The sequence below is a fragment of the Oncorhynchus nerka genome, linkage group LG27 (assembly GCF_034236695.1).
Source record: "Oncorhynchus nerka isolate Pitt River linkage group LG27, Oner_Uvic_2.0, whole genome shotgun sequence".
NCBI classification, from domain to species: domain Eukaryota; kingdom Metazoa; phylum Chordata; class Actinopteri; order Salmoniformes; family Salmonidae; genus Oncorhynchus; species Oncorhynchus nerka.
In genome coordinates, this window is record NC_088422.1 from 8,537,252 (window position 1) to 8,781,987 (window position 244,736).

General features: G+C 44.5%; 7 protein-coding genes and 2 long non-coding RNA genes across 16 annotated transcripts; 5 read left to right on the forward strand and 4 right to left on the reverse strand.

Moving 5' to 3' along the window:
- Positions 1-1,762: 1,762 nt before the first annotated feature.
- ydjc (YdjC chitooligosaccharide deacetylase homolog) lies at positions 1,763-14,878 on the forward strand. Its single transcript, XM_029637088.2, has 6 exons — positions 1,763-1,875; positions 2,744-2,919; positions 3,638-3,797; positions 7,894-7,993; positions 13,085-13,262; positions 13,547-14,878. The coding sequence occupies exons 2-6, from the start codon at positions 2,756-2,758 to the stop codon at positions 13,896-13,898; spliced, it is 954 nt and encodes a 317-aa protein (XP_029492948.1). The 5' UTR covers positions 1,763-1,875; positions 2,744-2,755; the 3' UTR covers positions 13,899-14,878.
- A 4,349-nt stretch (positions 14,879-19,227) lies between these two features.
- Positions 19,228-27,770, reverse strand: ube2l3b (ubiquitin-conjugating enzyme E2L 3b). The gene is made up of 4 exons (XM_029637091.2): positions 27,676-27,770; positions 25,786-25,881; positions 24,829-25,015; positions 19,228-21,942 (listed from the first exon to the last, which is right to left on the reverse strand). The coding sequence occupies exons 1-4, from the start codon at positions 27,700-27,702 to the stop codon at positions 21,788-21,790; spliced, it is 465 nt and encodes a 154-aa protein (XP_029492951.2). The 5' UTR covers positions 27,703-27,770; the 3' UTR covers positions 19,228-21,787.
- A 13,687-nt stretch (positions 27,771-41,457) lies between these two features.
- ccl19a.2 (chemokine (C-C motif) ligand 19a, tandem duplicate 2) lies at positions 41,458-43,485 on the forward strand. Its single transcript, XM_029637093.2, has 4 exons — positions 41,458-41,601; positions 41,828-41,951; positions 42,598-42,729; positions 42,948-43,485. The coding sequence occupies exons 1-3, from the start codon at positions 41,553-41,555 to the stop codon at positions 42,722-42,724; spliced, it is 300 nt and encodes a 99-aa protein (XP_029492953.1). The 5' UTR covers positions 41,458-41,552; the 3' UTR covers positions 42,725-42,729; positions 42,948-43,485.
- An 8,537-nt stretch (positions 43,486-52,022) lies between these two features.
- ccl19a.1 (chemokine (C-C motif) ligand 19a, tandem duplicate 1) lies at positions 52,023-70,607 on the forward strand. Its single transcript, XM_029637092.2, has 4 exons — positions 52,023-52,311; positions 61,560-61,683; positions 67,446-67,560; positions 69,796-70,607. Exons 1-4 carry the CDS (start codon positions 52,245-52,247, stop codon positions 69,832-69,834), a joined length of 345 nt encoding a protein of 114 aa, XP_029492952.1. The 5' UTR covers positions 52,023-52,244; the 3' UTR covers positions 69,835-70,607.
- Positions 70,608-83,197: 12,590 nt separating this feature from the next.
- LOC115111227 (myosin heavy chain, fast skeletal muscle-like) lies at positions 83,198-102,991 on the forward strand. Its single transcript, XM_029637087.2, has 41 exons — positions 83,198-83,237; positions 83,740-83,784; positions 83,917-84,144; positions 85,258-85,404; positions 86,266-86,422; positions 88,342-88,369; positions 88,623-88,731; positions 88,882-88,974; positions 89,138-89,198; positions 89,544-89,642; positions 89,940-90,043; positions 90,465-90,603; positions 90,878-90,996; positions 91,167-91,316; positions 91,414-91,584; positions 91,799-92,102; positions 92,890-92,954; positions 93,050-93,137; positions 93,254-93,371; positions 93,531-93,654; positions 94,448-94,584; positions 94,994-95,249; positions 95,497-95,739; positions 96,079-96,255; positions 96,356-96,501; positions 96,683-96,773; positions 97,070-97,459; positions 97,581-97,707; positions 97,904-98,022; positions 98,165-98,361; positions 98,566-98,749; positions 98,866-99,031; positions 99,339-99,463; positions 99,665-99,973; positions 100,175-100,378; positions 100,524-100,649; positions 101,276-101,446; positions 101,724-101,828; positions 101,924-102,019; positions 102,388-102,519; positions 102,858-102,991. The coding sequence occupies exons 3-41, from the start codon at positions 83,929-83,931 to the stop codon at positions 102,876-102,878; spliced, it is 5,814 nt and encodes a 1,937-aa protein (XP_029492947.2). The 5' UTR covers positions 83,198-83,237; positions 83,740-83,784; positions 83,917-83,928; the 3' UTR covers positions 102,879-102,991.
- Positions 102,992-122,085: 19,094 nt separating this feature from the next.
- Positions 122,086-199,396, reverse strand: LOC115111149 (AP-4 complex accessory subunit RUSC2-like). 7 transcript variants are annotated; one of them, XR_010461423.1, is made up of 15 exons: positions 199,109-199,395; positions 169,709-171,508; positions 168,769-169,023; positions 165,292-165,880; positions 137,486-138,172; positions 135,721-135,945; positions 135,432-135,602; positions 130,776-130,852; positions 130,219-130,393; positions 129,503-129,608; positions 129,312-129,358; positions 126,927-128,079; positions 126,658-126,837; positions 125,901-126,421; positions 122,086-125,474 (listed from the first exon to the last, which is right to left on the reverse strand). XR_010461423.1 is itself a non-coding variant. In XM_065011361.1 (14 exons), exons 2-14 carry the CDS (start codon positions 171,311-171,313, stop codon positions 126,211-126,213), a joined length of 5,478 nt encoding a protein of 1,825 aa, XP_064867433.1. In that variant the 5' UTR covers positions 171,314-171,508; positions 199,109-199,396; the 3' UTR covers positions 122,086-126,210. The 7 variants fall into 7 exon arrangements, 3 of the variants coding, with proteins under 3 accessions (XP_064867433.1, XP_064867432.1, XP_064867435.1); XR_010461426.1 differs by having other exon boundaries at positions 122,086-124,530; positions 125,380-126,421; XR_010461425.1 differs by having other exon boundaries at positions 122,086-124,608; positions 125,380-126,421.
- Positions 199,397-202,090: 2,694 nt separating this feature from the next.
- LOC135565092 (trichohyalin-like) lies at positions 202,091-207,366 on the reverse strand. Its single transcript, XM_065011123.1, has 5 exons — positions 207,187-207,366; positions 206,558-206,679; positions 205,881-206,262; positions 202,654-205,154; positions 202,091-202,500 (listed from the first exon to the last, which is right to left on the reverse strand). Exons 2-5 carry the CDS (start codon positions 206,638-206,640, stop codon positions 202,476-202,478), a joined length of 2,991 nt encoding a protein of 996 aa, XP_064867195.1. The 5' UTR covers positions 206,641-206,679; positions 207,187-207,366; the 3' UTR covers positions 202,091-202,475.
- A 14,566-nt stretch (positions 207,367-221,932) lies between these two features.
- LOC135565259 (uncharacterized) lies at positions 221,933-225,657 on the forward strand. 2 transcript variants are annotated; one of them, XR_010461435.1, is made up of 3 exons: positions 221,933-222,092; positions 222,707-223,060; positions 224,505-225,657. It is a non-coding gene; the product is annotated as an uncharacterized LOC135565259 (long non-coding RNA). The 2 variants fall into 2 exon arrangements; XR_010461434.1 differs by lacking the exon at positions 221,933-222,092 and having other exon boundaries at positions 222,430-223,060.
- A 6,756-nt stretch (positions 225,658-232,413) lies between these two features.
- On the reverse strand, positions 232,414-240,331 carry LOC135565261 (uncharacterized). The gene is made up of 6 exons (XR_010461437.1): positions 239,899-240,331; positions 238,707-239,500; positions 237,989-238,092; positions 237,742-237,861; positions 232,651-232,699; positions 232,414-232,498 (listed from the first exon to the last, which is right to left on the reverse strand). It is a non-coding gene; the product is annotated as an uncharacterized LOC135565261 (long non-coding RNA).
- Between the last annotated feature and the right edge of the window lie 4,405 nt (positions 240,332-244,736).

Here is a 244,736-nt window from a genome sequence, read left to right on the forward strand (position 1 = left end):
CAGACCCACTGGCTCCAGGTCATCTACAAGTCCATGCTAGGTAAAGCTCCGCCTTATCTCAGTTCACTTGTCACGATGGCAACACCCATCCGTAGCACACGCTCCAGCAGGTGTATCTCACTGATCATCCCTAAAGCCAACACCTCATTTGGCCGCCTCTCGTTCCAGTACTCTGCTGCCTGTGACTGGAACGAACTGCAAAAATCGCTGAAGTTGGAGACTTTTATCTCACTCACCAACTTCAAACATCAGCTATCCGAGCAGCTAACCGATCGCTGCAGCTGTACATAGTCTATTGGTAAATAGCCCACCCATTTTCACCTACCTCATCCCCATACTGTTTTTATACTGTTTTTTTATTTTATTTATTTATTTACCTTTCTGCTCTTTTGCACACCAATATCTCTACCTGTACATGACCATCTGATCATTTATCACCCCAGTGTTAATCTGCAAAATTGTATTATTCGCCTACCTCATGCCTTTTGCACACATTGTATATAGACTGCCCATTTTTTTTTTCTACTGTGTTATTGACTTGTTAATTGCTTACTCCATGTGTAACTCTGTGTTGTCTGTTCACACTGCTATGCTTTATCTTGGCCAGGTCGCAGTTGCAAATGAGAACTTGTTCTCAACTAGCCTACCTGGTTAAATAAAGGTGAAATAAAAATAAATAAAAAAACAGAGAGCCCCATGGTGGCAGTGGGGTTATGGTATGGTGGTGGCAGTGGGGTTATGGTATGGTGTTTGCTGACGTTAAACGTTGTGAACAGAGTGCTCCATGGTGGCGGTGGGGTTATGGTATGGTGTTTGCTGATGTCAACGTTGTGAACAGAGAGCCCCATGGTGGCAGTGGGGTTATGGTATGGTGGTGGCAGTGGGGTTATGGTATGGTGTTTGCTGACGTTAAACGTTGTGAACAGAGTGCTCCATGGTGGCGGTGGGGTTATGGTATGGTGTTTGCTGATGTCAACGTTGTGAACAGAGTGCTCCATGGTGGCGGTGAGGTTATGGTATGGTGTTTGCTGATGTCAACGTTGTGAACAGAGTGCTCCATGGTGGCGGTGAGGTTATGGTATGGTGTTTGCTGATGTCAACGTTGTGAACAGAGAGCCCCATGGTGGTGGTGGGGTTATGGTATGGTGTTTGCTGATGTCAACGTTGTGAACAGAGAGACCCATGGTGGTGGTGGGGTTATGGTATGGTGTTTGCTGATGTCAACGTTGTGAACAGAGAGCCCCATGGTGGCGGTGGGATTATAGTATGGGCAGGCATAAGCTACAGACAACGAACACAATTGCATTTTATAGATGGCAATTTGAATTCACAGAGATACCCTGACGAGAGCCTGAGGCCCATTGCAGTGGCTTTCATCCGCCGCGATCGCCTCATGTTTCAGCATGATAATGAACGGCCAAATGTCACAAGGATCTGTACACAATTCCTGGAAGCAGGATTTTTTTCTATATATTTTGTAATGTTTAGCTCACATAATATAATGTACAAGTAGGCATGAATGTGTCTGTCATAGAATAGACGTGTCAAAAACAAATCTAGATATTTATAAATGCATTTATAAATATACAGCTTCCAAAATTTTATTTTTTTTACAATGGAGGTGTACCCAGATGGCTGCGCTGGCTTCAAAACAGCGGACCCTGTAAATCATCTAGGGATCATACACGTCATTGCTTCTATACACACACACGTCACATTAAATACCATTTCAATCCACTAGAGGTTGCGTTAATCCGAAAAAGTAGGTTACGGATTTCATTGCCGTTTTGAGTCAGTCGGAAGAGCTTGGTATTTGTTCTCGTTTTGACTCTCCGGCTTTGGACATAAATGGACAAACACGTGTCTTGAAAATGGGTAAGACGCGTCTTTTCACTCTTTAGAGCCTATATGACATATAGGCTATGGATCAATTCGATTTGATTCCATGATCTATTACTGTATATTATGTATGCTACTGAAAGAGAGGCAGATTGCAGTTATAACCTCCTCGCATATTCTAAATAGATGATGCTTGTTTGCATTAGTCTCCCATTCGTTGAAACAAGTGTAAATTGTAGGCCTATTTCTTAAACGTCCATACATTTCTAGGTATACTATGGCGATTGCCTCTTTAAGATTAGGCAATAAAAGTGACCATTGTGACTGTGTTTTCCACTAATGAGTTGAGTTGCCTTCCTGTGTGTTGGGTTGACAACTAGCTGGCTCCTGCTAGCTGGAAACACAGTTTATAGAGGCAATCGGCTATCATCAGGACAGGCTTTTATGGATCTATACAAAGATCGATCAAAAGAGGGCCAGCAACATGTTTTTTTTCTAATCCGGGTTTACAAAGGATCTGATTCGCTGACTCAAATCATAGAGGAGGAATTTGACAGTTCTTATTCGACATAGAATATAAACTTTGATCAGGTTTCCACTTCGAACAGGGAACATTAGTTTGTGTTCTCGTGCCTGACATTGTCTTGTTTACCACGTTCACGAGACGATCACGTTAAATAAATATCTAGAGTCCACCGCTGATGTGTCACAAGCTGGTGAATTGAACATCCTTAACATTGTTGCAGCTCAGTGCTGGGCGCAACGTGGAAACAAAGTCCCGCTAGGCACAGACGTCAATTCAACGCGTATTCCACGTTGGTTCAACGCAATTTCGTTGAAATTACGTGTAAACAACGTTGATTCAACCAGTGTATCTCCTGTGCTGTGTCACTTTTTCCATCAGCGTCCAGCGATAATGCCTCAACCCAAAGTCAAGCTGGTGGTGACAGGAGATGATTTTGGGTACTGTCCAAAAAGGAACCAGGGGATAGTGGATTGTTTCCAAGCCGGGGGCATTTCTAATGTGTCCCTTCTGGTTAACGCCTCCTCGGCGAAAGAAGCGACAGAGCTGGCCAAAAGGTAAGTAAGCTTCATATAGTAAAGTACAATGTTTACGTCCATAGCTAATAGGATGTTTAATAGCCTACTGTGAAAACGTACAAGATGCCCTTAAAACACAATACTTCCATGCAGCTATGACTTTTTCATAGCAGGTTAGGAGAATTTATGCTGCAGGTTGGGATAATTCACCTAGCAATTTATGAGAATTAGGTTAAGGTTAGGAAAAGGGTTCGGGTTAGCAGAAATGCTCTCTTAACCTGTTACGAAAAGTCACTTGTATTGAAGTGGTTTGTTTATTATTATTTTAAAATGATTATTATAATATTTTTTTTGAGATAGTCCCGATTAAATTATTCGGTTTAAAAATACAGTAACTTCCTGATAGGTGACATTCACTTCACTTTCACTTGTGTTTTTATTTATTGTGTATTGAATAATTCATGCAATCAGGAAAGGTGTTATACATTTGAAACCTCATATTTCCTGTATTTTTTGTCCAATCAGTGTTCTTCTCTTGCTTTAGCATGTACCAGCTCATATTATTGTTTGGCAGTTCCATCTATGATGTCAGACACTATAGGGACTGGTTTCCCGTATCCATAGAAATCCTAGTCCAGGAATAAAAAGCACTTTAAGTTGAAAATCTCTATTGATCATGTTTGCTTAGTCACAAAGACCAGGCTTTACCTCGAGTCCGGAAAACTGACCCCTAATTTCCTGATATCTTCCTCCGTAGACATCACATTCCCATCGGCCTCCATGCCAACCTCTCAGAGGGTCTACCAGTGAGCCAGGGTCTGAAACGGGGCTCCACTCTCCTCAACAAGGATGGGTTCTTCCATGGCAAGATGGGTTTCAGAAAGGCATTACAGAGTGGCCTGGTCAACATGACAGAGGTAGGCTTCCTTCTTAACAACATAGTTGAGGCAGGCATTTTTCCTTTTTCATATTCGCCCATTTCCACGGTAACAGAGTGATGCTGAGACTTAGATTTTTCCACTTTAAAATGTATGTCAAACAAAAACAGGCGCTGAGCTTCAGACCAGACTCACTCAGGTGTTGTTTAATAGCAGGTTAGCTATCAGAGTGTGATCTGAGAGAGTGTATATAATAGCAGGTTAGCTATCAGAGTGTGATCTGAGAGTGTTGTTTAATAGCAGGTTAGCTATCAGAGTGTATATAATAGCAGGTTAGCTATCAGAGTGTTGTTTAATAGCAGGTTAGCTATCAGAGTGTGATCTGAGAGAGTGTATATAATAGCAGGTTAGCTATCAGAGTGTGATCTGAGAGAGTGTATATAATAGCAGGTTAGCTATCAGAGTGTGATCTGATAGTGTTGTTTAATAGCAGGTTAGCTATCAGAGTGTTGTTTAATAGCAGGTTAGCTATCAGAGTGTGATCTGAGAGAGTGTATATAATAGCAGGTTAGCTATCAGAGTGTGATCTGAGAGTGTTGTTTAATAGCAGGTTAGCTATCAGAGTGTGATCTGAGAGAGTCTTGTTTAATAGCAGGTTAGCTATCAGAGTGTGATCTGATAGTGTTGTTTAATAGTAGGTTAGCTATCAAAGTGTGATCTGATAGTGTTGTTTAATAGCAGGTTAGCTATCAGAGTGTGATCTGGTAGTGTTGTTTAATAGCAGGTTAGCTATCAGAGTGTTGTTTAATAGCAGGTTAGCTATCAGAGTGTGATCTGAGAGAGTCTTGTTTAATAGCAGGTTAGCTATCAGAGTGTGATCTGAGAGAGTGTATATAATAGCAGGTTAGCTATCAGAGTGTGATCTGATAGTGTTGTTTAATAGCAGGTTAGCTATCAGAGTGTGATCTGGTAGTGTTGTTTAATAGCAGGTTAGCTATCAGAGTGTTGTTTAATAGCAGGTTAGCTATCAAAGTGTGATCTGATAGTGTTGTTTAATAGCAGGTTAGCTATCAGAGTGTGATCTGGTAGTGTTGTTTAATAGCAGGTTAGCTATCAGAGTGTTGTTTAATAGCAGGTTAGCTATCAGAGTGTGATCTGAGAGAGTGTATATAGTAGCAGGTTAGCTATCAGAGTGTGATCTGATAGTGTTGTTTAATAGCAGGTTAGCTATCAGAGTGTTGTTTAATAGCAGGTTAGCTATCAGAGTGTGATCTGAGAGAGTGTATATAATAGCAGGTTAGCTATCAGAGTGTGATCTGAGAGAGTGTATATAATAGCAGGTTAGCTATCAGAGTGTGATCTGATAGTGTTGTTTAATAGCAGGTTAGCTATCAGAGTGTGATCTGAGAGAGTGTATATAATAGCAGGTTAGCTATCAGAGTGTGATCTGAGAGAGTGTATATAATAGCAGGTTAGCTATCAGAGTGTGATCTGAGAGAGTGTATATAATAGCAGGTTAGCTATCAGAGTGTGATCTGATAGTGTTGTTTAATAGTAGGTTAGCTATCAGAGTGTTGTTTAATAGCAGGTTAGCTATCAGAGTGTTGTTTAATAGCAGGTTAGCTATCAGAGTGTGATCTGAGAGAGTGTATATAATAGCAGGTTAGCTATCAGAGTGTTGTTTAATAGCAGGTTAGCTATCAGAGTGTTGTTTAATAGCAGGTTAGCTATCAGAGTGTGATCTGAGAGTGTTGTTTAATAGCAGGTTAGCTATCAGAGTGTGATCTGGTAGTGTTGTTTAATAGCAGGTTAGCTATCAGAGTGTTGTTTAATAGCAGGTTAGCTATCAGAGTGTTGTTTAATAGCAGGTTAGCTATCAGAGTGTGATCTGAGAGAGTGTATATAATAGCAGGTTAGCTATCAGAGTGTTGTTTAATAGCAGGTTAGCTATCAGAGTGTTGTTTAATAGCAGGTTAGCTATCAGAGTGTGATCTGAGAGAGTGTATATAATAGCAGGTTAGCTATCAGAGTGTTGTTTAATAGCAGGTTAGCTATCAGAGTGTGATCTGAGAGTGTGTTGTTTAATAACCTACCTAGTTGAATCAAATGAATTCTCTCTGATGTCACCTGTTTTTACAGGATAATAGTTCTATTGCAGCTTAGCTCACACTGATCAGGATCCGTATTCAAAAAGCGTCTCCGAGTAGGAGTGCTTATCTAGGATCAAGGCACCCTTGTACCCAGCCTGGGTACCAGTCTGTTTATGAGATATCATTCCTCTCCTTGTCATGCTAAACACAGAATAAAAGGAGTGGGATGTTAGCACAACAACAGGTCCTGGATTCCAGGCTACCTCGCACCTTCATTAGAATCTAAAAGGCAAAACTGACCTGAGATCTGCACGCTTCATGAATGCTGGCACTGACAGCTTCTGTGATGGATCCGGTCGTGGTTAAGGGAAGTTGCCAGTTGCATCTTGTATTGTCTGTGATGTTAAGCACAGCGTCTTTTGGAAGAGGGTTAGGTCAAACATTGTGTGTGTGTGTGTGTGTGTGTGTGTGTGTGTGTGTGTGTGTGTGTGTGTGTGTGTGTGTGGAGATCTTGGCCACATTGAGTTGTACTGAGACGGTACAGGAGTTGTACTGAGACGGTACAGGAGTTGTACTGAGACTGTACAGGAGTTGTACTGAGACTGTACAGGAGTTGTACTGAGACGGTACAGGAGTTGTACTGAGACTGTACAGGAGTTGTACTGAGACGGTACAGGAGTTGTACTGAGACGGTACAGGAGTTGGGAAGAGACTGAACAGGAGTTGTACTGAGACTGAACAGGAGTTGTACTGAGACTGTACAGGAGTTGTACTGAGACGTTACAGGAGTTGTACTGAGACTGTACAGGAGTTGTACTGAGACTGTACAGGAGTTGTACTGAGACTGTACAGGAGTTGTACTGAGACGGTACAGGAGTTGTACTGAGACGGTACAGGAGTTGTACTGAGACTGTACAGGAGTTGTACTGAGACTGAGCAGGAGTTGTACTGAGACTGAGCAGGAGTTGTACTGAGACTGAGCAGGAGTTGTACTGAGACTGAGCAGGAGTTGTACTGAGACTGAGCAGGAGTTGTACTGAGACTGAGCAGGAGTTGTACTGAGACTGAACAGGAGTTGTACTGAGACTGAACAGGAGTTGTACTGAGACTGAACAGGAGTTGTACTGAGACTGAACAGGAGTTGTACTGAGACTGTACAGGAGTTGTACTGAGACTGTACAGGAGTTGTACTGAGACTGTACAGGAGTTGGGAAGAGACTGTACAGGAGTTGGGAAGAGACTGTACAGGAGTTGGGAAGAGACTGTACAGGAGTTGTACTGAGACACAGGATAGAAAGGAGGGTGTAAACATGAGCATGTATGTATTTGGATGGGGACGGGCGAGGTGAAGAACCACTGTTGCTGTTATGTTGTTTAACTGGCCCACAGCACAGCTGTGACAATATACACCATAAGTCAATATGCCATATAAGAGGCTTTCAAAAAATTCACCCACCATGTTGACTTATCCAACTGTCTTGATGATTTATAAAGAAATATACTCAGGAGTACCTGGTCTTTTTTTAAAGTGCTTGAGGCCTTAGACTTTACAGTAAACCAAAGCAGGATCAGGTTTTCCTTAATATTCTGATTCAACTCCCTGTTCTTCATACGTGGAACTCAGGTGTTTGTTCCCGATCTACCGGGAACAGTTTTCGCGTGTTTTCCCCCTTCCGTTTTGTGGAGGAGGTGTGTTTGTTCCTCGTCAGGTGTGTGTGTTTTAGCTGTACACTATCCCTAGGGGGTGTATTTGTCCCTCAAACTGGATTTGAATTTTTTAATTTGACCTTTATTTAACTAGGCAAGTCAGTTAAAGAACAAATTCTTATTTTCAATGACGGCCTAGGAACAGTGGGGTTAACAGCCTTGTTCAGGGTCAGAACGACAGATTTGTACCTGGTCAGCTCGGGGATTTGAACTTGCGCTCCTATCCACTAGGCTACCCTGCCGCCCCAAGGGTATATTTGCACTCTCTCTGTGGCACATGGTTGTCTTTCAGGTGTGTACTTTCAAATTGTGTGTGTGTGTGTGTGTGTGTGTGTCAGGTGGAGCTGGAGCTGAGGGCTCAGGTGAGGCTGTTTGGAGAGCTGATGGGTTATCTGCCCTGTCACATGGATGGACACCAACACATTCATGTCTTGCCAGGTATGATGTCATAAAACCACTAGAAAGGTCTCTGTGTGTGTGTTCTTATGCTCATTGCGAAAAACGTTTTATTGTGAGAGGTCTTACCCAATAGGACTTTATGTGTGTGTTCACCAATGTTCATTCATCTGAACCTCAACCACGTCTCCCCCTCTGACTGACATATTCTGAACCTCAACCACGTCTCTCCCCTCTGACTGACATACTCTGAACCTCAACCACGTCTCCCCTCTGACTGACATACTCTGAACCTCAACCACGTCTCCCCTCTGACTGACATACTCTGAACCTCAACCACGTCTCCCCCTCTGACTGACATATTCTGAACCTCAACCACGTCTCTCCCCTCTGACTGACATACTCTGAACCTCAACCACGTCTCTCCCCTCTGACTGACATACTCTGAACCTCAACCACGTCTTCCCCTCTGACTGACATACTCTGAACCTCAACCACGTCTCCCCTCTGACTGACATACTCTGAACCTCAACCACGTCTCTCCCCTCTGACTGACATACTCTGAACCTCAACCACGTCTCTCCCCTCTGACTGACATACTCTGAACCTCAACCACGTCTCTCCCCTCTGACTGACATACTCTGAACCTCAACCACGTCTCCCATCTGACTGACATACTCTGAACCTCAACCACGTCTTCCTCTCTGACTGACATATTCTGAACCTCAACCACGTCTCCCCTCTGACTGACATACTCTGAACCTCAACCACGTCTCTCCCCTCTGACTGACATACTCTGAACCTCAACCACGTCTTCCCCTCTGACTGACATACTCTGAACCTCAACCACGTCTTCCCCTCTGACTGACATACTCTGAACCTCAACCACGTCTCCCCTCTGACTGACATACTCTGAACCTCAACCACGTCTCCCCCTCTGACTGACATACTCTGAACCTCAACCACGTCTCCCCCTCTGACTGACATACTCTGAACCTCAACCACGTCTTCCCCTCTGACTGACATATTCTGAACCTCAACCACGTCTCCCCTCTGACTGACATACTCTGAACCTCAACCACGTCTCTCCCCTCTGACTGACATACTCTGAACCTCAACCACGTCTTCCCCTCTGACTGACATACTCTGAACCTCAACCACGTCTTCCTCTCTGACTGACATATTCTGAACCTCAACCACGTCTCCCCTCTGACTGACATACTCTGAACCTCAACCACGTCTCTCCCCTCTGACTGACATACTCTGAACCTCAACCACGTCTTCCCCTCTGACTGACATACTCTGAACCTCAACCACGTCTTCCCCTCTGACTGACATACTCTGAACCTCAACCACGTCTCCCCTCTGACTGACATACTCTGAACCTCAACCACGTCTTCCCCTCTGACTGACATATTCTGAACCTCAACCACGTCTCCCCTCTGACTGACATACTCTGAACCTCAACCACGTCTCTCCCCTCTGACTGACATACTCTGAACCTCAACCACGTCTTCCCCTCTGACTGACATACTCTGAACCTCAACCATGTCTTCCCCTCTGACTGACATACTCTGAACCTCAACCACGTCTCCCCTCTGACTGACATACTCTGAACCTCAACCACGTCTCCCCCTCTGACTGACATACTCTGAACCTCAACCACGTCTCCCCCTCTGACTGACATACTCTGAACCTCAACCACGTCTCCCCCTCTGACTGACATACTCTGAACCTCAACCACGTCTTCCCCTCTGACTGACATACTCTGAACCTCAACCACGTCTTCCCCTCTGACTGACATACTCTGAACCTCAACCACGTCTTCCCCTCTGACTGACATACTCTGAACCTCAACCACGTCTTCCCCTCTGACTGACATACTCTGAACCTCAACCACGTCTTCCCCTCTGACTGACATACTCTGAACCTCAACCACGTCTCCCCTCTGACTGACATACTCTGAACCTCAACCACGTCTCCCCCTCTGACTGACATACTCTGAACCTCAACCACGTCTCCCCTCTGACTGACATACTCTGAACCTCAACCACGTCTTCCTCTCTGACTGACATACTCTGAACCTCAACCACGTCTCCCCCTCTGACTGACATACTCTGAACCTCAACCACGTCTCCCCCTCTGACTGACATACTCTGAACCTCAACCACGTCTCCCCCTCTGACTGACATACTCTGAACCTCAACCACGTCTCCCCCTCTGACTGACATACTCTGAACCTCAACCACGTCTCCCCCTCTGACTGACATACTCTGAACCTCAACCACGTCTCTCCCCTCTGACTGACATATTCTGAACCTCAACCACGTCTTCGCCTCTGACTGACATACTCTGAACCTCAACCACGTCTTCCCCTCTGACTGACATACTCTGAACCTCAACCACGTCTCCCCCTCTGACTGACATACTCTGAACCTCAACCACGTCTCCCCTCTGACTGACATACTCTGAACCTCAACCACGTCTTCCCCTCTGACTGACATACTCTGAACCTCAACCACGTCTCCCCCTCTGACTGACATACTCTACTGAGAACACTCTGATGACATCACGGAACTCTTCCTCTTCATTGTCATGAAGCACATGACCCCAGGTTTTTTTTACATCACACGATGAGTCACAGAATCATGTGGTTTTGTTAAATGGTTGTTAGGTGATCTAATCGAGATGAATAAATGTTCCACGACCGTTGTTTACAGGGCAAGGAGAGGAAAGGGCCCCGCCTTCAGTTTTAGATGAGGTTACCACTGTTGGTTTCATCTAACTCGTTTATTTAACCACTAGTCGTAGTAATTCCTTCTTCTTTTTTTTTCATTTGAATATGTGTCCGGCTTTTGACCACGTCGTTGTCATAAGGGCATTGGTGACACTTGATACTCTCGGTTTAAAGGTCGTTTATAGACTATTAATGAGTTAATAGAGCACTAGTAAATTGTTATATCTCATGGTTAAAATATAACTGATGATTAAAATATAACTGATGGGTAAAATATAACTGATGGGTAAAATATAACTGATGGGTAAAATATAACTGATTAAAATATAACTGATGGGTAAAATATAACTGATGGGTAAAATATAACTGATGGTTAAAATATAACTGATTAAAATATAACTGATTAAAATATAACTGATGGTTAAAATATAACTGATGGTTAAAATATAACTGATGGGTAAAATATAACTGGTTAAAATATAACTGATGGTTAAAATATAACTGATGATTAAAATATAACTGATGATTAAAATATAACTGATGGGTAAAATATAACTGATGGTTAAAATATAACTGATGGTTAAAATATAACTGATGGGTAAAATATAACTGGTTAAAATATAACTGATGGTTAAAATATAACTGATGATTAAAATATAACTATAACTGATGATTAAAATATAACTGATGATTAAAATATAACTGATGGGTAAAATATAACTGATGGTTAAAATATAACTGATGGTTAAAATATAACTGATGGTTAAAATATAACTGATGGGTAAAATTGTGATTGTCATTTTAATGCTTGACAAATCTGAATCGGAAATGGCTGCCTATCTGATTACGTGTGTGCCTAGTTTTATTTATTTTTTATTTAACCTTCATTTAACCAAGCAAGTCAGTTAAGAACAAATTCTCATTTACAACGACGGCCAACCAAAAGGCAAAAGGCCTCCTGCGGGGCCGGGGGCTGGGATTATACATAAATATATATAAATATAGGACAAAACACACATCACGACAAGAGAGACAACACAACACTGCGTAAAGAGAGACAACACTACACTACATAAAGAGAGACAACACAATGCTACATAAAGAGAGACAACACTACACTACATAGAGAGACAACACTACATAAAGAGAGACAACAACACTACATAAAGAGAGACAACAACACTACATAAAGAGAGACAACACTACACTACATAAAGAGAGACAACACAACACTACATAAAGAGAGACAACACTACATAAAGAGAGACAACAACACTACATAAAGAGAGACAACACTACACTACATAAAGAGAGACAACACAACACTACATACAGAGAGACAACACTACATAAAGAGAGACAACAACACTACGTAAAGAGAGACACCACAACACTACATAAAGAGAGACAACACTACATACAGAGAGACAACACAACACTACGTAAAGAGAGACACCACAACACTACATAAAGAGAGACAACACAACACTACATACAGAGAGACAACACTACACTACGTAAAGAGAGACAACACAACACTACATAGAGAGAGACAACACTACACTACGTAAAGAGAGACAACACAACACTACATAGAGAGAGACAACACAACACTACAGAGAGAGACACCACAACACTACATAAAGAGAGACAACACAACACTACATAGAGAGAGACACCACAACACTACATAAAGAGAGACACCACAACACTACATAAAGAGAGACAACACAACACTACATAAGGAGAGACAACACAACACTACATAAAGAGAGACAACACAACATAGAGACAACACTACATAAAGAGAGACAACACTACATAAAGAGAGACAACACTACATAAAGAGAGACAACACTACATAAGGAGAGACAACACAACACTACATAAGGAGAGACGACACAATACTACATAAGGAGAGAAAACACTACATAAGGAGAGACAACACAACACTACATAAGGAGAGACAACACTACATAAGGAGAGACAACACAACACTACATAAGGAGAGACAACACTACATAAGGAGAGACAACACTACATAAAGAGACAACACAACACTACATAAGGAGAGACAACACTACATAAAGAGAGACAACACAACACTACATAAGAGACAACACTACATAAGAGACAACACTACATAAAGAGAGACAACACAACACTACATAAAGAGAGACAGCAACACAGCATGACAACAACATGGTAGCAACACAACAAGACAACAACATGGTATCAACACAACAAGACAACAACATGGTAGCAACACATCATGACAACAACATGGTAGCAACACAACATGACAACAACATGGTAGCAACACAACATGGTAGCAACATAACAAGACAACAACATGGTAGCAACACAACATGACAACAACATTGCGTGTTTGTCAGAGGTGTGCGAGGTGTTTGCCCAGGTGCTGTCTGACTGTGGGATCTCCTACACGCGTGTTCCTGTGGAGCGTGGTCTACACTCGTGTCCCTGGCTCTCCCCTGTCCTCAGAGACTTCTACATGCAGGTAGAGAAGGACGCGCTGGAGTCTATCCCCGTGTTCAGACGACATGGCATCAGGTAGGAGACGCGCTGAAATCCCTGTAGAATGTCATGAGAATCTCTTCATTGATCCACACTGTTTACACTAAAGCTCGGTACGGTATTAGAGAGGTGTCATGTTCCTTTTAGACTAGACACTTGGAAGATTACCTTGAGGCACATATGGTGATATTATTTTCCTGTTCGTCTCAGTCGTCCTGGGGATTTCAATCATGCAATGAAAGAATAGTGTTTTAATATTTCCATGAGCTGAAAATGACCTTCCTCTTCTATTTTCTCTCTCTCTCTCCCCCCCCCCACAGATGGCCTGATGTCTATCTAGGTTTGACCACCATGGGTCACAACATGTCAGTCCCCAACCTCAAACGAGCCTTCAGCCATGCCCTGGAACAAGACCTGTATGTCTCACTGTCGCCCCCTGGGGGTGAAAGTAAAAACAGGACAAACACCACGGAGCGGCCCGTGCTGACGGCAGAGCTCATGGTGCACCCTGGGTACCCCAGCCACCCCCAGGAGGGCGGGTGTGGGGAGGGGCCGGACGACTTCTCCCAGTCGGCTGACAGGCAGCAGGAGTTGACCACCCTGAAGGACCCAGCCCTACTGGCCTTCTACACCCAGGAGAGAGTCCAACTCTGTGCCTTCAGGGACCTCTGAGGCCCCTACACCCCTCGCGCTCAGGGTGTAGGGGCCTCAAACTCCCAAAACTTTTATCTGGTGTTTCATAAATCTCAATTGAAGAATTACAGGTTTGAAGATTGCTGCTTATTCCCAGAATTCTCCAAATGGGATTTTTTTTTTAACCCAGAGCATTTTGGGAAAGTTTTGTGATCCTACCCCTGAGTCCCCCACTCAGGGGTCACATTCCAATATCCACACTTACTGCCACACTATCTATCCAATACATGGCTTCCCGAGGCCGGTGGGAGGAGCTATAGGAGGACAGGCTCGTTGTAATGGCCGGAATAGAATGGAATCAAACCTGGATTCTATATGTTTGATGTGTTCGATAGCGTTCCATGATTCCATTCCAACCATTACAATGAGCCCGTCCTCCTATAGCTCCTCCCAACAGCCCCCTCTAATGGCTTTGTTCTGAGTATTTAGAACACATTTCCAATACATTGCTTCATTCTGAGTGGTAAGCTTGGGTAGATATTGGAATTGGACTCCTCTGCTGCTCTTTCATTGGTGCAACCTTACCTCCAAACCACCAGGCGGCGCCACTATTTTCTGTGAAGCACAATCCTATTTTTTGACAGTGTTTATTACAGACAAGGCAGTTGTTTTCCAATCATCTCAGGTGAGAGAGACAAGCACAAAAATCACTATGCTCTCTCTCATCCCAAAGTGAACCTCAAATCAGCTGATCACACAAGAAGGTGTCAACAGAAGAGTAACTGCCAAAAGAGCCCGGCCCAAATAGGGCTTGTAGCCTATAGCATATTATATTTTAAACATGGGCAGGTAGTCTATCTAGGTCTTTAATGTTCTCGTTTTTAAAAGAACAATCCTGTATATATTTATTTTATTTGTCACACTATTTATTTAATGATATCACAAGAAGCAGAATGGTCTGAAATGCCCAACTGACTATAATGCCTGTATGAATAAATGAAAGGTGACAGAAAACCTCATTCTTGCATGAAGTATTTTGGTTTGAAATGAGGGTTTCCTACGTTTGAAGCGTTACAGGACTCATCTGCTACCGTGGGGGGAAATAGGTTACTAAAAGGTGAGTCAGGACTCGGTAGTATCATGTCTTACAACGCTTTTTGTTGTTGTTATTTACTTGGTTGGTCACGAGTAACCCCTCAATCACTTTGAATCACAGTATATGAAAATAGTTTTTTTCAACCAAAAAGCAACGTAAGTAAAGTCAATGCACCCAATATTAATGCACCCAAAAGTAAATTCAAACTGAGTCATTCAGTTACACACAGGCCCTGTAAGAGACTTTGGGGTTACGCAGAAGCAGTTGGGGGTGGGGGGCTATCCTACGAAGCAAGCAGCTGGGGGTGGGGAGGCTATCCTACGAAGCAAGCAGCTGGGGGTGGGGAGGCTATCCTACGAAGCAAGCTGGAGGGTGGGGGGGCTATCCTACGAAGCAAGCTGCTGGGGGGTGGGGAGGCTATCCTACGAAGCAAGCTGCTGGAGGGTGGGGGGCTATCCTACGAAGCAAGCTGCTGGGGGTGGGGAGGCTATCCTACGAAGCAAGCTGCTGGAGGGTGGGGGGCTATCCTACGAAGCAAGCTGCTGGAGGGTGGGGGGCTATCCTACGAAGCAAGCTGCTGGGGGTGGGGGGCTATCCTACGAAGCAAGCAGCTGGGGGTGGGGAGGCTATCCTACGAAGCAAGCAGCTGGGGGTGGGGAGGCTATCCTACGAAGCAAGCTGGTGGGGGGAGGCTATCCTACGAAGCAAGCTGCTGGGGGTGGGGAGGCTATCCTACGAAGCAAGCTGCTGGGGGTGGGGAGGCTATCCTACGAAGCAAGCTGGTGGGGGGCTATCCTACGAAGCAAGCTGCTTGAGGGTGGGGGGCTATCCTACGAAGCAAGCTGCTGGGGGTGGGGAGGCTATCCTACGAAGCAAGCTGGTGGGGAGGCTATCCTACGAAGCAAGCTGCTTGAGGGTGGGGGCTATCCTACGAAGCAAGCTGCTGGGGGTGGGGAGGCTATCCTACGAAGCAAGCTGGTGGGGGGGGGGCTATCCTACGAAGCAAGCTGCTGGGGGTGGGAGGCTATCCTACGAAGCAAGCTGCTGGGGGTGGGGAGGCTATCCTACGAAGCAAGCTGCTGGAGGGTGGGGGGCTATCCTACGAAGCAAGCTGGTGGGGGGCTATCCTACGAAGCAAGCTAGAGCTACTCATGTCACCCATGGCTAGTTGAACACCGAACTCTTCATTGAGGCAATACTGAAACATCAATCCATGGATGAGTCAGTGGCGCCACATTTTCATTTGTGTCAAAATCAAACAAAAGCTATTGTGTAAATTCAGCAGACCGTGGTGTGAAGTGCTTTTGAGGGCCCTCTAATTAAAAATAATAATAAACGTATCATTATTGCCGTCTTTGGTTCACAAGCACCGTTTTTTCCCCGTCGCTATTATTCCAGTCACACGTTCCGAGTCCCAAGTAGAACCCACTGAGGTATTATAATGGAGAACACGTCCAAGATGTTCGACTATTATTTTAAAGGTAATCTACTCACGTTCGCATACTCTTACGCATGAAAATCAATATCCAGGTTGCATCCGGTTTATACTTAAGCGATAAGGCACGGAGGGGTGTGGCATATGGCCAAACACCGCGTTGTGTCATGCATAAGAACAGCCCTTAGCCGTGATATATTGGCCGTATACCACAACCCCCCCACAATTATTTCTATTATAAACTAGTTACCAACTAATTAGAACAGTAAAAAATACATGTTTTGTTATACCCGTGGTAAGGTCTGATATACAACAGCTGTCAACCAATCAGCATTCAGGGCTCGAACCAACCAGCCGGTTTATAAAGACCATTATCACATGCGCACTAGCACTCAGTGTGCACAGGGAGCAGTGTACCACGTCATGGAAAAACATTGCAGACATTGGATGAATATAAATCGTTTCATATCTTTAGCAGTGAGTGAAATTTGGCCTCAGCAATTATTTGACTAATTCAATGGATGTTTTGCGCACAAAGGTGATGACTAAAAGAGTCTTATTAGGAATTTTCTAATCTGATTTCCCGAGTGATGCACGGGTTGACTCATAACCCCCAGTCCCTGCAGTAATATCCGTGGGTGGCGGGTTTAGGGTCATGAAATATTATTGTGTGTATGAAGGGCGGATTGAATAAAGAGAGAACAATACCGTAAGAAATATATTATTGTGCAACTTAAATCTGTTGGCTACATTGAGATTTTTAATTGAATTATTTTTGGCTATAGGCTAGCGCACGGATGCTAGATAACTGTAGGCTCGCCAAATAGCTTCACAGCCAATCGGCGGCAAATGATTTTGGGAACGGGCAGAAAAAAATGTATGTTGTTCCATGGAGGAAAAAAAGGACAATGTCTGAGTTGAATTCAATAAGAGAAAAACTGTGAAATGGACAGTTGAAAAGAAAGAGAAAAGGGAGGGTCAGAAAAGTAATATCTGGGAAATATTAGGTGAAGTGGTGAAATAGGATAATGGCAGTGCTACTGTATGTGTGATGATTGTGAGGCGCTATTATGAAGTGGAAACGTCTAGGAGCAACAACGGCTCAGCCACGAGGTGGTAGGCAACACATGCTCACAGAAAGTGTGTAGAGCGTAAAAATTGTCTGTCCTCGATTACAACACTCAATACCAAGTTCCAAATTGCTTCTGGAAGCAACGTCAGCACAAGAGGTGTTCACCGGGAGCTTCATGAAATGGGTTAACATGGCCGGGCAGCCGCACACAAGCCTAAGATCACAATGCCAAGGTTCGGCTGGAGGGGTGTGGCTCGCTGCCATTGGACTCTGGAGCAGTGGAAACGCGTTCTCTGGAGTGATGAATGATGCTTCACCATCTGGCAGTCCCACGGACAAATCTGGGTTTGGCGAATGCCAGGAGAACGCTGCCTGCCCCAATGCATAGTGCCAACTGTAAAGTTTGGTGGAGGAGAAATAATGGTTTGGGCTAGGCCCCTTAGTTCCAGTGAAGGGAGATGTTAATGCTACAACATACAATGACATTCTAGACATTTCTGTGCTTCCAACTTTGTGGCAACAGTTTGGAGAAGGCCCGCTCCTGTTTCAGCATGACAATGCTCCCGAGCACAAAGCGAGGTTCATACATAAATGGTTTGTCAAGATCAGTGTGGAAGAGCATGACTGGCCTGCATAGAGCCCTGACCTCAACCCTATCGAACACCTTTGGGATGAATTGGTACGCCAACTGCAAGCCAGGACTAATGGCCCAACATCAGTGCCTGACCTGACTAATGTTCTTGTGGCTGAATGGAAGAAATGGATGGACATCCACAAATGAATACATACCATATGAAACGTAGCAAATCATACTAATTGGAGAGTCCCGGATTTACATGTACTATGTTACGTCTACCCCTGAGTCCAGGTTGCTCCTTAAACCTGTTTTTTACATACCCCTCAGAGGGAGGTGAGCCTCTGCATCTCAAATGGAACCCCATTTCCTATGGACAACTACTAATCCCTAGTTAGAGCCCATCTGGTCTCAGGGGTAGACATAACATAGTAAATGTAAATCTGGTCAAAAGTTGTTCACTTCATATGGAATTTACTTGGAATGCAAACTTTGTCTGTGGGTATGAAAGTAAGCTACAGTGATAAGCAGGCAGGGCTCTAGTACAGAATAAATCTCCTAGGTTACGCGATTGTTGCCAATCACACTGCAGGTGTTTCAGGAAGTCATCTACCATAAACATTCTTCTTCATCTAACCAATCAATAGCCTTAGACATCACATCACTGCCACCTAGTATTTGGCTCAGGTTTGTGTTATTCTTTTAAAGTTAGGTATAGAAGCTGAACTGGGTGGTGTCCTATGGAGTTGAGTATGGCGCCCTCTAGTGGTAGGCTGTGTTGCTACACACCACACTTCTTGTTTGCCTCTTCGGGCCACCGATGTTAATTAATGTAAGCTCCAACTCTGTGCTATGTCCATTGTTTCTGGATGGGAAATAGACAAGACACTACTATCATGGAGATTTCACTCATAATCTACAGCTGAATACCTTTGCGTGATGTCATTCTTACCGAAAACGTTCTGTTTCACGTCTAGATCCTGAATTCAAACAAATTCACTCAGACCGGAGACTTCACTCGTTATCTGTTGCTGCGAGTGGTGGCACTCGCGCCTTTCCCCTTCACATCTACAGTATATCCTGGCAGGGACTGCAGTTGAAAAATGAGCCGGCTGGTTAAACCTGGCACTATCTCTGTAAAACGATAAGTAAATCACACTCCCAAAGCATCCATTCACCCAGACAATGAGACCAAATGGTTAGCCATCTTTATTATGAAACATTGGACCAAATCACACAGCTGTTACACTGCTCCAGTCCCTGTCCTGTTTTACACCCTAACTGGCAGACAGACAATTAGAGACAGCCCTCTCCCAGCTCAATATAAAGGCGCCTGTTATATCGGACCACCGTCTCTGCGCGTCTCTGTTCAAACCCAGTCTGTGTTTGAAATAGCATCTTACTCCATATATAGCGCACTACTGATGACCAGGACACACAGGGTTATGGTTACAAGTACAGCACTATGTAAGGAATAGGGTGCCATTTTGGACCCCACCCGGTCTTTAGACTCCCACCTGGCATTGCCCCGACACCAAGCCCGACAGACAGTTCACTAAGTCCCTTGTTCCAGTGGATATATCGGCCACTGATTTGATATATTTATGTCAAGTCTCTCGCAATGACACGAGATTTGGTTTGCGGTGCTAAGATTATTTTTATGTAGAGAGAGAGAGAGAGAGAGAGAAAGGAGGTGGGGGTTCTGATTTTGCGTGTGACCATGAGCAGACAGGAGAGTAGACTTAAAGCCAATTTATGCTTGATTTCGAAAATGTAGTCGGAGGCGCTGTATGGAGGAGGGTGTGATGCAATTGTGGAGCCACGCAGAGGACAAATTATGGAGGGCTCCTTATAGCTCCGCATTGACATGATTGGTTGATATTAGGTGGGGGGGGGGGAGGTCCTGTATAAACACAAACTCACTTCCTTGACAACAGCTCTGCAAAGGAAGTATACATGCCCTGGCTTCAGAGGTTGTATCTCAGTAAATGCTGTGTGGCCACTGCAGAGCTTTTTACAGGAAACAAACTGTACGGTGTCACTACTATTTCTACTTCCCACTGTCTTCAGATGGCAAACTGGTATCTAAAATGTGTATCGGAGAAAAGTTAGAACCCAAGACAGGCAGCATGGTGGGAACGGTAGAACCAGTGGGTGGGAACGGTAGAACCAGTGGGTGGGAACGGTAGAACGGTAGAACCAGTGGGTGGGAACGGTAGAACCAGTGGGTGGGGACGGTAGAACCAGTGGGTGGGAACGGTAGAACCAGTGGGTGGGAACGGTAGAACCAGTGGGTGGGGACGGTAGAACCAGTGGGTGGGGACGGTAGAACCAGTGGGTGGGGACGGTAGAACCAGTGGGTGGGGACGGTAGAACCAGTGGGTGGGAACGGTAGAACCAGTGGGTGGGAACGGTAGAACCAGTGGGTGGGAACGGTAGAACCAGTGGGTGGGGACGGTAGAACCAGTGGGTGGGGACGGTAGAACCAGTGGGTGGGAACGGTAGAACCAGTGGGTGGGAACGGTAGAACCAGTGGGTGGGAACGGTAGAACCAGTGGGTGGAACGGTAGAACCAGTGGGTGGGAACGGTAGAACCAGTGGGTGGGAACGGTAGAACCAGTGGGTGGGAACGGTAGAACCAGTGGGTGGGGACGGTAGAACCAGTGGGTGGGGACGGTAGAACCAGTGGGTGGGAACGGTAGAACCAGTGGGTGGGAACGGTAGAACCAGTGGGTGGGAACGGTAGAACCAGTGGGTGGGGGTATACAACCACATTATAACACAGAGGGAGATGTTTTTAGTCAGAATGGCAATTCTGCCTATAAAGCAACAAAAATAAAACCAGAATGAAGACTAAGAGCATCTAATGCAGAGGGGCATCTTTCAAAACCTGTTGGACTGGTGAAGGGGAGTGTGAACAATGATCATCTCCAGTCAATTGCACTTGTAATTCATTACAATATTAGGGTATTATCAGCGGCCATTTTTGTGTCTGTCTGCTCAGTGGGCTGGCTTCAAGCTGAGGGGAAGGACAACTGAGAGAGGGCTTGTTCCACAGAATACAGTGCAACTTCAGAAGCAGAGAAGTCAAAAGGGAAGACATTTCAGCACACACTTCCAGGGCCTAGCAAGCTATGAGAGAGAGGTTGTTTGTTTCAGTAAGACATGTCATTTAGGGGTTGATAGAACGAGATGAGACTAGAGAACAGAACAAAGAAAGTAAAGGACAACCACAACTTTTCCTTCTGTCAGAAAGATCTCCTTCCAGAAGTTAGGAGAAAGGTCTACAATACTCAAGTGATTTCTTGTTTTTCCCCCCAACTTTTTTTAAATCTTTTTTTTTTTACGAACAGCAAAACTAAAAACCTATTTTTCTCCCCCCATTTCCTTCTATTGGTTTTCCTTCCTTAGTTCTCCATATTTAACATGGACGTTCTAACCATTTATTTTTTTTCTTGTCTTTTTCATTTTTCATATTTTAATTTAAGAAAATAGTATAAAGTTAGTAACGGTCTGGAGCGATCGCCAGAAGGAGGAGAAACCGGTCTGATCCAGAGTCCTGCGAAGATGGTGGGGCTGCAGCCACACGCGGAGGTGAGGCTAGGGCTGCTCCCGGCCTGCTAGGATGATGTGTGTGTGTGTGGGGAGATGGGGAGGAGAGAGGGGGAAGGTACAGAGAGGAGGGAGGAGAACAGAGACTTTCAGTTGGGGAGAGGAGAGAGAGAGAGAGGGCTACAAACTGGTCAGGTAATCAGTCCATTGGTCTCTTTTCTCCATGTTTCTTTGTAAACTCCTCTGCGTTCTTAAAGAATTTTTTCCGGTCCTTTGAGTATTCTTCTGCTAGGTCTGCCCTCAGGGGGTGCTCTGGCTGGGGGTCGTTCACCAACGCAATCAGGGACTGAATTACTGCAGAATAGACAAACAGTCAGTCACAAATTACTGCAGAATAGATAAGACAAACAGCCAATCATGACATTGCAGAAACTGAATCAGTGCAGAATGAACAGATTATTTTCCTTTTTGACTAAAGAAGCAATTACTACTTCAATTACTACTTCAACAATTAAACTGACCCACAAAGGAAAATGAGTCATGACATTGAAGTAGAATACTTGACTGATTCACGTGTTCTCCTGTTAAGTTCCCTTTCTCTTTCACTTCGTTCATTTGATCAGGTTCTACTGTCCAGCGTCAGGGTATCATATCATGGTATCACGCCCAGCGTCAGGGTATCATGCCATGGTATCACGCCCAGCGTCAGGGTATCATGTCATGGTATCACGCCCAGCGTCAGGGTATCGTGCCATGGTATCACACCCACCGTCAGGGTATCATGTCATGGTATCACACCCAGTGTCAGGGTATCATGTCATGGTATCACGCCCCTTCGTCAGGGTATCACGTCATGGTATCACGCCCAGCGTCAGGGTATCATGCCATGGTATCCGTCCAGCGTCAGGGTATCATGCCATGGTATCACGCCCAGCGTCAGGGTATCATGTCATGGTATTACGCCCAGCGTCAGGGTATCATGTCATGGTATCACACCCAGCGTCAGGGTATCATGTCATGGTATCACACCCAGCGTCAGGGTATCACGCCATGGTATCACGTCCAGCGTCAGGATATCATGCCATGGTATCACGCCATGGTATCACGTCCAGCGTCAGGGTATCACGCGCAGTGTATCATACCAGCACCCAGCGTCAGGGTATCATACCAGCGTCAGGGTATCATGTCATGGTATCACGCCCAGCGTCAGGGTATCATGCCATGGTATCACGCCATGGTATCACGTCCAGCGTCAGGGTATCATGCCATGGTATCACGCCATGGTATCACTTCCAGCGTCAGGGTATCACGCGCAGTGTATCATACCAGCGCCCAGCGTCAGGGTATCATACCGGCGCCCAGCGTATCATACCAGCGTCAGGGTATCATACCAGCGCATCATACCAGCGCCCAGCGTCAGGGTATCATACCAGCGCCCAGCGTCAGGGTATCATACCAGCGCCCAGCGTCAGGGTATCATACCAGCGCCCAGCGTCAGGGTATCATACCAGCGCCCAGCGTCAGGGTATCATACCAGCGCCCAGTGTCAGGGTATCATACCAGCGCCCAGCGTCAGGGTATCATACCAGCGCCCAGTGTCAGGGTATCATACCAGCGCCCAGCATATCATACCAGCGCCCAGTATCAGGGTATCATACCAGCGCCCAGTATCAGGGTATCATACCAGCGCCCAGTATCAGGGTATCATACCAGCGCCCAGTGTCAGGGTATCATACCAGCGCCCAGTGTCAGGGTATCATACCAGCGCCCAGCATATCATACCAGCGCCCAGTATCAGGGTATCATACCAGCGCCCAGTATCAGGGTATCATACCAGCGCCCAGTATCAGGGTATCATACCAGCGCCCAGTGTCAGGGTATCATACCAGCGCCCAGTGTCAGGGTATCATACCAGCGCCCAGTGTCAGGGTATCATACCAGCGCCCAGCGTCAGGGTATCATACCAGCGCCCAGCGTCAGGGTATCATACCAGCGCCCAGCGTCAGGGTATCATACCAGCGCCCAGCGTCAGGGTATCATAACAGCGCCCAGCGTCAGGGTATCATACCAGTATCAGGGTATCATACCAGCGTCAGGGTATCATACCAGCGCCCAGCGTCATGGTATCATACCAGCGCCCAGCATCAGGGTATCATACCAGCGCCCAGCGTCAGGGTATCATACCAGCGCCCAGCGTCAGGGTATCATACCAGCGCCCAGTGTCAGGGTATCATACCAGCGCCCAGTATCAGGGTATCATACCAGCGCCCAGTATCAGGGTATCATACCAGCACCCAGCGTCAGGGTATCATACCAGCGCCCAGCGTCAGGGTATCATACCAGCGCCCAGCGTCAGGGTATCATACCAGCGCCCAGTGTCAGGGTATCATACCAGCGCCCAGCATATCATACCAGCGCCCAGTATCAGGGTATCACACCAGCGCCCAGTATCAGGGTATCATACCAGCGCCCAGTATCAGGGTATCATACCAGCGCCCAGTGTCAGGGTATCATACCAGCGCCCAGCGTCAGGGTATCATACCAGCGCCCAGCGTCAGGGTATCATACCAGCGCCCAGCGTCAGGGTATCATACCAGTATCAGGGTATCATACCAGCGCCCAGCGTCAGGGTATCATACCAGCGTCAGGGTATCATACCAGCGCCCAGCGTCAGGGTATCATATCAGCGTCAGGGTATCATACCAGCGCCCAGCGTCAGGGTATCATACCAGCGTCAGGGTATCATACCAGCGCCCAGCGTCAGGGTATCATACCAGCGTCAGGGTATCATACCAGCGCCCAGCGTCAGGGTATCATACCAGCGCCCAGTGTCAGGGTATCATACCAGCGCCCAGCGTCAGGGTATCATACCAGCGTCAGGGTATCATACCAGCGCCCAGTATCAGGGTATCATACCAGCGTCCAGCGTCAGGGTATCATGCAAGCGCCAGGGTATCAATCAGTGGTACGGTATCATGTCAGAGTCAGTGTATTGTGTCAGTGTATCATTTGGGTTGGCAGGTAGCCTAGTGGTTAGAGCATTGGTCCAGTAACCGAAAGGTTGCTGGACCGAATCCCTGAGCTGACAAGGTAAAAATCAGGCAGTTAACCCACTGTTCCCCGGTAGGCCTTCATTGTAAATAAGACTTGCCTATAAAAAAGGTACAAAAATATAATAATGTAAGTATTGCAGCATAATTTACATTATATGCAAATTATAGAGGTGTGTGTGTGACCCACCTTGGTCAGTTTTGGTTGCTGGTTTCCAGTTCTCTGCGCTAATGACAGGCAGACACACCTGTCCCTTCTCGTCGATGTTGGGGTGGTAGATCTTCGTCTTGAACGTGATTTTGGGGGGCTTGAAGGGGTACTCGGCGGGGAAGATTAATTCAATCCTGAAAGCTCCCTTGTCATAAGGAGCGTTGTCCTGGAGGAGTAATGTGTAGAAAATAAACCATGGTTAGTTAGTGTGACAATGACCATATCCAAGGAGCATCTCTTATGACTGTGTTATGACTTAATACATGTAACAGTGTGATGTAATGGTCCTTCTAGAACCAGAACATAGAGACTTCTGTGATGTAATAGTCCTTCTAGAACCAGAACAGAGACTTCTGTGATGTAATAGTCCTTCTAGAACCAGAACAGAGACTTCTGTGATGTAATAGTCCTTCTAGAACCAGAACATAGAGACTTCTGTGATGTAATAGTCCTTCTAGAACCAGAACATAGAGACTTCTGTGATGTAATAGTCCTTCTAGAACCAGAACATAGAGACTTCTGTGATGTAATGGTCCTTCTAGAACCAGAACATAGAGACTTGTGATGTAATAGTCTGTGATGTGAATAGTCCTTCTAGAACCAGAACATAGAGACTTCTGTGATGTAATAGTCCTTCTAGAACCAGAACAGAGACTTCTGTGATGTAATAGTCCTTCTAGAACCAGAACATAGAGACTTCTGTGATGTAATGGTCCTTCTAGAACCAGAACATAGAGACTTCTGTGATGTAATGGTCCTTCTAGAACCAGAACATAGAGACTTCTGTGATGTAATAGTCCTTCTAGAACCAGAACATAGAGACTTCTGTGATGTAATAGTCCTTCTAGAACCAGAACATATAGACTTCTGTGATGTAATAGCCTCCATGAGAGAATTGTGAAGCCATGAATCAATGATGAGAACAAGACCACTTACAGGGACAATGAGACCTTGCCAGGTCAGTATGTTGGATTCATCCACTTGAATGTTTCTGAAGTTTTTCATTCCAGACTTGCGAATCTCTTCAAGTTCCTGAAAGAGGAGAGAGAAACATCATGATATGTTAAGGCCCCTCCAACGACTCTGTTGATGGTAATGTACAATCCTTCCAAAGATTGTGGCTGAGTAACCCTCCGAAATCCCTACAATGAGTCTGTTGATGGTAATGTACAATCCTTCCAAAGATTGTGGCTGAGTAACCCTCCAAAATCCCTACAATGAGTCTGTTGATGGTAATGTACAATCCTTCCAAAGATTGTGGCTGAGTAACCCTCCGAAATCCCTACAATGAGTCTGTTGATGGTAATGTACAATCCTTCCAAAGATTGTGGCTGAGTAACCCTCCGAAATCCCTACAATGAGTCTGATGTCAATCAAGTAATAGATATAGATAAATAGATCAAATAAATAGATAAAATAGAGAGGTGGCTGCTTGTGATGCATCTATGTCAGTCAATGACAGCTCATCTGGTATTGACATGTCTTGTAATTGTAAACAAAACTGAAACTCAGACAGACAATTGTGTGCTTGTCATGTTACTGTCTGGCCAGACAACATACTAATAATGAATGTTTTGTTTGGTCCACAGAATTCATTTAGCTAGAGGCTGATTGTTTATTAGATACAAAAACATTTTTTAAATATCTAATAATAGTGTATGAATGTACGTTTTGTTTCCTGCTGCAAACCAAGATGAGCTCATGAAATAATTGACTCATGTCACGGTGCAGTTTTCTACAATGACGTCGTGTATCTTGATAGCCAGCTATGGCTCTATCTATCTATCTATCTATCTATCTATCTATCTATACATACAACTAGAGTGGTACCAAGGCGGTTACAAAAACCAAGATGATTGCATTTTCTTTGGCAGTTGATTTAAATGGTTACTGTTTGCTAGTTAGCTAAGCTATGGATACGTCGCATATATAAACCGGGTAACTTGAATAATTGACTCATGTCATGGTGCAGTTTAGGACGATAATAAGATAGTGTACTGTAGTTGTACTGAATGATGACCGAGCCCTTGATAACACTTTAAAACAACGGGACAGTGAGGTTGTGCTTCGTGTGAGTCACAAAATAAGGCGAAACATCCTCTTTCCCATGTAGGTGAGGCAATTTTGGGTAGCTACTAGCTAACCTAAAGTAGCAAACAGCGTAGACAGATCTGTTACGGAAATAACTCACTACGCGGTATTTCTAGCCATCACAAGGTTGTGATAAAACATAAATTTATCGGTTTCAATGTTAGTTTTTAACCCTTTAAAACATCGGGACAATGAGGTTGTGCATCGTGTGAGTCACAAATAATGCGAAATATAATTTCCCCATTTAGTTAGTTGGGTAACTACTAAATGTAATCTAGCTAATCTAAAACCAGGATCCATCAAAAAACCAGGACAGCTCCGTAAAGGAAGTGGTTAACTAGTCAGCTACGACAGTAGCCATCGCACGGTTATGATACACAGAAATTGGTCGGTGTAAATGTTGTTTGTACATTTTCCGGAGATTGGTGTCAATACTAAACATGAGCAAGCTACGTCGCAGACTAGTTTCCCTGCTGTTCCCGGTCTCTCAATCTTCTCTGGCCCTGCCGGTGCTGTCCTAACCGGTCTTATGCTCGCTGGCCTAGTTTGTGAGAGAGACTGCCTTCTCGCCTTTAGCGGGACTTCCAACACTTCTGGATCAAATACAATTTAGGACAACAATAAGATATCGTGACTGAGTCGTACTGAATAATGACCAAGCCCTTAGATAAACCATTCTGACTTAAAAAAAAAATATGGATAGATGTATGAAAATAGAGTTATCATGATATTTACCTTGTGTAGTCTCCTGCTCGCCGCCATCTTGCATCTACTGTGTGTTCCCAGAATACAACGCGGCGACTTGTCTTGGGGTCGCGGTTCCAAAAAGGCAATAAAAGAAGTATGGGACAAATGACCCCCAAAATTTTGATTATCTTTATCGTGTGTTATATGACTCATTTTAGAATACTAAAGAGGCCAGTCCACTTATTTTTTTTTCTGTTGTTGATGGCAAATTTGTAAACATTCAAACCAACAAAGGTTTAGAAGCTACCAGAAATGTTTCATTTATTGTCTGGCTTATGCATTGATTAGTCAAAAGCCTTGATTCTGAAAATACCCTTATTGTACACTGCAGCGTAGCCCATATAAACAGCTCAAAACTATCCCGTTGGCTACGATACCAATTAAGCATATTCATTCCCTGGACTTGTATTTGTAGTATTGTAATGAAACAGGCAGGGAGCAGGTCTCGAACCCTCGACCTTCGAGCCCGAGGTCCGGCGCGCTATCGACTGTGCCGCTAAAGCAAAAGAGTCAATTTCCGCGCTTAGAAACCCAGGGTCGTTACAGTATCAAATGAAAAAGGTGTGTCCGGTTCAGACATTTTTTAAATGTAACTAGGCAAGTCAGTTAAGAACAAATTCTTAATTACAATGACGGCCTAGGAACAGTGGGTTAACTAACTACTAGCCTACCTGCGGCCCCAGATAATTAATTGTGTGTGTGCGTGGTGCGTGCGTGCGTACGCGACTGTGTGTGTGTGCGTGAGTGACATTTGAATGTGACAGATAAATACAGGCATCTCAAATTATGTTTATGGAAATAGGATATATTCAAAGTGATCATTTGTTTGAGATGGCTGTAGTTGTCTGACTGCTCAACCCGTAGCGTAGCCAATGGGCCGACCATTGTAAACTAGCCACTAGCGAGTGTTTTGTCAATTAATTAAATATTTCTTTTCTACCCCTCTGAATAGAATAGAACAAGTCAAGTTCTCTTGTAAACAATAACTGTGTTGTGCTATCACAACCACCCGATGCTGCTCTTACTGTTCCCCGAGCGCCGAAGAATGTCTTTTATGGCAATCCCCCGCACCTCTCTGATTCAGAGGGGTTGGGTTAAATTTCAGTTGAATGCATTCAGTTGTACAACTGACTAGGTATCCCCCTTTCCCTTAGTTTAAAATCAAATCACTCAACAGACACCGCCATCCGCTATCTGTATATATAGCAGAACACAACGAATGACCACTAAATATTGCTGTAGTGTTTTAAAGTACAAGCGACAACTCCCCAAACTTATATAGGAGCTGCTTTTCCAAGCCTGGTAGTATTAACCGCTAGATGGCAGCAGTGGTCCCCATACTACTGCAATAATAATTGTACTGGGGTCGTAGGCTAAATTCAGATTCTTTACACCCCTCTCCCACTGCCTGTCATGGATTTCAAGCATTTCCCTGTTGTAAGCAAAAGTGTCTGAGGGAGTGCGCCAGTGCATACGTTGGGAGAGGGTTGCGAATTAAGATGCACCTGTAACGGATGTGAAACGGCTAGCTTAGTTAGCAGTGCGCGCTAAATAGCGTTTCAATCGGTGACGTCACTTGCTCTGAGACCTTGAAGTAGTGGTTCCCCTTGCAAGGTCCGCGGATTTGTGCAGCGATGGGTAACGATGCTTCGAGGGTGACTGTTGTTGATGTGTGCACAGGGTCTCCGGTTCGCGCCCGGGTATGGGCGAGGGGACGGTCCAAGTGTGTGAAGTATGAACTTTTATGTCGCCCCTTTGCAAGCCACAAAAAAATACCGACCTCAATGTTGGTGCAAAGGCGGCAGTGGTATAAAGTACTTAAGTAAAAAATACTTTCAAGTACTACTTAAGTTGCCTTTTTGGGGGGGTATCTGAACTTCATTTCTATTTTTGACAACTTTTACTTTTACTTCCCAACATTCCTTGAAGAAAATAATTAAATGTTTTACTCCATACATTTTCCCTGACACCTAAACGTACTCGTTACATTTTGAATGCTATGCAAGACAGGAAAATTGTATAATTCACACACTTATCAAGAGAACATTCCTGGTCATCTACTGCCTCTGATCTGGCAGACTCACTAAACACAAATGCTTAGTTTGTAAATCATGTCTGAGTGTCGGAGTGTGACCCTGGATATCCGTAAATATAAAAAGAAAAAAAAGAAAATGGTGCCGTCTGTTTTGCTTAAAATAAGGAATTTTAAAATACTTTTTACTTTTGATAATTGAGTACATTTAAAAACAAATACCTTTAGACTTTTACTTCAAGTCGTATTTTACTGGGTGACTCACTTTTACTTGAGGAACTTTCTATATTTAAAGGTATCTTTACTTTTACTCAAGTATGACAATTGGGTACTTTCTCCTCCAGTGCTGACTATTGTATGATCACAGGTTTACACAAGACGAAACAGTCCTCTTCTCCGTTGCCCTGCAGCGATATCATAAACGTGTCATCACTCATCCGATTCATTATACACAGCCTTGCGCAACAAACACAAAACCTTTCTGTCGAGTATAATATAATAATAATATTATACATTTTTTTGAACATGTTTTTTTTTCTCTTATCATGACAGTGGCATATAAACAGCCTGTACTGAGAACCACCAATAGGATCGCGATACGATAAACAATAGTAACAAATAGTTTGCTTTGTGACGTGATGACAGTTTGGCTCCAGTTGATACTTTCTCTTTCCCGCCACGTAGCATTCCTCGGTTGGGACTAGCCCGAGCATGATGAGCAGCAGTTTACTGGAAGTGTACCGGTAAAAGAAAACAGACATAAACAATGATAGAAAACAAGAGTGATTTCTGCATAAAAACGCCAGAGAGACTTCACCTCTCTGTCTCCATCTTACTTCAGCCATGTCTGCCCCTGAGACTCAATCATTCCATTCAAAATGGCCCGTGTCATTTTACACTGAGTAAGAATGGCCCTTCCTGGGACAATAACATCTATTGATTGAGTCACAATTACATTTACATTACATTTAAGTCATTTAGCAGACGCTCTTATCCAGAGCGACTTACAAATTGGTGCATTCACCTTATGACATCCAGTGGAACAGTAGTGCATCTAAATCTTTTAAGGGGGTGAGAGGGATTACTTTATCCTATCCTAGGTATTCCTTAAAGAGGTGGGGTTTCAGGTGTCTCCGGAAGGTGGTGATTGACTCCGCTGTCCTGGCGTCGTGAGGGAGTTTGTTCCACCATTGGGGGCCAGAGCAGCGAACAGTTTTGACTGGGCTGAGCAGGAACTGTACTTCCTCAGTGGTAGGGAGGCGAGCAGGCCAGAGGTGGATGAACGCAGTGCCCTTGTTTGGGTGTAGGGCCTGATCAGAGCCTGGAGGTACTGAGGTGCCGTTCCCCTCACAGCTCCGTAGGCAAGCACCATGGTCTTGTAGCGGATGCGAGCTTCAACTGGAAGCCAGTGGAGAGAGCGGAGGAGCGGGGTGACGTGAGAGAACTTGGGAAGGTTGAACACCAGACGGGCTGCGGCGTTCTGGATGAGTTGTAGGGGTTTAATGGCACAGGCAGGGAGCCCAGCCAACAGCGAGTTGCAGTAATCCAGACGGGAGATGACAAGTGCCTGGATTAGGACCTGCGCCGCTTCCTGTGTGAGGCAGGGTCGTACTCTGCGGATGTTGTAGAGCATGAACCTACAGGAACGGGCCACCGCCTTGATGTTAGTTGAGAACGACAGGGTGTTGTCCAGGATCACGCCAAGGTTCTTAGCGCTCTGGGAGGAGGACACAATTGCTGATTTCCTGATACTCTTCACATTTTGCCATAGGTTGGAGGCAAAGACGTTTTTAATATGATAAGTGATGATCTATGGGCCCCATCCCGGTCAGTAATTTGACCATGCTTGCTACAAGTTTAGATATCTGGCGCTAGACTAACTTTTCCAAACAGTTAGTCATGTAGCTGACATGGGCAAATTGAGTGACAGTGATTTGATGCACAACCAAATTTCTAAATGGTATATTTTATTATTCTAACTCAAGAGTAAATTGATACCCCGACTGAGTTCCTAAAAACAAAACAAAAAGGGCCACCAGTTGCCCACCACTGTCCTAGACACATTATTTCATCATCAAGGCAATCTCAGAATTCTACAGAAGAGAGAGAGAGAGAGAGAGAGAGTACACTTTCTAGATCAAAGAGGTTGCAGTGAGAGGCATAGAATCAGAATGACTGCAATGGATTCTAATTCTAGATTTCACATCATGTTTTTGAACCAGGTCTGGTATCTGTGTCTGTTGATGCCAGTAAAGGGGTGATAACAGACTCTCTACTTCCATAAACAGTGGGCAAGTCTGGCATACCAATAAGATAACAAGACACAAGACCAATATGATGCCCTCATTGCCACCGGAGGGGATTTCTGCACAGAGACTGGCTGTGTGTTTGGGACCATGCATGCGTGGGATGTTTGTTTCTTTGGATGTTTATGGTTGTCGTTTTAAATAAAAGAGGACAATGAGAATTTTCCTTGGCCTTGTTTAGAGAATAATTTTAGACTGAAGTAGTTAGCGATTCCCACCATAAAACAGTCAGAGGGGAATTTGAAGTGGCTTGGCTCAGGATTGTGACCTATTATAATTGAATGTGGTGAATGTGCTGTCAATACAGGGGGTAAAATCATTGGCAGACAGACAGACAGACAGACAGACAGACAGACAGACAGATAGATAGATAGATAGGAGGACAGACAGACAGGTGAGCAGGCCAATAGACAGACAAGCAGACAGACAGACAGACAGACAGGTAGGTAGATAGGATGGCAGACAGACAGGTATGCAGGCCGATAGACAGACAGACAGAATTTTCCTTGGCCTTGTTTAGAGAATAATTTTAGACTGAAGTAGTTAGCGATTCCCATCATAAAACAGTCAGAGGGGAATTTGAAGTGGCTTGGCTCAGTATTTTTTAATTTAATTAAAACATTTTAATTTTACCTTTATTTTACTAGGCAAGTCAGTTAATAAAAAAATCTTATTTTCAATAACATCCTAGGAACAGTGGGTTAACTGCGTGTTCAGGGGCAGAATGACATATTTGTATTTGTCAGCTCGGGGATTTGAACTTGCAACCTTTCGGTTACTAGTCTAACACTCTAACCACTAGGCTACCGTGCCTAGTGACCAATTGGAATTGAATGTGGTGAATGTGCTGTCAATACAGGGGGTAAAAACATTGGCAGACAGACAGATAGATAGATAGGAGGACAGACAGACAGACAGACAGACAGATAGACAGACAGATAGATAGATAGATAGATAGATAGATAGATAGATAGATAGATAGATAGATAGATAGATAGATAGATAGATAGATAGATAGATAGATGGACGGACGGACGGACGGACGGACAGACAGACAGACAGACAGATAGATAGATAGATAGATAGATAGATAGATAGGAGGACAGACAGATAGATAGATAGATAGATAGATAGATAGATGGATGGACGGACAGACGGATAGATAGATAGATAGATAGACAGACAGGTGAGCAGGCCAATAGGCAGACAGACAGACAGGTAGGTAGGAGGACAGACAGTCAGACAGACAGACAGACAGACAGGTAGGTAGGTAGGAGGACAGACAGACAGACAGACAGACAGACAGACAGACAGACAGACAGGTAGGTAGGAGGACAGACAGACAGACAGACAGACAGGTAGGTAGGTAGGTAGGCAGGCTTATAGACAGACAGGCAGACAGACAGGCAGTCAGGCAGGCAGGCTTATAGACAGACAGGCAGACAGACAGACAGACACTATCAGTGAAAATCTTTATCAAGGATAGTTTTGGTGCACTTCTATTCTACATTTACACCTGTTTCTTGGGAAACAGCTTAAAGTGATATTTAAAAATAAAAAACTATATGCTGTTTTCCTATTAAACCTTATCACACAAATACACAATATAATGCTAGTATATATATTTCCCCTCTCATCAATCTAAACACAAAACCCCATAATGAGACGGCAAAAACATGTTTCTAGAAATTATTGCAAATTTATGTCTAAACCCCCCCGGAAACATCACATTTATGTAAGTATTCAGACTCTTTACTCTGTACTTTGTTGAAGCACCTTTGGCAGCTGATGTTTAAAGTTAGTGAGGGAAATGTAAGTCTCCAGCTTCAGCGATTTTTGCAATTAATTACAGTCACTGGCAGCAGAGAACTGTAGAAAGGCGGCCAAAGGAGGTGTTGGCTTTGGGGATGACCAGTGAGATATACCTGCTGGAGTGCGTGCTATGGGTGGGTGTTGTTATCATGACCAGTGAGCTGAGATAAGGTGGCGCTTTACCTAGCATGGACTTGTAGATGACCTGGAGCCAGTGGGCCTGGCGACAAATATGTAGCGAGGGCCAGCCGACTAGAGCATACAGGTCGCAGTGGTGGGTGGTATAAGGCGCTTTGGTATCAAAACGGATGGCACTGTGATAGACTACATCCAATTTGCTGAGTAGAGTATTGGAAGCTATTTCGTAGATGACATCGCCGAAGTCAATGATCAGTAGGATAGTCAGTTTTACTAGGGTAAGTTTGGCGGCGTGAGTGAAGGAGGCTTTGTTGCGAAATAGAAAGCCGATTTTAGATTTAATTTCAGATTGGAGATGTTTATATGAGTCTGAAAGGAGATTTTCCAGTCTAGCCAGACACCTAGGTATTTGTAGTTGTCCACGTATTCTAGGTCAGAACCGTCCAGAGTAGTGATGCTAGTCGGGCCAGCGAGTGTCAGCAGCGAACGGTTGAAAAGCATGCATTTGGTTTTACTTGCGTTTAAGAGCAGTTGGAGGCCACGGAAGGAGTGTTGTATGGCATTGAAGCTCGTTTGGAGGTTAGTTAACACAGTGTCCAAAGAAGGGCCAGATGTATACAGAATAGTGTCGTCTGTGTAGAGGTGGATCAGAGAATCACCAGCAGCAAGAGCGACATCATTGATATATACAGAGATAACAGTTGGCCCGAGAATTTAACCCTGTGGTACCCCCATAGATACTGCTAGAGGTCCGGACAACAGGCTCTCTGATTTTACACACTGAACTCTGTCTGCGAAGTAGTTGGTGAACCAGGCGAGGCAGTCATTTGAGAGGCTATTGAGTCTGTCGATAAGAATACGGTGATTGACAGAGTTGAAAGCCTTGGCCAGGTCGATGAAGACGGCTGCACAGTACTGTCTTTTATCGATGGCGGTTATGATATCGTTTAGTACCTTGAGCGTGACTGAGGTGCACCCGTGACCAGCTCGGAAACCAGATTGCAGAGTGGAGAAGGTACGGTGGGATTCAAAATGGTCAGTGATCTGTTTGTTAACTTGGCTTTCAAAGACTTTAGAAAGGCAGGGCAGGATGGATATAGGTCTATAACAGTTTGGGTCTAGAGTGTCACCCCCTTTGAAGAGGGGGATGACCGCGGCGGCTTTCCAATCTTTAAGGATCTTGGACGAAACGAAAGAGAGGCTGAACAGACTGGTAATAGGGGTTGCAACAATGGCGGCGGATAATTTTAGGAAGAGAGGGTCCAGATTGTCTAGCCCAGCTGATTTGTACGGGTCCAGGTTTTGCAGCTCTTTCAGAACATCTGCGATCTGGATTTGGGTGAAGGAGAAGCTGGGGGCCGCTCAGGCAAGTAGGGATGCTACCAGGATTCCTCCAGATGTGACGCTTGTCATTCATGCCAAAGAGTTCAATCTTGGTTTCATCAGACCAGAGAATCTTGTTTCTTAGAGTCCTGTAGGTGCCTTTTGGCAAAATCCAAACAGGCTGTCATGTGCCTTTTACTGAGGAGTGACTTCCGTCTGGCCACTCTACCATAAAGGCCTGATTGGTGGAATGCTGAGAGGGTTGTCCTTCTGGAAGTTTTTCCCATCTCCACAGAGGAGATGGTCACCTCCCTGACCAAGGCCCTTCTTCCCCGATTGCTCAGTTTGGCCGGGCGGCCAGCTCTAGGAAGAGTCTTGGTGGTTCCAATCTTTTTCCATTTAAGAATGATCAAGGCCACTGTGTTCTTGGGGACCTTCAATACTGCAAAAGTGTTTTGGTGCCCTTCCCCAGAGCTGTGCCTTGACACAATCCAGTCTCGGAGCTCTACAGACAATTCTTTCGACCTCATTGGAGAGCAACTGTACCTGGTCTCAGGAAGGCAGTATCCTCTACATATACATCCCCCCTAGGACAGCAGTGTCACAGCCCATCTTCAAAAAGCACCTGAAAACTCTTCAAAGAGTATATTAAATAATTCCCCCTACTCACCTCAACCCCCCCCATCCCCCAAGAACCTCTAATGAAGAACCATGTGAAAGCTGTGACCAATTCTGCTTTGAGTGTTTGTGTTTGTGTGTTGTGTTTGTGTGTTGTGTTTGTGTGTGTGTGTGTTTGTGTGCTTCTGTGTGTGTATTTGTGTGTCTATTTGTGTTTGTGTGTGTGTGTGTGTGTGTGTACACACAGTAATTAAACCTCACCACCTTCACCACCACACCCAAATGTTTACTTAATGCAATCCCGACTTCCTGTCTAATGTTATGTTTACTATGGTTCATAACCAGCAGATCATTCAGCAACATCATTGTGTTCTACCATCTCACTTCACGTGTCAAAGCTGTTACAACCTGTCTACAATTTAGGTCAGACATCCCTGCATTCGTTTGTCATTCTCACGTGAAGCTTCAAAAACCCCTGTGGCTATGGGATTATTATTTATCTTGTCCTTTTGTTTAGTGTCTGCCTGTTTTATTTATTCATTTAACCTTTATTTAACTAGGCAAGTCAGTTAGGAACAAATTCTTATTTTCAATGAAGGCCTTGGAACAGTGGGTTAACTGCCTGTTCAGGGGCAGAATGACAGATTTGTACCTTGTCAGCTCGGGGATTTGAACTTGCAACCTTCTGGTTACTACTGCAACGCTTAACACGCCCCATGTTCCTGTGCTGAAGATTGGCCCAAACATGCCCCATGGGGGATGACCGCGGCAGCTTTCCAATCTTTAGTGTCCACTAAAATGACACGTTATGAGTCTTAAGAGATAAGGAAATGAGAGAAAGTTCTCTTGGTAAATTTCTTCATCTTTGACTGACTATTCCAGTGGACAACAAGGTCTCCGAGCCAATGACCTCCGTGCACTTGACCCTGCGATGAACAGCTGTCATGTTGTAACTTCCTGATACCATGGAGGGGTTTTCCAGTATGTTCAAAGCATGTTGACACTATTACTGTAAAGGCCCTCATAGCTCTCATATGGGCCATTCCACAGTAACAGAATTGTTACTCAGATATTTCACTTAAAATGTATGCCAAACAAAGCTACTGACAGGAAGTCCTACTGCAAATTAATTTTGTCCCACACTCTTCGTTGGAATGTTGCATCACTTTCCCTCTCTGTTCCTCTGTAGTCAACCGACCGGGGAGTTTCAGTCGTAGAAAGACAGACCTCTATCTTCAATGACTGGCATTTGTAGATAAACAGCATGAGGGCACACACAACCTTGCATGGATAATTGAACATCTCATTTGATAAGAAAAAAACAGATACCGTAAGCTCCAATGATCTGCCACCGTTACAGAGGTGGGCGAGACAGACGAGGAAATAGAGAGAAAGACAGAGAAGGAAGAATGGAGGGAGACAGAGTGAAATGCACTCGTCTGTGCATTATGCCCTGAATATATTCTACCATGCCCAGAAACCTGTTCCTCTTATCCTCTGCCCCCAACGCTCTAGGCGACCAGTTTTGATAGCCTTTAGCCGCACCCTCATACTACTCCTTCTCTGTTCCGCGGGTGATGTGGAGGTAAACCCAGGCCCTGCATGTCCCCAGGTACCCTCATTTGTTGACTTCTGTGATCGAAAAAGCCTTGGTTTTATGCATGTCAACATCAGAAGCCTCCTCCCTAAGTTTGTTTTACTCACTGCTTTAGCACACTCTGCTAACCCTGATGTCCTTGCCGTGTCTGAATCCTGGCTCAGGAAGGCCACCAAAAATTCAGAGATTTCCATACCCAACTATAACATCTTCCGTCAAGATAGAACTACCAAAGGGGCGGAGTTGCAGTCTACTGCAGAGATAGCCTGCAAAGTAATGTCATACTTTCCAGGTCCATACCCAAACAGTTCGAACTACTAATTTTGAAAATTACCCTCTCCAGAAATAAGTCTCTCACTGTTGCCGCCTGCTACCGGCCACCCTCAGCTCCCAGCTGTGCCCTGGACACCATTTGTGAATTGATCGCCCCATCTAGCTTCAGAGTTTGTTCTGTTAGGTGACCTAAACTGGGATATGCTTAACACCCCGGCAGTCCTACAATGTAAGCTAGATGCCCTCAATCTCACTCAAATCATCAAGGAACCCACCAGGTACAACCTTAACTCTGTAAACAAGGGCACTCTCATAGACGTCATCCTGACCAACTGGCCCTCCAAATACACCTCCGCTGTCTTCAACCAGGATCTCAGCGATCACTGCCTCATTGCCTGTATCCGCCACGGAGCCGCAGTCAAACGACCACCCCTCATCACTGTCAAACGCTCCCTAAAACACTTCTGAGCAGGCCTTTCTAATCGACCTGGCCCGGGTATCCTGGAAGGACATTGACCTCATCCCGTCAGTTGAGGATGCCTGGTCATTCTTTAAAAGTAACTTCCTCACCATTTTAGATAAGCATGCTCCGTTCAAAAATGCAGAACCAAGAACAGATACAGCCCTTGGTTCACTCCAGACCTGACTGCCCTCGACCAGCACAAAAACATCCTGTGGCGGACTGCAATAGCATCGAATAGCCCCGTGATATGCAACTGTTCAGGAAGTCAGGAACCAATACACGCAGTCAGTCAGGAAAGCTAAGGCCAGCTTCTTCAGGCAGAAGTTTGCATCCTGTAGCTCCAACTCCAAAAAGTTCTGGGACACTGTGAAGTCCATGGAGAACAAGAGTACCTCCTCCCAGCTGCCCACTGCACTGAGGCTAGGTAACACGGTCTCCACCGATAAATCCACGATTATCGAAAGCTTCAATAAGCACTTCTCAACGGCTGGCCATGCCTTCCGCCTGGCTACTCCAACCTCGGCCAACAGCTCCGCCCCCCCGCAGCTCCTCGCCCAAGCCTCTCCAGGTTCTCCTTTACCCAAATCCAGATAGCAGATGTTCTGAAAGAGCTGCAAAACCTAGACCCGTACAAATCAGCTGGGCTTGACAATCTGGACCCTCTATTTCTGAAACTATCTGCCGCCATTGTCGCAACCCCTATTACCAGCCTGTTCAACCTCTCTTTCATATCGTCTGAGATCCCCAAGGATTGAAAGCTGCCGCAGTCATCCCCCTCTTCAAAGGGAGACACCCTGGACCCAAACTGCTATAGACCTATATCCATCCTGCCCTGCCTATCTAAGGTCTTCGAAAGCCAAGTCAACAAACAGGTCACTGACCATCTCGAATCCCACCGTACCTTCTCCGCTGTGCAATCTGGTTTCCGAGCCGGTCATGGGTGCACCTCAGCCACGCTCAAGGTACTAAACGATATCATAACCGCTATCGATAAAAGACAGTACTGTGCAGCCGTCTTCATCGACCTCGCCAAGGCTTTCGACTCTGTCAATCACCATATTCTTATCGGCAGACTCAGTAGCCTCGGTTTCTCGGATGACTGCCTTGCCTGGTTCACCAATTACTTTGCAGACAGAGTTCAGTGTGTCAAATCGGAGGGCATGCTGTCCGGTCCTCTGGCAGTCTCTATGGGGGTGCCACAGGGTTCAATTCTCGGGCCGACTCTTTTCTCTGTATATATCAATGATGTTGCTCTTGCTGCGGGCGATTCCCTGATCCACCTCTCAGACGACACCATTCTATATACTTTCGGCCCGTCATTGGACACTGTGCTATCTAACCTCAAACGAGCTTCAATGCCATACAGCACTCCTTCCGTGGCCTCCAACTGCTCTTAAACGCGAGTAAAACCAAATGCATGCTTTTCAACCGATTTGCCTGCACCCGCATGCCCGACTAGCATCACCACCCTGGATGGTTCCGACCTTGAATATGTGGACATCTATAAGTACCTAGGTGTCTGGCTAGACTGCAAACTCTCCTTCCAGACTCACATCAAACATCTCCAATCGAAAATCAAATCAAGAGTCGGCTTTCTATTCCGCAACAAAGCCTCCTTCACTCACGCCGCCAAGCTTACCCTAGTAAAACTGACTATCCTACCGATCCTCGATTTCGGCGATGTCATCTACAAAATGGCTTCCAACACTCTACTCAGCAAACTGGATGCAGTCTATCATAGTGCCATCCGTTTTGTCACCAAAGCACCTTATACCACCCACCACTGCGACTTGTATGCTCTAGTCGGCTGGCCCTCGCTACATATTCGTCGCCAGACCCACTGGCTCCAGGTCATCTACAAGTCCATGCTAGGTAAAGCTCCGCCTTATCTCAGTTCACTGGTCACGATGGCAACACCCATCCGTAGCACACGCTCCAGCAGGTGTATCTCACTGATCATCCCTAAAGCCAACACCTCATTTGGCCGCCTTTCGTTCCAGTACTCTGCTGCCTGTGACTGGAATGAACTGCAAAAATCGCTGAAGTTGGAGACTTTTATCTCCCTCACCAACTTCAAACATCAGCTATCCGAGCAGCTAACCGATCGCTGCAGCTGTACATAGTCTATTGGTAAATAGCCCACCCATTTTCACCTACCTCATCCCCATACTGTTTTTATACTGTTTTTTTTAAATTTTATTTATTTATTTATTTACTTTTCTGCTCTTTTGCACACCAATATCTCTACCTGTACATGACCATCTGATCTTTTATCACCCCAGTGTTAATCTGCAAAACTGTATTATTCGCCTACCTCCTCATGCCTTTTGCACACATTGTATATAGACTGCCCATTTTATTTCTACTGTGTTATTGACTTGTTAATTGCTTACTCCATGTGTAACTCTGTGTTGTCTGTTCACACTGCTATGCTTTATCTTGGCCAGGTCGCAGTTGCAAATGAGAACTTGTTCTCAACTAGCCTACCTGGTTAAATAAAGGTGAAATAAATAAAAAAATAAAAAATAAGGAGAGAGAGAGAGAAGGAAGGAGGCAGAGAGAGAGAGAGAGGGAGAGAAGGAGGGAGAGAGAGAGAAGGAGGGAGAGAGAGAGAGAGAAGGAGGGAGAGAGAGAAGGAGGGAGAGAAAGAAGGAGGGAGAGAGAGATGGAGAGAGGGAGAGAGGGAGAGAAGGAGGGAGAGAGAGCTGGAGGGAGAGAAAGAGAAAGGAGGGGGAGGGAGAGAGAGAGAGAGAGGGAGGGAGGGAGGGAGGAAGGAATACAAATATAAAGATTAAGGTGAATTTACGGGACTAAGGCGGAGTCTTTCACTTTGATCCAAGTCATAGTGAAAGAGAAAGAGACCGTCAGGTGTATAAATACACCTGTACCTCTCAGCATTCTCCCACTCTCTGTTATCCTCTCAGCATTCTCCCACTCTCTGTTATCCTCTCAGCATTCTCCCACTCTCTGTCATCCTCTCAGCATTCTCCCACTCTCTGTCATCCTCAGACTCTCTGTCATCCTCAGACACTCTCTCTCTGTCATCCTCAGACTCTCTCTCTCTGTCATCCTCAGACTCTCTCTCTGTCATCCTCAGACTCTCTCTCTCTGTCATCCTCAGACTCTCTTTCTGTCATCCTCAGACTCTCTGTCATCCGCAGACACTCTCTCTCTGTCATCCTCAGACTCTCTCTCTCTGTCATCCTCAGACTCTCTCTCTGTCATCCTCAGACTCTCTCTCTGTCATCCTCAGACTCTCTGTCATCCTCAGACTCTCTGAAGCACAGCGCTCATAGCAGTAATATGGCAGCTCTTCTCTTCATTGCAACAATCTGCTTGGGCTACGCAGCAGGTAAAAGACACACACACACACACGCACGCACGCACGCACGCACGCACACACACACACACACACACAAACACACAAACACAAATAGACACACAAATACTCTCTCTCTCTCTCTCTCTCTAGCTCTCTCTCTCTCTCGTTCTCTCTCTCTCGGGCCATGTTTTTTTCATCCTGTATCTCTTCTTTGACCATTCTCACCCCCTTCTCTCTCTGTCTCTCTCTCCTGCAGCATTCTCAGAGGTACCCGTGGACTGCTGTCTGTCAACCACTGACATCCGTTTCCCTCGCCACTTTAAGATGGTCTCCTACCTGCTGCAGACTACAGACAGAGGCTGTGACATCGATGCCACTGTGTGAGTGTCTTCCTCTCTAAGACATATGACTTCTCTCCCACTATATGTAGGCTACTTACCATCTCTTCCACTATATGTAGTCTACTTAGCATCTCTTCCACTATATGTAGGCTACTTAGCATCTCACCCACTATATCTAGGCTACTTAGCGTATCTTCCACTATATGTAGGCTACTTAGCATCTCTCCCTTCTATATGTAGGCTACTTAGCATATCTTCCACTATATGTAGGCTACTTAGTGTATCTTCCACTATATGTAGGCTACTTAGCATCTCTCCCTTCTATATGGAGGCTACTTAGCATATCTCCCACTATACGTAGGCTACTTAGCATCTCATTGTATTTTCAGGCTGAATAGAACTGTTATAAACATGATATGACACATGTTATAAGCATACAAGAGCACGATTCCAAGTGTATTACAATCCCTAGTTTTAGAAACCACATTACTTTAAGGCTAGTTTCAGGTCTTGTCTTACACTCCTAGGCAGTTTGGAGGCCTGCCAGATTCTGCTCCCCATCAGTGGCTCACTGATCTCACTAGGTGATGCCTGGAGCACTTTTTGGCAATCGCCTGTCTGATACTGTTGTGGATATCGATGATTATCTTTGATACGGATCTATTTGTAAATCGTATCCCTCCAGGTTTATCACCAAGACAGGGGCGAGACTGTGCTCGCCCCATCCCGCAGAGAGCAAGTGGGTGGCTGACTACGTCAAACGTCTGGAGCGAACCACCTCCCTCCGGAGAGCTAACTCACCTCAGGAGTAAATTAGGTTAGTTGTTACTCCATGTTCACACATGGAACAAATGAAATAATATCCTACTTTCCTGTGCTTGTCTCTCTTCATTAAGGGCTCATAGTTTGGCTAAACCGCATATATGTATTTGCAGTGCCCTGTGTTTTTGTTTTACTCACAACTCAACATTTCAAGATTCTCTATTTTAATATCTGTCCTCTCTGGTGCCTGTGTCCCTCACATGATGACCACAGCAGAGTAAGACCAGGAGAGGAGACGTGGAGGAGTGGAGGAGACATTCATTTCAACCTCTCTGGTGCCTGTGTCCCTCACATGATGACCACAGCAGAGTAAGACCAGGAGAGGAGACGTGGAGGAGTGGAGGAGACATTCATTTCAACCTCTCTGGTGCCTGTGTCCCTCACATGATGACCACAGCAGAGTAAGACCAGGAGAGGAGACGTGGAGGAGAGGAGGAGACATTAATTTCAACCTTTTTTAGCTGAAGAGTCGTCCTAGATACTGTAGCAGACCAAATCGTTTTTACAAAATACTGTACAAGAAACCCTTGTGAATATTGCATACTGTAAATTCATATCATAGCAAAACCATTTCCCATCAATATTTTTAGAGATGTGTTAGATTGGTTTTGTAAAATGTTATATTCAAGTTGTACAATTTGTTAATATGGTTTGGTGGGTGGATTAGAGAAAATGTTGACGTGAATGTCAGCTGTCATGAAAATGTATATTTCAAATGAATATTTCCAATAAAATATAGTTTTCTGTAAAATGTTTGTTATCTGAGACATGATTCTAACCAAAATGTTTGAATTGTCCAACTTTATTGGGACAATCATAACACATTTTAATAATTTATCACACAGTCTTTCCTGACATATTGTTCAATGAGACCAAACAAACTATTTTTAAAACGTTGTTTATCTTGGTATTTGAATCTTTATATGGTTTACTAGAAACATTATAAACCATTTTAAAAGAGACAAACATGAAAAATGTACTTCTGGGACCGTTTATCCTTTATGGTCCACACCTATAAGGTGTGAAATGTAGGTTTTATATATTACAGGTGTGAAATGCAGGATTTATATATTACAGGTGTGAAATGCAGGCTTGATATATTTCAGGTGTTAAATGCAGGTTTTATATATTACAGGTGAGAAAACAATTGGAGTACATGAAGCTGCTATGGTACTGTCTGTTATTCAATAGTAACTACCTCAGGGGCATCAGAATCAGTAGTATCTGCTATAGTAACTACCCCAGGGGCATCAGAATCAGTAGTATCTGCTATAGTAATTACCCCAGGGGCATCAGAATCAGTAGTATCTGCTATAGTAATTACCCCAGGGGCATCAGAATCAGTAGTATCTGCTATAGTAACTACCCCAGGGGCATCAGAATCAGTAGTATCTGCTATAGTAACTACCTCAGGGGCATCAGAATCAGTAGTATCTGCTATAGTAACTACCCCAGGGGCATCAGAATCAGTAGTATCTGCTATAGTAACTACCTCAGGGGCATCAGAATCAGTAGTATCTGCTATAGTAACTACCCCAGGGGCATCAGAATCAGTAGTATCTGCTATAGTAACTACCCCAGGGGCATCAGAATCAGTAGTATCTGATATAGTAATTACCCCAGGGGCATCAGAATCAGTAGTATCTGCTATAGTAACTACCCCAGGGGCATCAGAATCAGTAGTATCTGATATAGTAATTACCCCAGGGACATCAGAATCAGTAGTATCTGCTATAGTAACTACCCCAGGGGCATCAGAATCAGTAGTATCTGCTATAGTAACTACCCCAGGGGCAGCAGAATCAGTAGTATCTGCTATAGTAACTACCCCAGGGGCAGCTACATGAGGCAGGAGCATGTTGCTGCCCCTAGAACGAACACACGCACACACTTCATTTCAAGTAAATCTAGGGAAATGACCCCAAGAGGCCTAGGTCAAAGGTCCTCCATCCTGTCGTGTTACCCAGGGTGCACTAAGAAGAGCCAATGACTTAGACACTGTGCAGTTTCCTTATGTTCAATCCCTCCAACATTTGACATACTGCCTGCGAATGTGCCAAACTCTGTTCGCAAAGGACGTCCTTCTGCTTCAGCTTATCCAATCAAAAGTGTGGAATCCTGGAGTCTGGGGAATTACCCAAATCATTCCAGTAGTAGAGAAACCACTTCCACTTCCAAGAAACTCTGAGGAGAAAATGAAACCTAACTCTGTTAGAGAGTAACCTGCGGTTTTATTGACTCTCATAACACTTAAAGGGACAATTTACAATTCTAAAACTAAACAAAACGTTCACCGTGCCTCTTCATTTGGCACAAACAGCTGAGGGATGGGGCCACTCTCATATTTCTATACAGAGCTCTGGATGGAAGGACTGACCATCCATGATATCAAAAATTATAGTTGTAACCATGTTTTAAAGTTATACAGGTTTTGATTATAATTAAAACAAGATTACATTTTGGGGTACGACAGTTGAACTAAGCTCATGTGGCGTATATAAATGATATATTCCTCAAGAATCAATGGATATACTATTTATTTAATAGTCAAATAATGGATGACATAATTACAGATTTCCCCTTTAAATCCTGCAATACCCTGCTAAAGAGCAAATATTTGCAGATACTTCATGCGATAAGGTAATATTCAGACAATTTATTGTTACCAGCATTTTATATGAAAGAGCTAGTTTCACACAGACATTGATGCGTTCCTGTGCAGATGTGGAAATTCCATTCCAACCAGGGCATGAACTCACAACCCTCATTGCCGTAACAAAGCAGAAGGATCCCAAAGAAGTATCGTCAATACCGCTGATCCGATGAATCCAGGGCCACAGTACTGGACTTCTAGGTCTCAGGCAGGAAGGAAGGCAGCAGCGTTACACTTAGCCATCGACGACCACAGCGGGTTCAGCGAAGAGCACGACCCCGCGGACTAAGGGGGCCACATTGGAAACAAGTATAATCATTTTAACATGTTATCCCCTAGGTCACATATGTCAGAGTCAAGGCCCGCGGGCCACATCCGGCCCGCAAGAAGGTTTTTTACGGCCCCTGGGATGATCTTGATTTATTATTAGAACCGGCCCGCAGCAAGCCGGCAGCCCGCAGATCTTTTACACGCACCAATACTACATTTCCCACAATGCAAAGGTGACGCACCGAGCAGTAGGCTGCTTCATTTCAATATTTATTGGCACAGCAGTCGTCAGCATCACAGTAAAATTAACTTTCAGATACCCATCAAAAATGGCAAAACGGAAGGTGGATACTGAGAACCGGGGGTTTCAAACAAGGTGGGAGTCGGAGTATATGTTCACGAAGGTAGCTGGAAAACCTGTGTGTCTTCTGTGTGGAGAAAGTGTGGCGGTACTGAAAGAGTATAATCTGAGACGACATTATGAAACGAAACACGCGGACAAAAACAAGAATATGGACATGGAACAAAGGCTACAAAAGGCAGAGGAATTAAAACGAGGCCTCAAATCTCGACAGGCTCTGTTCAAAAGCCAAATCACAAGGCCAGGCTGCTGTCAAGGCCAGTTTTATTTTGGCAGAAGAGATCGCTAAATCAGCCCGGCCATTTACGGAGGGGGGATTTCATCAAAAACTGCATGATTAAAGTTTGTGACGAAGTTTGCCCAGAAAAAAGGCAACTCTTTTTAAATGTGAGTCTGAGCAGAAACACCATTGCCGAGAGAGTAGACCAGTTGTCCATCAATCTAAAAGAGCAGCTTGTGAAAAAGGGAAAAGATTTTATTGCATATTCCTTGGCTGTGGATGAGAGCACCGACATTTCTGACATTGCCCAGTTGTCAATTTTCATCCGCGGAGTGGACTCCAACCTAAGCGTGACAGAGGAGTTTTTGGCTTTACGTCCTATGCATGGCACAACTACGGGGCATGATTTGTATGAAGAGGTGTCAAGATGTGTAAATGAGATGGAGCTGCCTTGGGAAAAACTCGTGGGTTTGACAACCGACGGAGCACCTGCGATGTGTGGACACAGGAGCGGACTGGTGGCGAAGATACGGGAAAAGATGCAAGAGGAAAACGCGACAGGTGAGCTGACAGCTTATCATTGTATCATACACCAGGAAGCGTTGTGCGGTAAAGCCTTGAAAATGGAGCATGTAATGAGCATCATCACGCGCACAGTTAACTTTATCAGAGCCAAAGGTTTGAATCACCGCCAGTTCAAGGCATTTCTGACGGAGTTAGAAACGGAGCATGGTGATTTGCCTTATCACACAGAGGTGCGATGGCTAAGCCAGGGAAAGGTGCTTCAAAGATGTTTCGAGCTTCGTGAGGAGATTTGTCTGTTCTTGGACAGCAAAGGGAAAGACACAACACAACTCCGAGACGAAATGTTTCTGTGTGAAATGGCTTTTCTGTGTGACATTACGAGTCATCTGAATGCAATAAACTTGCAGCTGCAGGGTCGGGATCGTGTCATCTCTGATATGTACAGTACAGTGAAGGCATTTAAAACCAAACTGACTCTGTGGGAGACGCAGATGCGGAAAGAAAATTTGAGCCACTTTCCCAGCTGCCAGACCATGAAAGAGAAGCTCTCTACCAGTGCGTTCCCGAGCACACAGTTGGCTGATAAAATAGGTATGCTTGCCGCTGACTTTCGACGCCGATTTGCTGACTTTGAAGCACAAAAAGCAGGTTGGAACTGCTCGGTAACCCATTTCCTGTTGACGTGGAAAGCTCACCACCAAACCTCCAAATGGAGTTGATTGACCTCCAATGCAATGATGCACTGAGGGCAAAATATGCGGCAGTGGGTGCTGCGGAGTTCGCCCGTTTCCTCCCGGCACAATGCCCCAGCTGCGCATCCAGGCTGCTCAAACGTTGTCTGTTTGGCAGCACATACCTGTGTGAACAACTGTTTTCTTTGATGAACCTGAACAAAACATCACACAGAAGTCGACTTACTGCTGAACACCTCCACTCAATTCTGAGGATTTCTTCAGCTCAGAGCCTTACCCCGAACATTGATGAACTTGTGGAAAAGATGGGACACCACCAAGTATCACCCTCAACCTCAAACAAGTGAACATTACTGTGCAATCACATATTTAGAGTTTTTACTCAGTTCAAGTTTAAAAGTTAAAATTTAATATTTGTTTTCACTGCATGTTACTTCTCCTTAAACAAAGTGTTGTTTTTGATTAATAGATTTTTGCACTTTATTTTTTTGTATTTCAATCCAATTATATTTTAAAAATATTTCAGTTGAGTGGATGATAGAAAATTGCTATTATTGTTTTTTCTTTGAAGTAAATTTAGCCCACTTTTGCTAAAATAGAAAATATAGTCTACTGATGGTGCCTTGAATACCGGTTTCTTTCATTTAATGTTCATGTTATGGGGATATTTATATAAAGGAAATTTGTCTTTTGTGTCTGTTGAAAATTAAAGATTACTGACAGAGCCATAAGAAAATATTGCTTTATTTATCTGATCATATTGTAATATATTTGTTAGGTTTTCAGTAGGTTCAATTAGGTTCACTAGACTATATGCGTCATTTAAAAATTTTTCAATGAACATTCGAACAGTCCGGCCCTCGTCTTGTAGCTGATTTTTTTATTTGGCCCTCCGTCCATTTGACTTTGACACCCCTGCCCTAGGTTGTAATCAGTGTATCTTTTTTCCAATAAATCAGCGTACAGATTGACTTCCTCATATTGACATGATAAGAGAGGTTTACCCACTGTATCATGTTATATTTCTATGTGTTAACCACTGATAACTAACACAAGTACATTGGAGATTTTGTTGGGCACAGTCAGTGTCACACAAAGATCAAATTAAATCAAAATGTTATTGGTCACATACGCATATTTAGCAGATGTTATGGCGGGTGTAGCAAAATGCTCATGTTCCTAGCTCCAACAGTGCAATAAAATCTAACAAGACACAACAATACACACAAACCCAAAAGCAAAATAGATCATTTTATAACGAGCAGTGTCGGAGTCCGTAGTATTAATATATATATGGACTTTTACCAAATAGGGATATCTTCTGTATACCATCCCTACCTTGTCACCCCACAACTGATTGGCTCAAACGCACTTAAGAAGGAAAGAAATTCCACAAATTTTAAAAGGCACACCTGTTAATTGAAATGCATTCCAGGTGACTACCTCATGAAGCTGATTGAGAGAATACCAAGAGTGTGCAAAGCTGTCATCAAGGCAAAGGGTGGCTACTTTGAAAAATCTCTAATATTAAATATATTTAGATTTGTTTAACACTTTTTTGGTTACTACTTGATTCCATTATATATAGATTATATATAGATTAGATTATATATATACACTACCATTCAAAAGTTTGGGGTCTGTCACGGCCGCTGAAAGAAGAGGACCAAGGTGCAGCGTGGTGAGCGTACATATTCCTTTATTTATATGACGCAGACAAAAACAATAAACAATCCAAAACAACCGTGAAGCTAAAAGGTTATAGTGCCAACAAACAAAGACAACTTCCCACAAAGACAAGTGGGATAAAGGGCTACCTAAGTATGGTTCTCAATCAGAGACAACGATAGACAGCTGTCCCTGATTGAGAACCCTACCCGGGCAAAACATAGAAATACAAATAATAGAACATTGAATACCCACCCCAAATCACACCCTGACCAAACCAGAATAGAGACATAAACAGGATCTCTAAGGTCAGGGCGTGACAGGGTCACTTAGAAATGTACTTGTTTTTAGAAAGAAAAGCACATTTTTTGTCCATGAAAATAACATCAAATTGATCGGAAATACAGTGTAGACATTGTTAATGTTGTAAATGACTACTGTAGATGGAAATGGCATGTTTTTTATGGAATATCTACATAGGCGTACAGAGGCCCATTATCAGCAACCATCACTCCTGTGTTCCAATGGCACGTTGTGTTAGCTAATCCAAGTTTATCATTTTAAAAGGCTAATTGATCATTAGAAAATCATTTTGCAATTATGTTAGTGCAGCTGAAAACAGTTGTGCTGATTATTGAAGCAATACAACTGGCCTTCTTTAGACTAGTTGAGTATCTGGAGCATCAGCATTTGTAGTTTCGATTACAGGCTCAAAATGGCCAAAAACAAATACTTTTCTTCTGAAACTTGTCATTCTATTCTTGTTCTGAGAAATGAAGGCTATTATTCCATGTAAGAAATTGCCAAGAAAATTACGATCTTGTACAATGCCGTGTTCTACTCCTTTCACAGAAAAGCGCAAACTGTCTCTAACCAGAATAGAAAGAGGAGTGGTCCTGCTGCACAACTGAGCAAGAGGACAAGTACACTAGAGTGTCTAGTTTGAGAAATAGACGCCTCACAAGTCCTCAACTGGCAGCTTCATTAAATAGTACCCGCAAAACACCAGTCTCAACGTCACCAGTGAAGAGCGACTCCAGGATGCTGCACAGACACTGTTCCGTGGCGTGGCTGGTTTTCCCTTTGTAACCCGTGATTGTCTGGAGTCCCTGTCACATATGTCTCATGTCTGAGCCAATGAATTGCGACTCCACTTTGTCTCCATACTGACGTTGTGCCTGTTTGATTTCCTTACGGAGGGAATAACTGGACAGTTTGTATACAACCATATTCCCAGTCACCTTGCCATGGTTAAATGAGGTGGTTCTCGCTTTCGTTTTTTTACGAATGCTGCCATCTCCTATACACTTCCTGATGAACTCAGTCACCGTGCGAGTGTATATGTCAATGTTAATCCCAGAGCCAACCCGGAACATATCCCAGTCCGCATGACCAAAACAATCTTGAAGCATGGATTCCGATTGGTCAGACCAGCGTTGAATAGACCTTAGCATGGGTACTTCCTGTTTAAGTTTCTGCCTATAGGACGGGAGGACTTGAGTTCCTGTACATTACCACAATCACACCATGAGTAGTTAATCATGAAACATACACCTCTGCCTTTTTTCTTCCTGGAGAGTTCTTTATTTCTGTCTGTGCGATGTGTTGTGAATCCAGCTGGCTGTATGGACAGGGACAGTATATTTGGAGAGAGCCAGGATTCTGTGAAATAGAGTATGTTACAGTCCCTGATGTCTCTCTTGAAGGAGATCCTCGCCCTGAGCTCGTCTACATTATTGTCCAGTGACTGAACATTAGCGAGTAATGTACTTGTAAGTGGTGGATGGTGTGCATGCCTCCTTACTCGGACTAAAAGTCCACTCCGAATACCCCTTCTCGGCAGAGTCTTGGAGCAGCCTCTGGGATAAGTTCAATTGCCTTGGGGGGGGGGGGGTGTACGAACTAAGGATTGAATTCCGGAAAGTTGTATTTCTGGTCGAAATACCGGTGAATTACCACCGCTCTGATATCCAAAAGTTATTTCCAGGCTGTATGTAATAATGCAAAAAACGATCTGGGCTAACAATGTAAGAAATAACACACAAAAAAACGAAATACCGCAACGGCCATGTCTGCTCAGTTAGCGGACCGTTTGAACATCTACAGATCATCTTTAGGACACAGTCTAAAAAAAAGTGGTATTCGGTGTTGGAAGAGAAGATATTTAAGGCAGGTCTCAAAACACACACGCATTTTGATTATAAAACAACATACACGCGTGTATAAAACAATATAATTCAGCACAATAAACAAAAAAAATAAACATTTCATAAAAGGAATCACATTCAACCACATAGAGGTTCTCAAACACACACACACCCACACACACACACACACACACACACACACACACACACACACACACACACACAATATACCTAATATAATGTTTACATACCCTACATTATTCATCTCATATGTATATGTATATACTGTACTCTATATCATCTACTGCATCTTTATGTAATACATGTATCACTAGCCACTTTAACTATGCCACTTTGTTTACATACTCATCTCATATGTATATACTGCACTCAATACCATCTACTGTATCTTGCCTATGCCGCTCTGTACCATCACTCACTCATATATCTTTATGTACATATTCTTTATCCCCTTACACTTGTGTCTATAAGGTAGTAGTTTTGGAATTGTTAGCTAGATTACTTGTTGGTTATTACTGCATTGTCGGAACTAGAAGCACAAGCATTTCGCTACACTCGCATTAACATCTGCTAACCATGTGTATGTGACAAATACAATTTGATTTGATTTGATTTGATATATGTGGGTTGATGACTGACCAGTAGGAGGGGCAGTCTGAGGACTACCAAAAGACCAATGGGGAGTTTGTGTGACTAAAAGTGAAACTGGATAGAGCCTATAAGGACAGGGAGGTAGTGTAATCACAAAGCAGAGCTAAATAGCAGGGTAGGAACCATCACACAACAGGGAAATCCTTACTGACATAGCATCAATAACAGACTAAATCTACACTTCACACACTTCCTTCTCCAGAAGCCATCCTCACTCACACACACACACACATATATATATCTTCAGACACACAGCTTGAGTCCAGTCCAGACCCCTCACTACAGGTTATCGGTGACCAGTCATGATGCCTACCGTGGGTATTGCCAAGATCCTCTTCTGTGTTCTGTTCCTCTACAGCTGCTGCCGAGGTAAGTCCTCTCAGTTACTGGACGGCTTGGTTACTTAATCATCATGACGGGATGTAGATATGTCTTTATTAGTGGGTTTATTACTTTACAACAACATAAACAGATACTCACGCGTCACACAGACAGACAGACAGACAGACAGACAGACAGACAGACAGACAGACAGACAGACAGACAGACAGACAGACAGACAGACAGACAGACAGACAGACAGACAGACAGACAGACAGACAGACAGACAGACAGACAGACAGACAGACAGATAGACAGACAGACAGACAGACAGACTGTAAAAATCTAGTTGATTCAATGAATTATTATTTAGCAACTGGTTCCCGTCTTTTTTTTGTTTACTTAACTTTTCGGTCTAAGTTTTACCTGATCTAAAACAAAAATCCAGAAAATCACATTGTATGATTAATTACTTAAAAATCATACAATGTGATTTTCTGGATTTTTGTTTTAGATTCCGTCTCTCACAGTTGAAGTGTACCTATGATTAAAAATTACAGACCTCTACATGCTTTGTAAGTAGGAAAACCTGCAAAATCGGCAGTGTATCAAATACACTGTACATCTGATGGGCATGGTGGGTTCAATGCCGCGTTCAAAACAACTGGGAACTCGGAAATCTTAAGAGCTCCGACTGGGGAAAAAAATCGCTTTTCCAACTCGGAATTCCAAGTTAGGAACTTGGGCCTCTTAGTAGATCTCCGACTTTTCGACCTGAAGACCAAGGACATCATGACTTGACCTCATATTTCCCAGAGTTCCCAGAGCGCCACAAGACAACTGGGAATTCTGGTTAAACATTTTTTTGTTTAAATCAGGATGTCAGTGATCTTCAGGTCGTAACGTTGGAGCTCTAACCCGAGTTTCCTACTTGGTATTCTGAGTTGGATGACTTTTTCCCAGTCGGATCTCAATTTTTTTCAGAGTTCCCAGTTGTCTTGAACTCACTGAAGTCGGAAGTCTGAGATCCCCAAATACCCAATTGTTTTGAACACGGCATTAGTCTCAGTGGAGGAAGGGAGAGAACAGCAGAACGTCCGCCTCTCACAGTCTCTGCTCTCTCCTTCCTGTCCTCCGGTGAGACTGACCAGAGAGAGGTGAGACTGACCAGAGAGAGGTGAGACTGACCAGAGAGAGGTGAGACTGACCAGAGAGAGGGGAGACTGACCAGAGAGAGGGGAGACTGACCAGAGAGAGGTGAGACTGACCAGAGAGAGGTGAGACTGACCAGAGAGAGGTGAGACTGACCAGAGAGAGGTGAGACTGACCAGAGAGAGGGGACAACGACTTCCACCTGATGGCTAAAGTCGAGTCACACCGCATCTGCTTTCAGACACAAATTCATGTTGTTCCTCTGACCAGAGAAAGTATAATATCCCTCCCTATTAAAATAGACAGGACGAGATGCTAATAATGATAGAAACACAGCGCTGTCGATACACTTGGCTACTCATTCATTACAGTGTGAGTGGAAGTAGAGAGAAACATGTTTTATATTATGTAATAGTGTTGAATCAAAACAGTGTTGACAATGTTGAATAAAAACTTAAAAACTTAAACTCAGCAGCTCTTTGCTGTATTCTTTGACAGTCACTCTCTCTCTGGTCATGGTTTTAAACATGATGAAATCTCATGTAGGCTGGTATCTTTTCTACGGGCGGGGTCGTGTAGCTCTCTGATTGGCCAGTGCAGTAGATTGTGCCAATTTAAAATATTTAAAATGTTTAAATTCATTTCGATCGAAAATGTTCAGTAACTAAAAACGTCTGTGGAACCAGTTACTCAATAATTATTAGTTGAATGAGCTACACACACACACACACAAACGTTTGCACGCGCGCACAAACACACACACACACACACACACACACACGAATATACTTTGTCATCATGTGAGCTCCTTGAATCGTCAACTCATGTTATCACCTCTCCCACCAGGAAACTAAATGTTGGCACTCATTGAATAGAATTCAGTTAACAGAAAAGGAGTGTGTGTGTGTGTGTGTGTGTGTGTGTGTGTGTGTTTGTGTGTTTGTGCGCGCGTGCAAACGTTTGTGTGTGTGTGAACGAGCTATTACCTAACACTACCATATAGTTTGACCGTCTAGTGTCTGTAGTGTTGTTAAGTTACAGGGGAATTCCCAGCCAGATTAAAGAGATAAACATGCATCATTTAACTATAGTGTCAAATCAGCATGAACACTACTGATTTCTCTCGCTCTCTTAAAGTCTCGCTCTCTCCCTCCACTTCCTGTCCTTGTCCATGTCTCTCTCCTCTCTCCCTCTCTTTCTCCCTCTCACTCACTTTCTTTCTCCCTCTCTGTGTTCGTGTATGCTCAGCTACATCCACAATAGTGTGTTGGACTGAAATAACCATGATAAATCATTGGACATTACCCTGTTTCCCACAACTAAAACGACATCAACCCTGAGAAACTCAAGCCATCCCTAATCAGAGACAGTAAAGGGAGTATTATATTTCAGATCTAGTCTTACACAACTTAAAACTGTTTTACCATATTTCTGTTTTGAGATACCCCCCAAAAAGGGGACACTCAATCACTACCACAAAGACACACATTGGTAAACACACACCCGCGCACGCGCACACACACACTGATCTCTGTAAAGGTGTGGCCTGTTCACCTCTTTCTCACACATCGTTTTTTAACCTCCATCTTTCTATTCCTCCCCTCTCTTTCTGTATTCAATAAAATGCTATCTTGTCTAATTTTCAATGGTTGCACAGTTAAACAATAGTTATTTTCTCACTTTTAGGTGTGATGCATTGTTGTTCTGTCCCAGGAACGGAAATGGTTGAGTTTTCAAAACCAATGGTCAAACTCCCACGATGTGTCAATCGCCCCACGTTTGAAACCGTGACGATGCGTTGGTACACTTGTTTATTGTTTATTCATCTGAAGATCTCAAGCCATAGTGGTTTGCTAGTTTCGGAGAAATTCCCAAAACTTTGATGAGAGATACCAATCTTTGAAATGCGCTTGATATAAAGGCAACCTGGAACATGCCCCGAATTTTTGTGTTGACACTTACATCATGTCACAGTGCATTGTGAAGAATCAGGGTGGATGTGGCTATGATACGTGTGTAAAGGCCAGAAGGAAGAGATTGCACAAAATAAACATTGCTCACAAGATAAAAAATGGTGACAGAGGAGAAAGGGTACATTCTCTATGCAATTTGTCTCACTTTTGGATACAGAAGTTCTGCTGCAAAGCTAATGTTTGCTAGCACCTCTGTCCTACCTAGCTAGCTAGCTTTAGGTCAAATCTAAAACATATTTTTGAATGTAGAAATTCTGCTAGATGATTTAGCACGAGATAATCTTTGGCATTATATAGTTAGCTAGCGAAGTAGATGATGTTTGCTGGCTAGTTTAGATTAGTACGCTAGCTAGCTAGTTATCTAACCTTTGAACTTAGGTATTGTCTTTAGCTAGGTAACGTTAGCTGGTAATTTACCTAGCTAGCATCCTTTGTCAGCACAGTAGTAGTTCCAATTTTAAGACTAACTTACTATCTAGCTAGCTAACAGGCTAGTGTATTAGCAAAAGTTGGGATAACTAGCTAACCCCTTTAATCAGTGGTAGCTGGCTATTAGTGTTAGCAAGTAATGTTAAACACTAGCTAGCTAGCTATTATTATTATTAGCTAGCAGTGGATAACATAACTAGCTAAGCCTAAATCATGATAGCAGAGATATCTGTAGCTAGAGTGTCTACGCTAAATTGACATACATTCTACATTTAACCCAACCCCTCTGAATCAGAGAGGTGCAGGGGGGCTGCCTTAATTGACATCCACATCTCCAGTGCCCAGGGAACAGTAAATATATTAACATTTAGCTAGCTGAATGACAGATCTTTACCTTGTCAGCTCAAGGATTTGATCTAGCAACCTTTCTGGCCCATCGCTCTAACCACTAGGCTACCTGCCGCCCCTTCTAGGATACCTGCCGCCCCTTCTAGGCTACCTACCGCCCCTTCTAGGATACCTGCCACCCCTTCTAGGCTACCTACCGCCCCTTCTAGGCTACCTGCCGCCCCTTCTAGGCTACCTCCCCTTCTAGGCTACCTGCCGCCCCTTCTAGGCTACCTGCCGCCCCTTCTAGGCTACCTGCCGCCCCTTCTAGGCTACCTGCCGCCCCTTCTAGGATACCTGCCGCCCCTTCTAGGCTACCTGCCGCCCCTTCTAGGCTACCTGCCTCCCCTTGTGAAAACACAGAAGGGGACCATGAGACCCAATGTTGTATTTTAAATAGTTAAGCTGTTGTCAATTTCTATTCCGACTTGTAATGGTAAAAAATGAGGGAAAAAAAGACATCCCCCTGTTTATCTGAATTAGCTAGACTACTCACTATACCAATGAGTCACTGAAATTACAATTATTTCCCCAATGTATCATTCTATTAAATTACATTTTGTTCTTACTCTTGTTTTGTATGTTTTGGGAGATGATATGCTGTTTTAAATGTTTGAAACTCATTCATAAACGTCCAGATTATTTCCACTTTCTTTTAAGATATATTTTTAGAAGTTATAAATATTGATAGGCCTAACTCATTCATAAATGGTCAGGTGGTTTACACTTTCTTTTAAGGTATATTTTCAGAAGTTATAAATGTTGGTAACTCATTTGTTAATGGTCAGTGGATTACCACTTTAAGAATAAGGTATACGTTTAGCACTTATAAATGTTGATAACTCAGTTATAAATGTTTATAGGTCAGTCACTTTAGGATAAGGTACACTTTTAGCAGTTATACATCATTTATAAATGATTTGAGAGTTCACTCAAGAGTGTAGACATACTTAAAGGCAGTATTGGGTACTCATCACTACATACAGTACATGACAGAAGATTCAACACTTTGTTATGGTGATCATATTACCATCTAGTGGAAGCCATAGGAACTGCAATTTGGTCCGATCCTTACTCCTCCTCAGACGAAGAGTAAGAAATCCGTTACAAAAAGGCACTGTGTAAATGCAGGAAGTAGTTTAGTCTCCACTACACTAATATATTGGTCAGCTAATGCAGGACTAGTAAAGGCCCAGGTAACCTCAGCATCCCTACTTCCCACGGCTATGCACAGTAGCATGGGCAGGCATATTATATTTCATTGGACTAAATTGTTTTTGGTATCTTAGTTGTCTTAGCTGTCACTATTAGACTAAGTGTAACAGTATAACTTTAGACCGTCCCCTCGCCCAAACCTGGGTGCGAACCAGGGATTCTCTGCACACATCAACAACAGTCACCCACGAAGCATCGTTATCCATCGCTCCACAAAAGCCGCGGCCCTTGCAGAGCACAGGGGGAACCACTACTTCAAGGTCTCCGAGCAAGTGACGTCACCGATTGAAACACTATTTAGCGCGCACCACCGCTAACTAAGCTAGCATTTCACATCCGTTACATAAGCATACTGTAGGTGATTAAATGATGTTGAAATATGGAAGTTAAAATGGTGCTGGAGTAGTGGAGGCAGCTCCTGTTTTCTTTGTGACTTGGGGTAACTCTCTGTGGGTCTAAATCAATAGTTGTTCAGTAGTCAGAAAATGTCGGAAACATTAACTTGCTTGACCATGCTGTAGATCATGTAACTGTATGTGGACTGGACAGAGGTTGCTCTCTGGTTTTGTGATGAAACAAAGGTGTGGTTGAATTTATTCTGCCAATGTGTCTTCTTCTTGTCTCGACCCTTAGGCCTATATTTCACGGTGGCAAGGGATGTGAACTAACAGGTTATAGAGCAAACAACACAAATAATATGGCTTTTTTTCCCCTGGCTTCCTTTGTGATTTTACCCATTTCAGATAGGAGGACCTGTTTTCTGTTAACCGCCCAACACAGAATAGTCGTTTGGGGAAAATATCCCTTCTATTTCATTCGGCTATGTTCAATTGTATTCATCCTTACTATAATATAATATAAAATAATGCCACGGAATTTTAAGCAAATCTTGTCTGCTAAATGAACTAGCGTAGCCCACAGCCATATGACAAAGCCAGATCAGGACAAAACATAAGGACAACTCAGAGTATGCTCTTCTGTTCTTCTGAAATAGACTACATTTTACTTCATATAATGTTTCTTTAGACCTGTCTAAAATAAATCATGGATTTATTGTGAAGGTGTAGGTTATATTAAATAGATTTATTAGACTTTTTAAAATGTAGATGTTCTATAGGTTCCTCGTCAGTGGCTTGTAGACTGTAGATGTTCTATAGGTTCCTCGTCAGTGGCTTGTAGACTGTAGATGTTCTATAGGTTCCTCATCAGTGGCTTGTAGACTGTAGATGTTCTAAAGGTTCCTCGTCAGTGGCTTGTAGACCGTAGATGTTCTAAAGGTTCCTCGTCAGTGGCTTGTAGACTGTAGATGTTCTAAAGGTTCCTCGTCAGTGGCTTGTAGACTGTAGATGTTCTATAGGTTCCTCATCAGTGGCTTGTAGACTGTAGATGTTCTATAGGTTCCTCATCAGTGGCTTGTAGACTGTAGATGTTCTATAGGTTCCTCGTCAGTGGCTTGTAGACTGTAGATTTTCTTAATGGTTCCTCATCAGTGGCTTGTAGACTGTGATGTTCTAGGTTCCTCGTCATGTTCTAAAGGTTCCTCGTCAGTGGCTTGTAGACTGTAGATGTTCTAAAGGTTCCTCGTCAGTGGCTTGTAGACCGTAGATGTTCTAAAGGTTCCTCGTCAGTGGCCTGTAGACTGTAGATGTTCTATAGGTTCCTCATCAGTGGCTTGTAGACTGTAGATGTTCTATAGGTTCCTCGTCAGTGCCTTGTAGACTGTAGATGTTCCATAGGTTCCTCGTCAGTGGCTTGTAGACTGTAGATGTTCTAAAGGTTCCTCGTCAGTGGCTTGTAGACTGTAGATGTTCTAAAGGTTCCTCGTCAGTGGCTTGTAGACCGTAGATGTTCTAAAGGTTCCTCGTCAGTGGCTTGTAGACTGTAGATGTTCTAAAGGTTCCTCGTCAGTGGCTTGTAGACTGTAGATGTTCTATAGGTTCCTCATCAGTGGCTTGTAGACTGTAGATGTTCTATAGGTTCCTCATCAGTGGCTTGTAGACTGTAGATGTTCTATAGGTTCCTCGTCAGTGGCTTGTAGACTGTAGATTTTCTTAAGGTTCCTCATCAGTGGCTTGTAGACTGTGAATGTTCTAAAGGTTCCTCGTCAGTGGCTTGTAGACTGTAGCTGTTCTATAGGTTCCTCGTCAGTGGCCTGTAGACTGTAGATGTTCTATAGGTTCCTCATCAGTGGCTTGTAGACTGTAGATGTTCTATAGGTTCCTCGTCAGTGCCTTGTAGACTGTAGATGTTCCATAGGTTCCTCGTCAGTGGCTTGTAGACTGTAGATGTTCTATAGGTTCCTCGTCAGTGGCTTGTAGACTGTAGATGTTCTAAAGGTTCCTCGTCAGTGGCTTGTAGACTGTAGATGTTCTATAGGTTCCTCATCAGTGGCTTGTAGACTGTAGATGTTCTATAGGTTCCTCATCAGTGGCTTGTAGACTGTAGATGTTCTATAGGTTCCTCATCAGTGGCTTGTAGACTGTAGATGTTCTAAAGGTTCCTCATCAGTGGCTTCTAGACTGCGTGGAAGGCAGGAGATGCTAAACATGTTTACGTTAACTAATGATCAATTACAATGAGACCGGCAGTTATTTGCATAAAAATCACAGGCTGACAAAATGTCATGACTGCCACAGCCTTAGGTATCAATAACATGACTGCCACAGCCCTGGATATTAATAACATGACTGCCACAGCCTTAGGTATCAATAACATGACTGCCACAGCCTTAGGTATCAATAACATGACTGCCACAGCCTTAGGTATCAATAACATGACTGCCACAGCCTTAGGTATCAATAACATGACTGCCACAGCCCTGGATATTAATAACATGACTGCCACAGCCTTAGGTATCAATAACATGACTGCCACAGCCTTAGGTATCAATAACATGACTACCACAGCCCTAGGTATCAATAACATGACTGCCACAGCCTTAGGTATCAATAACATGACTGCCACAGCCCTGGGTATCAATAACATGACTGCCACAGCCTTAGGTATCAATAACATGACTGCCACAGCCTTAGGTATCAATAACATGACTGCCACAGCCTTAGGTATCAATAACATGACTGCCACAGCCTTAGGTATCAATAACATGACTGCCACAGCCTTAGGTATCAATAACATGACTGCCACAGCCTTAGGTATCAATAACATGACTGCCACAGCCTTAGGTATCAATAACATGACTGCCACAGCCTTAGGTATCAATAACATGACTGCCACAGCCTTAGGTATCAATAACATGACTGCCACAGCCTTAGGTATCAATAACATGACTGCCACAGCCTTAGGTATCAATAACATGACTGCCACAGCCTTAGGTATCAATAACATGACTACCACAGCCCTAGGTATCAATAACATGACTGCCACAGCCCTAGGTATCAATAACATGACTGCCACAGCCCTAGGTATCAATAACATGACTGCCACAGCCTTAGGTATCAATAACATGACTGCCACAGCCCTAGGTATCAATAACATGACTGCCACAGCCCTAGGTATCAATAACAAGGATGGCTCCCCCGTTGTTTTACCATCCAGTGATATTACGGTTGCCATTTCACACCAGAGCGTTCACCATACTTGGACTATCACAGAGAAGTGGTTAAGTGTGTTGATATAATCTGTTAAGGAATGATGATTGAATCGTGTTCTGGATGTAGACGCATCATGAAAACCAACCTCTTCTATTCCTGGGACAGAGCACCAATTACATCACACCTAAAAGGGAGAAAATAACTATTGTTCAACTGTGCAACTATTGAAAATAAGGACGCATGATGATACACAAAGGGTTCAATATTATAAGCGTTTGTAAGTTATAAAATGGTTAGTAAACTGGACATAAATATTGGCTTACTATTTGGCCAGTTATTGAACTATTTTTACCAATGATTTATAACCATTTATTAATGGTTTATAATGCATTTATTAATGATCAAATAATTGATTTAAAACAATTATAATAACCCCTTTATAAGCCCTTTACAAATGAAATCTTATTGTAAAAAGTGTTATCCATTATTTGTTGTTGAGGCAATTATCTGCTGACTGTTTGATTGTTTGAAACTTTTATTTTGAATGTTCAATGTTTTTTTTTAACCTTCTCTTTCTCTTCTCTCTCAGTGACTCAGGGCCAGATGGTGATGGACTGCTGTCTGACGGTCAGTCAGAGAGAGATCCCTAGACACGTTGTCATAGGTTACCAGCCTCAGGTCAGAGGTCAAGGCTGCTCCATCAACGCTGTGGTGTAAGTGAAAAACGTGTATTTCATTGGTTTGGATTTACAACGACCACCCACTGTGGAGTTGAGAGGATTGTATAGGTATTACTGCATTGTCGGAACTAGAAGAACAAGCATTTCGCAAACACTCGCATTAACATCTGATAACCATGTGTATGTGACAAATGCAATTTGATTTGATTTGGTTTAAGAAATATGGTGATAACTCCACATGCCTTATAAGAAAGCAAGGGCTGTTATTATACTTAACAAAAACATAAATGCAACATGGAACAATTTAAAAGATTTTACTTACTTAGAGTTCATAGAAGGAAACCAGTCAATTGAAATGAATTAATTAGGCCCTAATCTATGGATAGGCCTAGGAGCCATAGGTGGGACTAGGAGGGCATAGGCCCACCCACTTAGGAGCCTGGTCCAGCCAATCAGAATGAGTTTTTCCCCACAAAAGGGCTTAATTACAGACAGAAAAACTCCTCAGCACCCCCCTCCCCCCTCCTCAGACGATCCCACAGGTGAAGAAGCCGGATTTGGAGGTATTGGGCTAGCATGGTTACACGTGGTCTGCGGTGGTGAGGCTGGTTGGATGTACTGCGAAAATGAGAAATAAAGACATCCCCCTGTTTATCTGAATTACATTGGAGGAGGCTTATGGTAGAGAAATTAACATTAAATTATCTGGCAACTGCTCTGTTGAACATTACTGCAGTCAGCATGCCAATTGGACGCTCCCTCAAAACTTGAGAGATCTGTGGCATTGTGTTGTGTGACAAAACTGCACATTTTAAAGTGGCCTTTTATTGCCCCCAGCACAAGGTGCACCTATGCACCGATCATCCTGTTTAATCAGCTTATTGATGGATTATCTTGGCAAAGGAGAAATGCTTACTAACAGGAATATAAACAAATTTGAGAGAAATAAGCTTTTTTTGTGCGTATGGAACATTTCTGGAACCTTTTATTTCAACACACGAAAAATGGCACCAACACTTTACATGTTGCGTTTATATTTTGTTCAGTATATCTTGCTTATACCTTACCCTGTCTACTTACATAATGCTAATCAATTAAGGTGTTGTATTGTCTAGTCCGCACAGTACGTGGTAGGTCTATAGCAGCAACCTTTCTAAAGCATTGTCTAGTAGTGGTAGCACTGCCGACAAGACTACACATGCTAGCCATAGCAACGGTAGTTTGGGGGTACTGGAGGGGATTTGCTGAAGATGTCTATATATCTGTCCACTACTACAGGACTAGAAAAGTGCACTACATTTGTGAAAACATTTCAAACTTAAGAGTTTGATAATTATCTGTACAAAACAATTAATCTGATAATACTTGTGGAATATAAGAATACTTGCTTGATATACAGTATGTTTTCCAGGTTCTTGAAATACGTTGGCAAATGCAAACTATTTCTATGTGAAAACCAAAATGGTCTATTCCTTCCTTTTCCATTTTAGTAGACTCATATCCAGAGTAACTGCATACATGTTCATACTGGTCCCCCTTTAGGAACCGAATCGACAATCCTAGCATTGCAAGCACCATGCACTCTCTATCAACTGAGGCACATCATCATTAACAACTTGTCTCATTGTCTCATTGTACTCAATTACTGGATTGGTCATTGTTTTATCGTCACGGTGATGGAAAGACTACAGGTACAAACCTAGATGACCAGCCTACAGTTGAAGTCGGAAGTTAACATATACCTTAGCCAAATACATTTAAACTCCGTTTTTCACAATGTCTGACATTTAATCCTAGTACAAATCCCCTGTCTTAGGTCAGTTAGGATCACCACTTTATTTTAAGAATGTGAAATGTCAGAATAATAGTAGAGAAAATGATTTATTTCAGCTTTTATTTCATCTTTCATCACATTCCCAGTGGGTCAGAAGTTTACATACACTCAATTAGTATTTGGTAGCATTGTCTTTAAATTGTTTAACTTGGGTCAAACGTTTCGGGTAGCCTTCCACAAGCTTCCCACAATAAGTTGGGGGAATTTTGTCCCATTCCTCCTGACAGAGCTGGTGTAACTGAGTCAGGTTTGTAGGCCTCCTTGCTCGCACACACTTTTTTCAGTTCTGCCCACAAATTTTCAATAGGATTGAGGTCAGGGCTTTGTGATGGCCACTCCAATACAGTGACTTCGTTGTCCTTAAGCCATTTTGCCACAACTTTGGAAGTATTCTTGGGGTCATTGACCATTTGGAAGACCCATTTGCGACAAAGCTTTAACTTTCTGACTGATGTCTTGAGATGTTGCTTCAATATATCCACATAATTTTCCTACCTCATGATGCCATCTATTTTGTGAAGTGCACCAGTTCCTCTTGTAGCAAAGCACCCCCACAACATGATGCTGCCACCCCCGTGCTTCACGGTTGGGATGGTGTTCTTCGGCTTGCAAGCATCCCCCTTTTTCCTCCAAACATAAAGATGGTGATTATGGCCAAACAATTCTATTTTTGTTTCATCAGACCAGAGGACATTTCTCCAAAAGTACGATCTTTGTCTCCATGTGCAGTTGCAAACCGTAATCTGGCTTTTTTTATGGCGGTTTTGGAGCAGTGGTTTCTTCCTTGCTGAGCGGCCTTTCAGGTTATGTCGATATCAGACTCGTTTTACAGTGTATATACAGTGAGGGAAACAAGCATTTACCACCTTCCTGATTTCTTTTTTTTTTCTTCATATCTGTCACACTTAAATGTTTCAGATCGTCAAACAAATTTAAATATTACACAAAGATAACCCAAATAAACACAAAATGCAGTTTTTAACCCATTCAGAGGTGGACTTGCTGGTGTGTTTTGGATCATTGTCCTGCTGCAGAACCCAAGTGCGCTTCAGCTTGAGGTCAGGAACTGATGGCCGGACATTCTCCTTCAGGATTTTTTGGTAGAGAGCAGAATTCATGGTTCCATCGATCACAGCAAGTTGTCCAGGTCCTGAAGCAGCAAAGCAGCCCCAGACCATCACACAACCACCACCATATTTGACTGTTGGTACGATGTTCTTTTTTCTGAAATGCTGTGTTACTTTTACGCCAGATGTAAGGGGACGCACATCTTCCAAAAAGTCGTCAGTCCACAGAATATTTTCCCAAAAGTCTTGGGGATCATCATGATGTTTTTTTGCCAAAAGTGAGACAAGCCTTTATTTTTATTTTTGGTCAGCAGTGGTTTTCGCCTTGGAACTCTGCCATGGATGCCATTTTTGCCCAGTCTCTTTCTTATGGTTGAATACTTATGGTTGAATTCTCATGACTACTGACCTTAACTGAGGCAAGTAAAGGCCTGCAGTTCTTTAGATGTTGTTGTGGGTTCTTTTGTGACCTCTTGGATGAGTCGTCGCTGCGCTCTTGGGGTCATTTTGGTCAGCCGGCCACTCCTGGGAAGGTTCACCACTCTTCCAGATTTTCTCCATTTGTGTGTAATGGCTCTCACCGTGGTTCACTGGAGTCCCAAAACTTTAGAAATGACTTTGTAACCCTTTCCAGACTGATAGATGTCAATTCCTTTGTTTCTCATCTGTTCCTGAATTTCTTTGGATCGCGGCATGATGTCTTGCTTTTTGAGATCTTTTGGCCTACTTCAATGTTAGACGATTTCTTGATTCAACAGGTCTGGTAGTAATCAGGCCTGGGTGTGGCTAGTGAAATTGAACTCAGCTTTCCAAAAAATGTGATTAATAAACACAGTAAATTCATGATTTAACAATGGGGGGCCATGAAGGTTTGGATAGCTTTTTTCCTTTTAATAAACTACATTTTCACTTAAAAACTGCATTTTGTGTTTTCTTGGGTTATCTTTGTGTAATATCAAACATTGTTTGATGATCTGAAACATTGTATGTGTATGTACACTTCTGACCCACTGAATTGTGATACAGTGAATTCATTATAAGTGAAATAATCTGTCTGTAAACAATTGTTGGAAAAATGACTTGTGTCATGCACAAAGTAGATGTCCTAACCGACTTGCCGAAACTATATTTTGTTTTTGTTGACTTCAACCTAAGTGTATGTAAACTTCCGACATCAACTGTATGTACAATACAGTAATGACATTTACATTAAGTGGTTTGTAAGCAGTGGCGGTCAGTGAGGGAGGAAAATTGTTTTTCCATGAGCATGACCTTATTTCGAATACAGCATATTAGATGACTCTCATTCATTTAATTCACTTAATTCTCCTTCATTTTGGAAGATATTAATTTGTTCAAAACTGTTCAACTATTGTCTTTTTCTCTCTTTGAGTCAACTAGCTAGCTGTAGTTTATGCTTTCAGTACTAGATTCGTTTTCTGATCCTTTGATTGGCTGGACAACATGTAAATTCATGCTGCAAGAGCTTTGATAGCTTGGAAGACGTTCTCCGGAGGTTGCCTTAATTACGGTGTAAGTCTATGGATGGGGGTGAGAACCATGAGCCTCCTAGGTTTTGTATTGAAGTCAATGTACCCAGAGGAGGACGGAAGCTAGCTGTCCTCCGGCTACACTATAGTGCTACTCTACAGAGTTCTGTTGATGCTACTGTAGACTTTAATTGCAAAATAGTGTTTTGATCAATTAAATGGTGAAATGTGATTATATTTAGTATAGTTTCATCTACAAAGGAAAACTTTAAAAATGTTTTACTTAAAAAAAAAAATGAAATTCACTGAGGAGGATGGTCCTCCCCTTCATCCTCTGAGGAGCCTCCACTGTTTGTATGGATGGTAAGGGTAGCCTAGTGGTTAGAGTGTTGGACTAGTAACCGCAAGGTTGCAAGTTCAAACCCCCGAGCTGACAATGTACAAATCTGTCATTCTGCCCCTGAACAGGCAGTTAACCCACTGTTCCTAGGCCGTCATTGAAAAGAAGAATTTGTTCTTAACTGACTTCCCTAGTTAAATAAAGGTAAAATAATAATAATGCTGCACAAAAAGTGGTTGTTTTCCATATTATTTGATCAAGAAATATATTTAATTTAATGTAGATGTCTTGTGTCATTGCCCATAACTTTACACCTTTTAGATGTAAATGTTTGACGACAGGGTTTTGTTCTTTCTGGATTACATTAGAATGACATCACAGAGAAAGGGACAGGGTTTTGTTCTTTCTGGATTCCATTAGAATGACATCACAGAGAAAGGGTCAGGGTTGTGTTCTTTCTGGATTCCATTAGAATGACATCACAGAGAAAGGGACAGGGTTGTGTTCTTTCTGGATTCCATTAGAATGACATCACAGAGAAAAAGACAGGGGTTTGTTCTTTCTGGATTCCATTAGAATGACATCACAGAGAAAGGGAAAGGGTTGTGTTCTTTCTGGATCCCATTAGAATGACAATAGCAGAGAAAGGGAGAGGGCAACAACTCTTACACCTACAACTATTAAATCCTGCAAGATACTGTTCTTAATTATACAGCTACCTTCTTTTTTTTTTGAAGCAGAGATGATGAAAAAGTTTTTGCCCATGCTACGGAGATCTATATCGGTCTGCCAAATCGGTCTGCTAATACTAGTAAAGGCCCAGTGGACTACTTTTGGGAAAATATACATTTTTCTAAAAATACATTTTTTTTGTTGAAAATTCAGATTCTTCAGGGGGTGCTGCCGGTACCCTCAGCACCCCTACTTCCCACGGCTATGCCAGTAGCAGGAGTTTGATCCCAGCATATTCCTTACTCTCCATACCTCCCTGTAACCTTTCTCCCCTCTCATTCCTTACTCTGTACCTCCTTGTAACCTGTCTCCCCTCTCATTCCTTACTGCAGCTTCACTACCAGGAGGGGACTCAAGCTGTGTGCTCCCACTGACCCCACCTGGGTTACAGACCTGATGAATCTCATGGACCGCCTCATCAAGAAATGCCACGAAACCAACTTCAAGGTAACGTCCTTACAAGCAATGTGTATGTAGATTACAAGCAATGTGTATGTAGATTACATAGATTACAGTGTATAGTAGATATAGTACTGTGAAGATTACATACCGGGAATATCTGCATTGTGTCCCGCCACCCGCCAATCCCCTCCTTTACGCTACTGCTACTCTCTGTTTATCATACATGCATAGTCACGTACATAGGTCTACTACACCTGTTGTATTCAGCATTTCACTGTAAGGTCTACTACACCTGTTGTATTCAGCATTTCACTAAAAGGTCTACTACACCTGTTGTATTCAGCATTTCACTGTGAGGTCTACTACACCTGTTGTATTCAGCATTTCACTGTAAGGTCTACTACACCTGTTGTATTCAGCATTTCACTGTAAGGTCTACTACACCTGTTGTATTCAGCATTTCACTGTAAGGTCTACTACACCTGTTGTATTCAGCATTTCACTGTAAGGTCTACTACACCTGTTGTATTCAGCATTTCACTGTAAGGTCTACTACACCTGTTGTATTCAGCATTTCACTGGAAGGTCTACTACACCTGTTGTATTCGGTGCACATGACAAATAAACTTTGATTTGATTTGACATAGACTGCAGTATAGAGTAGCCGTCTTCATCGACCTGGCCAAGGCTTTCGACTCTGTCAATCACCGCATTCTTATCGGCACACTCAACAGCCTTGATTTCTCAAATGACTGCCTGGACTGGTTCACCAACTACTTCTCAGACAGAGTTCAGTGTGTCAAATCGGAGGACCTGTTGTCCGGACCTCTGGCAGTCTCTATGGGGGTACCACAGGGTTCAATTCTCGGGGCCGACTCTTTTCTCTGTATATATCAACAATGTCGCTCTTGCTGCTGGTGATTCCCTGATCCACCTCTACGCAGACGACACCATTCTGTATACATCTGGCCCTTCTTTGGACACTGTGTTAACTAACCTCCAAACGAGCTTCAATGCCATACAACACTCCTTCCGTGGCCTCCAACTGCTCCTAAACGCTAGTAAAACCAAATGCATGCTTTTCAACCGTTCGCTGCCCGCACCCGCCCGCCCGACTAGCATCACTACTCTGGACGATTCTGACTTAGAATATGTGGACAACTACAAATACCTAGGTGTCTGGCTAGAATGTAAACTCTCCTTCCAGACTCATATTAAACATCTCCAATCCAAAATTAAAACTAGAATTGGCTTCTTATTTCGCAACAAAGCCTCCTTCACTCACACCGCCAAACATACCCTCGTAAAACTGACTATCCTACCGATCCTCGACTGCGGCGATGTCATTTACAAAATAGCTTCCAATACTCTACTCAGCAAACTGGATGCAGTCTATCACAGTGCCATCCGTTTTGTCACCAAAGCCCCTTATACCACCCACCAATGCGACCTGTATGCGACCTGTATGCTCTCGTCGGCTGGCCCTCGCTACATATTCATCTATAAGTCTATGCTAGGTAAAGCGCCACCTTATCTCAGCTCACTGGTCACGATAACAACACCCACCTGTAGCACGCGCTCCAGCAGGTATATCTCACTGGTCATCCCCAAAGCCAACACCTACTTTGGCTGCCATTCCTTCCAGTTCTCTGCTGCCAATGACTGGAACGAATTGCAAAAATCGCTGAAGCTGGAGACTTATATTTCCCCACTAACTTTAAACATCAGCTATCTGAGCAGCTAACCAATCGCTGCAGCTGTACATAGCCCTTCTGTAAATAGCCCACCCAATCTACCTCCCTCATCCCCATATTGTTTTTATTTACTTTTCTGCTCTTTTGCACACCAGTAACACTACTTGCACATCATCATCTGCTCATCTATCACTCCAGTGTTAATTTGCTAAACTGTAATTACTTTGCTCCTATGGCCTATTTTATTGCCTACCTCCTCACACCATTTGCACACACTGTATATAGACTTTCTTTCTTTTCTTCTATTGTGTTATTGACTGTACGCTTGTTTATTCCATGTGTAACTCTGTGTTGTTGTTTGTGTCGCTCTGCTTTGCTTTATCTTGGCCAGGTAACAGTTGTGTAAATGAGAACTTGTTCTCAACTAACTTACCTGGTTAAAGGTGAAATAATAAATACATAAAATATTGTACTGGGTAGATTACATAGATTACAGTATATAGTAGCTATAGTACTAAACTTTGGAATTCAAAAGAAACTTACTTTAGCTAGTGACCTAACTCTAAGTGTGTCTGTGTGTTTGCAGGCTAAACACTGTAAGAAGCTGATACACAAGAGTCCCTAAGGTCCCTGTCAGAGCCCCTCGTACCACCACCACCACCACCACCACCACCACCACCCCTGGTCAAAACAACCATGACAGAGCCTGAGAAGAACCTTCCAAGTGGGTGAAGAACAGGGTGGGAGAAGTAATACAACGACAAAAAAGACAAATGTGATTCCTCGTACCACTAATGCACTTTTTTGATTAAGTTTCCTTCTGTCTTCAGTCTTTTGTTTATCCAATAGACCATCTTGCTTAAGATACCATGCTGTTTCTCAGTGGCACGTTCACGTAGAAGACGTTTTTTATGTTATTTTTATGTGACAAAATATCGAATGATAATATTCCAAAAAAAGAGTAGACTGGCTTTAACCCTTGACCCCACATTTGAACTGACCCTTAAAGCTACAGTCTGTGATTTGAAAAGCAACAAAATGGCAGAAGTAATTGAAACGACCAGATTCCTAGATCCCAGACTGATTTTGTCATCAAATACAACTTTATTTGTCACATGCTTCATGAACAGCTGTATTCCAACAGTGAAATTCTTACTAACACGTCATGTTCCAACAACGCAGGATAAAGAAAGAAAAATATATATAATATAAAATCAGAATCAGAAATCAGAATAAATCAGGGGTTAGAGGTCAGGGGTCAAGGTGCTGGCAGCTGGTTAGAACACCCATCTGCCAAATCTATACGTAAATCTCAGAGAATTAAATATACAATGTATATGACACGTTCTTATTTTTTATGGACCTTTTGTTTTTTCAATAAAGACTTTGCCAAATCAATATTCTGAGTGAACGTATTGCTGTTTATTTTGAGGACGATAGTGTATGGGCCAGATTCCCAGACACAGTGTATGGGCCAGATTCCCAGACACAGATTAAGCTCATGGGCCAGATTCCCAGACACAGTGTATGGGCCAGATTCCCAGACACAGTGTATGGGCCAGATTCCCAGACACAGTGTATGGGCCAGATTCCCAGACACAGATTAAGCTCATGGGCCAGATTCCCAGACACAGTGTATGGGCCAGATTCCCAGACACAGTGTATGGGCCAGATTCCCAGACACAGTGTATGGGCCAGATTCCCAGACACAGTGTATGGGCCAGATTCCCAGACACAGATTAAGCTCATGGGCCCAAATCTGTAAACAACAAGTAGTATAACTATTCTGCACTAGAGGGGATGACTATTATTTTATTTAACTAGGCAAGTCAGTTAAGAACAAATTCTTATTTACAATGACCGTTTACCAGGAAACAGTGGATTAATTGTCTTGTTCAGGGGCAGAACAATAGATTTTTTACCTTGATCCTGCAACCTTCTGGTTACTGGTCCAACACTCGAACCACTAGGCTACCTGAAGCAACGCAACTGGCTATTTTTAGCCTGCCACTGCAAAGGTTATGAGATATGCCTGACGAGATCCTAGAGGGGAATCGGAGGAGCCTAAAGCATTGCCTAAACCAAATAACCACAATGAACCTCTCCACCCTGACTGTCTGTGAGTCAGTACGTAGTGAGTGTTTCCCCTGACAGGTGGTTGGCTAACCAACAGTGTTTATAGCTGTAACGGCTGTCGTCGGAAGGATGATGTCGTCGGAAGGATGAGACCAAGGCGCAGCGTTCCTTGAGTTCCACATAATATTTATTGTTGAAGTTAAACTTTTAGACAAAACAAAAGAGTAAAGAAAGAAAACAACGACCGAACAGCTTCGTAGCACAAACTACCTGGTCACAAACGAAGAACAAGATCCCACACAGAAAGAGGGGAAAAAGGGCTGCCTAAGTATGATTCCCAATCAGAGACAACGATAGACAGCTGTCCTTGATTGAGAACCATACCTGGCCAAACACAAAGAACTAGAAAACATAGAAACATGAACATAGAATGCCCACCACAAATCACACCCTGACCAAACCAAAAATAGAGACATAAAAAGCTCTCTACGGTCACGGCGTGGCAATAGCCAAGATGTGTGAGTGTTTTAGGAAACAGGAGATCACTGCAGTATTCAGCAAGAGCTTCTCCTGGGCCGGCTGGCAGTACGTATTCATGGTTCTACCATCCATAGGGAACAGGAAGAGTATCACCGCAGTATTCAGCAAGAGCTTCTCCTGGGCTGGCTGGCAGTCTGTATTTATGGTTCTACCATCCATAGGAAACAGGAAGAGTATCACCGCAGTAGATACGTGTGCTTTTTTTAGGATCAGGCCTCTGATATAATACATACCCGACAACACAAACACGACACGTGCTCAACAATGCACGTCATCAATCAATCCAATGGATTAATAAAGCCTCTCAGCCAATGTCTCAAAGTGCTTATAGACAACAAAAAAACAGCCTAAAACCTCAAACCGCAAGCAATGCAGATGTAGAAGCACTGTGAGTGCGATGCGCGCTGAACGTGGAAAGAGAGAGAGAGAGCTCGGTTTCTTAAAAATGGTTTACTAACCCACCTGTTTCATTTGGATCCCGTCATGCAGTGATTCTCAGTTGCTGAGACCGCTACTATCTGTCCCGGGGACACTGCTAAACCCTGAAGTCTGAAGAGGTGCTGCTTGGTGAAGCAGCTAGCCTAGCTGCTAGCTATCAAGCTAGCCAGGTTTCCTTCACAGTTTTGAACATAGCCCGCAATGCGATTAGCCCTTGTGTCCCAGGCTTGTGGCTGTTTAAATATACTGCTACATAAACAAGTCCTATAAGCATGGTTGGTTCCTGCATGAGACTGACTGATACCACACCAGGCTTCTTACCTTGAAACTGAGATACTCCTTTTGGTTCGCAGAGCAATGTTCTGGATATACTGACAAATTGCTTATCAGTGATAATGTGGATTCCTCCCATGTACAGTCAATCAGTCACTGGAATGAACCCAACTAAGACAGATTGTTAGAAAAGCAGCATTATGCAAAAACACACGATCTGATCTACACACAGAAAACATTTCCACCACGGTAGTTTCCATGGTTTCTAACACAGGAAGGTGGTTTTCTGTTAAAGGCTCATTATACAACAGCATCACATGCAAAGCCTGAATTATTTGACCAACCGAAAGGCTGTCATTGGCTATCGTCACCTGTAATTCAGACTCTGACAAAAGATCTGGACCTTAGATGGCCAATCCACAGTTAAAACAATAAACAAGGCAACAGTAAACATGTCTTCCCCTATGAACGATGCAGATATTGTGTGTGACTAACACGTTTCAGTTATAAAATTCCAGTTGTCGTGTGTGACCACAGATTATTCCATTGTATTGACCAGATACTCAAGTGACCGTTTTGAAAATTAAAATAAATGTCTTCAAAAATGGAAGGCAGTTAACCCGGGTACAGTCTTTTTAGGTAGTCCATTCCATGTACTCCATGTCATGTTGCCAAAGAAAAAAATACCACAGAATTTACGGCCCAGTTTTCCCTCTCGCATCACCTCACAACTTTCAGTTAGTAATGGGCCAATCAGTCAATACTTTTTAAATGCCGGATCTCTATGGCAAGACGCATCATTTACCCAAGTTTCAGCATGTTTCGGGCCAGTGCTGTCTGAGATATCGCGTGTGACAGACAGACGGACGGAGACCGATCCACAGTCCCCTACCCAATTTCATCATGTTTCGGGCCAGTGCTGTCTGAGATATCGCGTGTGACAGACAGACGGACGGAGACCGATCCACAGTCCCCTACCCAATTTCATCATGTTTCGGGCCAGTGCTGTCTGAGATATCGCGTGTGACTAATGTACAAACAGAGACGGACAAAAAATGGTCACTCGCCTTTGTTTTGGTAAGAAGCTGAGGCGGGACCATGGGAAGATTTCAATTGCATACTCCTTGTGTCCTCTCTCCTCGTCTCCTTCTCAATACTATTGGATGAGAAATCCAGAGGTCTCTGGATGACGTCCCCTCTGACCTCCTCCAATGGGTTTTTGAGAAGGAGGCGAGGAGAGAGGATGCGAGGAGTATGCAATTGAGATCTTCCCATTGTCTATGTTCTTTCAGCCCTGTGTTCCCTCAGCTCTATGTTCCCTCAACTCCATATTCCCTCGGCCCTGTGTTCCCTCAGCCCTATGTTCCCTCAACTCCATATTCCCTCGGCCCTGTGTTCCCTCAGCTCTATGTTCCCTCAACTCCATATTCCCTCAGCCCTGTGTTCCCTCAGATACATATTCCCTCGGCCCTGTGTTCCCTCAACTCTATGTTCCCTCAACTCCATATTCCCTCAGCCCTGTGTTCCCTCAGCTCTATGTTCCCTCAACTCCATATTCCCTCAGCCCTATGTTCCCTCAACTCCATATTCCCTCAGCCCTGTGTTCCCTCAGCTCTATGTTCCCTCAACTCCATATTCCCTCAGCCCTGTGTTCCCTCAGCCCTATGTTCCCTCAACTCCATATTCCCTCGGCCCTGTGTTCCCTCAGCTCTATGTTCCCTCAACTCCATATTCCCTCAGCCCTGTGTTCCCTCAGCTCTATGTTCCCTCAACTCCATATTCCCTCGGCCCTGTGTTCCCTCAGCTCTATGTTCCCTCAACTCCATATTCCCTCGGCCCTGTGTTCCCTCAGCTCTATGTTCCCTCAACTCCATATTCCCTCAACCCTACGTTCCCTCAGTCAAATGTTCCCTCAGTACCCACTGAACCAATTTCAATCAAACTTGGCACAAATGCTTATTGTTTTAAAGGGCAATTTCGTTATGTTTGAACCTCATATTCATTATCTCCAGCACAATACCTGTGTCTACCAGTAAAGGCTGGTGGGAGGAGCTATAGGACAGGCTCATTGTAATGTCTGGAATGGAATTGATGGAATGAAGTCAATAGTGATTTCCATATGTTTGTATTCAATTTGCTCATTATTCTTTTCAAACATTTTCAAGCTCTGTCAAATGGGTTGTTAGTCATAGCTTGACAATCATTTTTAGGTCTTGTGATAGATTTTCAAGCAGATTTAAGTAAAAACTGTAACCCGGCCATTCACAGGAACATTCACTGTCTTCTTGGTAAGCAACTTCAGTGTTTTAGGTTATTGTCCTGCTGAAAGGTGCACCCAGTGTCTGGTGGAAAGTAGACTGAACCAGGTTTTCCTTTAGGATTTTTACGTTCCTTTTTTATCCTGAAAAACTCCCCAGTCGTTAATGACTACAAGCATACCCATGACATGATGCAGCCACCACAATGCTTGAAAATATGGAGAGTGGTATTCAGTAATGTGTTGAATTGGATTTACCTCACATATAACACTTTGTTTTAAAGTCACCACTAGTATGTTTCCTTCCTCTCCGGCAACTGAGTTAGGAAGGACGCCTGTATCGTTGTAGTGACTGGGTGTATTGAAACACCATCCAAAGTGTAATTAATAACTTCACCATGCTAAAAGGGATAGTTTATGTCTGGTTTTATTACCCATCTCCCAATAGGTGCCTTTCTTTGCGAGGCACTGTAAAACATCGCTGGTCTTTTTGGTTTAATTTGTGTTTGAAATTCCCTGCTCGACTGAGGGACCTTAAAGATGATTGTATGTGTGGGGTACAGAGATGAGGTAGTCATTCAAAAATCATGTTAAACACTATTATTACACACAGAGTGAGTCCAAACAACTTGTTATGTGACTTGTTAAGCACATTTTTACTCCTGAACTTATTTAGGCTCCTCACCATAACAAAGGGGTTGAATACTTACTGAGTCAAGATATTTCAGCTTTTCATTTTTAATGAATTTATAAAAATGTGGAAAAACGTAATTCCACTTTGACATTGTGGTATTGCGTGTAGGCCAGTGACAACAAATCTCAATTTAATCAATTTTAATTCAGGCTGTAACAAAACAAAATGTGGAAAAAGTCAAGCGGTGTGAATTCTTTCTGAAGGCAATGAATATATTATTAATTTATAAGTCCAACAAAGATTGTAGAAACCACAGCTTTCCCCATTTAAGCGAACGAGTCCTGTAACGACGTACACTGAGAGTTGGGAAGCTCAGGGAGTGAGTGTTTTAATAAATAAAAGTAACAATGAACACGAAAAACAAACAACATAGTCAATAACAGCTGAGGAAAGAACCAAGGGGAGTGACAGATAGGGAGGAATATAATCAAGGCGGTGATGGAGTCCAGGTGAGTGTCATGAGACGCTGGTGCGCGAGACGATGGTGATGGTTGTGCGGGGTAATCAGCAGCCTGATGACCGAGAGGCCGGAGAGGGAGTATACGTGACAGTACCCCTTCCCCAACGCGCGGCTCCGTCCGCAGGACGCTGTCAAAGGGGACGAACCTTCTACTTGTGTTCTACTTGTAGCCCTGGTTGTCCTGAAAAGAACATGGTAAAACAAATAATTGTGAGGCTAAATGTTAAATGAAAAGCCGATTTTTGCATTTAAAAAATGTATAAAGTCCGAGGCGCTGCGTGCATATGGTTTGTTCGGCTGTCTGTAAATCACTGTGGTTGTTTCTCCGGAGAGATTGGATAACGTGCACTGCAGCTGTACTCCAGATGACTTGACTACTGCCAGCCTTCATTAGAATGTGCCAAGAAGCAGTCCCGTGTGACCACGATTGAAATCTAAACCCAAACCAAGGAAAAATGTGACTTTCTAGTTTCCTAAATCTCCAAATTGAAAGATACTAACTTTATGACCAAAAGTGTTCCTATTTACACTTTGTAGTACATTTTGCCACTAGAATACGATGGACCGTTTTCAACCGGAGAATTTTGTTTTGGGTTTCCGCTCTCCTTTAATAAAACAGGTGGTGTGAATAGATACCAGCAAGAATTGCTTCTGGTTAAATCCCTGGTCTGTTGACTACCCGCTCTCCTAGTGTTTTGATGCAGTGTGCCTAATGAACACCACCCTGATTCTGATCCAACAAATTTCATACGACATTATTAAGAGGATTGGGATCGTAATGTTGACTGTCATTCTGACAGTTGGACATAAATTCCTCAGCACATAGCCATGTCCGTGGGAGAAATTGCAGGACTATAAAGGAGAGGCTCCTGTCATCAGGTCTTCAGTCATTCTAGATATACCAACTGCCATAGAGGTCAAAGCTGTTACCATAACAGCAGTTGAACTTGGCAACCTATCAACTCATTCACAGGCAGACAGAAACACTTTCCATTTTCCCCAGTGCATTCGGAGAATATTCAGATCCCTTGAAATGTTCAACATTTAGTCAGCTTACAGCCTTATTCTAAAATGGATTTCGTTAATAATTTATCTCCCCAATCTACACATAATAGCCCATAATAACAAATCTAAAAAAGGTACTTAGAAAATGTAGCAAATGTTTAAAAAAACAGAAATAACATATTTACATAAGAATTCAGACCCTTTGCTATGAAACTTGAAATTGAGCTCAGGTTCATCCTGTTTCCATGAATCATTCTTGAGATGTTTCTACGACTTGATTGGAGTCCACCTGTGGTAAATTGATTGATTGGACATTATTTGGAAATGCACACTCCTGTCTATATAAAGGTCCCACAGTTGACAATGCATTTCAGAGCAAAAACCAAACCATGAGGTCGAAGGAATTGTCTGCAGAGCTCAGAGATAGGATTGTGTCGAGGCACAGATCTGGTGAAGGGTACCAAAAAATGTTTGCAGCATTGAAGGTCCCTAAGATCACAGTGGCCTCCATCATTCCACCAAGACTCTTCCTAGAGCTGGCCGCTCGGCCAAACTGAGCAATAGGGGGAGAAGTGCTTGGTCAGGGAGGTGACCAAGAACCCAATGGTCACTCTGACAGAGATCCAGAGTTCCTCTGTTGAGATGGGAGATCCTTCCAGAAGACAACCATCTCTGCAGCATTCCACCAATCAGGTCTTTATGGTAGAGTGGCCAGACTGAAGCCATTTCACCAATCAGGTCTTTATGGTAGAGTGGCCAGACGGAAGCCACTCCACCAATCAGGTCTTTATGGTAGAGTGGCCAGACGGAAGCCACTCCACCAATCAGGTCTTTATGGTAGAGTGGCCAGACGGAAGCCATTCCACCAATCAGGTCTTTATGGTAGAGTGGCCATTCCACCAATCAGGTCTTTAGAGAGTGGCGGAAGCCACTCCACCAATCAGGTCTTTATGGTATAATGGCCAGACGGAAGCCATTCCACCAATCAGGTCTTTATGGTAGAGTGGCCAGACGGAAGCCACTCCACCAATCAGGTCTTTATGGTAGAGTGGCCAGACGGAAGCCACTCCACCAATCAGGTCTTTATGGTAGAGTGGCCAGACGGAAGCCACTCCACCAATCAGGTCTTTATGGTAGAGTGGCCAGACGGAAGCCACTCCACCAATCAGGTCTTTATGGTAGAGTGGCCAGACGGAAGCCACTCCACCAATCAGGTCTTTATGGTAGAGTGGCCAGACGGAAGCCACTCCACCAATCACGTCTTTATGGTAGAGTGGCCAGACGGAAGCCACTCCTCAGTAAAAGGCACATGACAGCCGGCTTGGAGTTTGCCAAAAGGCACCTAAAGGACTCTCAGACGATGAGAAACAAGATTCTCTGGTCTGATGAAACCAAGATTGAACTCTTTGGCCTGAATGCAAAGGGTCAAGTCTTGAGGAAATCTGGCACCATCCCTACGGTGAAGCATAGTGGGGGCAGAATCATGCTGGGGGGGATGTTTGTATGCAGCAGGGACTGGGAGACTAGTCAGGATCGAGGGAAAGATGAACGGAGCAAAGTAGAGAGAGATCTTTGATGAAAACCTGCTCCAGAGTGCTCAGGACCTCAGACTGGGGCAAAGGTTCACCTTCCAACAAGACAACGACCCTAAGCACACAGCCAAGACAACGCAGGAGTGGCTTCGGGACAAGTCTCTGAATGTCCTTGAGTGGCCCAGCCAGAGCTCAGACTTGAACCCTATCGAACAGCTTTGAAGAGACCTGAAAATAGCTGTGCAGCAACACTCCCCATCCAACCTGACATAGCTTGAGAGGATCTGCAGAGAAGAATGGGAGAAACTTCCCAAATAAAGGTGTGCCAAGCTTGTAGCGTCATTACCCAAGAAGACTTAAGGCTGTAATCGCTGCCAAAGGTGCTTCAACAAAGTACTGAGTCAAGGGTCTGAATACTTATGTAAATGTGATATATCTGTTTTTTGCTTGTAATACATTTGCAAAAATGTCTTAAAACCTGTTTTGACGTGGTCATTATGGGGTATTGTGTGTAGATGGATGAGGGGAAAACAACAATGTAATCCATTTTAGAATATGGCTGTAATGTGCCAAAATGGGGAAAAAGTCAAGGGGCCTGAATCCTTTCCAAGTGCACTGTATATCAGTCCTCAAATTGCACGACTGATGTGAAGAGTTTCACTCCTAAACATTGATCACTGGCGTCAGGCCATCTAGTGGATTCAGCTGTAACTTGTCCTGACTCTTCCAAAGGCTTCATGTAATGAATAATATAATGTGCCAGTATGTGTTTCCCCAGACAGAGTCCCCAACCCTGCTCTCCAAGACACTTGTTCCAACAGCTGCAGCCGAAGGGAGGGTGTGGGATTCACGGTTTATATTTATGTTCTCTGTTATGGACTTTCCTTTTCTTGTCCTTGACTTTGTCTTCCTATAATCTGTTTACATTTGTAGTGTGTCAAGTTATTACTATAAATGATCAATCGTGGCGCTTGTCCGTTATTGGACATCATGTGTCATTTAAGAAGAGCTGACTTTTTTTGTTACGACCTTTTGTTTGTGAGAGAGAGAGAGAGAGAGGGAGAGAGAGAGAGAGAGAGGAGAGAGAGAGAGAGAGAGAGAGAGAGAGGAGAGAGAGAGAGAGGGAGAGAGAGAGAGAGAGAGGGAGAGAGAGAGAGACAGAGAGAGAGAGAGAGAGAGGGAGAGAGAGAAAGAGACAGAGAGAGAGAGAGAGAGAGAGAGAGAGAGATTGGAAGAACTCTGCTTATTCTATAACAGTTCAGTATAATGTTCAACATTTGACATTTAAAACGACGTATTTGAAAGTCGTCAAATGAAGCTGTCCAATAAGAAGCAGGTATTTGACTGGTCCGTCTAATGGCCATATCATGTATAAGTCGGTTTCTTATATATCCTCAGGTGCACGTCTCAAGTGGCAGCAGATCTGCCACCAAGCAAAAAAGCAATACTGTGTGGAAGCGGGATGTATTTCTGGCACACTGGTTTCTGAACATGGCCATATTGGGCGTGTAAATGATCTGTCGCTTGTTGATCTGTTGCTAAACTCTAGCGGAAAATGGAACTACTTCTTGTAAATCTACCATTTATGCCTCTTAGTATGTTTGTCCAAAGATCTGTAATGCACAATACAGTAGCTCCCCGTTTGGTCAAAGTGTTTATCCTCGTAAATGTATGAGATCAATATTAAATGTACCCCTCCATTGAATTCACTGTGCTGAAAAGTGAAGACCTCATCAACTATACTCTGGACCACAGAGAGATCCGATACAGGCCAGCACATTATTTTGACCTTATTAGTCGACCACAAGGTCCTTACATTGCTGACATTGGGCACCATAATAGATGTACAGTTCGGGGGAACCCATGCCACAGCATGTGACATTTCACATCCAGATTTAGATTTTTACCAAGTGTGACATTGTAATGGCTTGAATCATGTTACAAATCCCTATGTCAGCTAAGGCATCGGGGTGTCTCTTGTCTGTGTTGATTAAAAAGGGCTGTTAAACAGAGTACATTTGGGGTGTTTAACTTGGTCGTTAATTAAAACTATTAATCTCAAGATGTTGAATAAAATAGAAATTATACTTGTTAAGTGCCAGTAATGTGTCAATACAGTAAGAGGTGTGATCATTACAGGGTTGGGGTTTTCATCCTAAATCAGCCACGAATCCCCTTGTGACAGGTAGAATGGAAGCCTGCAACAGGGAGGGGAAATGAAATGCAAGTTTGAATTGGTTTTGAAATTGTTAATACAATTCTCCTATATCTATCTATGGGTAACAGGGGTTGACATGTTACGCTCGAGGTGCTCAGTTTTCTACCAGAAAACACCAGGAAATGGTCGAAAATACTAGAACCAGCTCACCTGCTTCTAAACTACGAGTTGACTATTAAATGTTCAATGTTTCTCTTGAAAACATCCTTTCAAAAAATAATATTTTCAACATATTAAAATGACTCTTCACGTTCACCTAACAATGAGGTACAAACATAAATGAATCACTAATCATATGAAATAAATAATAATATTCAGAAATTAATTAACATAACGAGGGCTTTACAATGATGGTAAAAAACTTGAAGAAATGTTGGAGTTAAACGTGTTCAAATCTTCCCTGAAAGTCAGATAAACACGAGGACTACATTGCGAACGCAGACAGTCGTTTAAAGCACCCTTAAAATGTTTTGGATTAAGAGTTAATGTCTGACTCTCATAAGGTCCTGCCAAAATATGTCAAATATTTACAATGACAGTTTTAATGCTTAATGACATTTGGCAGTTCACATATGTCCCTTAATTGTTGTTAGTCATATATCATGTAAGACCTTGGCACATTAAAATAACTTGAATGACATAAACTCTTAGTCTGCGTGGTGCGAATGTTCTCTTAATCCACAAATGCTCAGAGTAAATAGCGTCTTCTCTAATAACAGTGATATCAGTGGCAGAAATAGGCTGTTGTGGAAACGGTGGGAGATCTACTGAACAATAAACCCTGGCTGCAGTGAAGACGAGCACAGTCCAGAGAAAGGAAAAGATCTCGACGGGGTTCCTCCAGATGATCCGCCTCTTGCTCAACAAGTGCGTCCAGATTCTCCCCTTACGGGGCGTCTTGTACTGATGTGCTGGCCACTGCAGCTGGATAATAAAACAAGATGTATTCAGTGAGGTGAAATGTATTGACTAGAGGTGAAACAATTCTCTATTCTACCTGACAGACAGTCATATCTGTTCTACACAATACATTTCTACGTTGAACGTTCTTCTGTAAGGTTTCACCCTGTTGAACATTCATTTAGCCGCACCATAATAGACACAAAGAATATTTAAATGCTGAGGTTTGAAAACAGAAAATATTTGATACACGTTGAAGGCTGTGAATGAAATGCCTGACTTGGAAGAAAAAAAAGAACTTGCTAAATGACCTGCGTTTAGAAATGATTTTAAACAATGTCTCTGCTGATTGTGGCTCCTTCAAAAGTTGCTTTCTTTAAACAAAAAAAAGGGGGGGATTTAAATGTAAAGGAATCTGTTACTTCATTGTAACTATACCCTATTAGTTCTATATCAGTTTTATTGAAACCAGCTCAGCTGCTAAGTGGTTTACTTCAGTGAAATATAAAAGTTTATTAAGGCAGCTTTCTTGCTGTCAGCAACATAAAAGTTTAAGGCAGCTTTCTTGCTGTCAGTAATATAAAAGTTTAAGGCAGCTTTCTTGCTGTCAGTAATATAAAAGTTTAAGGCAGCTTTCTTGCTGTCAGTAATATAAAAGTTTAAGGCAGCTTTCTTGCTGTCAGCAATATAAAAGTTTAAGGCAGCTTTCTTGCTGTCAGTAATATGAGTGGAGAATATGATTGAAATACTGTACTGGTGTCATGTTAGAATCCTAAGAGGTCTTAACAATCCTACTGGACCGTTTTAGCCAAATGAAATGATTGGCTAATAAAAGCGTCTCTCTCCAGCATCTTCAAAACATCCTAATGTAGATACATCACTACACGTTAGACTTAAACCTTTTACAAGCTGTCATTGAAAGCTTTTGTGTTTCTGTTCTATTGAATATGGGTGATAAATTAAACTAAGCACAGCACGAGGTCAAGTCCGTCCCAAGCACGAGGTCAAGTCCGTCCCAAGCACGAGGTCAAGTCCGTCCCAAGCACAAGGTCAAGTCCGTCCCAAGCACGAGGTCAAGTCCGTCCCAAGCACGAGGTCAAGTCCGTCCCAAGCACAAGGTGAAGAGAGAGCTCCGATGTTTTTATAAGCATAATAATAACAAAATTAAATATATATATATATATATATATAAGGTGATTGATAAAGATTAGTGCAACTAAAACCTAAGTAAATAAAGTCAGATTAGATTTCATTTAAACTATTTTAGTGGTAGTGGGGCAATACAGACAGTATTTTAGGGATATTGGTAGTAACATTGGAATCAATTTGATGAATCAAACTTTTGATATTGTCCTAACTATTAATAATGACATTTCTCATTTGTGTAAATTCAGTGAAATTCAATTCAGACCAATATTCCATGAAGAAGTCATATATTGGCAGTGTGACGCTCTTGGATGTTGGTGACGCTGGTGATACACAAGACACATAGGTCCCGGGGGGAGGTCTCTCATCCAATCCTTTTTCCTTCACCAGACTGGTCCATAATTAACTTCTGCTTGGTTGGCACTTCCAACCAGATATAAGGAGGCTGAGGACCCAGTATCCATAAGTCAGATACCTTCTTCCTCTGTGGTAAGACTCTCTCCAACCTCTTTAGAGGTTATACATTTGTCACATCTTTACATTCAGAATCTGAGGCAGTAGCTGCGCGGTTTGAATTGAGTTCTGCATTTTATTTTTTACTTGTTTTATGGATTATTTAAAACATATGCATTCAAGTGTCATTGATTTAAAATGTTAGTTTAAAAAAAAGGGTGTTTAATTGAACTTTAAATGTGTTTTACTTCAAATCTTTTATTTGTGGTTAAACATGTTGCTTCTGTGCTTGTTTGTTTGTAAGTTAGGGGTTGGTCTAGAATGTAAGTGGGTTTTCAGGGGTATTTATTTGAATTCTTGACAGAATATGTCGTAAAGTGAGTTGCCACCTTGAAAATTAAATTGACCAGTTGCACCTGTAGTTGAAATGGACATGGCCGTAATGATTGAGTCGAAGGGTGCCGTTTTCTAGCACTTCGGGGGCTAAATGATAGGACTTTAGACTTGTGCGTATTCACAACACCCTGATGTTTCACAGGTTCCTCCAAAAGTACAAATTCATCTGTAGGAGGGGAAAAACAAGGTGAGAAATGGTTTGAGTCTTCACATTTAAAAGTGATGAAAATATTCTGTGAGATACCTTTCACCTTACTCTGTTCACGGTGGAGGAAGCACCACAGAATCAATCACGTGTCTTGTTTCGCCTCTTTCCTAGTGATCCGTCATCATGAGTACGGACGCTGAGATGCAAATCTACGGCAAGGCTGCCATATACCTCCGTAAGCCTGAGAAGGAGAGGATGGAGGCACAAGCTGCACCCTTTGACTCAAAGAACGCTTGTTATGTGTCAGACGTCAAAGAGCTGTACCTTAAGGGTTTGGTCACTGACAGGGCCGACGGAAAGTGTACTGTGACAGTCACCAATCCTGACGGCACCAAGCAGGTAAGGCTGATTTGAAAAGTATTCAAGTTCAATTTTGTGCAATTACTTTATTTATTGAAAGAAAAAAAACATCAGCATGAAAAGAAAAAATCTGTAACAAAATATAGATTAAAAATCATTGCTTTGTTCTTTGTGTAAACAGTATATAACCTTCAAACATAATTTTTATCGTTGTTATTTAAAACTTGCATCGATTTTTTTCCCACAAATATAAGTCAAGAATCACTATGTACTCTGCGTACTCCAATCATTAGGAACACCTACCCAATATTGAGTAATAACAGCCTCAATTAGTTGGGGCATGGACTCTACAAGGTGTCGAAAGTGTTCCACAGGGATGCTGGGCCATTTTGACTCCAATGCTTCCCACAAATTTGCTGGATGTCTTTAGGCTGGTAAAATATTCTTGATACACAAGGGAAACTGTCGAGCTTGAAAAAAATCTAGCAGCGTTGCAGTTCTTGGCACAAACCGGTGTGCCTGGCACCTACTACCATACCCCGTTCAATTCAACTTAAATATTTAGTCCTTTAGCCTCTGGTCCCGTCTGGCTCAGTTGGTAGAGCATAGCGTTTTCAACGTCAGGGTTGTGGGTTCAGTTCCCACAGGGGACCAGTATGAAAATGTATAAACTCACTACTGTAAGTTGCTTTGGATAGGAGTGTTTGGTAAATTAATGGTACAAAGTCCATGTGTCAAGGGTTAAGAATCCTTCTTTAACCTGTCTCCTCCCCTTCATCTTTAACCTGTCTCCTCCCCTTCATCTACATGTCTCATCCCCTTCATCTAAATGTCTCCTCCCCTTCATCTACATGTCTCCTCCCCTTTATCTACTCTGATTGAAGTGGATTTAACAAGTTACCTTAATAGGGGATCATAGCTTTCACCTGGTCAGTCTATGTCAAGGATGGGATGCTGGCAGCCCACACCCCCATCAAAGTTACCCATCCCTGGTCTATATCATGGAAAGAGCAGGTGTTCTTAATGTTTTGTTAAGTCAGTGGGTGGAGGTACACATTTAAAAAAAAAGATTGAACTTGTATTTAATGAGCAAAAAGCATTCAGTCAAGTCCAGTTTGATCTGTGTGTAATGTAGATTTCTGACTGTTTCAGGCAGGGAAAGAGTTCAAAGAGGCAGACGTCTACCAGATGAACCCCCCTAAATACGACAAGATTGAGGACATGGCCATGATGACCTACCTGAATGAAGCCTCTGTGTTGTATAACCTCAAAGAGCGTTATGCAGCATGGATGATCTATGTAAGAAACCTGCATAAGCATACACAATGACATGAACATAAAAGAACACACACATACAGTACTACACATTAACACATACAGTACTACACATATACACATACAGTACTACACATTAACACATACAGTACTACACATATACACATACAGTACTACACATTAACACATACAGTACTACACATATACACATACAGTACTACACATTAACACATACAGTACTACACATTAACACATACAGTACTACACATTAACACATACAGTACTACACATTAACACATACAGTACTACACATTAACACATACAGTACTACACATTAACACATACAGTACTACACATTAACACATACAGTACTACACATTAACACATATAGTATTACACATTAACACATACAGTACTACACATTAACACATACAGTACTACACATTAACACATACAGTACTACACATTAACACATACAGTACTACACATTAACACATATAGTATTACACATTAACACATACAGTACTACACATTAACACATACAGTACTACACATTATGGGGCGGCAGGGTAGCTTAGTGGTTAGAGCGTTGGACTAGTAACCGGAGCTGACAAGGTACAAATCTGTCGTTCTGCCCCTGAACAGGCAGTTAACCCACTGTTCCTAGGCCGTCATTGAAAATAAGAATTTGTTCTTAACTGACTTGCCTAGTAAAATAAATTTAAAAAAATAACATTAACACGTACAGAACTACCAATACAGTACTACACATACCAATACTGCACACCCACATAATCAAAGTACACCCACATCCTCATATGAATCCAGGTGAAAGTCAATCAGATTTTGTTAATCCCCTAATTTAATTTGATCACTTTCATCCAGACCTACTCAGGGCTCTTCTGTGCCACGGTGAACCCCTACAAGTGGCTTCCTGTGTACGACATGGAGGTTGTTAACGCCTACAGAGGGAAGAAGAGGATGGAGGCTCCACCCCATATCTTCTCCGTCTCTGACAACGCCTTTCAGTTCATGCAGATTGGTACGAGCTCTCGTGGATGGACGGATGGATGGATGGATGGATGGACGGACAGATGGCTGGATGGATGGATGGATGGATGGATGGATGGAAGGACGGAAGGAAGGAAAGGAAGAAAGAAATAAAGAAAGAAAGAAAGAAAGGAAGGAAGGAAGGAAGGAAGGAAGGAAGGAAGGAAGGAAGGAAGGAAGGAAGGAAGGAAGGAAGGAAGGAAGGAAGGAAGGAAGGAAGGAAGGATGGATGGATGGATGGATGGATGGATGGATGGATGGATGGATGGATGGATGGATGGATGGATGGATGGATGGATGGACAGATGGCTGGATGGATGGATGGATGGATGGATGGATGGAAGGACGGAAGGAAGGAAGGAAGAAAGAAATAAAGAAAGAAAGGAAGGAAGGAAGGAAGGAAGGAAGGAAGGAAGGAAGGAAGGAAGGAAGGAAGGAAGGAAGGAAGGAAGGAAGGAAGGAAGGAAGGAAGGAAGGAAGGAAGGATGGATGGATGGATGGATGGATGGATGGATGGATGGACAGATGGCTGGATGGATGGATGGATGGATGGATGGATGGAAGGACGGAAGGAAGAAAGAAATAAAGAAAGAAAGAAAGAAAGGAAGGAAGGAAGGAAGGAAGGAAGGAAGGAAGGAAGGAAGGAAGGAAGGAAGGAAGGATGGATGGATGGATGGATGGATGGATGGATGGATGGATGGATGGATGGATGGATGGATGGATGGATGGATGGATGGATGGATGGATGGATGGATGGATGGACGGACGGACGGATGGATGAAAGTAAAACTATGCTTTAGAGAGGTACACACTTAAAACAAATGGTTCTATTCAGGGTTATTTGGCTTGTAACCATAGCGGATCCCTATTTGGTGCTATGTAGAACCCTTTCTTGAGGGTTCTATAAAGAACCATACTCGTACGGTTGTAAATGGAACCTTTTTGGTTCTACAAAGAGAACAGCAAAAAGGGTTCCGCTATCATTTACAACCTTTTTTTGGTCCCGTATAGAAACCTCCTAAATGGTTCTTTATAGAACCTTAATGGAGAACGGTTCTACAAAGAACCTTTTGAACAACGATAAGGATTCTTAGTCGTAATATGTTACAATTCTGTAGGTTTTATTATTAGTTAATTGACAAGATAAATCAGGTGTGTTAGCTCTGGAACGAAGGGGGTTCCTATGGAGAGAATAAAAAAAACAATGATTTTAGTTCTCAAAAAAACGCAAGACCACACACTAATCTTTCACAAGACACAAGCACTGGCGATAATAATAATTTGGTGAGTTGTTATAATATGCCCATATATATATATATATATATATATATATATATTTATTTATATATTTATTTATATTATTATTATTATCCAAACACCCTCGGAGAGTGGGGTCATGGCCAGCGTCAGCCATTATCACAGGTAAACCTGGAGCAATTTTAACCTTGTTAGCGCAAAGATTCAAAAGAGCAACCTTTCGGGTTCCTGGATCAACACTCTAACCACTAGGCTCCCTACATTGTGATGGCAGTACACAACAGATTAGATCAACTGGAAGGACAGTCTCACTATTCTAATGAGCCGCCGCCCCTACATTTGAATGAACTAAAAAAAGGAAAGAACCTTTTCTCAACTGCAAAGAACCATTGAAGAGCTCAAAGGGTTCTCTGAGTCATTATGGTTCCACATAGAACCATCACCCTTCCCAAAGAACCCTTGAGGAACCCTCTTTTCTAAGTGTGTATCTAGTGTTTTCTAGTCTAGGTCAGAACAGTTTGCTGGAAATATCTGAGCATTCAGTAGCCTTGAATGGAGAATGTTCCATACTGAAATTCATGATGATGCTATGAATGCTATAATGTACCCATAATGCTGCTTGGGTATGATAAGCAATACGTATTTTGGTTCCAGATAACGAGAACCAGTCCGTCCTGATTACGTAAGTTGTTTACTAAAATGTCAATTGACAAATGGTTTCTATTGTAATATGTTTGGTGACTTGGTGTGAAAAACGTACATGACATTATGAATGGATTAAGCAATGTGTAATAATGAGTAGAGGAAATATTTGTTCATTATTTATGTTAGAAAACAGGTCAACAGTGTTATTGTTCAATGCTATTTCTTAGTGAAAGCCAATTTTGCACTCAAACATGTAACTAAAACCCCTCTTTCTCTGTCATATAAACCAGCGGAGAATCCGGTGCAGGAAAGACTGTCAACACCAAGCGTGTCATCCAGTACTTTGCCACCATTGCAGTGTCTGGCGCCAAGAAGGAAGTAGACCCAGGCAAAATGCAGGTAGGTTGTGCTTATGTTTCTCTTTTTAACACATTTCAGTTTGGTGTCAAAACCTGTTTCAAAGAAAATTTATGTTAAAAAAAAAAAATCTAGAAAAACAGAATTGACCACTTTACCAGTTTCTGAGCAACTTGTGTTTGTCTCGATCAGGGGTCTCTTGAAGATCAGATCATTGCTGCTAACCCTCTGCTGGAGGCTTACGGTAATGCCAAGACAGTGAGGAACGACAACTCATCTCGCTTTGTAAGTATAAATGGCACACTGTGGAAGTTATCTTATATTGGAAACATTTATTTCAGTAGTTCTCTAGTTCTCTAGTTTCAGTAGTTCTCAACAAACTGTACATCTATTAAAGTAAGATGTTACATGTATTTAGTTGACCTCTAACCTCCATGTTCTACTAAAGGGTAAATTCATCAGGATTCACTTCCAAGGAGGAAAACTGGCTAAAGCTGACATTGAGACCTGTGAGTTGGTTTTCCTTGTTTCTCAATGCTTTTCTAAATTCAAAGAGATACTTTTTTGGAGATCATATCATCACAATTATTTGTATCTGTATGTTCTCTCTGTGTCTGTGTCTGTGTCTGTGTCTGTGTGTCTCTCTCTCTCTCTCTCTCTCTCTCTCTCTCTCTCTCTCTCTCTCTCTCTGTCTCTCTCTCTCTCTCTCTCTCTCTCTCTGTCTCTCTCTCTCTCTCTCTGTCTCTCTGTCTCTCTCTCTCTCTCTCTCTCTCCCTCTCTCTGTCTCTCTCTCTCTCTCTGTCTCTCTCTCTCTCTCTCTCTCTCTCTCTCTCTCTCTCTCTCTCTCTTCACAGACCTGCTAGAGAAGTCCAGGGTGTCCTTCCAGCTGCCCGATGAGAGAGGCTACCACATCTTCTTCCAGATGATGACCAACCACAAACCTGAGATAGTTGGTATGTCAAAGCAGAGGTTCCACCTCCATCTGTGGAACACGTCAAATAAAAAAGACTATTACAATGAGTACATCCAAGGTAACAAGACATCTAGACATGGGTCAGGTCTTTGGGGAAAGATCAATGAAGTAATGCACGGTGCTGCATCAGTCCAGGAGCCTTTTATAATGCTATTTGTGCTACACTACATGTATCCTAGAGTCCCACGTATTGAGTAAAGGAGGGAGATATACTGTGAAGTTAGGACAGAAGAATTCTGAGAGATTTAACTGACGGGCCGTTCTCTGTTGTCCACAGAAATGTCACTCATCACCACCAACCCCTACGACTTCCCCATGTGCAGTCAGGGACAGATCACTGTGGCCAGCATCAACGACAAGGAAGAGCTGGATGCCACAGACGTGAGTTATACAAAGGGTTAACCAAACTCTACATACGGAATGGGTAGGACCACCATAACACACTGAATACATTGTGCAATTCCAACTAAAAGCCTTGTGTTAGTTAGGCATGTAGAGGATGGAATGGGAGGTAGGGGATGGAATGGGGAGTAGAGGATGGGGAGTAGAGGCACTCTTCATGCCTTCAGACTTCACCTTGAGGCACATGCATGTAAAACATCCACAAGAGAGTGCCACTAAGTGCCCTGTGGAACAATGTAAAACTCCTTTTGTGCTGCCATCTACTAGTGTGTTGGCCAAGCGTAATGATGTGGAGCTGAGAAGCCAGTGAAATCTATCCATCCCATTTGTTCTGGAGTGAGCTGGAACTGAGCAATCTGCTGTTCACTTCATCGCTGTTGTACTTCCTGTCTAATGCCAGGATGCCATTACCATCCTGGGCTTCACTAATGAGGAGAAGGTGGGCATCTACAAGCTGACAGGAGCTGTACTGCACCATGGAAACTTGAAATTCAAGCAGAAGCAGCGTGAGGAGCAGGCCGAGCCAGACGGCACAGAGGGTGAGTCCCACTCATAGATATACAATATGTAGAGTCTTAGTCCCATTCCGAGTCCCCAACATAGAAATAGAACATGTTAAACAGACAGTGCCACATGAAAGTCAGGTAGGAGATCATTTTTGGAGACCACATTTCAACCTCCAGAAATGATTTCAAATGGATATGGGTGAAAATCAAAACCTAACCCACAAAAGAGTTGACCAAACTGCTTTGTCAGTGTGACATCAGAAACATCTTGTGTCCCTGAGTCTGTTGTTGTTGGTTCTCTCTCCAGTGGCTGATAAAATCGCCTACCTGCTGGGCCTGAACTCAGCTGAGATGCTGAAGGCTCTGTGCTACCCCAGAGTGAAGGTCGGTAACGAGTATGTGACTAAGGGACAGACCGTGCCTCAGGTAAGCCAGTCAAACACAGCATCTACCATTTTCTCACCACCGCAATTATTTTGGGAATGAAGTGCATAGCTTTTTTTGAATAGTGATGTTGTTTTTTCCCAAGCTCTCATCACCTTATCACTAGACACGGTCAATATCTCATGTATTCATTTGAGGTATAATCATTGCAGGTTAATAACTCAGTCAGTGCCCTGGCTAAGTCCATCTATGAGAGGATGTTCTTGTGGATGGTCATCCGTATCAACGAGATGTTGGACACCAAGAATCCAAGGCAGTTCTACATCGGTGTGCTCGACATTGCCGGGTTTGAGATCTTTGACGTGAGTATGAGACCAGAACAAGACAATTAGTTGTGATTGAGAGGGATTACAGCCTTGTATGATGATGAAATGATCCCTTCTGAAATTCCATCAACAGTACAACAGCATGGAGCAGCTGTGCATCAACTTCACCAATGAGAAACTGCAACAGTTTTTCAACCACACCATGTTCGTCCTGGAACAAGAGGAGTACAAGAAGGAGGGAATCGTCTGGGCCTTCATTGACTTCGGCATGGACTTGGCTGCCTGCATTGAGCTTATTGAGAAGGTAAACTGTCTGTGAGGATTATAATGGACCACAACAGCAACGCTGATAGGGATTGCTGTGAGAGATATTATCACTGGGGTATAACGTATTTCACTTCAATATGATTAATTTTATTTGCCCCTAAGTGAATATAATCCTATAATGTTTTCTAAAGGAATGAATATGATCCTAAATGTAAATATCACTAATTTGATGTATATCTCTTTTCGTAAAGCCATTGGGCATCTTCTCCATCCTTGAAGAGGAGTGCATGTTCCCCAAGTCTTCAGACACTACCTTCAAGGACAAGCTGTACTCCCAGCATCTTGGCAAAACCAAGGCGTTTGAGAAGCCCAAGCCTGCCAAAGGCAAGGCAGAGGCCCACTTCTCCCTGGTGCACTACGCCGGCACTGTGGACTACAACATCACTGGCTGGCTGGAGAAGAACAAGGACCCCTTGAACGACTCAGTTTGTCAGCTGTACGGGAAGTCATCAGTCAAACTGTTGGTCGCCTTGTATCCCGCAGCTCCACCTGAGGGTAAGACGAGCATCACGACTAAATATTTATTTAAGCACTAAGTTACAAACTCAGACTCACATTTTCTTTAAAGTCTTGGAATGTTCCGAATCACAATTTCTCAGGTTCATTCACTGGGTACATTTAATTGGTGTTATCTCTTTGGCACCATTTGCATTAAGATGAGTGTGAAGTTAACCCCCAGATTGTCTCATTTATAGTTCGTTATTTGGTGTTCTACGTTGTACACGGAGGATATTTTTGCAGAATCCTGTATGCAGAGCCTCAATTTGGTGTTTGTCTCATTTTGTGAAATCTTGGTTGGTGACCGGACCCCAGACCTCACAACCATAAAGGGCAATGGGCTCTATGACTGATTCAAGTATTTTTAGCCAGATCCTAATTGGTATGTTGAATTGTATGTTCCTTTTGATGGCATAGAATGCCCTTCTTGACTTGTCTCTCAGATCGTTCACAGCTTTGTGGAAGTTACCTGTTGCGCTGATGTTTAGGCAGAGGAATGTATCGTTTTTTTTGTGTGCTGTAGGGCAACGGTGTCTAGATTGAATTTGTATTTGTGGTCCTGGTGATTTTATAATTTTGTATGTTTTACCCCCAACACCACTTTCCATCAATTTGTATAGCAGACCCTCATGCCAAATTGAGTCGAAGGCTTTTTTTTTCCTTCAGGAAGACAACACCACACATAGATTTCTTACATATTCTTATGATTGTTATTCTATTTATTCCTCCCGCTACAGGAAATGGACTTGTCTAGTTATCTTTTACTTTGCCCTCATTTGAACAGATAATACCAAGAAAGGAGGCAAGAAGAAGGGTGGTTCCATGCAGACTGTGTCGTCCCAGTTCAGGGTGAGCTTCTGAAATGTGTATATTCAGTCCTCCTAAAAAAGTGCATTGATTATCATGAATGATTTCTGAGAAAATGCTTTGTAACCCTCTTCCAGGAGAACTTACATAAGCTGATGACCAACTTGAGGAGCACTCATCCTCACTTTGTGCGCTGCCTGATCCCCAACGAGTCAAAGACTCCAGGTACTATACATGTTGAGTTAAATATGACATCTTATCAGTTCAGTATCAGTAACCTTAACCAACTCATCTTTAACCTGTTTAAGATCATTTTAAAGAGACTTGGCTTGTGTTTCCAGGTCTGATGGAGAACTTCCTGGTTATCCACCAGCTCAGGTGTAATGGTGTTCTGGAGGGGATCAGGATCTGCAGGAAGGGCTTCCCCAGCAGAATCATCTACGCTGACTTCAAGCAGAGGTACACAACACACAAACACTAATAAACACATGCAGGCATGGACACGCACACACAGAAAGATCTTCTCCAAGGGTTTTAACAGCATCAGAGTAGTCTTACCTTTTATGTAATATAATTTACAACTTTTTCACATTTTCTTTAACATTTCTCCTGATTCAGGTACAAAGTACTGAACGCCAGCGTCATCCCCGAGGGCCAGTTCATGGACAACAAGAAGGCTTCTGAGAAGCTGCTTGGGTCCATTGATGTGAATCACGAGGATTACAAGTTTGGACACACCAAGGTCAGTCACATACAACTTGCAAAAGCGGACAACAAAACTTCAGTGATCATTTAAACCATTCAACATCTCTCCAGTTCATCCTTTTGTCCCCCGTTATTTTCTTAATTTAAAGTGGCAATCAGCAGTTGAAACAATTACATAGTGTCCTCCCAGCCCCGGTTTTGGTAAAAAGTTGAGGGATGTGGCTGGAGAAATGACTGAGCTACGGACGTAAGGACTGACCATCCATGATATCAACAGTATAGTTCTAACCACGTTTTTAGGCTATATAGTGTTTGTTTACACTTACTTAGTTTAAAAACAACAGAGTAAAACAAGCTAATATTTTGGGGTTCTGATGGAGTAGGACAGTTGAACTAAGCTCACGAGTCACGTATCAGTTATATTCTTCAAGAATCAATGGGTACAGCTACTTCATTTATCAGTCCCAAAAAAATAGATGTGGAAATTGCAGAGTGCCCCTTTAAGTAATGGGAAAAGCTGTAAAAACATTGTAGTGTTGTTTTCTTCAAAGTCGTACATCACAAGCACGGAAGAGAAAGTCAACTCATTGTCATGTGCATTGTGTTAGAGAGGGATGGATGCAGTTTTCTGTATCTGTGTTCACTAACTCTCTACGACTCTACAATAACAACGTAGAAACAACCTATCACGTGGTTTGTTTGTAAGCATCGCAATGTTCATGTTGTTCAAATCAATCTAGTGGTGTTGTTCCTCTTCCTTTGATTCCTTTTGTTTATCTGTCACCATCTCACTGTGGTTTCATAATGGACCATGTTAACCTGTGTCTCAGGTGTTCTTCAAAGCCGGTCTGCTGGGTGTCCTGGAGGAGATGAGAGACGAGAAGCTGGCCTCTCTGGTCGGCATGGTCCAGGCTCTCAGCCGTGGATTCCTCATGAGGAGAGAGTTCACCAAGATGATGGAGAGGAGGTGAGGAAGAGTAGACATGCAAAGCTTTCTGTCAAGCAGCTGTATCTCATGCATTGTGATTACATAGTGGATATGATGTGAGTTGATCAGATTGAGGAAATACGTCTTATAATGTTCTATTAAAGCTGTAGTTTGGGATTTGGAAAGCTGTTGAATTGTCATTTTAAATGTGCGATATTTGCCCATTCATTGTTGAAGAATATAAAATGCCACATGAGCTTAACATGAGCTGTCAGTCCTCACATCTAAAGAGCTGTCTATGAATTCAAGAGGGGTTACTTTTCCCTAGCCCCATTTCTTAGCTGTACACAAAAGTTTTGTTAGGGGGGGGGGTGCTCCATTTTGTGGTTCTTTGAATACCAGAATGTAGCTTCATTAAACATGTCACTCTGTCTTTTCTGTCGACCAGAGATTCCGTCTTCTCCATCCAGTACAACATCCGTTCATTCATGAATGTTAAAACCTGGCCGTGGATGAAGTTGTACTTCAAGATCAAGCCCCTGCTGCAGAGCGCTGAGACGGAGAAGGAGCTGGCCAACATGAAGGAGAACTATGAGAAGATGACGTCGGACCTGGCCAAGGCTCTGGCCACCAAGAAGCATTTGGAGGAGAAGTTAGTGGCCCTGGTGCAGGAGAGGGCAGACCTGGCCCTCCAAGTCTCATCTGTGAGTGAGCAACGACCGTCATGACGGCGCATTTACACACACATGATCACAGGCACGAACAAACACACACACACAATCACACTGTGACATATGTGGCTAAGTCGGGTATTTCTATGTCCTATGTTACCTAGGCTACATATATTTCATGCATTTCTATTGATTTGCTCCGACCTCTTTGGCTAAATTATGTCCATCTGTTGATACACAAAGTGAAGCCGCAGATGTTTTTCTGTTGTTCTGAAACCAGGATTCAGAGAATCTGAACGATGCTGAGGAAAGGTGTGAGGGGCTCATCAAGAGCAAGATCCAGCTGGAGGCCAAACTCAAAGAGACGACAGAGAGGCTGGAGGACGAGGAGGAGATGAATGCTGAGTTGACTGCCAAGAAGAGGAAGCTGGAGGATGAGTGCTCTGAGCTGAAGAAGGACATTGATGACCTGGAGCTCACCTTGGCCAAAGTGGAGAAGGAGAAGCACGCCACCGAAAACAAGGTATCATAGACAGTCTAACCAAACAATAATCCAAACGATAACCAACTCAAAATGTAGCGAAACAGAAATTGAATCAAAGTTGTTTTGTGGGTGCAGGGAAAATCAAGACCCAAAATAATGGAATGTCAGTTTCGGGTTACTCCCCACAACCATTGCATGTTCTGCTCCCCCCTCGTTCCCCTTAGTACACCGGAGTACACTGCCATCTAGTGTTGAATCTATAGTACAGTATTTGTTGGCATTTCTAATCCGAATTAAATGAATTAAATATATATCTAACTCAATCTCTCCTTTATAGTGATATGACCAATGACTAATTTTGGCTGGTGCTGTTTTCAGGTTAAAAACCTGACAGAGGAGATGGCGTCTATGGATGAGAGTGTTGCCAAGCTGACCAAGGAGAAGAAAGCCCTCCAAGAGGCCCACCAGCAGACACTGGACGACCTGCAGGCAGAGGAGGACAAAGTCAACACTCTGACCAAGTCCAAGACCAAGCTGGAACAGCAAGTGGACGACGTGAGTGGAGTTTGACATTTTGGCCATGATAGTATGCCAGATGATATTATCTACAGTTGTTTAGATTTTGATCAATATGTGTGTGTTTTTGATCTTGTAGCTTGAGGGTTCTCTGGAGCAAGAGAAGAAGCTCCGTATGGACCTTGAGAGAGCCAAGAGAAAGCTGGAGGGAGATCTGAAACTGGCCCAGGAGTCCATAATGGACCTGGAGAATGACAAGCAGCAGTCTGATGAGAAAATCAAGAAGTAAACACAAACAAATGTTTACAGTATCACTGCCATATTGATCATAATGGTTGTTCTTGACATATTCTTGTAATTATCAATTAGCATTTGCACGTGATTCTTAAAAGCAAAGTGAACGGTAGGATATTCTCCCTTTACACTATCAAACCAACTCCACAATCAACGTGTTTGTGTTTCTTAGGAAGGACTTTGAGACCACCCAGCTCCTCAGCAAGATAGAGGATGAACAGTCTCTGGGAGCTCAGCTGCAGAAGAAGATCAAGGAACTCCAGGTACAGTACAGGATCTAAGCTCCAGTACAGGAAAGAACACACCTGAATCATTTCCTTAGAAGATGTATTCTGATAGCACACATTCTTCCTTGTGGCTTCTGATGGCTCAGTAGGTTGGAAGATGGTGCTTCTTACCATTGTGGTTTTGGTTTGACACATGGGACACTGTCTACTTATATATATTAGTGTAACTGACTCTCTGTTAACACATTTATACAAAATATACAAACTCTTATTCTTTCGTGTTTCAACTGTATTGTAGTGTTCATCCCCCCTGCTCCTGTTTCCTGTTCTAGGCCCGTATTGAGGAGCTGGAGGAGGAAATAGAGGCTGAGCGTGCTGCCAGGGCTAAGGTTGAGAAGCAGAGGGCCGATCTCTCCAGGGAACTTGAAGAGATCAGCGAGAGGCTGGAGGAGGCCGGAGGCGCCACTGCTGCTCAGATTGAGATGAACAAGAAGCGCGAGGCTGAGTTCCAGAAGCTGCGTCGTGATCTTGAAGAGTCCACTTTGCAGCATGAGTCCACAGCCGCCGCTCTGCGCAAGAAGCAGGCCGACAGTGTGGCTGAGCTCGGGGAGCAGATCGACAACCTTCAACGTGTCAAGCAGAAGCTGGAGAAAGAGAAGAGCGAGTACAAGATGGAGATTGATGACCTCTCCAGCAACATGGAGGCTGTCGCCAAGGCTAAGGTGAGTAGTGATGTTTTAGTCAAGCAGTGTTGAGGGGGGTCAACTTCATTAATATTCAAGTGAACTGAAGTTGACAAGAGTCCCATGTATAAAGTAATGATGGGACTTGTTTCACTAACAGGGCAATCTGGAGAAGATGTGCCGTACTCTTGAGGACCAGCTGAGCGAGCTCAAGACTAAGAATGATGAGAATGTTCGCCAGGTCAACGACATCAGCGGACAGAGGGCCAGACTACTGACAGAAAATGGTACCGTCAACAATGAACAACAAACCAACGTAGTGTACAATAACGTGTTGGAGGCTGCATCTATATAGTCCAGTCCACATACTGTAGATTCTACAGTCCTATTCACCACCTAACATTGCCCTACGATACCTCAAAATACGTTGTTAATTGTAGTGAACAGAGATCCCATTAACAAGATGTCCCTCTATCCCTGCAGGTGAGTTTGGACGCCAGCTGGAGGAGAAGGAAGCCCTGGTGTCTCAGCTGACAAGAGGCAAACAGGCCTTCACCCAGCAGGTTGAGGAGATGAAGAGACTGATTGAGGAGGAGGTCAAGGTAAGGAATCCAAAATGGACACCACCGACTACAGAGTTTAGAGCCAAATCTTCAAATAGATTGTGACTATGCCACCCTCAGACTTCTACTGCAATTTGTTTTACTCTTCTGGTCTTTATCTTTCTCTCTTTGTCTCTCACAGGCTAAAAACGCACTGGCCCACGGTGTCCAATCTGCCCGCCATGACTGTGATCTCCTGAGAGAGCAGTTTGAGGAGGAGCAGGAGGCCAAGGCAGAGCTGCAGCGCGGCATGTCCAAGGCCAACAGCGAGGTGGCTCAGTGGAGGACTAAGTATGAAACTGATGCTATCCAACGCACAGAAGAGCTGGAGGAGGCCAAGTGAGTCACACGCAACAGCAAAAACTCAAATAAATGTGGATGGTGAGGGTGGTAGGGGGCTCTGAGAAAATGTTACATCAATATGTGTTTATTGTAGCATTTGTAGCATTTATTGTAGCATTTATTGCATTTGTAGCATTTATTGTAGCATTTGTTTTCAACATATTGGTCACAATAAAAACCACCCTCTTTATCATCCAACAGGAAGAAGCTGGCCCAGCGTCTGCAGGAGGCTGAGGAGACCATTGAGGCGACCAACTCCAAGTGCGCCTCCCTGGAGAAGACCAAGCAGAGGCTGCAGGGAGAGGTGGAGGACCTCATGATTGACGTTGAAAGAGCCAACGCAATGGCCGCCAACCTCGACAAGAAGCAGAGGAACTTTGACAAGGTGAAAATGCATTTTCTGTCTGCTACATGTGATCAATTGTAGTAAAATGTTAGTTTATTTCTGATTCAAAACTCTTCATTATTGACTTTTAATGAAAAACCCATGGATCTCCCTAGGTTCTGGCAGAGTGGAAGCAGAAGCATGAGGAGGGTCAGGCTGAGCTGGAAGGAGCTCAGAAGGAAGCTCGCTCTATGAGCACGGAACTCTTCAAGATGAAGAACTCCTACGAGGAGGCTCTGGATCATCTGGAGACTCTGAAGAGAGAGAACAAGAACCTGCAACGTGAGCATTTTGAAAAACGTTCTATTGAGTTCATCTTTGACTCGTGTTTTGAAAATGGAAGGAACCCTAATCATCAAAATGACTTTTACCCCATCTCCGTGTTTTCATGTACACTTTAAAATATTATGATTCAGTCATCGGTATTCCTCTGAACAACTCAAGGAAGTGCAAGGCAATTAGTAGTTACAAGACAAGTGAAGTGTTTCTCTTTAATGAACTGTTACTATGATTTAATGTCAACTTGAGAGCATTGGTGATTTCCACTGAAAATCTCAAGTCTAAACTGCTCCTCTGTTTGTGTGTGCAGAGGAGATCTCTGACTTGACTGAGCAGATCGGAGAGACTGGCAAGAGCATCCATGAGCTGGAGAAGGCCAAGAAGACCGTGGAGACAGAGAAATCTGAGATCCAGACCGCTCTGGAGGAGGCTGAGGTACAAACTACAACTGTATGATGGGAAAAGTAGTGTTACACTAGCCCAGGGCTTCTAAAACCTTTTCAGCTCGAGACTCAAACGAGAAGTTGACCATCCTCCCATGACCCAAATTAAGAGTAAACTGTATATTTAATTCCTTGTGTTATACACATCCAAGTGTAATAAACACAGTTCGCTTGACTGTTTCTCTTTGTCCAGGGCACACTGGAGCACGAGGAATCCAAGATTTTGCGTGTGCAGCTGGAGCTGAACCAGATTAAGGGCGAGGTGGACAGGAAGATCGCTGAGAAGGACGAGGAGATGGAGCAGATCAAGAGGAACAGCCAGAGGGTGGTTGACTCCATGCAGAGCACCCTGGACTCTGAGGTCAGGAGCAGGAATGACGCCCTGAGGGTGAAGAAGAAGATGGAGGGAGACTTGAACGAGATGGAGATCCAGCTGAGCCACTCCAACAGGCAGGCCGCTGAGTCCCAGAAACAGCTGAGGAACATCCAGGGACAGTTCAAGGTAAAGGGACTGGGACATCGGGCTCAACAACCTGAACATGGGGAGGGATTTGTTTGTGAATCTGTAGAAAATAATTGATGAGTGGATTAATGTACTGTAGAAAGGTAGGGAAACTGGGGAAGTTCTTACCAATCTATGAATGATCCTATCGCCCCTACTTTCCAATGAGTCCTAATGAACCTATGTCATTGTGAACCCCAGGATGCCCAAATGCACCTTGATGACGCCGTCCGTGCCTCAGAGGACATGAAGGAGCAGGCAGACATGGTGGAGCGCAGAAACGGCCTGATGGTGGCTGAAATCGAGGAGCTGAGAGTTGCTCTGGAGCAGACAGAGAGAGGCCGCAAAGTGGCTGAGACTGAGCTGGTAGACGCCAGCGAGCGCGTCGGACTGTTGCACTCCCAGGTACGGGTCAAAAGCCATTTCTAATGAAACGCGACCAAGCATCTGGAATTCGACAGTGCTGCCTTTTAGATTTTCATCATTTCTGCCCTGTGACTTTGTAAGGTCTCTTGAGCGTCAAAACAAATGGTCTCGTTTCCTCTTCCAGAACACCAGCCTTCTGAACTCCAAGAAGAAGCTGGAGACTGACCTGGTGCAGGTGCAGGGAGAGGTGGACGACATTGTCCAGGAGGCCAGGAACGCAGAGGAGAAGGCCAAGAAGGCCATCACTGATGTGAGTCCTTATGATCTATTGAATAATGTCAACTTTGATTTGTCCTAAAGGGCCAATGGTAGCTGGGCTGGTTAACCACAACAAGGATCTCAGAGGGAAGTTATGATTGGTTGTAGTGTTGGGAATCCCAGATGTAGGGCAACAGCACTAAGTCTGGGAATCGTGTCAGATTTTCTTGGCCAATTTGGGGAAGATGCTCTTCAGACAGGTAAATCTACCAACAAATCGTGAGTTTGGCCAGGCGGGGCCTAAAAATAATCTCAGTGGAACCATGACAAAGGTAGACCCACAATGCGGACACAGATAGCTAGGCTAATAAAAGCCACAGCCAGACATTATTATTATTACTATTATCATCATGACACACGCAAACTACTGACATGTACTTGAAAAATACACTAACTGAAAATATGCTTCATATAGCTAGCAACTGTAAATATTCGGCAGGGGTCTGGACAGATTTTTATAGCGCCCCACTACGCCCTTTCCTCTCTGCCAAGCTTGTTTTAGTGAACCCATGTATGCTGGAACATTGGTTACCCATCTGTCTGGGAGGCAACACATCTGTCTAGAGAGACTATGATTGGTGCCAGTTGGTGCATAAATTCAACAAATGACCATTCCAGGCGGCCATGATGGCTGAGGAGCTGAAGAAGGAGCAGGACACCAGCTCTCACCTGGAGAGGATGAAGAAGAACCTGGAGATCACAGTCAAGGACCTGCAGCACCGCCTGGATGAGGCTGAGAATCTGGCCATGAAGGGAGGCAAGAAGCAGCTCCAGAAACTGGAGTCCAGGGTGAGTTAACAGCAGGGTGGATTGAAAGACTGAAGACATTTATTTAATTATATAATAAAATACATACTGTAGGTCCATCCAGTTATGACATTCTGTCAATAATGCACCTAGACAATGAAAAGCTGTTATCATTACAGACCATAATATTCAAAACGTTAAACTACATAGAAACAGAAAACAATTGTGCCTCTTTGACTTAGAATAATATACCTGTTTTGAAAAGATTTGCTCCGTCTGATTTCACCACCTCAAATGCCGTTAATTTCTTCCATAAAAGGTGCGTGAGCTGGAGACTGAGGTGGAGGCCGAGCAGAGAAGAGGTGTAGACGCGGTCAAGGGAGTCCGCAAGTATGAGCGCAGAGTCAAGGAGCTCACTTACCAGGTAAGAGAAAGTGTTTCTTCACACACTTGACACTAACACAGACAGGTTTGTGTGTAAAAACTATGTGGCATTGACTCTTTGATCTTCTCCCACAGACTGAGGAGGATAAGAAGAATGTTGGCAGACTTCAGGACCTGGTAGATAAGCTGCAGATGAAAGTCAAGGCCTACAAGAGGCAGGCTGAGGAAGCGGTGAGTCATATGTAACAGTATAACTTTAGACCGTCCCCTCGCCCATACCCGGGCGCGAACCAGGGACCCTCTGCACACATCAACAACAGTTTAACCCCTCAGTAGACATTACAAAACTTAATGTGCCTATAGTTTAGTGCAAGTGCTAATACACATCAGTCCACAATGACTCAACTGAAGAACTTATGTACATTTCTGAGTGCCTCCGAAAACATCTCTATGCCTATGTGTTGTTAGCAACTTAAAGGAGAGGGGGTTGAATATTCATTTGCTGTGCCGGGGGGCCGGGGGGGCCGGGAGCCGGGGACCTGGGGGCCGGGGGCCTATTTGAATGCTGATGTTCTGCTCTCCTATTTCCCCTCACCCAGGAGGAAGCATCCAACCAGCACATGTCTAAGTTCAGGAAGGTTCAGCACGAGCTGGAGGAGGCTGAGGAGCGTGCTGACATCGCTGAGACTCAAGTCAACAAGCTCAGAGCCAAGAGCCGTGACAGTGGAAAGGTACAGAGATGCTGCTGAACCTACAATTGATTCACACCTGATTCACACCTGATTCACACCTGATTCATGTTCAAACATGACCACATCAACACCACCTATGATTCATCACTGAGGTCAATACTGACCTTTTACACTCACTCAAATGTATTGAACATCTCCAAGAAGCACATCAGGGCAACAACAACAAAAGATTCATTCAAACTAAGTTGGTACTTCAAAAATCTAAAATGAAAGCTTATCATTGAGCCTTAAAATGCTTGGTCCATCATGCTTTATAGTGTTATATATTTAGTATGTTTATAATGAAAACTGACCCGTTCTTGTCTTTCTTCTTACAGGGCAAAGAAGCTGCTGAATAAACGAAGATCAAACTATTGAAGATTAAAGTCTTTTCATTTTCCTGTGTTGCATAAAATATGATTTTCATGGTAAAATGTTGAGCATTGATTAAAAACACTTAGGCCTACGTACACTTCCTTTGTGACTGTGGACTTATTGCTCAGATAACAGCTTTTTCATACTAGATATTGTGCTTTAATTAAAGGAGCAATCTGGGATTCCAACAACATATTTTGGTAAACAGCCAAAGAATGAGGCTGGAAAAACTCTCACATTCATACAGAGCTATGGATATTTATTTTTAGATCTTTATTAAACTAGGCAAGTCAGTTAAGAACAAATTCTTATTTTCAATGACAGTCTAGGAACAGTGGGTTAACTGGTCTAGGAACAGTGGGTTAACTGCCTGTTCAGGGGCAGAACGACAATTTTGTACCTTGTCAGCTCGGGGGTTTGAACTTGCAACCTTCCGGTTACTAGTCCAAAGCTCTAACCACTAGGCTACGCTGCCGCCTCTACACTCTAACCACTAGGCTACCCTGCCACCTCTACACTCTAACCACTAGGCTACCCTGCCGCCTCTACACTCTAACCACTAGGCTACCCTGCCGCCTCTACACTCTAACCACTAGGCTACCCTGCCGCCTCTACACTCTAACCACTAGGCTACCCTGCCGCCTCTACACTCTAACCACTAGGCTACCCTGCCGCCTCTACACTCTAACCACTAGGCCACTACCCTGCCGCCTCTACACTCTAACCACTAGGCTACCCTGCCGCCTCTACACTCTAACCACTAGGCTACCCTGCCGCCTCTACACTCTAACCACTAGGCTACCCTGCCGCCTCTACACTCTAACCACTAGGCTACCCTGCCGCCTCTACACTCTAACCACTAGGCTACCCTGCCGCCTCTACACTCTAACCACTAGGCTACCCTGCCGCCTCTACACTCTAACCACTAGGCTACCCTGCCGCCTCCACTAGGCACTCTAACCACTAGGCTACCCTGCCACCTCTACACTCTAACCACTAGGCTACCCTGCCGCCTCTACACTCTAACCACTAGGCTACCCTGCCGCCTCTACACTCTAACCACTAGGCTACCCTGCCGCCTCTACACTCTAACCACTAGGCTGACCATTCATAACATCAAGAAAATAGTTTCAACCCTTTACCTTTTCGGGGGAAAAAGAAAACAAGGCAACAGTAAACATCCCCCACATTCGGTGCCAGAAGAGTAGCGTTTTAAGTGTTGTTCACAAAATTCTAAATGGTGTAAAATCTATAATGGCGGACCATGTGGGGCCCTGAGGCAAATGTGTCACATTGTGAGGAGAGGGACCGATAGTATGTACAGAATTTCAGAACATTAGGTCAAACGAGGTGAGGGCTGTGAACTGTTCAAAGTTAGCATTTTCAATTTCTTATAGCGCCACCATCTGTCCAAGACGCATCATTCACCCATATTCGTCAAAATCGGGCCACTGCTGTGTGAGACATCGTGTGTGACTAACGTTGTACGAATGTTGGAACGTACTAACGGACAGAGTCAGATTCATAGTCCCCTCCCCGATTTCATCGTGGGGGACAAAAATAAGAGAAACACGTTCATCTCCCGTGGACAGACTACGTAAACAAAAATGGTAATCGAGCATCTGACCAAATGTCGGTGAGATTTTATTTCTGGGTTATTATCAGAGATCACACATAATTGGAAAAGGAAATGACAAACACGATATTGAGTGAGTTTCAGCAGACATACAGTTTGAACCCCTGAACAGACAAGGTGAAAAGTATCTGTCGTTCTTCCCTGGAGCAACGCAGATAACGCCACACAACAACACCCCCCGGGTGTCCATTTGTTATCCAATGAGGTCGCAGGGTAGGCCCGACGGCTCGGTGGACACAGCAGAGAGATTGAAAAAGCAATGGTGGTGCACATATCCACAATGTATGTGACGTAGTATACCATTTTCATTTTCTTTTGGCTTGTGAGTGATACTTTCAGAACTACTGGCTAAAAAGTATACAAAAGTATTTTTTTAAAGCGACTGTCTTCTTGAAGCTACGCCATTTTCAATACATTTTCTCCCACATGACCTTTAGTAATTCGAGTTGAGCATCAGCACTTCGTATTTGAGTGACAGCTAGCAAGGCTAAAAATTATACAAAAGTACTGGATCATCTCTTTAAATAACCAATAACAATTGTTGATGCAGGTTTAGGGTACTTCCTAATTGGCCCATTCTCTACATACTGTAGTGTCCTATTGGTCAATGCATGTTTACAATTCATGTATTATTTTATGTTCACCCTTTCCTGTTAAAATAGTGTGCTTGTGTGTGTGTGTGTGTGTGTGTGTGTGTGTGTGTGTGTGTGTGTGTGTGTGTGTGTGTGTGTGTGTGTGTGTGTGTGTGTGTGTGTGTGTACAGCCCTATGGGAACAGATTCCAGGGTTTTGACGACCTCTCGACTAAATTGTCTGTTTTCTGTTCTTCTTGTCTATACCTGTGACGAGAGAGAGAGACAGCGAACAGCGAGAGAGAGTGAGAGATTGAGATAGACACAGAGAGAGACAGAGAAATCAGAAATGAAAGCTAAAACCAAAACAGAGAGACTGCAACAGCCTGACAGTGAAACAAAAGAGAAGTTAAAGAAAACAACATGAGTACATCTCAGCCTTATGCAGAAACCTGGGATGAGAAACCTGAAACTGAAACACACACACACACACACACACACACACACACACACACACACACACACACACACACACACACACACACACACACACACACACACACACACACACGTGATTAAAGCGCACCCTCTTTCTCTGATCCAAACCCAACAGGGCCTGTGGGAGTATGACATCATGCACGAGAGAAACACAAGAGGGGTGTATGGGAGTATGACATCATGCATGAGAGAAACACAAGAGGGGTGTATGGGAGTATGACATCATGCACGAGAGAAACACAAGGGGGGTGTATGGGAGTATGACATCATGCACGAGAGAAACACAAGAGGGGTGTATGGGAGTATGACATCATGCACGAGAGAAACACAAGAGGGGTGTATGGGAGTATGACATCATGCACGAGAGAAACACAAGGGGGGTGTATGGGAGTATGACATCATGCACGAGAGAAACACAAGGGGGGTGTATGGGAGTATGACATCATGCACGAGAGAAACACAAGAGGGGTGTATGGGAGTATGACATCATGCACGAGAGAAACACAAGGGGGGTGTATGCTACCTATTCACACTACGTTAAAAACACTGTTACCACCTTTAGGAGGAAGAGGAAGAGGAGGAGGGGGGAGCAGATCAGGAAATACACTTCAGATATCAGAGGAAACAGGCATGTCATAGTTTACTGTGTTTTACTTAAGTGATAATGCCCGAGAAGCCGGTGATAATGCCCGAGAAGCCCGTGTTTGGAGGATATATTGACACGGGTGTTGTTTGGCCCGAGTCGAGGGCCGGCAAACCGTGCCAATACCCTTCAAACACCGGCTTCTCGGGCATTATCACCGGCTTCTCGGGCATTATCACCGGCTTCTCGGGCATTATCACCGGCTTCTCGGGCATTATCACCGGCTTCTCGGGCATTATCGCCGGCTTCTCGGGCATTAATCACTTTTATACGGGTTACCAACCTATTCAAATAATGATTGACATATTTGAATTAAAAACATTATTTTGACATTAATTTATTCATACCATTTTATCCTTCCACAAGATATAGTCCCGACACAAATCTAGGCTTGCTACCTAAACCAGCTCGGCGTTTATTCCATCGGTTCGGTTGCCAGAGACGCGACTCAGTCGTTTTAAATGTTTCATTGCCATACTGCCTGGCAACGTTCTTATCCCTTGCTTGCTAGCTAGCCAACTACGGCTAACTTACAGTCACGTCAAACAGTGCAGCCAGAATTTCAGCAATGTAGCTGCATTTGAATTTGTTTAATTTATTTGTATACATCCATAACAATGAGCCAATGAGTGCGCGATTTCCCCTGGCATAGAACATTTGCTCACTCGTCAGGACACTGTTGTTCAGAGGAGCTAGCCAATAACACATCTAACACAATCACTTCAATCTGAAGCTGGAAACACCTCAAACTAGCTGCACTTAATTTCGTTTTACATTTCTTTGTATATATCCATAAATCCATAAATATATATCCATAAAAATGATGCCAGATGATTCATGATTTAGACTGGCTGAGAAACGCTGTCTGCCTGCCTGTTTGTCTCATCCCGACTCTTACCATCAGACAGCTGGAGATAAAGTTTGAATATTGAAATAATGTTGTAAATGTCGGAGAAACAGACAGTTTATAAAAAAAATCTCCGGTGTTGAAAACGAAATCTTAGTCTAAAAGAGATGTGAGATAAAGTCTAGATGATTTTTATAGTGTTAATAAATTGCCTGGCTGGGCTGATGAGACAGTGGATTGTGCAGTCAGATGGAACAATAGAGTAAATAGACATTTTAACGCCATAGAGTTAGCAGGTGGTAACTTCTGGAATAGACACCGACTGGAATGCGGTTTTAACCAATCAGCATTCAGGATTAGACCCAGCCGTTGTATAATTTGTAGAGTTTTACACACGTTGAATCTGATCATCGCACAAGTGCAAATTATTCTGAATAATCTTCCCAATTTTCACAGTAACACATTCAACATGAGTCACAGTTTGAGAGAGAAGAGGAACCAGTTAAAAGGTCTTCTTCCACTTCCCTTCCCTTTAACTTCCATCAACAGTTATGTCTCTCAGACGTCTCCAGCCCAATTGCATTTGAAACCCCACAACCACATGTTAGTAAAACCTTATGACAAGTCATACCAGTTGTCTCCAAATACAGTGTGGAACAATAGCCCCACCTGGTGGGGAAGGGAGAAAAATATTTTGATTTAAGCTCATCTGCAGAAGATGTATGTAAATAATGAACGTAAAAAAATAATTGTGAATAATGAGAGAAGCAGTACTACAGTGTGACGTCATCTATAAATATGGGTGGATTCTTCTCCAAACGCTGACGAAGACTGCGGCCAAAACGCGTGCGTTTGTTCTGACCGTCTACTGCTAGAAAAATAGGTTAAAACGTAAAACGTATTTGCAGGTTTTTGTTCAAGTAAAAAGCATTTTTGAACCCTAAGACTTTTCGTTACTGCAAACATTTGAGCAGAGCACGTCAATGTCTCTGTCTAGAGACACCAACATATGACAGAAATCATTTTGTGGAGGAAACAAAAGACAAGGGAGACGTTTGAGGTGTGATCACATGATCACTTTAGTTATTAACATCCTTATTATATTATTATTATCCTGATTGTTATTAACATCCTTATTATCATATTATTATCCTGATTGTTATTAACATCCTTATTATCATATTATTATTATCCTGATTGTTATTAACATCCTTATTATATTATTATTATTATCCTGATTGTTATTAACATCCTTATTATATTATTATTATCCTGATTGTTATTAACATCCTTATTATCATATTATTATTATCCTGATTGTTATTAACATCCTTATTATATTATTATTATCCTGATTGTTATTAACATCCTTATTATTATCCTGATTGTTATTAACATCCTTATTATCATATTATCATCCTGATTGTTATTAACATCCTTATTATATTATTATCCTGATTGTTATTAACATCCTTATTATTATCCTGATTGTTATTAACATCCTTATTATTATCCTGATTGTTATTAACATCCTTATTATATTATTATTATTATCCTGATTGTTATTAACATCCTTATTATATTATTATCCTGATTGTTATTAACATCCTTATTATTATCCTGATTGTTATTAACATCCTTATTATCATATTATCATCCTGATTGTTATTAACATCCTTATTATCATATTATCATCCTGATTGTTATTAACATCCTTATTATCATATTATTATCCTGATTGTTATTAACATCCTTACTATGTTGATAATGTCATACATACACGTCATATAGCATTGGATTTTTCCACATTTTTCTGTGTTACAGCCTGAATTTAAAAATGGAGTCACTGGCCTAGACACAATGCCCCATAATGTAAAAGTGGAATTTCTTCTTTTTTTTTATGATTACAAATTAATTAAAAATGAAAAGCTTAAAATGTCAGAGTCAGTAAGTATTCCACCCCTTTGTTACGGAAAGCCTAATTAAGTTCAGGAGTAAAAATGTGCAAGTCACATAATAAGTTGCATGGACACACTCTATGTTCATTAATAATGTTTAACATCATGTTTGAATGATTACCTTGTCTCTGTACCTCTGCATACAATTATCTGAGGGGTCCCACAGTTGAGTAGTGAATTTCAAACGAAGATTCAAACACAAAAACCAGGGAGGTTTACCAATGCCTCATAAAGAAGGGCACCGATTGGTAGATGGGTAAAAATGTAAAATGCTGACATTGAATATCCCTTTGAGCATGGTGAAGTTATTCATTACATTTTTGATGGTGTATCAATATACCCAGTCACAACAAAGATACAGATGTCCTTCCTAACTCAGTTGCCGGAGAGGAAGGAAACCACTCAGGGATTTCACCATGAGGCCAATGGTGACTTCAAAACCGTTCCAGAGTTTAATGGCTGTGATTGGAGAAAACTGAGGATGGATCAACAATGTTGTAGTTACTCCACAATACAAACCTAAATGACAGAGGGAAAAGAAGAAAGCCTGTACAGAATAACACTATATCTATCGGAAAACCCAGTTCAGACTGCTTTCCACCAGACACTGGAAGATGAATGTACCTTTCAGCAGGACAATAACCTAAAACACAAGTTCAAATCTACACTGGAGTTGCTTACCATAAATGATCAAGGAACCTACCAGGTACAACCCTAAATCCGTAAACATGGCCACCCCCTTAGATATCATCCTGACCAACTTGCCCTCTAAATACACTGCTGTCTTCAACTAGGATCTCAGCGATCACTGCCTCATTGCCCGTGTCTGTAATGGGACTGCGGTCAAACGACCACCCCTCATCACTGTCAAACACTCCCTAAAACACTTCAGCAAGCAGGCCTTTCTAATCGACCTGGCCCAGTTACCCTGGAAGGTCATTGAGCTCATCCCGTCAGTAGAGGATGCCGGGCAGCTCTTTAAAAGTGCTTTCCTCACCATCTTAAATAAGCATGCCCCAGTCAAAAAATGTAGAACTAAGAACAGATAAAGCCCTTGGTTCACTCCAGACTTGACTGTCCTTGACCAGCAGAAAAACATCCTGTGGTGTACTGCATTAGCATCGAATAGCCCCCACGATATGCAACTTTTCAGGGAAGTTAGGAACCAATATACACAGTCAGTTAGGAAAGCAAAGGCTAGCTTTTTCAAACAGAAATTTGTAGCACTAATTCCAAAAAGTTTTGGGACACTGTAAAGTCCATGGAGAATAAGAGCACCTCCTCCCAGCTGCCCACTGCACTGAGGATAGGAAACAATGCCACCACCGATAATCTACGATAAACGACCCCCCCCACCCGCTTCTCCTTTACCCAAATCCAGATAGCTGATGTTCTGAAAGTGCTGCAAAAGCTGGACCCCTACAAATCAGCTGGGATAGACAATCTGGACCCTTTCTAAAATTATCCCTGCCAAAATTGTTGTAACCCCTATTACTAGCCTGTTGAACCTCTTTCGTATCGTCTGAGATCCTTAAAGATTGGAAAGCTGCCACGGTCATCCCCCTCTTCAAAGAGGGAGACACTCTAGACCCAAACTGCTACAGACCTATATCTATCCTACCCTGCCATTCTAAAGTCTTTCAAAAGCCAAGTTAACAGATCACCGACCATTTCGAATCCCACCATACCTTCTCCCCTATGCAATCTGGTTTCCGAGCTGGTCAAGGTCCTAAACGATATCATAACCGCCATCGATAAAAAGACAGTACTGAGCAGCCGTCTTCATCGAGCTGGCCAAGGCTTTCGAATCACCGCCATCTTATCGGCAGTCTCAATAGCCTTGGTTTCTCAAATGACTGCCTCGCCTAGTTATCAACTACTTCATAGACAGAGTTCAGTGTGTCAAATCTGAGGGCCTGTTGTCCGGACCTCTGGCAGTCTCTATGGGGGTGCCACAGGGTTCAATTCTAGGGCCGACTTTTTTCTCTGTATATATCAATGTCTCTCTTGCTGCTGGTGATTCTCTGATCCACCTCTACGCAGACGACACCATTCTGTATACATACCCACCACTGCAACCCGTATGCTCTCGATGGCTGGCCCTCGCTACATATTTGTCACCAAACTCACTGGCTTCAGGTCATCTATAAGTCTCTGCTAGGTAAAGCCTCGCCTTATCTCATTATTAATCGAACAAAAGGACCATTTGTGATGTTTATGAGACATATTGGAGTGCCAACAAAAGAAGCTCATCAAAGGTAAGGTATGATTTATATTTTATTTCTGTGTTTTGTGTGGTGCCTGCAGGGTTGAAATATGCTACTCTCTCTTTGGTTACTGTTGTGCTATCATCAGATAATAGCATCTTATGCTTTTTAAAAATCTGACACATTGGCTGGATTCACAACGAGTGTAGCTTTAATTTGGTATCTTACATGTGTGATTTAATGAAAGTTTGAATTTTATAGTATTTTATTTGAATTTGGCGCTCTGCATTTTCCCTGGCAATTGGCCAAGTGAGACTCGACTGTCCCGCCTATCCCAGAGAGGTTTAAATAAAGGTGAAATAAAAATTACTAAAAATAATAATAATAGTTGTAAAAATACCAAGAAGACAGTGAATGTTCCTGAGTGGCCAATTTACAGTTTTGACTTAAATCTAGTTGAAAGTCTACGGTAAGACCTGACAATGGTTGTCTAGCAATGATCAACAACCAACTTGACAGAGCTTGAAGAATGTTGAAAAGAATAATGGGCAAATGTTGCACAATCCAGATGTAGAAATTTCCTTAGAGACTTACCAATAAATAAAATAAATTGTAAGAAATGACTCAGGGGTGTGTTAACGTATATATATATTAGATATTTATACTTAATTTTCAATCAATTTGCAAACATATCTAAAAACATTTAATACATTTTGAATTCAGGCAGTACATTTTGGGGGGGGAATAAGTCAAGTCATATGAATACTTTATGTACGGAGAACAGTAGTAACGCCATGGTGCTACAGAATACAATACAGGAATAACAGTTCACCTCTATTAGAACATGTAGGAAAGTAACATAAGAGAGAGAGGAAGAGGGAGAGGGAGAGATTGAGGACGAGGAAGAGGGAGAGGGAGAGAGGGAGAGGAAGAGGGAGAGAGAGAGAGAGAGGGAAGAGGGAGAGCGAGAGCGAGGGAGAGAGAAAGAGAGAGAGATAGATAGAGAGAGAGAGAGAGAGAGAGAGAGAGGAGGGAGGGAGGGAGGGAGAGAGAGAGAGAGAGAGAGAGAGAGAGAGAGAGGGAGAGAGAGAGGGAGATGGAGAGAGAGAGAGAGGGAGAGGGAGAGAGAGAGGGAGGGAGAGAGAGGAGAGTGAGAGTGAAAGAGAGATAATCTTTTAGTTTTTTCTACTCCCAGAAACAGCTAGCTATTATGAAGAAGGGAAAAAAGGGATCTGCACCATTTGACACAGTTCTCTGTATCTCCTCAATCTGTTATGTCCCCATTAAAACCTCCAGTTCATGTACATATACTGTCCCCTGTCTGATGGCCCAGCAGCAGCAGCTGAGGAGGATGAAGAGCAAACTGTGCCTGAAAGACTAACAGAAACCTCATCCTGCATATTTGACACACCTTTTCCTGCATCTTTCCTGCATCTCTCCTGCATCTTTCCTGCATCTTTCCCGCATCTCTGCATCTTTCCTGCATCTCTCCTGCATCTTTCCTGCATCTCTCCTGCATCTTTCCTGCATCTTTCCTGCATCTCTCCTGCATCTTTCCTGCATCTTTCCTGCATCCCTCCTGCATCTCTCCTGCATCTTTCCTGCATCTTTCCCGCATCTCTCCTGCATCTTTCCTGCATCTTTCCCGCATCTCTCCTGCATCTTTCCTGCATCTTTCCCGCATATTTTCTGCCCATCTGACAGCTTTCCTGCCACCCATCCATCTTTTCTCGAGTTATGGAGATAGATACAGTGTCCTCAGAAAGATTTCAAGCCCCTTGACTTATTGCAGATTTTGTTGTGTTACAGCCTGAATTCAAAAATGTATTAAATATACAGTATGTTTTTTACTCACAATACTACACACAATACCCCGTAATGACAACATGAAAACATGTTTTTAGAAATCTTTGCTAATTTATTGAAAATGAAATACAGAATGAAATTTCTGAAATACAGAAATATCTCATTTACACAAAATCTTCAAAAACACCAGCAAATCAGCTCCAAGTGATTTTAAGTTATGAAATGTGTTCAAAAGAATTCCCACGCGTAACAGAGAGATATAGGGAGCTCTAAAAGTATCGGGACAGTGGCATATTTGTTGTTGTTTTGGCTCTGTACACATCGTGAATAATTATGAGTGAGAAGGTTACAAAATGCACAAATATCATACCCTCAAGACATGCTAACCTCTCATCGTTACAATAACAGGGAGGGGTTATCATGTTATATCATACCCTCAAGACATGCTAACCTCTCATCGTTACAATAACAGGGAGGGGTTAGCATGTTATATCATACCCTCAAGACATGCTGACCTCTCATCGTTACAATAACAGGGAGGGGTTAGCATGTTATATCATACCCCCAAGACATGCTGACCTCTCATCATTACAATAACAGGGAGGGGTTAGGTGTTATATCATACCCTTAACCTCTCATCGTTACAATAACAGGGAGGTTAGCATGTTATATCATACCCTCAAGACAAGCTAACCTCTCATCATTACAATAACAGGGAGGGGTTAGCATGTTATATCATACCCCCAAGACATGCTGACCTCTCATCGTTACAATAACAGGGAGGGGTTAGCATGTTATATCATACCCTCAAGACAAGCTAACCTCTCATCATTACAATAACAGGGGAGGTTAGAATTATTTGCGGTGGTAGGAGTCATCACAAGTCTTTACCTAATCATGGTAGCATCAACATTAATGTAGAAGTGTTTAGAAATATATTCAATTTTTATTTATAATAAAAGTGACACCAAAATGACACAACACGTGATTTACCATTGATTTCTAAATGGGCACAACATAATTTGAAACAGAACGTACACAAACAGAAAATTAATCCAACAAGTTTGTAGAGTCACAAACTTGATGTAGTCATTGAGTGCTATGAATATGGGATCAAATACTTCTGTTTTTCTACTTTAATGCACACAAGGGAATTTGTCCCAATACTTTTGGTCCCCTAAAATGAGGAGAATGTGTACAAAAAGTGCTGTAATCTCGAAACCGTTCACCCGATAAGGATGAAAATACCCTCTAATTAAAGCTGACAGTCTGCAATGTTTCAAATGCAAAGTGCTGGAGTACAGAACCAAAACAATAATAACATGTGTCACTGTCCCAACACTTCTGGATCTCACTGAATATGTGGTCATATACAAATATAAGCAAGGTTTTGAAATTGTTACATTTTAGTCAAATATTATATATTTTTGGACTTCTTGCAGTCAATTTGTAATTATATTCTTGCCCCCTGACCATCCACTCAAGGAAAAATCAGTCCGTGGCTGAATCTAGTTGATGATCCCTTCTATAGAAATTGTATAGAATCAGCTTGATCCCCTCCGTCGAAGATTCTTGGACCTTCTTTTTTGATATTTTCAGTGGTATTGTTAACAAACACGCCCCCATGAAGATAATGAGAATTATAAACAGGTTCAGCCTCTGGTTTGACAGTGATCTTGCAGAGTTACTCCACCTCAAGAATTGCATTTAGCGAAAAGCTCGGCACACGCATACTCAGGCTAACTGGCTCTCGTTCAGGCAAATGAGAAATAAGTGCACTCAGGCTATCCGGAAGGTCAAAGTTAGTTACCTTAATTAAGGAGCACTACTCTCTCTGTGGGTCTAACCCCAAGAAGTTCTGGAGAGGACAAAAATCAGTTAACCACCTAACTGAGGAACTCAATTTAACCTTGCGCAATACCCTAGATGCAGTTGCACCCCTAAAAACTAAAAACATTTGTCATAAGAAACTAGCTCCCTGGTATACAGAAAATACTCTGAAAATGCTCTGAAGCAAGCTTCCAGAAAATTGGAACGGAAATGGCGTCACACCAAACTGGAAGTCTTCCGACTAGCTTGGAAAGACAGTACCGTGCAGTACATAAGAGCCCTTACTGCTGCTCCACCAAACTGGAAGTCTTCCGACTAGCTTGGAAAGACAGTACCGTGCAGTATCGAAGAGCCCTCACTGCTGCTACACCAAACTGGAAGTCTTCCGACTAGCTTGGAAAGACAGTACCGTGCAGTATCGAAGAGCCCTCACTGCTGCTCCACCAAACTGGAAGTCTTCCGACTATCTTGGAAAGACAGTACCGTGCAGTATCGAAGAGCCCTCACTGCTGCTCCACCAAACTGGAAGTCTTCCGACTAGCTTGGAAAGACAGTACCGTGCAGTATCGAAGAGCCCTCACTGCTGCTCCACCAAACTGGAAGTCTTCCGACTAGCTTGGAAAGACAGTACCGTGCAGGATCGAAGAGCCCTCACTGCTGCTCGATCATCCTATTTTTCCAACTTAATTGAGGAAAATAACAATCCAAAATTTATTTTTCATACTGTCGCAAAGCTAACTAAAAAGCAGCATTCCCCAAGTGAGGATGGCTTTCACTTGAGCAGTAATAAATTAATGAACTTCTTTGAAGAAAAGATCATGATCATTAGAAAACAAATTACGTACTCCTCTTTAAATCTGTGTATTCCTTCAAAGCTCAGTTGACCCGAGTCTGCACAACTCTGCCAGGACCTAGGATCAAGAGGGACAATGATGAAAATAATCATGGCCTCTAAACCTTCAAGCTGTTTACTGAACTGTGGTCCATCTATCCACCGGATGTGTACCAAACTCACTAAAAGTCGCAGTAATAAAGCCTCTCTTGAAAAAGTCAAACCTTGACCCAGAAAATATAAAAAACTATCGACCTATATCGAATCTTCCATTCCTCTCAAAATGTTTTGAAGAAGCTGTTGCACAGCATCTCACTGCTTTCCTGAAGACAAACAATGTATACGAAGCGCTTCAGTCTGGTTTTAGACCTCATCATAGCACTGAGACTGCACTTGTGAAGGTGGTTACCTTTTAATGGCATCAGAACGAGGCTCTGCATCTGTCCTCGTGCTCCTAGACCTTAGTGCTGCTTTTGATACCATCAATCACCACATTCTTTCGGCGAGATTGGAAACCCAAATTGGTCTACACGGACAAGTTCTGGCCTGGTTTAGATCTTATCTGTCAGAAAGATATCAGTTTGTCTCTGTGAATGGTTTGCCCTCTGACAAATCAACTGTAAATATCGGTGTTCCACAAGGTTCCATTTTAGGACCACTATTGTTTTCACTATATATTTTACCTCTTGGGGATGTCATTCGAAAACATAATGTGACAATTAATCTTGATGGTTGTACAGTCGTCTCAAATAAAACTTTGAAGGACCTCGGCGTTGCTCTGGACCCTGATCTCTCTTTTGACGATCATATCAAGACTGTTTCAAGGACAGCTTTTTTCCGTCTACATAACATTGCAAAAATCAGAAACGTTCTGTCCAAAAATGATGCAGAAAAATTAATCCATGCTTTTGTTACTTCTAGGTTAGACTACTGCAATGCTCTACTTTCCGGCTACCCAGATAAAGCTCTAAATAAACTTCAGTTAGTGCTAAACACGGCTGCTAGAATCCTGACTAGAACCAAAAAATGTGATCATATTACTCCAGTGCTAGCCTCCCTACACTGGCTTCCTGTTAAGGCAAGGGCTGATTTCAAGGTTTAACTTCTAACCTACAAAGCATTACATGGGCTTGCTCCTACCTATCTTTCTGATTTGGTCCTGCCGTACATACCTACACGTACGCCACGGTCACAAGACGCAGGCCTCCTAATTGTCCCTAGAATTTCTAAGCAAACGGCTGGAGGCAGGGCTTTCTCCTATCGAGCTCCATTTTATGGAATGGTCTGCCTACCCATGTGAGAGACGCAGACTCGGTCTCAACCTTTAAGTCTTTACTGAAGACTCATCTCTTCAGTGGGTCATATGATTGAGTGTAGTCTGGCCCAGGAGTGTGAAGGAGAACGGAAAGTCTCTGGAGCAACGAACCGCCCTTGCTGTCTCTGCCTGACTGGTTCCCCTCTCTCCACTGGGATTATCTGCCTCTAACCCTATTACAGGGGCTGAGTCACTGGTTACTGGTCACTAGTTACTGGTGCTCTTTCATGCCGTCCCTAGGAAGGGTGCGTCACTTGAGAGGATTGAGTTACTGACGTGATCTTCCTGTCTGGGTTGGAGCCCCCCCCTTGGGTTGTGCCGCGGCGGAGATCTTTGTGGGCTATACTTGGCCTTGTCTCAGGATGGTAAGTTGGTGGTTGAAGAAATCCCTCTAGTGGTGTGGGGGCTGTGCTTTGGCAAAGTGGGTGGGGTTATATCCTTCCTGTTTGGCCCTGTCTGGGGGTATCATTGGATGGGGCCACAGTGTCTCCTGACCCCTCTTGTCTCAGCCTCCAGTATGTGTCGGGGGACTAGGGTCAGTTTGTTATATCTGGAGTACTTCTCCTGTCTTATCCGGTGTCCTGTGTGAATTTAAGTATGCTCTCTCTAATTATCTATTTCTCTCTTTCTTTCTCTCTCTCGGAGGACCTGAGCCCTATGACCATGCCTCAGGACTACCTGGCATGATGACTCCTTGCTGTCCCCAGGCCACCTGGCCGTGCTGCTGCTCCTGTTTCAACTGTTTCGCCTGCGGCTATGGAATCTTGACCTGTTCACCGGACTTGCTACCTGTCCCAGACCTGCTGTTTTCAACTCTCTAGAGACAGCAGGAGAGGTAGAGATACTCTTAATGATCGGCTATGAAAAGCCAACTGACATTTACTCCTGAGGTGCTGACTTGCTGCACCCTCGAAAACTACTGTGATTATTATTATTTGACCATGCTGGTCATTTATGAACATTTGAACATCTTGGCCATGTTCTCTAATAATCTCCACCCGGCACAGCCAGAAGAGGACAGGCCACCCCACATAGCCTGGTTCCTCTCTAGGTTTCTTCCTAGGTTTTGGCCTTTCTAGGGAGTTCTTCCTAGCCACCGTGCATCTACACCTGCATTGCTTGCTGTTTGGGGTTTTAGGCTGGGTTTCTGTACAGCACTTTGAGATATCAGCTGATGTACGAAGGGCTATATAAATACATTTGATTTGATTTGAAAAAGGTTAAAGACCTGGAGAATAAACCCTCTTCCTCACAGCTGCCCATGTCCCTTAATGTTGATGATGCAGTTGTTATTGACAATAAGCACATGGCTGAGCTCTTTAATAAGTCAGGATTCCTATTTGACTCAGCCATGCCTCCTTGCCCGTCCAACATTTCCTCATCTCCCACCCCTTGTAATGGGACTATCCCTGATGCTCCTCCCTCTTTTTCCCCTGCCCCGCTACAAAGTTTCTCCCTGCAGGCGGTCATTGAGTCTGAGGTGCAAAAGGAGCTCCTGAAACTTGGCCCCCCAAAAAAACATCTGGGTCAGATGGTTTAGACCCTTTCTTCTTTAAGGTTGCTGCACCTATCATCGCCAAGCCTTTCTCTAACCTTTAACCCTCTCAGGGGAGGTTCCCATTGTTTGGAAGGCAGCCACGGTTCATCCTTTATTTAAAAGGGGTAGATCAACCTGATCCAAACTGTTATAGGCTATTTCTACTTTGCCCTGGTTTTTGAAAAGTGTTTGAAAAACCTGTCAATAATCAACTGACTGGCTTTCTTGATGTCTATAGTATTCTCTCTGGTATGCAATCTGGTTTCCGCTCAGGTTATGGATGTGTCACTGCAACCTTAAAGGTCCTCAATTATGTCATCATTGCCCTTGATTCTAAGCAATGTGGTGCTGCTATTTTTATTGACTTGGCTAAAGCTTTTGATATGGTAGACCATTCCATTATTGTGGGCCAGCTAAGCAGTATTGGTGTCTCTGAGGGGTCTTTGGCCTGGTTTGCTAACTACCTCTCTCAAAGACTGCAGTGTATAAAGTCAGACAATCTGCTGTCTCAGTCACTGCCTGTCACCAAGGGAGTACCCCAAGGCTTGATCCTAGGCCCCATGCTGTTCTCAATTTACATCAACAACATAGCTCAGGCAGTAGGGAGCTCTCGCATGCATTTATATGCATATGATACAGTCTTATACTTAGCTGGCCGCTCCCCAGAATTTGTGCTAAATGCTCTACAACAAAGCTTTCTTAGTGTCCAACAAGCTTTCTCTGCCCTTAACCTTCTTCTGAACACCTCCAAAACAAAGGTAATGTGGTTTGGTAAGAAGAATGCCCCTCTCCCCACAGGTGTGATTACTACCTCTGAGGGTTTAGAGCTTAAGGTAGTCACCTCATACAAGTACTTGGGAGTATGGCTAGACGGTACACTGTCCTTCTCTCAGCACATATCAAAGCTGCAGGCTAAAGTTAAATCTAGATGTGGATTCCTCTATCGTAATCGCTCCTCTTTCAGCCCAGCTGCCAAACTAACCCTGATTCAGATGACCATCCTACACATGCTAGATTACAGAGACATAATTTATAGATCAGCAGGTAAGGGTGCTCTCGAGCGGCGAGATGTTCTTTACCATTCGGCCTTCAGATTTGCCTCCAATGCTCCTTATAGGACACATCCCACGTACTCTATACTCCTCTGTAAACTGGTCATCTCTGTATGCCCGTCGCAAGACCCACTGGTTGATGTTTATTTATAAAATCCTCTTAGGCCTCACGAGCTGCACCAAACACTCAAACAGTTTTATCACAATCTCTTCATTCAAATACTAAATCATGGACACTCTTACCGACAGTTGTGGCTGCTTTGTGAGATGTATTGTTGTCTCTACCTTCTTGCCCTTTGTGCTGTTGTCTGTGCCCAATAATGTTTGTACCATGTTTTGTGCTGCTACCATGTTGTGTTGCTATCATGCTGTGTTGTCATGGTGTGATGCTACCATGCTGTGTTGTCATTTTGTGATGCTACCATGCTGTGTTGTCATTTTGTGTTGCTACCATGCTGTGTTGTCGTTTTGTGTTGCTACCATGCTGTGTTGTCATGTGTTGCTACCTTGCTGTGTTGTCATGTGTTGCTGCCATGCTATGTTGTTGTCTTAAGTCTCTCTTTATGTATTGTTGTCTCTCTTGTCGTGATGTGTTTTGTCCTATATTTATATTTTTGTATTTATTTTTGTTATTATTACTATTTATTTTATTTTATTTTTAACCCCTTGCAGGAGGCCGTCATTCTTAAACTGACTTGCCTAGTTAAATAAATGTTAAATAAAATAAAATAAAAATCCCTGATGTAGAAGGATCTTTGGTGGTGATTACTGCTTTGATTAGTCTTGGGTATGTGCTTATCGGCTTTGATTAGTCTTGGGTATGTGCTTATCGGCTTTGATTAGTCTTGGGTATGTGCTTATCAGCTTTGATTAGTCTTGGGTATGTGCTTATCAGCTTTGATTAGTCTTGGGTATGTGCTTATCAGCTTTGATTAGTCTTGGGCTTTGATGTGCTTATCAGCTTTGATTAGTCTTGGGTATGTGCTCATCAGCTTTGATTAGTCTTGGGCATGTGCTTATCAGCTTTGATTAGTCTTGGGTATGTGCTTATCAGCTTTGATTAGTCTTGGGTATGTGCTTAACAGCTTTGATTAGTCTTGGGTATGTGCTTATCAGCTTTGATTAGTCTTGGGTATGTGCTTATCAGCTTTGATTAGTCTTGGGTATGTGCTCATCAGCTTTGATTAGTCTTGGGTATGTGCTTATCAGCTTTGATTAGTCTTGGGTATGTGCTCATCAGCTTTGATTAGTCTTGGGTATGTGCTCATCAGCTTTGATTCGTCTTGGGTATGTGCTTATCAGCTTTGATTAGTCTTGGGTATGTGCTTATCAGCTTTGATTAGTCTTGGGTATGTGCTTATCAGCTTTGATTAGTCTTGGGTATGTGCTTATCAGCTTTGCACATCTGGATTTGGGGATTTTCTCCCATTCTTCCCTGCAGATGTTTAGTTAGATGGGGAGTAGTGGTGAACAGCAATCTTCAAGTCTTTCCACATATTTTCAAATGGGATTCAACTATTGGTTTTGGCTGGGCCACTCAATGACATTCACATTCTTGTTATTTTAAATTGTACCTTTTTTTAACTAGGAAAGTCAGTTAAGAACAAATTCTTATTTTCAATGACGGCCTAGGATCAGTTCTGAAGCCATTCCAGCATTGTTTGGCTGTATGCTTGGGGTCATTGTCCTGTTGGAACTTAGATACTCTCTCCCAGCATTGTTTGGCTGTATGCTTGGGGTCATTGTCCTGTTGGAACTTAGATACTCTCTCCCAGTCTAAGCTCGTTTGCACTTACTTTGAAGCAGGTTCTCATCAAGGGTTTGCCTGTCTTTGGCTCCTTTCATTGTTCCCTCCATCCTAACCAGTCTCCTAGTCCCTGCCAAATTCATCCCCATTGCACGATGATAACACCACCATGCTTCATGTTAGGGGTGGTGTTAAGACTAGTGATGAGCTGTGCCTGGTTTTCTTTGAATTCAGGCCAAACAGTTCCATTTGTGTCTTATCAGACTACAGAATATTTTGTCTGGGTAGTTTCATATGTAACATTTCTCAATGATGGAGACCACTTTGCTTATGGAAACGTTCAACCCTCTGGAAATTGTTTTATACTCTTCCCCAGATATATATCTCAGAGATCAACGGACCATTCCTTGGACTTCATGGAATAGTTTCTGCTCTGACATCCACTGTAAACCGTGGGACCTTATATAGACAGGCGTTTTGTCTTTCTAAATCATGTCCAAACAATTGAATTGGACACAGGTGGACTCCAGTCATGTTGTAGTGACATCTAAAGGACGGTAAAAGGAAATTCAATGCACCTGAGCTCAATTTGGAGAGTCGTGGTAAAGGGGTGTGAGATATTTCTGTATTTCATTATTTTCATAGATTTCTACAAATATGTTTTTCACTTTGTCATTATGGGGTATTGTGATGTCATTATGGAGTTATTGTGTGTGAGAAAAAAATATATTTAATCCATTTTTGAATTCAGGCTGTAACACAACAAAATGTGGAATAAGTCAAGGGGTATGAATACTTTTTGAAGGCACTGTATGTGCCAAAAACACAATAACAAATACATTGTTATAATCACAATACTCTTGGCAGGCATTTATCCCCATAGCTGTCCATTCACCATGCCCATAACATGATACTAACTCACATTTACAAATGTTTGTTATTAATGCAATAATGTATTAATATACACTGAGTGTACAAAACATTAGGAACACCTGCTCTCTCCATGACATAGACTGACCAGGTGAATCCAGGTGAAGCTGTGATCCCCTTATTGATGTCACCTGTTAAATCCACTTCCATCAATGTAGATGAAGGGGAGGAGACATGTAGATGAAGGGGAGGAGACATGTAGATGAAGGGGAGGAGACATGTAGATGAAGGGGAGGAGACATGTAGATGAAGGGGAGGAGACATGTAGATGAAGGGGAGGAGACATGTAGATGAAGGGGAGGAGACATGTAGATGAAGGGGAGGAAACAGGTTAAATAATGATGTTTAAGCCTTGATACAATTCAGACATGGATTGTGTATGTGTGCCGTTGAGGGTGAACGGGCAAGACAAAAGATTTAAGTGCCTTTAAACAGAGTACGGTAGTAGGTACCAGGCCGCACTGATTTGTGTCAAGAACTGCAACGCTGCTGGGTTTTTCACGCTCAACAGTTTCCTGTGTGTATCAAGAATGATCCACCATCCAAAGGACATCCAGACAACCTGACACAACTGTAGGAATCATTGGAGTCAACATGGGCCAGCATCACTGTGGAACACTTTCAGCTCCTTGTCGAGTACATGCCCCGACAAATTGAGGCTATCCTGAGGTCAAAAGGGGTTGCAACTCAATACTAGGAATGTCTTCCAAATGTTTTGTACATAACCATACCTCATATCTATTTCTATCTTTTAAAAAAATCATTATTGAAGAAATTAAATATATTTACAATTCAGAGCTAACAAAATATTTAAATTATTTATGCAGAATCCAAAGGAATTTACAAAAAAATAAAATTAAATTAAACTGTACAACAAAAGAGAATAACAGAAGAACTAAATACATTTCAACAAATCATTTTGAATAATAATAATACAGTATCATTTACAAGCTAACTATTGGTCTGATTGAATCTAGGCCTAACTCTTGTCCAGTGTGAATTCGTCCTTTTTCTGTTTCGCTAAACCCATATATTTTTTAAAAGTTACATTTACATAATTTCATTGTTGATAATTTTGGCTCTAACAAACCCTAATCTAAGGCCTAATCCACAAGGTTTTGACATATAGGGTTTAAACCTAATCCCTAACTTTTTTGCCAGCTCTAGTTTCCTGTACAGCTCAATCTGAACCTAAGGTCCCTCCTGACACCAACAAATGCCTACAAAGCCACCAAGAAATGTGTTGGGGTTAATTTTAAGAGTCCCACCCTAAAAAATAGCCATATACTTTTTTCTATTACCAGAGAAAATATATACTCTTTTTCCGACTGAAACCCAGGGAAAGTGGCTGGTTGGACGCACCGTCACATATATAAGAATCATGTAGGGACCACAGGCATAGTCAGACGCTAGATACCTCCAACACAGCAGCCCTCTCTGTGGTTCTTTCTCAAGGACTTTAAGGCATACACAAGAAAAATGACTCTCTTTCTCTTTACATACTACCAATCAGAATAATTTGAAGCATTTAAAAAAAAAAACGTTTAAATATGATTTTTCTCTTTAGTAGACCCATTTTTACAATAGGGAGGTTTGGGTGGGGTTGGGGTTGCCATGGTGATTATACAGCCTTTCCAAACAACACATTCCGTTAAGAACACCTAAACACACCTCCGAAGTCATACGTTGTTTTCATTGGTCATCCTTCCTTCTTTATCCACCTCTACTGCCTTTCCATTCACACGTTTTTCCCCCTCAACAATGACACATGACATCATCATTAGTCAATAAATAAACGTGTGTAAGTATATGCATTTACAGTGCGTATGAGATAGATATATAGACAAGAGTTCAAAGCTTATTGAATCACTTGGTTTTGTCTGTAATCGTGGTACTGCAGCTCCTCCTAAAGCTGTGCAGTTGTATTGGTTAAGGGGTAGAGAGGCGGGGTAGGTGGGAGGAGCTAGGGTTTTGGGGTCAGAACAGGGGTGAAGACACTGTAAAAAGACACAAAACGTTGTCCGTCTGTTGCTAGGTTACATGCACTTGGCCCGGCTCTGCCCTTTTCTTTCCTGACAATTGCAGTGATAGGTCAGTTCGTCCCATCCATCAAAACAACAGGATGTGAAGGGAGGAGCCAGAGGATGTTATTGGGCTTGTCCAATCAGAGTCAGGTTTGACAGTCCATCGTTGGTAATCATTGGTGGTGCCACGTCCTGACAGGTTGCTATAACATACAGATGATGTGGTTAGCCGATACGTAAAATACGTATCCAACCTTTGTAAGATCTGGCGTCAGCAACGCCTGGGCAGAGGAACACACCCATAGCGTTAACAAGATGATGAAAATCAGGAATCTGGAGATTGAAGAAGAAGTTTAAACCGGTTGTCCATTTGTAATGAAGAAGCAAGTTTAAACCGGTTGTCCATTTGTAATGAAGAAGCGAGTTTAAACCTGTTGTCCATTTGTAATGAAGAAGCAAGTTTAAACCGGTTGTCCATTTGTAATGAAGAAGCAAGTTTAAACCGGTTGTCCATTTGTAATGAAGAAGCAAGTTTAAACCGGTTGTCCATTTGTAATGAAGAAGCGAGTTTAAACCGGTTGTCCATTTGTAATGAAGAAGCAAGTTTAAACCGGTTGTCCATTTGTAATGAAGAAGCAAGTTTAAACCTGTTGTCCATTTGTAATGAAGAAGCAAGTTTAAACCGGTTGTCCATTTGTAATGAAGAAGCAAGTTTAAACCTGTTGTCCATTTGTAATGAAGAAGCAAGTTTAAACCGGTTGTCCATTTGTAATGAAGAAGCAAGTTTAAACCTGTTGTCCATTTGTAATGAAGAAGCAAGTTTAAACCGGTTGTCCATTTGTAATGAAGAAGCAAGTTTAAACCGGTTGTCCATTTGTAATGAAGAAGCAAGTTTAAACCGGTTGTTCATTTGTAATGAAGAAGCGAGTTTAAACCTGTTGTCCATTTGTATTTACTCCACAAAGAGATGTGGAGATTGTCGACAGCTATATCACACACACTAAGAAAGCTTTTATTTTCTGTTTTATAACAAAACTACTTTTCCTACTTACGTCCTACTACAAAGCAGGGGATCTCTGGGTGAATGAACCTCAGAGAAAAGCATGTCGGCGTGGATCCATTGGATGACAAGTCCTTTAACCAGTCTCTGAAATGTTCCATTAACAATTAGCACTAGCATTAGAACTAGCATTAGAACTAGCATTAGCATTAGAACTAGCATTAGCATTAGCATTAGAATTAGCACTAGCATTAGAACTAGCATTAGCATTAGCGCGTTAGCATAGCATTGGCATTCAAAGAGTGGCACAGCTAGATGAATGATAGACAGCTAGGGATAGTATACAGTGTGTGATGGGGCCAAGGCAGTCAGTAGCTAGCCTTGTCTCCTTTCTGTAAAATATCCCCAGGCAGTTTGGTGTGTGTGTGTGAGTTTAGTGGACATCCATACATAGGGAAGTAATAGCGTATTTGTGCCTGCATGCTTGCACATTAATGCATGTTTATGTCTGTGTGTGTGTGTGTGAGTGAGTGTGTGTGTGTTTCATACGCCTCTCCATAGTACAATAATTACACTTTAAACCAGTCATATCAAGGTCTCTTCTCCATGAGTATCCCATCGTCTTGTGCTGTAGTATGCTGTATATCCATCTTTGGCCCTCTGAATCCTTTTCCCCTATCCACCTTCCACCCTCATCCTCTACTGTGGCCTCTGGGCCCTGGGTTCAGTCTAGGGTTGCAAGTCTAGGGTTCCGACAACTTTCCCGAAATCCCTAGGTTGGAGGATATACAGATGTCCTACTTATTCCCTCCTGATTCCAGGAATCTCCCAACCAGGATTCCTGGAAAACCTGAATTTTGGAATCCTAGTTGAGTCGGTCAGGTCAGAGTGGCCCCTGAGGCTCTTGGGGTGCCTGGCTGTCCTCCAGACCCCTCAGGGTAACGTAGATGAAAGGCACCAGGCCCCGCTGGGCCCCCAGGGAGCAGAGGAGCCAGTCGGAGTCAGCCCGGCTCAGGACACTCAGTACGTCCCCTTTATGGAAACTCAGCTGGTCAGGCTCTGTGGCTATGTGGTGGCACAGGGCACGCACCTCACTGGGGGGGGGGGGGGGGGGAGCAAGAGAGAGAAAGAGAGAAAGAGAAGGAGAGAGAGAAAGAAGGACAAAAACATATTATTGCTGGTATCCTGTATTTTTTAATTGTCCATGTTGTATTGCTGTGTTTTTAGTGTAATTTCATGATGTTGCTGTGTTTTTATCCTTTAAGTCTGATAAAAAAATCAAGAAGATAATCGGATATGTCGTATTTCGTACAGCTTTGGTTTATCTTACCACAGCTGTTTGGTTTGGGTCTCCTGTGGTGGCTGAGGAGGTGGAGAGGGTTGGTTCAGAGTGGGAGGGGCCGGAGGAGCTGAAGGCTCCACCCTCTTCACTGTCCCCACCCCCACCGTCTGGGCTAAGAGGTCCAGCACGGACATGTCCAGACCTGTCAGCCATCCAGACGGCAGCCTGCTAGGGACAAACAGAACAAAGAGAAATGTATCACAAAGAGTTAATTCATTTATTACCGTAGCACCTGTACATCACTTCACTTCAGTCACCTGCTCCTCTTGCTTTTGGATGGTCTCTGCTCTGCTCCATCTGGCCTGGAGGGGGGGCCACCACCACCCATGCTGGACCCAAACAGTCTGACCCAGCGCATGCTCTGGCCCTGGGAGGGGTCTTCAGTCTGGGCTGCTGGCTGGGTCGCTGTGGCTTCTGTGGCCCTTGCGGTTCCTGGATCCTTCTCTTTCTCCTTGTCCTGGGTGAGCACTGACTCTGGGGGACTCCCCATCCAGGATGGTCTTCCTCTTCCTCTGGACCCCATCCACTCACCACTGGAGCTGCTCTTCCTGCTTCTCTCCCTAAGAACCTCCTCTTCCTGGCTAGACTCTGCCCCTTCCACAACACCCTTCCTGGGGAGTGGGTGCTGACTCTGGCTCCGCCTCTCTGCAGACTTCTTCCTCTTCTCGCTCTTAACGAACTTTGACCCACCCTGAGCTGATTGGTCGATGTAGACCTGGGAACTCTGCATGAGCTGGTACCACCAGCCCGCCTGGCGATCACGCTCCTGCTGCTGACGACCCTCCTCCGCCCAATCCCTCTCTATCCCCTTCCTCCTCTCTTCCTTCTCTCCCTCCTCCTCATGGCTTACTCCTCCCACCCCCTTCACTCTCTTTCCTGTGCCCTTCCCCCTCCCGCTCTCTCTCCACAGGTTTGCAAATCCTGTCCCTACTTCGGTTGTCATTGGCTGTGCTTCTACAATCCCCACCCCCTCTCTCCTCGACCCCATCCTCTGCATCATCCCCTCTCTCCTCCCTCTCTCTCCAACCCCTTCCATCCTAGGCCACGTCCCCTCTCGTCTCAGCCCCAACCTTTCTCTGTTCCCCACCCCGCCTCCTTCCTTTTTAACCTCCGCCCCTTCTCTCATAGAATCTGCTCTCCGTGACTCAGAGCTCCACCCCCTCATGAGCTGGAAGGTGGAGCATGCTGATTGGTCCAGGCCCTGGCCAGCGGAGGCGGAGCAGAGCTGTTCCTTGCTTCTCAGGTGTTCCTGGTTCCTCTGGACCAATTGCGGCTCAAAGAGCAGATCCAGATCAAAGGGCAACAGAGACAGAGGCTGAAGGAGGAGGAGGAGCTCCTCCAAGAGAGGCTGGCACGGCCCCTGGGACAACGGCAGGAAACCCCACGGGTGGTAGTGAGCCGCTACGATGTCTGGGGGAACAGGCAGAGGAAGAAGAAGAAGAAGTAGAAGAAGAAGTAGAAGTAGAATAAGAAGTAGAAGTAGAATAATAAGTAGAAGAAGAAGTAGAAGTAGAAGAAGAAGTAGAAGAAGTAGAAGTAGAAGAAGAAGTAGAAGAAGAAGTAGAAGAAGAAGAAGTAGAAGAAGTAGAAGTAGAAGAAGTAGAAGTAGAAGTAGAAGAAGAAGTAGAAGTAGAAGAAGTAGAAGAAGAAGTAGAAGTAGAAGAAGAAGTAGAAGAAGTAGAAGTAGAAGAAGTAGAAGAAGAAGAAGTAGTAGAAGTAGAAGTAGAAGAAGAAGTAGAAGTAGAAGAAGTAGAAGAAGAAGTAGAAGAAGAAGTAGAAGAAGTAGAAGAAGAAGTAGAAGTAGAAGAAGTAGAAGTAGAAGAAGAAGTAGAAGTAGAAGAAGTAGAAGAAGAAGTAGAAGTAGAAGAAGAAGTAGAAGTAGAAGTAGAAGAAGTAGAAGAAGAAGTAGAAGAAGTAGAAGAAGAAGTAGAAGAAGAAGTAGAAGTAGAAGTAGAAGAAGTAGAAGAAGAAGAAGTAGAAGAAGTAGAAGTAGAAGAAGTAGAAGAAGTAGTAGAAGTAGAAGTAGAAGAAGTAGAAGTAGAAGAAGAAGTAGAAGAAGTAGAAGAAGTAGAAGAAGAAGAAGAAAAAGTAGAAGAAGTAGAAGAAGTAGAAGAAGAAGAAGAAGTAGAAGAAGAAGTAGAAGAAGAAGTAGAAGTAGAAGTAGAAGAAGTAGAAGTAGAAGAAGTAGAAGTAGAAGAAGTAGAAGAAGAAGTAGAAGAAGAAGTAGAAGAAGTAGAAGTAGAAGAAGTAGAAGAAGTAGAAGAAGTAGAAGTAGAAGAAGAAGTAGAAGAAGTAGAATTAGAAGTAGAAGAATAAGTAGAATTAGAAGAAGAAGAAGTAGAAGAAGAAGAAAAAGTAGAAGAAGTAGAAGTAGAAGAAGAAGTAGAAGAAGTAGAAGTAGAAGAAGTAGAAGTAGAAGAAGAAGAAGTAGAAGAAGAGGAAGAAGTAGAAGAAGTAGAAGTAGAAGAAGAAGTAGAAGAAGTAGAAGAAGAAGTAGAAGTAGAAGAAGTAGAAGAAGAAGTAGAAGAAGAAGTAGAAGAAGTAGAAGTTAGACTATCGGAAGCAATACAATACCAAACCTGGATGAAAAAGGTACAGTTATCTTTCAAAGACTTTAGCTAGGTGTGCTTGATTTGACTTACCTTCATGAGTGTAGAGATGGTTGAACCAAAATTCCAAAGATCGCAAGCTGAAAACAGAGAGAAACAAAAGAGAGAGTCGTTAACTTGACTCTTTCACTTGTACATGCTGCTGGCAACAATAAACATATCTGTTTGATGGTGACGAGACACCAGTAAACCGTTGTAGTATAGAGCACATAGAGGGTACTCACTTCAGCAGTCCAAAGATGAATGAGTTGAGTCTCATGCTGTGGCTGGTGAGCTCTGAGTACTGGGACACCTTGGAGAACAGGCTGTGGACAACACAGGTGGATGGGCCTGATGTAGGTATCACGGGGGCGGGAGTGGGTATTGATATATATGAGAGAGAGAGACAGAGGGAGAGAGAGAGAGGGAGATGGAGACAGAGAGACAGAGGGAGAGAGAGAGAGAGAGAGAGAGAGAGAGAGAGAGACAGAGAGGGAGATGGAGATGGGGAGAGAGAGACAGAGAGAGAGACAGAGACAGAGAGAGAGAGAGGAGGTCAGAATTCTAACACCTAGGAGACCCCTGCTCCATTTCAAAAGACTCATTCATCTGTTCATTCACACATAAACGTTATTGAATCATCTTCATAGTCATCATCATCATTAATATCATCTTCCTCACCACTCCACCTGCTCCACCCCCTCCTCCTCCTGCCTTCTCCTCCTCCTCCTCCATTTTCCAGACATACCTAGTTGTGTGGAGGCCTCTACCAGGCTTCAGGGCTTATGGCCTTAATCATCATCATCACCATCACCATTACCTAGTTGTGTGGAGGCCTCTACCAGGCTTCAGGGCTTATGGCCTAATCATCATCGTCATCACCATCATCATCACCTAGTTGTGTGTGGAGGCCTCTACCAGGCTTCAGGGCTTATGGCCTAATCATCATCATCATCATCACCTAGTTGTGTGGAGGCCTCTACCAGGCTCCAGGGCTGGTTGCGTCTCTGTCCGATGATCAGGTCCAGGACGTAGGCCTTCAGCCCATCCCCCAGCACCTCCCTTAGGGCCGGACACAGGTACTTCAGGATCAGGTGGCCCACGTTGGGACTCACCCAACTGTTACCCAGCTTCGCCTGGAGGACGGGGGGGGGGGGGGACGAAGGAGAGGGGGGAGCGTTAGAAGGAGAGAGTGTGAACAGGATGTTGAAGGAAGGAGAGAGAGAGGAGGTGGTGAAAGGGGAGGAAAGAAAAAAGGAGAGGTTAGACAGATCGATAGAGATAAATAGAGAGAGAAAGGGGGAGAGAAATGGGGAGGAAAAGGGGGGAGAGAAATAGATAGAGAAAGAGGGAGAGAAATAGAGAGAGAGGAATAGAGAAATTATGATTAGGAAAAATAGACATTCTAATGTTGCAAAATCAGAACAGTCCCCAACAAGAGAAGTAAACTCACAGAATGTAATACAACAGAACTATAAAGTTGTCTTTAGGGGTAAATCACCCAGTAGAACACAATACCTTAACATCAGGGTCCCGACTTGTGCCAAAATGAGCCACGATTAAATCTACCGCTGTATTGATGGCTTTGACTAAACCTGAGACAGAGAAATAAAGGGAGAGAGAGGGAGAGACAGCAAGAGAAGAGGTAGTCGATTACAAGAGGCACTTCGCAGCTGCTCAGCAGTAAGTATAGTCTAATACAGGCTGCAGTCACACTCTTTTATGTTATGGTATTCACTCGTTTCTCCTTTCCACAATGAGAATTAGTTAGTCCCCAATGGACAATCTAAAGCAGAAAATGTTGATTTGCAATGCTTGAAAGTAGATATACATGTCTTCATTATTGACAAAGCTGTTGTGAAGATGAGGAGGGCCTTGGAACAGTGGGTTAACTGCCTTGTTCAGGGAAAGAACGACAGATTTTTTACCTTGTCCACTCGGGGATTTGATCTAGCAACCTTTCGGTTACAGATCCAACGCTCTAACCACTAAGCTACCTGCCGTTCTTGATCACTGTATTATGGTCAAGTGCAGTAAAGAATGATAGAGCAAAGCAACATGTTCAAAAACAAAAGTTATACTTTGACAGAATATTTTGTGCAGATCATTGACAAACAAAAAGGACAATTAAATACATTTTAATCCCATTTAGTCCCAATTTTAATGTAACAACAACAAAATGTGGAAAAAGTCAAGGGGTGTGAATACTATTCTGCAGGCACTGTATCTTTATAATATTTTGTGGATACTGGTTTAGGAGTTCAGAGTCACTGGTGGGAGTTAGTGGGGTCTAGTGGAAGGACCAAGATCAAAGACCTAGTGACACTCAGAGAGAGATTACAGGGAGAGAAAAGACAGATTGCGAGAGAGAGTGTAAGTGAGAGAGAGAGAGGTAGTGAGGTGCTCTTCCATGCCGTCCCTAGGAGGGGTGCGTCACTTGAGTGGGTTGAGTCACTGACATGATCTTCCTGTCTGGGTTGGCGCCCCCCCCTTGGGTTGTGCTGTGGCAGAGATCTTTGTGGGCTATTTATTTATTTATATTTTTATTTATCCGTTATTTTACCAGGTAAATTGACTGAGAACAACATTCTCATTTGCAGCAACGACCTGGGGAATAGTTACAGGGGAGAGGAGGGACATGAATGAGCCAATTGTAAACTGGGGATTATTAGGTGACCGTGATGGTTTGAGGGTCAGATTGGGAATTTAGCCAGGACACCGGGGTTGACACCCCTACTCTTACGATAAGTGCTATGGGATCTTTAATGACCTCAGAGAGTCAGGACACCCGTTTAACGTCCCATCCAAAAGACAGCACCCTACACGGGGCAATGTCCCCAATCACTGCCCTGGGGAATTGGGATATTTTTTTAGACCAGAGGAAAGAGTGCCTCCTACTGCCCCTCCAACACCACCTGGTCTCCCATCCAACTCTTCAACATCATCCGTAGCTCTGGCATCTTCCTCAATATTTGGAACCAAGGAGTGATCACCCCAATCCACAAAAAGTAGAGACAAATTTGACCCCAATAACTACCGTGGGATATGCGTCAACAGCAACCCTGGGAAAATCCTCTGCATTATCATTAACAGCAGACTCATACATTTCCTCAATGAAAACAATGTACCGAGCAAATGTAAAATTGTCTTTTTACCAAATTCCCATACGACAGACCACGTATTCACCCTGCACACCATAATTGACAAACAAACAAACCAAAACAAAGGCAAAATCTTCACATGCTTTGTTGATTTCAAAAAAGCTTTCGACTCAATTTGTCATGAGGGTCTGCTATACGAACTGATGGAAAGTTGTGTTGGGGGGGGGAAATATACGACATTATAAAATCCACATACACAAACAACAAGTGTGGGGTTAAAATTGACAAAAAAAACACACGTCTTTTTACAGGGCCTGGGGGTGAGAAAGGGATGCAGCTTAAGCCCCACCCTCTTTAACATATATATCAATGAATTGGCGAGGGTACTAGAACAGTCTGCAGCACACGGCCTCACCCTACTAGAATTTGAAGTCAAATGTGTACTGTTGACTGATGATATGGTGCCTCTGTCCCCAACCAAGGAGGGCCTACAGCAGCACCTATATCTTCTGCACAGATTCTGCCAGACCTGGGCCCTGACAGTAAAATCTCAGTAAGACAAAGATAATGTTGTTCTGAAAAAGGTCCAGTTGCCAGGCCCCGAACCCAATTTCCACCTAGACACTGTTGTCCTAGAGCACACAAAAAACGATACATACCTCGGCCTAAACATCAGCGCCACAGGTAACTTCCACAAAGGTGTGGACGATCAAAAGGAACATCAAATTTGACATACCAATTAGAATCTGGCTAAAAATGATTGAATCTGAACTGAATCTTAAACCTTTATTGTTGTGAGGTTTGGGGTCCGCTTACCAACCAAGAATTCACAAAATGGAATAAACACCAAAAACATCCTCAGTGTACAACGTAAAACACCAAATAATGCATGCAGAGCAGAGTTAGGCCGATACCCTCTAATTATCCAAATCCAGAAAAGAGCCGTAAAATTGTACAACCACCTAAAAGGAAGTGATTCCCAAACCTTCTATAACAAAGCCATCAGCTACAGAGGAACGAAACCAGAGAAGAGTCCCCTAAAGCAAGCTGGTCCTGGGGCTCTGTTCACAAACACAAACACACCCCACAGAGCCCCAGGAGAGCAGCACAATTAGACCCAACCAAATCATGAGTAAACAACAAGATAATTACATGACACATTGGAAAGAATTAACAAAAAACAGAGCAAACTAGAATGCTATTTGGCCCTAAACAGAGAGTACACAGCGGCAGAATACCTGACCACTGTGACTGACCCTAAACAGAGAGTACACAGCGGCAGAATACCTGACCACTGTGACTGACCCAACATTAAGGAAAGCTTTAACTACAGGCAGACCTGGCTGTCAAGAGAAGACAGGCTTCCCATGCCAATAAACCCCCTTAAATTGAAATTGAATTGAAATTGATAGAAAGAGGGAGCCAGGGAGAGATAAAGACTACACTTAACATACTGCTGTGTTCAGTACCACAGTCAAGGAAAGTAAATATATGCTATTATATCCTGATGTCACAAGCACAAACATACAGTGCCTTCGGAAAGTATTCAGACCCCTTGACATTTTCCACATTTTGATACATTACAGCCTTATTTTTAAAACATATTCAATAGTTTTTTCCCCTCAATATACAGTACACACAATACCCCATAATGACAAAGCAAAAACAGTTATAATTTTTTACATTTTTTTAATATAAAATGTTTAAAAAAATAATAATGTCACATTTACATTAGTATTCAGACTCTTTACTCAGTACTTTGTTGAAGCACCTTTGGCAGCGTTTACAGCCTTCAGTCTTCTTGGGTATGACGCTACATGCTTGGCACACCTGTATTTGGGGAGTTTCTCCCATTCTTCTCTGCAGAGCCTCTCAAGTTCTGTCAGGTTGGATGGGGAGCGTCGCTGCACAGCTATTTTCAGGTCTCTCCAGAGATGTTCGATCTGGTTCAAGTCCAGTCTCTGGCTGGGCCACTCAAGGACATTCAGAGAATTGTCCCGAAGTCACTCCAGCATTGTCTTGGCTGTGTGCTTAGGGTCGTTGTCCTGTTGGAAGGTGAAACAACACACCAGTCTGAGGTCCTGAGTGCTCTGGAGCAGGTTTTCATCAAGGATCTCTCTGTACTTTGCTCTGTTCATCTTTACCTTGATCCTGACTAGTCTCCCAGTCCCAGCCGCTGAAAAACATCCCCACAGCATGATGCTGCCACCACAATGCTTCACCGTAGGGATGGTGCCAGACGTGACACTTGGCATACAGGCCAAAGTGTTCAATCTTGGTTTCATCAGACCAGAGAATCTTGTTTCTCATGGTCTGAGAGTCTTTAGGTGCCTTTTGGTAAACTCCAAGCAGGCTGTCATGTGCCTTTTACTGAGGAGTGGCTTCCATCTGGTCATTCTACCATAAAAGCCTGATTGGTGGAGTGCTGCAGAGATAGTTGTCTTTCTGGAAGGTTCTCCCTACAGAGGAACTCCGGATCTCTATCAGAGTGACCATCGGGTTCTTTGTCACCTCCCTGACCAAGGCTCTTCTCCCCCTATTGCTCAGTTTGGCATTTAATAATGATGGAGACCACTGTGTTCTTGGGGACATTCAATGCTGCAGAAGTGTTTTGGTTCCCTTCTCCAGAGCTGTGCCTCGACAGACACAATCCTATCTCTATCCTGTCCCGGAGCTCTACAGACAATTGCTGCGACTTCATGGCTTGGTTTTTGCTCTGACATGCACGGTCAACTGTGGGACCTTTATATAGACAGGTGTGTGCATTTCCAAATAATGCCCAATCCATTTAATTTAGCACAGTTGGACTTCAATCAAGTTGTAGGAACATCTCAAGGATAATCAATGGAAACAGGATGCACCTGAGCTCAATTTCGAGTTTCATAGTAAGGGGTCTGAATCCTTATGTAAATAAGGGGGGGGGGTGTTTTGTAAATTTGTCAAAGGACCCTTGACCTTTAAAAAAAAAATAATAATAATTAGATTAAAGCTGTAATGTAACAAAATGTGGAAAAAGTCAAGGGGTCTGAATACTTTCCAAATGATTGGTTTACACTACAACACTTCATCACACCTCTCTTCTGCTGCAGGTTCACAGAGATGTGGGATTGTGAGGAAGTGGAGGACGATGACGAAGAGGAGGCGTCAGGAGAGAGACAGAACTCGTCTGGAGGACGCTCCGTCAGGGAGAAGTAGTCTGGCAGGAAGTCACTGTAGTACTGCTGCAGCTGCTTCACAGACTGGCCTGAGAACACACGTGGGAAGGATGAGAAAACCACACACACACACACACACACACACACACACACACACACACACACACACACAGCATCTAATCAGCAATGTTAGTAGTATATGTGCACCATTGAGTCGTCCCAGGGGGGCGTGGCCACTAGAGGCCGGAGGGAAGTCAAACACATTCCGTCGTGTGATTCGCTGTCCCCTGGCCTTGCCCCGACGACCATTCCCATCCAGACTGCCTGATAGGGCAGGTACGCCGGATCCCCCAGAGAAACACCTCTCCACCCCCAGGGGGTTCCTACGACGATACTCCCTCCATTTCAGAGTCTGGGGAGAGAGGTGGTGTCCTGTGGGGGAGGATGGGCGGAGGGGACGGGGGAATGAGGGGAATGACGAAGTGGGTGTGAAAAGAGAAGGAGCCAAAAGAGGGGTGATGGTAGACAGGGAGATGAGAGAGGTTGGTTATCATGTGGAGGATTGGGGAAAGCAAGATTAAATGAGGAGAGAGAGGATGACGAAGTGTACATGGTAGAAGGCAGAGGAAGAGGAAGGTTGAGAGAATGAGATAGACGGGGTGAGTGTACATGGTAGAAGGCAGAGGAAGAGGAAGGTTGAGAGAATGAGAGAGACGGGGTGAGTGTACATGGTAGAAGGAAGAGGAAGAGGAAGGTTGAGAGAATGAGAGAGATGGGGTGAGTGTACATGGTAGAAGGAAGAGGAAGAGGAAGGTTGAGAGAATGAGAGAGACGGGGTGAGTGTACATGGTAGAAGGAAGAGGAAGAGGAAGGTTGAGAGAATGAGAGAGATGGGGTGAGTGTACATGGTAGAAGGAAGAGGAAGGTTGAGAGAATGAGAGAGATGGGGTGAGTGTACATGGTAGAAGGAAGAGGAAAGAGGAAGGTTGAGAGAATGAGAGAGACGGGGTGAGTGTACATGGTAGAAGGAAGAGGAAGAGGAAGGTTGAGAGAATGAGAGAGATGGGGTGAGTGTACATGGTAGAAGGAAGAGGAAGGTTGAGAGAATGAGAGAGACGGGGTGAGTGTACATGGTAGAAGGAAGAGGAAGAGGAAGGTTGAGAGAATGAGAGAGACGGGGTGAGTGTACATGGTAGAAGGAAGAGGAAGAGGAAGGTTGAGAGAATGAGAGAGATGGGGTGAGTGTACATGGTAGAAGGAAGAGGAAGGTTGAGAGAATGAGAGAGACGGGGTGAGTGTACATGGTAGAAGGAAGAGGAAGAGGAAGGTTGAGAGAATGAGAGAGACGGGGTGAGTGTACATGGTAGAAGGAAGAGGAAGAGGAAGGTTGAGAGAATGAGAGAGACGGGGTGAGTGTACATGGTAGAAGGAAGAGGAAGAGGAAGGTTGAGAGAATGAGAGAGACGGGGTGAGTGTACATGGTAGAAGGAAGAGGAAGGTTGAGAGAATGAGAGAGACGGGGTGAGTGTACATGGTAGAAGGAAGAGGAAGGTTGAGAGAATGAGAGAGACGGGGTGAGTGTACATGGTAGAAGGAAGAGGAAGAGGAAGGTTGAGAGAATGAGAGAGACGGGGTGAGTGTACATGGTAGAAGGAAGAGGATAAAAATAAGAAATGATTATGGATAAGAAGAAAAAGAAAGACGAGTCACTAAGAGAGTGTATCTGTTAAATCACCATGACTACAGTATATCTGTTAAATCACCATGACTACAGTATGTCTGTTAAATCACCATAAGAGGTGAGTTGACTGCAAACAAATAACGTACAACAGAAATAAAATAAGAAAAAAGACTGAAAGAAACCAGTAGGAGACACGAGGGGGACAGGACTGGCCAACCCATAATCCAACAACCTCACTGATACCACCACATCCATGACAACTCCTGACCGCACTGAGACAGAGACACCTACCATGTTGTGTCACGGACCCTGGTCCTCTGCTCCCCTCCACAGAGTCTGACGTCTCCTCGTATCGCAGTGAAATCTCACTGTCCTGGAGCACGACCGGAAGGGCGGGGAGGGTCCCACGGTGGTAGTGCTGGTGACACTGACCCTGCACCTGGCCCTGGACCGGAGGCAGCATGGGGGGCACCGCACCCCACTTCACCCCCTGGGGCGGAGGTGGAGGAGTGGGAGGCAGAGGGGCAGCCGCCAGTCGTGCTGGTGGTGGATGGGTATGGTGGAGGGGCAGGAGCTCGGCCGACAGGGGGCAGGAGAGGCTGCGAGGAGTCTGGGGGCTGGAACAGGAAGTGGAGGTCAGCCCCTGGAGACGGACGGGGGAATAGCTACCCAGCGGCGAGGGCCGGACAGAGCCAGGGCCGAGCGGAGCCACCGCTGATACCATCCCACCCATCGTACCCCCACTCTGACGCAAAGAGTCTTCGACTCCATCAGACCCCTCTGGACCTCCAGAAGGCCCTCCACCCCGCGCCTGCATCCCAGAAACGTAGCCCGTCAGCAGGGGAAGAATGGGTTTGGGCTGGGACAGCTTGGAGAACTGGTGGTGGAAGGTGAAGGGTTGAATGGGGAGGGTGGTAGGACGCTGGTCTTTAGTGTAGCGGACAACAGCAGAGCTGCACGAAGAGCTGGAGAGACCACCTGAAAGAAAGAGAGAAAGAAAGAAAGAAAGAAAGAAAGAAAGAAAGAAAGAAGGAAAGACAAGGTCAGTAAAGGTTAACCTATTTCTCTTGGCACAATTCTCAATTTTAGCTCTGTCATCATAATTTACAAAGCATGTGTTATTCCTTGATAATAACTGATAACACAGGAAGTGTATCAGCCATTACACAGTCTGTATTACAAATTAATGAACATGTAGGGAAAATGAAGGTTAAGTTGAACTGATCCACAGAGACAAACACAAATTGCCCAGAAAGCTGCTAGTATCAACAGACTGATAGTCCTGATCACATACAGCCCAGACTGCCTTGTAACTAGAGACACAGTATACTGTGATAGGCAGGCACACACACACACACACACACACCTGGAGAATACTGCGTCAGTCTGTCCTAAAGCAGAAACACCAAAGAACAGCCCTTTTTCCAGTATTCTCTTCTTTCTGTCTCTCTGTGTATCCGTATCAGTGTGTGAGCATGTACTGTAGCGTGTCAGTGTGTGTGTGTGTGTTGTATTCCTCGATCTGGTCGCTGCGAGAGCAACGGGGGTGTGTGTGACGTCAGCAGCAACATTGCGCAAGCTGTTTATGCTCTGCCATGGAATGTCAGTCAGCCTGGATGCAGTAACACATCTCAGCCACAGAGGCAGTATTGAGTCATGAGTACTGTCTGACTGGAAAAAATCTCTCCCTCTCCTCCCTTCCCCTCTCCCTCTCCTCCCTTCCTCTCCCTCTCTCTCTCTCCTCCCTTCCTCTCTCTCTCTCTCTCCCTCTCCTCCCTTCCTCTCCTCCCTTCCTCTCCCTCTCCTCCCTTCCTCTTCTATTTCATGAATGAATCGATTATCCAGCTAAGGGTTTTTAGCCAGCTCATCTCTCCCTGTAGGCATCATTAGCTTGGTTTGGTTTAGTCTACTACATGATACTAGAATTTTCCCAATAACCATCATGACGTTGCTACAACCTAGCCTACGATTTAAAGTTCACAACGTAGGTGCACAGGTAGAAAGAAATTAGAGTCATCAAGGTGACAGACAGTGACACATTCAATAACACCTTGCACACCCTTGCCTGCATCTAGGTGATCTAGGGTTTAATCATTAGTCCAACAGTTGCAAACGAGAGTTTCTATTGGAAATATTCAGGTATGTTTATCCTCGTTTTTAATTCCGTTTAAGAATTATTTTTTTGTCAACAGAATCAGTGGAATAAACACACCCTTGATTACACGCAAACACAGCCACAAATAACGTAAACCGCATGATCACTTTGCTCGTTGTATAAATAATACCTTCTCGCATCTACGCTCTTCTCTCACCTTTTCCTTTCGCTTGTGGACTTCAGCATACAATACAACACCTGCCTGTGACCAGGGGAATAAACCTTTCCGAGGCCAAACTTCAATACCATAACCGCTACACACAGCCTACATCGTTTTCACCATATTAACGTCATAGTCACCATAGCTACTAGAACTAACGCGTTAGTAAACCCGCTACAATCATGCAGTAGTGTACAGCAAGCAGTTTAGCAGTTACACTAGTGTACAGCAAGCAGTTTAGCAGTTACACTAGTGTACAGTCAGCAAGCAGTTTAGCAGTTACACTAGTGTACAGTCAGAAAGCAGTTTAGCAGTTACACTAGTGTACAGTCAGCAAACAGTTTAGCAGTTACACTAGTGTACAGTCAGCAAACAGTTTAGCAGTTACACTAGTGTACAGTCAGCAAACAGTTTAGCAGTTACACTAGTGTACAGTCAGAAAGCAGTTTAGCAGTTACACTAGTGTACAGTCAGCAAGCAGTTACACTAGTGTACAGCAAGCAGTTTAGCAGTTACACTAGTGTACAGCAAGCAGTTTAACAGTTACACTAGTGTACAGCAAGCAGTTTAGCAGTTACACTAGTGTACAGTCAGAAAGCAGTTTAGCAGTTACACTAGTGTACAGTCAGCAAACAGTTTAGCAGTTACACTAGTGTACAGTCAGAAAGCAGATTAGCAGTTACACTAGTGTACAGTCAGCAAACAGTTTAGCAGTTACACTAGTGTACAGTCAGCAAGCAGTTTAGCAGTTACACTGGTGGGCTCCGGTGGCAATAAATTAATACAACCAAAAGTTTACCTTGACTTGCAAGAATTCCAGTGTTGGATAACCATAGCCAGGTTACTAACATAGATAGCATCCCTCTCTGTTTGAGCCGGGTGTTTGAATAGGCTGAACTAGCTAGCTAACATAGCATCCCTCTCTGTTTGAGCCGGGTGTTTGAATAGGCTGAACTAGCTAGCTAACATAGCATCCCTCTCTGTTTGAGCCGGGTGTTTGAATAGGCTGAACTAGCTAGCTAACATAGCATCCCTCTCTGTTTGAGCCGGGTGTTTGAATAGGCTGAACTAGCTAGCTAACATAGCATCCCTCTCTGTTTGAGCCGGGTGTTTGAATAGGCTGAACTAGCTAGCTGCATTCGCTAGCTAACATAGCATCCCTCTCTGTTTGAGCCAGGTGTTTGAATAGGCTGAACTAGCTAGCTGCATTCGCTAGCTAAGTGAAAGTGAAAAATATATTCTACAAAATATAGCTATCTCTCTCTCTCTCTCTCTCTCTCTCTCTCTCTCTCTCTCTCTCTCTCTCTTCTACTTAATTTTGGAAGAAATTAATTTGTTCAAAACTGTTCAACTAACTAGCTGTAGCTTAAGCTTTCAGTACTAGATTCATTCTCTGATCATTTGATTGGGTGGACAACATATCAGTTCATGCTGCAAGAGCTCTGATAGGTTGGAGGACTACCTCTGGAAGTTGTCTTAATTACTGTGTAAGTCTGTGGAAGAGGGTAAAAACCATGAGCCTCCTAGGTTTTGTATTGAAGTCAATGTACCCAGAGGAGGACGGAAGCTAGCTGTCCTCCGGCTACACCATGGCGCTACAGAGTTCTGTTGAGGCAACTGTAGACCTTCATTGTAAAAGTGTGTTTTAATCAATTATTTGGTGACGTGTGAATATATTTAGTGTAGTTTTATAGTTTATAGTTTAATAGTTTTATAGTTTATAGTTTTATAGTTTATAGGTTTATAGTTTATGTTTTATAGTTTTATAGTTTATAGTTTATAGTTTTATAGTTTATGTTTTATAGTTTATAGTTTTATAGTTTACAGTTTTATCTAAAAAAGTACAACTTTTTAACGCTTTACTGTTTTTATTTGTAAGATATTTACTGAGAAGGATGGTCCTCCCCTTCCTCCTCTGAGGAGCCTCCCCCTGCGAAGCGTGGGTCCCGCCAACCACAAATGGTACTGAAAAATCATACCGTCGGCATTTCGAAATACCCCCCCGAATATTGTATTTATTATGGATCCCCATTAGTTCCTGCCAAAGCAGCAGCTACTCTTCCTGGGGTCCGGCAAAATGAAAGCAGTTTATACAATTTTAAAAATACATTCACAGATTTCGCAACACAGTGTACCCCTCAGGCCCCTACTCCACCACTACCACATATCTACAGTACTAAATCCATGTGTATGTTATCGTGTGTGTGTGTGTGTGCCAATGTTTGTGTTGCTTCACAGTCCCCGCTGTTCCATAAGGTGTTTTTTCATTTGTTTTTATAAATGTAATTTTACTGCTTGCTTGAGTTATTTGATGTGGAATAGAGTTCCATGTAGTCATGGCTCTATGTAGTACTGTGGAATAGAGTTCCATGTAGTCATGGCTCTATGTAGTACTGTGAAATAGAGTTCTATGTAGTCATGGCTCTATGTAGTACTGTGGAATAGAGTTCTATGTAGTCATGGCTCTATGTAGTACTGTGGAATAGAGTTCTATGTAGTCATGGCTCTATGTAGTACTGTGGAATAGAGCTCCATGTAGTCATGGCTCTATGTAGTACTGTGGAATAGAGTTCCATGTAGTCATGGCTCTATGTAGTACTGTGGAATAGAGTTCCATGTAGTCATGGCTCTATGTAGTACTGTGGAATAGAGTTCCATGTAGTCATGGCTCTATGTAGTACTGTGGAATAGAGCTCCATGTAGTCATGGCTCTATGTAGTACTGTGGAATAGAGTTCCATGTAGTCATGGCTCTATGTAGTACTGTGGAATAGAGTTCCATGTAGTCATGGCTCTGTGTAGTACTGTGGAATAGAGTTCCATGTAGTCATGGCTCTGTGTAGTACTGTGGAATAGAGTTCCATGTAGTCATGGCTCTATGTAGTACTGTGGAATAGAGTTCCATGTAGTCATGGCTCTATGTAGTACTGTGGAATAGAGTTCCATGTAGTCATGGCTCTATGTAGTACTGTGGAATAGAGTTCCATGTAGTCATGGCTCTATGTAGTACTGTGGAATAGAGTTCCATGTAGTCATGGCTCTATGTAGTACTGTGGAATAGAGTTCCATGTAGTCATGGCTCTATGTAGTACTGTGGAATAGAGTTCCATGTAGTCATGGCTCTATGTAGTACTGTGGAATAGAGTTCCATGTAGTCATGGCTCTATGTAGTACTGTGGAATAGAGTTCCATGTAGTCATGGCTCTATGTAGTACTGTGGAATAGAGTTCCATGTAGTCATGGCTCTATGTAGTACTGTGGAATAGAGTTCCATGTAGTCATGGCTCTATGTAGTACTGTGGAATAGAGTTCCATGTAGTCATGGCTCTATGTAGTACTGTGGAATAGAGTTCCATGTAGTCATGGCTCTATGTAGTACTGTGGAATAGAGTTCCATGTAGTCATGGCTCTATGTAGTACTGTGGAATAGAGTTCCATGTAGTCATGGCTCTATGTAGTACTGTGGAATAGAGTTCCATGTAGTCATGGCTCTATGTAGTACTGTGGAATAGAGTTCTATGTAGTCATGACTCTATGTAGTACTGTGGAATAGAGTTCCATGTAGTCATGGCTCTATGTAGTACTGTGGAATAGAGTTCCATGTAGTCATGGCTCTATGTAGTACTGTGGAATAGAGTTCCATGTAGTCATGGCTCTATGTAGTACTGTGGAATAGAGTTCCATGTAGTCATGGCTCTATGTAGTACTGTGGAATAGAGTTCCATGTAGTCATGGCTCTATGTAGTACTGTGGCATAGAGTTCCATGTAGTCATGGCTCTATGTAGTACTGTGGAATAGAGTTCCATGTAGTCATGGCTCTATGTAGTACTGTGGAATAGAGTTCCATGTAGTCATGGCTCTATGTAGTACTGTGGAATAGAGTTCCATGTAGTCATGGCTCTATGTAGTACTGTGGAATAGAGTTCCATGTAGTCATGGCTCTATGTAGTACTGTGGAATAGAGTTCCATGTAGTCATGGCTCTATGTAGTACTGTGGAATAGAGTTCCATGTAGTCATGGCTCTATGTAGTACTGTGGAATAGAGTTCCATGTAGTCATGGCTCTATGTAGTACTGTGGAATAGAGTTCCATGTAGTCATGGCTCTATGTAGTACTGTGGAATAGAGTTCCATGTAGTCATGGCTCTATGTAGTACTGTGGAATAGAGTTCCATGTAGTCATGGCTCTATGTAGTACTGTGGAATAGAGTTCCATGTAGTCATGGCTCTATGTAGTACTGTGGAATAGAGTTCCATGTAGTCATGGCTCTATGTAGTACTGTGGAATAGAGTTCCATGTAGTCATGGCTCTATGTAGTACTGTGGAATAGAGTTCCATGTAGTCATGGCTCTATGTAGTACTGTGGAATAGAGTTCCATGTAGTCATGGCTCTACGTAGTACTGTGGAATAGAGATCCATGTAGTCATGGCTCTATGTAGTACTGTGGAATAGAGTTCCATGTAGTCATGGTTCTATGTAGTACTGTTTAATAGAGTTCCATGTAGTCATGGCTCTATGTAGTACTGTGGAATAGAGTTCCATGTAGTCATGGCTCTATGTAGTACTGTGGAATAGAGTTACATGTAGTCATGGCTCTATGTAGTACTGTGGAATAGAGTTCCATGTAGTCATGGCTCTATGTAGTATGTGGAATAGAGTTCCATGTAGTCATGTCTCTATGTAGTACTGTGGAATAGAGTTCCATGTAGTCATGGCTCTATGTAGTACTGTGGAATAGAGTTCCATGTAGTCATGGCTCTATGTAGTACTGTGGAATAGAGTTCCATGTAGTCATGGCTCTATGTAGAACTGTGGAATAGAGTTCCATGTAGTCATGGCTCTATGTAGTACTGTGGAATAGAGTTCCATGTAGTCATGGCTCTATGTAGTACTGTGGAATAGAGTTCCATGTAGTCATGGCTCTATGTAGTACTGTGGAATAGAGTTCCATGTAGTCATGTCTCTATGTAGTTCTGTGGAATAGAGTTCCATGTAGTCATGGCTCTATGTAGTACTGTGGAATAGAGTTCCATGTAGTCATGGCTCTATGTAGTACTGTGGAATAGAGTTCCATGTAGTCATGGCTCTATGTAGTACTGTGGAATAGAGTTCCATGTAGTCATGGCTCTATGTAGTACTGTGGAATAGAGTTCCATGTAGTCATGGCTCTATGTAGTACTGTGGAATAGAGTTCCATGTAGTCATGGCTCTATGTAGTACTGTGGAATAGAGTTCCATGTAGTCATGGCTCTATGTAGTACTGTGGAATAGAGTTCCATGTAGTCATGGCTCTATGTAGTACTGTGGAATAGAGTTCCATGTAGTCATGGCTCTATGTAGTACTGTGGAATAGAGTTCCATGTAGTCATGGCTCTATGTAGTACTGTGGAATAGAGTTCCATGTAGTCATGGCTCTATGTAGTACTGTGGAATAGAGTTCCATGTAGTCATGGCTCTATGTAGTACTGTGGAATAGAGTTCCATGTAGTCATGGTTCTATGTAGTACTGTGGAATAGAGTTCCATGTAGTCATGGCTCTATGTAGTACTGTGGAATAGAGTTCCATGTAGTCATGGCTCAATGTAGTACTGTGGAATAGAGTTCCATGTAGTCATGGCTCTATGTAGTACTGTGGAATAGAGTTCCATGTAGTCATGGCTCTATGTAGTACTGTGGAATAGAGTTCCATGTAGTCATGGCTCTATGTAGTACTGTGGAATAGAGTTCCATGTAGTCATGGCTCTATGTAGTACTGTGGAATAGAGTTCCATGTAGTCATGGCTCTATGTAGTACTGTGGAATAGAGTTCCATGTAGTCATGGCTCTATGTAGGACTGTGGAATAGAGTTCCATGTAGTCATGGCTCTATGTAGTACTGTGGAATAGAGTTCCATGTAGTCATGGCTCTATGTAGTACTGTGGAATAGAGTTCCATGTAGTCATGGCTCTATGTAGTACTGTGGAATAGAGTTCCATGTAGTCATGGCTCTATGTAGTACTGTGGAATAGAGTTCCATGTAGTCATGGCTCTATGTAGTACTGTGGAATAGAGTTCCATGTAGTCATGGCTCTATGTAGTACTGTGGAATAGAGTTATATGTAGTCATGGCTCTATGTAGTACTGTGGAATAGAGTTCCATGTAGTCATGGCTCTATGTAGTACTGTGGAATAGAGTTCCATGTAGTCATGGCTCTATGTAGTACTGTGGAATAGAGTTCCATGTAGTCATGGCTCTATGTAGAACTGTGGAATAGAGTTCCATGTAGTCATGGCTCTATGTAGTACTGTGGAATAGAGTTCCATGTAGTCATGGCTCTATGTAGTACTGTGGAATAGAGTTCCATGTAGTCATGGCTCTATGTAGTACTGTGGAATAGAGTTCCATGTAGTCATGGCTCTATGTAGTACTGTGGAATAGAGTTCCATGTAGTCATGGCTCTATGTAGTACTGTGGAATAGAGTTATATGTAGTCATGGCTCTATGTAGTACTGTGGAATAGAGTTCCATGTAGTCATGGCTCTATGTAGTACTGTGGAATAGAGTTATATGTAGTCATGGCTCTATGTAGTACTGTGGAATAGAGTTCCATGTAGTCATGTCTCTATGTAGTACTGTGGAATAGAGTTCCATGTAGTCATGGCTCTATGTAGTACTGTGGAATAGAGTTCCATGTGAACGACTTGATTAGTGTAGTGTTAGCTAGCTACATAGTTGTCTTTGCTGTCTTCGTACCCAAAATAATTGTGTAGTTTAGAGTGTGTAGTTTTATGTCGTCCTTAACATAGGAGACTCTGCTAGCTAGCCAACAGCTAGCCAACGTCTACCGAACAGAACTTCTGCACTCAACAATCCGGTCGCACTTCGCTTCGCTCCACAGGTAGTATCACATTTTTCATTTCATTTCATTACAGTACAACGGCTTGATTTGTTTGATCGTAGCTAGCTACATAGCTAGCTACACAGCCGCTTTGTATCAAAGATAATTGTGTAGTCTAGAGCGACTTCCTAGGTTAGTTAGCCAGCTATTGTCGTTCTTTTAACGCAACGTAACGTAATCAACACTGCTAGCTAGCCAGCTAGCCCCCGAATAGCAGCACAGTAGAAACTATTACACTCAACGGAACGACTTGATTAGTGTAGTGTCAACAACGCAGCCAATGCCAACTAGCCTACTTAGTCAACAACGCAGCCTCTGCCAGCTAGCCTACTTCAGCAGTACTGTATCATTTTAATCATTTTAGTCAATAAGATTCTTGCTACGTAAGCTTAACTCTCTGAACACTCGTGACGTGTAGTCCACTTGTCATTCCAATCTCCTTTGCATTAGCGTAGCCTCTTGTGTAGCCTGTCAACTATGTGTCTGTCTATCCCTGTTCTCTCCTCTCTGCACAGACCATACAAACGCTCCCACACCGCGTGGCCGCGCCACCCTAATCTGGTGGTCCCAGCGCGCACGACCCACGTGGAGTTCCAGGTCTCCGGTAGCCTCTGGAACTGCCGATCTGCGGCAACAAGGCAGAGTTCATCTCCGCCTATGTCTCCTCCAGTCCCTCGACTTTGGCACTGACGGAAACATGGATCACCACAGACAACACTGCTACTCCTACTGCTCTCTCTCTTCGTCTGCCCACGTGTTCTCGCACACCCCGAGAGCTTCTGGTCAGCGGGGTGGTGGCACCGGGATCCTCATCTCTCCCAAGTGGTCATTCTCTTTCTCCCCTTACCCATCTGTCTATCGCCTCCTTTGAATTCCATGCTGTCACAGTTACCAGCCCTTTCAAGCTTAACATCCTTATCATTTTTCGCCCTCCAGGTTCCCTCGGAGAGTTCATCAATGAGCTTGATGCCCTTGATAAGCTCCTTTCCTGAGGACGGCTCACCTCTCACAGTTCTGGGCGACTTTAACCTCCCCACGCCTACCTTTGACTCATTCCTCTCTGCCTCCTTCTTTCCACTCCTCTCCTCTTTTGACCTCACCCTCTCACCTTCCCCCCTACTCACAAGGCAGGAAATACGCTCGACCTCATCTTTACTAGATGCTGTTCTTCCACTAACCTCGTTGCAACTCCCCTCCAAGTCTCCGACCACTACCTTGTATCCTTTTCCCTCTCGCTCTCATCCAACACTTCCCACACTGCCCCTACTCGGATGGTATCGCGCCGTCCCAACCTTCGCTCTCTCTCCCCCGCTACTCTCTCCTCTTCCATCCTATCATCTCTTCCCTCTGCTCAAACCTTCTCCAACCTATCTCCTGATTCTGCCTCCTCAACCCTCCTCTCCTCCCTTTCTGCATCCTTTGACTCTCTATGTCCCCTATCCTCCAGGCCGGCTCGGTCCTCCCCTCCCCCGCTCCGTGGCTCGACGACTCATTGCGAGCTCACAGAACAGGGCTCCGGGCAGCCGAGCGGAAATGGAGGAAAACTCGCCTCCCTGCGGACCTGACATCCTTTCACTCCCTCCTCTCTCTACATTTTCCTCTTCTCTCTCTGCTGCTAAAGCCACTTTCTACCACTCTAAATTCCAAGCATCTGCCTCTAACCCTAGGAAGCTCTTTGCAACCTTCTCCTCCCTCCTGAATCCTCCTCCCCCTCCCCCTCCTCCTCTCTGCAGATGACTTCGTCAACCATTTTGAAAAGAAGGTCGACGACATCCGATCCTCGTTTGCTAAGTCAAACGACACCGCTGGTTCTGCTCACACTGCCCTACCCTGTGCTCTGACCTCTTTCTCCCCTCTCTCTCCAGATGAAATCTCGCGTCTTGTGACGGCCGGCCGCCCCTACAACCTGCCCGCTTGACCCTATCCCCTCCTCTCTTCTCCAGACCATTTCCGGAGACCTCCTCCCTTACCTCACCTCGCTCATCAACTCATCCCTGACCGCTGGCTACGTCCCTTCCGTCTTCAAGAGAGCGAGAGTTGCACCCCTTCTGAAAAAACCTACACTCGATCCCTCCGATGTCAACAACTACAGACCAGTATCCCTTCTTTCTTTTCTCTCCAAAACTCTTGAACGTGCCGTCCTTGGCCAGCTCTCCCGCTATCTCTCTCAGAATGACCTTCTTGATCCAAATCAGTCAGGTTTCAAGACTAGTCATTCAACTGAGACTGCTCTTCTCTGTATCACGGAGCGCTCCGCACTGCTAAAGCTAACTCTCTCTCCTCTGCTCTCATCCTTCTAGACCTATCGGCTGCCTTCGATACTGTGAACCATCAGATCCTCCTCTCCACCCTCTCCGAGTTGGGCATCTCCGGCGCGGCCCACGCTGGTTGCGTCCTACCTGACAGGTCGCTCCTACCAGGTGGCGTGGCGAGAATCCGTCTCCACACCACGTGCTCTCACCACTGGTGTCCCCCAGGGCTCTGTTCTAGGCCCTCTCCTATTCTCGCTATACACCAAGTCACTTGGCTCTGTCATAACCTCACATGGTCTCTCCTATCATTGCTATGCAGACGACACACAATTAATCTTCTCCTTTCCCCCTTCTGATGACCAGGTGGCGAATCGCATCTCTGCATGTCTGGCAGACATATCCGTGTGGATGACGGATCACCACCTCAAGCTGAACCTCGGCAAGACGGAACTGCTCTTCCTCCCGGGGAAGGACTGCCCCGTTCCATGATCTCGCCATCACGGTTGACAACTCCATTGTGTCCTCCTCCCAGAGCGCTAAGAACCTTGGCGTGATCCTGGACAACACCCTGTCGTTCTCAACTAACATCAAGGCGGTGGCCCGTTCCTGTAGGTTCATGCTCTACAACATCCGCAGAGTACGACCCTGCCTCACACAGGAAGCGGCGCAGGTCCTAATCCAGGCACTTGTCATCTCCCGTCTGGATTACTGCAACTCGCTGTTGGCTGGGCTCCCTGCCTGTGCCATTAAACCCTACAACTCATCCAGAACGCCGCAGCCCGTCTGGTGTTCAACCTTCCCAAGTTCTCTCACGTCACCCCGCTCCTCCGCTCCCTCCACTGGCTTCCAGTTGAAGCTCGCATCCGCTACAAGACCATGGTGCTTGCCTACGGAGCTGTGAGGGGAACGGCACCTCAGTACCTCCAGGCTCTGATCAGGCCCTACACCCAAACAAGGGCACTGCGTTCATCCACCTCTGGCCTGCTCGCCTCCCTACCACTGAGGAAGTACAGTTCCCGCTCAGCCCAGTCAAAACTGTTCGCTGCTCTGGCCCCCCAATGGTGGAACAAACTCCCTCACGACGCCAGGACAGCGGAGTCAATCACCACCTTCCGGAGACACCTGAAACCCCACCTCTTTAAGGAATACCTAGGATAGGATAAAGTAATCCCTCTCACCCCCTCCCCTGAAAAGATTTAGATGCACTACTGTTCCACTGGAGGTCATAAGGTGAATGCACCAATTTGTAAGTCGCTCTGGATAAGAGCGTCTGCTAAATGACTTAAATGTTAAATGTTAAATGTCATGGCTCTATGTAGTACTGTGGAATAGAGTTCCATGTAGTCATGGCTCAATGTAGTACTGTGGAATAGAGTTCCATGTAGTCATGGCTCTATGTAGTACTGTGGAATAGAGTTCCATGTAGTCATGGCTCTATGTAGTACTGTGGAATAGAGTTCCATGTAGTCATGGCTCTATGTAGTACTGTGGAATAGAGTTCCATGTAGTCATGGCTCTATGTAGTACTGTGGAATAGAGTTCCATGTAGTCATGGCTCTATGTAGTACTGTGGAACAGAGTTCCATGTAGTCATGGCTCTATGTAGTACTGTGGAATAGAGTTCCATGTAGTCATGTCTCTATGTAGTACTGTGGAATAGAGTTCCATGTAGTCATGGCTCTATGTAGTACTGTGGAATAGAGTTCCATGTAGTCATGGCTCTATGTAGTACTGTGGAATAGAGTTCCATGTAGTCATGGCTCAATGTAGTACTGTGGAATAGAGTTCCATGTAGTCATGGCTCTATGTAGTACTGTGGAATAGAGTTCCATGTAGTCATGGCTCTATGTAGTACTGTGGAATAGAGTTCCATGTAGTCATGGCTCTATGTAGTACTGTGGAATAGAGTTCCATGTAGTCATGGCTCTATGTAGTACTGTGGAATAGAGTTCCATGTAGTCATGGCTCTATGTAGTACTGTGGAATAGAGTTCCATGTAGTCATGGCTCTATGTAGGACTGTGGAATAGAGTTCCATGTAGTCATGGCTCTATGTAGTACTGTGGAATAGAGTTCCATGTAGTCATGGCTCTATGTAGTACTGTGGAATAGAGTTCCATGTAGTCATGGCTCTATGTAGTACTGTGGAATAGAGTTCCATGTAGTCATGGCTCTATGTAGTACTGTGGAATAGAGTTCCATGTAGTCATGGCTCTATGTAGTACTGTGGAATAGAGTTCCATGTAGTCATGGCTCTATGTAGTACTGTGGAATAGAGTTATATGTAGTCATGGCTCTATGTAGTACTGTGGAATAGAGTTCCATGTAGTCATGGCTCTATGTAGTACTGTGGAATAGAGTTCCATGTAGTCATGGCTCTATGTAGTACTGTGGAATAGAGTTCCATGTAGTCATGGCTCTATGTAGAACTGTGGAATAGAGTTCCATGTAGTCATGGCTCTATGTAGTACTGTGGAATAGAGTTCCATGTAGTCATGGCTCTATGTAGTACTGTGGAATAGAGTTCCATGTAGTCATGGCTCTATGTAGTACTGTGGAATAGAGTTCCATGTAGTCATGGCTCTATGTAGTACTGTGGAATAGAGTTCCATGTAGTCATGGCTCTATGTAGTACTGTGGAATAGAGTTATATGTAGTCATGGCTCTATGTAGTACTGTGGAATAGAGTTCCATGTAGTCATGGCTCTATGTAGTACTGTGGAATAGAGTTATATGTAGTCATGGCTCTATGTAGTACTGTGGAATAGAGTTCCATGTAGTCATGGCTCTATGTAGTACTGTGGAATAGAGTTCCATGTAGTCATGGCTCTATGTAGTACTGTGGAATAGAGTTCCATGTAGTCATGGCTCTATGTAGTACTGTGGAATAGAGTTCCATGTAGTCATGGCTCTATGTAGTACTGTGGAATAGAGTTCTATGTAGTCATGGCTCTATGTAGTACTGTGGAATAGAGTTCCATGTAGTCATGTCTCTATGTAGTGCTGTGGAATAGAGTTCCATGTAGTCATGTCTCTATGTAGTACTGTGGAATAGAGTTCCATGTAGTCATGTCTCTATGTAGTACTGTGGAATAGAGTTCCATGTAGTCATGTCTCTATGTAGTACTGTGGAATAGAGTTCCATGTAGTCATGGCTCTATGTAGTACTGTGGAATAGAGTTCCATGTAGTCATGGCTCTATGTAGTACTGTGGAATAGAGTTCCATGTAGTCATGGCTCTATGTAGTACTGTGGAATAGAGTTCCATGTAGTCATGGCTCTATGTAGTACTGTGGAATAGAGTTCCATGTAGTCATGGCTCTATGTAGTACTGTGGAATAGAGTTCCATGTAGTCATGGCTCTATGTAGTACTGTGGAATAGAGTTCCATGTAGTCATGGCTCTATGTAGTACTGTGGAATAGAGTTATATGTAGTCATGGCTCTATGTAGTACTGTGAAATAGAGTTCCATGTAGTCATGGCTCTATGTAGTACTGTGGAATAGAGTTCCATGTAGTCATGGCTCTATGTAGTACTGTGAATAGAGTTCCATGTAGTCATGGCTCTATGTAGTACTGTGGAATAGAGTTCCATGTAGTCATGGCTCTATGTAGTACTGTGGAATAGAGTTCCATGTAGTCATGGCTCTATGTAGTACTGTGGAACAGAGTTCCATGTAGTCATGGCTCTATGTAGTACTGTGGAATAGAGTTCTATGTAGTCATGGCTCTATAGTACTGTGAAATAGAGTTCCATGTAGTCATGGCTCTATGTAGTACTGTGGAATAGAGTTCCATGTAGTCATGGCTCTATGTAGTACTGTGGAATAGAGTTCCATGTAGTCATGGCTCTATGTAGTACTGTGGAATAGAGTTCCATGTAGTCATGGCTCTATGTAGTACTGTGGAATAGAGTTCCATGTAGTCATGGCTCTATGTAGTACTGTGGAATAGAGTTCCATGTAGTCATGGCTCTATGTAGTACTGTGGAATAGAGTTCCATGTAGTCATGGCTCTATGTAGTACTGTGGAACAGAGTTCCATGTAGTCATGGCTCTATGTAGTACTGTGGAATAGAGTTCTATGTAGTCATGGCTCTATGTAGTACTGTGGAATAGAGTTCCATGTAGTCATGGCTCAATGTAGTACTGTGGAATAGAGTTCCATGTAGTCATGGCTCTATGTAGTACTGTGGAATAGAGTTCCATGTAGTCATGGCTCTATGTAGTACTGTGGAATAGAGTTCCATGTAGTCATGGCTCTATGTAGTACTGTGGAATAGAGTTCCATGTAGTCATGGCTCTATGTAGTACTGTGGAATAGAGTTCCATGTGAACGACTTGATTAGTGTAGTGTTAGCTAGCTACATAGTTGTCTTTGCTGTCTTCGTACCCAAAATAATTGTGTAGTTTAGAGTGTGTAGTTTTATGTCGTCCTTAACATAGGAGACTCTGCTAGCTAGCCAACAGCTAGCCAACGTCTACCGAACAGAACTTCTGCACTCAACAATCCGGTCGCACTTCGCTTCGCTCCACAGGTAGTATCACATTTTTCATTTCATTTCATTACAGTACAACGGCTTGATTTGTTTGATCGTAGCTAGCTACATAGCTAGCTACACAGCCGTCTTTGTATCAAAGATAATTGTGTAGTCTAGAGCGACTTCCTAGGTTAGTTAGCCAGCTATTGTCGTTCTTTTAACGCAACGTAACGTAATCAACACTGCTAGCTAGCCAGCTAGCCCCGAATAGCAGCACAGTAGAAACTATTACACTCAACGGAACGACTTGATTAGTGTAGTGTCAACAACGCAGCCAATGCCAACTAGCCTACTTAGTCAACAACGCAGCCTCTGCCAGCTAGCCTACTTCAGCAGTACTGTATCATTTTAATCATTTTAGTCAATAAGATTCTTGCTACGTAAGCTTAACTCTCTGAACACTCGTGACGTGTAGTCCACTTGTCATTCCAATCTCCTTTGCATTAGCGTAGCCTCTTGTGTAGCCTGTCAACTATGTGTCTGTCTATCCCTGTTCTCTCCTCTCTGCACAGACCATACAAACGCTCCACACCGCGTGGCCGCGGCCACCTAATCTGGTGGTCCCAGCGCGCACGACCCACGTGGAGTTCCAGGTCTCCGGTAGCCTCTGGAACTGCCGATCTGCGGCCAACAAGGCAGAGTTCATCTCCGCCTATGTCTCCCTCCAGTCCCTCGACTTCTTGGCACTGACGGAAACATGGATCACCACAGACAACACTGCTACTCCTACTGCTCTCTCTTCGTCTGCCCACGTGTTCTCGCACACCCGAGAGCTTCTGGTCAGCGGGGTGGTGGCACCGGATCCTCATCTCTCCCAAGTGGTCATTCTCTCTTTCTCCCCTTACCCATCTGTCTATCGCCTCCTTTGAATTCCATGCTGTCACAGTTACCAGCCCTTTCAAGCTTAACATCCTTATCATTTTTCGCCCTCCAGGTTCCCTCGGAGAGTTCATCAATGAGCTTGATGCCTTGATAAGCTCCTTTCCTGAGGACGGCTCACCTCTCACAGTTCTGGGCGACTTTAACCTCCCCACGCCTACCTTTGACTCATTCCTCTCTGCCTCCTTCTTTCCACTCCTCTCCTCTTTGACCTCACCCTCTCACCTTCCCCCCTACTCACAAGGCAGGAAATACGCTCGACCTCATCTTTACTAGATGCTGTTCTTCCACTAACCTCGTTGCAACTCCCCTCCAAGTCTCCGACCACTACCTTGTATCCTTTTCCTCTCGCTCTCATCCAACACTTCCCACACTGCCCCTACTGGATGGTATCGCGCCGTCCCAACCTTCGCTCTCTCTCCCCCCGCTACTCTCTCCTCTTCCATCCTATCATCTCTTCCCTCTGCTCAAACCTTCTCCAACCTATCTCCTGATTCTGCCTCCTCAACCCTCCTCTCCTCCCTTTCTGCATCCTTTGACTCTCTATGTCCCCTATCCTCCAGGCCGGCTCGGTCCTCCCCTCCCGCTCCGTGGCTCGACGACTCATTGCGAGCTCACAGAACAGGGCTCCGGGCAGCCGAGCGGAAATGGAGGAAAACTCGCCTCCCTGCGGACCTGACATCCTTTCACTCCCTCCTCTCTACATTTTCCTCTTCTCTCTCTGCTGCTAAAGCCACTTTCTACCACTCTAAATTCCAAGCATCTGCCTCTAACCCTAGGAAGCTCTTTGCAACCTTCTCCTCCCTCCTGAATCCTCCTCCCCCTCCCCCTCCTCCCTCTCTGCAGATGACTTCGTCAACCATTTTGAAAAGAAGGTCGACGACATCCGATCCTCGTTTGCTAAGTCAAACGACACCGCTGGTTCTGCTCACACTGCCCTACCCTGTGCTCTGACCTCTTTCTCCCCTCTCTCTCCAGATGAAATCTCGCGTCTTGTGACGGCCGGCCGCCCCTACAACCTGCCCGCTTGACCCTATCCCCTCCTCTCTTCTCCAGACCATTTCCGGAGACCTCCTCCCTTACCTCACCTCGCTCATCAACTCATCCCTGACCGCTGGCTACGTCCCTTCCGTCTTCAAGAGAGCGAGAGTTGCACCCCCTTCTGAAAAAACCTACACTCGATCCCTCCGATGTCAACAACTACAGACCAGTATCCCTTCTTTCTTTTCTCTCCAAAACTCTTGAACGTGCCGTCCTTGGCCAGCTCTCCCGCTATCTCTCTCAGAATGACCTTCTTGATCCAAATCAGTCAGGTTTCAAGACTAGTCATTCAACTGAGACTGCTCTTCTCTGTATCACGGAGGCGCTCCGCACTGCTAAAGCTAACTCTCTCTCCTCTGCTCTCATCCTTCTAGACCTATCGGCTGCCTTCGATACTGTGAACCATCAGATCCTCCTCTCCACCCTCTCCGAGTTGGGCATCTCCGGCGCGGCCCACGCTTGGATTGCGTCCTACCTGACAGGTCGCTCCTACCAGGTGGCGTGGCGAGAATCCGTCTCCACACCACGTGCTCTCACCACTGGTGTCCCCCAGGGCTCTGTTCTAGGCCCTCTCCTATTCTCGCTATACACCAAGTCACTTGGCTCTGTCATAACCTCACATGGTCTCTCCTATCATTGCTATGCAGACGACACACAATTAATCTTCTCCTTTCCCCCTTCTGATGACCAGGTGGCGAATCGCATCTCTGCATGTCTGGCAGACATATCCGTGTGGATGACGGATCACCACCTCAAGCTGAACCTCGGCAAGACGGAACTGCTCTTCCTCCCGGGAAGGACTGCCCGTTCCATGATCTCGCCATCACGGTTGACAACTCCATTGTGTCCTCCTCCCAGAGCGCTAAGAACCTTGGCGTGATCCTGGACAACACCCTGTCGTTCTCAACTAACATCAAGGCGGTGGCCCGTTCCTGTAGGTTCATGCTCTACAACATCCGCAGAGTACGACCCTGCCTCACACAGGAAGCGGCGCAGGTCCTAATCCAGGCACTTGTCATCTCCCGTCTGGATTACTGCAACTCGCTGTTGGCTGGGCTCCCTGCCTGTGCCATTAAACCCCTACAACTCATCCAGAACGCCGCAGCCCGTCTGGTGTTCAACCTTCCCAAGTTCTCTCACGTCACCCCGCTCCTCCGCTCCCTCCACTGGCTTCCAGTTGAAGCTCGCATCCGCTACAAGACCATGGTGCTTGCCTACGGAGCTGTGAGGGGAACGGCACCTCAGTACCTCCAGGCTCTGATCAGGCCCTACACCCAAACAAGGGCACTGCGTTCATCCACCTCTGGCCTGCTCGCCTCCCTACCACTGAGGAAGTACAGTTCCCGCTCAGCCCAGTCAAAACTGTTCGCTGCTCTGGCCCCCAATGGTGGAACAAACTCCTCACGACGCCAGGACAGCGGAGTCAATCACCACCTTCCGGAGACACCTGAAACCCCACCTCTTTAAGGAATACCTAGGATAGGATAAAGTAATCCCTCTCACCCCCTCCCCTGAAAAGATTTAGATGCACTACTGTTCCACTGGAGGTCATAAGGTGAATGCACCAATTTGTAAGTCGCTCTGGATAAGAGCGTCTGCTAAATGACTTAAATGTTAAATGTTAAATGTCATGGCTCTATGTAGTACTGTGGAATAGAGTTCCATGTAGTCATGGCTCAATGTAGTACTGTGGAATAGAGTTCCATGTAGTCATGGCTCTATGTAGTACTGTGGAATAGAGTTCCATGTAGTCATGGCTCTATGTAGTACTGTGGAATAGAGTTCCATGTAGTCATGGCTCTATGTAGTACTGTGGAATAGAGTTCCATGTAGTCATGGCTCTATGTAGTACTGTGGAATAGAGTTCCATGTAGTCATGGCTCTATGTAGTACTGTGGAACAGAGTTCCATGTAGTCATGGCTCTATGTAGTACTGTGGAATAGAGTTCCATGTAGTCATGTCTCTATGTAGTACTGTGGAATAGAGTTCCATGTAGTCATGGCTCTATGTAGTACTGTGGAATAGAGTTCCATGTAGTCATGGCTCTATGTAGTACTGTGGAATAGAGTTCCATGTAGTCATGGCTCAATGTAGTACTGTGGAATAGAGTTCCATGTAGTCATGGCTCTATGTAGTACTGTGGAATAGAGTTCCATGTAGTCATGGCTCTATGTAGTACTGTGGAATAGAGTTCCATGTAGTCATGGCTCTATGTAGTACTGTGGAATAGAGTTCCATGTAGTCATGGCTCTATGTAGTACTGTGGAATAGAGTTCCATGTAGTCATGGCTCTATGTAGTACTGTGGAATAGAGTTCCATGTAGTCATGGCTCTATGTAGGACTGTGGAATAGAGTTCCATGTAGTCATGGCTCTATGTAGTACTGTGGAATAGAGTTCCATGTAGTCATGGCTCTATGTAGTACTGTGGAATAGAGTTCCATGTAGTCATGGCTCTATGTAGTACTGTGGAATAGAGTTCCATGTAGTCATGGCTCTATGTAGTACTGTGGAATAGAGTTCCATGTAGTCATGGCTCTATGTAGTACTGTGGAATAGAGTTCCATGTAGTCATGGCTCTATGTAGTACTGTGGAATAGAGTTATATGTAGTCATGGCTCTATGTAGTACTGTGGAATAGAGTTCCATGTAGTCATGGCTCTATGTAGTACTGTGGAATAGAGTTCCATGTAGTCATGGCTCTATGTAGTACTGTGGAATAGAGTTCCATGTAGTCATGGCTCTATGTAGAACTGTGGAATAGAGTTCCATGTAGTCATGGCTCTATGTAGTACTGTGGAATAGAGTTCCATGTAGTCATGGCTCTATGTAGTACTGTGGAATAGAGTTCCATGTAGTCATGGCTCTATGTAGTACTGTGGAATAGAGTTCCATGTAGTCATGGCTCTATGTAGTACTGTGGAATAGAGTTCCATGTAGTCATGGCTCTATGTAGTACTGTGGAATAGAGTTATATGTAGTCATGGCTCTATGTAGTACTGTGGAATAGAGTTCCATGTAGTCATGGCTCTATGTAGTACTGTGGAATAGAGTTATATGTAGTCATGGCTCTATGTAGTACTGTGGAATAGAGTTCCATGTAGTCATGGCTCTATGTAGTACTGTGGAATAGAGTTCCATGTAGTCATGGCTCTATGTAGTACTGTGGAATAGAGTTCCATGTAGTCATGGCTCTATGTAGTACTGTGGAATAGAGTTCCATGTAGTCATGGCTCTATGTAGTACTGTGGAATAGAGTTCTATGTAGTCATGGCTCTATGTAGTACTGTGGAATAGAGTTCCATGTAGTCATGTCTCTATGTAGTGCTGTGGAATAGAGTTCCATGTAGTCATGTCTCTATGTAGTACTGTGGAATAGAGTTCCATGTAGTCATGTCTCTATGTAGTACTGTGGAATAGAGTTCCATGTAGTCATGTCTCTATGTAGTACTGTGGAATAGAGTTCCATGTAGTCATGGCTCTATGTAGTACTGTGGAATAGAGTTCCATGTAGTCATGGCTCTATGTAGTACTGTGGAATAGAGTTCCATGTAGTCATGGCTCTATGTAGTACTGTGGAATAGAGTTCCATGTAGTCATGGCTCTATGTAGTACTGTGGAATAGAGTTCCATGTAGTCATGGCTCTATGTAGTACTGTGGAATAGAGTTCCATGTAGTCATGGCTCTATGTAGTACTGTGGAATAGAGTTCCATGTAGTCATGGCTCTATGTAGTACTGTGGAATAGAGTTATATGTAGTCATGGCTCTATGTAGTACTGTGAAATAGAGTTCCATGTAGTCATGGCTCTATGTAGTACTGTGGAATAGAGTTCCATGTAGTCATGGCTCTATGTAGTACTGTGGAATAGAGTTCCATGTAGTCATGGCTCTATGTAGTACTGTGGAATAGAGTTCCATGTAGTCATGGCTCTATGTAGTACTGTGGAATAGAGTTCCATGTAGTCATGGCTCTATGTAGTACTGTGGAACAGAGTTCCATGTAGTCATGGCTCTATGTAGTACTGTGGAATAGAGTTCTATGTAGTCATGGCTCTATGTAGTACTGTGAAATAGAGTTCCATGTAGTCATGGCTCTATGTAGTACTGTGGAATAGAGTTCCATGTAGTCATGGCTCTATGTAGTACTGTGGAATAGAGTTCCATGTAGTCATGGCTCTATGTAGTACTGTGGAATAGAGTTCCATGTAGTCATGGCTCTATGTAGTACTGTGGAATAGAGTTCCATGTAGTCATGGCTCTATGTAGTACTGTGGAATAGAGTTCCATGTAGTCATGGCTCTATGTAGTACTGTGGAATAGAGTTCCATGTAGTCATGGCTCTATGTAGTACTGTGGAACAGAGTTCCATGTAGTCATGGCTCTATGTAGTACTGTGGAATAGAGTTCTATGTAGTCATGGCTCTATGTAGTACTGTGGAATAGAGTTCCATGTAGTCATGGCTCAATGTAGTACTGTGGAATAGAGTTCCATGTAGTCATGGCTCTATGTAGTACTGTGGAATAGAGTTCCATGTAGTCATGGCTCTATGTAGTACTGTGGAATAGAGTTCCATGTAGTCATGGCTCTATGTAGTACTGTGGAATAGAGTTCCATGTAGTCATGGCTCTATGTAGTACTGTGTGCCTCCCATAGTCTGTATAAACGGTATATACGCCTAAATGCCCTTATTTTATACTGTATGCCATTATGTCCTTATTTTCCACTTCTTATTATCATCCTCTTTCAACCCCCTTCTCTCCTCCTCTCTCTCCTCTTTCAACCCCCTTCTCTCCTTCTCTCTCTCCCCTTTCAACCTCCCCTTCCCCCTCTCTCTCTTTCAACCCCCCTTCTCTCTCTCTCTCCTCTTTCAACCTCCCCTTCCCCCTCTCTCCTCTTTCAACCTCCCCTTCTCTCTCTCTCTTCTCTCTCTCTCTTTCAACCTCTCCTTCTCTCTCTCTCCTCTTTCAACCCCCTTCCCCCTCTCTCCTCTTTCAACCCCCCTTCCCCCTCTCTCCTCTTTCAACCTCCCCTTCCCCCTCTCTCCTCTTTCAACCTCCCCTTCCCCCTCTCCCTCTTTCAACCCCCCTTCTCTCTCTCTCTCCTCTTTCAACCTCCCCTTCCCCCTCTCTCCTCTTTCAACCTCCCCTTCTCTCTCTCTCTCCTTCTCTCTCTCCTCTTTCAACCTCTCCTTCTCTCTCTCTCCTCTTTCAACCTCTCCTTCTCTCTCTCTCCTCTTTCAACCCCCCTTCCCCCTCTCTCCTCTTTCAACCCCCCTTCCCCCTCTCTCCTCTTTCAACCTCCCCTTCCCCTCTCCTCTTTCAACCTCCCCCTCTCCTCTTTCAACCTCCCTTCCCCCTCTCTCCTCTTTCAACCCCCCCCCCTCCTCCTCTTTCAACCTCCCCTTCCCCCTCTCTCCTCTTTCAACCTCCCCTTCCCCCTCTCTCCTCTTTCAACCTCCCCTTCCCCCTCTCTCCTCTTTCAACCTCCCCTTCTCTCTCTCTCTCTCCTTCTCTCTCTCCTCTTTCAACCTCTCCTTCTCTCGCTCTCCTCTTTCAACCCCCTTCTCTCCTCCTCTCTCCCCTTCCCCCTCTCTCCTCTTTCAACCTCCCTTCCCCCTCTCTCCTTTTTTTCAACCTCCCCTTCTCTCTCTCTCTCTCCTCTTTCAACCTCCCCTTCCCCTCTCTCCTCTTTCAACCTCCCCTTCCCCCTCTCTCCTCTTTCAACCTCCCCTTCCCCTCTCCTCTTTCAACCTCCCCTTCTCTCTCTCTCTCTCCTTCTCTCTCCTCTTTCAACCTCTCCTTCTCTCGCTCTCCTCTTTCAACCCCCTTCTCTCCTCCTCTCTCTCCCCTTCCCCCTCTCTCCTCTTTCAACCTCCCCTTCCCCCTCTCTCCTTTTCAACCTCCCTCTCTCTCTCTCTCCTCTTTCAACCTCCCCTTCTCTCTCTCTCTCTCCTTCTCTCTCTCTTCTCTCTCTCTCTCCCCTTCTCTCTCCTCTTTCAACCTCCCCTTCTCTCTCTCTCTCCCCTTCTCTCTCCTCTTTCAACCCCCACTTCTCCACTTCTCTCTCATCTCTGATTCATCTCTCGTCCCCCCCACTCATTAATATGTATAATTCCAGACAGTGCAGTATATATTATAACAGCTCCTGTTTTGTATTATTATCATATATTCCAATAGTGTATTGGATTCGTAACATTCAAACAGTGTATAAACAGAAGTGACGTTGACACTGTGCTAGTTGCCATGAAATAAATATTCTATCCTCGTTATAGCCCTGGGCTACCTACCTCTCTCTCTCTCTCTCTCTCTCTCTCTCTCTCTCTACCACCCCCAAATCCCTGTCCTCCACATCCCCTGGCTTTAATCCCAGCCCTCCTAACACTCCATATTCTCAACCTAAATTAAAAGGCTGTCTCCCTGTTTTACTGTGACAAAGTGTCTGTACATCTGTGTTAGCCACTCTAGGGTGGCTGGAATGTGTGTTTTTTTCCCCCTCTGTCCTCTCTCGCTCCCATTGGACTGAAGCACTAATATGCTAATATGCTCTCTCGGAGTCCCTCCCACATTGGGAACAGCTGGGCCAGTCTGTCTGTCCTACTAGAACATTCCATTCGGAGTCCTCTGACACTCAATGTTCCGCAGAGAAATTCTTAGGAATTTCAAACGCTTTCGAAACACTGTCACTTTAGTCCTGAAAAGGACACGTCAAGAACCAAAACTTTATTATCAGCAGGGATAAACACTCCAACTCTCTGTCACTGTAGTTTTAGTCCTGAGGCCTGAAAAGGACACGTTTAAGGACCAAAGCTTTATTATCAGCAGGGATAAACACTCCAACTCTCTGTCACTATAGTTTTAGTCCTGAGGCCTGAAAAGGACACGTCAAGGACCAAAGCTTTATTATCAGCAGGGATAAACACTCCAACTCTCTGTCACTATAGTTTTAGTCCTGAGGCCTGAAAAGGACACGTTTAAGGACCAAAGCTTTATTATCAGCAGGGATAAACACTCCAACTCTCTGTCACTATAGTTTTAGTCCTGAGGCCTGAAAAGGACACGTTTAAGGACCAAAGCTTTATTATCAGCAGGGATAAACACTCCAACTCTCTGTCACTATAGTTTTAGTCCTGAGGCCTGAAAAGGACACGTTTAAGGACCAAAGCTTTATTATCAGCAGGGATAAACACTCCAACTCTCTGTCACTGTAGTTTTAGTCCTGAGGCCTGGAAAGGACACGTCAAGGACCAAAGCGCTATTTTCAGAAAGGACAAACACAGTGAGCAGGGGGAACAGACCTGTTCTGCTACTGTTTATATCATCATCATCATCATCACCACCACCACCTGCACTCTCACATACACACATACTATTTAATTCTGTTCCCATGCACTGTACATCTTGGCTACTGTACATCTTGGCTACTGAACATCTTGGCTACTGTACATCTTGGCTACTGAACATCTTGGCTACTGAACATCTTGGCTACTGTACGTCTTGGCTACTGAACGTCTTGGCTACTGTACGTCTTGGCTACTGTACGTCTTGGCTACTGTACGTCTTGGCTACTGTACGTCTTGGCTACTGAACGTCTTGGCTACTGAACGTCTTGGCTACTGAACGTCTTGGCTACTGTACGTCTTGGCTACTGTACGTCTTGGCTACTGTACGTCTTGGCTACTGTACATCTTGGCTACTGTACATCTTGGCTACTGTACATCTTGGCTACTGTACATCTTGGCTACTGAACATCTTGGCTACTGAACATCTTGGCTACTGAACATCTTGGCTACTGAACACCTTGGCTACTGAACATCTTGGCTACTGAACACCTTGGCTACTGAACACCTTGGCTACTGAACACCTTGGCTACTGAACACCTTGGCTACTGTACATCTTGGCTACTGTACATCTTGGCTACTGAACATCTTGGCTACTGTACATCTTGGCTACTGAACATCTTGGCTACTGTACATCTTGGCTACTGAACATCTTGGCTACTGAACATCTTGGCTACTGAACATCTTGGCTACTGAACATCTTGGCTACTGTACATCTTGGCTACTGTATGTCTAGAGTATATCTGGTCACAGCGATTCTTACCTGTTCAAACATAATATGGAAAGGAAAGATATTACATAAAGCACTTAGACAACTAAACTAGTTGATACATAGAATAGACTGGGGAAATAAACACCGTCCACATCATAGAGTAGACTGGGGAAATAAACACCGTCCACATCATAGAGTAGACTGGGGAAATAAACACTGTCCACATCATAGAGTAGACTGGGGAAATAAACACCGTCCACATCATAGAGTAGACTGGGAAATAAACACCGTCCACATCATAGAGTAGACTGGGGAAATAAACACCGTCCACATCATAGAGTAGACTGGGGAAATAAACACCGTCCACATCATAGAGTAGACTGGGGAAATAAACACCGTCCACATCATAGAGTAGACTGGGGAAATAAACACCGTCCACATCATAGAGTAGACTGGGGAAATAAACACCGTCCACATCATAGAGTAGACTGGGGAAATAAACACCGTCCACATCATAGAGTAGACTGGGGAAATAAACACCATCCACATCATAGAGTAGACTGGGGAAATAAACACCATCCACATCATAGAGTAGACTGGGGAAATAAACACCGTCCACATCATAGAGTAGACTGGGGAAATAAACACCGTCCACATCATAGAGTAGACTGGGGAAATAAACACCATCCACATCATAGAGTAGACTGGGGAAATAAACACCATCCACATCATAGAGTAGACTGGGGAAATAAACACCGTCCACATCATAGAGTAGACTGGGGAAATAAACACCGTCCACATCATAGAGTAGACTGGGGAAATAAACACAGTCCACATCATAGAGTAGACTGGGGAAATAAACACCGTCCACAAAACACCCTATAGCACTAGACCCTCAGAAGCTGTGTTGGTAGCTAGAGTATGGCTCAGCGAAGGCTGTTCTCTGCAGTACAAACTACCCTATAGCACTAGACCCTCAGAAGCTGTGTTGGTAGCTAGAGTATGGCTCAGCGAAGGCTGTTCTCTGCAGTACAAACTACCCTATAGCACTAGACCCTCAGAAGCTGTGTATGTAGCTAGAGTATGGCTCAGCGAAGGCTGTTCTCTGCAGTACAAACTACCCTATAGCACTAGACCCTCAGAAGCTGTGTTGGTAGCTAGAGTATGGCTCAGCGAAGGCTGTTCTCTGCAGTCCTATTTGTCTCACGTTCGCCACAGTTCCCCTTGTTACCCAGTTCCTTTGCTGACAAAGTTTACAACACTATATGATTAAAGTGAGTTTCAGTAGCCTACGCACGTACACACACACACACACAAAACACACACACACACACACACACAGCACTTTTCCCTGTCCTCAGTTCTCTTCAAACAAGAAGTTAGATAAGTTACACAGTCTAACTCACCTCTTACCAGCTGTGTTATGTAATAAAACGCACAAACAGACAAACTTTCACTATCATACCACTGCACTTATCAATGATCAACCAAACAACCTCAGCCAATGACCCTTGACCCTATGCAACAGGAAGCACATCATTTTAATGGATCTCCTGTCCACAAAGGCGCCAAATAAACAAAAAAGGTACGTTGCATCAACGGTTTGCCTGCAACATCAACAATCAGGCATCAGATTGCTATATCATACGATGTGGTTGGCTGCTATGCTAAATAGATCCTCAGATTGCTATATCATACGATGTGGTTGGCTGCTATGTTAAATAGATCCTCAGATTGCTATATCATACGATGTGGTTGGCTGCTATGTTAAATAGACCATCAGATTGCTATATCATACGATGTGGTTGGCTGCTATGTTAAATAGATCCTCAGATTGCTATATCATACGATGTGGTTGGCTGCTATGTTAAATAGACCATCAGATTGCTATATCATACGATGTGGTTGGCTGCTATGTTAAATAGATCCTCAGATTGCTATATCATACGATGTGGTTGGCTGCTATGTTAAATAGATCATCAGATTGCTCTATCATATGATGTGGTTAGCTGATGTGCTAAATACCTATCCACGCATTGTGACATCTGGCAGGCGACTGCAACGTAGTCAGGCTGGAACATGGCCATAATCGTTTTATATCATTATAGCTCCTAATAGGTGCTCTTCTTCTCTTCTTACCTTCAGCCGTGGAGCGTGTTTCTCTGGCGCCACCACCAGGGCGGTCCACACTGCCCTGGCTGGAGCAGCGCTGGAAGGGCACACTGTGGCTCGGACCCTGACCCAGGCCCTCCAGGATGGGGGAGAAGTCGGCAGAGGAGTGGGAGTGGGTCGAGGACGAGGAGTGGGCCGAGGAGTGGGAGTGGGCCGAGTGGGTGGAGGAGAAGGGATCTGAACATCCCCCCGTCCTGAGAGAAGGAGAGCCAGTGCTTCCTCCATTTTTCCTCTTGCTCCTGGCGATCTCAGCGAAGGAAGTGACCCGTGGCGGAGTGGGAGGGCCGAGGGGGACGGCGCCCTCACTGAGATGAACAGGGCAGCTCAGCATGCGCTCCAATGAGCCAAGCCGAGGGGGCGGGGACTTGTCCAGGTTCCGGTCGTAGCTACGGGATTGGGGAGTCCCGCCTCCGATGGGTCCTCGGTCAACCACGGGAGGGGAGATGTTAATGTACACCTGTCCCTCGATGATGAGGTCTGAACAGGCTCCGCCCATCTGCTGCTGCTCCCTCTTCTTTCTCTCCTCTTCCTCATCCTCTTCCTCATTTTCATCACGCTGTGGAGAGAGAGGGACAGAGACGGGTTAGATCCAAGATCACCAAGCCTCCAATAGCCACAGCCACTCCACTTATGCCGGTACAACAACAATGATTCAACTGGTCAACTAAACATCAAGACTTTTCATTAATTTAATCTTCACCGTAATATTTTCTCTCCGATTCAGTAAGTTACTGATGTTACCTTTAAGTCCCAAGAGATACTTTTGATGACAGAATATGTCCTTGAGAGCCACACGTGTTTTATTTATTTATTTATTATTTAACCAAGCAAGTCAGTTAAGAACAAACTCTTATTTACAATGACGGCCTACACCGACGCTGGGTCAACTGTTCGCCGCCCTACTGGACTCCCAATCACAGCCGGTTGTGATACAGCCTGGATACGAACTAGAATGCCTAGTAGTGACGCCTCTAACACTGAGATGCAGTGCCTTAGACCGCTGCACCACTCTGTGGCCCCAATAATAGCATGGATATCCTCAGACTGCAGCACTGATAGCTACTGTAAATAGAACTATCTTTATTGGGTCAACAACACACCCACTGAAGGCATGTAGACAGAATCTGGGACAGACACACTCTCCAGGAATACACTCTTACAGGATTCCCAGCTGCCTCAGTGCAACGGTAATAGATGGTAGTAATGGTCTATTACGTCGCCTGGCCCGGGACTTAAACCAGCAATTAAACGTGCCAATTCTGTCAAACAAACAGGTGTAATGTGTTTCCATTCAAAAAGATGGCCGCATTAAGCTATTGTTATTGTAAATAAGAATTTGTTCTTTAACCGACTTGCCTAGTTAAATAAAAAGGTACTAAAAAAAACCTGATTAATGATTAATTAAAAAATATATATTTTCACTGAATCAGGGATAGTGTACACAGACACTTCGGCTTTACAGCCTTCTTTAATGTGTAGGTACAATTTAATTTAAATTCAAAACAGCATTTATAAAGAACGACAGACGAGTAGCAGTTGGTTCTAATCAGGGTTGATGGCCCCTCTTGTCTACCTGTATACAAATTAGTCACAAAGAAATACAGAATCATGGGCTATGGGACCAGGCAAATCAACCACCCCAGGTGTCCGCTCACCTAAATACATCATGTCAATTCATGAGACGGCCCACCACAAAGAACATCAGGCACAGCCGTTCATAAATATGTGGGGCCAACTCAAACGATATGTAAAATCTGATATGGACAGTGTTTCCTGTATAACGGACTAAATGTGGCTTATAGGAAGGAGGAGGAAATATAATTATTTGTTTAAACTGTGTGGAGATACAGAATTGAATGTATAAATCCACATGGCTTCTCTTCGGAGTTATTTGTTGTCATAGTTACCTCCTCTACCGTGGTGGATGAATGTTTTTCCCCATCCTGACGCGACCTAATACATGAACAGAAGGATGTGGTTCTGTACCTCTCAACTGGTGAGGGGATATCTTTACGTGTTATAGTGGGGTTTATGTTTTCCAAGGCGTACTTTCAAACAGCGGGATGTTTTTATAAATCTGATCACAAGAACATCGTAAAATATCAATAACTCTTGAAATAATCTGTCTGGAAACAATCGTTGGAGAAATGACAAAGTAGATGTCCTAACCGACTTGCCAAAACTATAGTTTGTTAACAAGAAATTTGTGGAGTGGTTAAAAAAAAATCAGTTTTAATGACTCCAACCTAAGTGTGTGTAAACTTCCGACTTCAACTGTATCAACTCCTTTAGTAGTGAAAATTATACATTACTTTACCGAATAGGTTCTAGAAGTCGGAGGTCAAGGAGGGTACAGTACCAGTCAAACGTTTAGACACACCTACTAACCAGATGGGATGGCGTATCGTTGGAGAATGCTGTGTTGGCCATGCTGGTTAAGTGTGCCTTGAATTCTAAATAAAATCACAGACAGTGTCACTGTCAAAGCACCCCCCACACCATCACACCTCCTCCTCCTTGCTTCGCTGTGGCAACCAAACATGCGGAGATCAGCCGTTCGCCTACTCTGCATCTCACAAAGACACGGAGGTTGGTTTCTCTGCAGAAATTTGACCATGAAGGCCTGATTCACGCAGTTGATGTGGAGATGTGTCTGTTATTTGAACACTGTGAAGCATTTATTTGGGCGGGAATCTGAGGTGCAGTTAAATAGGGCTGTCTTCTGATTGGTTCAAACCGCATTAAGAAGGAAAGAAATTCCACAAATTAACTTTTAACAAGGCACACCTGTTAATTGAAATGCATTCCAGGTGACTACCTCATGAAGCTGGTTGAGAGAATGCCAAGAGTGTGCAAAGCTCTCATCAAAGCAAAGGGTGGCTACTTTGAAGAATCTCAAATATAAAATATATTTTGATTTGTTTAACAATTGTATGGTTACTCCATGATTCCATCGGTGTTATTTCATAGTTGTGATGTCTTCACTATTATTCTACAATGTAGAAAATAGTAGAAAATAAAGAAAAAATGTAGAATGAGTAGGTGTGTCCAAACTTTTGACTGGTACTGTACATGTACATGTTGGTAATTTAAATCTCAATCCCCACCTTCCTTGATCTCTGTAATATGAATTGAGTTGTCATTCCTTAAGTCATCAAGAGCATTTTTTTTTTACCCCTGGAAATAGTGTGTTTACGTTGTAACACTGGTTCACCTCTCCGAACCTCTGAGCTACATATCACCCCCATTTACAGAAAACAGAACTCTGTCTGACTCTTTAAAAAAAACAACGAATTATACCATTTAGCAGACACTTTCACCCAAAGTGACCTACAGTCCATTTTATACATATGTGTGGTCCAGGGCATCGGACCCTCTATCATTGAGTTTCAGGCAATATGCTCCACCAACTGAGCTTCAGAACTAACATCCTCCTCCACTTACCTGTGACAACTCTCCCTCCTCATCTTCCTCTTCGGCCTCCTTTTCCTCTCCCCCAGGTGGCCGTCTGAACAGGTAGTATTCGGTTGGCTGGGTGGTGTTGGGCGTGTCGGGAGCAGGGCTTTCCTTGCTGTGCTCGTCAGAGCAGCTGGTAAACGACGCGGAGCTTCCCACAGGGCTCGGTGGCGACTGAGATGAAAGGTCACAGGTCACCAACTTGTAGTAGTTCTGGGTGGCTACCACGAGACGGGCCGGGCTCTGCCGAAGAAGAAGCAGAAGAAGCAGAAGAAGCAGAAGCAGAAGAGGCAGAAGAAGAAGCAGAAGAAGAAGAAGCAGCAGAATAAGCAGCAGAAGAAGAAGAAGCAGAAGAAGAAGCAGAAGAAGAAGCAGAGGAAGCAGAAGCAGAAGAAGCAGAAGAAGCAGAAGAAGAAAGAAGCAGAAGAAGCAGAAGAAGCAGAAGAAGAAGCAGAAGAAGAAGAAGCAGAAGAAGAAGCAGAAGAAGCAGCAGAAGAAGCAGAAGCAGAAGAAGAAGAAGAAGAAGAAGAAGAAGCAGAAGAAGCAGAAGAAGCAGAAGAAGCAGAAGAAGCAGAAGCAGAAGAAGAAGCAGAAGAAGCAGAAGAAGCAGAAGCAGCAGAAGAAGCAGCAGAAGCAGAAGAAGCAGAAGAAGAAGAAGAAGAAGCAGAAGCAGAAGAAGAAGAAGCAGAAGAAGAAGCAGAAGAAGAAGCAGAAGAAGAAGCAAAAGCAGAAGCAGAAGAAGAAGCAGAAGCAGCAGCAGAAGAAGAAGAAGCAGGATTACTTTATTGTGCAATTAAATACAATTCTAACTTGAAATTGACTCCCTCTTTATCCCCTCGGAAAGGCTGGAGCAGAGGGCAGCCATACTACGGCGCCCATGTAGCAGTTGCCCGAAAGGCTCAACAGAAGGAGATTTAGGATTTCATACCTGCAGACAGGATGTGAGGTCACTTCCTGAGTCTGAGTGGTGGGGAGGCTGGTAGGAATTGCAGTTGGCGTCCAGATCTAGCGCCCCCATGCATGCGGAGGTGTTGGTGTAGGAGTGGAGTCCAAACGACAGGGTGCTATTGGAGGAGCAAGATGGTTGATGAGAGTTGGGGGGCTCGGTGGGGGAAGTGTGGAGGTCTAGGTAGAAAGCACCCCTGTCTCTGGCTCTTCCTGGGCTCCCTGCCTCCCCATCCAGTACAGAAGAGGTGCAGACAGAGGAGGTGTAGGAGTGGTCAGTGGAACTGTTCAGGTTGGTGGTCGTGGCAGGAGGAGGTGGCTCAGAGGAGGTCGAAGGGACACTGTTATTGATCTTGTTATAAATGGCACTGAAGTTGACCAGCATGCCATCCGAGCTGTTGCAGGACGATTCACTGCCGTAGCCCAGCTGGCATTCCAACGACTGGGAAAACTGTTCTGGGAAGTGTTCGTGAAACGTCTGTGAGACGCCGTAGCAGGAGCAGAGCTGGTGGGCGGAGCTGGAGGAAGACGAGTCAGCCTGGCTACTGCTCCTCCCACCCCCCCTCATTGGGTCTTCCTCCTCCTCCTCATCATCCTCGGCCCACTCCTGCTCTCCGCAGTCCATGGAGAGGGTGGAGCCGCTGCTGCCGTGTCGGCGAGGACCATCCAATACCAGCAGGTCTAGGCCCTCCAGGTGGGCGGAGAGATCGGAGGCAACACCCCTGAGGGAATCCCGTCCCCCAGAGCAGCCCCAGGAGTGCTTTCCCAGGGTGCTTTGCAACAGGAAGGGGTTGTGTGTGGTGAACCCCAGGTCGTGGAGGTGAAAGGGCGTGACCCCGTCTTCCTCCTCATCTAGGGCGGAGTTTGTATTGCCATGGAGATGGAAGGATGAATCTTCCAGGTAACCGTTGAGATTATCACTATCGTCTTCGTCCTCTTCCTCCTCGTCATCATCCTCCTCCTCCGTGTTGAGCAGAAAAGGGTTGTGGCGGAGCCGGAGAGGGTTGTTGGCCTGTTCCCTTGGTTTCACCCTGAGCAGAGTGTTGTCCACCATCACCTGGTCCTCCGAGTTACTGGACGTCACAGACAAATTATCGCTCCCTGTGCTGCCGCCACCTACTCCTTCTCCTCTCCCTCCTTCTCCTCTCCCTCCTTCTCCTCTCCCTCCTTCTCCTCGTTCTCCTACTCCTCGTCCTCCTTCTCCTCTCCCTCCTTCTCCTCTCCCTCCTTCTCCTCTCCCTCCTTCTCCTCGTTCTCCTACTCCTCGTCCTCCTCCTCTCTCTCCTCCATGTCCTACACACTCTCCTCCCCCTCTTCCTTCTCTTTCTCCTCCCCCTCTTCCTTCTCTTCCTCCTCCTGTAGAGGTCTGGATGAGGCTGCTGTACACCAGGGCTTCCCTCTGAAGTACATCTCGCTCAGGGAGGGAGGTGGTGGGGCTCAAGCCCAGGTTCTCTGGTTGGTTCGATCTCTTCAGGGACCCCCCTCCTCCTCCGCTGTAGCCCTGCCGACCCCCGGTCACCTGGCAGTGTACCAGGGGGATGTGATGAACGATCAGGGTCTCGCCAGACAGCTTGGAGGGCCTGTCCATGGTCCTCCGGGTATGGGGGTTTAGACAGGTTGTAGGGGAAAAGGCTGTGTAAGTGCTGGGGTGGGGGTATAGGATATGTGGAGGGATATAGGACAGTGGGTTGGTTCAGTGGTTTAATGCTAGGCCCAAGGTTCCAGGGATTGGGATGGTGAAGGAGAGGTCAAGGAAATCGACTATGTGGTCCGAGTGGTACATCTGGAAGAGAGAGAAAGGGAGGGTATGAGAGAGAGAGATGGTATATGTCATTCGGAAACGTAATGTTAACTTTCACTGCTATGCAGACGATATACAGCTATACATTTCGATGAAACATGGTGAAGCCCCAAAATTGCCCTCCCTGGAAGCGTGTGTTTCAGACATAAGGAAGTAGATGGCAGCAATTTTTTAAACTTTTAAACTTGGACAAAACAGAGATGCTAGTTCTAGGACCCCAATTACCTTGAATGAACTACAGGACAAAATAAAAACCCTCCAACCCAAAAAGGCCTGTGGGGTTGATGGTATCCTCAATGAAATTATAAAATATACAGACAAATTCCAATTGACTATACTAAAACTCTTAAACATCATCCTTAGCTCTGGCATATTCCTCAATATTTGGAACCAAGGACTGATCACCCCAATTCATCAAAGTGGAGACAAATTTGACCTCAATAACTACTGTGGAATATGCGTCAACAGTAACCTTGGGAAAATCCTCTGCATTATCATTAACAGCAGACTCATACATTTCCTCAGTGAAAACAATGTATGGAGCAAATGTCAAATAGGCTTTTTACCAAATGATCGAACGACAGACCACGTACTCACCCTGCACGTTAAATTCTACAACCACCTAAACGGAAGCGCTTCCCAAACCTTCCATAACAAAGCCATCACCGACAGAGAGATGAACATGGAGAAAAATCCCCTAAGCAAGCTGGTCCGGAGGCTCTGTTCACAAACAAAAACACACCCCACAGAACCCCAGGACAGCAACACAATTAGACCCAACCAAGTCATGAGAAAACACAAGATAATTACTTGACATAATGGAAAGAATTAACGAAAAAACTGAGTAAACTAGAACGTTATTTGCCCTTAAACAGAGTACACAGTGGCAGAATACCTGACCACTGTGACTGACCCAAACATAAGGAAAGCTTTGACTATGTACAGACTCAGTGAGCATAGCCTTGCTATTGAGAAAGACCACCATAGGCAGTCCTGGCTCTCAAGAGAAGGCAGGCTATGTGCTCATTGCCAACAAAATGAGGTGGAAACTGAGCGGCACTTCCTAACCTCCTGCCAAATGTATGACCGTATTAGAGACACATATTTCCCTCAGATTACACAGATCCACAAAGAATTTGAAAACAAAGCCGATTTTGATAAATATCTACAGTGTGAAATATCAGGTTTTCATCACAGCAGCAAGATTTGTGACCTGTTGCCACAAGAAAAGGGCAACCAGTGAATTACAAACACCATTGTAAATACAACCCATATTTGTACATCATTACAACACTGTATATATACACATACTATGACATTTGTAATGTCTTTATTCGTTTGGAACTTTTGTGAGTGTAATGTTTACTGTTCATTTTTTATTTCACTTTTGTATATTATCTACCTCACTTGCTTTGGTAATGTTAACATATCTTTCCCATGCCAATAAAGCCCCTTGAATTGAAGGTGTGTATATATATATATATACATATATATATATATATAAATAAATAAATATGAGAGAGAGAGAGAGAGAGAGAGAGAGAGAGAGAGAGAGAGAGGGGAGAGAGAGACAGAGAGAGAGAGAGCCAGAGAGCCAGAGAGAGCAGAGAGAGCCAGAGACAGAGAGACAGAGAGAGCCAGAGAGAGAGCGAGAGAGCCAGAGAGCCAGAGAGAGAGAGAGAGAGAGAGCGCCAGAGAGAGAGAGAGAGAGAGAGAGAGTGAAGAGAGAGAGAGCGCCAGAGAGAGAGAGAGAGCGCCAGAGAGAGAGAGAGAGCGCCAGAGAGACAGCCAGAGTAAACACAACAGGCAGATACTCTACACTGTCACATAATTTCCACCACCATATGATATCTAAAGATCTTAAGCGACTTGTGAAGCTGTTAAATAACAAGTCTTCTCATACAGCAGGGGAGTCATGAGTCACTGCCATGTGAGGTGGAAACAGTCAGACAGGTTCTCACTCACACACAGTATGAGCTCACACATCTGATCTTCCACTCTCTCATACTTTCATTGCTAACATCTAATCAATGCCGTTGGATATGTCTACGGCTATAGACAGGCATCTCATAAACTCCCTGGCACAGGGCGGTGACAGGTGTCAACACGGGCAGAGAGGTGGCCGCTGGCAAGTCTAATCCACACTCAACACCTACTCGGGAGTAATCCTGGATAGATTAATTCTAACTCAGACATAATCCTAGATATATTTATAATCCCAATTGTTACAGAGACTGACAGTGCAGGTGAGGTTAGAGACAGCAGACCAGTAGCTCTATCTGCTCAAACACACACACACACACACACACACACACACACACACACACACACGTCAAATCCATTCAATTTCAAGGGTCAATTACAGGTCTATCTGAAATGCCTGAGGCAGAAGGGAGGCACAGACAACAACACTGACGGAATCCCCACACCCCACTTCCTGTCTCTGAGCCAGCTACAGTGAGTCATACAGGAAGTTGTCCGAGGATCATCCCCCTTACGTAAGTCTGCTCTCCCCCTCTTCAACGCCCCCCCTTCAACAATTATCACTCCTTCTCCATTCATCTCCATCCAACTTTCAAAACAAACTTCTCTCCTCCATTCTCCTTAACAAGAACCTAGTGTCTCCTGACATAACAATGTCCAGCGCACGGCCATCTAGTTAATCAGTTACCCAGCAAACATACAACCTTTTAAATACCGTCCTAAACCCACAGTTGCAGCTACACTGCTGCAGTGTGTCTGTATGACCAGCTGTTCCCAGAGAAAGAAAGTGGTCAATGCTAACAGGATTAGCCTATTAGCTTAGTTTAGCACTTTGAGGACAAGCCATCACCCACCACACCAGATCCTCAAAGCAATAGCCTAGCATATTAGCAGTCTAAGGACAAGCCAACAGTCACCACACCAGATCCTCAAAGCAATAGCCTAGCATATTAGCAGTCTAAGGACAAGCCAACAGTCACCACACCAGATCCTAAAAGCAATAGCCTAGCATATTAGCAGTCTAAGGACAAGCCAACACCCACCACACCAGATCCTAAAAGCAATAGCCTAGCATATTAGCAGTCTAAGGACAAGCCAACACCCACCACACCAGATCCTAAAAGCAATAGCCTAGCATATTAGCAGTCTAAGGACAAGCCCACAGTCAAACCACACAAATTCAGCCTGAAGCTAACCGCATTGGCCTAACGTGTAGCACTCACCCACCCCACCGTTGACTCTTCAAATCAAAAATCAAATCAAATCAAATTCAATTTGTCACATACACATGGTTAGCAGATGTTAATGCGAGTGTAGCGAAATGCTTGTGCTTCTAGTTCCGACAATGCAGTAATAACCATCAAATGAGATTAAGGGATTGGCTGAAGGATCAGATTGTGGTTAACTGTCCCGTACTGTTTTTTTTAAAAGACTAGAACGGTACAATCCCTGCTTAGTGTCGGCTACTATCTTTGATGGCTATATTGTATCACAATCAACAGAGGTAGTAGTAGCAGTTCACTCTGACATGCCTTATGTTCAATGCCATCTGCAAGAGCACACAGCAGTAGGGAGTTATCGGTGTTTATGATAACTCAACCGATGCATTATCACACCATTATAATGCATTATTGCCTACCTTGGGGCAGCAGGGTAGCCTAGTGGTTAGAGTGTTGGACTAATAACCGAAAGGTTGCAAGTTCAAATCCCCGAGCTGACAAGGTACAAATCTGTCATTCTGCCCCTGAACAAGGCAGTTAACCCACTGTTCCTAGGCCGTTGTTGAAAATAAGAATTTGTTCTTAACTGACTTGCCGAGTTAAATAAAATATAAATAAAATAACACTTTTTTTTTACTAAAGTCAATAAGTTTTAACTAGTGTTCCTCTGATGTGACATTCTGTTCCTTTTTGTTTCAGTGGAGGAATGCCAAGGAACAAACAACCAGAGTCATGGGATAACAGAGTGAAACACACGGATAATGTCCCAAATGAAGAAACACAAGGATAATGTCCCAAATGAAGAAACACAAGGATAATGTCCCAAATGAAGAAACACAAGGATAATGTCCCAAATTAAGAAACACACAGATAATGTACCAAATGAAGAAACACAAGGATAATGTCCCAAATGAAGAAACACAAGGATAATGTCCCAAATGAAGAAACACAAGGATAATGTCCAAAATGAAGAAAGAAACACACGGATATTGTCCCAAATGAAGAAACACATGGATAATGTCCCAAATGAAGAAACCCACAGATAATGTCCCAAATGAAGAAACCCACAGATAATGTCCCAAATGAAGAAACACACAGATAATGTCCCAAAATGAAGTAGTACACTATATTGAGAATAGGTAGCCATTTGCTTTAAAGTTAAAACCACATAGTCTGAAATAAACATCCAGAGAGCTTCTGTATTGCCCAAAACACCCCCTCTATTTACATGAAATAGTTCGGTCCTGCCCCCCAAACCAGGAACAAACGGTAATTGCTAGCAGTGAATTGTGAGTGAGGAGTGCCGGTGGAGCATCATGTCTCAGCTTCCTAAAGAAACATCGGTCTTCCCAAAAACGAAAAGGAAAGAAAAGGCAGGAGAGAGAAAAGAAAAAGGCGACAGTATGTCACCCAATTTTTCACAAAAGAAGGTGGGTGTCGTCTGTGGTGGAAATGGTCCTGTTAGCTCAGGCCCTAGTGAAATATGGTACTTTTGCTCCCCTAACATTAGTTACTAAATACCTTCACAGAATTTTCTGAGTGTTTACATTTCACTCCTCTTTTAGCCGACATTTAATCAATGCAGGCAAACTATTAGCGAGCTATTCATACTAAATCAGTTGTCCCTGCCTGGTGCCAGGCCCAACAGATACAGCTTCAGACTCACCAGCCCTGTTTCCCCATCCCCCTGAACCAGCCCTGTCTCCCTATCCCCATCCCCTGAACCAGCCCTGTCTCCCCATCCCCATCCCCTGAACCAGCCCTGTCTCCCCATCCCCATCCCCATCCCCCTGAACCAGCCCTGTCTCCCAATCTCCCTGAACCAGCCCCGTCTCCACATCCCCCTGAACCAGCCCCGTCTCCCATCCCCCTGAACCAGCCCCGTCTCCCATCCCCCTGAACCAGCCCTGTCTCCACATCCCCCTGAACCAGCCCCGTCTCCCCATCCCCTGAACCAGCCCTGTCTCCCCATCCCCCTGAACCAGCCCTGTCTCCCCATCCCCATCCCCTGAACCAGCCCTGTCTCCCCATCCCCATCCCCTGAACCAGCCCGTCTCCCCATCCCCCCTGAACCAGCCCTGTCTCCACATCCCCTGAACCAGCCCCGTCTCCACATCCCCCTGAACCAGCCCTGTCTCCCCATCCCCCTGAACCAGCCCTGTCTCCCCATCCCCATCCCCTGAACCAGCCCTGTCTCCCCATCCCCATCCCCTGAACCAGCCCGTCTCCCCATCCCCTGAACCAGCCCTGTCTCCACATCCCCTGAACCAGCCCCGTCTCCACATCCCCTGAACCAGCCCCGTCTCCCCATCCCCCTGAACCAGCCCCGTCTCCCCATCCCCTGAACCAGCCCTGTCTCCCCATCCCCTGAACCAGCCCAGTCTCCCCATCCCCCTGAACCAGCCCAGTCTCCCCATCCCCTGAACCAGCCCCGTCTCCCCATCCCCTTAACCAGCCCAGTCTCCACATCCCCATCCCCCTGAACCAGCCCTGTCTCCACATCCCCCTGAACCAGCCCTGTCTACCCCACCCCCTGAACCAGCCCCGTCTCCACATCCCCCTGAACCAGCCCCGTCTCCCCATCTCCCTGAACCAGCCCTGTCTCCCCATCCCCCTGAACCAGCCCTGTCTCCCCATCCTCATCCCCTGAACCAGCCCTGTCTCCACATCCCCCTGAACCAGCCCTGTCTCCACATCCCCATCCCCTGAACCAGCCCTGTCTCCACATCCTCATCCCCTGAACCAGCCCTGTCTCCACATCCCCTGAACCAGCCGTGTCTCCCCTGAACCAGCCCTGTCTCCCCATCCCCCTGAACCAGCCCTGTCTCCCCCAACCAGCCCTGTCTCCCCCCCCTGAACCAGCCCCGTCTCCACATCCCCTGAACCAGCCCCGTCTCCCCATCTCCCCTGAACCAGCCCTGTCTCCCCATCCCCTGAACCAGCCCTGTCTCCCCATCCTCATCCCCCTGAACCAGCCCTGTCTCCACATCCCCCTGAACCAGCCCTGTCTCCACATCCCCATCCCCCTGAACCAGCCCTGTCTCCACATCCTCATCCCCTGAACCAGCCCTGTCTCCACATCCCCCTGAACCAGCCCTGTCTCCCCTGAACCAGCCCTGTCTCCCCATCCCCTGAACCAGCCCTGTCTCCCCCTGAACCAGCCCTGTCTCCCCATCCCCCTGAACCAGCCCTGTCTCCACATCCTCATCCCCCTGAACCAGCCCTGTCTCCACATTCCCCTGAACCAGCCCTGTCTCCACATCCCCCTGAACCAGCCCTGTCTCCACATCCCCTGAACCAGCCCTGTCTCCCCATCCCCTTGAACCAGCCCTGTCTCCCCATCCCCCTGAACCAGCCCTGTCTCCCCATCCCCATCCCCTGAACCAGCCCTGTCTCCCCATCCCCTGAACCAGCCCTGTCTCCCCTGATCCATCCCTGTCTCCCCATCCCCTGAACCAGCCCTGTCTCCCCCTGAACCATCCTGTCTCCCCATCCCCCTGAACCAGCCCTGTCTCCCCCTGAACCATCCCTGTCTCCACATCCCCCTGAACCAGCCCTGTCTCCACATCCCCATCCCCCTGAACCAGCCCTGTCTCCACATCCTCATCCCCTGAACCAGCCCTGTCTCCACATCCCCCTGAACCAGCCGTGTCTCCCCTGAACCAGCCCTGTCTCCCCATCCCCCTGAACCAGCCCTGTCTCCCCTGAACCAGCCCTGTCTCCCCATCCCCCTGAACCAGCCCTGTCTCCCCCCCTGAACCAGCCCTGTCTCCCCATCTCCCTGAACCAGCCCTGTCTCCCCATCCCCCCTGAACCAGCCCTGTCTCCCCATCCTCATCCCCCTGAACCAGCCCTGTCTCCCCATCCTCATCCCCCTGAACCAGCCCTGTCTCCACATCCCCATCCCCTGAACCAGCCCTGTCTCCACATCCCCTGAACCAGCCCTGTCTCCACATCCCCTGAACCAGCCCTGTCTCCCCATCCCCCTGAACCAGCCCTGTCTCCCCCTGAACCAGCCCTGTCTCCCCCTGAACCAGCCCTGTCTCCCCATCCCCTGAACCAGCCCTGTCTCCACATCCTCATCCCCTGAACCAGCCCTGTCTCCACATCCCCTGAACCAGCCCTGTCTCCACATCCCCTGAACCAGCCCTGTCTCCACATCCCCTGAACCAGCCCTGTCCCCCATCCCCCTTGAACCAGCCCTGTCTCCCCATCCCCCGAACCAGCCCTGTCTCCCCATCCCCATCCCCTGAACCAGCCCTGTCTCCCCATCCCCTGAACCAGCCCTGTCTCCCCATCCCCATCCCCCTGAACCAGCCCTGTCTCCCATCCCCCTGAACCAGCCCTGTCTCCCCATCCCCTGAACCAGCCCTGTCTCCCCATCCATCCCTGTCTCCCCATCCCCTGAACCAGCCCTGTCTCCCCCCTGAACCATCCCTGTCTCCCCATCCCCTGAACCAGCCCTGTCTCCCCCCTGAACCATCCCTGTCTCCACATCCCCTGAACCAGCCCCGTCTCCCCATTCCCTGAACCAGCCCTGTCTCCACATCCCCATCCCCCTGAACCAGCCCTGTCTCCCATCCCCTGAACCAGCCCCTGTCTCCCCATCCCCTGAACCAGCCCATCTCCCCATCCCCTGAACCAGCCCCGTCTCCCATTCCCTGAACCAGCCCTGTCTCCACATCCTCATCCCCCTGAACCAGCCCTGTCTCCCCATCCCCTGAACCAGCCCCGTCTCCCCATCCCCTGAACCAGCCCCGTCTCCACATCCCCCTGAACCAGCCCCGTCTCCCCCATCTCCCTGAACCAGCCCTGTCTCCCCATCCCCTGAACCAGCCCTGTCTCCCCATCCTCATCCCCTGAACCAGCCCTGTCTCCACATCCCCTGAACCAGCCCTGTCTCCACATCCCCATCCCCCTGAACCAGCCCTGTCTCCACATCCTCATCCCCCTGAACCAGCCCTGTCTCCACATCCCTCTGAACCAGCCCTGTCTCCCCTCCCCTGAACCAGCCCTGTCTCCCCATCCCCTGAACCAGCCCTGTCTCCCCTGAACCAGCCCTGTCTCCCCATCCCCCTGAACCAGCCCTGTCTCCACATCCTCATCCCCTGAACCAGCCCTGTCTCCACATCCCCTGAACCAGCCCTGTCTCCACATCCCCCTGAACCAGCCCTGTCTCCACATCCCCTGAACCAGCCCTGTCTCCCCATCCCCCTTGAACCAGCCCTGTCTCCCCATCCCCCGAACCAGCCCTGTCTCCCCATCCCCATCCCCTGAACCAGCCCTGTCTCCCATCCCCCTGAACCAGCCCTGTCTCCCCATCCCCATCCCCCTGAACCAGCCCTGTCTCCCCATCCCCCTGAACCAGCCCTGTCTCCCCATCCCCTGAACCAGCCCTGTCTCCCCTGATCCATCCCTGTCTCCCCATCCCCCTGAACCAGCCCTGTCTCCCCTGAACCATCCCTGTCTCCCCATCCCCCTGAACCAGCCCTGTCTCCCCCTGAACCATCCCTGTCTCCACATCCCCTGAACCAGCCCCGTCTCCCCCATTCCTGAACCAGCCCTGTCTCCACATCCCCATCCCCTGAACCAGCCCTGTCTCCCCATCCCCTGAACCAGCCCTGTCTCCACATCCCCTGAACCAGCCCATCTCCCCATCCCCTGAACCAGCCCTGTCTCCCCATTCCCTGAACCAGCCCTGTCTCCACATCCCCATCCCCCTGAACCAGCCCTGTCTCCACATCCCCATCCCCTTGAACCAGCCCCGTCTCCCCATCCCCCTGAACCAGCCCCGTCTCCCCATTCCCTGAACCAGCCCTGTCTCCACATCCCCATCCCCTGAACCAGCCCTGTCTCCCCATCCCCTTGAACCAGCCCCGTCTCCCCATCCCCTTGAACCAGCCCCGTCTCCCCATCCCCTGAACCAGCCCCGTCTCCCATCCCCTTGAACCAGCCCCGTCTCCCCATCCCCCTGAACCAGCCCTGTCTCCCCATCCCCATCCCCTGAACCAGCCCTGTCTCCCCATCCCCTGAACCAGCCCTGTCTCCATATCCCCTGAACCAGCCCTGTCTCCACATCCCCATCCCCTGAACCAGCCCTGTCTCCCCATCCCCCCCTGAACCAGCCCTGTCTCCCCATCCCCTGAACCAGCCCTGTCTCCCCCTGAACCATCCCTGTCTCCACATCCCCATCCCCCTGAACCAGCCCTGTCTCCCCCTGAACCATCCCTGTCTCCCCATCCCCTGAACCAGCCCTGTCTCCCCCTGAACCATCCCTGTCTCCCCATCCCCCTGAACCAGCCCTGTCTCCCCTGAACCATCCCTGTCTCCACATCCCCTGAACCAGCCCGTCTCCCCATTCCTGAACCAGCCCTGTCTCCACATCCCCATCCCCTGAACCAGCCCTGTCTCCACATCCCCATCCCCTGAACCAGCCCTGTCTCCATCCCCTGAACCAGCCCTGTCTCCCCCTTAACCATCCCCTCCCCATCCCCTGAACCAGCCCTGTCTCCCCCTGAACCATCCCTGTCTCCACATCCCTGAACCAGCCCCGTCTCCCCATTCCCTGAACCAGCCCTGTCTCCACATCCCCATCCCCTGAACCAGCCCTGTCGCCCCATCCCCTGAACCAGCCCTGTCTCCACATCCCCTGAACCAGCCCGTCTCCCCATCCCCTGAACCAGCCCCGTCTCCCCATTCCCTGAACCAGCCCTGTCTCCACATCCCCATCCCCCTGAACCAGCCCTGTCTCCACATCCCCATCCCCTTGAACCAGCCCCGTCTCCCCATCCCCTGAACCAGCCCCGTCTCCCCATTCCCTGAACCAGCCCTGTCTCCACATCCCCATCCCCTGAACCAGCCCGTCTCCCCATCCCCTTGAACCAGCCCCGTCTCCCCATCCCCTTGAACCAGCCCCGTCCTCCCATCCCCTGAACCAGCCCTGTCTCCATATCCCCCTGAACCAGCCCTGTCTCCACATCCCCATCCCCTGAACCAGCCCTGTCTCCCCATCCCCTGAACCAGCCCTGTCTCCCCATCCCCTGAACCAGCCCTGTCTCCCCCTGAACCAGCCCTGTCTCCACATCCCCATCCCCTGAACCAGCCCTGTCTCCCATCCCCCTCCCCATCCCCTGAACCAGCCCTGTCTCCCCATCCCCTGAACCAGCCCTGTCTCCCCATCCCCTGAACCAGCCCTGTCTCCCCATCCCCATCCCCTGAACCAGCCCTGTCTCCCCATCCCCTGAACCAGCCCTGTCTCACATCCCCTGAACCAGCCCTGTCTCCATATCCCCCTGAACCAGCCCTGTCTCCATATCCCCTGAACCAGCCCTGTCTCCACATCCCCCTGAACCAGCCCTGTCTCCCCATCCCCATCCCCCTGAACCAGCCCTGTCTCCCCATCCCCATGAACCAGCCCTGTCTCCCCATCCCCATCCCCCTGAACCAGCCCTGTCTCCCCATCCCCATCCCCTGAACCAGCCCTGTCTCCATATCCCCATCCCCTGAACCAGCCCTGTCTCCATATCCCCTGAACCAGCCCTGTCTCCATATCCCCCTGAACCAGCCCTGTCTCCACATCCCCCTGAACCAGCCCCGTCTCCACATCCCCTGAACCAGCCCTGTCTCCCCATCCCCATCCCCTGAACCAGCCCTGTCTCCCCATCCCCTGATGTCTCCACATCCCCTGAACCAGCCCTGTCTCCACATCCCCTGAACCAGCCCTGTCTCCACATCCCCTGAACCAGCCCTGTCTCCACATCCCCTGAACCAGCCCTGTCTCCCCATCCCCTGAACCAGCCCTGTCTCCCCCTGAACCAGTCCTGTCTCCCCCTGAACCAGTCCTGTCTCCCCATCCCCCGAACCAGCCCTGTCTCCCCTGAACCAGCCCTGTCTCCCCATCCCCTGAACCAGCCCTGTCTCCACATCCCCATCCCCTGAACCAGCCCCGTCTCCCCATCTCCTTGAACCAGCCCCGTCTCCCCATCCCCTTGAACCAGCCCCGTCTCCCCATCCCCTTGAACCAGCCCCGTCTCCCCATCCCCCTGAACCAGCCCCGTCTCCCCATCCCCTGAACCAGCCCCGTCTCCCCATCCCCTTGAACCAGCCCCGTCTCCCCATCCCCCTGAACCAGCCCTGTCTCCACATCCCCCTGAACCAGACCTGTTTCCCCATCCCCTGAACCAGCCCTGTCTCCCCATCCCCCTGAACCAGCCCTGTCTCCCCATCCCCTGAACCAGCCCTGTCTCCCCATCCCCCTGAACCAGCCCTGTCTCCATATCCCCTGAACCAGCCCTGTCTCCATATCCCCCTGAACCAGCCCTGTCTCCCATCCCCATCCCCCTGAACCAGCCCTGTCTCCCCATCCCCCTGAACCAGCCCTGTCTCCCCTGAACCATCCCTGTCTCCACATCCCCATCCCCTGAACCAGCCCTGTCTCCCCATCCCCCTGAACCAGCCCTGTCTCCCCCTGAACCAGCCCTGTCTCCACATCCCCATTCCCCTGAACCAGCCCTGTCTCCCCATCCCCTGAACCAGCCCTGTCTCCCCATCCCCTGAACCAGCCCGGTCTCCCCATCCCCTGAACCAGCCCTGTCTCACATCCCCCTGAACCAGGCCTGTCTCCATATCCCCCTGAACCAGCCCTGTCTCCACATCCCCTGAACCAGCCCTGTCTCCCCATCCCCATGAACCAGCCCTGTCTCCCCATCCCCATCCCCTGAACCAGCCCTGTCTCCCCATCCCCATCCCCTGAACCAGCCCTGTCTCCATATCCCCATCCCCTGAACCAGCCCTGTCTCCATATCCCCATCCCCCTGAACCAGCCCTGTCTCCATATCCCCTGAACCAGCCCTGTCTCCATATCCCCTGAACCAGCCCCGTCTCCATATCCCCTGAACCAGCCCCGTCTCCACATCCCCTGAACCAGCCCTGTCTCCATATCCCCCTGAACCAGCCCTGTCTCCACATCCCCTGAACCAGCCCCGTCTCCACATCCCCTGAACCAGCCCTGTCTCCCCATCCCCATCCCCTGAACCAGCCCTGTCTCCCCATCCCCTGAACCAGCCCTGTCTCCACATCCCCCTGAACCAGCCCTGTCTCCACATCCCCTGAACCAGCCCTGTCTCCACATCCCCCTGAACCAGCCCTGTCTCCACATCCCCTGAACCAGCCCTGTCTCCACATCCCCTGAACCAGCCCTGTCTCCCCATCCCCTGAACCAGCCCTGTCTCCCCCTGAACCAGTCCTGTCTCCCCCTGAACCAGTCCTGTCTCCCCATCCCCCCGAACCAGCCCTGTCTCCCCCTGAACCAGCCCTGTCTCCCATCCCCCTGAACCAGCCCTGTCTCCACATCCCCATCCCCTGAACCAGCCCTGTCTCCCCATCTCCTTGAACCAGCCCCGTCTCCCCATCCCCTTGAACCAGCCCCGTCTCCCCATCCCCTTGAACCAGCCCCGTCTCCCCATCCCCTGAACCAGCCCCGTCTCCCCATCCCCTGAACCAGCCCTGTCTCCACATCCCCCTGAACCAGCCCTGTCTCCCCATCCCCCTGAACCAGCCCTGTCTCCCCATCCCCTGAACCAGCCCTGTCTCCCATCCCCTGAACCAGCCCTGTCTCCACATCCCCCTGAACCAGCCCTGTCTCCCCCTGAACCAGTCCTGTCTCCCCATCCCCCAACCAGCCCTGTCTCCCCCTGAACCAGCCCTGTCTCCCCCCCCTGAACCAGCCCCGTCTCCACATCCCCATCCCCTTGAACCAGCCCCGTCTCCCCATCCCCTTGAACCAGCCCCGTCTCCCCATCCCCTTGAACCAGCCCCGTCTCCCCATCCCCTGAACCAGCCCCGTCTCCCATCCCCTGAACCAGCCCCGTCTCCCCATCCCCTTGAACCAGCCCCGTCTCCCCATCCCCTGAACCAGACCTGTTTCCCCATCCCCTGAACCAGCCCTGTCTCCCCATCCCCTGAACCAGCCCTGTCTCCCATCCCCTGAACCAGCCCTGTCTCCCCATCCCCATTCCCCTGAACCAGCCCTGTCTCCCCATCCCCCCCGAACCAGCCCTGTCTCCCATCCCCCTGAACCAGCCCTGTCTCCCCATCCCCATTCCCCTGAACCAGCCCTGTCTCCCCATCCCCTGAACCAGCCCTGTCTCCCCATCCCCTGAACCAGCCCTGTCTCCCCATCCCCCTGAACCAGCCCTGTCTCCCCATCCCCTGAACCAGCCCTGTCTCCCCATCCCCCGAACCAGCCCTGTCTCCCCATCCCCTGAACCAGCCCTGTCTCCCATCCCCTGAACCAGCCCTGTCTCCCCATCCCCATTCCCCTGAACCAGCCCTGTCTCCCCATCCCCTGAACCAGCCCTGTCTCCCATCCCCCTGAACCAGACCTGTCTCCCCATCCCCCTGAACCAGACCAGTCTCCCCATCCCCCTGAACCAGCCCTGTCTCCACATCCCCTGAACCAGCCCTGTCTCCACATCCCCCTGAACCAGCCCTGTCTCCACATCCCCTGAACCAGCCCTGTCTCCCATCCCCCTGAACCAGCCCTGTCTCCTCATCCCCATCCCCTGAACCAGCCCTGTCTCCCATCCCCCTGAACCAGCCCTGTCTCCACATCCCCTGAACCAGCCCTGTCTCCTCATCCCCATCCCCTGAACCAGCCCCGTCTCCCCATCCCCATGAACCAGCCCTGTCTCCCATCCCCCTGAACCAGCCCTGTCTCCCCATCCCCCTGAACCAGCCCTGTCTCCACATCCCTCTGAACCAGCCCTGTCTCCCCATCCCCTGAACCAGCCCTGTCTCCCCATCCCCTGAACCAGCCCCGTCTCCCCACCCCCTGAACCAGCCCCGTCTCCACATCCCCTGAACCAGCCCTGTCTCCACGTCCCTATACCCCTGAACCAACCCTGTCTCCCCATCCCCCTGAACCAGCCCTGTCTCCACATCCCCCTGAACCAGCCCTGTCTCCACATCCCCTGAACCAGCCCTGTCTCCACATCTCCCTGAACCAGCCTTGTCTCCACATCCCCATACCCCTGAACCAGCCCTGTCTCCCCATCCCCTGAACCAGCCCTGTCTCCCCATCCCCATCCCCTGAACCAGCCCTGTCTCCCCATCCCATCCCCTGAACCAGCCCTGTCTCCACATCCCCCTGAACCAGCCCTGTCTCCACATCCCCTGAACCAGCCCTGTCTCCACATCCCCTGAACCAGCCCTGTCTCCACATCCCCTGAACCAGCCCTGTCTCCACATCCCCATCCCCCTGAACCAGCCCTGTCTCCACATCCCCATCCCCTGAACCAGCCCTACTCACAACTGAAGAAGGAGGTGAGCAGCATTGGGTTAAATGACATGTCAATTGGCATAATTGCAGGTACTGCAATGCACTGTGGACAGGAATGTGATTATCCTGTCAGGAAAAATCTGACTTGACACAGAGGCAGCCAATATCAGAGCCTTAAAAGGAAGAGATGCAGGCTCTTAGAGATGGATGGGAGTCTCTCCTGTCTGAGGCAACACTGATTGCCACGCAAATGGATGTTTCACCTCAATTTGATTTGATCTTTAGCATGGAACACTGCCGCCAGAGGAAAAGGAAGAGATTCCATGATGAGACCTCTCAAGAAGAGACGGATCAGGACAGTGGAGCAACGGTGTTTTGGAAGTGTTTTTTTACTGCTGTGGACGTCATCATAAGTGACTTGGACACTAGGTTCCAGAACACAGTGTTTTTACTGCTGTGGATGACATCATAAGTGACTTGGACACTAGGTTCCAGAACACAGTGTTTTTACTGCTGTGGATGACATCATAAGTGACTTGGACACTAGGTTCCAGAACACAGTGTTTTTACTGCTGTGGACGTCATCATAAGTGACTTGGACACTAGGTTCCAGAACACAGTGTTTTTACTGCTGTGGATGACATCATAAGTGACTTGGACACTAGGTTCCAGAACACAGTGTTTTTACTGCTGTGGATGACATCATAAGTGACTTGGACACTAGGTTCCAGAACACAGTGTTTTTACTGCTGTGGATGACATCATAAGTGACTTGGACACTAGGTTCCACACCACTGCAAAAATTGTATAATCATTTCCTGCTGTTCTGACAGTTGGGCAGATTAGTGAGGATAAAGTCCCTTCTGTGTGCCAACCACTGATCATGAAGTATTCCAGAGATCTTACACCTGAGTTTCAAAATGAAGTTAAACACCTGAGCACTGTATATGGTGACACTTTCCCCTCCTAACCTGTCCCCTCTTGGTCTCCTGAACACTGTATATACTGCTCCCCTCCTAACCTGTCCCCTCTTGGTCTCCTGAACACTGTATATGCTGACACTTTCCCCTCCTAACCTGTCCCCTCTTGGTCTCCTGAACACTGTATATACTGACTCTGTCCCCTCCTAACCTGTCCCCTCTTGGTCTCCTGAACACTGTATATGCTGACTCTCTCCCCTCCTAACCTGTCCCCTCTTGGTCTCCTGAACACTGTATATACTGACTCTGTCCCCTCCTAACCTGTCCCCTCTTGGTCTCCTGAACACTGTATATACTGACTCTGTCCCCTCCTAACCTGTCCCCTCTTGGTCTCCTGAACACTGTATATACTGACTCTGTCCCCTCCTAACCTGTCCCCTCTTGGTCTCCTGAACACTGTATATACTGACTCTGTCCCCTCCTAACCTGTCCCCTCTTGGTCTCCTGAACACTGTATATACTGACTCTCTCCCCTCCTAACCTGTCCCCTCTTGGTCTCCTGAACACTGTATATACTGACTCTGTCCCCTCCTAACCTGTCCCCTCTTGGTCTCCTGAACACTGTATATACTGACACTGTCCCCTCCTAACCTGTCCCCTCTTGGTCTCCTGAACACTGTATATACTGACTCTGTCCCCTCCTAACCTGTCCCCTCTTGGTCTCCTGAACACTGTATATACTGACTCTCTCCTCCTAACCTGTCCCCTCTTGGTCTCCTGAACACTGTATATACTGACTCTGTCCCCTCCTAACCTGTCCCCTCTTGGTCTCCTGAACACTGTATATACTGACTCTGTCCCCTCCTAACCTGTCCCCTCTTGGTCTCCTGAACACTGTATATACTGACTCTGTCCCCTCCTAACCTGTCCCCTCTTGGTCTCCTGAACACTGTATATGCTGACACTCTCCCCTCCTAACCTGTCCCCTCTTGGTCTCCTGAACACTGTATATGCTGACTCTCTCCCCTCCTAACCTGTCCCCTCTTGGTCTCCTGAACACTGTATATGCTGACTCTTTCCCTCCTAACCTGTCCCCTCTTGGTCTCCTGAACACTGTATATGCTGACTCTTTCCCTCCTAACCTGTCCCCTCTTGGTCTCCTGAACACTGTATATACTGACTCTGTCCCCTCCTAACTTGTCCCCTCTCGGTCTCCTTAATGTAATCTGTAAGATACAGCTGCAAAGCATTTTGGGAGAAGTGTGCATTGCTTTAAGTATGTTTTGTACAATGCCTGTGACTGTTCCTGGTGGCGAGAGAGTTTGTCAGTAAGCTAAAACTGATTGAAAAAAACTACTTGAGGTCCACTATGTCCCAGGACAGGCTTTGCAGTGTTGCCATGCTGTCCATTGAATGTCAATTAGCTAGAAAGCTGGACTTCAAAGACTTGATCAGTGACTTTGCTAGCAAGAAGGCTGGGCGCTGGGCTCTTGGTGAGTAAGGCTGAGCGAGGGCCAGTGATAACTGTTAAATGGCATCGCTATGGATACTGGATCACTACACACATAATTCCCACTGGCTAAGAACAAGACTGAGAACAAGATATATCTCAAAGTAATGGCTGGATTTACCATAACATTTGTTGTGCACAATCAAGACCCCAAGTGGAAGAAACCTGTTGGTTTGGTGACCTCTTGACCTTTCCTCTAGCGCCACCACCAGGTCTTTCAATTTCCATCGGCTTATTTTCTAGTTGGTATGTAAAACTTAGTTCAAAAAATCTGCTGCTGATTTTATCATTTTGTTTGTTATATTGTTCTATCGATGATCATGTTCATTTATTTTAATTATAAGAGGTTAATGTATATTCAAGTTATATCTTATTTTAAGTTATTCATTAATGTTAAGATCATTTTTCAGTGTAAGAGTGTAAAAGATGGCACATTTCTTAATGAGGGTATCAGTCTTGCATCAAATAGTGAATTCCACTGTATGCAGAATGTTGCATGCATGTCTGCACAGCGTTATATTATCACAGCTCACTGTCAGTTAACATCCTATAGTAAATGTTGGACTACAAGAGAGTTGCAAGCCTGCAAAAGGTAGAGTTATTTAAAGCTTTGAAAGTGTCGATTGGGTTCTGGGGGTGTGTGGTTAGAGCTGTTGCGTAGGGTTGGTGTGGCCTGTGGTGGTGTGGTCCAATGTGATATCTTTTCGTGGGGCCCACAATCCCTGGCGGCGCCCCTGCCAGCAGGCCTTGTCTGGGTAAATATTAGCCTAAACTCAACACAGGCAATGGATAGAGAGAACCGGACCAACACGTGGCTAACGCCCCAAAACCTACATCTCATATTGAGGCCAGGCTGAAATGTTTTTCCAATAATATTAGCATTTTCAAGAAAGTAAACATAAAAATGTCTCAAACTTGATGAAAATGTATATTTTCTTTAGTTAATCATACTACCGTCAACTACCTTCATCAACATTTTCATAAATGTTAACCACCTTTATAATGGACATACATTAATACTTTTAAAAGCTCACTTGATTAAATTACACATCATTGTTTAACTTACTTTGAAAGAGCTGGTGACTGGGTCCAGGCATCAGTGTATTTGTCTTCAACTGCCATTTCCTGAACGTCAGACACTTCCCACATGCCAACTGATTTTTTTTCTCAGCCTCAGAAACATCTGCATCTACTACATGTTGTGTGGTTATCTTTAGATACAGTATTTTCCCCATACGGGTTCAGAGGGAATTGTTGATCAAGTATTTTGTCTGTTTAAAAAAAAAAAAATTCTAGATAACATTTTCTTTGAATTTCTCAGCATGTCTTTAGTATTTTACTGATAGAAAGATGAAAACAAGTCCGGTCCTGGAGCATCTTAACAAATTTAAACCAAAATATTTAGGATGACTTCAAATCATCCGATGTCCAGAAAAATGGATTAGCCTGATATGCAAATACATGCATATGAGATATTGCCTCATTTGCATACTTTAATAGCATACTTATAGAAGAATCTATAAGGACTGAGAGTTTCCTTTTGCGAGGGTGGAGACTTCACAAACTGACCTAACTCTCAACTTCTAATAGGCTGACTACACCGAGCGCGAGCGTTGCAAAATAAATGTAGAAATCTATGTTATTCAATTATTGCACCAACACTGCTCGCTCGCGTCAACGAACGTCTGCGTTGCCAAGGGTTAAAATAGAAGTCAGTTCTATTCCTGATGCAGATCGCGCTGTAAGTCCTGCCTCTCCCATCTCCTCATTGGTTTATAGAAGCAGGTACCCACGTGCCATCTCCTCATTGGTTACACCCACGTGGGTGACTGAAAGATGAACGAGGTCAGTGGCAGTAATGCACCTAATTTATGAAAGTTGCCAATCGCAATATAAAGTCAAGAGAAGAAAAAGCCTGTAAGGAGGAGAGATGACTAGAAACGATTCGGTTGACTGTTTTATGTGTGGATTAATTGACAGAGTAGAGGTCCTTGTGTATTTCAGGTAAAATAACTCAATGTTTATATCCCAGGACAAATTAACTAGCAACAGCAAACTAGCTAAAAAGGACAAATTTGCTAGTAAGTGCAAGCTAGCTAGCTAAATTGCCATAAATATTTTAATGCTTTTCGACCTGTCCCCACATTAATACAATTGGTTCAGAGTTTGTTTTGATATTTTAACCTGCGTGTCGTGATCGTGTCTGGTGTGGGGGACAAAATAAATGTATGCACGATGGCGGTTTGGTTTCCGTGTAAGTTAATCATGCAGCACACCAAATTACTTGACATTTTACTTCTGGGTTAACCCGAGATTACCCTGGTCAAAACCTAAGTGGCCTGCCTACGTCGGGCCTGCCTACGCCGGGCCTGCCTACGCCGGGCCTGCCTACGCCGGGCCTGCCTACACAGGGCCTGCCTACACAGGGCCTGCCTACACCGGGTCTGCCTATAGAGTGGCAGGTATCCTAGAAGTTAGAATACCCGAGCCGACAAGGGGAAAAAGCTGTTGATGTGCCCTTGAGCAAGGAACTTTAACATAATTTGTTCCAGGGGCCGCCGTACTACTATGGCTGACCCTGTAAAACAACACCTATCATACTACTATGTCTGACCCTGTAAAACAACACCTATCATACTACTATGACTGACCCTGTAGGACAACACCTGTCAAACTATGAACCCTGTAAAACAACACCTATCATACTACTATGACTGACCCTGTAAAATAACACCTATCATACTACTATGACTGACCCTGTAAAACAACACCTATCATACTACTATGTCTGACCCTGTAAAACAACACCTATCATACTACTATGACTGACCCTGTAAAACAACACATTACACTGCATCTATCCAGTGAATGTGACTAAATATATATTTTGTATAATCATCATTAGCAAACAGCCAAACCCTAAAGTTAGTGTGTAGTGTATCCCTGTGGGCTATACTCGTTGTCTCAGGATGGTAAGTTGGGGTTGAAGATATCCTGTGGTGTGGGGGCTGTGCTGGCAAAGTGGGTGGGGTTATATCCTTCCTGTTTGGCCCTGTCCGGGGTGTCCTCGGATGGGGCCACAGTGTCTCCTGACCCCTCCTGTCTCAGCCTCCAGTATTTATGCTGCAGTAGTTTATGTGTCGGGGGGCTGGGGTCAGTTTGTTATATCTGGAGTACTTCTCCTGTCCTATTCGGTGTCCTGTGTGAATCTAAGTGTGCTCTCTCTAATTCTCTCTTTCTTTCTCTCTCTTGGAGGACCTGAGCCCTAGGACCATGCCTCAGGACTACCTGACATGATGACTCCTTGCTGTCCCCAGTCCACCTGGCCGTGCTGCTGCTCCAGTTTCAACTGTTCTGCCTTATTATTATTGGACCATGCTGGTCATTTATGAACATTTGAACATCTTGGCCATGTTCTGTTATAATCTCCACCATAGCCTGGTTCCTCTCTAGGTTTCTTCCTAGGTTTTGGCCTTTCTAGGGAGTTTTTCCTAGCCACCGTGCTTCTACACCTGCATTTCTTGCTGTTTGGGGTTTTAGGCTGGGTTTCTGTACAGCACTTTGAGATATCAGCTGATGTACGAAGGGCTATATAAATGAATTTGATTTTGATTTTACACACCACACACCTCCACCACACCACAAAGGTTAACATCAAATCTCTACAACACAACCAACCACACACCATATATTCCTATTTTGAGTCAAAGAACGTACACACTTTAAGGAAAGGAAAAGTTACAAACAAAGAACATCCTTCCTCCCCTCCCCCTCTCCCTGCCTCCCCCTTCCTCCCTCTTACATCATCAGGACTATACTTCCAGGAACAGGGCTGCGATTCAGAGCAGACCTCCCCAGAGAAGCTACAGAGACAGCCAGCGAGGGGTGTGGTGGAGATGGACATCATTACCGTAATACCATCTATAGTATTGTGTTTAGAGTCAAATGTTAGGAGCCAGAATGTGTGCCTTTGAAATTAAACAAAGAACCTCTCTTGCTTTTAGAATTAATTTCTTTGTGTTTTTTTCTTTTTCTGTTCTGGATTACTCAAAAGTATTGATTGTTTGTCGTTGGTAGTAGTGTGTCCAACGGTTACCCTGTCTAAGAAAGTCCCCATATATATACGAAGGGATGTCACTAGCAACCTCGTCCCTAACCTTCTCCATGTCTCTTTCCTCCCTCCCTCCTTCTCTCAGCCTTTACACTGCTTTGTGAATGTCAGATGTACTTGTGTGTGTGTGTGTGTGTGTGTGTGTGTGTGTGTGTTGTGTGTGTGTGTGTGTGTGTGTGTGTGTGTGTGTGTGTGTGTGTGTGTGTGTGTGTGTGTGTGTGTGTGTGTGTGTGAATGTTCACTGACTAAAAGAGCCTTTGTCCTCCTCACACAGAGACACACACCACCACGGTCCGGCCCGGGATGCAACGCCTGGCCCGGGATGCAAACCCACGTTCACAACAACCCACGTTCACAACAACCCACATTCACAACAACCCACATTCACAACAACCCACATTCACCACAACCCACATACACCACAACCCACATACACCACAACCCACATTCACCACAACCCACATTCACAACACTAACGTACACAGTCAATCGTACTAACTAACCTGTGCGTGTGTGTGTTCCTTCGGCAGGACAGCGTACATCCACCCCTATTTCCTCTGTCATTGGAAACAACGGAGTGTTAGGATCACTCACTGATCTCACTGGCTAAAAACAGAACAGGAGTCACACCGTCTCTGATCCCTGATCATGTGTGTGTCAGGGCTAAAGACAGCACATCACCCTCTCTGATCCCTCCTCTCTTCCTTCCCTTACCGACCTATAGGAAGATTACTCTCTTTACGTAACATAGTAAGCTGGTTGTACAAGTAGACCTCTAAGTGAAATGTCTACTAAGTGTACTGTAGTGTAAACACAGGTAAGTAGAGCCTGCAACTTCACTCTGTCTGCAACGCAGGGTGGATGTTGTATCTGTGTTCTGTAACGTCGTCTTCACATTCTGTAGACTGTCCCTGGGGGTGTACATGATCCCTGCTCGTGTCCTGTCCTTGGGGGTGTACATGATCCCTGCTCGTGTCCTGTCCCTGGGGGTGTACATGATCCCTGCTCATGTCCTGTCCTTGGGGATGTACATGATCCCTGCTCATGTCCTGTCCTTGGGGGTGTACATGATCCCTGCTAGTGTCCTGTCCCTGGGGGTGTACATGTACATCAAGCTGCCTCATGCTAAATAAACCTCCCTATAGTCACCGTCTAGTGTCCTCACTATAGTCACCGTCTAGTGTCCTCCCTATAGTCACCGTCTAGTGTCCTCCCTATAGTCACCGTCTAGTGTCCTCCCTATAGTCACCGTCTAGTGTCCTCCCTATAGTCACCGTCTAGTGTCCTCCCTGGAGTCACCGTCTAGTGTCCTCCCTGGAGTCACCGTCTAGTGTCCTCCCTATAGTCACCGTCTAGTGTCCTCCTATAGTCACCGAGTGTCACACAGTCTACTGTCCTCCCTATAGTCACCGTAGTGTCCTCCCTATAGTCACTGTCTAGTGTCCTCCCTATAGTCACCGTCTAGTGTCCTCCCTATAGTCACAGTCTAGTGTCCTCCCTGGAGTCACCGTCTAGTGTACTCCCTATAGTCACCGTCTAGTGTCCTCCCTATAGTCACCGTCTAGTGTCCTCCCTATAGTCACAGTCTACTGTCCTCCCTATAGTCACCGTCTAGTGTCCTCACTATAGTCACCGTCCTCACTATAGTCACCGTCTAGTGTCCTCACTATAGTCACTGTCTGCTGAAATCGTAGCACCACTGTGAGCTTATTAGAATATCTGTCAAGAGGTCTGGACTTTATAAGGCACATGTTTTATAGCACAACTGTTACATTAAGGCAGAGTTGCTGCTTGAAGACCCTCTATTAGCCTCTTATTAAATATGAACACTGGCAGATGCTCCAATCTTCCAGAAACAAGGACTTTTGGCCATATGTATGTGTCTAAGGTGGCATTCCAAATGGCAGCCTATTTGACCACGGGCCATAGTGCACTTCCTCAACAAAAACAAAGGAGCTGATCGTGGACTTCATGGGTACAGCAGGGGGAGCACACCCCCTATCCACATTGACCGGGCCTCATTGACAGGGCTTTTCACCCTCAGAGAAGGTGAAAAGATTTCTCGGCTTACACATCACTGACAATCTGAAATGGTTCCACCCACACAGACATTGTGGTGACGAAGACGCAACATCGCCCCTTCAACCTCAAGAGGCTGAAGAAATTTTAGCTTGGCCCCTAAGACCCTCACAGACTTTTACAGATGCACCGTTGAGAGCATCCTGTCGGGCTGTATCACCGCCTGGTACGGGAAATGCACCGTCCGCAACCACAGGGCTCTCCAGAGGCTGGTGCAGTCAGCCCAACGCACCACCGGGAGAACACTGCCTGCCCATCAGGACGCCTACAGGATCCGGTGTCACAGAAAGATCCAGAAGATCATCAAGGGCCTTCAAATTTTGTGGATTCGGCTATTTCAGCCACACCCGTTGCTGACAGATGTATAAAATCGAGCACACAGCCATGCAATCTCCATAGACAAACATTGGCAGTAGAATGGACCATAGTGAAGAACATCAGTGACGTTCAACGTGACACCGTTATAGGATACCACAACTCACCTTTCCAACAAGTGAGTTTGTCGAATTTACTGCCCTACTAAAGCTGCCCCGGTCAACTGTAAGTGCTTTTATTGTGAAGTACAAAATGTCTAGGAGCAACAGCGGATCAGCCGAGAAGTGGTAGGCCACACAAGCTCACAGAACGGGACCGCCGAGTGCTGAAGGACGTAGCACGTAAAAAAATGTCTGTCCTCGGTTGCAACACTCACTACTGTTTTCCAAACTGCCTCTCTTCACCATCTGGCAGTCCGACGGACAAATCTGCTCCAATGCATAGCACCAACTGTAAAGTTTGGTGGAGGAGGATTTATGATATTTGGCTGTTTTTCATGGTTTGAGCTAAGCCCCTTAGTTCCAGTGAAGGGAAATCTTACCGCTACAGCATACAATGACATTCTAGATCAACTGTGGTGTAGGGGTGGTGTAGGTGTAGATCAACCTACACCTACACCACCCGATGTTACAGGAAGGCCATAAAGATCATCAAGGACATCAACCACCCGAACCACTGCCTGTTCACCCCGCTATCATCCAGAAGGCGAGGTCAGTACAGGTGCATCAAAGCTGGGACCGAGAGACTGAAAAACAGCTTCTATCTCAAGGCCATCAGACTGTTAAACAGCCACCACTAACATTGAGTGGCTGCTGCCAACACACTGTCATTGACACTGACCCAACTCCAGCCACTTTAATAATGGGAATTGATGGGAAATGTTGTAAATATATCACTAGCCACTTTAAACAATGCTACCTTATATAATGTTACTTACCCTACATTATTCATCTCATATGCATACGTATATACTGTACTCTACATCATCGACTGCATCCTTATGTAATACATGTATCACTAGCCACTTTAACTATGCCACTTTGTTTACTTTGTCTACATTCTCATCTCATATGTATATACTGTACTCGATACCATCTACTGTATGTTGCTCTGTACCATCACTCATTCATATATCCTTATGTACATATTCTTTATCCCCTTACACTGTGTATAAGACAGTAGTTTTGGAATTGTTAGTTAGATTACTTGTTGGTTATCACTGCATTGTCGGAACTAGACGCACAAGCATTTCGCTACACTCGCATTAACATCTGCTAACCATGTGTATGTGACAAATAACATTTGATTTGATTTGATTTTAGATGATTCTTTGCTTCCAACTTTGTGGCAACAGTTTGGGGAAGGGCCTTTCCTGTTTCAGCATGTCAATGCCCCCGTGCACAAAGTGAGGTCCATACAGAAATCAAATCAAATCAAATTGATTTATATAGCCCTTCGTACATCAGCTGATATCTCAAAGTGCTGTACAGAAACCCAGCCTAAAACCCCAAACAGCAAACAATGCAGGTGTAAAAATGGTTTGTCAAGATCGGTGTAGGAAAACTTGACTGGCCTGCACCGAGCCCTGACCTCAACCCCATCTAACACCTTCGGGATGAATTGGAACGCCGACTATGAGCCAGGCCTAATCGCCCAACATCAGTGCCCGTCCTCACTAATGCTCTTGTGACTGAATGGAAGCAAGTCCCCGCAGCAATGTTCCAACATGTAGTGTAAAGCCTTCTCAGAAGAGTGGAGGCTGTTATAGCAGCAAAGGGGGGGGGGAACAACTCCATATTAATGCCCGTGATTTTGGAAGGAGATGTTTGACGAGCAGGTGTCCACATACCTTTGGTCATGTAGTCATATACACACACTCCAGACTCCAACATTCGGGGCAGCAGGCTAGCCTAGTGGTTAGAACATTGGACTAGTAACTGAAAGGTTGCAAGTTCAAATCCCCAAGCTGACAAGGTACAAAATCTGTCATTCTGCCCTTGAACAGGCAGTTAACCGACTGTTTCATTGAAAATAAGAATTTGTTCTTAACTGACTTGCCTAGTAAAATAAAAATAAATTCCTTGTCTGAATATTTATATGCTTTAATTCTATTATTTGACTTTCAGATTTATGTTAGATATTACTGCACTGTTGGCGCTAACAATATTAGCATTTCGCTGTGTATGCAGTAGTGGGAAAAGTACCCAATAATACTACCCGAGTAAAAGTCTAAAAGTATTTAGGTTTAAATATACTTATGTATCAAAAGTAAAAAATAATTTCAAATTCCTTATAGTAAACAAACCAGGTGGCACTAATGTCTTGTTTTTTTTTATTTACACACTCCAACACTCAGACATGATTTACAAACAAAGCAGGGGAAGGGAAAATGTATGGAGTAAAAAGTACATTACTTTCTTTAAGAATGTAGTGAAGTACAAGTAAAAGTTGTCAAAAATATAAATACTAAAATACAGATACCCTAAAAAAATAAGTAGTACTTTAAAGTATTTTAACTTAAGTACTTTACACAAATGTGTGTATGGACCAATAACATTTGATTTGAGAAGTAGCGCTATGTTGGGATATAGGGTGCCCTTTGCCTTATCCTTTACCCCCTTCAGTCACTCAGTCTGTTTATGTCTCAAAATACTGAAGAGATTTGATTGTAATCTTCTCCTTCTATAGAGCCAGGACAAGTGGGAACTTGATCTGAACAGGGTGGAGACAGAGTTAAGCCGCAGGCGGGCTACTATAGGCCTGGGGCGAGTATAGGAAAATACCTAGACATATGTGACATATTTGCACATTTGAAGCCTATCATTGTAATGATTGCCTCGCTCTGTCTGTGTTGAGCGGAATCAATTCGGGACACTAAACTTTTGATTAGCTAGAATGAAGATGGAAATATTTTTATTTTACTAGGCAAGTCGGAAAATAACCAATTCTTAATTTCTCGGAGATTCGATCTAGCAACCTTTCGGTTACTGACCCAAAGCTCTAACCGCTAGGCTACCTGCCGCTCCTGATATGCGGGTTGCATAAATGGAGGATACACGCTTGGTTGCATCTCTCGCTCATTGGGATTCATTGTCATGGTAAACATGTTAACATTGTCAAAGGAAGTGAAATAGATAACAAACAAAAATTAAATGAACAATCAGAAATGAACAGTGAACATATTTCTCTCTTTCTTCTGTCAAGCTTCTCCAATGCAAAGCAGGAATGACCACTAGCCGATATAGGTGAAATAATAAGCATTTTCATTTGTAATGCATTTTCTACTACTCAAGGCGCAAAATAATAACACGACTAATAAAAACAATCCAAACCACAGAACACAGACAACAAACAAACTATATACCGCTGGACATGAGGACAGAATTAGCAGAGGTTCTGGAAAGCTTTACTGAACAGCACGGTCTTGAGCTGTGCCATAAAGGAGAACAGACTCTGAAACCCGAATAGTTTCTGGAAGTGCGTTCCACAGCCGCAGAGGCGACAATAAAAACGCGACAATAACAACACAGCGCAGTTATAGAGACAAGAGCAGAGCACAAGAACAAAGCGCTGCTTTGTTGTCACAAGTCTCAACATAGGGTATGCTATCAGAAATAGTCTGAGTATTTCACGTAAAAACATTGCTTAGGCTAATATAGAGCATCTATAGGCTGGGTCATTCTACGAAATTATTCCATTTGCGTCCCTTTAGATATTCCAAGTAGAAATTGTGCAACAATACTTCATTTTCAAAAAGCCTGTTATATTCAATGAAGTGCCCTTTCATATAGACCACATGGCGAATTCAGCACCAACACCAAGGTCGAAACGACTATTGTTGGAGACAATTTTGTAAAGGTTTATAGCAGATCGAGGCCCGTTTCATGGCAACGTATGATTCCTTCGCAGAAAGGTTAGGCTACAGACTAAGATCCGCTACGGTAGTCTAAAATGCATCCGAAGCGATATAGGCCCATTATCAATAACGACATTTTTTGTTGCAAGACCGGTTTTTGCTGTTCCTTTACCGTTATGGTGCTACGGCGTGATTTTCCAGCTTCCGATGTGATGCTGTCCAAGCAATGCTGCATTGCTTCTCCCCTCTCCCTCTCTTACCATTATATCACAGCCTTCTACTAGAAAGACACGAAGGCGACTATACTTACGTTTAAGCAGGTTGCCAACGATGTTATTATCGTGTAAATAGTATCCACCTTGTCCTTTGTCCTCAATATTCACGCGAATAATAGGCCTAATCACTGACGCTTGGAATATGTTTGTTTGTTGCTCGCGCCCAGAGCTCGACAACGTAGAAGCAGCGCATAACAGGTCTACAGTACGTTATTACGTCACCCCGGATTCAGCTCAGCCCTCTCTCATAGGGATTCCGTCAGGTCCAATACCGTGAGGATCAAGTACATACGTTCTGGAGGTTAGCTACCCGCTTTTGGGCGACCCGCAGTTAGGTGGGGGTCAAACTTGGGCGGTTTCTTCTACGACACTAACCCGGTTTCCATCCAACTTTTTTTTTAATGCGAGTTAGGTATGTCGGGCAAAACATTTTAATGACAAGCCTGATGGAAACAGAACAACTTTCCAAATGTCGACAAAAACAAAATAGGCTAGACAAGGTGAGCTATTTTTGTGTCGGTAAAATTAATTATGCGTGAAATGTAGTTGGAAACGGTTGATTTCACAATTTTTTTTTTAAAAGTAGGCAAGTTAGTTAAGAACAAATTCTTATTTTCAATGACAGCCTAGGAACAGTGGGTTAACTGCAGGGGTAGACAGATGTGTTCCTTGTCAGCTTGGGGGTTGGAACTTGCAACCTTCAGGTTAGTAGTCCATCACTCTAACCACAATGCTACCCTGCCGTCTACACTAACCAATAGGCAGTCTACACTCTAACCACAAGGCTACCCTGCCGTCTACACTCTAACCACTAGGCTACCCTGCCATCTACACTAACCACTAGGCTACCCTGCCGTCTACACTCTAACCACAAGGCTACCCTGCCGTCTACACTAACCACTAGGCTACCCTGCCGTCTACACTCTAACCACTAGGCTACCCTGCCGTCTACACTCTAACCACTAGGCTACCCTGCCACCTCTACACTCTAACCACTAGGCTACCCTGCCGTCTACACTCTAACCACTAGGCTACCCTGCCGTCTACACTAACCACTAGGCTACCCTGCCGTCTACACTAACCACTAGGCTACCCTGCCGTCTACACTAACCACTAGGCTACCCTGCCATCTACACTCTAACCACTAGGCTACCCTGCCGTCTACACTAACCACTAGGCTACCCTGCCGTCTACACTCTAACCACTAGGCTACCCTGCCGTCTACACTCTAACCACAAGGCTACCCTGCCGTCTACACTAACCACTAGGCTACCCTGCCGTCTACACTCTAACCACTAGGCTACCCTGCCACCTCTACACTCTAACCACTACGCTACCCTGCCGTCTACACTCTAACCACTAGGCTACCCTGCCGATATAATTACCATTAGCCTACATTGAAGTAAACTTGGAATCACTACAATAACATATTATGTGATCCAGATAAATGATGATGAACTTTACAGGGTGGTGAACGTGCAAGGTGATGCTCCTTTCCAATACATATCTAGGGTCTTGTTATGGTGACATTATCATCGATACTTGGCTGCAGTTTAAATCTGCAGTTTAAATCTCATCATGTAATCTCACCATGTAGGCTAGAAATGCGCTCTAGCCAAAAGCCCGTAAATTGCCCTGTAGCCTAGAGCGCACATGCCAATACCAGAGTGGACACACTCCCTATAGCCTAACCCAGTGGTCAGCTACAGTACCAGACGATCTCATTCCTAGTCGATCACCAATTTATGTAGAAAATACATCGATAAAAGCTTGCGCTCCCTTTTTTTATTATTCGTGTTGCGCTGTTGGCGGTAGGTGCACTTGATTCAGAAGCCCTGCGCACCGGGTATGCGAAGTGTTCCCATGTTGAGGCATTTAATTTAACTCCGTTTACCCGGGGGACCGGGAGATCTGTTGGTAAATCGAGTGTGCCTACGGCGCTGGTTCGATCGGATAGATCAAATCACCGTGTCGACCTACATCTTCCACGACCCCGGCCACAGAAAAAATTGATACTAGCCTACACAGATTGATACTAGCCTACAAATATTGATACTGGCTTATAAAGATTGATACTAGCTTATAAAGATTGATACTAGCCTACACAGATTGATACTAGCCTACACATATGTATTGTTTAGTGTTGTGTTGTGTAGTGGCTTTGCTGGCATTCATCTAAAACATTTTGGGGGAGTTTTCCCCACCAAGATGTACATGCTGCAATCACCACTGGGTGGGTGAATTATAACATATCAACCCTGTTACCTATAGATAGACAGTCTAGAAATGTTTAAACTATTTACATGTGTTTGGTAAGCTTGCATTCCATTCCCCCTGTCACATGGGGATCTATGGTTGATTCTAGATGAAATAGTCAACTCTGTTACAGTCAACCCTGTCACTTTATTTGGCACTTAATAGGCACTTGCTATAGTATGTATTTGTTACTTTTGAGATGGGAAAACATGTTTTTTATTAAGTTGAACATGTGCTCTTTATGACAGAATGTTAGAATTAGGTGAAATATAAAGTTACACTCCCCAAAAGGTACTCAATTGGTGGAATGACCCGAGTACTGAACTGGAGGTGGGAGAGCTAACGATGCGTCTACTGTTGCTCTCTCCTCAGACTCTTAGAGAAGCTATTTCAATCTGATATTTCTCCTATTGTCTAAAATAGATGTGTATTTAGGACTCCTCTCTAATATAACATGTCACACATTGTATCAAACTGATGGAATGTTAGGTGTCTCATTGAAAGTCTAACATCTACCATGACTACTGGATGTTTCAATTCTAATAAATAACAAAACAATCCACACCGTAACAACAATATTGCTTTTTTACTAAATGCTTTTATTAAAGAATAAAACTTTGCTAACAAAAATGACATCATCAAACATCACTGGCCTGATTTGAGCAGCTCTGCCCGGGGATGGAGCCAGCAACTTAGCTGCTACCGGTCCGGTCCAGGCTACCTGCAGACCTCCTCCCAGACCTCCTTTTCAGCACCTCCCCTTAACAGGAGAGGTGGTGGAAATGATCAGAGTTGCATTCAACTTGAATAAAGATGAGAAACTCTGGTCTGTGGAGCCACTGGTCTGAGGGGAGGACTTCTGTTGAAACCATTTCCATTTTTGGGATATTTTCTAGGACTGTAGAGGTGGTAAGCAGAGATGAATTTAACTAGGATACAGATGAGAGTCTCTGTTCTTGGGAGGAGGGTCACTGACCTTCGATGGTTTGTTGCCTGATAAAGAGGATACTTGCTGGCTTGAGGAGACTATAATGTTTTGAGGAGGAAATGTGGCTCGATGACTTAAAGAGGAGGAGGAATTATTGGGCGACACTTTTAATTACCAACGTAACCTCAGTGGAACTTTGGCTTCATCGAGTTCCACTTCTAGGCAGACAGTACGTCAGGAATGCTGTAAGACATCACAGAGACAGGTAAGTATCTATATATTTACATGTGTGTTGCATGTACACTAAACCCTCACATTTGGATAATGTCACTTTTTAAAGTGATGACATGTATATTAACAGTGTAAAACATGAATAGATGTTTAAACATTCTTTACCTCATCCTAATTTTCTTCCAGATGCTTGGCTTTTTCTTTGTCTTGGAGGTTGGCTCTGATGTTTCAGCCTCTTCTGGAGCTTCTAGCTGCTGGCTGTCTGGCCCCCCCATCTCCTCTTTTTTCTTTACCTCTAAAATCTTCTCTCTCTCTCTGATTAAAGCTAAATGGCCTTCAATGGCTCTCTTTCTCTGCTCCTCTCTCTCTTCCTCGCTCTGCCTCTCCTCCTCTCTTAGTCTGAACATTTCTTTCTGTCTAGCAATTTCAATCTCTTGTTTTCTATCCTGCTCCTCTTGTTGTCTTTCCCTCTCCTGTTTTCTTTCCATCTCCAGCCGTCTTTCCTCCTTCTCCCTCCTGATTTGTTGTCCTCTTTCTATGTGTTCTCGTTCCCCCTTCAACACTTCTAACCTCCTCTCTTTACGCCTATTGAAGACTTCCCGTGCTTTTGCTTTAACATTAACTACTACATGTTTCTTCATGCTTACTTCCTTTCCTCTCTCTTCTCTTTCCCTGTACTCTTCCTCTGCTTCCTTAATCACTTCCTGCTTTTCTTCCATCTCTCTCTCCTGTTCTATCTCCAGATCATTCTGTCCCTCAATTTCCCCCAAAATATTTTTATTTCCCTCCTTTCTTCTTCCTGCTTCCTCCCTTTCTCTCATAATCATCCTTTCTTTCTCCATCTCTTTCTGTTGCTGATATTTTATTTCCATCTCTCTCTGATTCTCATTGTCTTTCTCCCTTTCTTTCTCCTTCTCCTTTTGTTTCTGTCTCTCCTCTTGTTGTTGTCGTCTGTGTATCTCTTCTATCTCTCTCTGTCTCTTGTTCTCCCCCTCTCTTCCCTCCTTCTCCATGTCAATTTGCTTCTGTTTCCATATATTTTCTTCTTCTTGATCTCTCTCAAACATTATCTTTCTCTCCTCTTGTTTTTGTCGTCTTTCTTTCTCTCCCATCTCTCTCTGTCTCTCTTTCTCTTCGATCTCTCTCTGTCTCTCTTCTTCTCGTTCTTCCTCTTCCATCTCTATTTGCTTCTGTTGACATCTTTCTTCTTCATTCTCTCTTTCAATCTCTCTCTGTCTCTCTTCTTCTCTTTCTTCCTCTTCCATCTCTATTTGCTTCTGTTGACATCTTTCTTCTTCATTCTCTCTTTCAATCTCTCTCTGTCTCTCTTCTTCTCTTTCTTCCTCTTCCATCTCTATTTGCTTCTGTTTACATCTTTCTTCTTCATACTCTCTTTCAATCTCTCTCTGTCTCTCTTCTTCTCTTCCGATATGTTTTTGTCTCTTTTCCATTATCTTTCTTTTGATCTCTCTCTGTCTCTCTTTCTCCCTCTCTCGTTCTTCCACTTCCATCTCTATTTGCTTCTGTTTACATCTTTCTTCTTCATGATCTCTTTCAATCTCTCTCTGTCTCTCTTCTTCTCTTTCTTTCTCTTTCATCTCTATTTTCTTCTGTTTACATCTTTCTTCTTTGTGCTCTCTTTCAATCTCTCTCTGTCTCTCTTCTTCTCTTTCCATAATTTTCTGTCTCTTCTCCATTCTCTGTCTTCTGATCTGTCTCTGTCTCTCTTTCTCCCTCTCTCTTTCTTCCTCTTCCATCTCTATGTGCTTCTGTTTGCGTCTCTCCTCTTCTTCTTCTCTCTCCATCTCCTTCTTCTTCTCATCTTCTTCTTGTCTCTGTTTTGGTATTTTCTCCATTCTCTTTCTTTCTACCTCTTTCTGTTTGTTGTGCTCACCCTCCATCTTCTCCTCCATGTCCATTTGGTTCTGTTTCCATTTATATTTGTCTGTTTCCATATTTTCTAATTCTATCTGCTGTTCCTTGATTTTCTTGAAGACTTCCTCCAATTCAGACGTCTTTTTGTCATTGATGAGGGCCGTCTCCATCTCCATCTCTCTCTCCACTCTATTTTTCATCTCCTCTTCACTTCGTCTCCAATCATTTTCTCTCTCTCTGTCTCTATCAAATGTTCTCTCTGGTTCAGTCTCGTCTTTCAATCTAATCTCTTCTTTCATTCTCACAACCTCTCTGTCTAACACTAGTACATTTTGGTTAACCTGTTTCACTCTCTCATTCTGTCTTCTAAACGCTTCTTTCGCTCTTTCAAATTTGATTTTGTATTGAATCTCTTTTGTTGTCATATCTTCTTTCAGTCTCTCAACCTCTCTCTCTAACTCTTTTACCTTTTTGTTAACCAGTTTGACTTTCTCATTCTCTGCAATACGCATGTCTCTTTCTCTTTCCAATATGATTTCCTTCTCAATCTCTTTCAATCTCTCAATCTCTCGTTCTAACGCTTTTATCGTTTCTTCTGCCTGTTCCACTTTCTTCTTCATTTCTTGTCTTTCCAATTCTGCTTTTCTCTCACTTTCCATCTCCCTTTCTCTCTCTCTTTCCCTCTCTCTTCCTGTTTCAATAGGTTTGTTGTTCCAGGCCAGTCTTGGTCGCTGCTCCTCCATGACTTTCTGCCATAGCCTCAATCTCTCAATCTCTTGCTTCATTTTAAAAGGTAAAATTAGTGACAATCATTACAAGACATAATGATTTGTTAATAATGAAGAAATACAACCTAGATATTCAACACTGGACAACAGAATAGAAAGGCATAGGGGATTTCAACTGGAGAAGATTGTCAATTAATGGGACATTGTTTGAAAATGAAGGTTAGGTTCAGGACCTAGGGTTGGGTTAAGGTAAAGGTTAGGTATAGTTTCAGTGAGGTTAAGGTAAGGGTTAAGGAAAGGAATAAAAGTTAACATTGTGGTTAGTTTATGCTGTCTGCCACTATTCATTTTCAGCTGGGTAAATATACACTGCCTTTTAATAATAACAATGACATGTCTTACGTTAATAAGGAGTTGATATTCCACCATCAGTAGATCCAGCAGTTGTTTGAGTCTGTGGATCTCCTGCAGTTTTCTCTGGTACTCCATTGCTTCTGTGGCTCTCTCTGCTTCTCTCTGTCTCTCTGCTTCTCAGCTGTCTCTCTGCCTCCCTCTGTCTCTCTGTTTCTCTCTGTCTCTCTGCCTCAGTCTCTGTCTCTCTGCCTCCCTCTGTCTCTCTGCCTCCCTCTGTCTCTCTGCTTCTGTCTCTCTCTGCCTCCCTCTGTCTCTCTGCTTCTCTCTGTCTCTCTGTTTCTCTCTGTCTCTCTGCTTCTCTCTGGCTCTCTGCCTCTCTCTGGCTCTCTGCCTCTCTCTGGCTCTCTGCCTCTCTGGCTCTCTGCTCTCTCTGGCTCTCTTCCTCTCTCTCTGGCTCTCTGCCTCCCTCTGGCTCTCTGCCTCCCTCTGGCTCTCTGCCTCCCTCAGTCTCAGGATCTCAGCCTTCCACTCTTTCATTATACCCCTTTCTACTCTTCTTCTCCTCCTTTCATCTTTTAAAAGGGCTCTGAGATGGTCTGTCTCAGACTGTAATTGTTCAATGATCTTGTCCTCCGTTCCACCATTCCTCTTCTTCTTTTCCTCCTCCCAGAGGCACACTTGAAGTCTGTCCATCTCCTTCTTCTGATTTCGGATTGTTCGATCCTTCCCCATCAACTCAAGCATGTGGGCTTCCTTCTCTGTATAGGTCTTCTTCTCTTCTCTCGGGAAGTGAACCTCCATCTCTGCCTGCTTGTAGCTGGGAGCAAAGGAATGTCAACACATTATTTAGGAAGTGAACTCAGACAATTTACTACAATATTAAAATAATAATTCAACTTCTGCCCAATTTAACTGTCTTTAATAACACAAATCACACAACTGTGACTTACAATACGTGAATGTGATGAGTTGACTGTCCATGATGGCCAGAGGTGGGTAATGTGTAGCTCTGGTCCAGGGCGTTACGTACAGCTTGCAGACACTGAGCCTTCCTTCAGCAAGCCGCACATAATGCCCTGGACCAGAGCTAGGTTATGTGATGAATGACTTACAGACTGTTCCATATGATAGGAGGGGGTAAGAAGACAGTCCCAGTAGGAGACGGAGATCGTCCAGAAGAAGAAGAGCTGTCCATCTCCTCAGAGACTGCAGGAAAGGTCTACAAGTTTTATTTCTGGAAAATAAAGAGATGCTTTCGTTCAGCAACAATGTGTGTTTCTATGTTTCTGTCACTAGATGGTGCCATTGTACACAACATTTACTCACCAGGTCAGGGAATTCAGAAACAGTCTTCAGAGTTGTCCTCAAGCTCTAGCCTACAACCCATCATGCATCAGCACAACTAATATAATAATACCTCATCACAACTTCATAATCACAGTACACCTGGATTGTGTTCACAAAGTGTTTCAGGGTAGGAGTGCTGATCTAGGATCAGGTCTCCTCCTGTCCATCAAAACGTATTCAGTTTCATTTAAAAGACCAAACTGATTATTGATCAGCACTCCTTCTATGAGACTTTGTGAAAGAACCTTTCTGGCATATGCTGGCTAGACAGTACACAGACAATTCAGATAGTCCGACAGACAGAAGAGTAGATACAGATGGAGTGATTGATAGCAACAGAAATAACGAAGCGGATGGTTAATGTATTGTAAACTTTTGTAAATATTTGACTCACCTCAAATCACACGTGTCAAACCTCAGTTTTAGTGTGGAACCGAATAATAACTTTGGCATGAACTTTCTCTGTTCTGGAGCTGTATTGTTGCGTCATAATCCGTTCACCGCGCCTGTTTGATTGACAGCTAGGGGTTCTCCTGCGCACCAGTGTCCAAAGGTCGATAATGTTTAGCTACTCATAATTGATAAAGACATTTATAACTAATTTCACTTGACTTTTATTTCGTGTATTTTTGCCTAAGGTTATTTGGAATTCTATGGTGTGTGATTTGTCTTTGTATGGGCCTAAAGTTCAATGAAATACAAACAGCAACTATAGCCTACAAACATTTCCCACACAAATACAAATGTGGGTGTTTAGTGAGAACACAAAATAATAACATTACAGCCATAACTGTACAAACAAACATACAATCACAACTGTCTCCCCACTATTTATTATTTCTGCAGATAATGATGTTGTAATTTATCTACAGAAAAACGTTGTTCTGAGCTCAACAAGCAGTTGTAGCAGTATGCAAATCATAGAGCCAGATAAATGGCTCTTTCACCGATGCAATTCGGTTCCTGAGGTTCAACAAAAAGATCCGTTCAAAAAGAGCCGTTCGTTCGTGAACGACACATCACCACACTGTAGTTCTCCACTATTTAGTATCGTGAGCTGGAGGAGCGTTCGTCCAACTTCTCATCCAAGTAAATGGCAGCGGCGCATCATCCATCCGCTGAAATCCCAAGGGACTGGGAGGATAGTTTACGATGCAACAAGCGTTTGGGGAGGACATTCATTGAAACGCAATAACTGTTTTTAAATTCTTGAGGGACTCTTGCTCCAGGGGAAATCTCATCAGCGATGTCTCTGCTGTGCGTCAGAGGTGGGATCTTTTCCTTCTTCACTATGCTTATTATACTGTACATATCGGTCACATTAATGACATTGCACTCAGGAAAGTTGTCTGTAGGCTATTGGGGAGATGCGCATAGCCCGTTGAGTTGTCACGTTCCAGTCCAAACATGACCTGGGATGTGAGAAGGGAGCTATTCTATAACACATGTAGATGACATGTTGTAGATATGTAGATTATATTTGGGTTTTATATTTCATATTTGATTGATGATTAGGCCTATGACTTTTGATTCCACTTTGGCTACCTTGCACCATTATTGTCCTCTCTTGCTATATCTTAAACGTTATGCCCTTGTGCAGATCTTCTCTCTAAACAATATTCATGATAGTTTGAATGAGTTGAGTAAACTACACTGTTGTTAGCTTCTCAGTCTGTACTGTACTGTCCCTGGAAGACTCTCCACATAGTTCACCTAGATCCAGTCCACTTTGTACCACTGGTCAACTAATCATCCAAACCTCTGATTAGTGAATCAGGTGTGCTGGTGGTGGAATACATGATATGAGCTGGTTAGGGGGAGGACAGGTTTGAGAAGGGAAAGACTAAATGGACTTTTCTGACCAACATCCCATTGACAGCCCGTCTGACCAAAACCTAAAACGGACCCTAACCTTAACCCTAACCTTAACCCTAACATTAACCAAACCCTTATGCCTGAAAGGTAGTCTCATCATGGGTGTGATTCAGACTGTAGTTTCTCCCTGTGTGTCCAGTAAACCTCCTCTCATCATGGGTGTTATTCAGCCTGTAGTTTCTCCCTGTGTGTCCAGTAAACCTCTCATCATGGGTGTGATTCAGCCTGTAGTTTCTCCCTGTGTGTCCAGTAAACCTCCTCTCATCATGGGTGAGATTCAGACTGTAGTTTCTCCCTGTGTGTCCAGTAAACCTCCTCTCATCATGGGTGTGATTCAGCCTGTAGTTTCTCCCTGTGTGTCCAGTAAACCTCCTCTCATCATGGGTGTGATTCAGACTGTAGTTTCTCCCTGTGTGTCCAGTAAACCTCCTCTCATCATGGGTGTGATTCAGACTGTAGTTTCTCCCTGTGTGTCCAGTAAACCTCCTCTCATCATGGGTGTGATTCAGACTGTAGTTTCTCCCTGTGTGTCCAGTAAACCTCCTCTCATCATGGGTGTGATTCAGACTGTAGTTTCTCCCTGTGTGTCCAGTAAACCTCCTCTCATCATGGGTGTGATTCAGACTGTAGTTTCTCCCTGTGTGTCCAGTAAACCTCCTCTCATCATGGGTGTGATTCAGACTGTAGTTTCTCCCTGTGTGTCCAGTAAACCTCCTCTCATCATGGGTGTGATTCAGACTGTAGTTTCTCCCTGTGTGTCCAGTAAACCTCCTCTTATCATGGGTGTGATTCAGACTGTAGTTTCTCCCTGTGTGTCCAGTAAACCTCCTCTATATCATGGGTGGGATTCAGCCTGAAGCTGGAGAGGCCAGTAGGGCATTTTATTACTAGTTGGGGATTAGTATCTCTAGAGGTACAGTAGGAAATGTCCATTTAAAAGGATTGTCTATTAGGTATTGGTTGTGAAATTGTTAGATATTACTTGTTAGATAATACTGCACTGTCGGAACTAGAAGCACAAGCATTTCCATTTCTAAACCATGTGTTGTTACCAATAAAATTAGATTTTGATTCACGCACCAATTATGACGTTCAGGAGCATGTGTAATTGGGTGTCAAATGAAATCTAAGAGTGTATATTTTTGTAAATGTAATTCTAGATATTTTTCAACCAGTGTTTGATTTCTGGGTCAACAGATGGAAAAGGGATCTTAGAAAAGATCAGCAGAAAAAGTCTTAAAAGGTCCAATATCAGAACTACATAATACCAGAATCATGTTGACATAAAGACCCCTGACTACTATTATCAACACTTACATTTGGGTTTGGAGAAATCGTTTTGGTAATTTGGCCTTGTGCCTTGTAATTCCGTTACCAAAACCACACATAACTTTCAGATATTTTCACATTTGTCTTTGTGAGGAAGGGGGATAATGAAAGTTCACAGAAGTAACAAGTAATGGTGGAGCTAACAATTAGTTCTAGTGATTTTTCTGATGTATATTTTGTTTGTGAATTATTAAGTGATTAAAACTCATAATTCCATTACCAAATTATACTATACTAGTGTATACGTCCAACTTAAATGGTTTGTCAAAGTTGGGGGCGGCAAGCACTGGGGCACTACCAAGTAGTGCTTTGGCTGAATCTAAATGTAATGGCAGATTTCCTCCTCTTCGTCAGAGGTGTTGCAAGGATCGGGCCAAAACGCAGTGTGGTAAGTGTCCATGTTTTAATAGAATAAACTGAACATGACACAATATAAAATAACAAAGTGAATATTAACGAAACAGTCCCGTGTGGCACAAAGACTGACACAGGAAACAAACACCCACAAAACAACAGTGAAACCCAGGCTACCTAAATATGGTTCTCAAAGGTGCAGACTCCGGCTGCAAAACCTGAACCTATTGGGGAGGGTCTGGGTGGGCGTCTGTCTGCGGTGGCGGTTCTGATGCGGGACATGGACCCCACTTCACCAAAGTTCTGGTGCGCCTCTTCGCCCGCCTCTGTGGCCTCTTTAAAGCGGCGACCCTCGCCACCGACCTAGGACTGGCAACCCTACTAAAGGGCCCCGCTGGACTGAGGGACAGCTCCGGACTGAGGGGCAGCTCCGGACTGAGGGGCAGCTCCGGACTGAGGGGCAGCTCCGGACTGAGGGGCAGCTCAGGACTGGCTGACGGCTCTGGCAGAGAAAAACACACAGACTGCCCACCACATCTCACGCCCTGACCATACTAAATAAAGACAAAACAAAGGAAATAAAGGTCAGAACGTGACACAAAAGCATAGTTACATTCCTTGGACCACTTAAATGGTACTTTGGGACTAAGCAGAGATGTAAGAGATGTACTACCGTCGAAAAATTCTTACAGAACGTACGATAGTACCCTCCCATCCCCAGGAATCTGCACAACTGGCGACAAGTCGTGAGAGCAGGAAAAGCAACAATTGCTTCCACTTTACCAGTTATTTGGCACACTTGACCTCGTCCCACCTGCGTCCCCAAGTAAGCCACAGTAGCCTTCCCAAACTCACACTTGACCTCGTCCCACCTGCGTCCCCAAGTAAGCCACAGTAGCCTTCCCAAACTCACACTTGACCTCGTCCCACCTGCGTCCCCAAGTAAGCCACAGTAGCCTTCCCAAACTCACACTTGACCTCGTCCCACCTGCGTCCCCAAGTAAGCCACAGTAGCCTTCCCAAACTCACACTTGGCCAAATTGAGGGTTAAAGAAGCATTCTCCAACCACTGAAACACACTTTTCAAGGTGGCGAGATGATAAGACCAAGTTGACGAATTAATCACCACATTGTCAAGGTAAGCAGTACAATTTGGCACATCCACGAACACAATGTTAACTAGGCGCTGAAAAGTAGCAGGTGCATTACACATTCCAAAGGGCATCACAGTATATTGTATGAAGTTGGCGTAACGAAAGCTGAGATGTCAGAAGCTCGAGAGTTCAGAGGCACCTTTATTTAAGTTGTTATCCCTTGTCCTAACAGTTGACACAATTTCTGTAACTTTCAAGTCCTTGACACTTGTTGACATATGTTACACGCCTCGGACTGGGATGTGGTCAGCAGATAATAAACCTGAATTAACAGGGTAAAATGATGAGATGGAGAAACGTTACTAGTGTTCAGTAGTAGGAAATCTCCAAGATGTATTAAAATACTGTTCTCTTTTGTTAATCTTTTTGGTTATCAAAACCAAGTATCCATTACAACTCTGTTGTATTACATCTCCAGATTTCATACTCCAGTATCACTGAGGTTAAAAAACTATCTCTACACATTCACATTATATATAACTCACTATACTATCAGGGTCAATTTGGAAAAAGCTATAAATTACAGGAGGCCTGTGCTAAACGGTGCTACAACCATTATATTATAAACTACTAACATGTAAGCTATCAGACTGAGATAAACTAGCCTAGAGCTAGCTAGCGCTTAGCCAAGCTAAATATGGTTAACATCAAGCTAGCGAACTGTTAAATGGTATTTTTGTACAAATATCAACACATTTTATCGTGACATCACATATTTACATATATTACCTGAAATAAACTGAGTCTTTGTTAGAAAATAAAACAAATAGGATCTAAAACGTTGTTGAAAAGAAGTACAGAAAGTTCAGACGCCATCTTGATCCCTTCTCTTACATGTAAACCATTAGCAACCTAGCCAACCTCCATTACTTACAATGGGGAAAATACCAACCAGTTTATCACTCTGTTAAAACTCCCTTCAATTGCCTTCAAACGTGACCAAACTCATGGACTATGTAGTTAACCATGTTACCTCAATATGCTGAGAGTCATATTGCACTTTTGCACATTACGTGACTGAATTAATAGGGTCAAATGATGAGACGGAGAAACGTTATTAGTTTTCAGTAGTAGGCATTCTCCAAGATTGAAGAAGAAACCTCTAAGACCTCACGATCTCACTCACGCCCCCCATTGACATCACAGCTCCCCCTAGCAGCAGTAATCATATACATTACTTTAAATGCAAATACCTGGGAGGCCTAGAAAATATACAAGGGATGGCTCCATCAGATAACAAATGAACTAAAACATCAAAAATATGACCATACGTATTTGTGTGTAATTTACATATACACAAGGCATATGTGTTTACCTGACATCTCTGATCTGGCCTCAGTGGTGGAAAAGTACTTCATAGTCATTTCAGAGTAAAAGTAAAGATACCTTAATCCAAAATGACCATTTAAAATTACAGTCACCCACTGAAATACTACCACTAAAATATTTTTTATTTATTTTATTTAATTTTAAATATAGGAAGTATCAAAAGTAAGTTCTCATTTGAATATCTTAAATAAAGTACAGTGTATCAAAACAAAGAGTACAATGGAGTAAACCATTAACAAATCATATTAACACACCAGAAAAAATTTTATTCTTTTAAATGTGTGCAAAAGGCTGAGGAGGTAGGGGCACACTACCACACTTTATCATTAACAAGCATTTGTGTTTAGTGATAAAGATCAGAGGCAATGCTAAAAGTGTTTCATATGATTTCAGATCATCTTAACTCCCCTCCACCAATGAACCATTTATTTATTACAGAAACAGTACTAAAACAGTATGGGAACCACTGAAAACCACTGCAATATAGACCTACACTAAGAACAAGGTGCTTTCTACAACCTAAAAGGATTATTCTCTGTCCCCATAGGAGATTTTGGTTCCAGGGAGATAAAACCCCTTCTGTGCCGAGGTAGAACACTTTTCCAGTCACATTCACAGAGGTACTGGAACCAAAATGAGGTGTTGGCTTTAGGGATGATCAGTGAGAACCCTGCTGGAACCCCTTTTAGAAGAGTGTTGCCATCAAGTTCAACCTGTTAACTTTAGATATTTCATTCTGTCCTCAAACTGGATTCAAGATAACATGCAACATAGGTCCACCACCGTTGAAGGTTTTCATCAACCTCTTAAATAGCAGTGTTCCAAGATCCTCCACCAGGGGTGACTGTAGTATCCTCAAACGGATGAAAGGAGACACTAGAGGGCCCCCACATTCATTTTAGATCCCAAGTGTTGGTCTTTATTTTCATACTGGATGCTCTCACCCTCATCACTATCTCCTTTGTCATCTTCCATTCATGGCATTTCAACATTAACACAGAGGGGCTGTTGGGGATTAATCAGAATAGTTTGGTAACAGATAAGATGTTTTATTTTCTTAAATGCTTGTGCAGTTACTTCAGACACCTGTATCTTGTTGTACTATAGTGGTGGCCATCCAGGGTTGATGCTAGTCGGGCATCTGTCAAGGTCATCATTTGTTTTACTAGCTTTTAAGAGCAGTTGGAGGCCACGGAAGGGAGTGCTTTTTTGAATGTCTGTTTGCCAGTCACTGTGTCTCCGATGAGCTTGTCCAGAATGGGAGTGTCTAAAATGACAATTGATATATATCCTAATGTCTTGGTACTATCACCCGCCAAGCAAGAGCAACATCATTGAGAACCTCGTTTTAGAGAGAAAAACTGAACAATAATTTATAGCCAATGCTGTCTGGCTATGGAATACTCATTCTGAACAAGGTCAAGTAAAGTCTTCCTTTGTAATATTCAAGATCTGTTATTCGTCATGTGAGTTGAGATGGGTTTCTTGGCTATAAATGATACTAAAAGCAGTTTTCCAAGATCCTCCACCAGAGAATGACTGTAGATCCTCAAACGGATCAGAAAGAGTCACACTCATTTTAGATCCCAAGATGGAGCTCTTTATTTTAAAGATGGATGCTCTCATCATAATCTGACTTTGTGGTTTCCATTCATGATTTCAACATTAAAACAGAGGGCACATCACACTCATGTCTTTTCTTGGAACTCAAATCACACACACACACACACACACACACACACACACACACACAATTATAGCATCTTGTTTACATTTCTCACATTGTAGGCGTCCAGCTGAGGCCCTGGATGGACCATCTTGCAATGAGATGGGCACAGGGGTATGTACAGTTGATGTCAGGAGTTTACATACACCTTAGCCAAATACATTTAAACATAGTTTTTCACAATTCCTGACATTTAATCCAAGTAAAGATTCCCTGTCTTAGGTCAGTTAAGATCACCACTTTCTTTTAAGAATGTGAATTGTCAGAATAATAGGACAGAGAATGATTTATTTCAGCTTTTATTTCTTTCATCACATTCCTAGTGGGTCATAAGTTTACATACACTCAATTAGTATTTGGTAGCATTCCCTTTAAATTGTTTAACTTGGGTCAAACGTTTGAATAGCCTTCCACAAGCTTCCCACAATAAATTTGGTGAATTTTAGAACCATTTTTGTTTCATCAGACCAGAGGACATTTCTCCAAAAAGTACGATCTTTGTCTACATGTGCAGTTGCAAACCGTTGTCTGGCTTTTCTATGGTGGTCTTGGAGCAGTGGCTTCTTCCTTGCTGAGGGCCTTTCAGGTTATATCGATATAGGACTCGTTTTTCCTGTGGATAAAGATATATTTGTACCTGTTTCCTCCAGCTACGTCACAAGGTCCTTTGCTGTTGTTCTGGGATTGATTTGCACTTTTTGCACCAACGTACGTTCATCTCTAGGAGACAGAGCACGTCTCCTTCCCGAGCAGTATGACGGCTGCGTGGTCCCATGGTGTTTATACTTGCGTACTATTGTTTGTACAGATGAATGTGGTACCTTCAGGCGTTTGGAACTTGTTCCCAAGGATGAACCCGACTTGTCGGGGTCTACCATTTTTTTTCTGAGGTCTTGGCTGATTTCATTTGATTTTCCCATGACGTCAAGCAAAGAGGCACTGAGTTTTAAGGTTGGCCTTGAAATACATCCACAGGTACTGTTAGGGTTGCATCAATTCGAATCTGGTATCAGGATAAATATGACATTGAGTCACCGATTGTATACTATGTATTTTTTATCAGCTAAGCAATAAGTGGTAAATGCAATTTTCGTATATACGGGCTCTCTGTCCCACCTCGTAGGGCAAACAGAGAACTGACTTTTTCCTGACAAAGATATTATAATATACTCTTTACAGAAGTAGTTCCTGCTTCCGAGCCGGCCTAAAGCCATAACATCATTTTCTAGAATTTTCCAAGCTGTTTAAATGCAATATTCAACTTAGTTTATGGAAACTTCTGACCCACTGAAATTGTGATACAGTGAATCATAAGTGAAATAATCTGTCGGCACATTTTTTGGGGGAAAAATAACTTCTTTCATGCACAAAGTAGATGTCCTAAACAACTTACCAAAACTATAGTTTGTTAACAAGAAATGTGTGGAGTGGTTAAAAAATGAGTTTTAATGACTCCAACCTAAGTGTATGTAAACTTCTGACTTCAACTGTATGTACAAATCAAATCAAATCAAATTTTATTTGTCACATACACATGGTTAGCAGATGTTAATGCGAGTGTAGCGAAATGCTTGTGCTTCTAGTTCCGACAATGCAGTGATAACCAACAAGTAATCTAACTAACAATTCCAAAACTACTGTCTTATACACAGTGTAAGGGGATAAGGAATATGTACATAAGGATATATGAATGAGTGATGGTACAGAGCAGCATACAGTAGATGGTATCGAGTACAGTATATACATATGAGATGAGTATGTAGACAAAGTAAACAAAGTGGCATAGTTAAAGTGGCTAGTGACATAAGAATGCAGTCGATGATCTAGAGTACAGTATATACATATGCATATGAGATGAATAGTGTAGGGTAAGTAACATTATATAAGGTAGCATTGTTTAAAGTGGCTAGTGATATATTTACATCATTTCCCATCAATTCCCATTATTAAAGTGGCTGGAGTTGGGTCAGTGTCAATGACAGTGTGTTGGCAGCAGCCACTCAATGTTAGTGATTGCTGTTTAACAGTCTGATGGCCTTGAGATAGAAGCTGTTTTTCAGTCTCTCGGTCCCAGCTTTGATGCACCTGTACTGACCTCGCCTTCTGGATGATAGCGGGGTGAACAGGCAGTGGTTTGGGTGGTTGATGTCCTTGATGATCTTTATGGCCTTCCTGTAACATCGGGTGGTGTAGGTGTCCTGGAGGGCAGGTAGTTTGCCCCCGGTGATGCGTTGTGCAGACCTCACTACCCTCTGGAGAGCCTTACGGTTGAGGGCGGAGCAGTTGCCGTACCAGGCGGTGATACAGCCCGCCAGGATGCTCTCGATTGTGCATCTGTAGAAGTTTGTGAGTGCTTTTGGTGACAAGCCGAATTTCTTCAGCCTCCTGAGGTTGAAGAGGCGCTGCTGCGCCTTCTTCACGACGCTGTCACTGTGAGTGGACCAATTCAGTTTGTCTGTGATGTGTATGCCGAGGAACTTAAAACTTGCTACCCTCTCCACTACTGATCCATCGATGTGGATAGGGGTGTTCCCTCTGCTGTTTCCTGAAGTCCACAATCATCTCCTTAGTTTTGTTGACGTTGAGTGTGAGGTTATTTTCCTGACACCACACTCCGAGGCCCTCACCTCCTCCCTGTAGGCCGTCTCGTGATTGTTGGTAATCAAGCCTACCACTGTTGTGTCGTCCGCAAACTTGATGATTGAGTTGGAGCGTGCATGGCCACGCAGTCGTGGGTAAACAGGAGTACAGGAGAGGGCTCAGAACGCACCCTTGTGGGGCCCCGTGTTGAGGATCAGCGGGGAGGAGATGTTGTTGCCTACCCTCACCACCTGTGGGCGGCCCGTCAGGAAGTCCAGTACCCAGTTGCACAGGGCGGGGTCGAGACCCAGGGTCTCGAGCTTGATGACGAGCTTGGAGGGTACTATGGTATTGAATGCCGAGCTGTAGTCGATGAACAGCATTCTCACATAGGTATTCCTCTTGTCCAGGTGGGTTAGGGCAGTGTGCAGTGTGGTTGAGATTGCATCGTCTGTGGACCTATTTGGGCGGTAAGCAAATTGGAGTGGGTCTAGGGTGTCAGGTAGGGTGGAGGTGATATGGTCCTTGACTAGTCTCTCAAAGCACTTCATGATGACGGAAGTGAGTGCTACGGGCGGTAGTCGTTTAGCTCAGTTACCTTAGCTTTCTTGGGAACAGGAACAATGGTGGCCCTCTTGAAGCATGTGGGAACAGCAGACTGGTATAGGGATTGATTGAATATGTCCGTAAACACACCGGCCAGCTGGTCTGCGCATGCTCTGAGGGCGCGGCTGGGGATGCCGTCTGGGCCTGCAGCCTTGCGAGGGTTAACACGTTTAAATGTCTTACTCACCTCGGCTGCAGTGAAGGAGAGACTGCATGTTTTCGTTGCAGGCAGTGTCAGTGGCACTGTATTGTCCTCAAAGCGGGCAAAAAGTGATTTAGTCTGCCTGGGAGCAAGACATCCTGGTCCGTGACTGGGCTGGGTTTCTTCTTGTAGTCCGTGATTGACTGTAGACCCTGCCACATGCCTCTTGTGTCTGAGCCATTGAATTGAGATTCCACTTTGTCTCTGTACTGACGCTTAGCTTGTTTAATAGCCTTGCGGAGGAATAGCTGCATTGTTTATATTCGGACATATTACCAGACACCTTGCCCTGATTAAAAGCAGTGGTTCGCGCTTTCAGTTTCACGCGAATGCTGCTATCAATCCACGGTTTCTGGTTTGGGAATGTTTTTATCGTTGCTATGGGAACGACATCTTCGGCCACGTTCTAATGAACTCGCACACGAATCAGCGTATTCGTCAATATTTCCATCTGACGCAATACGAAACATGTCCCAGTCCACGTGATGGAAGCAGTCTTGGAGTGTGGAGTCAGCTTGGTCGGACCAGCGTTGGACAGACCTCAGCGTGGGAGCCTCTTGTTTAAGTTTCTGCCTGTAGGCAGGGATCAGCAAAATGGAGTCGTGGTCAGCTTTTCCGAAAGGGGGCGGGGCAGGGCCTTATATGCGTCGCGGAAGTTAGAGTAACAATGATCCAAGGTTTTACCACCCTGGTTGCGCAATCGATATGCTGGTAAAATTTAGGGAGTCTTGTTTTCAGATTAGCTTTGTTAAAATCCCCAGCTACAATGAATGCAGCCTCCGGATAAATGGTTTCCAGTTTGCAAAGAGTTAAATAAAGTTCGTTTCAGAGCCATCGATGTGTCTGCTTGGGGGATATATACGGCTGTGATTATAATCGAGGAGAATTCTCTTGGAAGATAATGCGGTCTACATTTGATTGTGAGGAATTCTAAATCAGGTGAACAGAAGGATTTGAGTTCCTGTATGTTTCCTTCATCACACCATGTCTCGTTAGTCATGAGGCATACGCCCCCACTCTTCTTACCAGAAAGATGTTTGTTTCTGTCGGGCGCGATGCGTGGTGAAACCCGTTGGCTGCACCGCCTCGGATTGCGTCTTCCCAGTTAGCCATGTTTCTGTGAAGCAGAGAACGTTGCAGTCTCTGATGTCCCTCTGGAATGCTACTCTTGCTCGGATTTCGTCAACCTTGTTGTCAAGAGACTGGACATTGGCAAGAAGAATGCTGGGGAGTGCTGCGCGATGTGCCCTTTTTCGGAGTCTGACCAGAACACCGCCTCGTTTCCCTCTTTTTCGAGTCGCTTTCCTTGGGTCGCTGCATGCGATCCATTCCGTTGTCCTGTTTGTAAGGCAGAACACCGGATTCGCGTGCGGAAAACATATTCTTGGTCGTACTGATGGTGAGTTGGCGCTGATCTTATATTCAGTAGTTCTTCTCGACTGTATGTAATGAAACCTAAGATGACCTGGGGTACTAATGTAAGAAATAACACGTAAAAAACAAAAACTGCATAGTTTCCTAGGAACGCTGACGAGGCGGCCATCTCAGTCGGCGCCGGAATCCAAAACAGTCCTTTCTAGTGGGGCGACAATTTAGTTGAAGATGAGAAGAGGATGAGGTTGGTGGTGGTGGAGGAAGAGCAGTGGGGGTGGTGGGTAGAACAGCTGCAGTGACGTTGATTGGTTGCTCTGGCTCATCACTTGTTGACTAAAAGAAAGAAAGATTTAGACATTTGTTGGACATTGCCATAGTTCAACAGCTGAAAAGCCTTCATTAACATACTCCCAGAGATAGAAAGACATCCAGTATTCACTGAATGAAGGAGCCTATTTACAATTTCATTCATCAATTCAATAAATGATACTATAGTACATTCAATGACGTTATTATTGTGGACTATAGGCTACTCCTGTATCTACCTTCTACAATACCATAATCATTGAATGGAGCAGCATACCCATCCACATTTATTATGGTAGGTGTGGTGGTGGTAGGGATGGTAGGTGTGATAGGTGTGGTGATGGTAGGGATGGTAGGTGTAATGGTAAGTGGAGTGGTTTTAGGTGTGGTGATGGTAGGTGTGATAGGTGCGGTGATGGTAGATATGATGATGGTAGGTGTGGTGATGGTAAGGCTGGTAGGTGTGATAGGTGTCGGGATGGTAGGGATGGTAGGTGTAATGGTAAGTGGAGTGGTTGTAGGTGTGGTGATGGTAGGTGTGGTGACGGTAGGTGTTGTGAAGGTAGGTATGGTAGGTGTGATTATGGTAGATGTGGTGATGGTAAGTGTAGTGACGGTAGGTGTGGTGACGGTAGGTGTTGTGATGGTAGGTGTGGTTATGGTAGGTGTGGTGATTGTAGGTCTGATGGTAGGTGTGGTGACGGTAGGTGTTGTGAAGGTAGGTATGGTAGGTGTGGTTATGGTAGATGTGATGATGGTAGGTGTGGTGATGGCAGGTCTGATGGTAGGTGTGGTGAAGTAATTATGGTATGGTTTTTGTGGTGATGGTAGGTGTGATAGGTGTGGTATTGGTATGTATGATGGTAGGTGTAGTGATTGTAGGTGTGATAGGTGTGGTGATGGTAGGTATGGTGGGTGTGGTGATGGTAGGTATGGTGGGTGTGGTGATGGTAGGTATGGTGGGTGTGGTGATGGTAGGTGTAATGGTAGGTATGGTGATGGTAGGTGTGATAGTTGTGGTAGGTAGGTGTGGTAGTTGTGGTAGATAGGTAGGTAGGTAGGTTTGGTGGGTGTGGTGATGGTACATGAGGTAGCTGTGGTTATGGTAGGTGTGGTGATGGTAGGTGTGATAGGTGTGGTGATGGATGGTTTGGTGAAGGTAGGTATGGTAGGTGTGTTAGGTTTTGTGATGTAGGTGTGAGAGAAGTGGTGATGGTAGGTAAGTTTGGTAGGTTTGGTGATGATAGATATGGTAGGTATGGTGATTATAGGTGTGGTAGTTTGGGTAGGTAGTTGTGGTAGGTTTGGTAGGTGTGGTAAGTTTGATGATCGTAGATGTGATAGTTGTGGTGTTGGTGGATTGTAGGTGTGTTGATGGTGGGTAGGATAGTTGTGGTAGGTCGATGTGGTAGTTGTGGTAGGTAGGTTTGGTAGTTGTGTTTGGTAGGTGGGGTAGTTGTGGTACATATGTGTGGTGGTTGTGCTAGGTAGGTTTAGTGATGGTAGGTTTTGTAGTTGTGGTGATGATAGGTGTGGTAGGTGTGTTAGTTTTGGTAGGTTGGTGTGGTGGTTGTGGTACATAGGGGTGGTAGTTGTGGTAGGTAGGTGTGGTAGTTGTGGTGATTAGGGTTGGGCGGTATCCAGATGTTCATATTGTCATACCATCCTTCTCTCATACCGGGATTTACAGTATTACCGGCATAGCATATGAGTGGGTGCTAAAAACACAAGAAAAACCTATTGCCCTCTATTTCCAGAATGCTAACAAATTAGCACAAACTGATGGCAAATTCACATAGACGCTGTTAGCTAAATGCTAACAACGGAAAACAAACAAACTAATTGCAAAGCAGTGGAGGCTGCTGAGGGGAAGACAACTCATAATAATGTCTGGAATGAAGTCAATTGAGTGATATCAAACACATGGAAACCACATCTTTAATGTGGTTGATACCACTCCATGGACTCCATTCCAACCATTATTATGAGCCGTCTTCTCCTCAGCAGCTTCCACTGTTGCAAAGAAAGGCAAATCCAGCTCATAAAGTGATGTAAGGGATAATCAACGAGGGACTATGAGTTCTATGGTAAATAATGAACACTGTGGAACTGACCTTCCTTGGACTTGCATTATTTTCCAGAGAACCATAAAGCCCTGAGTTGATTATCCCTTTTATACCATGGCTATAATTTAACACATTTGCTGGTAGAAATGTGTTCAAGTAGCTAGCAAGTTTACTAGATAGCTACAGTAGTTGCCTTGGTAACAAACAAACATACTTGCTAGTTTTGATAACCAAACCATCAGTCCTAGCTTGCTATTATTAAAACCTAATTCAACAACACCAATAATGTTTTCAATTTGACTTAATTTGTAATGTCCAAAAGTCCAAACGTAATTACCGTGGATTGGAGGGAAGAGGTCTGTGAACCAATATCTGAAGTTTTAGGGAAGCATTTTTCAGGTAAAGTCCATTCAAATTCATTTTACAAATAATTGACGTTTATTAGTGGGATGTGGTTCCTGAACCAATGATAGTTGTTCGTATTCATTAAAGTAATATGGGGTGGAAGCTATTGACGTTTTAAGAAAGTATCTTTACTGTAAAGTCAATTTAAGTTGGTAGAATATCACCAAAGTCAAGAAATACAAAAGCAATTGATATTGATTGGAGGGATGAGGTCCCTGAACCAATCACAGTTAGTTTAACTCATCAATGTCACATGGGGTGGAATCTATTGACATTTTAAAGTAGTATTCATGCAAATTTAATGAATGTTTGTAAAAAAGTATGCAAAGTCAACAAATACAACACAAATTACTGTTGATTGGAGGGATGAGGTCCCTGAACCAATATCAGTTGATTGTATTCATGAAAGTTATATGGAGGGGAAGATATTGATGTTTTTTTGAAGTACTTTTATGTAAAGTGATTTATTTTACATTTAGTAGATTTTAGAGAAGTAAAATAAAATGTAACTAATTGCATTCCAGAAAAGAGGTCTCTTATCAGTGTCAAATTTGTTTGAGATCTCTATGTCATGTCGTTGAGAAGGTATTGATATTTTCCATTTACAGGCAATTGTATGCGATGCAGTTTTAAGACGGTTCCTTAACCCTCTGAACAGAGGATGGCACATTTTTAGCTACATTTCACCTCCAAAAAGTGAATATGACACCGAATGGTAAAAACAAGGGGTTTAACTTATTCACTATCATCAGCTGATTTAGAATATTACATTTATTTGTTTTTTATTTATTTAACTAGTTCAGTCAGTTAAGAACAAATTCTTATTTACAACAACTACCTAGGAACAGTAGGTTAACTGCCTTATCCAGTTGTCTTGAAAGAACCATAAATCCAGAGAATGACAGACTTTGATGCCAAACCGCCGCTACACCTTCCTGTTCAAGTGAGCACAACACAACAAGGTGAGTCCAACAATGTATTGACTGCTGCTCTATAAATGATGTAATATGCCAGGGAGATGTGTATACTGTAGATAAGAAAGTAATACTAAGTGTATGTTGTGTAGTAAGCTGTTAGTAGCCCATGTGCCTCACCCTAATAATGTTGTCCCTTTCCCCTCTCATAACTTAGCCTACTGCTCTGACTTGGTGGTGCACATGTAGACTATAGCCTGTTTTAGAGAAATGTAATCATCAAATATTGTAAGAGCTTTCATTGTCTGCTTATATGCAGTTATGACTTGGTGTACAGGGAGAATACTGTAAGAATGGCCCATGTTCAAAATTCTGTCGCTGCACATTTCAAAAGTGCTGAACACATAGTTATATTGACGACGTTCATCCTAGGTCTCTCATTGTCTTAATCTAAATTACCGATATCCTATAGTCCACTCGTTGTCCCCTTGTGCCATAGTTTGTACATCTCAAGTGTCAGTAGAAACCACATTTGTTTTCCCCACCAAGATGTACATGCTGCAATCACCACTGGGTGGGTGAATTATAACACACCAACCCTGTTACCTATAGATAGACAGTCTAGAAATGTTTAAACTATTTACATGTGTTTGGTAAGCTTGCATTCCATTCCCCTGTCACATGGGGATCTATGGTTGATTCTAGATGAAATAGTCAACTCTGTTACAGTCAACCCTGTCACTTTATTTGGCCCTTAATAGGCACTTGCTATAGTATGTATTTGTTACTGTTGAGATGGGAAAACATGTGTTTTATTAAGTTCAACATGTGCTCTTTATGACAGAATATTAGAATTAGGTGAAATATAAAGTTACACTCCCCAAAAGGTACTCAATTGGTGGAATGACCCGAGTACTGAACTGGAGGTGGGAGAGCTAACGATGCGTCTACTGTTGCTCTCTCCTCAGACTCTTAGAGAAGCTATTTCAATCTGATATTTCTCCTATGGTCTAAAATATATGTGTATAGAGGACTCCTCTCTAATATAACATGTCACACATTGTATCAAACTGATGGAATGTTAGGTGTCTCATTGAAAGTCTAACATCTACCATGACTACTGCATGTTTCAATTCTAATAAATAACAAAACAATCCACACCGTAACAACAATATTGCTTTTTTACTAAATGCTTTTATTAAAGAGTAAAACATTGCTAACAAAGATGACATCATCAAACATCACTGGCCTGACTTGAGCAGCTCTGCCCGGGGATGGAGCCAGCAACTTAGCTGCTACCGGTCCGGTCCAGGCTACCTGCAGACCTCCTCCCAGACCTCCTTTTCAGCACCTCCCCTTAACAGGAGAGGTGGTGGAAATGATCAGAGTTGCATTCAACTTGAATAAAGATGAGAAACTCTGGTCTGTGGAGCCACTGGTCTGAGGGGAGGACTTCTGTTGAAACCATTTCCATTTTTGGGATATTTTCTAGGACTGTAGAGGTGGTAAGCAGAGATGAATTTAACTAGGATACAGATGAGAGTCTCTGTTCTAGGGAGGAGGGATACTGACCTTCGATGGTTTGTTGCCTGATAAAGAGGATACTTGCTGGCTTGAGGAGACTATAATGTTTTGAGGAGGAAATGTGGCTCGATGACTTAAAGAGGAGGAGGAATTATTGGGCGACACTTTTAATTACCAACGTAACCTCAGTGGAACTGTGGCTTCATTGAGTTCCAGCTCTAGGCAGACAGCACGTCAGGAATGCTGTAAGACATCACAGAGACAGGTAAGTATCTATATATTTACATGTGTGTTGCATGTACACTAAACCCTCACATTTGGATAATGTCACTTTTTAAAGTGATGACATGTATATTAACAGTGTAAAACATGAATAGATGTTTAAACATTCTTTACCCCATCCTAATTTTCTTCCAGATGCTTGGCTTTTTCTTTGTCTTTGTGTTGGAGATTGGCTCTGATGTTTCAGCCTCTTCTGGAGCTTCTAGCTGCTGGCTGTCTGGCCCCCCCTGATGGTTCTCTGGCCCCTCCTGCTGGTTCTCTGAACTCCCCTCCTGGTTGTCTGCCCATGCCTGTTGCCTCCTTGGCCTTTCCTGGTGGCCATCAGCAGATCCAGTGGGCTCTTGGCTTACTTGTTGGCCTGTGGCCCACCAGGGCAACTCCTGACCGTGGTTGTAATCGTGGCTGTGTTGGGTGGTTAGACACCGGGTGTTGATTTGAGCATCAGCCTCCAGATTCATCTGATCCAGGTAGTTTTCCTTCATCCTCTCCCTCTCCTCCTTCAGTTGTTGATGCGTGTGTTTTTTAAGCAGGGACCGCTCTCTCCACTGCTTATTGAAATCCTCCATCTTCTTCCTTCTCTCCTCAGCCTTCAGCAGCTCCTTCCTCTTCTCCCTCTCTCTCTCTGCCCGGGTCATGGTGGATGTTAGCCTTGTGTGTCCAGGGATGGCTGGGAGGGGAGAAGAAGTAGAGTTTACATTCAACTTAGTGGATCTGGTATCAACTTAAATGTAATGGACACAGGGAATGAAGAATAGAAAACACAATTGGATCTCAATGATTCTTTACTCTTTTCAGTTGAGCAAGGCATGGAATGTGTCAATAAAGTGCAATAATTCCCATCCCGAATTGTCCTGGCCCTAAGTTGAACATGAGTCCAGAATGGCACCTATTCTTTGTATAGTGCCAGGGCATATGTGATCGCTTAGGGCCCCATGGCCACTAGTAGCCCCGGATCCCCCAAAACACGTTTTTGTGTGTGTTTTTAGGAACTCTTTCTGGTTCTTTACTTAGTCTTGAGAGTTAGACTAGTAGATGACACAAGGTACCATTTAAAAACGTGGTTGTTATCAGCAGTATTTTTCTTGTTATGTCAGTCAGTCACTCAATGAGCCATGTCAGCTAACATATTCTTTGGACAGTAGTTTTATATTGAAACAATGATGCAACATGATGACTGGTGTGGAACTTATGTGTGTAGAGGAGACTAAAGAGGATGATGTCATAAGTAGAGGAAAACAGGTCTTACCTATGTGGACGATCTTATGGCCCTCCTCAGCCTCTCTCTGATACGTTCTCTCTATCTTTCTGAGGTTCCTCTTCTCCCATGTTTTATTCACCCAGCCCACATCTCTCCTTCTGATACTTTTATCAGGTGGGAGAATGTCCTCCTTGTCATCTTCCTTCTCCTCCTCCTCTAACTCACCCCTCTTGTACTCAAGGATCTCCCTTCTTTCCTCTTCCACCATCTCCTTTCTTTTTTTTGCCTCTATTATATTTTCTCTCTCTCTGATTAAAGATAAATGGCATTTAATGGCTTTCTTTCTCTGCTCCTCTCTCTCCTCCTCTCTCTGCCTCTCCTCCTCTCTTAGTCTCAACATTTCTTTCTGTCTAGCAATTTCAATCTCTTGTTTTCTATCCTGCTCCTCTTGTTGTCTTGCCCTCTCCTGTTTTCTTTCCATCTCCAGCCGTCTTTCCTCCTTCTCCCTCCTGATTTGTTGTCCTCTTTCTATGTGTTCTCTTTCCCCTTCAACACTTCTAACCTCCTCTCTTTACGCCTATTGAAGACTTCCCGTGCTTTTGCTTTAACATTAACTACTACATGTTTCTTCATGCTTACTTCCTTTCCTCTCTCTTCTCTTTCCCTGTACTCTTCCTCTGCTTCCTTAATCACTTCCTGCTTTTCTTCCATCTCTCTCTCCTGTTCTATCTCCAGTTCATTCTGTCCCTCAATTTCCCCAAAAATATTTTTCTGCCCCTCCTTTCTTCTTCCTGCTTCCTCCCTTTCTCTCATAATCATCTTTTCTTTCTCCATCTCTTTCTGTTGCTGATCTTTTAATTCCATCTCTCTCTGATTCTCATTGTCTTTCTCCTTTCTTTCTCCTTCTCCTTTTGTTTCTGTCTCTCCTCTTGTTGTTGTCGTCTGTGTATCTCTTCTATCTCTTCTATCTCTCTCTGTCTCTTGTTCTCCCCCTCTCTTCCCTCCTTCTCCATGTCAATTTGCTTCTGTTTCCATATATTTTCTTCTTCTTGATCTCTCTCAAACATTTTCTTTCTCTCCTCTTGTTGTTGTCGTCTTTCTTTCTCTCCCATCTCTCTCTGTCTCTCTTTCTCTTCGATCGCTCTCTGTCTCTCTTCTTCTCGTTCTTCCTCTTCCATCTCTATTTGCTTCTGTTTAAATAGTTGTTCTTCATTCTCTCTTTCAATCTCTTTCTGTCTCTCTTCTTCTCCTCCGATATGTTTTTGTCTCTTTTCCATTATCTTTCTTTTGATCTCTCTCTGTCTCTCTTTCTCCTTCTCTTGTACTTCCTCTTCCATCTCTATTTGCTTCTGTTTAAATAGTTCTTCTTCATTCTCTCTTTCAATCTCTTTCTGTCTCACTTCTCTTTCCATGTTTTTCTGTCTCTTCTCCATTCTCTTTCCTTTGATCTCTCTCTGTCTCTCTTTCTCCCTCTCTCGTTCTTCCTCTTCCATCTCTTTTTGCTTCTGTTCAAATAGTTCTTCATTCTCTCTTTCAATCTCTTTCTGTCTCCCTTTCTCCCTCTCTCGTTCTTCCTCTTCCATCTCTATTTGCTTCTGTTTACATCTTTCTTCTTCGTGCTCTCTTTCAATCTCTCTCTGTCTCTCTTCTTCTCTTTCGATATGTTTTTGTCTCTTTTCCATTATCTTTCTTTTGATCTCTCTCTGTCTCTCTTTCTGCCTCTCTCTTTCTTCCTCTTCCATCTCTATTTGCTTCTGTTTACACCTTTCTTCTTCAATCTCTCTTTCAATCTCTCTCTGTCTCTCTTCTTCTCTTTCCATAATTTTCTGTCTCTTCTCCATTCTCTTCCTTTTGATCTCTCTCTGTCTCTCTTTCTGCCTCTCTCTTTCTTCCTCTTCCATCTCTATTTGCTTCTGTTTACACCTTTCTTCTTCAATCTCTCTTTCAATCTCTCTCTGTCTCTCTTCTTCTCTTTCCATAATTTTCTGTCTCTTCTCCATTCTCTTCCTTTTGATCTCTCTCTGTCTCTCTTTCTCCCTTTCTCGTTCTAGCTCTTCCATCTCTATTTGCTTCTGTTTACATCTTTCTTCTTCAATCTCTCTTTCAATCTCTCTCTGTCTCTCTTCTTCTCTTTCCATAATTTTCTGTCTCTTCTCCATTCTCTTCCTTTTGATCTGTCTCTGTCTCTCTTTCTCCCTTTCTCGTTCTACCTCTTCCATCTCTATTTGCTTCTGTTTACATCTTTCTTCTTCAATCTCTCTCTGTCTCTCTTCTTCTCTTTCCATAATTTTCTGTCTCTTCTCCATTCTCTTCCTTTTGATCTCTCTCTGTCTCTCTTTCTCCCTCTCTCTTTCTTCCTCTTCCATCTCTATGTGCTTCTGTTTGCGTCTCTCCTCTTCTTCTTCTCTCTCCATCTCCTTCTTCTTCTCATCTTCTTCTTGTCTCTGTTTTGGTATTTTCTCCATTCTCTTTCTTTCTACCTCTTTCTGTTTGTTGTGCTCACCCTCCATCTTCTCCTCCATGTCCATTTGGTTCTGTTTCCATTTATATTTGTCTGTTTCCATATTTTCTAATTCTATCTGCTGTTCCTTGATTTTCTTGAAGACTTCCTCCAATTCAGACGTCTTTTTGTCATTGATGAGGGCAATCTCCATCTCTCTCTCCACTCTATTTTTCATCTCCTCTTCACTTCGTCTCCAATCATTTTCTCTCTCTCTGTCTCTATCAAATGTTCTCTCTGGTTCAGTCTCGTCTTTCAATCTAATCTCTTCTTTCATTCTCACAACCTCTCTGTCCAACCTCTCTGCCTCTCTGTGTGTTTGTATTTGTACACATTTTGGACATAATTGATTCCATAAAATGTCTCATAATTTTTTCAAACCATGTCAATACATTAATTGACAATGAATTGTCCAGATGAATTGATCAACATGACCCTGCTATTGATGTTGTCCAGTGTTTGATTCAATTACCTAGCTCTAGGTTGTATTTCTGTGTATCATTCTCTGCAAATCCTTTGAAAGTATGTCTTGGTAATAGATTATCACTAATTTTACCTTTTAAAATGAAGCAAGAGATTGAGAGATTGAGGCTATGGCAGAAAGTCATGGAGGATCAGCGACCAAGACTGGCCTGGAACAACAAACCTATTGAAACAGGAAGAGAGAGGGAAAGAGAGAGAGAAAGGGAGATGGAAAGTGAGAGAAAAGCAGAATTGGAAAGACAAGAAATGAAGAAGAAAGTGGAACAGGCAGAAGAAACGATAAAAGCGTTAGAACGAGAGATTGAGAGATTGAAAGAGATTGAGAAGGAAATCATATTGAAAGAGAAAGAGACATGCGTATTGCAGAGAATGAGAAAGTCAAACTGGTTAACGAAAAGGTAAAAGAGTTAGAGAGAGAGGTTGAGAGACTGAAAGAAGATATGACAACAAAAGAGATTCAATACAAAATCAAATTTGAAAGAGCGAAAGAAGCGCTTTAGAAGACAGAATGACAGAGTGAAACAGGTTAACCAAAATGTACTAGTGTTAGACAGAGAGGTTGTGAGAATGAAAGAAGAGATTAGATTGAAAGACGAGACTGAACCAGAGAGAACATTTGATAGAGACAGAGAGAGAGAAAATGATTGGAGACGAAGTGAAGAGGAGATGAAAAATAGAGTGAGAGAGAGATGGAGATTGCCTCATCAATGACAAAAAGACGTCTGAATTGGAGGAAGTCTTCAAGAAAATCAAGGAACAGCAGATAGAATTAGAAAATATGGAAACAGACAAATATAAATGGAAACAGAACCAAATGGACATGGAGGAGAAGATGGAGGGTGAGCACAACAAACAGAAAGAGGTAGAAAGAAAGAGAATGGAGAAAATACCAAAACAGAGACAAGAAGAAGATGAGAAGAAGATGGAGCTGGAGAGAGAAGAAGAAGAGGAGAGACGCAAACAGAAGCACATAGAGATGGAAGAGGAAGAAAGAGAGAGGGAGAAAGAGAGACAGAGAGAGATCAAAAGGAAGAGAATGGAGAAGAGACAGAAAATTATGGAAAGAGAAGAAGAGAGACAGAGAGAGATTGAAAGAGAGATTGAAGAAGAAAGATGTAAACAGAAGCAAATAGAGATGGAAGAGGTAGAACGAGAAAGGGAGAAAGAGAGACAGAGAGAGATCAAAAGGAAGAGAATGGAGAAGAGACAGAAAATTATGGAAAGAGAAGAAGAGAGAGATTGAAAAAGAGAGATTGAAGAAGAAAGATGTAAACAGAAGCAAATAGAGATGGAAGAGGTAGAACGAGAAAGAGAGACAGAGAGAGATCAAAAGGAAGAGAATGGAGAAGAGACAGAAAATTATGGAAAGAGAAGAAGAGAGACAGAGAGAGATTGAAAGAGAGATTGAAGAAGAAAGATGTAAACAGAAGCAAATAGAGATGGAAGAGGAAGAAAGAGAGAGGAGAAAGAGAGACAGAGAGAGATCAAAAGAAAGATAATGGAAAAGAGACAAAAACATATCGAAAGAGAAGAAGAGAGACAGAGAGAGATTGAAAGAGAGCACGAAGAAGAAAGATGTAAACAGAAGCAAATAGAGATGGAAGAGGAAGAACGAGAGAGGGAGAAAGGGAGACAGAAAGAGATTGAAAGAGAGAATGAAGAACTATTTGAACAGAAGCAAAAAGAGATGGAAGAGGAAGAACGAGAGAGGGAGAAAGAGAGACAGAGAGAGATCAAAGGAAAGAGAATGGAGAAGAGACAGAAAAACATGGAAAGAGAAGTGAGACAGAAAGAGATTGAAAGAGAGAATGAAGAAGAACTATTTAAACAGAAGCAAATAGAGATGGAAGAGGAAGAAAGAGAAGAAGAGAGACAGAGAGAGATCAAAAGAGAGAATGATGAAGAAATATGTAAACAGAAGCAAAACGAGATGAAAGAGGAAGTACAAGAGAAGGAGAAAGAGAGACAGAGAGAGATCAAAAGAAAGATAATGGAAAAGAGACAAAAACATATCGGAGGAGAAGAAGAGAGACAGAAAGAGATTGAAAGAGAGAATGAAGAACAACTATTTAAACAGAAGCAAATAGAGATGGAAGAGGAAGAACGAGAAGAAGAGAGACAGAGAGCGATCGAAGAGAAAGAGAGACAGAGAGAGATGGGAGAGAAAGAAAGACGACAACAACAAGAGGAGAGAAAGATAATGTTTGAGAGATCAAGAAGAAGAAAATATATGGAAACAGAAGCAAATTGACATGGAGAAGGAGGGAAGAGAGGGGAGAACAAGAGACAGAGAGAGATAGAAGAGATAGAAGAGATACACAGACGACAACAACAAGAGGAGAGACAGAAACAAAAGGAGAAGGAGAAAGAAAGGAGAAAGACAATGAGAATCAGAGAGAGATGGAATTAAAAGATCAGCAACAGAAAGAGATGGAGAAAGAAAAGATGATTATGAGAGAAAGGGAGGAAGCAGGAAGAAGAAAGGAGGGGCAGAAAAATATTTTTGGGGAAATTGAGGGACAGAATGAACTGGAGATAGAACAGGAGAGAGAGATGGAAGAAAAGCAGGAAGTGATTAAGGAAGCAGAGGAAGAGTACAGGGAAAGAGAAGAGAGAGGAAAGGAAGTAAGCATGAAGAAACATGTAGTAGTTAATGTTAAAGCAAAAGCACGGGAAGTCTTCAATAGGCGTAAAGAGTGGCCATGGGGCCCTAAGCGATCACATATGCCCTGGCACTATACAAAGAATAGGTGCCATTCTGGACTCATGTTCAACTTAGGACCAGGTCAATTTGGGATGGGAATTATTGCACTTTATTGACACATTCCATGCCTTGCTCAACTGAAAAGAGTAAAGAATCATTGAGATCCAATTGTGTTTTCTATTCTTCATTCCCTGTGTCCATTACATTTAAGTTGATACCAGATCCACTAAGTTTAATGTAAACTCTACTTCTTCTCCCCTCCCAGCCATCCCTGGACACACAAGGCTAACATCCACCATGACCCGGGCAGAGAGAGAGAGGGAGAAGAGGAAGGAGCTGCTGAAGGCTGAGGAGAGAAGGAAGAAGATGGGGGATTTCAATAAGCAGTGGAGAGAGCGGTCCCTGCTTAAAAAACACACGCATCAACAACTGAAGGAGGAGAGGGAGAGGATGAAGGAAAACTACCTGGATCAGATGAATCTGGAGGCTGATGCTCAAATCAACACCCGGTGTCTAACCACCCAACACAGCCACGATTACAACCACGGTCAGGAGTTGCCCTGGTGGGCCACAGGCCAACAAGTAAGCCAAGAGCCCACTGGATCTGCTGATGGCCACCAGGAAAGGCCAAGGAGGCAACAGGCATGGGCAGACAACCAGGAGGGGAGTTCAGAGAACCAGCAGGAGGGGCCAGAGAACCATCAGGGGGCCAGACAGCCAGCAGCTAGAAGCTCCAGAAGAGGCTGAAACATCAGAGCCAATCTCCAACACAAAGACAAAGAAAAAGCCAAGCATCTGGAAGAAAATTAGGATGGGGTAAAGAATGTTTAAACATCTATTCATGTTTTACACTGTTAATATACATGTCATCACTTTAAAAAGTGACGTTATCCAAATGTGAGGGTTTAGTGTACATGCAACACACATGTAAATATATAGATACTTACCTGTCTCTGTGATGTCTTACAGCATTCCTGACGTGCTGTCTGCCTAGAGCTGAACTCAATGAAGCCACAGTTCCACTGAGGTTACATTGGTAATTAAAAGTGTCGCCCAATAATTCCTCCTCCTCTTTAAGTCATCGAGCCACATTTCCTCCTCAAAACATTATAGTCTCCTCAAGCCAGCAAGTATCCTCTTTATCAGGCAACAAACCATCGAAGGTCAGTGACCCTCCTCCCAAGAACAGAGACTCTCATCTGTATCCTAGTTAAATTCATCTCTGCTTACCACCTCTACAGTCCTAGAAAATATCCCAAAAATGGAAATGGTTTCAACAGAAGTCCTCCCCTCAGACCAGTGGCTCCACAGACCAGAGTTTCTCATCTTTATTCAAGTTGAATGCAACTCTGATCATTTCCACCACCTCTCCTGTTAAGGGGAGGTGCTGAAAAGGAGGTCTGGGAGGAGGTCTGCAGGTAGCCTGGACCGGACCGGTAGCAGCTAAGTTGCTGGCTCCATCCCCGGGCAGAGCTGCTCAAGTCAGGCCAGTGATGTTTGATGATGTCATCTTTGTTAGCAAAGTTTTATTCTTTAATAAAATCATTTAGTAAAAAAGCAATATTGTTGTTACGGTGTGGATTGTTTTGTTATTTATTAGAATTGAAACATGCAGTAGTCATGGTAGATGTTAGACTTTCAATGAGACACCTAACATTCCATCAGTTTGATACAATGTGTGACATGTTATATTAGAGAGGAGTCCTCTATACACATCTATTTTAGACCATAGGAGAAATATCAGATTGAAATAGCTTCTCTAAGAGTCTGAGGAGAGAGCAACAGTAGACGCATCGTTAGCTCTCCCACCTCCAGTTCAGTACTCGGGTCATTCCACCAATTGAGTACCTTTTGGGAGTGTAACTTTATATTTCACCTAATTCTAATATTCTGTCATAAAGAGCACATGTTCAACTTAATAAAACACATGTTTTCCCATCTCAACAGTAACAAATACATACTATAGCAAGTGCCTATTAAGGGCCAAATAAAGTGACAGAGTTGACTGTAACAGAGTTGACTATTTCATCTAGAATCAACCATAGATCCCCATGTGACAGGGGGAATGGAATGCAAGCTTACCAAACACATGTAAATAGTTTAAACATTTCTAGACTGTCTATCTATAGGTAACAGGGTTGGTGTGTTATAATTCACCCACCCAGTGGTGATTGCAGCATGTACATCTTGGTGGGGAAAACAAATGTGGTTTCTACTGACACTTGAGATGTACAAACTATGGCACAAGGGGACAACGAGTGGACTATAGGATATCGGTAATTTAGATTAAGACAATGAGAGACCTAGGATGAACGTCGTCAATATAACTATGTGTTCAGCACTTTTGAAATGTGCAGCGACAGAATTTTGAACATGGGCCATTCTTACAGTATTCTCCCTGTACACCAAGTCATAACTGCATATAAGCAGACAATGAAAGCTCTTACAATATTTGATGATTACATTTCTCTAAAACAGGCTATAGTCTACATGTGCACCACCAAGTCAGAGCAGTAGGCTAAGTTATGAGAGGGGAAAGGGACAACATTATTAGGGTGAGGCACATGGGCTACTAACAGCTTACTACACAACATTTACATTTACATTTAAGTCATTTAGCAGACGCTCTTATCCAGAGCGACTTACAAATTGGTGCATTCACCTTATGACCTCCAGTGGAACAGTAGTGCATCTAAATCTTTTCAGGGGAGGGGGTGAGAGGGATTACTTTATCCTATCCTAGGTATTCCTTAAAGAGGTGGGGTTTCAGGTGTCTCCGGAAGGTGGTGATTGACTCCGCTGTCCTGGCGTCGTGAGGGAGTTTGTTCCACCATTGGGGGCCAGAGCAGCGAACAGTTTTGACTGGGCTGAGCGGGAACTGTACTTCCTCAGTGGTAGGAGGCGAGCAGGCCAGAGGTGGATGAACGCAGTGCCCTTGTTTGGGTGTAGGGCCTGATCAGAGCCTGGAGGTACTGAGGTGCCGTTCCCTCACAGCTCCGTAGGCAAGCACCATGGTCTTGTAGCGGATGCGAGCTTCAACTGGAAGCCAGTGGAGGGAGCGGAGGAGCGGGGTGACGTGAGAGAACTTGGGAAGGTTGAACACCAGACGGGCTGCGGCGTTCTGGATGAGTTGTAGGGGTTTAATGGCACAGGCAGGGAGCCCAGCCAACAGCGAGTTGCAGTAATCCAGACGGAGATGACAAGTGCCTGGATTAGGACCTGCGCCGCTTCCTGTGTGAGGCAGGGTCGTACTCTGCGGATGTTGTAGAGCATGAACCTACAGGAACGGGCCACCGCCTTGATGTTAGTTGAGAACGACAGGGTGTTGTCCAGGATCACGCCAAGGTTCTTAGCGCTCTGGGAGGAGGACACAATGGAGTTGTCAACCGTGATGGCGAGATCATGGAACGGGCAGTCCTTCCCGGGAGGAAGAGCAGCTCCGTCTTGCCGAGGTTCAGCTTGAGGTGGTGATCCGTCATCCACACGGATATGTCTGCCAGACATGCAGAGATGCGATTCGCCACCTGGTCATCAGAAGGGGGAAAGGAGAAGATTAATTGTGTGTCGTCTGCATAGCAATGATAGGAGAGACCATGTGAGGTTATGACAGAGCCAAGTGACTTGGTGTATAGCGAGAATAGGAGAGGGCCTAGAACAGAGCCTGGGGACACCAGTGGTGAGAGCACGTGGTGTGGAGACGGATTCTCGCCACGCCACCTGGTAGGAGCGACCTGTCAGGTAGGACGCAATCCAAGCGTGGGCCGCGCCGGAGATGCCCAACTCAGAGAGGGTGGAGAGGAGGATCTGATGGTTCACAGTATCGAAGGCAGCCGATAGGTCTAGAAGGATGAGAGCAGAGGAGAGAGAGTTAGCTTTAGCAGTGCGGAGCGCTCCGTGATACAGAGAAGAGCAGTCTCAGTTGAATGACTAGTCTTGAAACCTGACTGATTTGGATCAAGAAGGTCATTCTGAGAGAGATAGCGGGAGAGCTGGCCAAGGATGGCACGCTCAAGAGTTTTGGAGAGAAAAGAAAGAAGGATACTGGTCTGTAGTTGTTGACATCGGAGGGATCGAGTGTAGGTTTTTTCAGAAGGGGTGCAACTCTCGCTCTCTTGAAGACGGAAGGGACGTAGCCAGCGGTCAGGGATGAGTTGATGAGCGAGGTGAGGTAAGGGAGAAGGTCTCCGGAAATGGTCTGGAGAAGAGAGGAGGGGATAGGGTCAAGCGGGCAGGTTGTTGGGCCGGCCGTCACAAGACGCGAGATTTCATCTGGAGAGAGAGGGAGAAAGAGGTCAGAGCACAGGGTAGGGCAGTGTGAGCAGAACCAGCGGTGTCGTTTGACTTAGCAAACGAGGATCGGATGTCGTCGACCTTCTTTTTCAAAATGGTTGACGAAGTCATCTGCAGAGAGGGAGGAGGGGGAGGGGGGAGGAGGATTCAGGAGGGAGGAGAAGGTTGCAAAGAGCTTCCTAGGGTTAGAGGCAGATGCTTGGAATTTAGAGTGGTAGAAAGTGGCTTTAGCAGCAGAGAGAGAAGAGGAAAATGTAGAGAGGAGGGAGTGAAAGGATGTCAGGTCCGCAGGGAGGCGAGTTTTCTCCATTTCCGCTCGGCTGCCCGGAGCCCTGTTCTGTGAGCTCGCAATGAGTCGTCGAGCCACGGAGCGGGAGGGGAGGACCGAGCCGGCCTGGAGGATAGGGGACATAGAGAGTCAAAGGATGCAGAAAGGGAGGAGAGGAGGGTTGAGGAGGCAGAATCAGGAGATAGGTTGGAGAAGGTTTGAGCAGAGGGAAGAGATGATAGGATGGAAGAGGAGAGAGAAGGGGGAGAGAGAGCGAAGGTTGGGACGGCGCGATACCATCCGAGTAGGGGCAGTGTGGGAAGTGTTGGATGAGAGCGAGAGGGAAAAGGATACAAGGTAGTGGTCGGAGACTTGGAGGGGAGTTGCAACGAGGTTAGTGGAAGAACAGCATCTAGTAAAGATGAGGTCGAGCGTATTTCCTGCCTTGTGAGTAGGGGGGAAGGTGAGAGGGTGAGGTCAAAAGAGGAGAGGAGTGGAAAGAAGGAGGCAGAGAGGAATGAGTCAAAGGTAGGCGTGGGGAGGTTAAAGTCGCCCAGAACTGTGAGAGGTGAGCCGTCCTCAGGAAAGGAGCTTATCAAGGCATCAAGCTCATTGATGAACTCTCCGAGGAACCTGGAGGGCGATAAATGATAAGGATGTTAAGCTTGAAAGGGCTGGTAACTGTGACAGCATGGAATTCAAAGGAGGCGATAGACAGATGGGTAAGGGGAGAAAGAGAGAATGACCACTTGGGAGAGATGAGGATCCCGGTGCCACCACCCCGCTGACCAGAAGCTCTCGGGTGTGCGAGAACACGTGGGCAGACGAAGAGAGAGCAGTAGGAGTAGCAGTGTTGTCTGTGGTGATCCATGTTTCCGTCAGTGCCAAGAAGTCGAGGGACTGGAGGGAGACATAGGCGGAGATGAACTCTGCCTTGTTGGCCGCAGATCGGCAGTTCCAGAGGCTACCGGAGACCTGGAACTCCACGTGGGTCGTGCGCGCTGGGACCACCAGATTAGGTGGCCGCGGCCACGCGGTGTGGAGCGTTTGTATGGTCTGTGCAGAGAGGGAGAGAACAGGGATAGACAGACACATAGTTGACAGGCTACACAAGAGGCTACGCTAATGCAAAGGAGATTGGAATGACAAGTGGACTACACGTCACGAGTGTTCAGAAAGTTAAGCTTACGTAGCAAGAATCTTATTGACTAAAATGATTAAAATGATACAGTACTGCTGAAGTAGGCTAGCTGGCAGAGGCTGCGTTGTTGACTATGTAGGCTAGCTGGCATTGGCTGCGTTGTTGACACTACACTAATCAAGTCGTTCCGTTGAGTGTAATAGTTTCTACTGTGCTGCTATTCGGGGCTAGCTGGCTAGTAAGTATTACTTTCTTATCTACAGTATACACTGTAACCACTTGACTCCCTGGCATATTACATCATTTATAGAGCAGCAGTCAATACATTGTTGGACTCACCTTGTTGTGTTGTGCTCACTTGAACAGGAAGGTGTAGCGGCGGTTTGGCATCAAAGTCTGTCATTCTCTGGATTTATGGTTCTTTCAAGACAACTGGATAAGGCAGTTAACCTACTGTTCCTAGGTAGTTGTTGTAAATAAGAATTAGTTCTTAACTGACTGAACTAGTTAAATAAATAAAAAACAAATAAATGTAATATTCTAAATCAGCTGATGATAGTGAATAAGTTAAACCCCTTGTTTTTACCATTCGGTGTCATTCACTTTTGGAGGTGAAATGTAGCTAAAAATGTGCCATCCTCTGTTCAGAGGGTTAAGGAACCGTCTTAAAACTGCATCGCATACAATTGCCTGTAAATGGAAAATATCAATACCTTCTCAACGACATGACATAGAGATCTCAAACAAATTTGACACTGATAAGAGACCTCTTTCTGGAATGCAATTAGTTACATTTTATTTTACTTCTCTAAAATCTACAAAATGTAAAATAAATCACTTTACATAAAAGTACTTCAAAAAACATCAATATCTTCCCTCCATATAACTTTCATGAATACAATCAACTGATATTGGTTCAGGGACCTCATCCCTCCAATCAACAGTAATTTGTGTTGTATTTGTTGACTTTGGATACTTTTTTACAAACGTTAATTAAATTTGCATGAATAATACTTTAAAATGTCAATAGATTCCACCCATTTGACATTCATGAGTTAAACTAACTGTGATTGGTTCAGGGACCTCATCCCTCCAATCAATATCAATTGTTTTTGTATTTCTTGACTTTGGTGATATTCTACCAACTTAAATTGACTTTACAGTAAAGATACTTTCTTAAAACGTCAATAGCTTCCACCCCATATTACTTTAATGAATACGAACAACTGTCATTGGTTCAGGAACCACATCCCACTAATAAACTTACTTTCAATTTTTATTAAATTAATTTGAATTGACTTTACCTGAAAAATGCTTCCCTAAAACTTCAGATATTGGTTCACAGACCTCTTCCTCCAATCCATGGTAATTACGTTTGGACTTTTGGACATTACAAATGAAGTCAAATTGAAAACATTATTGGTGTTGTTGAATTAGGTTTTCATAATAGCAAGCTAGGACTGATGGTTTGGTTATCTAAACTAGCAAGTATGTTTGTTTGGTTACCAAGGCAACTACTGTAGCTATCTAGTAAACTTGCTAGCTACTTGAACACATTTCTACCGGCAAATGTGTTAAATTATAGCCATGGTATAAAAGGGATAATCAACTCAGGGCTTTATGGTTCTCTGGAAAATAATGCAAGTCCATGGAAGGTCAGTTCCACAGTGTTCATTATTTACCATAGAACTCATAGTCCCTCGTTGATTATCCCTTACATCACTTTATGAGCTGGATTTGCCTTTCTTTGCAACAGTGGAAGCTCATAATAATGTCTGGAATCTTTGATGTGGTTGATATCACTCCATTGACTTCATTCCAGACATGATTATGAGTTGTCTTCCCCTCAGCAGCCTCCACTGCTTTGCAATTAGCTAGTTTGTTTTCCGTTGTTAGCATTTAGCTAACAGCGTCTATGTGAATTTGCTATCAGTTTGTGCTAATTTGTTAGCATTCTGGAAATAGAGGGCAATAGGTTTTTCTTGTGTTTTTAGCACCCACTCATGTGCTATGCCAGTAATACTGTTAATCCCGGTATGAGAGAAGGATGGTATGACAATATGAACATCTGGATACCGCCCAACCCTAATCACCACAACTACACACCTACTACCACAACTACCACACCTACTTATCCCAACTACCACATCTACCTACCACAACTACAACCACAACCACCACACCAACCTACCAAAACTAACACACCTACCACACCTATCATCACCACAACTACAAAACCTACCATCACCAAACCTACCTAACACAACCACCACACATATGTACCACAACTACCCCACCTACCAAACCAACTACCAAACCTACCTACCACAACTACCACAACCATCCTACCCACCATCAACACACCTACAATCCACCAACACCACAACTACCACACCTACCTACCACAACTACCACACCTATGTACCACAACTACCACAACTACCACACCTACTTATCCCAACTACCACACCTACTTATCCCAACTACCACACCTACCTACCACAACTACCACCCCTATGTACCACAACCACCACACCAACCTACTAAAACGAACACACCTACCATCACCACAACTACAAAACCTACCATCACCACACCTACCAAACCTACCCACCACAACTACCCTACCTACCATCAACACACCTACAATCCACCAACACCACAACATCACATCTACTATCATCACACTTACCACACCTAACAAACCTACCCAAACTACCACACCTATAATCACCATACCTACCCTATCTATCATCACCAAACCTACCAAACTTACCTACCATCACCACTTCTCTCACACCTACATCACAAAACCTAACACACCTACCATACCTACCTTCACCAAACCATCCATCACCACACCTATCACACCTACCATAACCACAGCTACCTCATGTACCATCACCACACCCACCAAACCTACCTACCACAACTACCATACCATACCTACCTACCACAACTATCACACCTACCATCACCATACCTACCATTACACCTACCATCACCACACCTACCATCCATACACCTACCATCATACATACCATCACCACAAAAAACCATACCATAATTACTTCACCACACCTACCATCAGACCTACCATCATCACATCTACCATAACCACACCTACCTTCACAACACCTACCGTCACCACACCTACAACCACTCCACTTACCATTACACCAACCATCCCCACACCTATCACACCTACCATCCCCACACCTACCATCATCATACCTACCACACCTAACATCACCACACCTACCATCCCTACCACCACCACATCTACCATTGTAAATGTGGATAGGTATGCTGCTTCATTCAATGATGAGGGTATTGTAGAAGGTAGATACAGGAGTAGCCTATAGTCCACAATAATAACGTCATTGAATGTACTATAGTATCATTTATTGAATTGATGAATGAAATTGTAAATAGGCTCCTTCATTCAGTGAATACTGGATGTCTTTCTATCTCTGGGAGTATGTTAATGAAGGCTTTTCAGCTGTTGAACTATGGCAATGTCCAACAAATGTCTAAATCTTTCTTTCTTTTAGTCAACAAGTGATGAGCCAGAGCAACCAATCAACGTCACTGCAGCTGTTCTACCCACCACCCCCACTGCTCTTCCTCCACCACCAACCTCATCCTCTTCTCCTGTTCAACTCATTTGTCGCCCCACTAGAAAGGACTGTACATACAGTTGAAGTCGGAAGTTCACATACACTTAGGTTGGAGTCATTAAAACTCATTTTTAGGAGCAATGAAGAGCTAATCTACCAGCCCTGGTTAGAGCAATGAAGAGCTAATCTACCAGCCCTGGTTAGAGTAATGAAGAGCTAATCTACCAGCCCTGTTTAGAACAATGAAGAGCTAATCTGCCAGCCCTGGTTAGAGCAATGAAGAGCTAATCTACCAGCCCTGGTTAGAGCAATGAAGCTAATCTACCAGCCCTGTTTAGAGCAATGCAGAGCTAATCTACCAGCCCTGTTTAGAACAATGAAGAGCTAATCTACCAGCCCTGGTTAGAGCAATGAAGAGCTAATCTACCAGCCCTGGTTAGAGCAATGAAGAGCTAATCTACCAGCCCTGTTTAGAGCAATGAAGAGCTAATCTACAAGCCCTGTTTAGGAGCAATGAAGAGCTAATCTACCAGCCCTGTTTAAGAGCAATGAAGAGCTAATCTACCAGCCCTGGTTAGAGCAATGAAGAGCTAATCTACCAGCCCTGTTTAGAGCAATGAAGAGCTATTCTACCAGCCCTGGTTAGAGCAATGAAGAGCTAATCTACCAGCCCTGTTTAGAGCAATGAAGAGCTAATCTACCAGCCCTGTTTAGAGCAATGAAGAGCTAATCTACCAGCCCTGGTTAGAGCAATGAAGAGTAATCTACCAGCCCTGGTTAGAGCAATGAAGAGTAATCTACCAGCCCTGGTTAGAGCAATGAAGAGCTAATCTACCAGCCCTGGTTAGGAGCAATGAAGAGCTAATCTACCAGCCCTGGTTAGAGCAATGAAGAGCTAATCTACCAGCCCTGGTTAGAGCAATGAAGAGCTAATCTACCAGCCCTGGTTAGAGCAATGAAGAGCTAATCTACCAGCCCTGGTTAGAGCAATGAAGAGTAATCTACCAGCCCTGGTTAGAGCAATGAAGAGTAATCTACCAGCCCTGGTTAGAGCAATGAAGAGCTAATCTACCAGCCCTGGTTAGAGCAATGAAGAGCTAATCTACCAGCCCTGGTTAGAGCAATGAAGAGCTAATCTACCAGCCCTGGTTAGAGCAATGAAGAGTAATCTACCAGCCCTGGTTAGAGCAATGAAGAGCTAATCTACCAGCCCTGGTTAGAGCAATGAAGAGCTAATCTACCAGCCCTGGTTAGAGCAATGAAGAGCTAATCTACCAGCCCTGGTTAGAGCAATGAAGAGCTAATCTACCAGCCCTGGTTAGAGCAATGAAGAGCTAATCTACCAGCCCTGGTTAGAGCAATGAAGAGCTAATCTACCAGCCCTGGTTAGAGCAATGAAGAGCTAATCTACCAGCCCTGGTTAGAGCAATGAAGAGCTAATTATAGCCCTGTTTAGAGCAATGAAGAGCTAATCTTGACCAGCCCTGTTTAGAGCAATGAAGGGAATTGACCAGCCCTGTTTAACCAATGAAGAGCTAATCTACCAGCCCTGGTTGAGCAATGAAGAGTAATCTACCAGCCCTGTTTAGGACAATTGAAGAGCTAGTACTCTACCAGCCCTGTGATAGAGCAATGAAGAGCTAATAACCAGCCCTGTTTAGGAGCAATGAAGAGCTAACCAGCCCTGTTTAGAGCAATGAAGAGCCAGGGATAATCTACCAGACCTGGTTAGAGCAATGAAGACACTACTAATCTACCAGCCCTGGTTAGAGCAATGAAGAGTAATCTACCAGCCCTGGTTAGAGCAATGAAGAGCTAATCTGACCAGCCCTGGTTAGAGCAATGAAGAGCTAATCTACCAGCCCTGGTTAGAGCAATGAAGACCAGGGATTGAATCTACCAGCCCTGGTTGAGCAGACCAGATTGACCATATAACCAGACAGTACAATGAAGTGTGAATCTACCAGCCTGGTTAGAGCAATGAAGAGCTAATCTACCAGCCCTGGTTAGAGCAATGAAGAGTAATCTACAGGACCAGCCCTGGTTAGAGCTGAAGAGTAATCTAAGTGTGATAGGACCAGGGATTGACCATATAACCAGACAGAGTAATGAAGTGACAGGACCAGGGATTGACCAATAACTGAGTACTAATGATAGGTTAGATTGACCCTACCAGCCCTGTTAGAGCAATGAAGAGTAACTACCAGTACTGGTTAGAGTAATGACAGACCAATTGACCAGCCCTGGTTAGAGCAATGATTGACCAATCTACCAGCCCTGGTTAGAGGAAGGAATTGACCAATATACCAGCCCTGGTTAGAGCAATTGAAGCTCAGTACATTCTGATGCTGCACTAGCCATGGTTAGAATCATGAAGAGCAATCTGACCAGCCCTTGTTTGTTCATTACTGAAGGTAAATCATTAGTAAAGATTAGAGTAGATGAAGAGCTAATCTACCAGCCCTGGTTCCAGCAATGAAGCAGGAATCTACCAGCCCTGGTTATATAATTGTAAAACATGAATACATTTTTAAACATTCAGCCCTGGTTAAATCTCTTGCAATGAAGAGCCTAATCTACCAGCCCTGGTTAGAGTCCGAATTAAGCAGGGACTGCTACCAGCCCTGCAATCCTCCAGAGCTAATCTACCAGCCCTGGTTAGAGCAATGAAGAGTAATCTACCAGCCCTGGTCAGAGCAATGAAGAGTAATCTACCAGCCCTGGTTAGAGCAATGAAGAAGTAATCTCCAGCCAACTTAGAGCAATGAAGAGCTAATCTACCAGCCCTGGTTAGGAGCAATGAAGAGCTAATCTACCAGCCCTGGTTAGAGCAATGAAGAGCTAATCTACCAGCCCTGGTTAGAGCAAGACATGGAATTTGAATGAAGAGCTAATCTCCCAGCCCTGGTTAGAGCAATGAAAAATCTTAACAGCCCTGAGTCCCAAATGCAATGAAGAGCTAATCATTTATCAGCCCTGGTTAATCTGCAAAATTGTAATTATCTACCAGCCCTGGTTAGAGCAATGAAGAGCTAATCTACCAGCCCTGGTTAGAGCAATGAAGAGCTAATCTACCAGCCCTGGTTAGAACAATGAAGAGCTAATCTACCAGCCCTGGTTAGAGCCATTTTGACTGAGAACTTGTTCTCAACTAGCCTACCTGGTTAAATAAAGGTGAAATAAAATTAAAATAAAATTGATAGTTTTTGCAGTGAGGATTCACCCCCTTTAGATAATGATGTTGTAATTTATCTGCAGAAAAACATTGTTCTGAGGTGAACAAGCAGTAGTAGCAGTTTGCAAATCATAGAGCCAGATGAATGGCTCTTTCACCGATGCAATTCGGTTCCCGAAGTTCAACAAAAAATCAGTTCAAAAAGAGCCGTTCGTTCGTGAACGACACATCACCACACTGTAGTTCTCCACCATTTCGTATCGTGAGCTGGAGGAGCGTTCGTCCAACTTCTCATCCAAGTACATGGCAGCGGTGCATCATCCATCCGCTGAAATCCCAAGGAACTGGGAGGATAGTTTACGATGCAACAAGCGTTTGGGGAGGACATTCATTGTAACGCAATGACTGTTTTTAAATTCTTGAGGGACTCTTGCTCCAGGGGAAATCTCAGCAGCGATGTCTCTGCTGTGCGTCAGAGGTGGGATCTTTTCCTTCTTCACTATGCTTATTATACTGTACATATCGGTCACATTAATGAC

Excerpts from the sequence above, each read along its gene's own strand:
- ydjc (XM_029637088.2), top strand. The coding sequence starts at position 2,756 with ATGCCTCAACCCAAAGTCAAGCTGGTGGTGACAGGAGATGATTTTGGG. Across the intron at positions 2,920-3,637 it reads GCGACAGAGCTGGCCAAAAG|ACATCACATTCCCATCGGCC; the intron begins GTAAGTAAGCTT and ends CTTCCTCCGTAG. Across the intron at positions 3,798-7,893 it reads GCCTGGTCAACATGACAGAG|GTGGAGCTGGAGCTGAGGGC; the intron begins GTAGGCTTCCTT and ends TGTGTGTGTCAG.
- ube2l3b (XM_029637091.2), bottom strand. The coding sequence starts at position 27,702 with ATGGCGGCGAGCAGGAGACTACACAAG. Across the intron at positions 25,882-27,675 it reads CGAGCAGGAGACTACACAAG|GAACTTGAAGAGATTCGCAA; the intron begins GTAAATATCATG and ends CTCCTCTTTCAG. Across the intron at positions 21,943-24,828 it reads AGCAACCAAAACTGACCAAG|TAATTCAGTCCCTGATTGCG; the intron begins GTGGGTCACACA and ends TCTATTCTGCAG.
- ccl19a.2 (XM_029637093.2), top strand. The coding sequence starts at position 41,553 with ATGGCAGCTCTTCTCTTCATTGCAACAATCTGCTTGGGCTACGCAGCA. Across the intron at positions 41,602-41,827 it reads CTGCTTGGGCTACGCAGCAG|CATTCTCAGAGGTACCCGTG; the intron begins GTAAAAGACACA and ends TCTCTCCTGCAG. Across the intron at positions 41,952-42,597 it reads TGTGACATCGATGCCACTGT|GTTTATCACCAAGACAGGGG; the intron begins GTGAGTGTCTTC and ends GTATCCCTCCAG.
- ccl19a.1 (XM_029637092.2), top strand. The coding sequence starts at position 52,245 with ATGATGCCTACCGTGGGTATTGCCAAGATCCTCTTCTGTGTTCTGTTC. Across the intron at positions 52,312-61,559 it reads CCTCTACAGCTGCTGCCGAG|TGACTCAGGGCCAGATGGTG; the intron begins GTAAGTCCTCTC and ends CTTCTCTCTCAG. Across the intron at positions 61,684-67,445 it reads TGCTCCATCAACGCTGTGGT|CTTCACTACCAGGAGGGGAC; the intron begins GTAAGTGAAAAA and ends TCCTTACTGCAG.
- LOC115111227 (XM_029637087.2), top strand. The coding sequence starts at position 83,929 with ATGAGTACGGACGCTGAGATGCAAATCTACGGCAAGGCTGCCATATAC. Across the intron at positions 90,997-91,166 it reads AGGGACAGACCGTGCCTCAG|GTTAATAACTCAGTCAGTGC; the intron begins GTAAGCCAGTCA and ends TAATCATTGCAG. Across the intron at positions 99,032-99,338 it reads AGAGAACAAGAACCTGCAAC|AGGAGATCTCTGACTTGACT; the intron begins GTGAGCATTTTG and ends TTGTGTGTGCAG.
- LOC115111149 (XM_065011360.1), bottom strand. The coding sequence starts at position 171,313 with ATGGACAGGCCCTCCAAGCTGTCTGGCGAGACCCTGATCGTTCATCAC. Across the intron at positions 169,024-169,708 it reads ACCTCACATCCTGTCTGCAG|AGCCCGGCCCGTCTCGTGGT; the intron begins GTATGAAATCCT and ends CTTCTTCGGCAG. Across the intron at positions 129,359-129,502 it reads TTCATCTTTGGACTGCTGAA|CTTGCGATCTTTGGAATTTT; the intron begins GTGAGTACCCTC and ends CTCTGTTTTCAG.
- LOC135565092 (XM_065011123.1), bottom strand. The coding sequence starts at position 206,640 with ATGGACAGCTCTTCTTCTTCTGGACGATCTCCGTCTCCTACTGGGACT. Across the intron at positions 205,155-205,880 it reads GCCAGAGAGAGAGGAAGAGA|TTTAAAATGAAGCAAGAGAT; the intron begins GCCAGAGAGAGC and ends CTAATTTTACCT. Across the intron at positions 202,501-202,653 it reads TGGAAGAAAATTAGGATGAG|CATTCCTGACGTACTGTCTG; the intron begins GTAAAGAATGTT and ends GATGTCTTACAG.